The following is a 202,253-nucleotide window of genomic DNA, read 5'->3' on the forward strand; positions in this document are numbered from 1 at the left end:
TCCTGCATTGCTGGAGAGATGGGGAAAAGGTAGGAGACACAATGTTTCTTAAGAGCACAAGGACCCTGATTTTAGACAGTGTTGCGCCATCATGGTGTTTGATAAGTTGTTGTGAGATGTTGGTGCAATACTTGTGGTTATAGATTGCCAACGTCTCCCATTCCAACACAAGTTTCATTCACTGGAGAAATTCAGAGAAACTCACTGATATTTGCAAGCAAACAACTCATAAGGAAATACTGATCAGTGAATGCCTTATATCTTTGGATGTTACTTAAGACTCCCTGAAAAAATAAGTTACAAGGAAATTACATTTTGTGTTATGTTACTTTATGACTATACTGCATACATAACAACAGGTTAATGTGTCAAAAGGGTATTTGAGATAACTGTTTTAAATCTTTTGTTTACAGAATTAAGACTGAGTTACTACATCTGCTACACTGGTGTAAATTCAGATTAATTCAATTAAGTGAATTCAGAGCTATAACAATGTATTTTGGAATTGTGTCCGATACATGCTTTCCAATTAGCGCAGCACAGACCATGGACTTCTAGTCACTTTCTATTTGAATTCAAACTTGATTTTAAAAGTCTAGTAACAGAATTTATCCATTATCCTTAATAATTTTTAGTTATTAATTGATCTAAGTACTGAAAATTCATACATGTATCATAGAGAGTGTATGAGATGTTCTTTCCTAACTCTGGTGATTTACAAATTTTTACATAGCTTTGAATACTCATTTTGAATTTAGCTTGTTGTAACATTAGTATATTTTTACAGTCCATGGATAGACAGTGATGGCTTTCAGGGAAGTTAAAAGTCAGACACTAATCTAATTGAACGTATTCCCATACACAGTAATTTTGATTCAGACAGTGAGTGGAAGAGGAATATTAATGCATATTGCAACTGTTATCTTCCTTTACCTACATAGGTATGCTGAGAGACAAGGAGGCAGCTTTTGCCTTCAATGTAGACTTCATGAAGGACTCAAAAAACCCACTAAATTCTTATTCAAAAGGCCTTAGCAAAATACCTGGAGAAATAACTTGACTTTTACTGTCTCTTATTGTGAAGTGACATTCTGCTGACCCAAGACCATCTGGACTTAATGTTCAGCATGATTTAACATATGGCTTTTTTCCCCCCAGGTCAAAAGTGAAAGATGAGTGAAAAATGTCTTATTTTTACAACTGATCATTGAGACCATGTTGCAGAGGTAAGAGTAATGGTTTCTGACAATTCACAGGAAACAAAGAACCAAAACTGAGGCATGCTTGGCAGAAACTTCCTGGCTAGCTGGAGCTAGACATTTTCTCTCTCAGCATGTTCCCTAGAAGCATTTGGTAAGCATGCTTTGTAGAGAGTCCCAGGACAGAAATCCTAGAGGGAGTTGTAAGGGTATTGCTGTGATCATTGTTTTTTTCCTCCATGTGTATGCGCAGACAGCACAAGACTGCCTCTGGCAATAAGTATGGGGTGACTGAAGAATGTCTCGCTATAGGTATGGAAGTAATTTTGGTTTCCATTTTAAGTACCTTCTGGATTTGACACACTACTTTCTTTACACAGATCTGCATGCTTTATTATTTTAAACAGAGCTGTAAGGTTTGGTTTTTGTTAAAGCCTGTAATAGGTAATAAACTAGTTTACGTCTTTCTCCTGCTTTTATTTAAATCAATGTCTGCCTAAAATTGGGTAGCATCAAGGTCCTACGCAACGAAGTTCTTTTTTTTTACACTGGTTTTCAGCAGAAATCCAGAGATACTGTTCCTAATGAGCAAAACCACTATCAAATCACTTAAAGCTGAAGATGTTTTAGATCTGAATTTGGATTACCTCTCATCTATAGATAATATCACAGGTATTGCCTTGCTTTCGCTATTTTGCATAGAAGTTTCAGGAACATATACTTCCAACACTATGAATTATAGCTACAGTTTGGATATTTATCAATGGCTGTTGTCAGATTCGAGATAGAAGTCTCATTAATCACATTGTTCATACCTCAGTTGAAAACCCAGACTACTAACAGAGCTCCCAGATTTTCTTTTTCTTTGTGTAGGTGTTTGCACTTCACTAGAAAGGGAGAGTGTGTGAAATATTGTGCCATTATTGCAATGGAACAGAAAAGTTATGTTGTTAGCTCCAGGAGATGGCACTGTGTCCGCTCTGGGATAAAAATTATATACATAGCTCTGAAATGTACATTCAGAACCAATGAAAACATGAGGGGTTTTGCACTTTCTTATTATGAAACACATGTTTCATTGTAGGCCTGAATTCATCTTTAACTGTCCCAAATCTGCTATTTCATCACTTCTATTTTTGCAAATAATTTATATTTAAATGCTGATTTATATTTTACCATTATCTGTATAGTGCCTTCTATTACTGTCACAGTGCTTCTCTGCGATACATGCTTTATAGCCATTTGGAAGACAGGAGAATCAGCAATATGAATATTTTATGATTTACCTGAGGTTGTGTAACAGTTGGAGTTTCTCAGCGTTTCAGAATTGGGTTCCTGTGCATATCAACTTGTAACTTAATAATGCATAATTGCTCTGAAGAACACAAAACCCAAGCATATTTAAAACCAATTTAACTAACAAATTGCCGGGGGGGAGGGGGGCGGGGGAGGAGAAGAAAAAAAGAGGCCTCCTAAAACGGTTGTGGCTTTGTTGTTCAACTAGCAAGGAGGCGCTTTTTCACTGAACTTTCTGCGTGGCATTTGAAAGTAGCTGATACGAGAAAAAAAAAAAAAGAGTTTTACTTGTGTTGCAAAATGCGCTGGCTGATAACGAAGGGCTGACCAGAAGGGAAATGGGTGAGGCCTTCACATCCTGTGCTCCATCTCTCCGGTGCACGCCGGCTGCACCGAGCTGTCCTGGCTCTCGTACCGAGCGAGGTGCGAGGAGACCCGCAGCCGCCCTCCCGGCGCTCTCGCCTCTCGCACCCGCTTGTAAATGTTGTGCAAGGTGCCTTGTCGCACCTCGGGCGATAAACTTCCCCAAATCTGTTTAAACCCGCCCGAGCGGCGGCTGCCCGCCTTCCCTTCCCTCCCCTCCCTCCTTCCTGCCGCCCCGCTGATGTCGGCCGCGCCCCCGCCGGGGCCGCCGCTCCCCTCCGCTCCGCTCCGCGCCCGCCCGCGGCTGCGCCGGGGAGCCCGCGGCCGCTGATCGCCGCGCTGCCCGCCCCCCCGGCACAGCGGGAGCCGCGGCGGCCGCAGCCGCGTTGCGGTGGAGAGGTGGGAGCCGTGTTTGGCAGCCGGGGAAGGAAACGTTATAAAAGGGCTTTGTCTTGGAAATCAGCATCTCATCTTGCGCGCTGCCGGAGGTGGGGAAAGCCACATTTTCGGCTCGTTTGTTCCTTTCGCCGCCCCAGGCATGTCTTGACATAGCTGCGAGAGACTGCCGTTTTCGTACACTTCCGACGGATGTCTTTGGCCGTGGCGATAGCGTTTGGGCTTTGAGACTTGGTAGCGTATATCGGTGCGAGCGTGTGTGAAATTCCCATGATCGCAGGCTGAAGGAGGAAGAACTGGAAGAAAGGAGCAGTTGTGTTGGTTTTTCTTCTTGCTGGCTCAGCCTTCCTGGATGGTCGCATTACTCTCTTGTGGACACATTGTCAAGCGCATCCAGGGAAAGAGGCTTGATTATTTTTTCCCGTGATTGGTTTTCGTCGTGATCATCGTGCAGAAATAATCACTTTTCTCCCAGTTTGCTGGTCCGCACCGAGCAGCAGGAATATGCTCATGAAGGAGTACCGGATCTGTATGCCTTTGACAGTTGAAGAGGTAAGCTCCGTCACTGCTCATGCTTAGGCTCTTACTTACCAAGGGTTTTCTTTTTCAAGGCGAGTTGAGGTTGTATTTGTTTTACCAAATGTTTTTTCTTTGTGTAATGAACTTAGTCGGAGATGACTGGTTAGAGAGGAATGTTTTTATTGGAAAATAAGGGAATCCTGCAGGAACGAAGGTAACTCAAGTGTATCAAAAGCATTGTGTCGTCAAAATACGGCTTATAAAGATTTTCCAACCAGACTTTTAAAAACAATCTTATGCATGTTCGCAAGGGAATGCTTTGTGCTGAAATCCTCTATCTGATAAAGCGTATGTCCAAAACCCAGATTCTAAATATATTTTCACCTGTGCTTAAAATACCCTTGGAGATGAACATGGCCTGAAACTCTAGCACAGGTAGGGTAGATAGGTGATAATTTATTAGTAAAAACTTTTTCGTCATTTAAAGAAATGATGTGAAGTCAAACTGCTCTTTGACGGTGTTCTCAACTCTGTTAGGAGCATTATGTCTTTATTTATCTGCAAACATCCTACCTGTTTATTGTTTTAAGTAAGATAGTAATACCTACATGTAACACACGTGCTATATAGATACTTGTGCATATAAATAGGTGCGATACGTATCTAGAGGCCTGATGGCATATGTAAATGAGATGGTGCTTTCTGGTTTATAGCGTCTCGCACGGATAAAAAAAAAAAAGTAGACGTTGTTCTATTTAGCTATTTATGCCATAGAAGTGGGCATTGCAGAGGGGGAACCCGCTCCGCGTATCTTGCGCCGAACCCGCTCCGCGTATCTTGCGCCGCCGTTTCTCTTCTCCTGCCGGCGACGGCGGGGCCGCGAGGGGGCGCCCTGCTGCCGGCCGCCAGGGGGCGCCCTGCCCGCGCCCCGCTCGCCGCCCCGCGGGCAGAGGCTCCGCTCCGAGGGTCTGCGCGGGGGGTCCCGGGGGTCCCACCCCCTCCTCCGCGGCCGTGGGACGCTGCGGGCTGGCTGCAGCCGGCGGTCCTGGGGGAACAGCGCTCAAAGGCAGAGTATCCCCTTTTCGGCCCCTCGCCCCCGAGGTCATCACAAAACACATTTACTTTGCAAATTATTTTACGCATTTTTTGCTTAATTACGTCCAGGTGAGTGTTTTGCTGCACAATTTTATTTAATTTTTTGCAATCTGTGTAGAGGAGTCCTCAGGAGTATGATGGAGTTGTAATTTCAATGGTCTTTTTTGTCTGCATCTTCAGATTTGGCAAATTAACAGTATTCCAAAACTGAGAATTTAAACTGCCAAATATTTACTTCAGGCTGCTCAGGAAATTCCTTCTTCTGGGAGCACAACCTAAAAATACCACATACGTGCAGGTTTAATTCTAGCATTTTTCCAACCAAGTTATATAGTATGCTGTGATACTGTATGACATTATTCTTTTAATACCTAATTTTATTTGTTTATTGTATTATCCTAATGTAGACAACATTTTATCCAAGCCAGTTCCTGATGTCCTCAGACTACCACACTTAGTTAATAACAGTTCATTATGTCATGAGAAGGGAGCCAATCTAATTTATTTTGAAAAATTGTTGTTAAACAAGATTTTCAGATAGAGAAAAGTTCAAAAATCTCCCAAAAGAGAAATGGCTGATGCATGGTGAGACAGAAGACAATTTGGAGTCTTTTGTTCTCTAGAATGTTAACAGAATTAGTAAAGATGTTCATGCATCTTGCAGTTTCTCTTATGTTGAATCATGCATTATTTAATCCAAGAGCTGCAGCTGAGATGCCTTAATGGGGGACCTAGAACATGTCTGATATTTAGTATGAATTTCATTATTAATTATAAAATTAACTATGACAAAATTGTGAATTTAGCAGATATCTTATTTTTGTTATGCTATTTACGTACTAAAAATGTTCTGGACTGTATTTCTCATCGTGATTCACCTTTGTGATGTTTTCTACAGTCTATGAAGGTGTTATTATCTTATTCTTCCTTTAGTTACGCATTAACTACCAATAATGCATAATATTTTTGGCATCTGTGTAGAGTAAGATGATGCATTTTGCAGCCATTAGGAGGATATCATGGGGCAATGCTCGCCCTTCAAAAACCAAGAGACTTTTGGCTCTAAGAGGCCCAAACTGCGTTCTGCAAGGTGCTAAATCACTCCGAAGTTCAGTGGGTTTTGATGAAAATGCAATTTCCAAAGGATACGCAATTTGTCACAGGACTGGGATGTTGGGTCCTGCTCTACAATGGCATTTGGGTACCTAACTGGTGTTGGCATTACTGGGAGTTAAGCACCTAAAGTACTGTTGAGGTCGTAGGTTTCAACAGGTATGTGAAAAATGCAGTTCATTTTACGCAGCTGCATGGCTTCCCTTTTTGCGCTGTTTTTCTCACTTAGGCTTTACAAGTTCTGGCTTTCGGCCTGTGCACTTTATACGTAAATTCAAAAGCATTTCCTTGAGCAGTTTTCTTTTTAGCACTGACTTGCCAGTTATCCATACATAGAAGTCTCACAGCATGAATGAGAAAGAATTCCAGCTTTAGTCTGTGGTGTTGTGTTGTCAACAAAACCATGTCATTCCTGTGAAAATAGTAAGGCACAAGAGGCAAAAAGGAGTCTTGACTATGTCAGCCAAGCACCTGCACCTGATCATCTGTAGTCAGATTTTGTGTGTAATGTGAAAAAATGTGCATTATAATGTTGCATAATGTCCAGTCCAGTAACTAGAAGTCACTACTTTGGATGTAAATAAATATGGACACAGCAGTATAGAAATTAGTACTACACTGGCTGACTATGAGGTCCTAAATTTATCTCTAGAGAAGAGTTAAATTAAAACTGATAGATGTCACCGCAACAGCAATGCTGTCTCCAGGTTTGAAGAGTTTCTGGCGTTGTGAATAGGAAATTCTGCATAGCTGGTCTTCATCAGCTACTGCAGGTCGCGTTCTTGAGGCATTCTTTCATCAATTCCCATATTAGATAAGATACCCAAATATTTATGGGAGTTTTGTTTGTATACCTGTCAGCTTGGAGGCCGAATACTTCCTTGCCAATAAAACATTTCCTAAGAAATGTTGATTGCTACAGACCTAGGTGTTGTTGGTGTATTTTGAGCTAGGATACAGGAGTCAGAGGTAAAACTTTGTTCCTTGTTCATAAGTACCAGAAAAGCCAGGCTGTTCCAGCAGTGCTTGCTAGGATGCTGTGGCGCCACACTGCAGTTCTGATTCAAGGCTGAGGCTGGCTCATTAAACTGAATTTTTATTGACAGTTATTTAGGACTGTTGCATACATATTGTTGCAAGCTGCCTGATCAGCTTTAAAATTTGAGAAAGGAAATATCATGTTAACTTCTAAGCAAAATAGTAACAATTGCAGTAAGAACTTTGCAAATTAGGTCAGAAGATAGCTGTTGGTTGATGAAGCCAATACGATTGCCAATTAGAAGTAATTCTTTACCCCATTTCTGGTACTTCTGGGAAACGTGCATGCCAATTCAGTCCTTTTGTTAACACTGAGACCTTATAAATTAGAAAAAGCCATTTATTTTCATTAATACATAAAGCAAGTAAAATGTGTTGCAGTAATTACTTAGGATATGTTACCAGTGTTCATCCCAGCTGCAATTCATAAACGAGCTTGCCCCTTAGTTATTTTTCCCCTTGCATTTTCTTGTGTTAGCTCATTCTTACAAATAGTTTGTTACATCATCTGAGAGAATATTATAATAGGCTGCATTGTGGTTTTTTTAAATATCATCAGTTAAAAAAACACATTCCTAAGCAAGTGAAAAGAACACCAAGCAATTGAAAAGAGCAGAGAAGCTAAAAAATTCTCAGACTTGGGTCTCGTTGCAAATCACAATTCCACAAATCTTCACAGGAAGGATTACATGGTTTTGTGCTTTTGAGATGCCTTTATCTGAAAATGTAAAACAAATCTGATAAGTTAGCATGTTACTGACCTTTTATTTTGGAAGAGGCAAAGTACAGTGAAGTTTATGATTTGTGTGGAAAGTGATTATTCTCTAGCGGAATAGGTGGAAAGACATTTTTGCTGCATCCTGTTGAAAATGGAGTTGTTATTGCTGTAAAGTGCTAATAAAGATGTGAAGCTAGGTTGTATGCAAATATAAGGTGAACATCAAATAAAATGCAGTAATCATCATAGGGTTTTTTCCTTGGAAACAAGGATGACCATTAACATTTCTGTTAGTTCTGAACGGAATATGTGTGGCCAGTACCGGAAGTCCTAATAGGTTTTTCTTTGCTTTGTTCTTGATTTCAACCAACATTTATCTCTGCTGAAGTTGGTGGAATTGCTCCCATTCTGTGCTTTAAATAAAAGCTAAGTTAGGTCCGTGGGGAGCACTGCCTGCATGAGGTGAATAGGAACAGCTGTATTGTCATGAATACAAACAAGTGGAGACCTGCAAAATGTCCATAAATGTAGATCACGGTTTTTCAACAAAAAATCTTTTCAACATGAACAAATTCTTGTTCTAGAGGTCTTGTGCTTGCTCCTTTATAAAAAAATATCCAGTGTTTAGCTCATTTCAAACATTATGAATTCTCCCAGTGTGGATTATTTACGTAAAATTATTTCAACAACATATGTGTAAACAGTATTTGTATTCTCTGAATCTTGTGTACATTTCTTCTTTAAAAGATTTCATAGTCTACTGTTTCGTGTACAAAGGGTACTTGTTATAACATGTTTTATTCAGGCAGATTTAAAGCTTAATGAAAGCATTTGAGAAAGTGTTTTTACGCCCTGAGAGTTAGCAGGTGTTATGATATTTAGACATAACTATATGCATGTAGAACAGAAAAGCCTTTAGTTAGGGTATAAAGTGTAAAATACATTTTCTCTAAACTGTAGTTATCTACTGCAGGACAAACTGCATATACTCATCCTGCAGTTAATACCAATGGATTAAATAATCATCGATTATGTAAGTTTTTTTAATTTCCCATCTATAATCACAGAACATATTTTCAGGAATATGTAAATGTATGGAACACTTGAAAAATCAGCATGTAAGCAAGAGGACTATAAGCAAACATAAGGTGAAGTCAGCTTTTCGTATTTAATTCAATTTAATTACTTGTAAGTAAAATAATAGTTGGACTGCGTCATGACCATGACCTGTGCAGAAAAAAGTGTATCTGGCAGTTTTGAGCTGAAGTTGACCAGCAAAAATGAAAGCTTAATGTGCAATTTTCATTTAACCTATCAACAGCTGTAATGCATTTATGGTCTTACACTGGTTCCTTCACAAGATACTAAAGTGCCGTGAGAAGTAAAGGACTTTTTACTCTAGTTAATCATTCTTTCTGGATATGCCTCCCAAGAACATCACCAGCCTTAATTTCTTTTTGCAATTAATACTGTGGATGCGCTGATACGTTTGTCTGAGGCGTGTTCAGCGTTAAATATTGATCTAGAAAAGCTCTTTACACCATTATGAACATCTTCTTACCCTTCAAAAAAAAATCATTGCGTAAGACTCTTGTTAGCAAACTGATCCGATCTGGTCTTTGTGGGCGGTCATGTTTACTCGCATCACAAAGGCTTTGCTCCATACAGTGTGACCTTAAATTGACCTTAAAGCTTATGGACTGGGAAGAATCATTGTAATGACATAACAGATGAAATAGATGAGAGAAAGCAGTGGAAGTTAGCTTTAGTACCAAATAAGAACAGCTATTTAATTTTCTTTTGATGCACAATCTAGTTGTAAGAATGGACAGATGAAAGCAAGAGCTGTGTCTTACCATGGGAAGAAAATAAATACTTTGCTTTAGCTTGACCTTCCTGCAATAGTTGTAGTCACCTAGAGAGCTATAAAGCAACGCAATGCAGAGCAGATGTCAAATCTTTGCAAGTAGAAGACCGAAAATACCCGATTTTCTCCTTTACCCCTGTTTACAAATTTCAGTATAACTCTGTGAAAGAAACAAGACAACCTTTGTTCTTAAAGTTTCTGTGTAAATGATTAAAAAAATCTTTCAGTGGAAAGGATTAGCTATTACCCAAGGAACTCCAGACTCTGACATACGTCTCTCTTCATCCCTCTTGCCCTGTCTCTCCTTGTCAACACTTGTTTTCTCCAAGGAGTATAGATAGCAAATAATACTACACAGTTGATTTGAAGGCTTTGTTTGCAAAATGTAGAGCGCAGTTTGGCATTTCCCATAAAAGAAAATGCAGCTTGTCAGTGGTTTAGGACATTTTCTAGCTGAAGCATTCTACAGAGCTTTGATGCTATCAAGAACTCCACAAAGTATGTTTGTCTTTGAAGCGTAATGTAGGTTCGGAAACAAAAGAACAGGGAGAGAAAGACACAGAATGTCAATACTGGCTTTTAAAACTTAGTGCTTTCTGTTTTTTTCATTTTTGGGATGAACTTAAATTTCCTGAGACCGTTAATTTCTTTTAAGAGTTGATGTGAACGCTGAATGATCAGCACTTATGAAGTTGTGGCCACTTTTGTTTATGTACCTACTAATGAATGTAGATGCCTATATTAGCATCCTGAAGTTTGATAAGTCTGATATGTCAAATACATTTTCTCTTAGTCCAGTCTGTTTAATTTTCTCATCTGTCCAATTGTAAGTTTAGAAATAATACAAGTAAACCAATTTTCATGTGCTTTTTGTCCGACTGCACATGTTAAAAAAATTAGGTGATTTATAGCCCTTAAAGTATATAAAGCCCTTTAGATTATAGGAAGAGAAAGATTTCTGTAATAACTAGGAAAGATTAGAAATTATATTTTCCTTCATGAGTATTCAGTTTAGTCTGATAGGCATTTGTATTGTTAAAATCTGTTAGACATCATGTTCTTTTGTACAAAAGACTGCCTCGTCAGGTAATGGAAAACCCATAGTATATAACAATGATTCAATCACGTTATTCTTTGTGACTAGTGAGCTGACAAATATGTTCCCCAGGCTGTCCTTGTAGAACCCAGGCAGTTGCAGATGCTGAAAACATGCAGGCTTTCCATCTTGAATGTCTAACCTCACACACAAGCAACCATCAAACACTGTAAGGATGGAGACAGATAATACACACATGCGAACCATTGAAATATACTCGATAATTATGGGTGAGGGATAATTCTTTATATCTGTCTCATGAAAAACTTATTTGTTATTTAAAATATTTTTTTTTCAAATACTTATAATTTTCCTTATATTTTATCCTTATCTTCTTTGGTTTGTAGAGCATCTATCATGACCAGCAGTATATTTTGTAGGACTTGATACCAAAATAAAGCAAACATCACTGGATGTTTCATGCAAATTTGCTATGACAGCCCTCCAGTGCAGCCTGAAGAACTTTGTGTAGGCATATTGTGCATGGATTTAGGTGAAATTACCAATGTCTGCATGCGTCTAGAAAGCAAGGAGAAAGGTGCTCCCCAGGATTATTGACTAGGTTTAAAAAGGAGTGAAGAAAAGGTAATTTAGATTTCAAGTTGGGTGAACAGATGGGTTTACAGTCTGTAGGTGGGGGAAACTAGATTTGAACTTAACCTGTGGTTATATATAATGCTTTTAGTCTAGCCTTAGTCTTGTTTATCTCCTCCTCAGTTCATGGTTTCTTCCCTATTTTGATTAAAAGTGATCAGCCAATTTAGAATCCTTGGATGTGTATTAAAATACTATTTTTGTTTTTATAAAGTATAAGTCAGGGTGCTAAATTGTAGGAATGACATTTTAATGGCTTTTCTTGGAAAAAAAATCTGTATCTTCCATCTTTTTCCTGTTTGTGGTCAGAAAATGCTGAAGTAGTTTTGGATTCTATTAGTTTTGTACTATAACAGTTCTACAGCTGGTTTTACAGTGCACAATCCTGGCTTTTGCATACACTTAACTTGCATACATACTTAATTTAAAGCACAAGTAGTCACATGTCCTGAGTCACATGCATAAATGTTTGTAGACTGGTTTTAATAAAAGACTTCTTCATATGCTCTCCAGAAAAATCTCTATTTAGGACTTTTTACATGGCTGTTCTAAGATTAGTCTTGCCAAAGTGATTTAGGAATACTTAGGCTCGGTGGGAACTGTTTTCAGAGAGCATACTGAGTATGTCTTATTTTCCATTTCATCACACTAAATTCATATTAGGTTTAATGTGTTGTCCAATTAATGACTATGTTTAAAATTTTTTTGGTAAAAATATTATTGCAATGCATGACAAAATAATTATGTGGCAATGACGCTCCAGTATAACACGCACTGTTGCTGAATTGCTTGATTAACAATCAGTCACGGATGACAGTCAGAAATACAATTAATTGTTTAATGTATTTTCAGCTTTTTGCTCTCATTTTATATAAAAGTAATATAAAAAAAAATAAAAATAACCTTTTGTGCTAGCATCACCATGTTACTTGAAAGGTTACCAAAATACTGAAGTTCACTGTGAACCAAAAAATTCTATTTATCCAAAAGATAAAGACAATGATAATTCTATTCATAACCATAAATTTCTTACACATGGCAAGCTTGTATTTCTCCCGGTCAGACATAGATAGGTTTTTTTTAAGTGATCTCACTTGCTAGGCCATTGAATGTACTGGTCCTAGCATGTATGGTCTTATCTTCTGAAAGATGCTTGACAAATTCATCCAGCTATTTATCTGCTTTTGTCAAGCTTTCTTTGAAAGTGAAAACTAGCTGACCTTTAAGTAATATTTTCATTTAATAAATTAATTGTACAGTGACTTGAAATAAGCCAAATGAAATATATGAAATGTACACAGGATTACAGTCTTAAGCAACCTGCCTGCCTCTTTTATCACATAGACTTGATATAAAATTTATTTAAATCTTACTTCAGTGGATCAGCTTTTGTTTTGCTTTACTCTGCGTGAAAGGAAAATCATTCAGTGGGATTTAGACCATAGTAATACCAATGAGTTTTGTCACTGATGTCAGAGGACAAGATTTCACCAAATGTGTATGACAAAACACAGCATGTTTTTAGAATATAAATGTTGGGAATTTAAATTCCATTTCAGTTGCACGGTGCAAATCTGAAATAATTCCGTTCACCTCAGTTGATCCATTCCAGATTTCTGTCAGTCCAATCAAAAGTAGAATTTAACCAATGGCTATAAACTAAAAGACAATGTGAATTTCTCAAATCTCTTATTCTTACCAAGAGAAAAACCATCCTGATGTCTCTAAATCCTTAGCATTCTTGCCTAACCTAAAAGACGGTTTCACACGGTTAAATTAAGGCCCCAGATTTGTGTCAAATCTATGATAACGTCCTTGAGCCTACGCAGAATTTAATGATTGCTGTCCTCACACTGCAAAACTTGGCAGTAACCTTTTCGCTCTCAATTTTGAGTCCTAACTTCGTAGAAACTCTGATTCTCTTTTCTTTCTCCCATTTTTGAGTCCTTGGTCATTCTCCCAAATAAAGAAGCCCAGCCAACCACAGCAGGCATCTGGCCAGCTGGCAAAAAGCTGCTGCTCGGAACAACAGCCTGCTGCTCTTGCGCTGCCTCAGTCTTGCAGAGAATAAGGAACTATAGAGCAGACTAAAACAATTGATAATGCAGCTCCCCTCTGAGGACGAAGCTCAGGTTTGAATCTCAGTATTCCCTCAGTTACCATGGATCTTCCATGGATCCTTGCACTCGGGCTGAGGCTAAAGAGAGCACTGAGTTCCAAAATCTTTCAAATGTTTTAGAGGGTTGCTAAGTTTATTTGCATTTCCAAACTGTTTGCTACTCGGTTAAGCCCAAGGGTTTTTAACATTTGTTTTGCCTTTTTTCTTTATTTTCCCCCCAGTGATGATTCAGTATAAAAACATGTTTCTGTATATTAAGGTAACTCTGATATACATTTGGAATAGATTCCCCCCCCCCGCATTAACTTCAGTGGAAGTAGAATAAAGCTTACTGGGGGGGGGGGTGTTAATTTGGTTTGCATTGGTTTGCTATAGCTTATTTTCTCCACTGTCTCTGCTTTTTTCATGTCTGAACACGAACTCACTCAGAGTCAAGTGATGCTGAACTTCTAAATCTATTCTGAGTGGGTTTGAGATGAGGCAAACGTTTTAGTGGAAATGTTATGTCATACTAACAAATGCCTATGGATTAGTTAGTTTATTTCTAGGACCTCATGGGCTATACATTGCTATTTATAATTTAACCTTCCCAAGCAGCCACGACTGTGTTTATGTTACCATGGTGTTACTTGCCTTACTTGAGGGTGGATGGTAAATGCTATAATTGAAAATAGATACTCCCACTGAAATAAGTGTAACAGGTGGTTGTGTTTTTATTTAATCGTGTTGCAAGCATAATACAAGTTAAATGTGAATACCTCTAACCCCGCCTTTTCGCCAAGACATTTTCAGACATGCCAGTTTGCCTTTAGTGGCCAGAACTGGAGTAAACAACGTGAGTGGTTTGTCTTGTGACAGTCCAAGGAATGTCAGTGGCAATCAGTGAGTATCCTCCACTTCAGACTTCAGAAAGCAAATGTTCTTATGCGGGAGAAAAGGAGATGCCCTGATGCAGGGGGGAAGGGCTATGGCTTACCCTTCTTCTTGGGACCATAGTCTAGATAAAGCATTTGAGGAACAGCGATTGCTGTTCCTTGTGATTTCCTCATATTAGCCCTCTTACCTTATCTCATCTCCTAATTTCCTTCAGTTGTCCACCATAAGGAATTACACGCCTGTTTTGAGGTCTGCCCTATCTTAATACTATGTGGCTTAGTTTGACATTAGCTTCCATTTTCTTCAGCTTACTTTTCTGGTGTTGGCAACACACATCTTACTGGCAAAATTGTTCAAACCATCCCCTTCTCACAACCATAAGAACAGCTTTTGATTAAATTTGGTTAACTCTCATAAAATCAGTTAAATGTTTTATATATAGTATATAAATCATAATATATACATACGTATTTTTTATATGAATACATAAATATTTAAGCAGGGAGGAAAAAGGATTCTCTCAGAAATATCCCAAAATATGAAAATTAAATAATTCAAAATAGCAATATTGTTTCACACTCTCTACTTACTGCAAAAAGTCACATGCCCAAGAGTATTAAGTAAGCAAGTCTGAACACTTCAGTCAGCATAGTATGGTCATTATCAATGGCATTTGTAAAATACATTTTAATAGAACCATACAAAAGATATCTAACTGGTGCGACTGTATGGACAGTAAAGTGCGGTGTAGAGATTCTCGCATGAGTTCTGCACAGCAGTGTCCTGTTGAGGATTTTTGTACCTTTTTTAGAAGTAGCTGTCAGAATTCCATCTTTGCTTTTTTAAGTTTTATATCAACCAAAGGCTAATGGGGTCCTCAAATTTTTCGTATAGCTGAAGGATATAAAAATATATAAACAGAATTTTCATCATCAGGAAATGACATATGCATACATAGATTTTCTTCTGAACTCAGTTCAAGGTTGCTCCTCAGTTTTCCTTCTGCATTTTGCCCAATGAATAAAGGAAAGCAAAAAAAAAATAGTGGTTCAGAAGGTGGTTTGATCTGTCATATTTTGGTTTTAAGCTGGTTTACATTGGCTTGAAATGCTAATGTTATTTAAACCAGTATCACTTCCTGCGTACACAAGACAGAGTCAGAGTTTAAGTCTTAAAGTTTTGCAAGGAGGTCCTTAAGGCCTCTTACAAGCTTCTAGCAATTGCATTCCTTTCCACAGGTTGTTATATTTAACATCTTTGTTTGTAGGCCTTTTCCACATGTAACAATTTTGGAAGTTAGACTTGCAAATTAAGTGAGTGACTTTAGCTTTCTAGGCTTACCTTAAGAGGTAGCAGTTGATTGACTTTATTGTTACAGAAAAGCTGAGGACATTCCCTAGGGCCACTAACAAACTTCCATGTAACAGTAAGTATGCAGTAAAGCATTAGTCTTTGAAGTATTCATGCGTATTTAATGGTAAGGAAAGAAAAAGAAAACTCAGCATTGTAGCCAATCCAAACCTGCGGCGAGAACAGTGAGTTAAGGAAAAAAGCACTGAGTTTGCAAGAGGTTTTTGATCAAATGAAATAAAAAATGCAGTACTGAAGGCGATTAATATAGATTACAACATTGCATCTGTTAAGGATTGTGGCATAGATCTATGCATCCAAATGGAAGTTCACTATCAAGCTGGGGTTTTTAACTGTCTTGCAGAGTTATCCCTGTTCAGCTGGTCCTTTGCCTGGTCTTTTTGTAGATGTAGGGCCTCTGCTTTCTTTTGGTGCTGGTACGGAGTCTGAAAGTCACCCAATCTTTGCTTACACCAGTAGTGCCCTGGCTGCCTAAATCTCATCTAAAATAGCCTATTCACCTGGGAAGGAACTAGCTAGCATTTCTGACCAGTGTAGCCCATGAGGGTACAGGAGTAAGAGTCTTGAGTCAGAATGCTCTTTTCGCAAAGCCTTCATCAGTTACAGACCAGAATTTTGTCTTGATGTTTATGAAAGATTTGCCATTGCGCTCTACCAGGCTTCATTTTGTTGGATTTATATCTGGTTATTCTGTGCTTTTCTTACCCGTTCTGTCAGCTAAAAGAAAATAAGTGAAAGGGAACAAGGATGGCATTTCAGAAGGCATTTTTCAGAGAAAGGAATTTAATAAATAATAAGGTTGTATAGCAGTAGACAGAATTTCCTTGCTTCATCAGGGGACAGTTAAAAGCATTTTCTATTTTTTTGCAACCGGAAATATAAGAAAGCTATGGAGGAAAACAAATAGACTTGCTGATTAATAAAAGCTTTGCCATTCTTTAAATATTTTGTCCTGTAATCACTGACATAAAAATAATTACAGAGCTGTTGGGGTACATTTTTGCCTTTCTTATTTTGCAAACCCTTATTTTTCTTTTGCACTTCTGACATCTTCCAGTCAAGAGTTTCAAAGAAAAATGACTTTCATTCCATCTGCACAACAGTTCATCACCCCGCTGATTTACGTGTGCAAATTATTTACATATGTCAGATTTAAACATACACAGTTCTGGAGGCACAGCAAACTTTGCAAGTCGACATGTCTTTCCATGATTAGCCTCAGTAAGTCAGCTGAAGATTAGCTCAGTTAGTCAGAAGATTCGGTCCCTTGTGTCCTTTCCGTAGCAAATTAGTGCCTCGTAACCGCTTATAATATTCTAGAAAACAGGGAAAGAAGAGTGATATTATCAAAGTTTAAAAGATCAGAGCATCAGTAGACTTTTTTTTTACCATTTCCCATATCTGCATATTGATACTAGTTTAAAACTATTTTTCTTAGGCTTCAAATATTAAACATTTCTCCGTATTTTGCTTTTATACTGACGAGATAAGGGTTCAAAGCTGATGAAGTAAAGAGTTACTAGGTTTGTTCCTGTTAAATCTTTAGCAATTTTTTATAAGCTCCAAAATTATATGAATTCTGTGAATCATTTCTGGTTGATAACCAGTGTTTCATTTTATCTGTCTAATGAAGTTGCTGCGGGGGTTAACATCAGGGAGTTGCTGTCAAGAAAATGCGAAGACTTGTGGGTGACATAAATCCATTCTAACATAAGTATGGGGTCCTTTTCAGCCAGACCCTAAAGAACTTTACAAATTCATCCTTACCTTAAGGTAGGATGGCACTGTGGTGTGTATTGCATTTTCATAAGAATGAGAACTAACGAGTCCAAGATCGAAGACTCATGTACTCTATTCCTTAGGAACCCTGAACTGGTAACATGGGAGGTCTTGTTTCCTCTCAGTTGGCCTTTTGAGATATTTCTCTGTAATTTCACACTGTTAAGTCTTATGTCCCCAGTGGTACATTTATATCATACAATCATAGAATGGTTCAGGTTAGAAGGGACCTTAAAGATCATCTAGTCCAACCTCCCCTCCCACTAGACCAGGTTGCCTGGTTTGAACACCTCCAGGGATGGGACAGCCACAACTTCTATGTGTTTTCGTAAGTAGAAGCAATAACAACGGCTGCATGATGTGGACTAACTAGTGGTTAACTGCGGGCTGTTTGTTTCCTCTGTCTGGGGAAGATCGTGGTGAAGCCTAAATTTTCATCCCTGGATTCTTCCATCTGTCAGGCACAGAGGTGACCCTGTGGTGAATTTAGGCTAAAGAATTTTCAGTTCGTGTTCCAGGTGTTCATTGCCACTAGGGTCACGGAGATAAAGTTACTCAGCTTTTAATCTAATCAAGAGTTGCTCTCTAAGCATTGCAGGCTGCAAGTGATCACGATAACTCTGTATCCTCTCTGCTCTTGTTCTCTCGTTTTTTCTCTTTGTACTCTCTATAATATGCCTCCCACTCCCTCTTTTAAATCCGTTTTGTAGGAGGTTAATTACAAAAGCGTAGCTTTCCATCCTTGTTGGGTTCAAGTTATCGCTTGTTCTTTTCATATATTGTTCATTGGGGATTTTTTTTAATAAGTTGGGCATGAGTATGCTACCATCGTTAACAAGTATGTTGAATGCTTTAAGACCTCACACAAATTCCTCTGGGACTTCACTGGTGTCCTCTCTCCAGTGATAAAAATTATTTGTCTATTTATTTTACTTTTTTATTGTATCTTTAAACACTGATTTATCCATGTAAGGACCTTTCTTCTTATCTCATGGCAAATTGGTTTCTTTTGGAACATCTGGAAAGTGACCTTGGCAAAACAGCCTTTGGATATTGAGTTGGCCCATATCAGCTAGGTCTGCTTTGTCTGCATACCTGTTGATCCCTTCAGAGATGGATTAAGACACAACTTCTCTTCACTAAAGCTGTTTTAACTTTTCCATCTATATTTGTGTATCCAAGCTGTGCTATTCACACATTTTTCTTTTTTCTTTTTTTTCGAGTAATAGGAGTCACCCCCATTCGCTGTTTCTCAGGTTTCTGTTCAATACGTTGAGTTGATGATAGTAAACGAAAAGCATATGAAAAGCAAATTAATAGAACTCCTGTCCTACTTGGTGAAAGTATAGAATTTTAATTTAATGCCAACACAATATATTGAATTAATTGTGAGTGCAGAGAGACAGAATTCCAATTAGGGAACTGGCATTTTTTTTTATCACGGTTACCTGGTTTATTGCACTTAAGCACCAAACTTCGGTAGAGAACTTTTGATGACTTTTTTTTTTTAATGCTTATTCATTGAAATCATTGACTATTTGTGGACTGCTTCTTAAAGAGAGTTAACAATAATGATAACAATTAGGATTTCAGGGGGGTTGGTTTATTAATATTTTTGGCAAGCAATATTTGTTAGTGGTGTACAACAGTATTTCCAAATTATATTAGAAGATGTTTTGCCAAGTGCTGGCTGGCAGTATGTCATGTTCCTTAGTTTCCATTTGGAGTTGAGTAGTCTTATGTCCATTTTATCTCTGAAAGGAATTAACATTTGCTGTATTTGAGATATGAGCTCTTGTAGGATGCATATAATTTAAACTAATAGGGTACTGTGTTATGAGGCATGATTCTTTTGTTTATCTGGGCTTTGTCATTTCCAGTAGCAAACATTGTTCTGCTGTCGTTTCATCACCACCGTCCTAGTTCATGCCCAATGCACACAGAATTGGCAGTCTTGAAAAGAGATAAATTTCCATGTCGATATTTAACTTTGATTCGTTCTTACAGTTTTGCTATAACCTCCTCCCACTGACTGTAAATCAGTAAGTGAAAAGCACACCATGTACGCTATCTGCAGCCAAGCATTTGATATGGTTGTAATTAATTGACAGCATTCCTATACTGTGCTGATAAGCAAGATTAGTGCCCTTCCCGCGTCCACTTCTACTCACAGCAAGTCAGTGGGAGTTTCCCTTCTTTTGCATTAAGAATATGAACCTGAGAGAGAATTCATTGAATGAGGAGCTGTGTATGAGATACAAGACAAGTTCTGTACTGAACTGCACTGTGTAGAACTCCATTGGCTTTAAGTAAAGTGGAAGAAAATCTAGTAATTTATCTACTGGTAGGAAAGGAGGATATGTCTGCAGGCGTGTGAATTTTGAATTAAAGATTTACCTCAGTTGTGGTGTATTCGGATTGTAAGAATACATTAAATCAGTTTGCAATATAATCAGTGGACCATGTTAAAAATTATAATTAAGACAGGTAGTTTTGTAGTAAGAAGATACTAACTTGAAAATAAATTTTCTAAGTAAGATCAAACATTAAAAAGTAAGTAGTCATTCTGTGGACTACCAACTACCGTCTTGTCAAAATCTTGTGGCCTTGTAAAACCAAATAAACCACTGCAAAACTTTCTCTGACATATTTCCATCTTTCCCGCTTACGTAGGAGGTATATTGGTTGGATATAATGGTCAGAAGGAGGCAGGATCTGGAAAAATAGAAGTGTGTGATCGAATGCTGATGGCAACATAACAGCTGACCAGCATTTGAACAGAGCATAAGGTTTGCATTAGGAAGGTATACTTTTAGGCTACGCATACTTACATTTTCTTCCTGGAATGCTGAAGATGTCCCTGTTACTATTTGTATAACATAATGCCAGAAAAAAAATCACACCTGGTTTCGTGATTCAAGAAAGTGCTCTTTGTCTTACTCTCCCACAAATCAAGTCATTTTTGCACATGACATTCACATAAATGTGTTCTTTAACTCTGTTTTATCAGAGGACCAAATTATGTTAGAAAATTCAAACTGTTTCCTAGGGACTCTTAATAAAATTGTGGAATAGATTATTCGATAAATGGTATATAATATGGACAAATTGGCACAAGATGAAGCATATTTTTGTCCAGTCAGTAGATTTCTAGGAGAGATGAGCTTGGCTCGGTAAGCACTAATACATTTTTCTTTTCTGGCACTTGTTACTTTACTGCCTCAACTTCTTTAGCAAGTGAGTTAATAGTAAAAAAAAAAAATAAAATAAAGTTATTCATATGGACCTTTATTCTAGAACTTAGGCAATTTCATTGTCTTCTGGTGATGTAAAATCTTAAAACCTGTCCTCTTCAGGAAAAAAACCTGTTTTCCTCCGAAGAAAATTAATGCAGGAATTCTATTGGTCTCAGTTATGCTCCACATTCAAATAGAAATGACATCAGTAGATGTTGGGACCTTTCTGTTTTACTGACCGTGCTCTCCTGTAGCGGCTGTAGTCCTGAAATTGATGGCCCATGGAAGCTTCACTGTCAGTAATGGGGAAAATATGTCAATATAATAATCTTCTGAATCATCTTTTATAAGGCATTGCTGTAGTCTGAGACAGAATTACAAGCCACCAAAACATGCAAATCACGTTTGTGTGAGTGACAGAGTGAGGGTGTCCCTGTGTTTAAATAGGGCATTACTCAAAATAGTACTATTCCAGCTTTCCATGGGAAAGTACTTTCTGTTCAGTGAGATGTTTTCTTTCTCTACCTAGTCATCAAAAACACCATCAATCCTATTTCCAGTGAGGCAAGCTTCTGTGGAATGTGACGTTTGTTATTTTCCTTAACTGATAAGAGCTGTATACCTAGATTTGTACAGAAGTAACACATTTTTTTTTTTTCCCCCCGAAATTTTTTGTGCTTGAAAAAGGGCTAGTTCAGGAGAACTTAGCTCAAAAAAATTTATTTTCTCTGGCTAGATGCAGGAAAGGTAAATTCACTCTTTCTATTGTTTTTGAGCACCTTAATGCAGGGAAGGAAATAGGAGTGAGTCTGTTGGAGTAATGAAATAGAGTGTATGGTTGGAAATAATTCAAAGGTTATGTTCCACTCATATTTCTGCGTCTGTTGAAAGAAACCAAACATTAGTATAGTGCACAACTCTTGGATGAAATTTCAGAATTTATATATTACAGAAATAGAATATAGCGTTCATATTATAATCATGCTACCAATTTATTGAATGTTTTTGGTGGGATTAATCATATAAAATTAAAACCTACATAGGCCATGAACCTGTTCAGCCAGCTACCCTCCTGGATCTTCAGGCTTGATCATCTTTTCTCTGTATGCATGGAATTTGTATAGGCATCAAGAATTTCATACTAATATATAGAACTGACTGTCAATCAAGATCCAGTGAACAGAGGTGATAAAATTTTTCCCCCTCAGTATTCAAAATGTAACTGCATCTTAAATATATCATTGTATATTTGGCTGTAAAAAGAAACTTTAAAATGTTATAGAACACAGGAACTAACGTGTCATTTCTTTTATTAATTTACATGGCTTCAGTTTGTCCTGTAAAATAAAATGTTCTTATTCTTACCATTATTTTTTTTTATTTTTGCAGTTTTTATTAGCGTAAACATTTAGGATGATACACCAATTCAGTTTGAAGTGCTAAAGGGGATGTATTTATTGCAAGTATTAGTACCAGTGTATATCTCCTTCTGAACATCAAATTAATAGTTTGACTCACGGAGGTTAACAGGAATTTTAAGTGCTGCTTTAATGAGGACAGACACTAACATCTTTTGACACCTTGTATCGAATTTAAGTAGTATGCCTATCTGATATACTATTATAGTGGTGCCCGCTAGTGCTGCCATAATTATGGGCCTGTCAGCATTTCCATTACAAACCCCTATATTACAGCTGAAAATATCACTCCAGGATGAAGTTTTGTACAAAGGCTTTCAGCCTTGAACGAAGAAGCTTTCAAAATTAATTTTGCTGCTTCTCCAATTAAAAAATAAAGTTTTGCTGTTGCTTATTCTACCCTGTATTAATGTCTTGTTTTCAGGAAAAAAATGCACAGGGTCAAAATACTGATGTTTGTTTTCTATAGCATGAATATAACACACCCAAAAGATAAGAATTGAAAGCTGAAGGCTTTCATTTAACCACAAAAAGAAGGAGGGGAAAAAAAAGAAAGAAGAAAAAAAAAAAAAGGGGCAGCACAAGCAGGAAAAAGTACATCTGCAAGCTGCCACTCTGCGTTCATATCCACTTCATTTGCAACCTGTCTGCGAGGATTTCAGTAGCCTATATCCTTTTTCAAGATTCCAAAGCAGCCATGAAATTATAATTTGGGGTTTTATTAACACAGATTGGTTTAAAAATCATTATTTAAGGGTTCAAGGACAAGCACTTAGAATTAAGAGGTGCTAAAACTAACATTGCCCATACAGTTTTGGTTTGCCTGCTTTTTTGAATGTATTTTCTGTAAAACCGGTTCCTGGTGAAGCTGGATGGTGCTCAAGTGAACGCTACTTTTTCATTATATAATTTTTTGTCTTCTTTTCCAGTAACTTATTACCCATATCTGAAGTTGGAACTACGGTCTATCATGGTTTTAAGTGATGCTTATCATCAAACGTCTGAATGTTTTATTAAACATTAATCAATTTATTTTCATTACACTTTTGTGAAATGAACAACATTCCTACAGATGACAAGCATCTGTATTGAGGCATGATAGTTGAAAATGTTCACTTATTTTGAATGTTTAACACTTGGAACCTGATTTTTCAGAGTGGAATCATGTAGCCCATTTAAAACACAGTTCCCGTTGACTTTAGCTATCTGGTAAATACTTAGCATTTCTTTGAATCAGATCTCTTGTGTCAAGTTGGGTACCTGGATGATGAGGAACAAGGAGATACCAATTGCTTGTGAAGAACTTGGGTTTAAGCGATTTGCCTTGTCTCACCTAGATTTCTTAATTTCAGTAATTTCTCATCCTTATGCATCACAACTGGGTACTGTTGTGCTGGTGATGCCCAGAGGATACATGCTGATGGGGATACTTCAATTCATTTGACCTTGAGCTGGCACAGTTTTCCTTTCCCAGTATGTTTTTCAGCTCTTCAGCAAATGGAGTAGAAGCCCTATGTAAAACCATCTACATTAGTATGCAACTACCCTCGAATAGGGAGAAAAAGTTGTACCTGATTATTTAATTGTGCCATAGTATTTATGTACACACGTGCATTAATATCCAATAAGCTATCTGTCACTTTTCTGTAACTCTTGAGTGCCTGGCTTTACAAGCTTGATAAGATTTCCTTAAGCATACTTTTTGTTTGTCATTATTTTATGGGCTTTTAAAATGTCCTGAGGAAGAAAAGCTTGACTATGTGGCCTCATGTGAGCCACTGTCTGTATTATCATCACTGTTGGAACCTTGAAATGCAACGCACAAACTTCTGCACTCGAGATAATGGAGGGTAATGAATAAAATAATCATTCAAACTGTACATGATGACATGACAGACGAGAATAACCAAAGGAGAATAAGCAATAGAAAAAAAAAAAACATGGGATAACACACAAGGAAAACACATATCCTATATATAGTAGGATCTGTGAGAGGCTTAAGTGTGTGCAGTAGGCTCATAATATTTTGATAATTCATCTGGAAAGCTCTAAAAAACTTTTGTTGAGAATATGGAACTGTAATTGCAAAGGCTTGTATTTAAAGGTTTATATTTAGCCAAGGGGCTAAATATGAATAGATTTTCACATGAACCAGCATAAGGCAGGTATTTATGCAAAGACTGTGTCTCTTGAATTTCAAGTCCCTTTTCTAGCCCATTGTAGGCATGAAAGCCTTCCAAAGGAAAAAAAATTACAACATTTATTTCTAACACAATGATTCTTTTTTGTTTAATAATTACTATTATTCTTACTAGCAACTGAAGCGCTCCTGAGCCGTTTTGATTGCGGCTTTCTAAGCCTAAAGTAGACCCAGTAAAACATCCATGCAACTAAAACTTAGCAGATTTGTTACCAACAGGAGAACAATCTCTTCTAATGGAAGTTGTCAACACGCTTAATGATAGGTAATATGTTACTTTCTCTGCTTTTACTTTAAATAGGTATCTCTTCAATATAAGTGCTTAATTTTCATATTACTATTACTGGTGGCATAAATTTTAAATACAATTCTGTTAACAGAAAAATACTGCTACTTATTTACACAATATACTGCCTATGTCAATGTTAAAATAAATAGTTGATAGTAACATAAACTTGCGTTTTACTTAGCTGGCAATGACCTGCTGCAGTATCAACATTGTTGCTAGCAATATAAACAGTGCAGCTAGTAAATACACAACACATTCACTAAACCGGCTTCATCGGAATTATTGTTCGAGCAGTATTTTATTAAGTGCTACTGCCAGCTGCTTATGATATTTTAGCCCAGATTTATGAAGACAGTGGCCGTCTTCAAGTCAAATACAGACCAGTAGGAGCTGAGAATGCTTATTTGGCTTCAGTTATAGGCCCCTTTATCTTTCATTCCAAAAAATAATAATAAAACAGAAGTCAAAGTTAGCAAAAGTTAAGAAGGAGCTAAGACTATAGGTACACTTCTGAGTGCAATGTTGCAGTCGGTTATCTACACCTGGATTATCTGCAAATGTTAGCCTCAGTGTTGGAAACAATCTAGCCATGGTAGCCCACTGCAATTCGACCAAAAAAATTAGCCCACTCTGAGCTTGTGCTGCCGTAAATGTCTGTATTGTTTTTTATTTTCATGTTGTTTCATAGGTGAATTATTTGCTAACCCGTAAATTTCAGCTTCTTTCAGCATCTTCTGCATATAACCTTCTAAAAACACATCTAATCTTTCAAGAAAATGTAAGGTTGTTGCACTTCTCTGAGCTTCTCGCTTCGTAGGTATTCATATAGATCTTGAAGCTGGTGGTGTTCTCTGAGAGGCCAAGATGAATTTCTTCTGGTTTTTAGTGTATTTCTGAAAGGATAAAATATAATATTTTTGTTCGTGGTTTTGTATTCTTGCAGGGGCAATTGCAATTTTAGGAATTTCCATGAGGTTGTTGTGCCATCTAGAAAATTATTTGGAAGCCAAAATCCGATGGTAACCTGAGAATTCATTTAATGTTACTTTTTCCTTCTGATGTCACCGGAACAAGAAAAGTCAGTCAGATGGCTTTAATGAAACATTTGATCTACGGATGAGTGGAGAGGCAAGCATGTCTCTGCAAGTTTCCCTTTGGGATTGCTTGCATTTCTACGCTTGAGAAAGTGCATATTGTGCCCTGTTGTTGCCCTGAATGCCTGCCTTCATGAAGATGAAATAGTAATGCGGCGGTGACATCCTCCAGTTAATCACGTGGCAGAAGTACCATAATGTGGAAAGCTGTTTCACATCATACTGACTTCACAAACACCTTAGCTGCAAAGATAAAAGCATCCATTTTGTAAAGGTTGATAGTTTTGTGACATAAATCTCACCAATAGACAGAAAGGGAAAGAAAATAATCTAAAAATGGAATGGTAAAGAATAGTCTAGTCTTTCATCCCTGCATGATTACCTTTAATAGTAAGTGGAAAACCAATGCTAGTTTTGTCTTCCTGATGTAATGAAATACTGAATTATCCTTTCATTTCCACGGGTCAAAAAAAAAATAATTAGGAAACTTCATCCTTCACAAGCATTTATTCATATGAATGAATCTTTATACATTCTGGCTCTTTGTGACAGGGAAGTCATTTGTCGAACAGTTGGGGTTGTCAGGGCTTTGTGGTAGAGTAAAGGACTAGAATAACAGTGTAGAGTAGCAAACCTCGAATTCGGACCTTCTGGCTATAGAAGAGTATGTTGTGTCTCTTTCTGTAGCATACGTTATGGCTTGTGGGAAAAACATACGGTCTTTTGAAGAAATCAGCCTTAGCAAATGAAGGCAGCATACAGAAAGCTTGGTTCTCTGGTTTGTGTGAGCTCTGGCACAGAAAATGAAGTGACCTTCAGGGAGCCAGCTGCAGCTAGTGGATTCTGAACCCAGCCCTGTGGTCAGCGCAGCTCAGAAAGTTTCCTAAATTTTGTTTAGGAGGCCACCAAGAAGCTGTCAGGTCTATGATGCTGTGTGGTCATCCTTTTTCTCTCTGCCGTATTTTCTATGTAAAAAAGAAGTCAAGGAAGGTGGAAGACTGATATGAGAGCTGGATCTGCTAGATTGGTACCAACAGGAGGGAACTATGTGACACACATTTGCCGTATGTGGAACTCTCTGGTGTTCATTTAGACGGTATAGTTGGGTAGTATAGGAAAAAATAGCAAAGACAAATCCAAGGCTGAAACTGTGACTTCATCTGCTCTATTCCCCACATTATATTCAGGTGCTATAATACAAATCTTCTGTTTGTTCTCAGTAACTCAGAAAGAACTAGGCGATGGGAACCCTCTGAGCTGTAAAAGAAGAACTCTGACCCTTCACTAAATTAAATTGAATTAAGCACACTGTGCCCTTTTGGAAGGCTTCTTTGGTTGTCAGATCTAAGCTTTTGTAGTCTATGTTGATGGTCATTATGTGTCTGTATGTTAGGAATTATTGAAAGAATAAGAAAATAAAGCAATAATCAGTCATGCTTCCCAGACTCTCTAGTTTTAATATCACTAAGTGCCATGGGAAAATCACATGAAAATACTGTTTTGTCATCCAGCAGCCTTGAATGCAGTCTTGCATCTTTCCTTTCCCTAAATGAACTTTGTTTGGCAACACCAAGCCTTCTTCTGTGTTCAGGCTTCACTTTAAACATCTTAAATATTTTAAAATTATATTTACTGATCATGCAATTTAAATTTAAAGAAATAAGTTGCAATAAAAAAATTTGGTTTGATTTTTTTAAATTTTTTTTCCTCATTTTGGCATTAAATATTATTTTTAAGACCACTGCACTATCAGTTCTATTATATTGTAGTACCTGGCGTCATACTTCTTTATAAAGTAGCTTCATTTATGTATTTTAGCTGTTTATTTGAGGTGAGTTTTTTGGACATCCAGATTATATCAGGTACCCATTGAGCTATTCAGAATCACGACAAGAGAATGGGCATGTGACGGGTTTAGTATAATAGTCAACTAGAGTATGCACTTCCAGTATATAAACCCGTAACTGCTTGTACACATGCATGCATCCCACTGGAAATGCCAGATTTCTTCCCACACGTTGCCCGACTTGTCAGCATTTGTGCTCACAGCAAGACGACCATTTGGCTCCAACAGAAGTAACACTGCGAGCTTCCCACAGAGCCAAACTGGTAGCTGGCGCTCAGTGACAGTTGTGACCAGTTAAGGCAGCAAATGTCTCATTACCATCCTTTCAATCAAAGAGTAGAATTTTATGCATTAATTTATTTGCTTTTAACTAATTGTACACAGCCTGGAGAGAAGAAAAGATTCAAGAAATACTGTTTAGCGTGGTTGTCTGCAGTGGCAGGAACTGGCTTTGATAATCCAAGATTGGGAAGCAGGTATATCGGATCCTGATAATCAAGGAAGATGCAGCTGAAGAATACGCGAACCCTGCTGTGACCTTGTCTATCTTTAATTTGTCTGTATGAGGTGCTGGGTGGCAGTTCAGCCACGGCAGTGAGGAATTCAGAGTGCACTGCCTGCGCAGATGGTTATTTGCTTCTCGGGAGAGTTGTGCGGTCCATACCAAGCACAAGGCAAAATAAAAACAAAAAAAAGAGGAAAGGAGAATTTAGGTTTCAAAGTTGGATAACTAACCATTAACATTCCTTACGTGTATTCATTCTGTGCAGTGAATGTGAGATAGGGAAGAACGCGACGTTATGAAGAGTAACGAGGGGCTGTAAAGCCACAGCGTGCATCCTGCAGTAAGAGTTTGCCGTGAGCTCCCATTGAACCTGTTCTCTGAACTACCTACCTAAAATATTCCTAGACAAGCTGCAGACCCCAGGCTTAACCCCAGGCTTAAAAGACCCCAGGGGTCTTTTTAAGCAGACCCCTGCTTAAAATACCACATTGCAGGGTTTTCCCTATTTTGGGAATACCTAGTAGGTAGTGTGACGTCCCCTCCCTCACTTCCCACCCCAAAAGCTTAAAAGCGTGGAAGAGAGATTTACATTAAAACAAATCTGAGAACGAATGCATTAGCGCCCTTGCGTTTGTTAATAGGAAATTCTTCACTATGCATTTGCCGAGCCTTTGAGCTGTGGAATAAAGCACTGAGCATTCACATTAAAGTTTAGCATTATCTGGTTAACAAAACTGATAGTTCATAAAGCTTTTAGAATAAAAAAGTCTTTCATAAAATTGTGTCACGCTCACATGCCTGTAGAAATAGTAGAAACCATCTAAAACAGTATAAAAGCAATATCTGAACTTAAAAGTAATATTGTTATGAATATTTGGCTGAACCACATGTGTTTAAAGGTACGTTAGACTAAAATTTGATTATTGACCAAACTGTGAGACCAGTTTGGGCATGGACATTTTTAATGAGATTCATTCATGTTTTAATCTTTTCTTCCGCCCTTTTCTTTAATTATACCCTTTTGTGTTCCCTGAGGAATACTTTACATCCACATAGCATATGTGAAAGAATTCTATAAACTTTTCTGGATTCTTTATTTTATGAAAAGTAGTAAGTAAAAAGTTATGTTGATGGTTGGATGAGATGATCTGAAAGGTCCCTTCAACCTAGGTAATTCTATGATTCTAAGTTTATCAAACAGGCAGATGATGAACTAGAGGAAAGTCAAGCTGTGTCAGCACGCAACAAGTCTGTGTTCATGCTGTCTGCTCTTTCAGAATGCTATAAAAAATAAAACACGTAGGAGACAAAGAGCTTTCATTGGGTTGCCATTGCTACAGCAACCACTTCCCCTCTAGGAGTTTGAACCAATGACTTGCTGAGAGTTTGTTGTTCGGGCAGTAGAAGGCGGTGGGGTAGCAGGAAAGGAAGCAGTGCTATCTTTTTAACTGTATTTTTAGACTATGGTGAGGGTGGGTTTGTTTAGCTTTTGTGTGTGTGTGGTTTTGTTTGTTTTTTAAATTATTGAGATCTACAGTAGAATGCTCCAGATTAATTCTCTGACTTTTGCACAAAACTAACTTTTTCTAATGTGAATGCATCTAACGTCTTCGAGCTGTATGTTTTCCATGTTAAACGTGTGTCTTTGACAGCAGATTCCAGCTCTGAGCACTTGCATAAATGGTATCGGCATGACTATTGCAGAGCACCGTTCTGCTGTGGGCTGAAGGACCAGAGGAAGAAAACCAGGTTCTCTGTAAAGAGATCTTATCTATTTATACATCTTCTTGTTATGGTTTTAGCTTTATTCCCTGGTGCTACCGTACACCGTGAACTCTTATACCCAAAGGATCAGTTCCAAATGACGCAGCTGGCTCGAACTAATGAGGAAGTGGTTAACTTTGGAGTAGAAAAGCTGTTTGTTCACTTACGTACAAAGCTCTCTGGAGTCAACAGGAGAGTCTTGCCATTTAACTCAACAGGATTTGTTCCAGCCTAACTGGTCTCTTGGAAACTTCTCTGTAGCAGAAAGTTTGAACACCAAAGAAAATACTTTGTGGTGGAAAGAAAGATATTCCCACTTACAAGTATTGAGAAATTGTTTTATCTGTTACTTGTGGCATACAAGCTACCTCAGAAGAGTGCACAACCCAGCACAGAAGCAGGAGCTACTCATTCTTCTGCTGTCTCTGGTGACCATTACTGCTATTGCTGGTATCCAGCAGAGGTAGGGCAGGAACACCTAGAGTAACCTAGGAGAGTTCGTTAGTTCTCCGGTGTATTGTCAAGGCTCCATTTGTAGCATTGGATCTCTTACGTGCTGCGTATCTGCACTGATAAATGGCCGGCTATGTCTTACAGCTCCTGTATGACAAGACTGTATGTATCTCTGTGGAGCGTAGAGATATTTATTTGCTATTTAAGCTTGAGAAATTATATCCCATTTAACTCATGCATTATTACTTTAACTCTGTTAGTATGGGTAACTTCCTTTGAGAAAGCTAATTACCTTTCTGTGCGTATGCTTATAATGATGTATTTAGACCATGTGAAGTTTTGAGGAATTATGTTTGGAGTCTTATAAATGTTTGCGTTTTTAAGGTAATTCTTGTAACTTGGTTTGCAGTCCTTCAATTTACTGGATTCATCAGAATAATTCTGTTGTATTATTTATAATATGTTATGGCAGACAGTATGCATTATTTTGATATCAGCTTTAAAATTTTCATTGACATTTTGCAGATATGATAATTAGAAGTGCATGTGAGATTTTGGTAGCAGGATTTTTACAATTCGTGCACTATAAAGATACAATATATTTTAAAAGGCTTTATTTCTCTAATCCTTATAAGTAGGATGAACCTGTGTAATTCTTCTGTGTCGGTTAAAATCTGCAGCTTTGTTGTAGTTTTCTGTACCTCCCTCTGTACAGTTTCCCGGTTCTGTTCCTGGTTATGTTTGTAATGCTCTAGACCTTCCGTACAGGATTTGTTTGGGATCTGACACTGGTCAGTAAAAACAGATAAGCACTGGTAGAACGCTTAAGGCTGTGACACCATCTGTCAAAAACATCTGCAGACCTTATAGCTTCACGTTTCTGTATTACGATAAAAATGAATTAAGCCTATAGAGTCCCTTGGCGGTAATTCTTTGCCTTCATCCTCCCTTTATTCCACATGTGGTATTGAAAGAATGTCTGATCTGGAAGCTTTGGAGTCTGTCAGTCAGTCAGGAATGTGGTCCTTCCTGGAAATTTTACTTATGCTTACGTAAGAGCTTCCGTTCTCTCTTGTGCTGGAAAGCAGCAGGCTACTCATCTGTATATCGTAACGGTACTTGTACCTTCACGGTGGAAAAGTCTTAAATGACAGGTTCTGTATTCTGTAATTAGTCTAGACAAAGACATTAGATGGCAGGCACATAGTGTCCCGAGCATGCTCGCTTCTCCAGCATGTGCGCTCCACAGATGTCACAGTTGCATTGGGTTCTGCAGCAAACTTCACGTTACTCGATCAAGAGTTTATTTGGCTGCAGGTTTGATTTTCCATAAGTCAATAGAAGCAAACAGATTTCTCCCCTAAATGCACTTACTACATTTATTAGAGACTTCATGCACGTAAAAAAGGCATCAGTGCAAAAGTGGTAAGTTGCTACTGTGGTGACTCATTTCAGCATGGGGGGTTTTGTCACTTGCAGGTTTATGAGTAGGTACTTAGTTTGCAAATGTTTATTCTAATGAACTAAAATGGAAAAATAGCCTATATTTTTGTATTAGTTTTGAGATTTCAGTGTATCTTATAAATCTAGGAATGGGGAGGAAAGTGTGTCTTCATTTCCTTCTTATATAATTCAGGTCTTGTTCTTCTGTACTTCCTTTCATCAGATGACTTTAGATAACCTTAATATCTTCATCACCCTAATCTCTAGGTTAGGTGCAGAGATGCAGGAGTGACCTCAACTATTTGCAGACGCAGAATTATATCTATCATTATTTTTATCTTCAGGATGCAGGCACAAAATGAGTGCATTTTAAAAATCAAATTGAAGTCAGTTTTGTTTTAGCAGATCAGTAACGTGAAGTATTTGTGATAATCAAAGGAAGTACTATGGACTGTGAATATATTTTTTTTTCATTGGAAATAGCAAACAAAATTTCATTTTCTTCTGAAAAAGCTATCAGAAGGCAGGTTAGATTTTTGTTCAGCTTGTGAATAGTAAGTACTAAATTCTGATGCTCGTTTTTTTTCATTTTATATTGTGTGTCCTATGAAAGTTCTTCTTTTTTCATATATATAAGCAGAATTCTATTGCCTAAAATGCATCGTAAAGAACTTGCTTGCCAAAAAACATAATTGCAAATTTATTCCCCTCTGTGATTCTGACAAAGTTTATGGAATCCTTTGTAGTCTCTTTGGTGCTTCTAAACTCAAAGTTTACAGGCAAATTTTTTTCTGGAAGCATCAAATTCTCTGTACATGAAAGTTGATGGGTTTGGTATGAGAGAGATTCTTATAAGTCACAAAAATGAGTAATTACTGCAGAAGAGTAATTAGAGAAAAGTAGCCTGAGGGGAAAGAAGCTCTACTTAAACATTAAGCAAATACCATTAGCCATGCAAAAAGAAAAAAAAAATTAAAAGTATGAATAGATGCACCTGTGTTGGGTCCATTTATAGTTAAACCAAACTCCTACGTCCATTTCTGCACTGTGCTGAATTTTGAAAGGGTCAAAGGATGTGTGCAACTCCAAATACTTCCAGCTTCAACTGAGCTGAATTGAAATAATTTTATTTTTTTTAAATCCTGCACTACAGAGAACTTAGCTTTGCGGCTCAAGCCCTTTGGCGCACTGCATTGTCTGGCTGTCCAGAGCACCTCCTTTCTCTAGCCAACAAAAATGTGGTTCATATGCATGGCACACGAGTTCAGGTTCTTGTCTTTCCTTCCCCCAAAACTTGTTTACTTTAATGGAAACACACATATGAGTTTTTGCTGTCTGGTTTAATAAGGCAAGCGTCGCCATCACCATTGCTAATCCATGGAGATGTTACTTTTCACCGCGAGTGAAATAGTCACGTGTCACCCTGTGTGTAGGGCTAGTGCACGCTGCTGAAAAGAGATCAGTGAGATAGTTCAAGAAGGAAGCCTACAATTTTCCATTCTGACTTTTTTTGGAATATCTGAAATGGAAATAGTATTTTCCTGGAATATCAGGAAAAGAGTTTGGGTTACTAAAAAAACTTTGGTAACCTCTACAAAAATTACGTTGAAGTTTTGCTTCATTTTACTGCATTCTGAGTTAAAATTTTAAGAGACTTACTAAACAGCTCCTTGAACTTCAGCCTTCAAGTTAACTACAACCTCATGAATGAATTGTGGTCAACAAATAAAATGTGCTTTTGTATTGACTTAGAAAAAACATCAATAGTATTTGATAGTTATCAAACTGGTTTTGAACTGTAAGGCCAAGTGAATTGTGCCCGAAAAGCAATAAGCTGTGATTAAGGCACGGCATATTTGTGGCTTAATCAGAGGCAGGTACTCAAACAGGGACCGGTGGATGTGAGCAGTCCTTCAGTATGCGTTACTGACAGACTGGTTATAAGTGGTCAAGCTACATAATAAATCCCTTTTAGCTGTTCTTTCTGGGTTTGCGAACAGAGGACGTTTTCAACAGCCTCTTGAAAATTTTTTGCATCCTTTGTAGGAAATATATGTATCGTCATGAATCTAAATAATAGAATATTATCGGTATTTATGTAAAAAGCACATAATGTAAATGGTTGAAAAATTTAACCAGCTGACTCACTGTAAAATAATGTTAATAAAAACTGATTCTTAAAAATTGTATGAGCTTGTACACTCAGGATAAACAGCTGGCTTTTTTCAATAGCACAGCTGGTGTAGAAACATAAAATTACTACCATTTGAGCAGGACATGAGCTATATTTGGGGAAACATTTGCATGAATGCTGAAAATTTGCAACTTAATTTTCTTTTATTTTAATTTTCATTGCACACTTATTAACCACAGCTCTGGACCTGCTCCTGTTGATTTCAGTATCACTTATTTAGGTTGTAAGCCGTTATGTGCCAGGACATTGCAAATTTAGAGTAGATCATATTTCTTTATCTGAAAATACTAGAGGAGGATACTGTCTTTCTGAACAAGTATGCTGCTGCTGAACTGTCATTCATAGGAATTTAAGCAGATAAAGTATCTTAAGGATGTCATTTCTCCCTTGAAAAGGCAAAGAAAACATGAAAACAGTAAGAATTGCACTTCACAGCATGCAGAAGTCAACTGTTCCTGCTGCAACTGTTTGTTTGTGAGGCTACAAAAGCACCTTCCCATGAATTTGGCAATACTAAAGAAGACTGCTGATGCAAGTCAGCAGCTGTGTACTGCATTGTGAATCGCAGGTGCACACAGGAGTCAATTGAAAGAAAAATTCCAAGTTCAACTCTAAACCCGAACTAGTCTGATTCTTTATATGTTCCTAGGGTAAGTGACATTCATACCACTAAATTACTTGTACGGTTTTCTAGGTCCTCAAAGCAGAGCAGTGCATCATATTTACTTTCAAATTTTAGGACCTAGATATTTATAGTTGTTGTTATTGCTTTCCTGCTGAAGCTTTCTATAGACCTTGTTCATCTGTCTGTTTTTTTTAAATAAAATTACTTAAAACCATTAATCGTATGCTAGTTCAGAAAGTACTGTTGCTTTCCTGACAGTTCATTCCGTGTTTTCCTGTCTTAGCTTTAATTTAGCCTAAGGACTGCTAGACAGGCAAACTACTACACAAGCAAGGTCGGTTCCCTCATTTCTGCTGTGATGAGGCAATGGACATCCTGTAATAGGGACAGCATTTTGCCAGAAGTGTTATCTTTACTATTCAATTGGTGTAGGAATTTTTACACAGATTACCATCCTGAGTAGTAATGACATTAATCACATAAAATCAGCTATAGAAGAAATAACCCTTTGAAATATTTAACATTAATTCTCTTGCATCTATTATTTCTCCAACTGGTTGTTAGTGAATACTGTCTTGATTTCTCATATGGCTTCTCATTCTTCCGAGCACATTTTTCTCATTGCTGGGTTTTTCTGTGTTCCCTCCTTGTTCAATTCAGATGCTTCCTACAAGTGATTTGCAAGACAAACTACCCCTCTAATATGTTTAAACCCAGAGATAAAATGACACTTGGAACTATGGCACTCACTTAACTGTGGCACCTCACTAATAATCTGTAATTAGATAAGGTCAGTCACGTAGATTTTTGGTGTTATTCCTTCTTGTAACGAGTGAATCCTTCTGTTGTTTCAGAAGATTGATTGATCTTTTGGACTGGTAAAAACAGATTTGCTTTTGAAGATGATAATTTAGTAAGCTGCCTTTGCTTCAGGGACAGCCATTTGAAAAATAACTATTCATAAAAACTTCTTTGCGCTTTGGATGTTTCTACATGGCAAAGAGAATGCAGTGCAAAGGTGCCTGGTTTGCTCCAAACACATTACCTTAGAAACTAGAAGTCAAACAGTGGATTGGTGTAGACTCCACACTGCTCTTCATCCAGGCTAACGGAGATTTAGTATCAGCTCAGTGGTACTGCGGGTCGCTCTGCCAGGCGCTACGCTGGGCTATAAGAACACAGCCCTCTGCATTCTCTGTTTACTATTCATGCTTTCCTTGCAGATTTTCCCAGCAGTCAAACCCAGCAGTACTCTTTTCACATGACCCCAGCCCACAATGTAGTTATTTTACCAGGAAAATTACTATTTCAGATACATAAACTGCTATCTTCACGCTGCTCAGTTATGCTACATAAGAGAGACTTCCAAATTCAAATTTCCAGTGAGTTTATTTTCTTCCTGCGCATGGCTATCTAGGCAAAAGGGGTGATTATTTCAGTAGCAAAAAGTTTTCTACCTCTGCAATGATTACAAGTCTGACTAATTTCCCTCCATAGCGATGTCCTGCAGTAAAACCCCGGGGTGGTGGTTAATGTATATTATCAGGCAAGAGAGGTATTTGCTTCTGTTGCTTGCAGAGTAGTAGCTCTGAGAGCCAGAAGTCCAATTGAAACAAAACCAAAGCAAACAAAAACCTAATTCAAAAAGCAGGGCAAGCAGGAGCCAATGCAAATCCACCAGTACACGAAACATCAAATACCAGCACGTTGTGCATTCCTCTATGCTAGTTAAAACCAATCTAGGAACATTAATAACAAGGAAGACAAATCACCTTGTCAGAACCTGGAGCTTGTGTCATGGAAAAGACTTTCTTAAATTATTCTTAATAGCTATGAATCATCGTTTACACAAGTATGGGGAGTAGAAGGCACAATCTGGGTGCTCCATCAACCGCTCTTATAATTGTCCACATGTGAGGGCTGGGCTTTAGCCTCCAGATGAGCACGAGGATGCATTAGGCTTCACCCGTTTCAGAAGGCAGATGGAAGGCTGTCTAATAACAATAATAACATGAAGGATTTATAGTCAGCGAAGGAGATAAGAGAAACCACTTCTGTTTAAGTAATTACTGTTCAGAATTAAAAAAAATTAGAGGTGTGTCTTGTGGTAAAAGCACTGAGCTGGAAATCACTAGATTGATGTTAAATTCCCTGTTCTATCACAGATGTCTCATTTTAAGGTTGAGGTATTAATTTAATTTCTGTTTCAATTAATCAAATACGAAATAAGGACAATGCTTTCTTTGCCTGTCCTCAATATATAACTGTAACTTTTTGTGTTTATGGCAGTGTGGGGCTTATGTCTTGATTGAGACCTGAAAACAATGCTTTCTAACATCAAAACAAAGCACACAATAGGAAACTTCAGTGTATCTTCCTAAACAAAGAGAGCTGGTCAAGCAAGTACGTTTTCAAACAAGTTGTTCCAGACATAAAATGTCTCTGTAAAATTGCTGTTAAGAGATAGATTGAAGTGATGGGCAATGCGTGTTTGGACAAGTAACTTACTGGGAATCACCATGCTTGTCTCATGGTGGGACTTTGAGGAGTAATCGGAACTTGTTTTAAATAATTTTAAACACAGAAATTATTATACAAGTGCTGAATAATATTCCTATTAATCATTTTAGTAAAAAAATGACCTGAAATGGAGCCTTGGAACACATTCACCAAGGAGCACACAAACAGTCTTCCAAAGATTATGACTTGAAAATAAATCAGAAACATATCAGTCAGTTTTCAGATTGTTTTCATTAATGAGACAGCATTCTATAAATCAGAATCCCTTAATCAAATTGCTACTGTTTTGCCATCATCAATGTCCTTGGAATCAGTGTAGCTTAGAGAGATACAGCTGATGATGAAGCCGATTCATTATATTTTCTTGCTAGAAGTAAATCTTCACTGAACTGAGGTCAATGACAAAACACCTGCTGCCATCAGCGGAGGCAGGATTGTGCCCTTCGTTGCTGCCTCTGCAAAGGAGCACATTTGTGCATTAGTACGGATCTGTTGCAGTTTTGTTGTTCCTGGTTTTCTTCTTTTTCTCTGTTTTACCTTTGCAATTTTCTGAGGACAGGACTAGAAGCCACCGGCATGTTTCAGTATGAATCACCGTGAGAGTAATACTTTCCGTTGTCAAAATGTGGTGTCCTGAACAGCCGTTACCTTTAATAGGTATAAAAGACATTCAGCATCTTCTGGACTCCAGCTTCTAACTGCAGGGAGGGATCTCACTACTGACTTAGAACAATAAATTGCATAAATTGAAATGGCAGCACTGTCCCTGATGGTATGGTCTATTTATAGAAAAGTTCAACAATTCTTTTGAATATGAAAATCGCCGTGTAAGATGAAGCCAATCAAAAATCTGTTACATTTTCTGTGAGCGTTCAAATAAGAATTTCAAGAACTAGTATAAAAATTTCAGATTATGGATAACTTTGGCATAATTCCTCCTTTGAGAGAATGTTACTTTTTGCATTCCACGTGAAGTTTGAAAGGTTGTACTCTCAGACTAGTATTAGATCAAAAACTGAACAATAGTCAGTAGGCTGAAAAAAATTCAGACATGTTTGTACAAGGATTTCTTGTGCAGCTTCTGCTGAAGACAATGGGAGTTCTAGAAATAAAAGAAGTGTAGGATGGACCCCCCCTTTTCTTTTTTTCTCTCCCCTCCCCATCTCAAGAACACAAAAAAAGTGATTCTGATCTCACTTATAATTTTATTCAAAATCAGATTGGCCCTCATTATGCTGTTGCTAACATAAACCTTGTTTCTTGTGTGACTAAACTCCCAATAGGCAAACACCATCTGACTGTTGAAGCAAAAGAGAAGCCACCGCTAAGACTAACTCATGAGGGGTTCAGAAACATCACGTCTACTGCAAAAGCTAATAGCGATATCCTTAGAAATCTCTAACTCCACATTCAGTGCATTTGTTTGTTGAAGTTCTTCCTTTGATATTGAAGAAATTTTCCCCTATTAAACTGAAGAGTTTTCAAACAAAGAGCTTTTCTCCAGAACCAAATTCAGATCAGGTGCCACTGCATGAAATTTTACTGACTTCCTTGAAACAGTACACCATCCTGGAAAATTGTCTTACAGCTAAGAACACAGAAATTCAGATTGTGATAGAACAACATAAATAATAGCAGCACATCAGTTTACCCTTGCAGGAATAATCAGTACTGTTCACTGCTGTAAAATGTTTCCTAAGTGGTATTTCTCTACAATATCGATAGGAACTTAAAAAGAGCTGTGACTTTTTTTTTCAGGCATTTAAATTTCATCAAGTTCTAAACAACACATCTTTGCTTTAGATTTTATTCATGTACATATAAACATACACTTTTAAAAAAGTTATTTTAGCTGAAATAATAGTTTTGTGCTCTTCAGTCTAGTAAAGCACTATAATTTCAAGTTAACTCTTTTCATCCTGCTCGAGAATGATATTAGAATTTTATAAACCAGATGAAAGCAAATGAATAGCACAGAAGGGAGCTCAGGTACCTTCTTTAAAGTACATGTAAAAGTACGTTTCTTTTGCAGAATGCAGCTGCTTCTAGCAGGGCCACACAGTCATTTCAGTAGTTATGAAAGGTGGATATTTCCAGTTGACTGATGTCAGATCTGTTGGTATGGAAAGGTATTGCCCGGGGGGAGACGACCAGCAGTAGGATTCCTACGGGAGAGCTGCCCAGCGCCACTTGTGGTGCCTTCTCTTTTCTCCAGCATCTCCCAGTTGAGAAGCACCACGCTGAGCTGCCTTGGGTACCTCTTCTGAGAACATGGGTATAATGGGAGCGTGTGTGATTTTAAGTCTCATCAGAGAAGTAGAACCTTTCTCTAAGCACTGACTGCAACATCTGTAAAGAAATTTCTACTTGACAACACTGATCATCATCTGAAGAGTGCGGCGGGTACGTAGCTTAACCACGTACTCAGATTTACAGTCTTTGTGATTTGATGTTTCGCTAGCGTTTTATGGTAGTGTGGGTCCGTGAAGGAACAACAATCTCTGTTAGCAAAACGTGTGGTGGTGTTATAGGTGGATATCTCTTCATGATGCTGGAGCAAATGAGTGCTTTAGCGCAACCCCATTGTTAGTTGTCAGTGTGAACGTACATTTGTCTTGATGTTTCTGAGCCAATATTTCCAGCAGAAACTGGGAGGCCTGTATTTGACGATGAAAACTGAGAGCAAAATCGTATTTGACCATGAAAACTGAGAGCAAAATTGCAAAGGACTGCACAGAAGTCAGAAATCAAAGCATGCAGTGATATGTGCCATCAAGACACACTTTGCAGGGTTGTCCATGGCAACTAAAAGTCATAACTTCATGGGATAACAAAGATCTCAATAGAAATACTTGGTTTATGGCAAATTGTAATTCCTTTCGCCTCTCCTCACCTAACCTCTTCATGTTCCACAGGCTATAAATTACTGATCGCTTTCTTTCCATTAGAAGATAAGCACCTTATCACCTTTCCTCTTTTCTAACACCCTTATCCCTCCACAGGCAGTAAGGATCTTTACACTCAGGTGGTCTAATTGATACCTATCTAATTAAAGGCAAAGCATTTTTTCTCAACTTGCATTCAGCTTTGAAGTATGTTGCTTTGATTTCAGACGTGAAGAACAGCTTCATGTGCCTGAAAATTCTCCTTTTTCCAACTGTACTAGTCGATCAAATAAAACATACTACTATCCACAAACTTTGCCTTGCCTGTGTACCAATGCATTCATTTATTAGTAGTGAAAAAGAGAAGACAATTTTCATGGAACTAGTTAAAAAATATGTGTGAGGACTGCAGCCCTTCAGAGCCTTCAAGATTAGGACAAAATGTTTAAATATGATGAGACAGAGAAGAAAAGGATTCAGTGGAGACTAAGGTAGATAACTGGATTAGCAGGGAAATTAATCTTAGAGTTTATCTCTTAAATGGGGACATTTTGTGTGAAAGAGGTACCAGAGATGAGAAAGCTGAATATATGGGCAAGAGATAGTGCCAGCATCAAATTGTTTAAAGAGTATTAGTCCACTTACCATTTCAGTGGATGTTTTAGGAACTTTTCTATATAGTGAGAGAGTAGATTCTCCGAAGTTATATAGGATATGAAGAGAAAGAATGATCATTCTAACAAAAAAAACAAACAAACAAAAACCCCATCAATTCTCACCAATTAAGAGGAGAAAGGAGAGGAAGAAACATTATGTGCATAACACTGAAATTTCCAGGCATTTCTAAGTTGCATAGCCAGCACTTATGCAGAGATGTACTGATTTTTTTCCAAATGTTACAGGGGTCACATTTTCACAATTAATTGACACGACCCACATGACACTCGCTAGTTTTGTGACAACTGTATTTTTTCTTTTTTTTTTCCTAGACATCTTTTTTATTAAACAAGCTTTAAGAGTGGGTTATGTTCTTCACTGTGAGGACATGTTTGAAGAAAGGTAATGGGAAAAAAATCCTCTGAAATTACCTGATTTGATTAGAGGAAAAGAAAATAGATCCAACGTACCTCCCCCCCACCCCGAGCATGCACCGTTTTGCTCTTAAAGAACCTTTTTGTAACTTGTGGCATTTTTAGTACTTTGGAATTGTCCAAAAAAGTGCCTTTGAGCTGATGCAAATCATTTGCTTCACTGTTGTAGTGCATGGCTGGCAAGGACGGAGCCGGTGTCCATTCAGCGCCAGGAGAAGGGAAATCCCTGTCCCCTGAGCGAATGATCCTATGAGGTGCAAGTTCTAAAACTCTTACCCTCTTGTGGCCTCTTCCCCTGCTGCAGGAGAATGAAACGGCATTCTGTGGAATTTGAGAACCTCTGTAGGAACCCCTCCATGATCCTTTTCCTCATTATTTTGTTTAGTAAGACTGTCTTGTTGGCAGTTGCTAATAAGGTCTGTGATAGTTTGGGGTTTTTTTCCCAGCTAATTGCTCTTTTGATTTGGGCTTTTGGGGCTTTTAAAAGTATGTGATAGGATGGCTGTTTATAATATGTAATAACCACAAGAATCTCATAGAGTTTTCTGAGGTCAGACTGTCACTATGCTTTTGTTTGCTTATGCTGAGCTAGTACTTGGCAGCTTGTGTAGTAGCTCAGCTATTCTCTAAATTAACAGGTTGTTCTTTGTATTTGAAGTGAATGATGTGATTGAATTGATTAGCATGTATATGCCTAAAGGGAAAGAGGGATCCAAATGGAGAAAACTGGATAGGTCCAAAGGAAATTTGTTGTAAGAACCGTGGTATGTTCAAGAATGTGGAAAGGACTCAAGTGAGAATAAAATCCCAAACCAGAAAATGTGTGGGAAAGTACAATTTTGCTCTAAAATCTTTGCTAATGAAGGTTCAGGGAAGTGTGTTTTGTTATATTTCTCTGGAATCAAAAGCCCTAGTGTAGATGCAGACATACTGAGAAAAAAATCAATTGCTGGTACAACAATTTATTCTTCTGTGATAGCAACGTTGCGTCAACCCTCCTGGCTTTTGGCTTCTTGAGTAACTCAACAGTATATAGAAAAAGCATCGTTTAAGTGCTTAAGTTCATGTTAATAATATTGCCAAATCACTCATCTCAAACTTCTTTTTCAAAGGACTTAGAGTCTACGTGGGTTTTTTTCTTAAGAGCTGGAGCTCCTCTTTCTGTGAATCAGCAATAGTTATCCTGAATCTTTTTACAGGGCTTCATTATTTGGCATCGTGTTGGCATTACAGGAGAATTCTGTGTCCCACTGAATTTTTATAGCTCAGTTAAAATCCCCTTGCATGTTAGTGCGTGGAAGCAGTATATTAATTGTTTATTTCTTCTTAACTTATATACTTAAAAATGCAGTCTGAAAATAAAGGACTGGCTTGAATTTTTACATCTATATACACACGGGTTTTGTTATTTTTTTCCACTAATGACAACCTGGACTTAATAAGATAATGGGAGGACCGTGACTCATAGGTCTAAATGAACCTGCAAAATGCTGGTTTTCACCCTTGAACTACCTTTTATTTGCACATACGGATAGATGACATTGGCTTTTGAATACGTGTGTCTTGCATAAAGCCAATACGTTGTTCTTGATTTTGCTTTGTAGTACAGAATTGGACAGCTGTACATGATAAGCAAGCACAGCCATGAGCAGAGTGACCGAGGTGAAGGTGTGGAAGTGGTGCAGAATGAACCCTATGAAGATCCAAACCATGGCAACGGTCAGCTAACAGAAAAACGGGTCTATCTCAACAGGCAAGTGCAATAAAACTGTTTCTCTCAGCATGGGCTGTAATAAAAATTTGCAGGGAATATCCCTTCCAGGCAATAGCCTTTCTGTTTCAAGTAGAACACGACCCCATGAATACATGCTGCTTCCTGGTAGCCACAGGAAGAGGGAAGGTGGGATAGACCAGTGGCTTGAAATAGAGAGATTAGCTGTCATTTCTTCTAGAGTATCTTTTCCAAGAGAAAAAATTATAACTTGAAGTTAAGGATGTACTCAAAATCAGAACTTTTTTGTTTTGTTTTACACTTAACTGTTTGCCATACTATTCTCCAAAATTATGGCGGGGGCAGGGGGGGAGGAAACAAATAAAAAACCTAAAAAGCAAAAAGAACAAACACCTCACCCCCCCAAAAAAATCAAACCCAAGCCACTAAAATGATTGAAGGGTTTCTCATTTCATGATTCACAAAGCCAGTACCCCTTTTTTTGGTGACAAAAGATTTGCCTCAGCAAAGTTAATTGACATTACAAATGACCAGTAGGCTTGTAGAACGATGACCTTCTGTACCAAAATAATAGGTTTAAAGACACGATGGAAAAAATCGCTTTTGTTTCCCAAAAGTTCCATCATTTCTTAAAGTGAAATATGTGTCTCTTCCTATGGTGAAATTACACTCCTGAGGGTCAATGCCTCCACACTCAAAGGCTGGAGATGTTTTAAAAAATATATATATTTTGTGTCCTATGAAATATATTGCTCAATCTGTTCCCATTTTTACTGCTGCTGATCTAATTGAATATCGCTGCTTTTCTGATGTTCTATTCCCTGAGCCTGTTTCGTTTTATTAAACTTACGCTCTGCGGCATTTCGTAGCGGGCATAGAAACACTACAGCTATTGCTTCTACATTGCAAGTTACTCCTCCACTGCAATCCTGACGTATCTAACCTTAACTCAGGCTAAATTGAATCACCAGTAATGTTGCACGCACACACACACGGAGTCCAATAATAAATACCTAGCCAACATTTAATATTATTGTGATTGTAAGTCTGTTCTCTCACAGGCTAGATACAGGACTTTGTAAAAACCAATAAATGCGTTCCTGTTGTAGAGCTCCCAGAAGTTTGGTTTTTTATGTTTCTGGATATTTCTGTCCTTCATGTTAAAAAGAGATAAGGCTTTAAGCACTGAAGAGCATATTCAGAATTGCCACTTCAGGGTAATTCAGAAAAACCGCAAGGACTGTGTCTTAGAAAGCATGTGCAAGATGTGCTTGGAAAGCGTATAGTTTCTGGTAGTGCAGGCAATGGAACAAAGGATCTTTTACCCAGAGACGGGTACGAACATTGACAAAGACAACCTGTGTGCCTACAACAACTTGAGCGGTTTACTTAAAGCTGTGGTGGATGTCTGAAGTCAGGTTTAGTGAGTTCGATGATAATTATGAATACTCCTTGATGATCATCGCCAGATTTGCTATTTGAATCTTCCGTGATTCTGGTTTTGGTGTCACAATGCCACCAGCTGTTGCAGTACTATTCAAGCTTTGTGGAAAGGTTCAGCAAGTTTTCAGGCAACTATGGATTTTGCTGGGAGGCCAGGATCTCTCTGAAAGACTTCACTCAAGGAGATATCCTGCCACAGAAAGTGTGCTGAAAACTCCTCTGCCTCCCTTCCTTGAGGAACAGGACTCCTTACAGCCTCATCTTTTCTTCTTCCAGGGCCTACCGCCCTAATAAACTTGAGCTCCCTAGCTTCACTTCATTTTGCTCTGGACTGATTTCTCCTGAAGAAATTTGAGCTTATATGTTTCAGTGATGGTTTCTTGGAAAAGATTTGTGCGTTATTTTCATTTATTTTTTCTTGCTTGCTAATACTTCAATTCTTGCAGAAGATCCTCTTGCCTACCAGTGGTTTCAGCTGGAATGCCTGTAAGAAACACTTCTTCCCTATGTGCTGAGAGACTGAACTTCATCTGGGGAAGGAAGAAATAAAATAAAACAAAAAAAAAGGAGAGAGAATGTGATCAACAGCTGCATGTGCTGATAAAATAGAAATATTTTATTTTCTTTCTCTGAGTGGACCCTTGGAACAATTCATGTGGGTCCATGACTGCAACTCGCTTGCAACTCTGAGGATAATGTGTGTTTTGCCCATAACATTATTTGTTTTGGAGCTGTGACGTACCAGCAAAGATAGGTGGACAGGCAAATACGCTAAAACCAACAATAACCAAAAAACGGCAAAATAAGCAGCTGTATGTTGATAAAGACATTACTAGTAAAATTTTCTAGTTTCAGTGTCAGCCTTAGTTACATTCAGAACTGTTTACTGCCTCTTCTCTCCCGCTGGAGCATTGTTTTCAGAAACCGAAAGTCTGCATCCTGAGGTATTTGCTATTTAGGCATCAGAGTAAAGTTTCGCAGCAGTAAGGGAGGGAGCAGAGAGATGGTCATATAAAGGCACTGACAGAGGCTAACAAAATAAACAAAAGATCTGATACAGAGAAGTCTATTATGCAGTATGTAAAATGCTGCTTAAAAGACTGGACACAGTAAAAGCTTATGTAAAGAAAAGAATCTGGTTTTAAGCGATGTCATCAAAAAGCAAAAGTCAATGCACTTGACTTTGAATCTTTAGATAATATACTAATGTCTGCATTTCGCCTCTGGGCAAATACAATATTTATGTGTAGCCAGACCATGGTTAAATAAGCCTTAATGATCCAAACTCTGTATTTGCTCAGAAATTTGCTATTATGGAAAGTTAATCCGCTTTCTGCACGCATTATCTAAACATAACCGTTTCAAACATTTGCGCTGAGTCCCTGAAGTACAGTGACATTTGTGGTCTCCAAAGGTCTGCCTTCCTTCGAGTGACTCCTACTGCGTGTTTGTTCCTGGCAGCTTCAGCGATGATAATTGATATCCTTATGAAAGGGCTGGAAGATGAATTATCATGAACTTGCCTTTTTAAAATGTATGTTTGTTCATCACTTCTTTGGTACCCTGTGTGACCAGAGTTCTGGAAATGAGAGACCCGAGATCTGTGGTAAAGAAAATGCCCCCACTCTTCCATAGTATTATTTAATTACCCTTTAACGAGCTTTCCATGTGCTGTATCCATGGCTTTCACTTCTGGTTCCAGTGCTGTCGTACCACTGCACCAGTAAGTTCTCTTCACAGCTTGAGCTCTGACCTGCGACTCAGTTCCATTAATTCTCTTCACTTTTGTAATTTACTTTTCCTATCAGCAAGATGGGAGTAATACTACTTATCAGCTTCACAGAGGTGTTTTGAGTGATTTGTTAATTTTAATATAAAAGCTTCCTACTCAGGAGTTGGTGTTGGGAGTGTGGGAAAATCTTCGTGCTAGGTGGGTTGAATGGAAGGGTTTGTGTGCTGGCACAGAATATGGAGGAAGAAGAAATAGTCTCTAAGAAGAAATAATGGAATTGGGATCAAAGTGGACCATAATCACATATTTCCCGGTGACCTCTTGTTAGAGAGTGCCTCCCTGTGGCTAGGGATCCTGGGACACAGTTACACCTCGTATGGTCCAACCGGCTGAGTTCGTCCATGACCAAAGGTTTGAGGCCATAAATTCTTGAAATCTGCAACCTGAATTTAAATCTGATCAGAGGTTACTGCACTGGCACCGTTTTGCTCCCTTTGAGAGGGGAACAAAGAGGCTTGGTTTCAGTTATGCGTGTGGAGAAAGCTGAGACAGAATGCACGGTCATGAGACGAAAACGCGGTTGTGAAGTCTAGGAATTGTATCCTGTATCCCGGGAAACACCTGTCAAATTGTGAGCACGTTTGGAAGTATTTGTTTTCTACAATACTCATAAGTCATAACATATTCTAATTTTCTATTTTCTTTTTATTTTCAGCAAACTGCCTAGCTGGGCTAGAGCAGTTGTTCCCAAAATATTTTATGTTACAGAGAAGGCTTGGAATTATTATCCTTATACAATCACAGGTAAGGAACAAAGCACAAATGATTACTGCCTTGTACTTATGGGATAGTTTAGCTCATCTTCAGAAGGTCCAAGTTTCATACTGAGCCACAGATACCAAGTTTCTTTAACAACTCCTGCTGAACTGCATATATTTTTCCACCTTATATTGACTGATATCAGGAAAGAAAGATTATAAATTATGGATAGGTAAAACTGGAGTGTTGTATCTGTGTAACTTCTTCCTTGCAAAGAAAACATCAGGTGCTTAGATTCTGTGCTGACTTGTACCCTTCATTGTCCCACAGACTTTAGTCAAATGTAAATCAGCAGATTATCTGACACAATATTTTTTTTATTAATGTATGTTTACTTGTTGTTTTATTTCACATTTCTTTTTTTTTTTCTTTTCCCTCATCATTCTTTTTTTTGCAAATGGACCATTGGAAATCAGAATACACAGTAAGTTTTTCTTCCTCTTTTTATTCTAAAAATAAAATAATTATGTGAAATACAGTAGTGGAATCCAAACTGATTTATTCTAAAAATAACTAATACATAATGCATTCAGTAGTGGAACTTTACTTTAGCTATTTGTTTAAAAAATTTAAGGTTAAATTTGAAGCGTTTCTGTGGGGATCCTATAAATTATTTACCTTATTTTTTTATCGCTTCAAAATAATTTGATATATTTTTAGTCACTGACTGTAACAAAGAGAAGCTTCTATAAAACAGGGCAAGGCTTTTAAGGTTTCAGTTATTACGTGGAGACATGAGAACAGATTTTATTTTATTTATTGTTTTATTAACTTATAAAATGCTCATCTCTGGTATAGTATCTGGGAAACTGTACAATCTGTAGACAAAATTAAACATGACCTGGGCGCAGTGCCCAGAAAAATCAACTATTCCCTCTAGCAGAGCTAAGGCAAAATATAGCACATAAATCCTGAGAAAAATTGTTTTAAATGTACTGGCCTCAATAATATACAGTAAGTTTTCAGCAACCTTTGGAAGCTGAGGAGGAGATGGTGCGGAAGTTCCAGGTAAAGGGACCTTTCAGAAACTCCTGCCTTGATTTAGTTTGAACTTCTGACGGCAGATAAAACATAATCCACTTGTTTTTCTTAACTCTGCAGTGCTCAAAATGTTTGTGCAGATATTTTGAAAACCAGTAAAGCATACGGAGAGGAAAAAGATTTTAATGTGATAAATGTGAAAAATCAAAAATAAAGGGATTTAAAGGCTCAGATCTGAAAGCTGGAGACTTAGAATTGAAACTGTGATGACCAAGTTTGAAAATCCAAAGTATAGCAAACTCTGTTTTTCAATAGGTACTGTAGATACTTATTAGATATTCTGCTTTGGTTCATTTTTTAAATTCATTAGACTGTCAGAGGAAACCCAAATGTCCCGTTACGGACGGTAGTAATGAGGGGACGGATTCTCAGCCGGTTTTGCCAGAAGGTATCTTCAGTAGGGCCTGTCACAGCTTACATTAATTAAGGGTTTACCCTTTGATAGCAGGTTTAGTCTTAGGCTGGGAATATGACATGCGCTATGTTGCGTTGATATCTGTTACTTATACTCTGCTGTACATTTTTTCTTTAACTGAAAGTCAGTTTGAATTTTTTAATGTGTTTTTTTTTCTTTAACTGAAAGAGACAAGTAGGAATGATTAAAGGGGTAGGGGCAGACAGAAATATACGTCTGAATTTGAAATGCAATGCATTGTCAAAACCAAACGGCAATGCTGTACTCACAGAATCGGGATCAGGAAGTGATCTTTATCTAATCTGATGAGACAACACCTGGAACACATTTCGGTGAAGGTCTGTAGAAGGTATGCAGCTACAGAGATGTTCAAGAGCATCAGCAAAATGATTGCAGGGTTCAAGAGACTTGTAAAGAAAAATTAAATCAGTCTACAAATGCAGATGTTAGGGAAAGCAGTCACTAAGTGACAGTATAACTGCCTATGGGAGCTGGGGACTAATTACTCACCATGGTGCAACGAAACAGAACTAGAAATATTGGGATGAGATAAGGAAACTGTACTTCAGACAAAAATCTAAAATACATTTTAATGGAGCTGATAGACTATGAAATTATCTTCAAGGGAAATAGAGAAAGTGCCTTTGCCTCAAACTGTTGAATCTAGAACAAAAATGTTAAATATACCACTGGGAATAATTCCTATCCTTGTCTGGAATATTTCTCTAAATTTTGGTCTTCTATATTCATTAGAGAATTCTGAAAGAAAGAATAAGCGCACAGACATTGCCCAAAATAAGTAAGATAGCTTGGAAACCCTATTCTTAAAGATGGTAAACTCCCTCCAAAGGGTCTGTGGGACACCCTAAGAATTAAATTTAAAATTATTTTAAGGAAAACTGGTTCTAATTGGATAAATAACTGGATAAATAAAGCATAATCTTATCAAGTCAAGTACATACTGCTATGTCGTATGTTCACACCTTACTTTACTTAACCTTGTAAGTTCCACAATAAATAAAGAGCAAGGACCTTAAAAGCTCGGTAGTTTTATTTCAGTAGATGTTAGTGATTTGGAAAAGGGTGTGAACAACAGCCTGAATCTTGCTGAGAGTCTTAAGGTTTTTCAGTTGTAAAATGTGAAGGCTCTTGAGAAATTGCATTCAAGCACATGACACTAGCATTCAGAGGTTCAATGCAGAGTAATTTCATCAGTCTGGTTTTCCTGTGAAATATTATGGATTTCATAAATATGACCTTGTTAAGGACATGAAATTAGGACATCTTCTAAGAAAAAAAGCTTGGCAGGCATTGAAAATAATTTCCAGAATACTCTTCTCTGCAATGGTAGTATAAAAAGCCAAGAGTGATTAGGTGCACGGAAACAGGAATAGAAATTGGAGTGTCATGACGTTAGTACCCTGTAATCTGTGTCCAGTTATGATGGCATCTGCTTTGAGGAATGGTATTTGTTACACAGCAAACCCCTACCTTTGACAGTAAACAGCAGGTCTACTACCAAGACTTGACAACCATATTAATAATCTCTAAAGCAAATGACACACTTAAGATAATGAGATTAACAGAAGTATTGCCCAAGGGATGATTTTGTGGTGTGTAATATGTGAAATATTGTAATGTCAGGAGAGCATTTTTAAACGTCCACTCTGCTGGTTGCGGGGGAGGGTCTCATTAAACTGCAGTACAAAGGACTTCCTATCAGGAAGATGAGACACGGGGAATGTACAAGAAATGCTGTATCAAACTCGGAGCTAAGCCTTGCAAGCTTCCTGCTGACATTGAGAGGGAGGAGGAAGTGGAAAAAATACTTTCAAAGTTGAAGCCAAAGGAAGCCACCCAGAGTTGGGGATACTATTTAAAGAATAAGATACTCCCGTGAAGTTCAAACCCTTGTTTTAGTGGCTGGGGCATTACTTAAGAACTGCATGTGAGAAAGTCTCTTAAATGTAAAACGGGAGTTGCTGCGGTTTTGATCTTGTAATCAAAAACCTGGCAAGATATCTTGCTAAAATAAATGTTTAAGTTTTATTTGTAAGCTCATTTAATATTGTCATTAGGTTGATGTTAAGCTCACAAATTTGCGATTCTGTATTTGGGATAGAGCTGAAGGGGAGCCCTGGAGAAGTAACTCCTAGGGACAGGACCTGGGGACTGGCGAGAGCCTCCCGTCGAGCTCCACAGGCTCTCGGGAATGGCTGCTGCTGGCGGTCAGAAAGAATTTCTTTGGTAGTCACAGGCTGGAGCTTTTTTCACTCGGAGGACAGAGGAAAGATGCCTTGCAGCTCTCAACAAACCCTTCTGCGCCAGCTTATCACAGCATTTGCAAATGCTGTGATCTTTAATGTAAAATATTTATGCTATTCTTAGATATGTGGACAAGAATGACTGAACTCTCAGGAGGCTTTCTTATTTTTCTTTCTGATGTTGCCCAGCTAGATTAGAAATAATTAACTAGAAAGCAAACCTGTCTCTATTGCAAACCAAACGAAAAAGGATTGCATAGAACTAGGTTTCTTTACCTGCATCGGGATATTGTCAGACAATAAGCAGCACAGAGCAAATACCCATTTGACCTGTTCAAGTGACAGTTGAGATTCTGGACAAAAAGAGAGGAGCCTCAAGCAAACAAATAATCCCATCACGAAATACGGTGACTCAACCATGGTACAAAAAATTCACATGACCAAAGTACACAGAAAATGAGCCTAACAAAGTTTAGCTATCGAGCTGGGGTACAAAGAGGTTAGGAAAAATCCAAACAGAATTTAAGCAAACTCTTTTGACTTTGAAGGTGCAATTCAGATGCTTACCAGGGGTAATTTCAAATAGTTTTGCAGTCTGATCTGAACAGTGTTGTTAGCAATATTTCAATTAGGGGGCTAAAATTTTAAAACAGATGAATAATTTTTTATGCATAAACTATGGCCAATTGTTAGTTTCACAATTATAAGTATATAAAGCAAAATAAAGATTAAAACCGGCATGTTTTACTCTCTGCAAGGAGAAACAGCATTCTTTCAACCTGCCAATGTCTCAAATTAACTTAGGAAAAGAATATAAATTGAGAATATTTATGAAAAACAGTTACGGAACAGAAAGCGGGAGACAACGATTCCTTTGATGATATATCACAGTGACACTAATTCTTCTGCAGCAAATGACTGAGGCAAATAAAATTATTTCAACTGGGATGTGTCAGGGCCCCAGAGTGATAGTTGCTAAATGTTCCATTATTGACCTGCTGATTTCTGATTACTTTTGAGAACAGGCATGTTGTGTGCTTCACTTAGTCAGCTGCCGGTTTATCCATGAAGTAAATTATCTGGAAGGAATGTTTTTGCAATTGTTATTTTTATAATCAGATGACTTGAGAAGGAAAAAGAGTTGTTTCAGATAAACACTGCGAGGAGTCTGTAGAGTTTTTTTCCTGTGTTCTCTTTATCTGATTACCAGTGCTTGAAATTTGGATGTAACCCATCAGTCTTCAGTACACAAACATTTCTCCAGCTTGAGCACATGAAGAGTCTGCAACAAAAATGCAACAGAATCTGTATGGCAGGATTAGAGCCTAATAAAAAATTACTACCAAAAATCTTCCCCTCCCGTCCCCCCATTTGGAAGACTCAGGGGGTGACTGACTAATTGGTGACATGACTCTGGTGAAACACAGGTTTGGTTCCTTTAGAGATCCTAGCAGAAGGAAGGCCCTCTGTCATATTTATAAGAAACAAAGAATATATTTTTAGAAAAACCTGTATTCTCATTTAACGGCTTAATCCCATTGAAACAAAGTAAATCAAACTGCCTGGGAGAATTCCCTTTTTCCACCACTGGCTTATTACAACGCAACCCAAACCCCTCTCTGATTCAGGGACTGTCATTGTCACTTGTGCGTGCCGCTTCTCCCGTTCTTCCTCGATAACCAGGTTACTGTTCCCATGTGTCAGAGAGGGAGATCCTCAGGGAAGGCAAACCCAGAGATAAGTGCTGAGTTTCATAGCGATTGGAGGCAACTTGTTAGTTGACTTTTTCATCTTCAAGTTATTGTATGTAATACAAACAAATAGTGGTTTTCTTCCTGAGCTTGTTTATGAGAGTTTAACTCCCTTGCTTATTTCCAAGCCCTGTTTTTGCATTGTTCCTACTCTTTCTGCTCTTTGCCACCTTCCTGTGCTTATCCTGCTTTCCAGATTCTCCTCCCTCTCATTGACTCACATCTTCCAAGTTCTGCCATCACCCTGCCCAGCCCTTTCCGTCTATTCTCTTCCGACTTTGTCATCCAGATTGATGCTGGCTTGTGTAGTAAGTAATCTGTATCACATACAGCTCTGGGCGCTCACATGCTGAGCTGCCCAGAGTATCCTGAAGGTAGTCAATACCTACTATGGTATTTGGCTATTTTCCAAAAAAACTTTGAATATTCAATTAAAGAAACTGTCTTAATTCTTTCTAGCCGAAAGGAAATACTGTAATTTGAAATATTCTATAGAGACATCACTGTATGTTCTTCACATACCTTCTTGCATATGAACTGTAGAGATGACATATTGTTTGTCCATACGCGTGTGTGATTTTCATTTCTCTCCCACATCCAGGTCTCTCCATTCTGTCCTCGCCATTGTCCAGAGGCATTGGCAACCTCCCGTGTTACATCCCTCCTCCCATTCCATCCATACTTCTTGTTTACACGTGCGCCCTGTTGCTGGGGGGCTGCCGTGTGTGTGTCTGCCCCCTTCCCCTCCCTGCCCCTTGCGGTGGGGCGTTCCCTCCTGCCTCCGCGACTCGGGACCTTCCGCTGCCCCAGAGTCCCCGCTTTCCCTTTGCCTGTTAAGGAGAAGTAGGGACTCCATTTGTCATTTCCACATTTCTGATCTTCAATAAAGAAATCCCGTTACACACTGACTACCAAAACAGTGCCCAAAAATTTTGAATTCAAAGGATGTGGTATCTAGAAGTTACCCTATTAAAAAAATCTGATTTTGCTTGGCCAGTGTCATTTCATTGCAGCAGTTACCGTGTTCTTTAGCTCTAGGCTCCATGGAGATCGCTCTGTAAAGGATCCAGTTCCACCTGTGTTGCCAAAACAATGTATATGTGACCATAATAAAAAACAATAATCAGCCTGAAAAGTGGTGGGAGATGAAAGAGAGCATTTACATGAAGTCTCTGCCTCTTCAGGCTTTTATGTTAAGGTTTAGGGGGAGGTGCTTCTGCTGTTTAAAAAAAAAAAAGTGGGATTAATTTTTACTGTGCAAAAATAACTCCCAAGGATTGTGGATTAATATTCGCAAGGAGCAGGAGAAGTGAAGTGCAGCGATGAGGTCTCTAGCAGTTCTTTGGAAACCAAAAGGCAAACGAAAGGAGCTAAAGGGGTATTGGTGAAATAGCTCTCGCTCACACAAAGCGCGTTACCGAGGGTACAGGAACCTTTCCCAGTCACCCTCTGCCTAACGTATTTACTGGCAACTACAGTAATTCCTTCAGCCACCCCGGGCGTAATTACTATGCAAAGGTGATTTTTACAGTCCTCTCCATAACGCGGTTGTAAAACACCGTTCGTGTTTGACTGTCTCTTTAAGACTTTGGCAAGTGTTCTGGCATACTTAGGTTCTACCCTCTTCTTCTAAGTGTTGCTTATTGCCATGGCAACACTAATCAATCATCATGCTAAAAATAGGCCTTTCGTTTTTCAAGAGGTTATCCGTAGTGAATTGAAAATGCAACTGCCGTCTGTGCTTTCCGTATGCTGCTCTGATTTCACTTTATTTTAATCTGGAAATACCCGTGCTTACGTGTGGTAATTACCATTACAGACTCCGGCTATTTCACAGGTTACTCTCTTGAGCTTTAAACTTCTCCTGCTTCTTCCAAAAGAGGTGCCAAAAATAGAAAGTTTAAAACAAACAAACAAACAAACAAAAATCCCAGAATAGTCTCCTTATTTGTTTTTGAGAGTCACAGGTGTACTGGATTATAACACATCTAAAAAAATCTGGAGGTGACGATATAAAGGATGCCTCCTTTGGGAGTTTCACACAAAGAAACCTTGTCAATGAAGACACTAGGATTCTGAAGTTTTTGTCCTGTTATATAGACTTTAAGTGTAAGTTTAGGTTAAATATTCAGTTTGTCAGTATTTTTTTCCAAGAGGAACCTTGCAAGCTGTAGAGGTAGTAAAATGGAAAATTGGAGGCAGTGCCCCATGCATTCCTGTGCACGCTCAGCTGTGGATGGGCTGCCACGTCGGAGCTGGAAGAACACACGCCCTGGGGGAGGCAGAGCAGAAAAGGAGTGGTGCTTGGGAAAAAAAAATCTCCTAAAAGGTTCATTCCCTCCACGGTTTGATTCTGACTGTTGCATAACGCTTTAATCCCCAGATAAGTAAATATGCAGCCACTTAAGGAGGGGTAAAAAAACCAACAACTTTTTGCATGATGAATAATAAAGTCTTGAATGATGCATAAACAGTTTTCTGGTTCTGCCAGAGCCCTCTGCCAATTAGTCAGAGCACAGCTGATGAATCATGAGACACATTCTGTGAAATGTTCAAAAATTTGGACCCTGCTAAGTGTTCCTGAAAGCCAGTGAGACCCCCCACAGCTGCTGAAGCAGCGGCTGCCAGTTTGCTGGGCTTCTGAGAGATATATTTGCAATGGAGTACTTTTTGGTGAATTTTGGTTTTTCATTTGGGGTAAATTCATGTTACCATTTATAACCTCAAATTCCATGGTTATAGCCCTCGCCTTTCTATGGAACACACGGGGAGGGAGGCTGACTGCTGGTAGCTTTGTGCAGAAAATGACTTTCTGCTCTCTAGTGAGGTGGCTTGAGGTAAATGACACTTGTAATTCTTCTTCTCTAATACGCTGAAGATCCTTAGTCTTTTCTTAATGTTTCTTTTTTGAAATACCAGACCAGAAGATATCTTTTTTTTTATTTTAATTACATTTTGGGTCACAGGAAACAACAACTCGGTGCAGGCAGTGGTTTGCTGAGCTGCTACGGGCAGCCTAATGCGGCCTGAAGTCCAAGGTCTGAAATGGCCACATGTCAAAGCACCGGGATCTGACTCATTGCTGGTAAACTCTAGGCAGTGGTTGAAAATAGTAGATATTTTTTGATAGCAAGGTAAAAGGGGAAATCTGGCATTTAGCTTTATTCAAAATTTCTTCTAACACTGTAGCCATGCTTCAAATCAACAGCAGAAAGGTTTTTCATATTTTGCATTTTTATCCTCCACTATACCTGGAACTGTGACATAAAAGCAACTATTTTGATAAAGATAAACGGTTTTATGTGTTGAAAAATGTACTCCATCCAACAACTGAACTTCTATAGTCAGATCATAAGTAAAGATGCTTCAGTGGGAACCAGGGCCGAGGCGCTGCATTGGTAAGGGTGTTGGCTTTGTATGAGCGGTGAATGTGGCAGATGCTGTACTGAAGCTCCTTCTGTCAACGGAGTTTTCAAACCTGCCACTGGGACCATGAGAGCAGTGCCAGGTCCTGTGGTGGACCCTGCTGCTACCGAAAAGAGCTGAGAGATTTGCGCTGCCCGGAGCCGCTCAGGTCAGCGTGGGCAGAGCAGTTTCCAAAGCCACTGAGGTTTCCGACAAACCACTAGACTCAGACTGTAGAACGTGAAAGTTTGCAAACTCGCAAAGCTCTGCCCTAGATACTCGATCTGCTCCAGCATTATAGTCTTGATCACCCTTCCACTAGGGACAGATCGTTGACGTCATTTTGGTTTTATCAATTACTAGATTTTACTTAGGAGGTGTTGATTTTGTTTAATTATGTAGTAAAGAAAATTAAATTTTGGTCCTCAAATCAAGAGGGCAGATACTTAACACCCACTAACGTGTGTAAAACATGGCCTAGAGCAGTAACCTTGAAATATGCAGACACAATGCTAGTAAACTCTTTTCCCAATATCTGTTCTAAACAGTTAGTATATTGTAAATAGTATGACACACGTCTTTACCATTTTCAGTGAAAATGTTTCTAAAAGCTGTTATTCAGGCCAGTCCAGTACCAGTTACTGCGTTCAGGACGCAGTACTAGCAACTGCCGATAAAACAACATCTTCCTTGGCGGTCTCCTCCCGCTTCCTCGAGGTTGCTTTCCCAGGGGCTGCCCAGAGGCAGAGGGCTGGCTGTTGTCAGCTCTGCACACCTGGACTGTCACCCTGTAGTTACACATCTTTGTAAAATACAAGGCTGCCATATACTGCATTTTTGAGATCAGTAACCCCTGTTTTCACCACCCTAGCACCAATGTAGTTATTTTCCAAATGCTCTAAAAACTGTGCAGTAGAAGATGTCTGTTGTTAGGTTACATTTTTTTTTAAATCTGCTTTTCACAATCCACCTCCAGCCGTAATTTACTTTCCAACCCTCCGTGTTCTCCTGCAAACAGAACAACTACAATGTTGGTTTGTGCTGTTTGGATACAAATCCTCTGAGTGACATCAAACATTGGGTTAGGACATGCTGGCGTCCCCGTGTCTCACGGGTGATTCCCTGTTTTTTGTAGTATCACATTTATATCTTTTCTTACTCTAGAAATGTTTGATTATAGAATTCCTTTAATCAACCCCTTTTATTCACCTGTTCTTCCAGCTAATATAGTTCAAGGATGTTCAGTCCACCTTTTGCTTAATTTTGGAGATACAGATTAGAACCTTAAGACAAACCTTGGCTTTTTCTTTTTTTAAACTTCTTTGGCTGTAGTGCCTTCTGTTTGCTAATGCTTTTGTTTGCAGATGCCTTTGGATGTCTCCCAGAATAGGAGCAACATGCTGAGATATGTGGTGAAACCTCAATTGGGAGAATATCTGGATTTTTTTGGTGTTAATTTGTGTTACAAGATCCCCGGTTCTGACAGACTGCTTATAAATATTGTATATTTTTCAACCAGCACTTCCTGCGATACATACATAGGAAATGTTTAATTGCCCACAAAACCTGGGTACCAGGAACCGGCAGATCTCTCGCTGAACTTGCCCCGTCCTGCACTCACATACTGCTGGCTTTTTTTCTTTTTTTTGCCTCCCACATACTCACTCAATGAACACGTTGCATAGCTGAGAGCTAGTCACGGTTCAGATTGGATTGAAACTCATAAATGTGCTACTCCACAGAAATCTGTAATAAAAGGCAAAACGTTTAGAAGATCTGAGGAGAAGCCTGTGTGGTCTGGGCATCTGCGGCACCAACATGTGACATGGGAGTGTTTCCTTGTGTTAGCGGGAGGCAGTTTGACCAGAGGCTTTCCATGGCACCAGAACCTTATTCTGGCAAAACTCTCTCATTTTTTCAACAATTATTAATTCTAGATGTGCTCGTCGAATACTAGATATCCCGTGATCAGAAGAAGATTGAACAATGGCTTGTAGGGTGATATCCATGGAATCGGGAAGTATTTTCTGCAGTCTCAAAGGAGCTGGCTTCTCATTTCAATTTTGCTGCCCCGCAGGTGGCCGCCTAAATCACCTCCTTCCTTAGTCATCAGCCTCTCCCTTCCTTAGAAGAGCTCTCCAAAATTTATCAAGTCCAAACTTGGACTGACAGCACTGTGAACACTGAGGCATAATAAAGTCCTCGTTGTGTAACCTGTACGTACAGCCCAGTAAATAGTCCCAGTCTTTACGAAGGCACTTTGCCATAGGGTGTTAGTGATGCATCATACACGGAACTGGCACTTTGGTTTTACTGCAGCCTCATGCAAGAAAAGACTTGATGACTAATAGTAAAGACGCTGAACTAGCATCCTTCAGAGCTGTTAGGCAGCTGCTCTGCCTATCTGAAAAGTTGATTTGAAAGAACTGGGAAATGCTAAAGAAAAGATATTTGAAATATTTTTTTTCCACTGGAATTATGTTGCCTAGCATTATAAATTCTAGTCTCAATAAGCCAAATAAATTAAGCAATCCACAGAAAAATAAATTTATTCCTGTGTAAAATACAGAAATATTATCTTTACTAGAAAAATATTTGTGCATTCTTAATTTTCTTGCATTATTATTTGAAGATTTATTTGGGTTTAGTATAAAGGAATTTCCCCAGCAGCTCATAATCTATCTTAATTTCATTAAGAGGAAATTATGCTAAAATTCCTTTCTCACTGAAAATTTAAAAAACCCCCTCACACCTCAAAGCATTGTTTTCTGGTTAGCACCTGCAGCTAGCGAAGTGTCCTTGGGCTATTTCATATGGGGGACAGACTAACCTATGGTGATGAGTATCTAGTTGATTTTGAGAGCTTAGAGAACTGAATTTATGACAAGACGTTCAGGACACTTGTACTCATATGCATAGTGAGCATGAGAAGTAGTGTGTCGGGTCATTCCAGAGTACTTATACTGCTTTATTTATACCTTCGTTACAGTATTCAACATTAAGATAGAATCTCTACATCCCTCCAGGATCATAAAACCCTTTGCTCTCATGTTCTGTGTGCATTTACTCTTTTTCTTGAAGTAATCTGAAATAAATAAGAAAGCTGATAGCAAACAGGATGTACCGCGTATGTCAGCTGATGAAGCAGGGCATATTTTTTATGTCAAACATATTTTTCTTTTGTTGCAGTGTTCATTTTTGCCTAAATTCTCCATTCATATAGAGACAAAATACGAGGACAACAAAGGAAGCAATGACAGTGTAAGTATGATGGCGTTTGCAGAATTTCATTTAATCCTTGTAGTTAATGGTGGTCGATATCCGGGGGCTGTGGCCCTTTCAGTCTGGGAAAAGGCCGGAATGGGCTGGTGTCTCTGCACCTACTGGGTGTCCTGTTCCTCAGCAGCTTGTCAGCCTGCAGAGTAGCTACCTCCAAAGCATCATGAGATGAAAGATTCATGTACAGAACTTCCCTTCTGCATCTCGCATCCTGCTTGTTCCTTCTCTAAACAACAACATTTACATATATGAATTTAATCCTGATGAACATTTATGGAGAGCAAGGAAGAGAGTACTCTTTTTTGGGGGGTGTAATTGCATTCCACTTGATGTGTTCCGCATTCTTCTCTCTGAGCACAGGGGCTTGAACTCAAAGGAGCTGGTAGGAAGAGCAAACAGGAAACTAAACAATGGCCAGAGATGAGAGATCTCAGTAAACAACTCCAAGGGAACAATGGCTGGGCTACTGAGGTGATGCTTTTGGCAATCACTTACCAAAAGTTACAAAGTTCTCAGAGCTAGAGCTTAGAGAGGAAAAGGATAGTTAACTATGCAAAATCCTCTCTAGAGGAAGGGCGGGAGTGAGAGCCAGCAGCTGCTGATGGAGAGATGCTCAGGAACAGAAGGCAGGAGGTCAGGCAGACGCTGGTGCCCTGACAGGGAGCAGAGCAGTCACACGGCTTGCAAGAAAAGAACCATGTTAGAGAAAGCCAGGCGTGTGAGGATTCAACCCGTGGATCAACACACAAATACGTTTCTGTACATTTTGGTATGCTTTAAACAGTCCTTTGTTGCAGATTTACGAGACGTTTCTTGTAAGCGGGAAATACAGGTTAAAATGTCTGGGAAATTGATCTGTAAATACAGAGACCTAACGAAGGAGTATTTAAACTCCAGAAGGAAGAGGGCAGCAAAGTAGATTTTAAGGGGTCTGAGATGCAGAGCCTTTCGGTTTCCAGGGGCGTCCCTCCCACAGCCGTATTCAGGTTCAAGTATTCTGTTCTCCAGATGGGAGGTACATTTCCCCAAGCGCCACGGGCCTGCGTGGTAATAAGGCTGACAGCTGTTGCACTGCTCATGGCAGAATAATTACCTGTAAAAGAACAAGGTATAATTTTGAATAACGTTTTTGGCAAACAGTCACTTTCCCAATGGGAACATGACAGGGATCGTGTATTGGCCACCAGACACCAACAACTTTCAGTCACTGCTAGTCTAAGCCAGTTCCAGATCAGCGAGAGGAAAAAAAGAAGTGTATTACATTAGCAACTATATGAGCATGATGTAATTTATGTACTTTTTAATGTTCACTTCTGCTTTGTGGCAGCACTTTAATTCAGAGCAAGCCCACACCTTTGGTTTCAGGAGGGTGCAGACTAGTTTTCTGGTGCATTATACTGTCAGCAGTGAGAAGACACATTCTGTACTGACTCCTCACAGAGGAAGAACTGAAGTTACTTAAGCAGTGAATTTTCAATTTTTTTCTGTGTGTCAGTTTTGTGGCTAAAATACTATGAATCAAGCCGTGAATAGTACCCAACCAGTGAATTTAAGATGAAAGTAGCACAGAGGCAGGATACTCAGGTGATGTAAACCAAAGAATCTCTACTCTGCTTGAATCCAGCTCTTCAAATGTCATTTTTACCAGAGTGCCGGTGGGGTAATATATGTTACCTTTCTACTGGGGTACCTGGGTCACAGACTCGGCAAGTATTTAGCAGGATTGACAGATTTAATTGACCCTTACTTGAACCGCAGAGGAGAAAAAGAAGCTGAATTAGAGGGCTGAATTCCAGCCTTAATTTCCATGATTTTGTAATTCTGAGAGCTCTGCTATTCACTGGTGTGAGCACAGCAAACCACTGGAAGGTCTACGTGCTTTGCCGTGGATCCAGTGCCAGCGGCCTGGTGACACAGACGTGTGTGGTACAGCACTGAAGTGCTGGCAGGGTCCTCGATACGAGCCCGAGGGAAGCCTTCTGTTAAACCAAACACCTCAGAACCAGGGCTGAGCGTCAGTCCTGTTTCTGTTACTCAATGAGCAGGCTTAAACCTCACTTAATAAAATGTGAAGTTTAATTCTCCTCTTTTCAGTCAAGTTTAGATTCAATTTCACTACGTTTGCCCAGTCAGAAAACGGGGAGCGCAGCATCCATTTCCATAGACACACTCTGTTTTTCTTCATTGCGACTGTCAACCTTGGCTGATGAAGAAATAATTAATCCAAAAAAAACTTCTGTAAATTTTGCAGTTGTAACGCAAAATACACTGAATGAATATTAATATTACAGTAATGAGGGTAATAATGCATGTCTGGTTTCAACTCAACTATTTCTAGATATATTTTGTGAGACCAAACTGGTTTTTTGAAATCTTTGAACTCTGGTCTGTTCATTTCCATGCTATCTAATAAAGTAGATATTGATTGTAAAACACGATAATTAGATATATGGATACTAAATCTAATTCCGTTGACTAGTGGAAGAAAGCAATATAAATGCTCTTGGGTTCCTGTTGTCATTTAGCAGGCTAGTATATTATTAGAATTATTTTATTTAATATGTTGCATTGTCTGGTAAAATCCTACCTAATTACTGTGGTGTATCTTGATGCAAAAATCCTCCTCATTTTTCTTGCCAATTGTCATGATAGAAGAAACTAGTGAAAGATAATGATATCTGCTTTGGAACTTGATTTTTCTACGTCTTAGACTTTGTCGCCATTTTAACCTATTTTAAATGTGCTTAAAGCACTATTGTCCCGATGTGTCAGAGCTTGCACTTGATTTGCACAAATACAAACATTGCCAGAAGGAACAATGGACCATAACCCTCTTTATTTAGGTAAAACACTAAAGAAGCTTGTGTAGAGGGTAGTAGCGCAGTCCCATAAATCCAACCAGCTGGATTTCTAGTGCCCCAGCGCTGCTGATGTTGCTGTATCGCATCTAGATGTTTGCGTGGCAACTCTCTCCTTAGGAAAACCGGCAGCGCTGGATGAAGGTGTTAGTACGGCAAATATTGTCACTGCCACCTTGCAGCTTTAGAGCTTCGTTAATAATGTTGGAAACCAGACCAATGAGTCGGGCCATTCAGTGTTTCCCCTTACAGGTCTTTTAAAAAGTAAACTTCTCAGTTTAAAGGGAAGTTTTATTTTTATTTTACTTTTATTTTAAATTACAAAATGGAATGCCTAAAAATCAGAATGGCTTGTAAAATGTAAATTACACTGTAGATGGTGTCTGTAAGTACATGAAAATATTGCTTCCCTGTTGCATCTTTAGCTGCTTGCGTAAGGCAAGTGGGAGGTGCTGGGGGGGGCGCAGGTGCCTCAGCAGAGAGCTCCCCTCAGCGCACACACGCCAGGAAAGCGCATGTTAATCGCTCGCTGCACACTTTCTTTCCCCCAAGAAAAATTAGCAATTAGAGAATTTGAATGTAGATGCACAAAGTCTGTATTTTGAATATTAAAACCATACGTTAAATACAAGAGAATTCTTAAGGTTATCTAATTAATGAAATGGTCAGAAATCCCAGGCAGGAGCGGTAGAAGTTACTGCTTGTTTGTGGATAAATTAGCCTGTGGTTTTCATGAGCTGCCTTTTTTGACCTCTTTATTTGGGCAGATGCTTTCTTTTAACAGACTGTTGATTGGTCAGTGTTTATGTCACATAAGGCTAATTTTATTCTAAATGGTCTCAATTTTCTCTCCATCTCTATTCTTACAACTTCCGTGCACACGACAGACACACATTTTGTTTATTTTTAGTCTTAGTGGGGAATGCACCAACCTAGGCTTTCTGTTGATAAGAAAGGATCCAGCGCGTGGCTCGCGTAGATCCTGTAATCAATGCTCGGTGATCTCGCGCGCTGCGGCTCCGTGCCTGTTCTGGCGTGCCACAGTCTGGTCCTGCTGAAGATTTCTAAGCAGCAATCTGCAGCTGAAGGTAGAGCAAAGGTAAAGTGAAGGCAGAGGCTGTTCGAGCAAATCACTGAATCAAGAGACGGTTCAGTTTTCTTATTCGTTGCAGAAGGATCATTATGTTTGACTGGGTTTTGTTGGTTTGTTTTGTTTTTTAGCCACAGAATTAATTTCTGCTGATATTTGGGCAGTGAATTTTTGCCATCTGATAGCGTCTGGGGAAAGTAAAAACGAACAGCTTGTAAAAACAGTCCCATAGTTGTCACTAATGGAAATTCACTGTATGTAAAACTTAACAGTGCCTTGCTCTTTGTAGCATAACGTTTTGCTTTGGAAAACTCAATGGCTGGATCTTGATTGTTAAATAATAACATGCAAGATCTTAAAATAGTGTAGTCTTTCCTTCTGTTAAATGCCCATGATATTTATTAATAAGAATAACATTATTCTTAAGAGTAATGGAGTGAAGATTTTGAGGTGGAGGTATATTTCAAGATGACAAAGTACGGGCATCATTGGGCACGTTTTTGTAAGCGGGTGTCTCGGTAATGCTGATAAAGTCATCACAGCTACAGCGCTAATTCATTGGCAATCAAGAGGAAAATACATTATCAACCTGTTTCTTGCCTTTCAAAGATAATAGAGTGTTGAAAATGCACGTCTCGGAATGACCATTTGCCAAATGAAAACAAGAGGTAGTTCTGTGTTCCATGCAGTTATAAATTAACGCCAGTATCATTTGAGACATTAATAGCTTGAGCACGCTAAAACCAGCCAGCGAGTGGCAGATATTATTTGATGAGCAACCTCTGTAGATTGCAGTGCCATCATTTAAAGTTAGAAAATCCTTTCCTGATGGTGAGGTCCAATTCTGCAGCCCTAGAAGTGACTGAGTATACGGTATTGGAGCATTCATTATACTTCATCCTTAATGGGTATTTCTCAAGTACTGGTTGTGAAACATCTGACTGACGTAAAAGAGATTTTAGGTATGGCCAGCTAAGAAGAAAAGCTGTTTCTAGTTTTGCTCTTTTTAGGGGTGGGTTCTTTTCCCTATTTTTGTCTCCTATCTTAGTAAGATGGAACTAGGTTCTAACAAACTTCCATATAGCACATGGAAATTAAATGTAAATTCACTATTTAAGGAAACTGCTATGAAATACTGATTTCAGCTGCAGTGGATTCAGCTGTGCCCCGGCTTAGCCTCACTGCGCGACAGGATATAATGCTGTAAATTCTCTGAAGGATTGCTGGGCATCACTGCAGAGTGTGTCCAGATGAAGGCGAGGGTCACTCATAGGGATGACTTTCTTTGCACCTGGACCTTTTCTGTATGATGGTGTTGAGTATCTCGCTCCTGTATGATACAGGCAAAAATGCAGGCAAAGCAGCGGAGAGGTTAGCTTAAAATTCCTTCTGTGTGAAGAGCTCTCATTTTGTTGAACAGAACTCCAACTCGTGTGTACCGAGCACATATGGCTATCGCAGAACATAAGATAAGGCTGCTACTGACAGAGAGTGTGAACAAGTAATATGGTTCTGCCTCTACTTTTTGATTTTTCTAAATGAACTACTGAAGTTAATTAGGAGATCTAGCACTTGAAATAGATGTGACTTCAAAAAAACTAATCCCAGTAAATATTATTGATAGTGTGTTATGGTCTTGGAAGCACAGCTACTTTGACAAAATTGCGTAAAAATACGTTTAGCTGTTCAGAAAGTACAAATCTAAATGAGATATTTTATAAGAGATGGAATAATAGAGGAGTCGTGACATGGAGATAAAAAGGAGGAGTGCACAAGGCTGCTGATAAATAGGGAACTGCCTTTGTGAGTTCCACTCTGGGGCAGACAGTGATCTTCCCACAGCGTTCAGGGAGCCAAATTTACTGCTCTCAGGGAGAGGTTCAACCTTTTTCCATAGGAGAATTGCTCCCTTTTATCTGTGTCCACATAAATAGTTTTAGCCAGTGAACAGGTTGAAATTGGTCAATTCCTGTAATCTTTGCCCAAGTAAATCTCCAAAGCAAATTAACAGACTTGGGGGGGAACTGAGGTTGGAACACGATTTACAGAAAAGTTACACGCCGCATTCTCCATGGGTGAAGCTCTGAGTGGGTGTTCTTTTATTTTAGACCAAATTTTCCTTCAGAAAAATGAGAGTTAAAGTGGACCAGATGACACGACCTGCAAAAGGATGCTGTAAAAATAAATGGAAGACTAGTCAGTAGTTCTGGCAATGGCAATCTAAGGAGATTAGAATTTAAAAAAAAAAAACAAAAACAAAAAAACAGAAAGCGCTTGTCATCGTACAAATTGCACAATACCTGCAAGTTGCATGGCTGGACTACGTTTCAGAGATAGGAGAAAATACAGAGAAAACACAAAACTTCAGTGAAATATCAATATTTGAATTAAAAAAGGATATGTTGCAATTATGCATCTAAGCTTGGAGACTCTTCTAGCTGCATACTCTATTTTTTCCATTTTCTTGAAGCACAGAGACAATGAATGAATCCATATAATAGTGAGAAAGGCAGAGATAAATTTAACTTAATTTCAAAGTCTGATGTTTAAAGATATTTTTGTCATGCTGTTCATGTCATAGCCTGTCTATCCCACTACGATGTCATCTTGAGATGTCCAGCTGCCGCAAAGACAAGATTTAAGTTCGTTGGGACGCCTATTGGCTTTGTTGACAGGGCAGGGAAAATGGGGAGGCAGAGAGGGAAGAACAACACTTTCAGGCACAGAGATTAACTCGAAGAAGAATTTAATAGAAGAGGAAATGCGATTTATGTAGAAATTCTCATCTCAATAAATTACATCTACACACGGTATGTTGAACAATGTAGTCATTTGGGCTTAAGTTTGCAGTTAGGCAGAGGTGTCTGATTACTTAGCACGTGGGATAATAATCACGTTTGCTACCATATTACCTACCTATAATTAATTTAGTAGTGCTCTGCTTTTTCGGAAAAAAGTCTTGCAGCTCTTACCTGTTTCATTTCTCTGCCTCAGCTGCGTTTCTCAGCCATGGCTGACTACCCGGCTATGGCATAACAACTAAGAAAAACAGAGATCTCTCACCCAGAGCCTCACAAGGGACGGAAAAAATAGCATCCAGAAAAAACCACACCCATCTTCAAACTTGTTTGTTTATAGCATTAAATTTTCCATATAGGTCGCCTTATCGCTTTCATCTCTAACCACTTGTCTTTATTTTTAAATTGACCAGTCATTTGGCTGTTTCCACAGGAAATGTTATGTCCTGCCTGCATTAGCGTTAGCTGTAATCAGCTGCCTTATTACAGCCCGCTGACCACGAACCTCGCGTATCCCCACTTGTAAAAAGACCCTTTTGCAGTAAAGACGGAGACGAACAACTTTCCAGCTGGTGATCCCTTGAACACATTCTTTGCTCTCAATGACACTAAAAAAACCCATCGCAAGAGAGAATCATATGTTATGAAACAAAGCCAAACCAACCAGGCTCAGTTTGACGGGAGTCTTTGTAGCAGAGATGAGGGAGGAGTTTGCCAGCGCGGATGCCACCAGCGTGTCCGCTGGGTCTGGCTCGGTACTGCTCACGCCCAAACCAGGCTACCTGCGGTCGTCGGCCATCAGATACCTTTTGGATTAGCTGCCTCTGAATGAGGTTGAAGCCAGCAACTTAGCCTGAAGATAGAATAAAAAGAAAAATGGGAAAGGAGCTTGTAGAAAACAGATGTTACATTTGTTGTTGACTTAACGTCGTCTCATAACCTGACTTTCTGTTCTGGCATTGGCTATAAGGAGAAGAGAAGTCACCAGCGAAGTATGTGCTAGGACGTGTCATTGTAGGCCAGGAGAAAACGAAGGAAAGTTATTTAAATACAGCAGCACTTATATGTCTGAGGTATCCTGGGTGCTCTTTCTTTCCTAAGGTTAGAATCGCCTGCCGGGGTTTTTTTTGGAAAATTTTCCTCAAAAGAAACTATTGACAATTGTAAAGATGACACAATTAAAACCTTTCTTCCACTTTTTGTCTAAATAGTGATGAGTTTTCATTCCTCTTGGAAAGTGGAAGTGTATAAATGTTTGTCTGCTGTAAAAAAGCTATCACAACCCCCCACAAAAGAAAAACCAAAACCCACAGCAAAAAGGACACTTCAGCCTGAATGTTACTCTTTGTTTTCCATTTGATTGTGTATTTCAATCTCAATTAATTACTTGACTTCCAAATGTAAAGCCTGTCCAGTTCTTTCCAATAGAATATTTAATATTCTGCCTTTCTAGATCATCTTCTTAAGGATACAGATTGTTCTCACCGTTCATTTTCTGCACATTTGCAAATACAGTTGCACAGATTGGGAGCCTGATGCTTCTTTCCATGGCCTTTAATCTCGTCCTTTAAAACTTTTAAATTCTCTACTCTCTTTGATCACAAACGCAATAAACCCACCCTCCCTACAGGTTTTAAGGCAATCCCAGATTATGTGGCTAGGAGAGGCAATAAGAGAATTAGAGCTAAGAAAGAAATCAGTCTTGTTCCCTAATGAGTTCTTATTTTCTCCTGTTGATAGAATGAGAAGATTAAATCTCCAGCTGCAAATCTTGTGAGGAAAATCTGAGAAGGGGAGAAGCATAAATGACTAGACGACAGTTTCTACCAGCAAAGGGAAGGGAGAATGTCGTTCAGCAAACTTCTGGAAGGGAGGAAATGGCCAGAGAGCCTAAGCAGCAAAACCCGCAGAGTTGAAATGGTTGAAAATTCCTCCTGGCTTGACAGATTGGCAAAGGCATCTGTCATCCCCACTTCTGTCAAAGCATTTCAAAGAGAGAAAAAGAATTTAAAACTATGTTACTTAGAGGCGCAATATGTGGATCAAGCCTGTGACAGAGCAGGGCACGTTCCTTCAGATAAGATATTGGCTAATAGTCCCCGTTTAGGTCCTCGCAAACGTGCAGAGATAGGAATGTGCTTAAAGTTATTAGGCTTGTACTTAAAGCGTGTACTGATTCCGAGCCTCAGCTGACCTGGGAATGTCCATTTAACAGAAATCTCCATTACTTTATTTAAAACTCTGAGATTATGGTGAAATGCATCTTATTCCAGAACTAGTTCAAGTGATTTCATCGAGGGACTGCTCTGTATATCTGAATTCGTTGGGGAAAATAGCAAGTGAGGAAGCTTATAAAAAGCGACCTATATTATATCCATAAAACGTAACAATGATTTTGACTAATCAACATACATTTTTGCAAAACAAGGATTGTAGAAGGAAAATAAGTACACAATAAATCCAGGCTGGAGTTTCCCTTTGTTGTGTTCTTCTGCAGTTTCAGACATGTTAATCTTTCAGATGCAATTCAGTAAGCATTCAGTCTTGCCTCTTTTATTCCAGTCCTGTTAACTACCAAGACTAGTTAAAACTGTAGAGTGAAACTTGAGCTTTTCATTTATTTGAATTATGATTTCTCGAGCAGAGTTCTTACTGGCTGCTCCTTGTAGTCCACTGCTCTCTTTGAACGCTTTACACAGGCAGCTGCATTTCTTTCAAGAATAATAAAGTAGCATTCTTGTTACTGAAGAGTTGCTGGCATTTCGTAGTTTTAACTGTTCCACTAGGATGAAATGAAATTAAGAGCTTCACTACATTTATTTAAAAAAAAAAAAAAGGAAAGAAATATTTACGCTTCCTGGAAACCTTAGCTATAGAACATTGTGCCCCAAAGGAAAAAACACATCGTTGGCTCGTTCCCGATCCTGACAGCGCGTGCACAGCTTCCCTGAATTCTGTGGCACTAATTCATGACAGCCTTTTAGCTACCCCTATTTCCAAGTCCCAGATTCATGAGTAGAAATTTATTGCAGACATAGCAGAAGTCACATGGGTCACTAAGATGCCTAAATAATTAAATTATGGGCACAGGCGCAGAAGTCTATTCCGCTGCAGATGCAAATGACCTGCATTTTCAAAATATGCCCGTCATTTGCCTTGCATAGAACAAGAGACTTGGTGCTCAAAACCAGGTCCTAAAGGATTAAAATGAAAATAAGCTTTATGTGTGCTGGATAGTGGAAATTTCCAGCTTCCACTGAGGGCACTTCAATGAAAATTCTGATTCTCGGTATAACAGCAACTCAGCCTGACCAGCTCCCGCGACACACCTGCGTTTCATTGCTGTCCCTGGAGGGAGAAGGTTAGAAACATCCAGAGTCGAGGTTTTTTACACAGTGACGGAATCTGGTTCAAAGATTAGAGAATAGAATAAAAAGCAATCCTAGTTGTTGACTTTACTATTTGTGACCAAAGTCTCCATTTCAAAAAGTGGGAGGAAGAGCAGCGGTGTGAGCGGCAGGTCCTGGGCACGGTGTGTTGTAAACAGTCCGCTGTCTCTTCATCTGACATAATGGATTGTTCCCAAAAAAGTCTGTAGCGTAATTCATTTAAACTGTTGTTAATCTTGCTTAGGAACACGTTGCTTATACATGATCCTGAGGACACTCATGTTCTTCCCCCTGATGGCTGCAGCAGGCTGGAGAACGTGACTGTGTCCCTGCAAAAGCGTCGGTCTCTTACCTCAGGAGCTGTTCGGGCACAAGCCTAAAATACGTTATGTTGCACAAGTCACCGAAAATGACTTGTAACCATTATTCCAGGTGGATTTTATAAGGGTGTTGTTCTGTTACAATGTGGAATTTCTTTAACTCTTGCAGATTTTCGACAAAGAAGCTAAAGATCTGGAACGAGAAGTCTGCTTCATTGATATTGCCAGTGACGAAATTCCTGAGCGCTATTACAAAGAATCAGAGGTAAGAGAAGACTCGATTGTAACATGAAGAAGGGAATGTAGGAGGCTGCAGGAAAGCCTCGAGAGGAATCAAAATAATTTCAGTTTTGTATGAAATCTTGCTGGTCAGTAGGATTTAAAAAGCTTTCAATAGGAGGGAAGCAGATAGCAGCCTCTCTCTCTAGGTTGCCTGACACTTTCTTTTGCAGCTTCCTTCAGCCTTTTGAAAGACTTTCACGCCCTTATCAGAAACATCCTGTCCCACACCTTTGATATTCAGCTGAATTCATTCAAAGTAGAAAAGGACTTTTCTTTGAATCACGAAGCTCAGCTGAGTGCTTGCGGGTCTGAGCGGTTTCAGACATTACTGTTGTCCTTATTTGCATCCCGCCCTGACTAATACGTCACGCGAAGTGTCGAAGCCCAGGCAAAGGACAGATAATGCTGCAGTGAGAACAGGGTTGATGCACAGTTGCTCGGGGGGTGGCCACGAGACAAGACCAAGAGGGCCTGAAGCATACATTCTGCAGGAAATCTGCCAAAAAGCATCAACGGCAGCAGACACATTCACTCTCCTAATGTTCCCTTGAAAGTTGCTCCCCTGAATATTTGCTAGTGCACAGCTCTGAAGAGCGTGTTCCTTTGAGGTCAATGCAATTCCCTGCTTTGAAATCAGCAACCCCCATGCAAATGAAGATGAGTCTCGATGCTTTAACCTCGGGCTTGAAAAATGATGGTTCACAGGAAGTAGCCAGAGAGGAATGATCAGACCCATGCTTGCGTTTAATTTTGGAGATATGATTTGCCTCTGGAGCCAAGTATATATTCATAGCTGGCAATGAGTATGGCAGCTGTTCGACTATACAAAACGAGAGTACATAATCATTTTTAGGACAGAAAATGAAGACTTGCCAATGAATATATTTCTATACCATAGGAGACATGATTTTCAGACTCAAAAAGTCAGGTACTTGTTATCTTCCATTTATAGATCCCATTTCAAATTTTATGTACGGGTTATAAAACAAAATTGGGTCTACAGTAGAATGAAAAGTAATTTTATTAGTTTCCTTAGATAATGAAACCCATCTGTTATGTACCAAAAATTATATAACACCTCATGAAACAGCTTCTTGGTCCCATCATCTCCTCTGAACTCCCCAGACTTCTGGTGCCATTTAGGAAGGAGTGCTGCCATCGAACGGGTCAGCATTTGGCTGCGTTTTAAAGAAATCACGTGAGCTTCTTCATCTCAGGGGGTGCACTTTCAGAAACTGTAAACCCAAAGGTAACATCCAGCTTTTCAGCTTTCCTTCCCATTTTTAATAGCCAAATATTACACATAATTTCCATAGGAATAATCTTGCGATATAGAAGATCAGCCTCATGTTAAGTGAGAAAAGAATTCCAGAGGTTTTGTGTTGTTATTTAAAAGATACATCTAGAGACCTGATTCCAAGCAAAATAGAATTTTCTATGGGTTTAAACAACAAAAATAGCCCAGCATCTGTTGTTTTTTCTGTACTGATGGATGATTTGTATGTTGGCTCCCAAATTCTGTTTCAGAATTCATACAAAATAGTAAGAACACCTTAGCATCGAACTGTGCACATACTGTAATTGATATTGAATTAATAATAGTTCAATTCAGTATCTTCCAAAGTTTACAAACTATGGGGGTTTTATGCTACTGTATGATGAATATGAAGCCAAATTCCCATTTCTGATGAGGCCTCTTACATAATTTAGGGACTATAAAAAGACTTTTAATGTTTGTAAATGTAATTTCTGTCTGTTTTCAATCACAATAGCTAAAGAAGTAACTCTATATAAATGAGAAACAGCCTGTGTTTTCCAAATAACAGTTTCAGAGATAAATAAAAACCATTTACTGTAAGCTTTTGAAAGGTATTTTAATTACAGTAATAACAACAATTTGGCAGCTTTTAGATCATTTAATCTGAATTGCTACTAAGTTTAAAGATTAAAAGGGAAGTACAATCCTCAGGATTTAAGAATTAGATCCCACAGGATAAGTGTTCTGACTCCGATCCAGAAAGACTAATGAGAACGGTTTTAACTTCAGGCACATTAGTAATCTCTTTGTTTCAGTGGATCTTCCACATGCTTAAAATTAAGCAAGTTCTGTATCGGGGTCAGCACACTTAGCAGCTGCTAGAAATGAGCTTTACATTTCTTTTATCTCCTGATGAAAGTGCATCCCTCTTCAATTAAAAATACACTTCCATTTTTAACAGCAAATGTCATTATTTAGTTGTACTACTGTATATTAGAGAGGTAACTTAAATAATTCAAAGCTTTCGTGCGCTACTTCAACTGCTTGCTCTTTGTTGGTGCGTGTGAGCCTGCCTGTAGACAGTGCCTCCTGATACGATCGACAGCACTAATTACATAGCTGCTATTGAGCTACTATTTGAGATTTATGTTATTTTTAGCTTTAAAGTGCTAAATTATCCTTCATTGGGTCAATATCAAACGTTTTTCAGAGTTGTCTGTATGAAAGGCCCCTTTCTACAATTTGACTGTGACCTTTCTTTGAGTTAGCGCATCCAATAACTCATTGACTATAACAGAATGGACCACAGCAGCTTTACGGTTGTTCTTTTCATTTATACAACGAGAAGACGTGGTTGTGAATGTGGGTTGTGAATGTGTTGCACTGATAGCACCAACAGAGGTGACAATATTGCCGTGGCCACCGGAGGGCTGAGGAGGCGTCCAAGGGACCCACCGCATCAGGCTCAGTACAAACAAGTCCTCTGCTCCCTAGTGCCTCTCAGCTAAAAGACTATTTTTCAGTTGCCCTGACATGAATCTTATAAACAGATCCTTCCATTGTAACTTCCATAATAATGATTCACACATAAAGAGACAGAATGTATAAAACACCTTCATATGTGTAATGTTCCATTTGAATTGCATAGCTCGTTTTGCCTTGTGCTGGTACGGATGGGAAAGGAAAAGTGTTCCATGCAAATGTCATGACGGCTGAAGGAAAAATTACTGAATTCAACTTTGTACATATCTGCTTTTTCTCTCCTCCTATACATTAACTAAAATCAAAAAATAAAAAAAAAACATAGTTAGATGAAGGCTTAAGGAGAGCTGTTGTTTCACTGAGGAACACTTTAAAGGAACCCTGCCAAGAATACCGCATGATCTCTTGACCAGAATCATCCCAGCGATGTGAATTCCCCTAAGAATGGAGGGCTCATCTGTGAGCGTATGCACAAAAGCACTTAAATCACCAAGTAAATAGTGAATCAGAAGAGTTTTGTTAGCTATTACAAACACATGCACAGTCCGGTTCTGTCTCCCACGGAGGTACACGGATTTCTGCTGTCAATAGCGTTGCCCTCGTAGAAGACGGGAGGAGGCGTAACTGCAGCAATCCCGGGTATCCCAAAGCAGACGACTCAATTTGAGTTTAATGACCATCCACAAACGTCACTGTGAGGCAGCCACCAGAGTACTTACCAGTGCTGCCACATCTTAAATATAGCTTTTTTTTACAAGCAGGGACCTAAAAATCCTTAAACTTTTAAGATGTTTGAATGTGAGTGCCAAATTGAGAAAGCTTGAATCTAGACCCAAGCGAAGAGATTTCCCTGGGCTTCTGTGAGGAGTCACGTGTGTTTCCAAATCTGAATGTACACATTACACGGAACACAGAATTTTATATTTCTGTATAAAGAATGTATGAGCCTACAGGTAAGAGGGGTTATACATTTTGTAAAGTCATTTCCTTGTGACTTCACCGTCAATGAATATGTATCACCAGCCACCGTCTATTCCCCATATAGACATATATATTTATCTAAATTGTAGAAAAGAATAAAACTGAGCTATGCTGAAGAGTGAGGGCCTCAAGTGAATCATTCCCTGAAATGAAACATTTACTGTAGCTACTGAGCAAAATGTTCTTTGCCACCATATTCAAGTTCTCAAAATTAACGGTGTTTCATTTCCTGTTTATAAAAAATCAGTTGAGAGTTGGACGAATGGAATAAACTTTTTAAGTTGCCTCCAAACAGAAAGATTTCATGCAGCTGCTGCAGTGTTCTTCATCAATTGCTCTCTTTTTTGACTTGAACACAGCTGCGCTGTAATAGGTCCAGCTCACTACTGTCCAGGTGCTTTCAGAATAACAAAACCTCTATCACGTTACAGAGCCAGAAAATGATGGTCGTTGAAATAATCGAGCTGCCCGGGCTGCCGCAGTGAAAGTGTGCCACGTGGCAGTACGGGGCACGGCACCAACAGATGAAAATTTCCATTTCCTTACTAACATCAGTTGTGAGCTTACGTAAAGGCTGGCTGGATTATCATATTTTAACACCTCAGGACTGTCCCGATATTTAAAATTCTGAAGTAGTTAGCTGGCTCTTCCAGAAAATACATTTTAATGGAAATTCGAAAAGAGAAAAAAGAGTCTTTAAAAAATGACTCCACATAACTCTCTCTAGCAGCATCTTTACATCAACAAATCTTTCCAGAGCCCTAGCTACATAAGCCGAGTTCCAAAACCTAGCAACTACAGCTGATGATGAAATGCCAGATCACGAGTATTAAAACCATGAAGGATTGGTTCTGAAATTCAACATCAAACAAAATGGTCTGCAGCTTAAAGGGGGAAAAAAATTGACTGCACTTCAAAAGCAGTGTTGGAAAATATTGCAATAGGAGTCTGAAAAAATGAATCTATGCACTAAAAGGAAGGAAGAATCTTTGTTTCTGGACATCTGAGTAGCACCCGGTGAGAGAACAGGATGCACGGCGTAACACGATGCGCTTTCACCTCTGGAGAACTGGTTCAGCTGGGGGATCTTTTCCCGTGCTAAAACGGCCGTACAACCAGCAAGCAATTTTCGAGACAGGTCAGTGACGAGGCTAACGAGATGTTCCCTGCAGGCTTCCAGCCTACAGACAAAGGAGGTGGTGTCAGCCGCAGAAGAGTACGGCATCTTCAAATCATGCCTGATACCATAGCAAAGCTAAGGGAAAGCATGCCTGTTCAGATTTGCAAGTGTTCTGTAAACGACGAATGTATTTCATTATTTAAGTAAAAAATAACATTTCAGAAAAGGCATTGCAACAACCCCATGCCATATTGTCAACACGCCGGTGTTTGCCTCCTGGAAGGGGGGTTACAATTCCACATCTGATGCCTGCGACGTCTGCAGTCCATGAGGAAGGTTAAGTAAATAAATGCTAAATAATGGAATCTCTAACGATACGCATGTTGAGCCAAGACGTGGCCTAAGTAAGAAGCACTGGGAGAGTGCTATGTTTGAAACCACGTCCACCACAGTGTGGCTTTTATTTTATTTTATTGTAGTTTTACATTTTATTCTCAAGTAAGCCCAGCTCATGGGTAATGATGTTCCTGCTATGTTAGCAGAAGTGCTATTTTTAAATCACTCTGCACCTGGCAATAATGTACTGCAAATACAGAGTAGGTTTTGCTCCTCTGCAGCAAAAGGATTTGCCAGATGGGCCTTCCTAATAAATTGTGTCTGATAAAAGGACGAGAAGGTTATTTAAACAAAAAGATTTTAGCTATGCCATTACATTTAAAACAGATTGAGGATTTTGCCAGTAGATAAACTGAGCGGGAAATAGTGAATAGACGCGCTACTCTGTGGATGATGGCTTCTCTAGAAAGGAAGGCACGGGTGGCTAAAAGCAAAAATAAGTCACACACAAAATTAATGATCTAAATAATAACATAAAAATGGGGTCAGACCAAAGATCAGATTGTCCAGTTTCCAGTCACTGACAAAAGTGTTTCGAACACACGTGTGCCGCAGTTCCTGCCTGGAGAGCGTGCCCCTTCGCTCTGGCCCACTGCCCTGGTACATGGCTCGCAATTCGCCATGTCTTTCACAGGGAGAGCAGAGAACGGCCGTGGGCCCGTAAGGGAGAGAAGAGCCATGGGCCCGTAAGGGAGAGCAGAGAACGGCCATGGGCCCGTAAGGGAGAGCAGAGAATGGCCATGGGCCCGTACAGGGAGAGCAGAGAACGGCCATGGGCCCGTACAGGGAGAGCAGAGAATGGCCATGGGCCCATACAGGGAGAGCAAAGAGCCATGGGCCCGTAAGGGAGAGCAGAGAACGGCCATGGGCCCGTAAGGGAGAGCAGAGAACGGCCATGGGCCCGTAAGGGAGAGCAGAGAACGGCCATGGGCCCGTACAGGGAGAGCAGAGAACGGCCATGGGCCCGTAAGGGAGAGCAGAGAACGGCCATGGGCCCATACAGGGAGAGCAGAGAACGGCCATGGGCCCGTAAGGGAGAGCAGAGAATGGCCATGGGCCCGTACAGGGAGAGCAAAGAGCCATGGGCCCATAAGGGAGAGCAGAGAACGGCCATGGGCCCGTACAGGGAGAGCAGAGAATGGCCATGGGCCCGTACAGGGAGAGCAAAGAGCCATGGGCCCATAAGGGAGAGCAGAGAACGGCCATGGGCCCGTAAGGGAGAGCAAAGAGCCATGGGCCCGTAAGGGAGAGCAGAGAACGGCCATGGGCCCGTACAGGGAGAGCAGAGAACGGCCATGGGCCCGTACAGGGAGAGCAAAGAGCCATGGGCCCATAAGGGAGAGCAGAGAACGGCCATGGGCCCGTACAGGGAGAGCAGAGAATGGCCATGGGCCCGTACAGGGAGAGCAAAGAGCCATGGGCCCATAAGGGAGAGCAGAGAACGGCCATGGGCCCGTAAGGGAGAGCAAAGAGCCATGGGCCCGTAAGGGAGAGCAGAGAACGGCCATGGGCCCGTACAGGGAGAGCAGAGAACGGCCATGGGCCCGTACAGGGAGAGCAGAGAACGGCCATGGGCCCGTAAGGGAGAGCAGAGAATGGCCATGGGCCCGTAAGGGAGAGCAGAGAACGGCCATGGGCCCGTACAGGGAGAGCAGAGAATGGCCATGGGCCCGTACAGGGAGAGCAAAGAGCCATGGGCCCATAAGGGAGAGCAGAGAACGGCCATGGGCCCGTACAGGGAGAGCAGAGAACAGCCATGGGCCTGTAAGGGAGAGCAGAGAATGGCCATGGGCCCGTACAGGGAGAGCAGAGAACAGCCATGGGCCTGTAAGGGAGAGCAGAGAATGGCCATGGGCCCGTACAGGGAGAGCAAAGAGCCGTGGGCCCGTAAGGGAGAGCAGAGAACGGCCATGGGCCCGTAAGGGAGAGCAAAGAGCCATGGGCCCGTACAGGCAGGTGCCCAGCGCTTCCTCCTGCGGCCTGCAGAGATGTGAGAAATTTGTTCTGACTAACCTAACCAGTGAGCTACAGCGTGGAAGTCCGGAGGAGCAGCAGTGCTGTGGACTAATATTATTTCTACTTGAATTTAATATAAAATTATCATCCCTGCTTCTTTTTTTTTTTTTCTTTTCCAGAATGACCTTATATGCTTGATTGCAGAAAAGATTCCAGGCTGTGAATCTTAATCTAGCAATTCGAAGCCATGAGTTTGGCATGTAAAATCATTGTGGGTTGTGGTTTCATGTCAAAGTTCTTATTGATTTCAGTGGGCTTTGGCTCAAAGATTTATCAGTCCTGGTCACACCAAAGGTCCTTCTGGCGAGGCATGCTCCCTGTGGCTGTGGCCAATAGCAGAGGCCTAGGAAAGGTGCAAATATGTGCAAAACATAGAGATAAATACAGACATTCACAAGCAATTGATGAACCAGAATTTGTGTCTTTCTAGAGTAGTCCAAGTCTTTTTTAAACACCTAATTTTTTAGCGTCTGGGTAAAAAGCCCAATGATGATAGTTTTACTTACACTAACGACTCACCTCTGTACAACGCTCCTGCCATTGAATTGATGGCCCAGAGATTAAACTCTCACGTTCAGTTTGCGTAATGTTGTTGTGTATCTTACGTCCCGCTACTCGGCTTATACACAATCTTTGAGTTTTAGCTCACCTGAGCAAGCACTCAGTAAAACTTTAACATCTTGATCTTTCATACAGCAGTCTGGAAATCTGTTCCTCTGAATTCTTCCTGTTTCTTGGCTTCCATTCATCTGTCTACAGTTTTATCGTATCAATATGTTAATGTTTTCAGAAAGGCAGGAATTTCCATAAAAGCTATTAGATACAAGCTGCCCGTAGTGTCCATCATTGCCTGGCTCCGTGCGTGAAACTGTCCAGGCAATTTGTGACCAAACATCACGTCCTTCAAGAAAAATGGATGTGATTAAGGGAAGCGACGGTGCCGTCTCTGGGCACTGGTAAAGGAATTTGCAGCTAGGGCTGATGCCACGGATCAGTTGCGTCGCAGCAGGTAGATTATTTGTGGGCCACCAATCTAAGAACAATTTCTGCCGTGAATCCCCTTGTCTGCTGGATTAACTTCACAAAAACAAGCCAAAACCAAAACAAACCAAAGGCGCACACTGCTTTCACAGCGTCCAGAAGGTTCTTGCAGTTTGAAAGAGACACAAGTTTTATGCGTGACTGAGCATTCATGGAAGGTAGCTGCCCATTATTTAATTTTTATTTATAAATTTTGAATACTTGATACTGACTCAAATTCATTACATTAAATCCGTTTGGACTGCACTGAAGTTATTCCATTATAGGTCTGGTTATCGCTGAAGAGTTATAAAGTATCTCTGCATAACACTCAATATTATTCAAGTGCGTATCTGAGATGCTTAATCAAGACAATGGCTCCATCACACCGGCACTAGTGTATGTAAGAAACAGCAGACCCTTCCTTAAATTAAATTATTTTCCTTTGATTTTCCTTTTTTTTCTTTCTGAATGTTGTCTTACTTCTTCCCTTTTTATTTTTTATTTTTACTTTTTAAATAATAATTATTATTGTTGTTGCTATTATTATATTGATCGCTTCAGGCAGTCATCAGTTATAAAACAACTCTTTCAATCAGAAAATGCCTAGATCAGTCTGAGGTCGAGCTTTATTGCGTGAGAAGACTGGCAGCAGCGTGTGAGGATGAGCTGCGATATACAGTGGTGCTGTGCTCTGATACATGATGACGCTGAATTGTTTTTTATGGTGATTTAACATTGAAACCTTATTATACTGTGAGTTTAAAGTTTCTATTTAGAAAGGAATATGTCCGCAATAAAAGCAACGACTTTCACAGAGGAGGACGACTATCACCTCATTAGAGCTTTGTAAAGGAGCTTTAATGACAGAGCTTCAGTTTAGGGATAAAAATCAGAAGCCAAGTCAGGAGATAACTAAACATTAGAAAAAGGGAAAGCTGAATGATATATAAGCTCACAAAGAATGAAAGAACGTTAAGATCAGATTAGTCCTATCAATTTGTTAGTTTTTCTTCTGATTGTCTTCCATTTATCACATAATTTACGCATGTACTTAAATACGTTTAGCTGCTTTTACAACAGGATGGATTTATAAGGTCTTCCCGGATCTCAGCTTTGGGAAGGCGGCGCAGAGGAGCACCGGTGGTTATTCTTGAAGACAGATTGTAGAAGCTCCATGATGAATTTTCTGAAACTACATTATTTTTAAGTTTTGAAATTCGAGGCTTAACCATAAATTATTTCTATTGACAAGATGTAATTAGCAGGATTGGACATAAAGTGAGATGGAATTATACTCATATGGAAAATAACACTTTGATAGATAAAACTGTGTCTTGTATGGATAAAAGTAAACCTTAAAAATGAACTAATGTCTTTATTGGTTTCTTGCTCTTGCTGTGGTAATTTCAACACCAATTTATTTGATTTTTTTCCAGTTAGTAAAAGGAGAGAAAGTTGAAATTAGTCATTCAGTGTTTTGCCCAAAGATACCAGAACTCAGCTGTAACCAGAGACGGCAAAATCGGAGGAGTTTCACACTTAGCTGCCCAGCCGGATATACAAGATCACTTGGAATTGAACTTGTCAGGGTCACATCAGTGTTCACGTGTCACAGCTCAAACTGGAGATGATTTCAGGAAGACGGGCATGGGTAGAAAGTACGAGTACGTCTCACTGAGGGAGCAGGGGAAAAGCAAGCTCTGAAGAAGCAACATTTTTCTTTTTTCCAAAAGCCATAACTAACACTTGGAGAGCATTGTATTGTAATGACTTGCAATAACACGCTTTCCTATAGCAGAAATGTCCTAGATGATACTATTGCCAAAGCATCTGCAGGAACATGCTGCCATCGATTCACTGGCTGGTGGATGAAAGACAGGATTTGATTTTAGTATATCCCAGTGCTTACTTAAATCAATTTCATATTATTTTTCATAATGTTTATTAGCATGTTTTCATATTTTACCTTATCAAAACATTTATTTTAGCAAACTGACAACCTGAACTTACTCTCCTGCATTTCTCAGTATGTTTTCTTTGTTTTGCAGGATCCTAAATATTTCAAGTCACAGAAGACTGGGAGAGGCCAATTAAAAGAAGGCTGGAGAGACACCCATCAGCCAATTATGTGTTCCTACAAACTTGTGACTGTGAAATTTGAAGTCTGGGGACTTCAAACCAGGGTAGAGCAATTTGTGCACAAGGTCAGTGAAACAGGAGCTGTTTCTTCTCCTTCACATTAGCAGAACTTGGGTATTACCCTGCAGAGGAACGCAACTACGGCTGTGTAGAAGCGAGGGAGCTCAGCCGAATCCGCTTTCAGACCTCTCTCAAGGTCTGAAAGACCTGGAGCAGAGCCAAAGGGTTCACCTCTGGGTATAAACTTGACAAAGCCTGGAGCTGCTCAGGTCTAAGGTTGAGGAAGAACTACCAGTAACATTTTCAATAGATAGACGATAGATGTATGAGCTAAAGTATTTATGAGTATACATGAGAACCGTGCATGGAGCAATGATGTGCAGAATTTCTTACAAACAGGTAGTGGGAAAGTTTTCCGATCAGTCTACTAAAAAATTAATTAATGAATGGCATAACAGCCATATTTTTCAGAGTATTGACCTTCCACATGTTTAAAAAACTGACAAGGAAAAAGAAGAGTTCCGGAACATCTGATCGCCCAAAGACTGATAGATTCTCTACACATTCCCGTATTCCCGTGCTAGTCAAAGCCATGACAATGTGACCCAGTGTTAGAAATAGATCCACTTCAAGTGGGAGGTTGGACTACAAGACCTTGCGAGCCAGCATGTCTGACTCTGTAGGGCATGTCTTCTTAGACACAAAACTGAGAGAATATTTTTCATTTTAAATCATGTTGAAAGACAAGTGTGTTACTTTTCTAAAATGTCTCATTTCTGCAGAGGTATTTGACCTTTTCCTTGTTTCGCAGGTGGTCAGAGATATACTATTGATCGGTCACCGGCAGGCTTTTGCCTGGGTTGATGAGTGGTACGGTAAGTATTCTCCAAATTTAGCCCATTTAAAAGGGTTGCTGCAAAGCTGATGACAATTAACAACAGACTTCTGTTTGCTTTCATGGACCACCAGGTCCTAGTCTAAGTCGTTCATGAAAGAGACGGAGCGATGTTCAGTTGCTCCGGAGCATACGGAGCACATTTACAGCAGGTTCTTTGTGACAAGAGCAGGCTGTATTTTCGGCAGCCATTAGGCAGCACAGGGGGACGCCTTTACATCCCATACATCCCAGAGTGTACGCATCCGTCCCAACACCCTGCACTGTGGGCAGATAGAAGCTGCCAGGAGTCATCTATATGGAGAACCACGTGCAGGTTTGAATAAAGCTTCTTATTTGGACTGCATTAACGTGCAGGCATTTCCATACTGCAAACTCCTAGGGCCTCTGATACAACAAAATTTCAGCTTTCTAGGAAAGTTTTAAACTGTTAATATGGATTGCAATAAAGAAAAGATGGAGCTCTAACGTCCTTTCTGAAAAACGAATATAAATGTAAAACCTACGGGGTCTGATTCAACAGCAGCTGCATGCAAAAACTGTTCTGAGTCCCCGAAGCAGCTGTAGGAACGGGCCCTTTCAATAGCACAGGGTAATCCTGAGTATCAAAAGAGCCGATTATATTTGATAAAATAAGCTCACGGGGTTTGTGCTTTTTTCATGTATTTTCAGTAAGACGTATCCATAATCATAGATGCTCGTAGAACAGTTTCTAAGACATACGATAGGAATTTGGGAATATATTTATAATGTTTATTTAGACCCTCCTTAAGCTTCAGGAAACAGCATTTTGGGCATTTGATGGACAAGAATGACACCCGCCTTTCGTCAAAACTCAGAAACATTCTGCATTGCTTACAAGTAGTCCATTAGCCCAGCTGGTGCCAACACAGACCTCTCCAGTGACTCCATAAACCTGCATAATTTTACACTAGGATCTAACAAGAAACTCATTGTGCTGATTTGGAAAAAAATTTGCTTTTGAAATCACAATGTTCTTATAAATTGAATAGTGCATGAAAACTTTGTGCTGTAATGATCATAAAAATACTGAAATCTACTAAAAATATCTTCTAGTTTGGGATAGCCAGAAACTGGTAAGAGAATTTTGTACCCAGTGAGAAAGAGTTCTTAAGATTTTTTTTTAATTTTATAAATATTTTTTTCTTTTTTTTCCCTGAAATGTAGTGATTCATTATTTTCCCTGTATGAAGTCAGGGAAACTGATGACTTCAAATAAAGAAGCCTGACTTCACGTAAAAATTGAGCCCACAAGTTTGCCCCCAATCTACCCAAAATATCTATTAAAGTGAGACATAAGGAAATGTTGCTGGGAAGCAAGAAGCCTTCTGCACCTTGGCAGAGGTATTGATATGAGAACAAGTGAGTAATCACGCAGTTAAACATACAGAATAGGTTTAGCCCAAAACCATTTAACCACAGATTTTCCCATCTTAACTCTGAATGCACCCTGCCAAAAACACTCTTTCCACAAATGAAATATGGGGATACATCATTATCTTGTGGATTTTTATTTGTCATGGCGAGTCTTTACTAAATAATATAGTGTACTTTTAGAACTTAATTGTCAGGCTAAGTGCAGAACCTAAAAAAATCTGAGCTTACTAAAATGGATATGAGGAAAGGCTAAGTACATAGCGAGATTTATTCAAAAAAAAAGAAAGAAAAAGGAAGTGCAGAAAGTTAGTTGAGGTAACTCTCTGTGCTGCCGGCAGCCCTTATACCACTGCACTGTCCTGAGCGTAACAGCCGCTAAGACTTGGTGGCTAGAAACCGAGGGTTTCGTTACCCAACATGAGCCAAATCCAATTTGTATCCGTCCAGTTCCATTTAATACCTATAAAGTGCAAAACTGCTCTTGACGTGGCTTTGCATGTAGGGAGAGTTTTTCAGAAATAGACTTTTTAAAGCCTGTGTGTGCCTTCGTGTGTCTATTAGCACTTCTAAAACAGAAGTTTGAGAAAGACTTGGAGATGATGCAAGTCAATCAGATAATCAGTGTAATAAAATCAATTACTGAACAACACGTTACGTTTCGGGTATTGCTGATTGATTACTGAAGAATGAATGTGTCTTGTCATTAAATTTACTAAACTGTATTTAGCTTTATTATTAAGAAAATCTATTTTCACAGTGTTATTTACTAACAAAGAGCATGTTCTCTGCTTGGCAAAGCGCATCCGTAGCATGTTATTGACATGGCTTATGAGCTTGTTTTTCATTCCAGATAACAGTAAAAGGAAAAGACTAAAAGAGTATGAGTTAGTGGTATTCCATGTTTCCTTTTGATCCAAATTCCAGACTGCATTTCATTGTCACTGATGAAGTATTGCATTGTGCTACTGATAGAACAGCTAACGTTTTACCTTTCCTTAAAAGCTGCCTCATAAAATGCAGCGAGAGCCTCGTATCACCTAACGGGGAGTGGTGTGATATAAGAATTTGCGGATCCAAGTGGCACATAATAAACTTGGAAAAAATGATAGCCTCGAGAACAAAACCACAACGTACATTACCAAAACTGGCACACATTTCGAAGAATACTGTGCTGCTAAAATGCTACCTAAGTTTTATGGGTAAAAAGTCGATGGCTATTATCAGGAAGCTCCGAAGTTACCAAAGCGTTGTAAAGACCAAAATTCTGACAGCCTTCATGTTCGCTTACACCTTACTCGCGAGTAGGTTTATTGAAAGCATGGGAATATTCAGGAGAGTAAGGTCACGAGTCAATTAATTGGATTCTTTATGTTTTTGCTGGAAGTGTGGTTTATGACAAATCTATTTAAAATCTGGTGTAATTGCTTGGAGTTGCATAGCAAGCACCTAACAGATTACGCACCAGTTTGACAACATCAGGCATGCCTAGACACCGATAAATGATTCCACCGGTAGAATCAGCCTGCTGTGTGGAATATTTCTAATTCTTACAAGTCATTAAATTGCTTGAGGCTACAAAACTACTAACATATTCACTATTAATTCACTTACCAGTGTAATTAAGTGTTAGTTTCTGGAATCTAAGCTGATGTGTGCTCTAACATTAAGAATGTTTGCTGGTTATGAGATGTACTATGCAGAGATAACATAAAATCTTTTTGAAAGTGCCTGGAAAGGTAAGTAGATATTTATAATATTTCTGTAGCTATCCTTTATTCCAAAGGATCTTCTAAAATCTTTTTTAGAAGATCTTGGCCTTTGCCAAGGCCCGCACTTCAATACTTTTGCCTACCCTATGTTACACAGATGCTCCTAAACAATTTCCACTCCTTCCTGTTCTCTGACTCCCTTTGACTTAACCTTCTTACACCTTCCTTGGCTGATATAACTACCTTTATGAGGCCATTTTCATAAAGTTAGTTGCTCTGTGCTTTTTTTTAAATCCTTTTTTGGCTTCTGCTGAAAGACTATGCGTTCCTAGAACCTTCTCCTTAAAAAAAAAAATTAAGTTTGCACTGAATCAATGGAAAATGCCAACAATTTTGAACTCTTTACAGATATGACTATGGATGATGTTCGAGAATACGAGAAAAATATGCATGAAAAAACCAACATTAAAGTTTGCAACCAACATTCATCTACTGTGGATGAAATAGAGAGCCATGCCCAAGCAAGAGTATGTCAATTTTTAAAACGTATTGCCCATCCTCAGCTAATCCACCTGCACAGATCAGAGAGGAGCAACCAACTGATCTTGCTGACCAGTCAGTGGAATCTGGGGGAGGTTTGGCTTCAGCAGGAACAGAAGCTTTCTCCTGGAAGTGCAATCCTGCCTTCCCTTTGCACTGTAAACTGCCACCGATGTAAGAAAGGGTGGGGTTGGGCTCATACACAACTCCCTGTCTTCCAGGAAAACACAGTTCTCAAATTTCAGTTGGATGCGCAAAGAGGAAGTTAAATAGGAGTTTTTCTTTCTGTCATTTGAATAGTTGAGTAATGCAGGAGTTCAGAGTGCTTCAGTCAAAAAGCCAGGAACAGGGGAGTGGAAAATTTCTAAGGGACTGATAAAATTGTTTGCTTCACCAGGAAAAAAAAGCTTATGAATTATTCACTCTTTTCAAACTAATTTTAATGTTGTCATTGATTAGCTACCAACAAGGTGAGAAGTATTTTTCGGAAGTACATAACAGCAGTTTGTGGAGCAGGGCAGGTTTCTGTGTAGGTTCTTTCATTCCGGTTTTTCTGGAAATTTCATAACGTATTTAACTTCCTAATTTGGGCATCTCAAATAGAGGCCTAAAATTAGAAATCAGTACCATCTGCAAATAGAAAAGAGGCAGTGATAATTGCTTTTGAAATGTTATTATTCCTTTCTTTCGACTACCTGTGCTGTACTGATGGTTTGACTCACGCAACGAGGGTGGGGCAAGGCCTGAAGGGCTTGAAGCCTCTCCTTTGGTCCTGCTCAGTCGCCAGCCCCAGAAGACGTTACCTGAGCCGCAAGCAGGAAGGTAGCTCTTGGGCCTGTAACGCTGCAGCTCCACTGACATCAAGGTTACTCTTCAGCTGAGCAGCAAACAGAGAATCAGTTCTGACCGTTCAGGATTTGGCTTTGAATGAAGTCTGCCATCCTTAGTTCCCACGTGGAAAAATTTCCATTGAGGTCAGAACAGAATTTGTCATTAATGAAAAAAAAAGAGAGAGTCTGAGCCTTCTTAGCTCAGGGTAAGGGCTTGTTTTACTTGAGTGTGTATCAGAACAGACGAGAATTTAAAGCAAGTATCAGTTAAAATGCAAAAGTCAACTGAAGGGACAATAAGTATTTCATGTCTGAACTTAAAATGGATAGTCTTGGAGGCTACCACTTAGCAAGATTTTAATGAGGCTTCACTTCAATGGCCGGTAAACCGAGAAATCTTCCTCTTTCACTTTCGTTTGTCCAAGACAGCTTTTGCTTCATGCTGTACAGAACTCCTCAGTCGAAAGTAGCTGGAATGAATGCACGGGCTCCCTTCGATGTCAGGGTGCTTTTAAACCCTTTGAGTTCAGAAACACTACACACTGTTACGGGGTGTGAAACAAACGTAAATCAGCAAAAGAGGTTCAAATCTGTCTCCAACACAAGTAGGTACAGTTCCTCTGAGACCATCTGTTTATTTCCACCGCTCAGCTCAGATATGAAAATAGCTTCGTCCTCACCCCTAATAACTGGCACCGTGGGCTGAAGAGGTCCCCGGAATGTCATCTGCAGGGAAGAGAGGAGGCAGCTGGCAACATGCATGCTTCTGTTTACTTAATATGATGTTGTAATACAACATAAAGCTTCTTCCACGTAACATTGGCAGCCAAGGCTACAGATGCACGCAGCTGGGTAATACTAAAAATTATCGATGTACTGAACGTATGGGATTTTGTCATGCGTATGGTAAGCACCATTGCCAGTCCCGTGTCTCAGGCACCCACATGTGCAAGAATTTTAAATTTATTAAAATGCTCGTGTTTTTATTTCTGGGGGTTTTGAGCTGTCAGAGCTCAAAGAATCTATAAAATGGCTTAATGAGATACTTTAAATTTGCAAATTTAACGTAACGTTCAGCAAAAAACATAACATATATTTCGGTTGGCTCGGTGGACATCTTGCAGGCGATGCAGACGTCAAGCAGCAGGTTTCACAAGAGTCTTCCTGATTTTTTTGCCCAATTTACCCGTTTGTAGCAGATGTCATTCGCTCGGGATTTTATCAGAAAAGTTTTGCAGGGCTCAGCTCGGAGCAGAGCTATGCTGGGACCGCTCTGCCCTCTTGCGGGTTTCCACAGCACTGTGACACGTTTGTCGCCCGCAGGAGAAGACTTTCACCGCTTTTAAAGTTTTCTGTGGAGCCGATTTTCCGTTGCAAAGTGGCTTTAACCTCTGATCTCGTTTTGCCTCGATTTTGCAGGGAATTAAGCAGTGGATTTGTCAGTTGGCCATAAATGTTTAAGTACAGACGCTGGACGGAAAAGTTGGAAAAGGTGTTGTGACTTGTCAACGAGAGGGAGTTCTTTAGGCTTTATTAGGAGGAAAGCAAAAGGGGCTCAGTTGGTGCATGCACCTGCAACTAGGAGTCAACAGAGCCGTGCTTGGGGGGACCATTGTTCATCCCTTGGTAACTACAGTAGACGAACAAACCGGTGACCACCCTCTACCCGTTCATGCTCATGATCTAGGTGCAAAAAAACCCCAACGTATCAGTTTTATTTTGTTTGAAGTTCTGAAAAATTATACTTGCTGACTGGGTATCTAGACGTATTCTTTAATTGCCTGTGAAATAGCTGATTTTTCCAGCAATTACAGAGGTAGCACTCTTTATTCAGTTCAGACCCAGGCAGAAGAGGAACCATTAGCATGTGATTAATGTGCTTAACTTCTTTTTCTTTACGTTAGCTGCTTATTGTACTCCAGCCAATGCATTACAATAGGAAGGCGTTCGTGTGGAGAATCACTTAATGATGTGCGTGTTAAGCAATCATTCCCTGATTTAGAAACTGGATGGAAGTAGTTTATCTGAGTTAACGAAATGATAATTTGAATTTATTCTAACGCGCCTTTATCTTTCTTTCCTCCTTGTTGAAGACATGACAATGGATGAAGTCCGAGAGTTTGAACGAGCCACTCAGGAAGCCACCAACAAGAAGATTGGGATTTTCCCACCTGCAATATCTATCTCTAACATTTCCATGCCTTCTTCAACCCGCAGTGCTCCATCTAGTGCCCCATCAACTCCTCTCTCCACAGATGCTCCTGAATTCCTAACAGTTCCCAAAGACCGGCCTCGGAAAAAATCTGCTCCAGAAACTCTCACTCTTCCAGACCCAGCGAAAAAAACCCTTTAAATTAACCCAGCATGTTTCCTCCTGATAAGCCATGTCTGCCACAGCGAGAGTGATGTAACTGAATTTCTACAAAGGTCATGGTGGTTTGTTGGTTGTTTTTTTGGCTTAAAATAATCTTACTGGTGTGGAAAGATTACTTCTTTCCTCAGACTTGATCCTTAAAACCTTCAGAGAAGTGCATGCAAGAGAACGTAATTTCTATATTCCTCAAGTAGTGTTTCAAGCCATATGGTGCATCTTTACTGATATAGAATGACATAGTCTGAGGGGAACCCTATAAAAGAAATTAAATCTTTCTGTAGCAGTATTCTACCTACAGATCCTCATCTAGGTCATAACATTTATAATTAGGAGTAGGTATTTAGTAAAGCTGCCAAGGACTTCTGAGGCAAATTAGTGCCAACTAAAATGCACGGTTAACAGGAAAAAAACCCTCCCATTTTCTTCTTTTATAGCTGATTTTAACATCCTTCCTGCTCTCAGGCTGCTCCTGTGTATTCATAAACCTTTGACCTGTCACTCGTTGTACCTGAACACCAACAGCAATCACTCAGATTCACATTTTGCTTAATACGACTCAGGATTTGGGGCCTACCTAACAAACACCAATCTTTTCAAACCTAAAATATCACTGTATTGAAGCCCCAATTGTAATTAATCACACTGACTTTGAGGCCATTGAACTATTTCTATCTTGCACAGAATTTGTAAAAGAAACCACCTATTTCTTGTAGATAATGTATTTTAATAGCTCTCCCCTGTCCTTTTGTGATCTCTTAAGTCTGTATTGGTGTTCATCAATGGTGTTCCATATGTAAGATTGAAAAAAAGCAGCTAAATTGAGCCAGCTGAGAAGCAAACCCAATGGATTCTGTCTTTTCCTCACTGCAAGAAGAGTGGTAGTTACGCTGTAAGACCTTGAATGTAAAGGAACAAAAAGCTGAGAGTCCTTTTTCTTTCCTGCCTCACACCTTTCCTGAACAGCACAATCTCTGCTAACAGAAAGCTGGTTCCAGGCTCTACCATCGGCTCTAGGGAAGGGGCGAACAAAACCAGTCCCTTTAAAAAGCTAATGAATCGCGGGGCGGCTCGGTCCCGGGTTGGGTGATGTCAAGGAAACAGAAGTGCTCTTCCTGGTCTGCGTGTGAAATCGCTCTTCAATCTCAGGAATTAAAATGTAGAAAAGGACGTTTCCCAGTAGGGAAGCGTAGGTTGTGGAAGGAGGAGAAAAATCAACGGCAGAAGTGGTCTCTTCCTTCCCTCCTTTTCAAAATGTAAACTCTGTGAGAAACTTCCCCCAAAGCTGACCCCCATTTGGGGGATTTGTTCTCTTTCACACAAATTGCTCTTTAACGAACGCTGACGGTCTCTCTCTCTACTGGTAGCTGCAGCAGACGTTAAAGAGGCGGCTGGTCAGTTCTCGGTGAATGATAGCTATTGCCTGAATCCTGATCAAAGTGGGTGCTATTTTGTACCACCGGTGACGCGGTACATGGACACAGAACCAGAGAGTCCTCCAGAGCTGAACTGTCACCGAATATTGAACAACCAGTCTGGGGGTGGCCTTTTACCTGGGCGGGACGTTTGTGCCATCTTCTCAGCGCAATGCTGTGACTTGACTGGCTGAACTGCACTGAATCTCAACGGCTGTAGATCCAGTAGAAGTTATGCTGAATGTGTGATATTTATAGTGTAGTTTCAGCAGCAGGAGAGGTAATTCCACTGCCAGCCTGCGCTGAAGACAAGTGTGTATTTGTTTGATAGTTAAAATCCCGTAGGTAGCGAAATCCAGGAGCTCTTTGTAGGTTAGCTGTGGTCTGACTTCACGCATTCTCCCACTTACCGTCCGTGTTTTGCTTTGCTTCTCTCCTCAGAGCTAGCGATTCTGCGCGATGCGTAAACTAATGGGTGATGATTTTTTTGTTTAAAAAGAAGCCGCTGTAGTGATGCAAACAAAACTTTCCTACATTAGTTTATTATTTCAGCTTAAAAAGTGTGCAATTAAGTATTCATGATTATAACTGGTCTAATCTTTTTATTATTATTATTTATGTAATAGCAAGATTGGAACATTGCCAGAGAAGGGAAACTTTTGAAATCATAAAGCGTTGTTGGGTTGTTTTTTCATTTCCTGAATTTGGCCTATATAGAAATGGTTTAGATCTGATCTACCTAAAAATCTATTTTTCAATTCATTTTTTTCTTTGTCAGAGAAAAATTTGCTCAGCTCTAGTCATAGTGCCCTTGTGCTTACATATTGCTGTTTCTATATACATTTTGGCATCTGTGTTTGACACAGACGATTAGACCAAAGCAGTCATACTTGTACTCGTATTTAACTGGTTGATTTCCAATCCCACGTGGATACACCGATTATCATATTAAGTAGGTTTGGGGATGAGGCCTGTATGAAAATTATTAACATACCTGAATAGGATACATCTTAATAGCTGCACGACAGCGGCGTAGGAGAACGACACTGATCGTGTCATGGGAAAAATGACAGACTGCTTAACGCTGGGTCTGCATCGGCACCTGCTGCTGCCGCCCCGGCACCGGGCAGTGCTCTTCTTGGGAATGACCAGGTTTACTGACACAACAGCCTGGCTTCACCGTGGGCCACAGGAAGGATCACGATCAGCCCCAGTGCCTCCACGTTGCTTCCTGAGGAAGGCAAATAAAAAGATCTGTAATGTTCCATCGCGGCGGATGAGAAACACCCCAGGCTTTTCATTGCCTATTCAAGTACCTTCTGCTGCGTTCCGCTTTGCTTTCCCCGCCAGGCATTACCCATTTGGTCAATATGATCTTTATTTATCTTTTTCCGTTTGGTTGGGTTTTGTTTGTTTCCTTTTTTAAGGTAGGATAACTTTTTCTAGAATATTCCCAGCAAACACAGAAACCCACAAGAAATGAAATGCAAAGGAAGGTCTGACTACTTCAGGATAACATCTTGAGGCGAAGGCGTTGTTTTCATTGCTGGTTTTTTCACAGTGCTTTCTGTTGCATTTTGAAACATGTTTATTAGGAGAAAAGTAGAAAGCATTTTGCAGGTGTTCATCACTTCTTTTGCAAAAGTAAATGATGTGATTATTTAGGGAGTGCAGCAAAGCTGAGTGGGCACAGTAGCCCCTTCCTATTCGCTGCCCCCGTGACTGGAGAATTACACGATACAGCTCTGCCAGGGCCTGGCAAGGAATCTTTCATCAAGGAGAATACAGCTCAGAGCAAATAGTGTTTGTTTGTTTGTTTGTTTGTTTGTTTGGCTTTCTATGAAAACCTTCTCCCAGCTTCCCTCGTACTTTTATGTATTTCGTATAGAACAATCATTACAAAATAACTGGCGATTCACGGCAGTCTTTAGAAGGGTAGATCTCCTAATAAATTAAAACAGGGAGGTATCCATAAAGACTACGAGGAGCAGCACATTCCTGAAACACATACTTAATGGGATTTCTTATGAATGTAACGGTTAATTTTGTAAATGACTGGATAAATCCTATGGAAAGAAACTATTTGACCTTATTCCTTGGCTCTTCTTTGATTATTCTGGAAGGTGATTTTGTGGCATCTAGTAGCCAATTTGCATTAATGCTGCTGTAGAGATTTTGAAATGGAAATATTTGTTCCTTGAATTTTAGTTTGTAACAAGACCGCTACATTTTGTTAAAACTGCTTTGAAGCTTGCTGCACCATAACTTCAAAACAATGTGCTATCATTTGAAATAAGCCAAATGTATACGCTTTTTATGAATTAGTGAGTGCAGTAAGAGAGAATTCACGATCTTGTCAATAGGAGCTTTTCTGTTTCCATTGTTTGGACTTGGTTTTATATGTGTAAGTTAAAATTGCTAAATAAGTCTAACAATGTTTTGCTTTAAATGAACAGCATGGTCCTCGAATTACAATCTCCCGTAGTTTTGTGGTGTCACTAAAACAGGTTTCATTGTTTTATTTCATTTCTGTGATAATCCCACATGACTCTGAATGTCCAGTAATTCATTTCTTCTCTTTAGAGCAGTGATGGCTACATTAGGCAGTACCTGGTGATTGGGCATCGCTGCCGCCAAAGAAGGACCAAGTTTTGAAACGCTCTGCATGTTAAATAATGCAAGGCTCAGCAGGAGAATTTGATTGTCGTATTTCTCATTCATATAGCTCAGTTTCTGATTTTACCAAGTTATTTATTGTTTTTAATATTGTATTTTTCCTTGCATTTTGTTGTAAATAAACTACCAACAATTATTCTTTACAATTGTGGCTATTTTCTTTTACTAGGTCTCCTCTAGCAAGGAAGGTACCCATTAACATTTCCACCCCCAGCTCTGCAAGTCACTTCCTCAAAATTAAAAAGCACAGACAATTGGCTTTGTAAGGAAAATTTAAACTGCTTACAAGGCCTGCTAGGTTTTGTTGTGCCTCAGCTTTCTCAAGATTTTATCAAGGCAGGTGCCCATCAGTCTGGTGTCGGCCCATTCACTTGTAAATGACCTTTTGGTTGACAAGCAAGTTTTTCAGTGGGGAATCTAATTCTCTATGCAGGGTTCGGCAGCCTGGTGTTGTAGTAAATACTGGCAAAGAGACCACTCAAACCTCTCAGAAGGTAAGAATCCTTCATCACTTGTCTACCAAGCATTTCATGTACTCAACAGAAATTTCACATGTACAATGATCCTTTAAGCTTTTGAGTAGAGGCTTACTCCACAGAAATAAAGCTTTCTCTTGCACCAGAAAAATGGCGGTTGCTTGTTCGGTATAGAAATGCTTCGCAACAGCTTAGGACAGGAGACAACGAACAAACACAGGCCTAGAAAATATTGAAGGTAGAAATCACGCGGTACAAGGAGACGGAAACCACCAGCAACCACCCAGCCCTGCTAATGGGCCCTGCTGGGGAAAGCACGCGGGGCCGTGCCCTGCAGACGGGCTCTGGCCCAGACTCTGCCACCCAAGTGAGGTGCTCACTGTCCTCTACCAGGCAAAATGACAGCCGGGTTCTCCAGCAAGCGGACGTGCCAGCGGCAAGACCCCGAAAGGGCAGCGCTGGCCATGTGTGGTGCCCAACAGCGGCCAACAGCTGGCACAGCACCACATCTCGCGATCGGGCCGCACCTGGTTTCGTTGGTGGTTTGGTTTGACTTGATGTTTTTTACAGTTTGGGCTTGTATTGCTAGGGCTTCATTAAAATTTGCATATAGACAACATACAGTACAAATTGGTTAAAAACCTGCACCCGACCCTACCGCTATTAAAATTGGTGGAGTTGGGTTGTGCTCTTACGGAGGTGAAAAGGCTTCAGCTCTCACTGCTTACAAAAATGAGGCGCAGGGCAGAAATACATTTAACTAGAGTAGTCTTAAAACCAGCAACGCTTTGTTGTGACAAAGCGAAACTACGGAAGCCTTTTATCCACCGTCCCCGTGCTAATCTGCATATAAAGGACACCTGCCGCGCAGGACGAGACTGCCGTGGGACCGGCTGTACGCACGGCCCTGGCAGAGCCGACCGACACCGCGCACGAAACGGAATGCCCCGGGATGCGCCCGGGTGAAGGAAACGCCGTTGATTGTCCTGGTTTCTAACAGGGCTCTGAGAGATTAATGGCTCTTCTTTGAGTTGACAGTACTCGAACCATGCAGGACGCGTCGCGTTTTCCCGTCCTCTGCCGGCAAAGCCGCGGGGGAGGCGCCAGGGCCGGCTGTCGCCGCAGGGCAGCGCGCGGCCCCGCGACAGTCGCGACGCGCCCGGAACCTCCCGAGCGACCTCGGCCCTTTCCGCCGCCCCCACCCCTCCCCCGGCGGCGCATGCGCGCTGTGCCCCCCCGTGCCCCCCTCCCGCCGGGCCCCGCGCCGGGCCCAGTCTCGCGAGAGGCGGGGGCTGGCCAAGATGGCGGCGCTGTGCGAGAGCTTCACGCTGTGTGGTTTGGGTCCCAGCGGCGGCGGCGTCGGGCTCGGCGGTGGCCTCCTGGCGCTGGAGCCGGGCCCCGACCCCGACCACGTCCTGCTCACCGACCGCGGCCGGACGGCCACGCTTTTCAAGGTAACGCCGGGCCCAGCCCCGGCCGCTCGGCCTCGGGAGGCGACGCTGCTGCCGCCGGGCAGCCCCGGCCTGTGGGGGGTCCCCGGGCGGGGCCTCGGGACCGCTCTCCCTCCTGCCCCAGCCCGGCCGTCACCGGGCAGCTCCCGCGGCCACCCGCCATCCGCCGCCCCCCGACTGGCTGCGGGGCCTTCGGGACGGGGCCCTGCCCGGCTCACCTGCGCTCTGCCGGCGGAGCGGGGGGCGGCTCAGGCGGCTGCTTGCGTATTTCTGCTCTTGCTGATTTTTCTCTCTCTGTTCCAAGCATTACTTCCATCCCCAAGCTGCAGGGTAGGTGGCGTTTCCTTACAGTACAGAGGGTGACCCGTGTTTTGTCCGGCTGTCAGTTTTATGTTAGCTGCCATCCTGTTGGCTGGAGGGTGAAAGATTTTCGTTTGCAGCACTGGATACTAGAAGAATGTTCTGGTGTCTTTTACTTCGCTCTGGTGAGACCCCCCCCGCAGTGCTGCATCTAGCTCTGAGACCTCCAGCATAAGAAGGGCATGACCTGCTGGAGCGGGGCCAGAGGAGGCCACAGGGATGCCGGGAGGGCTGGAGCCCCTCTGCTGTGGGGACAGGCTGAGAGAGCTGGGGGGGTTCAGCCTGGAGAAGAGAAGGCTCCGGGGAGACCTTCCAGCCCCTTCCAGTCCCTAAAGGGGCTCCAGGAAAGCTGGGGAGGGACTCTGGGTCAGGGACTGTAATGATAGGACAAGGGGTAATGGTTTTAAACTGAAAGAGGGGAGCTTTAGATGAGATCTGAGGAAGAAATTGTTTGCTGTGAGGGTGGTGAGCCCCTGGCCCAGGTTGCCCAGAGAAGCTGTGGCTGCCCCATCCCTGGAGGGGTTCAAGGCCAGGTTGGCCGGGGCTTGGAGCAACCTGGGCTGGTGGGAGGTGTCCCTGCCCAGGGCAGGGGGTGGCACTGGGTGGCCTTTAAGGTCCCTTCCCACCCAAACCATTCTGTGATCTTTTAATGTATGCATATATTTCAGTAGGCCATAGTAAGAAACTTTAGAAAAATATTTGGATTTATATCTTGAATTGGCTTTCATATTAATGGAGCTAGGGATTGTATCTTAGTGGATTCATGATACAACCTCTTTTGGGTTGTTTAGTCCCACTGCCAAGACTGTACATGAGAACATATGTTTGTAAATGTCCAATATAACGCTAGGCTGAGGAGAGCTCTAGAACCCTCAGAGCAGCCAGACAGGAATCATATGTAACATGAGTTTAGACAGTAAAATTCATTGCTCTATGTCTCAATACCTTACACCGAAATAGGACGAGAAAAAGCATGGTTCTGTGCAAGATTATATTAGTGAGTAAAAGTAGTGTCTTCACTTTGGAAAAGCCATGCATCATACCCGTGCTTCATGACATAAGCCCATCAGACCATTACAGGTCAGAGTTATTTCTGATGTGAAAAGAAATAATTCTAATTAATGTAGAATTTTTTCACGTTACTCTTAAGCTTTTGATATTAAAGTCATATTTTAATTACAGTGTCTTTGTTCTGACTCTTCTAGGTTTCAGATCAGAAGCCATTAGGCTGTTGGTCGGTTAAACATGGGCAGATTATCACATGTCCAGTTGTGTGCAACTTTGAAACTCATGAATATATAGCTGTTCATGATGACAAGGTGAGATCTTTTATGTTTCCTTAAAGGAAAAAAAGGAAGTAGTGAGCCTTCTGAGTGAATGTAGATAGGGAAGAAATGAGCGGTGCTGGATTTCTGGCTAAATGTGAACGCCTGGAGCTCTCAACACCCTCTTGCTGTTCAGGTCTTCTCTGCTTTTTGAGAGGACGGGGATGTGCAGTTCTACAGCTGCACAGTGTTCTTTTGTTAGTGACATGAAGATCATCTGTGCTGAGCACCGGTTGTTGGTGGCCTTTTAAAAACTGAAGCATTGTTAGTGAAGAATGTTTCGTGCATACATTCTCTAAGGATAAGTTATTTCTCTTGTTGCAGACTGGTTGACATTTGGAACTGTGCGATTATCGTACTGAAATGGTTAAAATAGTTCATACTTGCATCCTTGTTTTTCTACTCATGTTTTGCAGTTAAATGTTTGTGTATGTGTAGTGTTTGCTCAGCACATGCTGAACCTTTGGCTTTTTGTTGTTGTTGATGAAATGTCTTTCCTGACCTTTCATTGTTCTCCTTGGAACATTCTCTTCCAGATCAGGACATCTGTATCTTAGTCTGTCCATCATTTTGATCTGCTTTCATTTAGACTTCTGCTGTATTGGTTTCCTTAACTTACTCTTTCCTATCCTTTCTTTCCAAGTCAAGATTTCTGAGCTTGGTTTCTATTCCTATTTTCTCTGCTTCAGCTTCTTCCCATGGAAACTTCCCCTGAGCCAGTTTCCACTAAGGTTACTGTGAATACATTCTGTATATTTTCCTACCGTGTTTCAGGGGCATGCGACTGCTACTATTTTGTGTGCTGAGAAGTCTATATAATTACTGTTTTACTGTGCTTAAAAAATGATGCTTCTCTTAAAGGTTTTAAGAATATGGAAGAACAAAGACATTAACTTGGACAAAGTATTTAAAGCAACGGTAAGTCTCTTACATATGTTCACTTTTCTGTTAACATTTTGAATCCTGGTGGAGGGAAGGCATGTTAATTTTCATAGTACTTGTAATACTACATTTTAGCTGACCATTATCTTAACTTGCATTTCTGGAATATTGCAAGGAATCCACTTGGACTGATAGACTTAATCATCAAAGTATTACTCTTAAAGTGATACGTATCCCAAGTCCAAAGTTTCGGAGGACTTTCTTTAAAGATGGTGAATTATGTTCATATGTAGATATATCTTTTTTCTGGTCTGCTGGTGGATGTGTTAAACAACACGTTGTGCTATGCCATGTAACAGTTGTTTGAACTCCTTACCCTCTATTATGTTTTTTTCTGATGCGATTCAGAAATGCGATGCTCATGGGGACGCTTTCCTGGCTTTTTGTTGGGTAGTGGTTAGAGATATTCATAGCATTTCAGAAAACTGGCCACTACTAGGCCTACCTTATTAGGAATCTTACAGGTTCATCATCCTTCTGTTACTCGTTTATTGAAAGAACTTTAAAAAATCACATATAAAACAGTTGGCTTTCAAGGTAATGTACTGAAGAACAGAAATTATTTTTTTTCTCAACAGCTTTCAGCTGATGTATACAGAATACATTCACTCCCCAATGGAGGGCCAGTGGTACTATTCAAAGGAGGAGGTGTTCGAACTTTAGATGTCCTTTTGGAAGCCCCACAACAAGAAATTGAAAACATTATCTCAGATGAAGTCATCAAGTAAGTGATACACCTTTATGAAGCTTGCTTCTTGCTCAGAGGAGTTGTTGATCATGATGAAAGTTGTTCCCTTTTTTTGAAGGGGGTGGGGGAGAAATCTGAGGACTGAGATCTTGGGGTTGAGTGGGTTTTTTCCAAAATGTTTGTTTTGAAATGTTAAAATTATTTATACAGATGTCCTAAAAATAAGAGGCTGCCTAAGGAACAGTGATATGACTTTAGGTATAGCCCTAGAATTTAGAAGACATTCATACAGCTTTCTGGTTTTTAGGTGGAGTGAGGCTTCTATGGAAGGTCAACAACCTGTCTTAATTTTCGCTACTGAGAAAGTGAGTTGAATGCTTTTTTTAAAAAACTTCCATAGCAGCAAATCTAAGTGCATTTTCTAAACTCCATCACCTGCTTCATTGGATTTTAAGAGCTTTTACTGAAATCAATATCCTGATTTAATCAATATCATGTATATGTATTGTTTCTGATCCAACAATTAAATTGAAGTTGTGTTGCTTTCAGGGCTGAGGAGCCTGAGCCTTACAATTTCAGAGAGCAATCAAGATGAAATACAGTAGATGATTGTGTGACTCTTCATTGCCCTCAAATACTTGCTCGTTGTGAATAACTTATTAAATAGGATTCATGTTTTTTTAAAAAAAAATAATTATACACTAATCTGTCTTTATTCACATGCTTCTTCCTGTGAATCCATTTGTTGCATCAAATTAGAATGTTCTTTATGTGCTTGAGTCTGCAAACCTTTCTGAATTAGGCTGTATGTCCCATAGAAAACACAAATTCCTAATTTTGCTTAATATTTGAAGTTAAGTGGTACTAATATCTGTGAATTGCTGTTATCTCTTCTTTGTGTAAATTAAAGGAAAACCTTATTTTCTTTTTTGTTTTAGGATGGGAATTTTTTTGTCTACGTACAGAAACTTAAGATGAATAGGCTACAGAAATACAAGCTTGAACAACAGGAATTATCTAAACCACTGAGTTTCACAGCATATATAAAAAATCAAATTATCACACTTCTGTGTTTGTGTAAGTCATATTTTCTAACGGGATGAGCTAATGAAGCGGAGAATTGTATGGAAGGGCATAAAATGTTTATATTTATGAATTACTGTTCAGTATTTTTAGCTCCTTAAACTTTCTAAAACAGCTAGTGGTAGAAGTAGTAATTAAATCTTCCTGATATTTTAATGGCTGCAAAGACTGACTGTTCCTAAATGTTATGACTTGTACCTTGCGGATCTCGTGCTAGCTATACTTTTATTTTGCTGCTTTGCATCATAACATGTCCTTTAAATATCCTGTATTATTTCTCCTTTCAGCACTCACTGGATTTTGTTGTCTTTGGATGTTCTCTTGCCATTATCATATCGAATAGTTTTTCCACAATAACAGATGATAAAAGCATCATCACTTTTCTTTGACAGATTCCAATGACTCTGTATATGAGGTTCTGATACCTTTGCAACAAACCAGTGAAGAAGAGGAGCAAATTTTGTCCAAGTCACTAATACTAAAACTTTCAGTATCTGGAAGTGTTCTAAAAGGAACTTCTTTCGTTGTTCTTGATAAAGACCACATCGCGATATTAGGAAGTCTAGCTGCACCTGGTGAAGAATCCAAAGGTAACTTGAAAAATCAGATTAAGATGTCTTTAGTTTCCTTAGGTGAAGCACTAAGCAGGAAATAGTGCAAATAAAATGTTATTTGGCTCTTGAAACTAGTATGTAGTTGAGCTGTGCCTTTCGGACCACTTGCCGAAAGATAACTTTTACTAGTAAACTACAGAGTGGCTTGCAGGACTGTGCTCACTGTTGTATTTCGGTATTCACTCTCATGCTGTTTGTGAAACAGTTGAGTAGACGCAGCAAGGGAACTCATGGATGGAGGGGAATTAAAAGGAGGACTCGGATGCTTTTAAAGGGACCTTTGTAGGGAAACAGACCTAATGTCCTATAAGAAATCACTCTCTAAAATAAGTGAAACAAACACTTCAGCCTTATGCCAAAACTGCTGAAGTGGGGGATCACTGAAATGGAAGCCACTGAACTAGAGCATTTTATAACAAAACGTTCTTCCCCACTGGAAGCCTCACTGGCTACTCTCCCTCTTGCCACAGCTTCTTGTTTAAAGCTCTTCACCGGAAAACTAACTCATCTTTAATTTTCTTTTCCTCTAGATCTAACCATAATGACTGAATTCCTAGTGTTGAATACATTACTCACTGAGCTATTTTGAAACAGTTATTTCTGTTTCCTCAAATGTTTTTAACCGAAAGTAGCAAAGGCAAATGTAGCATTTATGTTGCTTTTGGGTTTGTAACATCTGTCTCTTGTTCTGCTTAGAGTGCCTAACAATATGGAATACGAAATTTCAGACATTGCAGACTTCAAAGGAGCTGCCCCTGGGAACCAGTGGACAGGTAAGCTCAATCTTTAATTCCTTGGTCTGTAAGCTTTATGCATTTGGCATGATAGCAGTGAATAGACCAGTGGGTTTCAGAGTCTGGAAGAGCAATGAATGCCAACTTCTGAAACAAAATTAATATTGACCAGTTGATAAGCAATTTTTGTCAGAATATTTAGCAGGAGAATGGTGGCTTATGGCAATTTCTGTGATAATTCAGTACTGTCTCACTTCTGGTGGTCTTGATTATTTGGTGAGAATGAAATAGCTAATTAAACAGAAAACCCAGCCAGTATCTATTCTGTTCAGACAGTTTATAATTGAAGGCCTAAATGATCCCTGCATCTCCCTAAATAGCGTTTCAAGATGTTCAGGTGTCAATTAATGGTAAGTAAGTAAACTGATGCCTGAGTAATAAATGCACTAGTGAAGTAGAACAGCTGTTTCTGTCATGAAATTGCACAAGAGGGAATTTAAAAAATAAAATTATCAAGTGGACTTAATGCCTTGGAGCAGTCACTGTACTTTAAGGCATCCCTGGAAGATACTCAACAGGACACTTCTTATTTCTGTATTTAAAATCAACAGTTAATTGCAGTAACATGCTAGCAAGTGTTAAACCTACCAAAAATAACTTAAAATAATCTGATTGCTGACTTTTAGTTGAATTTTGTAGTAAGGAGTTAAGCATCACCTTGCACAGGAGCACGCTTCTCTGTTCGTTTCCTCATTAACGATATGTTTTAATATTTTGTAGTTGTGGTGTTACGAGGAAAAATTTTTTTTTACTCATGGGAAAGTGCTAACGGTAATGATGTACAAGTGTGAAACGTCATCCTTGGCAGCAGCTGTGGGAAAGCTCAAGGACAGTCAAACCCCTGGTAGGAATTTTTATAATTACAGTGAAAAGATCTTGTAAAAGGAAAACTTCTGAAATTGTATAAATATTACTTTAATACAGTCCTATAAGATCAATGGAATCTAAACAGCTTGAAGTAACCTAACACTGTATCCTGTTTCTAGCTGTTAAATTTAATGTTGCTGAGAACACCAAAGCACGCAAATGCCTGAATTTATTGTGGCTTCACTTAAACTGGGTTGTCATTCAAATACAGGAATTACTGAAAATACTGGAATGCTAGCTATGAATACTGAAAACAAAACGAAGTGCTGTCACCTATAAATCTTTTTCAAAGAGTTTGTGATTAGATGGGGCAATGTCAAACCTTTTTGTAAACTTTAGTTTAAAATCGCACTATCATAGTGTCTTTAATTCAGCATCACGCTGGTAAAACGTTGCAAGTAATGCTCACAATAAATTGTGTAGTAGCTTCTTTCTCTTCCTCCCAGAGGCTAAAGGGGAAAAAGCAGTATGCAGAAAGGCTCATAAAACTGGAAACTTTCTTGGCAGAAAATGACTTGCATTATACTTCAGAAAATATCTGTTAGTATAAGAAGTTGATGTAATGTTCATACTTTAATAAATATACCTTAAGCGCTACCTTCATATAGTTTAATTTGTGTGTTTGCAGATGTGTCTTCATTCGTAAACTGGAACACCCTTGCAGATGAAGAGCTGGTGGTTTCCTTTCAGTCACAGCAGTCTGTAGCTCTAAAATCTGAGTCCAAAATGACTGTAAGTTAGCATTAGGAGCATGTGAGCTTTTTGTTTCATTTCTCTTGTCTCTTCCTCATGCCACTACTTTTACCTTTCAGTGTTGTCTCAGAAGGAACTTTCACTTTTTATTTGTCACTCGTTGTTTCTAACAACTTCTGGAATTGGACTACCCAGTTATTAATCATAATCTATGCAGCAAGTTGACACATGAAGTTCCTAGTTATCTTGATTTAAACTATTAAAAATATATACCACCTTTTGGAGCTGAAAATAACTTTTTGTTTTTCTTTATAATAGTTAAGATCAAAAAGGAACACTGTTGCTAAAGTACAGCCAGATACCTTATCAGTGGGGCAGATCTTACTAAATCTAAAAGTAAGTAAACCAAATATCCTAAAGTAGGGGGTTTAGACACTCTCAGAATATTCTAGTTGTCTCTTAAGCTATTATTTTTTTCCATGTCCTCTTGCACATAACCAAGTTGACGAAGCTTCCTTGAACAGGTGACTTGGAGGATATTATTATTAGTATATATTAGTATTTGGACATGATAGAATTAAAGTTTTGTCTTAAGAATGTTTTCTAGAACTCTACAATACAGGGCTTATACTAACTACCTGAATCCTGAAAACTTGCATAAATTTGTTCTTTTTTAATGAAAATCTTCTCTTGTAGTAAATAAGGTAGAGGGATATTTCACCTGGACTCTGCTTTTTTAGATTCTTATTTATGTCTTTAATTTTGTTGAAGACCTTTTGGATCTAGAAAGTCAAAATGCTAGGAATTCCACTGCAAACGCAGCAATAAGCTGTTCAGTTCCTTTCTAAAACTAGATGCAAATGTGTGATACTTCAAGTTGCAGCCCTTCCTGTGTGAATGTACCTATAGTTCATCTGTGGCTGGACACCTGGGTAATATTACTGAATTAACAGGCAAATAATCCCTGAGCAATTATTAAAAGATACTGCTTACCCTGAGTTCAGAGTGAGTAATTACCCTCATTTGGATCTTTCATGCTTGAGAGAGACTACTGAAACACAGAGTGGTGAGGGTTTTCTTGTAAATTTTTTTTTTTAGCTTAAATTCAAAAATAACTCTGTTTCTACTTGGTCTAATTAGTAACAGTTACAGTTGTCAAACCTACGCCTTGTATACTTCTGAGTTATTTGTTATTTTCAGGATGCTTCTACAACTGTATTTGAAGATGAATTGAGACAATTGATGTCAAAAGCACAGATGCCAGATTTCCAGGCCAGCATTGGATGTGTAATAACTGCTCTTATAAAAAGATGTAAAACAAATCCAAAGTACTACCCTCGAAATTTCCTGCTGCATATAGTCGAAACCCGAGACTTGTCTTACAGGTGATGATTCTACATTTTTTTTTAACTGCAAGGAAAAATCTTTAAAAATAATAATGAAAGAAAGTAGGAATCAAATTGTTTATAAGGCACTCTTGAATTATCAGAATTTACTGTTGAAGGTGCTTATGTCTATTTTCTGAGGAAGCTGACACTTCCCGGATGGATTTTTGTGTAAGATAAGACAAGATTAATACTTCTGCATTAGTTGTCAATGTACTTTTCAGTGGGTGTGAACTATGCAGCCTATTCTTTTCATATTTTTACAGTTTATGTCCAGATTTAATGTCTGTTGCTTTGGAGAAAAAAGATGTGCATCTCTTACAAATTTGCTTACAACGGTTTCCAGATATTCCTGAAGAAACTACTTATGCTTGTTTGAAAGTATTTTTAAGGTAAGTTGGAATCACTCTTTTTTTTTCTTTTCTTTTTTTCTTCTTCACCAAACCAAGCACCTTAATAAAAAGCTGTGTGTTGCCAAGAATGGCTTTAATTAGGCTAGAAGTTAATACTGTGCATGAAATTCTTAATTCTGAGTACAGCGTATGTTGCAGTCTGACAAACTTTTTACAAGATGTCTGTTGCATATGTTAATTCTAAAAACTATGTAAATGGTAATTAAATGAACATGCCTTTTGGTAACACTGCTGGCTTGAATGGCACTTGCATCCCTCTACAAGTGCTGTTACAGCTATCTGTTTACGTTGCAACAGACTTAATTGGGAACTTACCTGGGGTAAGAAGCCCACAAAAAAAGACCAGTTCTCATACGTTCACGACAAAAATGGTTTTCATATCCCAAAAAGGATGAAGTTTTAGGTAGGTGCTGTAACCAAAAGAAAAGGCTGTTATATTCTTTCTTTAGGCTTCCAGAGCAAAAAGGATTATTTTTTTTAATTAGAAACATCAGATCTTGTTCATTTCGTACCTTAGAATTGTCAAATACTTTTATTACTAAATATTAGGAAAACCATATAGGTTGAAGCAATCCCACTAATGTCAGAATACAACAACAGTCTTGATTGGAGTATAAACAAGCCCATGACAGAATGTCTAATAATGCAGTAATTTACATTGTTGGAATAAGAGTAGTACATGTATTGTTTGAGGTTAATAATTACAAAATATTAACTGTTCTTTCATGGCCTTTATTCATTCTGCAAGACTCTGTGTTTTAGTATATGGTTTTACTTTTATAGTAAGCTTCAAAGAGTTCATAGTGTGTAACAACTGTTGCGTTGATGGCATTGCTGATTTTAAAGCTAATAATTAAAAGTATTAAATGTCTGGAATTTTCTTCTACAGCATAAGTGAAGCCTATCTTCAAAGAATAGATGTGAATCTAGAATCCGTAATCTGTTACATTGATGTTGAATTCAACAATAAAGAAGTTAAGACTGAAATTGTAGAAAATGGTTTCAATGCAGAGTTGGAACACGACATCTGGGATACTAAAATCACAAAGGAAACCCATCCGACGGCTGGTGAATTATGCCCTGTTGGACCACAGAAGGCAGCATTATTGTATCCTCTGTGTGTCTTAATGAAGGAAATCAGTACATTATATGTGATGGGAATGTTTATATTTAGCGTTACTAAGACCTATCCTGTTATTGTTGAAAACTTCTCACAACTTCTCATAAGAGAAGTTCCTAGTTAGTAGAAAAATTGTTTAGAATATAAATAGAAACAATTAACTTTTAGAAAGCATCTGCGCCAATTTAAACTTCTATTATTGCAGAAGTGCAATAAAACTTTGTCTATTCAAGAGAAAAATAGCATTGATGGTTTTGATGTTTACCTGTTGAAACTGATTAGCCAATTACATACTTGCAGTAACTAGAACTGTTCAAGCAAACTGTATTGTTATGTTTCAGCTGCTGAAATAGGATGTCTATCAAAGAACTTAGGGAAATATTTTAATCAGAATTCACTTCAGTTTGTAGAAACTGGTATTTTTCCCTGCAATTTTATTTCCTTAATGATACTGCCCAGAAATGCTGTTCTCCAGTCGGCTTACAGTGAAGCATTTCTTTTGCCTCATCTGAAAAACCTTCCAGCTCAGCAAGCTGTTGTAAGTATGTTAAAATTAAAAAACTTAAACCCCCATATTATTTTGCAGGGAGGGAAAGGGAAGAGAGTTTTTCAGTTGTATACCAGAAACTTGCCACTCTTACTGGACTCTGAATCACAAACTAATGTATGAAAATGAAATTAAGATGCCTAATAAGACCTAATGTTAATGAATGTCACAATCTTCCACATACGTGTGGAATGTCTATTAATTTTTGTAGTCTTTGCTTACTTTAGAAAATATAAGTAAGAAACTCTCTTTATGACCCAGTCTACTTGGAAAATGTTGTTCATATTTTGTTAGCAAGGATAGTACCTTTTGTAGATTTGTGTGCTTCTTAAGAAAGGAACAAGACCTGCCAAAAAAAACAAAAACAAAAACAAAAAAAACACAAAAAACCCCACCAAAACAAACTCCCCTGTCCCTCAAAACCTGAAATTGCACATACCACAGTACCTGAGCATATATGTGGTTTTCCAGTCGTTCAAAAAAAACTTCACACATCAGAACAAAGCTGATCTTAGCACTGACCCATCTCCTTGATTTCTTTTTTTGGAGAGAGAAAGAAATCTTTGACTTGGCTCAGCAGAAGATGGTGTTGACCTGATTCTGACTATTGGCAATTTATTGTTGGCTACTGAAATGGAAATTGGGACTAAAATTGTTAATGTTGATACAGTTTTTAGTAAAGTTCCTAGAAAAGCCTGTGTCTGAATTAAATTGAAGTGACATAATCACGGGAACAATGATAACCCCTGAATGTAAGTTTATGCTGAATATTGCTGAGAATTGTCAAACATTAGCTATAGATGGTGTAGCAAAACCATAAAACTTAGTTTTAATGTGTAGTGTACAGGCATTTATGTTGCTTTGAAGTTAAATTTTTTTTAAATCCTTAGAAGTCTTGCTGTGTGCAGAACAAAAATCCTCAGACTAGTAGATGTTTGTCCTTTAAAAATATTCTGACTTTTCTACTTTTAGCTGTTTCTCAGGTATTTATACTACCTGTATGTGAAGTGCAGTGAAAAAATTAATACTGCTCTTCCTGGAACACGCTCTCCAACTATAAGTCAGGTGAGATGCTGCTTCTAAGAATTGTATTTCCTTTCATTTTTGTGGTGTGTAACTTAGTGAGTAGTTGTGAATATCTAAAATTAACTGAGTTCTACATTAATTCTATGAAGTATTGTCCATTAATATAAGCTGTATGAAGTCAGATGTAACACAATGCTTTTTACTATCAGAAAATAAATATACTGCCTTACATTAGAAGTGAAATTAGCTTTTAAAGCAAAACCTGTCATTTACATATCAAAAAGCATAAGTTTTCTTGTTTGTCTTCAGATTATGGATTGGATGTGCCTATTACTTGATGCTCACTTCACAGTTATGGTGATGCTACCAGAAGCAAAAGAGTTGCTTTCAAACCTGCATAAGTTTGTGAGAGCCCAAGTAAGTTGCATCTTTTGGGATAATTATTTCATTTTTGTATGGATTTAGAATAGTATCATAGCATCTTCATGGTTGGAAGGGACCTTTGAGATTATCGAGTCCAACCATACACACACAAAAAAAAAAATCCCTACAATCTCTGTCACTAGATATGGGTGTTAAGAATGGGGGGGCGGGGCAGGGGGGCACAGACAACAGATTATACAGTAAATCGAATAATGTCTGTTCTTCTTTGTACACTCCTTCCTGAGCATTAAATGGCACTCGTCTCTCACTCATTTTGATGTCAAAAACTGCTCTATTGGTTTGGTTTAAATATTTGAAACTGTGCAGGACCACAGCTGGTTCCACAGTATAATGATGCATGAAAAGAACTAAAATTTATTTTACGGTAAATAACTGTGTTTTCTTCTTTTTTAGGTACGATTCTACTCCGAACTCAACAAGATTGAAGGAAGTTTGCAAGAACTACAAAGACGTAATCATCAGAAAGACTCTCAGACATATTCTATTGAAGTGCTGGAACTTATTTGAATTTGAAATGAATTATTAACAAATTTATTTTTTATTGATTCCTTTTATGATGAGGATGTATTAGCACTCCATATTGGGGATGTGAAAAGTTGTTTTCTACATAGGAGGAGCACAGTTACTCTGTACTACATGGGAGTTGTAAGTTTGAAACTCGTGTATTAAAAGCTCTCTTTTTGACTGGATGAGAACCTGGGTGGTTGCTTATGTTTTAATATATAATTTTGATATATAATCCTAAGAACATCCTAAAATGCCACATGATTCTTGGCAAAGAATTAGTAGGATATTTGCAGTAAGGCTTCAACTGATGTTTCATCAAATTAATAGAATAAAAATGTCAATCTGCTTCTTTTTTACTTAATAGTTGAAGTCTATAGCTAGATTCTTCAGAGTTCTCTTATCTCCGCTCAGGTTATGAACTATAGATGAACTCATTTGAGTTTCCTTCGTTGATTTTTCTGTTTTTAAGCTGTTTTTACTTTGTCCAAAGCTGCCTTTGACATTTACAGACTCAGCTTAAACAGGGAAGGGAGCTTAAGTGTAGGTATAGGGTTGTCACCCAACTCACATTGCTTTCTCTCTCCTACGTGTCATGCTATCACACCTTGTTAGTGTACCCTTTTGTGCTATCCTGTCCAGTCCAACCAGGTCCTTTTATGCTGCTTTAAAAAAAAAAAAAATAGAAGGAAGGGGGTTGTGTGGTGGTTAGTAGTTAAAACCTTGAATGACAATAATCTACAGCTGTTTTGATGCATCTTGTATCTGGTAAGACCACCTGCATCCAGAAGCTGCCTACAGCGAGGGAGAAGGAAGAGGTATACCGCAGGAACTAGACGCCTTCCTCAAACGAAGAAGCAAAGTGCAGTTATTTAATAGGATGTCTTACAATCTTGATCTCAGAGGTTGCCATCAGCTGAAGAGGACTGTTTTCTCAAGCAGAGAGACTGCTTCTCTAGAGCATACTCTCCTGCACAGACTCGCAGAATATAGAGTTACTGGACTTCAGCATAATTAGCTATACTTCAAGATTTCTGCTTTAGAAATTTCTGAAGCTTTCTGATGTTGAAAGATTGCATCCAAGATAAGTTCTACTTTTTTTGCATCCAAGATAGCTTCTGCTTTTTAAATACTTGGCTCTTGAAATTTTGCCAATATACATTTGAAGCTTTGGGGGAAGGGGAAAGGAGCATAAAAATAACATTCAGGTAAAATTTAATGCTGTGGACTTTGGAGTCTTTAAGCTGACCGTACAACTGATACCTGCCAGCACAGCTCAGAGCAAGGATTGTATCTTGCCTGTTAGATTGGAGCAAAGAACTAACGTAGCTGTGAAAATAACTTCTCTTTTTGGGTAGTGATTTTTCTCCTCAGATAGTGCAAATTAAGCATGTGTTAGTGGACACAAAGGAGACATCCAGTTTGATTTCAAGCAGAATGTTGGAAATCATTGTTTAAATAAAAGGCTCCTTAACCTTTGTCAGGTTAAGCTTGTCTGAGAACGAACAACAGCATTTTCTTCCTTTCTCTGGCTAGAGCTAGAACACTGGGCTTCCACTGTGTAACTTAACTGCACACAATTAAAGCCTTAAGACTCTGAAAGTTGACATGTTCTAGTTGTACACACTGTTATGTCAGTACCAAATGTATGTAAAAGTAAAATTTAAAAAAGCATTATACTGGGCAGCTGAAGAATCATATAGAGGGGTACTTCTTGGCACTAGCGGTAGTTGTTGAGCTCTAGCCTAACATTACATAGCAACGTCTTGGTGTCTTATAAATGTGTATGTAACATTCTAGAGCTTAATACTTAAATTCAATGCCTAATACATGTCAGGAAATAATTTGGAGGGAAGGACTGGACAAAAGCAGCTCAATAATTTAAGCAAGAGCATATGCTCACTTGTTATTAATGCCATCCAGCTGTAGGTTTTTAAGCTCTTTCCCTTACCCTTGGAGAAAGGAACCCATCCAGACAGCAGCTTGGAACAACTAGGCCATTCATCTTCTCCAAAGTGCCTTTTGAAAAGAGCCTTTCTCTCCATCTGTCTTGATTATGGAGGCAGTGTAGGGCCTCCTACCTAAAATTCCTCTTCCTGCTGTATTCAATTCACTTATAAATATGTTCATTTAACTATACCATCGGACTCAAAATAGGAACTTCAAGTTCCTAATGGAGATTTGTTTGGTTCTTGACATTGGACATGGGTGGGCGAGTAGGTTAAGGGGTTATAGCTGTCTATGCATCTGTTTCTCTACTTAAAAAATTAAAATTCTTTATGTCCTATTCAGTAAGCACTTCCATATCAACAACTGATAAGAGATGGGATTAAGAGACAAGATATTCTGGTTCACAGCATTCAAAAGCAAACGATTCTTGGCACCTTTGATCTACTACTACAGATACACAAAATCAACAGTAGAGATGTTAACACTCTTATAATGCTACAGACTGTGTGAATATTAGTGCAGTAGATAAACTGGATATCTTTGCTCGATTCTCAACGAATGTATAGATGGCAGAATTCACAGGTGTGTTTTCCAAGATCACAAAGGGAGATAGTGAAATAATCTACCTCAAAACATGTATCTGTGTATTCATATATTTTAAGAGTTACCACAACCCTTTCCAACCTTGTCAGAGGTTGTAAAAATTAGCCTGACATAAGCAATCAGAAGGTAACTTAGAAAGATTCAGAATACAAATTGAGTATAAAGGTGTGAACGGAGTGAGGCAATGTTGTCTACTGCTGTTGCGGTGTCTATCTGTACTGCGTCTAGAACGTGGCTCTGAGCCTGTGCAGCTGTACCACTGAGTATAAAAGAGTGCAACTGAATATAGAAGAGATGCAGATAAAAAGCTGGATGTAAGAGTGCAAATTGGGCTAAACCCTGCTGCCTGGTGCCATTGTGACATTGTTGCATGCTTGACACTGTGGCAGGTTTGTGGGTTTAATGAGGTTCTCAGCCTGAGCAACAAGTTAATGAACAAAAGGCACTTCAAAAATGACTATAGAAGAATGCAAATTAAATTACACACTGGACATGTAACCGCTATGGTTATGGCATGACCAGTATTGGGTTTTACATCACACAGAAGTGTAAGCAAGACAGAAAATGAAAATGTGAACACATTTATTTGCTAAGGATAAGACTTCAGACTCTCTGGGATCCCAAAGCTGTGTAGGTTTAGCCATGAAAAGAAGGCTGATTGTAAGAAATGCAAGACATTTGCGTGCCTTGGGCTGGGTTTCAATTTGTACTGCTTTCACTCAGGGAAGTGATACCCTGAATTCGAGCGGTGGCATTAGGAACCCAACAGTGCAATCGGGTTATGTAGATTTTTAGCCCTTTGGGGGCTCTGGCACATGGGAAAACAAGAGGAAATACAAAATAGATGAAGCCCATCTCTGTTTTGAAGTGAACTGCAGACAGCAGTTCAGAGAAAGCAGATGGACAAAAATGCAAAGGGCGGGGCCTTATGTGATCTCTGTCTGTTTTCCTTTATCCTGACCCTGTCTAGGTAACGTTGAGCTGCAAGAAGGTTTTAATTTCTGCGTAATGGGTGAAGATTTAAAACACGGCAAGGGATGACCATGGCAGCGGGCCCGGGGGTCAGCTTGGTGCCGGGGGAGGGCGGCCGCCGCCTCAGCGCGGCGACAGAGGGAAACCTCTCCTGAGGGGAGCCCGGGCGGCCCTGCTTTTGGCGGGCGCTGAGGGGGGGGCAAGAGCCCGGTGATGAGCCCCTGCCCCGGGCGGAGGGGAGGGCAGAGCTCGCCGCCTACCTGCGCTCACAGCTGTCCCCCGCAGCGCTGCGCGGCCGGCCGAAGCCGTGGGACGTGAAGCTGAGGGGTGTCAGCCCGGGGGTGGCTCCCCTTTGGGCGCGGGTCTTGCTCTGGGAGAGAGAACCGATAACGACCGTCGCTATTCAGGCGTGAGAAGGCGGTGAGTGCGGGGGTGAGGGGGCAGCTTCAGCCGTCGGCGGGGCTGAGGGGAGCCTCGTGGTGGGGCGGCGGTGGCGGGGCAGCGCCCCGTGACAGGTGGCGGTGGGGTTTTGGGGGGCACACCGTGTACCGGTGGTGGCGAGGGGCGGGTAGAGGCGGCAAAGCGAGCGCGCCGGTGGGGCAGGCAGGGGGGGTGCGGAGCCGCCCCAGCGCGCCGGCTCCAACATGGCTCTGGCGGGCGGCGGCGGCGGCGCCCCCTGGCGGCGGCTGGCGGGCGCGGCCGGTCACGTGAGGCGCTCAGGGCCTGCTGCCGCCGCCGCTTCCCCCAGTCAGAGCGGAGCGAGCCGAGGCAGAGACGAAGAAACAAGATGGCGGCCGGTGGCGATCCGGAGCGGGACGCCGGCAATTCGGATTGAGCCCTCGGCCCTCACGGCTCGGCGGCCCCCCTCCCCGGCCCGGATCCCTCGCAGGGGGGGGAGCTTCCCCGTAGCCGCCTGTCCGGACTCCGAGCGCCCTCCCGAGCCTTCCTTCCCCCTCCCTTCCCCCCCTCGGCCAGCGCCCAGAGATGCGGGGCCGGCGAGGCAGGCCGCCCAAGCAGCAGCAGCCGGCGGCGGCCACCGCTCAGGCGAGCTCCCCGGCTCCGCCCGCCCCGGCGGGCCCCATCGGGGGGTTGAGGTCCCGGCAGCGGGGCAGCAGCCGCGGCAGGTGGGCGACCTCGGCCCAGGCGGAGACGGCGGGGCCCAAGCAGAAGGGAGCCGGGGCTGCCCAGGCCTCTTCCCCCGCCACCGCCTCCCCCAGGGGGGGCAGCAAGAGGAAGGGAGGCAGCGGCAGCAGCAGCACCCCTGGTGGGGGAGGCAGCAGCGGTAAGGGTAGGGGCAGGGCTGGGGCTGGAGGAGCAGGGGGAGGAGGCGGAGGAGGCAGCTGCAACAGCCAAGGCAGGGCTGCCTCGTCCAGGAGGAGCATCAGCAAAGTGGTGTACGATGATCATGAGAGTGAAGAGGAGGAGGAGAGCATGGTGTCCGAGGAGGAAGAGGAGGGAGACCCCGAGGATAACCAGGACTCCGAGGAGGAAGAGGAGGAGGAGATAATGGAGGAGGAGGACGACGACGACTCCGACTACCCAGAAGAGATGGAGGATGAAGATGATGCCAGTTATTGCACTGAGAGCAGCTTCAGGAGCCACAGCACCTACAGCAGCACCCCAGGTAGAGAGTCAGTGGGATGAACTAAAACAAGTCGAGGGCACCCCACATGCTCCCTCTAGGTTTGCAAATACAGTCCGCACGCATTCTTCCTCCCATGCGTGTATGTAAGGGATGCCTGCAAGTACTCACAGGGAGAGAGGGGTATGCAAATTAACGACTGCAGCCCCACGGATGCAGGGAACGTTAGAGGATGCTTACAAACACATGCACTAGAGGAGGGAGGGAGGGAGGGCAGTACATGCTGTAACAAGGGGATGCTTTGCAAATATGCATGGAGATTCTGGTGACTGCAGAAATGCATCATACACCAGAACATGTTGCAAACGATGTCAAAAGTGCATGGAGCATTCACTTAATATTTAAAAACAAGGGAAACGAGATGCATGCCTTGCAAAGAGGTCCTTTCAAATATATACAGGAAAGGATGGCTTGTGCTTGCAAATATAACTTGATGTTAAAAGGAAAGGAAGCACATGCAACTTGAAGTGGCCAAAAAAAAACCCCGAAACAACCATAAACACTGAAAAATTTCAGGCTCTTGAAATCAGAGGTATAACTGGGTCCAACATTTACTGGCTTTAAGACAAAACTAGCTTTCCAAGGAGGGAAATGAGGTGCATTGTTCAAAATGGAGATTGCATTGTTATAGTTTGGGGAAAAGTGCACAGGGCCTCATTGCAAGGGTGTAAACCTAGTTTTAGTTAAACACAGAGATTAAAAGGTGGAGGTTGAGTCAAAAGTCTTGGTTTTAAATACTGCATTTATCTTAAGATATGGCAACCTTTAAAACTCACGTAGGGGTTAAAACTCGTTAAACATCATTGTGATTATTTTTTTGTTTTAACCTCGAGTGGCAAATTTGGGCTGAAATTTTTAAGGCCTGCATTTCTGTTTGTCCTTAATTAGTTCATTAACCATGTGGGTTTCAAGCTTCAAAAATTCTTTATCTAAACTTAAGCACTTTGGATTTATTTCAGTTCATTCCAGAATGGAATTCAAGCTTAGAATTTTTTATTTTTTTTTGTTTTTAATTCTCTGAACCAAGAGTGTAGTTAAACTTAGGGATGACCTAGGAGTCTTGCTGAATTGGGCTGCGGGATAACAAACCCTGCTGCTGTACAAGTATTTGGCCAATTTGGAATGGGGGAGGAACAGGTTGTTGGTGAAAAGGCATCGCATCTTAATTAAAAAAGGGGTGTAGTTTTGAGTAGTTAGCTGACGACTTTTTAAAAGGGGGAAGTACTGGCTACTAAATGTGTCATTTGTTTTTATTTTGGTTAGTTAATGGTATCAGCTCATTATGTGACTTCATAATAGTCCTTTAAAAAGCTCTGTATGTCTGTCTCTCTCTCTATATATTTTAATCTGTATCCATATGCTCAGGAACTTAAATGAATCAAAATAAGTACGTGCTTTACTAAACGAATTTAATTTAGAGATTTATATATTTTTTTTTTTAAGATGTTAGTTTACCTGTTGCAGGGATGTCCTGCAATCAAATCGAGATTTTTAGAATATTTATTACTTTAAAGATTGAGGTCTAACTTCACAGAAGAAGAAAACTCTCAAGTATTCTCTTGACTTTTAACTCTTCATTTTCTGCTTAGTTGTGGTAACTTTGATTTTTATTACTTTTGGGGGGAGATGCATTTGTCAGGGAAAGAATATTTTTATGATTTTACTTGGCTAGATCAGAGAACATATTTTTTTACGTGAGCATCCAGGTTTAAAATGAGTTCTACAGAATATGGGTGTATTCAATTTTTGAAATGTTCTTAAGTGTTTTGGCAAATAACAAGATAGTTCTGTGTGCATTGTTGTGCAAGTGCAGACAGGTTTTATGTGGTATTTAGGTGTATCAGAAACCACTTTGATAATTTATATGTTTATTTCTCACTTAGGGTAGCTTCAGTTAACTTTTTTAACATAAGTTTTAAGTGTAAGCATTTTCATCCTTAAGTGCTTTTTTTTTTTTTTTTTTTTATACTGAGTGTTTGATAGTTAAAACATCTCAGTTGTTATTTTGGCAATTTACTGGCAGTTCTCATTAGTTCAGTATTTGCCTAAAGGTCTCCTTCCCTCTCTCCCAGATATGCTGTTGCCCTTTTGCAAAGAAAGTAGGAACTTTTAATTCGATCAGCTTGGTCTGTGTCTTGTTTCTGCTGAACAAGTCCCGATGTTGAGTGTTGCTACACACTGGTGGCACTCATTGAAATCTTAGTCTTATCATAATCCAGGAAGAGATACTTGACCCTAGAACAGCGTTAATAGGCAAGGAAAAGATTCACCTAACCTCAGTATCTCTTTATCTGACAGCGGCCAGCGCAGAGAAGAGTGTTAAGAATTGGGCAAGCATACAGTGATATGTCTTCAGAGTTCCCTCATGGGCTCCAGTGCTGTCCGACTCAGGTGCATGCTGAGCCAGAATTGGTCTTTAGCTATGTTTAGATACGGGTCCTTTTCTTTCCTATATTTATCTGCAAAACAGACAAAGTGTAATATACAGTGACAAAGTTCCTGTGGCTAACTGGAGGACTTGAAGGAGTGTCTCCTCTATTGTTTTAAGCTGGTCTCTGAAAGAATGCTGTGGTGCCTGGTAGTTTGTGGTTTTTTTTTCTGCTAGAAGAGATGCTGAGCAATCGTTCTGCACTTATCTTCCCTCAATCACGCGCAGCCTGAATTACTACCACTTTCAGGATATAGTATTGAGGGCTGAAGAGTTTATGTTTTGAGAGCAGGGCATTGGAAAATTGCGATCCCAATCAAACTCTCCTTTCAACCAAGATTTTACATGTAAGTCGCATCCCACTTAAATGGGTGACGGACTTTTTACATTTTTTTCAAACTTGCATCAATGAATTAAAAGATCACAGTGCAACGTCTCTAGCCAAGAAAGATCCATTTTTGTGCTCTGCTGGGGAATTTACACCATATCTTGAACTTGGATGTAGGAGTACTTTTGTTACTATATTGTTATTCAAGTATTTAAAGAAGCAAAATCTTAGGAATGATAAATGCCTTTGATATAGCACTTAACCGTGGTACAGTGAAATCTTATTATGTGAATGCATATGGTGTTTATCATTGCTTTGTCTTCTGCTGGATGGACTTTTGGTAGAAGGATTTTGTGTGTGTGTGAGGTTCTTTCTCTTCTACCTTCTGGGGATACAAAGGTAGAGGTACTTTTAGGATGGTTATCCTATGTATCTTGTATCGCTAATGATTTTTGCCATTACCTGTCCACTATAAGTTCTACTTCAGGCTTGTCACAATTGCATTATAGATATGAAGTATTTTCCATATGTTGCAGAATTTTAAAAGGATTTAATCAAGACGCCTAGAAGTCCTTCATTTTTTCCCATTTCTTGATTTTCTTTGTCAAAACTTGGAAAGCTAGCTTTAGGAGGAGCTATACATCTAGATTTTGGCTGAGATAACAGTCATCAGTTACCTTAACAAGCAAGTACACAACAGTGGAGCCAAAAGATTTGTCTTAAAATACATTAAATAAATTTTTTAGATGGATTTTGCTAGTCTGAGCATTTACAGTGATTGCCCATCACTTCTGTTAACCAGTTACTTCACCAGTGTACTTTTATCTTCCGAGTGAAAGAATTTAGCTGGAAACGAGGTGTTGCATTTTTTGTGTCTGTAGTAATTTTATATCTTAACACGTCTTCATGCTCTTGAATTGTTTAAGTGGAGACATTGAGATACGACAGTAAGATATGCAGCCTCTTTTGTCTGTCGTGAGAAGATTTACCAGCCTCCCAAACACCTTACCGGGGGTACCCCGTTCTCTGAATTAAATCTGGCGTGTTCTTATTTTACCACTTACTAATCTGAACTTTGATTTGTAGTCCAGAGGAACTATCGCTAGTTCATCACGCCGGTCATGAAAAATGTAAGAAGATGAGCTCTAGCAAAGGAATTGCGTAGAAGGCCAAACGAGTAAAACTGTGGCTGATTCTGTTGTATTGACATGCAAATTTGCAGTTTATCTAAAGAGGGCATTTGTCGGAGCTCTGTACAGCAAATACCGTACCATTGTCAAAGTACCTTTGTTATAAAAGGCAGAATAATTTGATGTACTGCAGATGAGTTTATTGTGCAAACTTTTTTTGTAGGTCTGCAGTAAAATTCCACAGCTGACCGTTGTGTTGCATAGAACTGGTGTAAGGTGACCAAACGTGGATTTTAGTGGAGCGGGGGCTGGCTCTCAGGGCTCACTAACTTCTGAAATTAGTTACAATTTATCCTGAGTGTGTGCCAGCTAAGAAATTGTCTGTCAGAATGTTACTGAAAATCGTTGTGTTAGTGCTATTTCCCCCCCCCCCCCTTTTTTTTTTTTCTTTTTTGCCCCCTGGCTTTGTAGGCACAACAGGGTGTGACTCTGAGTACTCACAATGACAGTGTGGGATCTCATCTGCTACTTCTCTTGTGTTAGTTATCCAAATGTTACAGTGATGCCTTAGAATTTAGGGGGTTTGTATCCTGGCTCCTACTAAGAGTGTACCAATGGCCATAAGGTTGAGAAACTAAATTCTTAATGTAAAATGAATAGAGAGCCCTGGTTTGATTTAGAAGTGTACTACTGACAGATGTACAAACTGAACAAGTAAACAACCAAAAGTTTTACAGTTCTAAAATGGGATTTAAAGAACGTAAAGACCTATTTTTGTACAACTCATGGCAGTGGTCAAACTTAATTTGGGAGCACGTGTTGAGAATTTCTGCGATACGAGTGTTCTCAGGAAGAAGCTCTCAGGATCTAGTCTAGTAACTGGTTATTTTTTTCATTTGTGCTTCCAACTTCTAAAGCTTTTGTGGTACTTGGAATGTCTCATTTTTAATGTCGATTTAGATATTAAGTTTAATCTTGTTTGTGGTTGTTTCTTTTTCCAGGCAAAAGAAATAAATTTGGGTTAGGTATGATTGTTGCAGAGCAATATTCGAATTGGAGCTGCACTTACAAGTAGTTACAAATGCATCTTACTCCTTCAGAAATTTTTTCTGGAAGAGATTATTTGACTTGTGAATATTAGAAACATGTTTACTGTCATGTTGGCATTTTTAAAAGGGAAAAAAGTGTTTTGTATAAGTCAAAGCCTTTAATTTTGGCTCAGCCCAAGAAAAAGATTTAGATTTCTCTATTTTGGTACTGCTTTTCATAATGTATTCTTATTTTATGTTAAACTGATTCATTTTACTGCTTTTTCTTCCTTGGTGTAAGCTGAGCAAATGTTCTCCCAAGAGGTTGACTTTTAATTAAGGAACCGGTTTGGATATTGCTGTGACAAACGTGTAGCTATATCCAGTTTATGTATTCTGCTGGGGGGGGGGGGGTGGGGGAAGAAAAGAAAAATCACAAAAAATGTTCTCTTACAGATTTTCATTAACTATTTTCAGTTTTCTCAGTGATATCTAACAAGAACTTGTGTGTTGCTGTACATTCTCATTTGAAACCTGACTGGTGCATAGTAGTAATACAAAGTAGTACTCAGACAGCAAATGTCTCGTTCTTGTATGTTTATTAAAACCAATCAAAGACAGGACAGTCTGGTGAGTTTAGGAGGGTAGTCAAAAGCCAAAATTTCCAGAAGGAAGGAAAACATAGGAGAGGGCATCTTTTCTAAGGAGTACTCGTGCTTCCAGGACGTCATATAACTGCCAATTGGTCTTTATGTTGAGAAGTTTCTGTAGTGACTCATGATCCGGAAAACAAAACCAACCCAGTTTTATTTTACTAAAGATGGACTTTTATGTAAGAGTAGTGTAGTTTGACTTGATTTGTGGCACTTGAAGCCAAAAATTAATCTCTTATTGGGGGAAAATGGAAAATCTTTTCACTTGCTGGGGTGAATTTTGTGGAGTGTGGCGGGAGGGTGGTGGTGTGTGTTCTGTTTTTTATTTTTTTTTTTTTTTAATTTCCCCCCCGCCCCACTCCTGTGATAGATTACGGAAGTCTCTGAAACTCCTTGGTCTGTCTTTTCTCTCCCCTATACTTTATCAAGTTTATCCTTTCCACTGCAACTCTTGAACAGGAGCTCTAGGCTGGAGTCTTAGTGCTCAAGTGCTGAGAAATTATGAGGAAGTTTTTAGAGAAGAAAAATGAGACCAGTTGTCAGCTTTCTAATCAAGAAATGCTGGAACCAGTGTTTATTTTTTAGGTTATACTAGTGTCATGCTACTCTCCCTGTTTAAACAAGACAGTGGTTCTGGCAGAATATTTGTTATGTAGGACCTCCATCCACCAGTCCATTACTTGAAATATATTGGGCTGAAATGCTATGTTTACTAGTACTGTGCAACTGGAGTGAAGGGATATGTAACATAAGTGAGACAAGGAAAAACTGGATTTTTGTGATTTTTTTTTTTTTAGGCTACATGTATGTGGTAATTGAAGCACAAAGAGCATGGAAGTCATTATTTAGTCATGGTACAAACTTTCTGTATTCTGGACACTGATGTAAATAGTTCGTTCAAATACTCTGTTTTAAAACAGCCTATATAAACCAGAAGATATGTTAAAGATGGTTAAAGTATTTTTAAGTTCCATATCCTCCTGTGGTAAAGAGTTAGACTTTCTCTTTTCTTCTTTCAGTCTGTGAATGAAAATGGAGACGTGCTTTTTGGTCCTTTTAAACTCCACTTCATTTCTAAATTTTGAAGGTGTCAGCATTTGAACCAAATAGGTTGAATAGATGGAAATTTAAAAAAAATAATCAATAAAGCAAGGGTTGGGGCCTTTTAAAGTGCTTCAGAAAATCTGGTTTTGGGTGCTCAGCCTGTTAGTTCAGTAATTTCATTTTATTCCAAATATTGTTAGTGTGTTTTGCTTAAATATTTGTAATATGAATTATTTTAATAGATTATGGTAAGTGTAGGCTATAATTATCAATATCTATAATTAAATGTGCCATATGAATAAAATTGTTTACTCTTTAATCTTAATTACAGGCAGCTCTTCAACTAGAGAATTCAAAATAGGGAGAGGCAACCATTGCAGACTACTTCATCACTTTTGGAGACAACTAGCGAAGGAACGCGATTTAAGAGAAGTTTATGCTAGATAGAAGTATAATGCTGAGACACTCAAGATGCTCTGGATCCTGTAAATAGTCCAATCGTGGCAGCAGGAGGCTATTGGCAGATCAGTTTAACCTTCCAAATAAAGCTATGGAATTTGAATGGCATAGAAGTGGACACTTTCTCTCTTTGTACTGGCTCAAACTTGAAGGTGGAATTTGATCTAGGGATTTGGTTAATATGCAGAAATGATCTCAGAAATATACAATTTACGTGTAATAAAAACGTAATTTTGGGAAACTTCAGTGTGAATAAATTGACTTTATTTAACTTAGAGTAGATACATCTGGATTCGGTTTAAAAGTCTGGCCAGTCAGGTGGTGCTTAAAGGAGACGTAACTTCTGCTGGTACACCTGTGCTGGAATCCTCTGGATGTTTGTTTTAGACAAAGTAGTCTACTTAAAACAAAAAAACCTGCTGCTACAAGAAGACATTTCCACAAACGGGAAATTATTCAAGGCAAATCATGAAAATTATTTACCCAAAGTTATTTAATAACCAAGATAAATTGAAAAACATTAATGGCAGTAGGTGATGTAGTAATATAAAGTTAAGAAAAGAGAGCAACAGTGTAACTATGTTGACTGCTCAATGTGGTCATTGCACTGCATTTGCTATATTATTTCACTTCCATATATTATTTAAAATGCATATTAATATAATGCACATATGTAGTCTCCCAAATCAAAATAATTTTTGTTATTGTTTAATCATCAATTGCATAGTCTACACAAGCTTACACTTCTCTCTTAAATACTTAAATTGATTATTTTTTAAACAGTTTTCTCACAGATAGTACTCAGAATTCCCTAGGGAGGGCAAAATACATGACGAATGACAAAAAAAAATAGTTGTTGTCAAATCCTGGAGTCTCTAAAATAATTAAAAGTACAATAAAGTAATTTGAAGGTACAAGTGTTTGAGGAGACTGAAGTTGGATTTTTTTGTTTGTTTTTTTTTTGCCTGCCAGTGAATGTCAAAGTCAAGCTTTGGGCAGTTTGCCCTGTGGAAAAGAGAAGTTTTTCCTTGAAGGTGAAGAGCTTGAAAAGTTGGATATGGTTATTGTAGGAAAACTTTTTTCAAAATTTGAGGGATTTTTTTTTTTATTTTATTTGAAGAACAGTTGGGTAAACATGAACCGTGATCTTCCAAAAACCTTCACAGAACTTGAAACTGCTTCTGCGGAGTGTCAGCTGTATGGGGTGTCATCATGCTGCAGATAATTAGCAACGAAGAAGTTATCAGAATTGCAAACAAGCCTAGAGTCCTTATTTGGAGTTCAAAACTGCCTTTCTTCCACTGTCTGAGCGGGTGGAAGGGAGGGGGTTATCCACCCAACAAGCACAATACAAAAAAATTCAGCTCAGAAGAGAGACTCCGGCACTTTGACATCATTATATCATACTCCATTACCCTACACTTTTAATTTAAGTTCAACGGCCACTTAGAATGCTTCAAGATTTATGAGCATCTTGGCAGAGAATGTCCATCTTTTGCACTGGAGATTAAACTGCTTGGTTTTGTTGGTTTGGTTAGGGGTTTTGGTTGTCTGTTTTTTAAGGGTATCTGGAGTGTTTCTTGAGATTGCAGTTGATGCGTTAACCAGTAATATGTTTAAGCACAAATTGTTAGGAATTTCTCAATTTCTAAATCACACTCCGATCATCTTTTCAACTTCAAGTTCAACCTGGGTACAGCAAATATCAGTAACAAATTTTAAGTGAAATTGGAAAGAAAAAAAAAATAAATATTTGAAATACTATGCCACCAAGGCATTCAATAAAAATGTGTCTGGGATATTCTGCATCTTTGAATACTTTGCTTTTTTAGCTCTGGCAACCAGATTATATGCAGTGCAGAATTGCTCAAAGCAGTTCAGTGTCTGAAAAGAGAAAAGATTGGAGCTCTTGCGATGCGGAGCGTGGTTTATGGTGTGGATCAGGAGTGTGGAGTGGTACGACAGTAGCCGTGCTGCGTACCGCCAGGCATGACACAAAGTAGTGGACAGATGAAGCAGGCATTTTATAACGCAGTATGTTTTTCCTCATTGTCTGAACTATTAGTTTTACAATTACTTTTGAAATTTCTGTGCTCTATACCAGAGCAAACATGAAAATATGTAAATTGATTTAAATACAAGATGAAGAGTGGTGTGAATAATGCAATCACATTGGTTACGTTGTACTTGCACCAAAGTAGAAATAGTCTTTTTATGGTATTGTGACATAATTTGTGTCCTGTTAACACCTTTATTCTAAACCTCTAATTGTACCAATATGCTTCCTTTTTAAGAGGAAGTGTTAGACAACTTTTTTAACTTTTTCAGAAAATATTAGGAATGCCTTGTTCTGATGTTTTTGCATCTCCTGTTAGTTTGATGTAACAAACATACCAGTGTTTATCTCTTGTGAAAGAGACATCAACAAAGATGGTGTCTGGGGAGTGTGTTTTTCAGTGAAGGATAAAAATAATGCATAGGACAATTATAATTTTGTTCTCGGAGTAGAAAATCTCAACAAATGAGAGGCAATAAGGAGTCTTTGCTTCTTGCAGCAGCATTCCTTCGTTCTAGTTTGTCTTTGCCTGAAATCACTGGGGTGGATGGGGGGGGTTGTCACTTCTGATTAATTTAGCTAAACTGGGGTTATCGTTCTTGCTGCTTTCTTTCTTGAAGTGCAGTTTCTTTTATGGCTTTACTGTGTGACAGACACCTTTTTCTGCTACAATTGCAAACACTGAAAAGAATCCTAGTTTCGAGCTCTGCCAGCTTTTTGTGATACTTGGACTCTGTGAAGGCCATTAGTCATTTCACAATATCTGTTCCGCATCGCTGTTGTCTTGCATGACCAACTGCTAGGACTGTTCCTACACCGTCCTGGAATATTGAGGGAAGCTTCAGGACCCTAAAGTAATTTAATCTGTGAGTGTGCACATGTGTGTGTTTTTCTTTGGGGTCTTTTCATTAAACCAACTCTTCTATGCGTGCGTGATTTTGGATCATGATGCTAGAAGAGTTGGGTTTAACGTGGATGTTTCTTGCTGTAAGAACGCTTGCTTTGTGCCTGGCTGTGAAACTCCTGTGTTTTTGTGTGTTTGCCACGATTAAACATTTTCCACTGATTTATGCAGAGGCATATTGGAAGACAGTCATACAAGCATTCTTGCATTTTCCACAGTCAGAACTCAAACTTAACTAAACTTGGAAATTTATTTTTATACGCAGATGATGTTGACCCATTACTTCTGTAATGGAAACATCTGGCAGTTCATCTTCTATATTGTTTCAGAGTGTCTAATTTGTTGCATGAGATTTCATTCTTTACAGTTAGAGAGGGAGAGATGTATCTGGTGTCATCTTGCCATACTGGCTCAATGACTGATTTATTTTTCTTCTGGAAACCTTTGGCAAACTGTCAATTATGCATCGAGATGTTTCTTAAAGGTAGCTCTTCTTTTTGGGAGCTTTTTTTTTCCTTTTCAGTGCATTAAAGGTTTAATGGTGGTGGTTTCAGATTCAGCAGAAACTGTCTTTGAGTGTCCGCTTGCCTCAGTAGGTCGTTTAGGGTTTTTTTTTCCCCTCGCTCCCCATTAGACTTATTTCCTGTATTTATGGGAGCATTGGAGGGAGTAGGTTGAGTTGAACAAATGCCACAGAGAACCATTTCCTCCTAATAGTAACATCCAGGATGACTAGAACTTACTTTATCTCTTAATTTTCTTGAACCGCTTATTTGGAGAGTCTGATATTCACAGAATTTGATCAAGAAATTATTGGTGTGAAGTTTAATATTCCAGAATACTTGTGGTATCACTCTTCAGTCTCAGATCACACAGTGGGTAATACATGTCACTTTTTATTAAAGCGTGCCTGTGAAGTTGCTGTTATGGACAACTTCATTTTTCCTTTGGATTTTCTCTGTGAATAAAATGCGTCCTGCTGACCACTTCTCTGTCTAGAATTGATAATTATGAAATTTAGTTGCTGACCGGAATTTTAGAGGACCTAAAACCAGTTTTCATCTCAGTTCTTGTTTTTAAACCAAGGTGATGGTTTTATGATTAGTTTATGAGATTTTCTAAACTTCAAGGTTGTGTGGGGTTTTTTTTTAAAAAAGGAAGTAGGTTTAATGTCTGCATCCTAGTACTTTAACTGATGGTTGCAAAACAGTTGCGTGTAGCTGGATACTCTTTCGTCATTTCGATAGAAGATTGAAAGATTTCGTCTGTCTAGTAGTGCTGGGTACAGAAACTTCCCTCTCTTGTTTTTCCTTCTGCTTGGCATCACGGATAGTGGAATTAAAGGGAAGGAAGTGTAGCATCTCCTCTGAATAAGCATCTGAGACGGAATTAATTATGCTCAGTGTCTTGTCATCTAGGTAGTGAAACAGCTCTTTAGGTTAGCTTTTTGTGTTAGGCTTTGTCTTTCCATAATTCTATCTCCTCCTTATCCTGTGGATACCTCTCCTGTTTTATTGAAGCACGAGGACAGTTGTTTTGGGGTTTTTATTGTTCTTTTTAAATTGGGAGTTTCTGAAGCATTTTCCTAAAACATATATCACTTTTATTTCTGGCTTGTAGGTATCCAGGAGAAATATTCTGGTTAGAAAGCAGTGGATAGAGTGATTTAGGTTCTCTTTTGCATTTTAATTTGGTTGAAATTGGTGTCCTAAGACATCTGCTTGAAATGATCTTTCCTGTATACTCTTGCTGGGTAGGAGAATAGCTTGCAGTATTTTAATACAAAATATCTGTTGTTTGAAGCTTGATTCTTCAAGTCTGAAGTTAAAATTCCAAGAAGGAATGATAAACTAGTCATGCTGAATAAAAATAACAAAAACTTCTAAATTAATATTTTGACTGAGGGAAATGTGTTTCTTTTTAACTAATTTAAAAAATTAAAATTCTAGATGTGATTTTAGAGGTTCAGCAGATGTATATTATACGGGAAATGCAACCGCCCTAAGTGTCTAAAGCAAAACTTCAGATAGGTTGTGTATTTTATTTTCATGCTGTTAATTAAACTATAAGATTATTTGCTGAATTACCACATTTATGTAACCGTGAAGGTGTGAATCCTTAGAAAGTTTGATATGGTCACTGATGATAGATGTTTAAACATGTTGATGTGTGAATGGCAAAGTTCTTATTGTTGTTTTTTGTTCCAGGTAGGAGAAGACAGAGAGTGCATCGTCCTCGTTCTCCAATATTGGAAGAAAAAGATATCCCACCCTTGGAGTTTCCTAAATCCTCAGAGGACTTAATGGTGCCTAGTGAGCACATAATGAATGTTATTGCCATCTATGAGGTACTAAGGAACTTTGGCACTGTTTTACGCCTCTCTCCTTTTCGTTTTGAGGACTTCTGTGCTGCTCTGGTAAGTCAAGAGCAGTGCACGCTTATGGCAGAGATGCATATAGTGCTTTTAAAAGCAGTTTTACGTGAAGAAGACACTTCAAATACTACCTTTGGACCTGCTGACCTCAAAGATAGCGTTAATTCCACTTTGTATTTCATAGATGGAATGACGTGGCCAGAGGTTCTGCGGGTATATTGTGAGAGTGACAAGGAATACCATCATGTTCTTCCCTACCAAGAGACAGAGGACTATCCTTATGGACCAGTAGAGAATAAAATCAAAGTTCTGCAGTTCTTAGTGGATCAGTTTCTTACAACAAACATTGCACGTGAAGAGTTAATGTCAGAAGGTGTTATTCAGTATGATGATCATTGTAGGGTTTGTCACAAACTTGGGGATTTGCTTTGCTGTGAAACTTGTTCAGCTGTGTACCATTTGGAGTGCGTGAAACCACCTCTTGAGGAGGTGCCAGAAGATGAATGGCAGTGTGAGGTCTGCGTAGCACATAAGGTGCCTGGAGTAACTGACTGTGTTGCTGAAATCCAAAAAAATAAACCGTACATTCGACATGAACCTATTGGATATGACAGGCACAGACGAAAATACTGGTTCCTGAACAGAAGAATCATTGTGTAAGTAAACTAATAATTTAGTATTTTCCCAACAATAATACCGTATTGTATGTATTTTTACTATGTACTGTAAGTTGCTGTTGCCATTTAAGTCATTCTTGCTTTAGTTAAGACCGTTGCTTGCTGTTTTGTAAGTAGATTTCTAAAGACCACGTAATTAATCCATCGATTTTCTCCAAAATAAATATTCTCATAATCTATATAAAAAAGGAGAAAAATGCCAGGGCCTCCGGCTTAATTTTAATGTGCCTAAAACACACAAATGCGAGGAAAAGAAAGGGAATTTTAATGAGAACTCTCCAGTTTCTTGTAAAAGTTACTGAAAAGTAGTTTAACTCTCTGTGATCAGAAGGTGTATAGCAGACTAGTTTTGGTATACTGTCACTGGCTTGGGCAGTATTTGGCTGGTAGATGCTGGTGCTGGTTTGATGGTCTGCCGTTGGAGCTAAGACTGTCAGAGGCACTCAAAGGTATTCCCCGTAGCTATTAACTAGAAATGCAGAAAATATTGCACGTGAACCCTTCTGTAGGTGTAAACAAAGTCAAAATAGCAAGAAATGCCTGTCTTCAAGTGATCTACTTTGTATGTTTAATACAATTTCCTATTACCGGTTGGTCTTGAGGTGCTAATGTATCTCAAAACATTAATAATAATCAAACCCTTGTTAGTGAGGGCTTCTGCTCAGTTTTTTTTTACCTGAAAAGTTGAATCTGAAATCATAAAAATACTTCAAAATTTTTCACAAGAAAATAGCTGAAGCCTGTTTTTTCTTACACCAGGATGTTCTTATGTAATTGTTCTCATAATAGAAGAGAAATAGTATTTAAGTGAAATTAACGATATTGTTAATTTAGGGAAAATAAAGAGGTTTTACTAGATTTCTTGAAATACAATTTTCCATTCAGTGTTATGGAGTAAAAAAGCCACAGCTGAATGAATTTAGCAGAATTTCATACAAAACAGTTTACAGTGAATATTAAGATCTTAGCCAGTGTCTTTAAAAGGGATTGTACGGACTGTTGATGGCGTTACGTCTTGCAAACAAGACACTTCTAAGGACTTGTTTTAGTCCTTTAAAATATAGTGCCCTTTCTCCAATGTATGGTTAGCTGATGCCTTAAGTATTAATTACTTCTGCTCCTTGTTTCCTGTGTTCTTCTTTCACACTTGTGTGAAAGAAAAAAAAAAAAAAAGGAAGAGTCCATGTTTGATTATTTTTAGTTACAAATGCCACAGTAGTGTCAAGTAATCTTTTAAAAGATACAGGCACTCTTTTATACTCTTATTTTTTTTTTTATATTCTATGTTTATACTGAGTCATATGCAGTATGTGGTGTGTATCATTCAGATGCTTCAGCAGGATGTGATGGTCAGCCCGAAGCTGTTGATATCCTAATTTTTCCATTGCCTCACACGTAATTTTCTACCTTCTTTTTCCAGAAGACGAGTTGAAAGTCTGATTTTTTGCAAAAAGCCTGGTTGTGAAGGGCATGTAGCTGATATTCTTTTTGCTCTAGTTACCTGTGCTGTAATAACTTACAGTCTCTTCTGTGCATGGGTTTTATATCTTTCCTTTCAAACTGTCGAGCAGAAGGTTGTTTAAAGATGGGTTTGTCTCACTGCTCGACTGTACGGACAGAACAATTATATTGTGCTTGCCATTAGAGGCCTGGGAATTAACGTAAAAAAACCCAGTGTCACTTGGGAGGTGATTTTAAGACAAATAGGTAAATAAGAGGTAAATAGGCACCACCCCCCCAATATGTAGGCAGGTTGGTAATTATTTTTGACTAAACTTGATCTATGAAACAATGTATTTTTTCCAGTGAAGTAGAATGTTTGATGTTCAGAAGGTTTTGATACAGGCAGTATTTCAATGTATTTTAAATGAAAATAAATCAGGCAGGTGCTTCTTGATGCTTTGAAATCTACACACCTGAAAGTTATTTACACATTGGTAGTGATTTTAGCTGCACTAGAGAAGACATCTCCAAAGGTTAAATGTATTGAATATTTTTTTAATCATTTTGCATTCCTGTTAGAAGTTCAGTGGGCAAATAATTTGTTTAAAAAAAATCATAAATCAAGTTTTATGAATGAAAGTTTTGTGTCCTAATTGGGATTTATTTAAATAGAAAATACATTAGTATTCCATTTCACATCAAAATAGAAGAGAACTGTAAACAATACGGCAAAAGGAAAATTTTTATGGGATTTTCCATTTTACTGATTTTTTTGTTAGTGATTAAAATAATTTAAAACATAAATAGAAAAGTATTTTTAGGTTTACAAAGGCAAGAAGAAATGCAGTTCATCCATTAATAGTTTCCTGACTGTCTTTCATATTCTCATGCGGATCATCTAGGTTGAAAGCATCTTTCCCTGCTCATCCCTGTTGCCATTAGAAATTATGTCTTCCGCTAGTGTCAATGTGCCCGTGCATGCTTCCAGAACAACTTCTTTCTGAAGTATGTGGTTTGGGTTAAAAATTTTTGAAATCCTCCTGATGGAATTGGAAGAAAAGGCGGACAGGCCGTAGTTCTGGTAGGTCCGCAGCAGTAGCGCTCTTCAGCAGTGCGGTGGGGGATGTACAGGACCGACCAATTCCACTAGGCTTTTCAGAGAACTTTGCCATAATTAAATTTATGCATAAGGTACCTTAAAACTTTATGCTAAAGCCACTTCATAAGGGGACAAATGTATTTACTATAGAACTAAATTCCAAGAAAATCCACTTTAATAATTTACATAGATATTAAACTGTACTTCCATTTTTAATGTCCTTTAGATTCAGTAAGCTTGCTGTATTGCAAACCCAACCTTTTCGCATATATATATACTGAACAAGATCAAACCACACCTGATAACTGAAGGATAACTTAAAGGGTAACTGTCAAATGTTAAAACCTGAGATTCATGAAATGATATCATATCAGCTTTATTAAAATTACTAGAATGTGTTCACCAATGCCATGTGATCAAATACATCAGATCTACAATATAATAGATCTAAAAATAATCTGCACAAACACCGATTTGAAATCTTGCCCAGGGGGATTAGAGAATTGAAATCCTAAATTCTTGCATTTTTTTATTTTTCAAAGGGGTTTTTAGGGCTTTTTACTACTTCCCCCCCTTATAAATGTTATAAATCTCTCACACCACTGGTTTTCCCGTCTTTTAAAGGGTTTTGTAGTCCTGTTGTTCACTGCTACTTTTATTTCCACACTCACTGCGTCCTGAGGGTAATAAGCCTTGTCTAAGCCCATCATTGTGGGTTTGTTTTTCTTTTCAACCTCTTCTGTTTTACAAAGATGGAAAAGTGGATACTGAGGAGGTCTCCTTCCATACGTCCCCATCAGCAAATATCAACAAGATTTAAAATGAAAAAAAACCAAAACAAAACCAAAAAAGACAAGAGAAAATAAATTCCTGAGGTTTTATTTCAAGCTGTTAGCAAATATAGTATGATGTCTCCGGGTCAGTTGCGTTTGTTTTGCATGTGAAGGTTATTTCTGCAAGTTAACGAGTCAGGAAATTTAGGGCTTTGACTTGCATTCTCCTAGTAAACTGCTGCAGTGTTTTCACAAGTTATCTTTCTAGAAATACTGAGATGCATTGGATTTGTCATATGTCTATCAAAGAAGGTAATGAAACATTGTTTGGCTTTCATTTTGAAAGCAGAAATAAGACACAAACTGTTATTCCTGAGTTGAATGTATCATCTGTGAAGGTCAAAAATAGTTTCAACTTTTTTTCTGCAAGATTTGTCGTGCTGATTATGTGCTTATTGGATCCTCCTCTGTTTTCTCCAATTAATTGAAAAGGTTTTGGACCATCGATTGAATAGATTACTTTAAACGTTTTACTCAATTCTTCAGTTTCTAACTATATCAGCATGGAATCCAGGAAGGGTTGTGTCCACTTCACTGTTACTTCACTTGAAATTTTCTAGCATCTTCTTTGTTGTCATTTTTATCAGTCTTAAAACTTGCCTCTAAAGCCTGCCAGTGAATAGTTCCTGGCAGCAAAGGAGGCTGAAAGAGGTAGGAAATATTCATATGGTTCTTTTCTCCCTTGCTTTGGCCTCACTTAACGAATGTGACTCAGGGGCGTCCCTGGAGGGGAAGCAGACCTGTCCCAGCACCGGGCTGGCAGCGCTGCCTGCCTCCTCGGAGAAGAACACTGGGAACCACTCCTTGGGTAGATTCGCATCTTTCCAGCTTCGTTTTATGATAGCCTCTCTGATTTCTTCAAAGGGTAAAAGTAACATCCCTTTAGCCCATGCGAGAAGGTCTTCAGGGAAAGTGAGCTTAAATCTCTTAATTTTTAATTTAAGTCTTAACTAACTGACTGTCAAAAAGGATTGTGTAGAATGATTTCTGCTGTAGTTCTGTGACAGTTAGTGAGTTGGTAACGAGCACTCCAAGGCTTCCACTGGCATACACCTCACTCTTGAAAAGAAGTCTGACCAAACACGAGCTTCGTGTCGGCATACATAACAGCAAACTCGCGCTGTTTCATTTTCTGTCTGTGCTTTTGTCAAGAGAAAACCAGTTGCTGAACTTCTGTTACTAGGGCTGTGATAGCCTTTAATTCAAGAGAAATTCTGTGCCCAAAACCCTTTATAAATTAAGTAGAAGGGAAATAAAATACTCCTGGATAACCTTAGTGTCTGCTTCTAGAATATTATCTGAGCAGTTCTTTAATGGGTAGGTCTCCAATCACACATGGGAAGATTAGCTCTAGGTGCCTTCTGCAGAATATTCTCTGTGGCCTGGTGTTTTAATTCTTCACAGCGTCCCTCTGGCTTTTATGGGCCTGTAATATAGCATACCTTTACTGGTACTGAAGGCTTTTTCTTGAGTTATATAGGGAAATTGAAGATAACAGCTAATTGCTTTTCAGTCCGATGGAACACTAGAATAGAAAGAACTAATGGGAAAGGAAAAGACACATGCTTCGTGGGACTTTCAGGTGACATACATACGCATCCTGGACGCTTTGGCATAGCTGTAGCAGTTTCAGACTTGCTAAATGGGGGGAGAAAGTGGAAAAAGAAGAAAACGCTTGGATGATCACTGTCAAAATTTAATCAAGGTGTACAAGCCTCTGTGCCTTTGTGCTTGTCTGGACGTGGGTACTAGCACAGCCTGACTTCATGGAGTGATGAGACGATATAAAGCCTTCATGTTGTTGCATGTAAGGTCATAGAAGATGATGTATAAATGGCATATCTGTCTAGTAAATAATCATGTAATGAGCTAGGGGTTCAAAACGAAAGGTTGAAGTTCCCTCTTTGGTGAGTTAAGAAGTAACTAAAGTATAAACTTAGCAACAGCATGTTATTCTACAGTCCTGTTTGTAAGGAGTGTCTTGCTCTCGCCACTTCGTTGCACATTTGCCAGGGAAATGCAGAAGGCATCCTTTCCCTCTCCTTTTTACTTAAGCATTTTGTTTCATCCTTTTCTTTCCTCTTGCTGTATAAAGCTGTATTTCCTGCATTCTCGTCTCCCCTTCCATCTTAGGTTTTGGGTGTTTGCCTTTATCTTCCTTTTCTGTGGCTTTTGTTCACAAAGAATAATAAAGGTGCTGCCATTCCTATTGTTGTTACGAAATAAGTTTCTTGGTTTGGAGGAAACATAGTTTAAATAATAATTTTTCTTTAACATAGAAAGCTACAGGCATAGAATATTCCATAGTGTCAAATGATTGTCAACGTTCATCTGTTGCTTTTTGATGTGTAGTATGTGGGCAGTCTTCCTGAAATGAGCTGTTTTCTGAGAAAATTTGTCAAACTTAACAATGCTAACTTGTTAAAACTAATGGAAAGTTACTGGTAGCCTAGAGGAGTAAATGGGTAAAGTAGAATTAGTTGCTTTTTATGAGCAAAGGCCTTTGAGACAAATTATAGTATTTCTTTGCAATTGGTTCTATCATAAAAACCAAAGTCTGTTTTGTAGTAATGGTTGTGATAAATTAGCAGTTGAATTTGAGTAATGTTGCCATTATATACTTCATACCCACCTTGGTTTAGTAGTATTCTGATTAAGTTGCGGATATTACAGTTGTTTCATAAACAGAACGTGGAAAACAGTAGATAGATGATGATCAGGTTGCCTTAATGGTGGTTTGGCTTTCTGAATATCTGAGGCCAGTTTTTACCATCTTTAACGTATCAGCCATGTGGAGGCAGCCAGTCGAGAGGAACACAAAAGAAACCTTACAAGGGCAGACCTGGGAAATGACAATCAGTTTTCCATTCCTATTGAGAATTTCGTTCAGAAGTATTAGTGGGCCAGAGGCCTGTAATGCTTTTACAGGTAGTGCAAGTGTAGCAGTAGTTTATCTCCTCTTCCACCTGTGGAGGCCAGGCTGATAAACCGTTGTGTCACCTCGTACGATGTTGCAGAAATGCATGGTCCTGCCTACAGCCAGCCTGGATCCAGTGGCTGCTGCTTACCAGGACCCAACAAGCCAAGCTGAAGTCAAGCAGCCTTCTGCGGAACCGCTTGGAGCGTCCTCCTTACGCTCTCCAGCCCTCTGGGAGAGCCTGTTACCCGAGACATTTATGGAGTTCACGTGGGTCTGGTGGCCCTGTTGAGATGCTTTTGTCACTCTGGTCCTTCAGTAGTTTTGTCTCGGCTTGTGGTGTTATGGAGTACCCCAGATAAAAAAGTGTGGAAAACCCTTGATCTTTTCATAGGATCGTATTGTGACTCTGTTGTCCCCTACTGACCCGCTCACAGGTGAATGCCGTAGGGATACTAATATAAACTACTTTATGAAAGTGACATTCTACACTTTGAATTTCCTAAGCACTATTTCCTGAAAATGCAGTCAGAAACACTAACCTTTATGGATTCTGGAGCCATACCCTCTCTCATTGCAAATTGTGTGAGACTTAGTAGATTACTAGTTACACTAATGGTAAACATAATGAGAATAAACCCTGTTGCCAGATTGGACAAACCAGTTTTAAGGAGATTCTTCAAAAGTTTTCCCGAGGAAGTTGTCATGAGAACTTCTGAGGGGATGAAAAAAAGGGAGGAAAGCAAGAAAGGAGTATTTGGGTACTGAACTGGGTGTATGTAAGTGTCCTCGTGTGATTTGTTTATTCACATTCAGGTATTGGCATTTAATAGTTTTCTACAAAAAAGTAGGCTGATACTAATTTTTGTCATTTATCCAGATATTTTTAATTTTTTTTTATACTCTTACAGAGAGGAAGATTCAGAAAGTGAGAAAGATAAGAAAATCTGGTACTATAGCACAAAGATACAGCTGGCAGAGTTAGTTGAATGCCTAGACAAAGATTACTGGGAAGCTGACCTATGTAAAACTCTGGAAGAGATGCGTGAGGAAATTCATCGGCACATGGATGTGACAGAAGACCTGACTAATAAAGCAAGGGGCAACAACAAGTCTTTCCTTTCTGCAGCAAATGGTAAGAATATTTTGTTTAATGGGAATAGATGTTGCACTTAGATCAAATACCAGTGTATATGTATTTTATTATAAGAAGTTTATAGAAGTTGATGGAGAATTTCCACGCAGGTGTACCAGCATGGCTGTGTAGTGCTGACTACTTGCAGCACTGTTTCATGTATTCCAATGAGACGTGGAGTGGCAAAAGTATTGGAGCTCTAATATTTGCACCAATATTATGGAAAGTGTGGAATAATGCATGTCTCCTCTGCAGTTCCCCACCAGCTTAATTTATCTAACTTGCAGCAATAAATAGCAATACAAATCTGTGAAGGTTTGAACTTCGGTTCTAGGGAATATGTGAAGATTAGATACTCAGGTTTAAAAGTGGATTTAAGTCATCACTATATAAATGCATAACTGAGCAATCAATAATTAGATCTTTGGAATTGTTTCTTCCAAGTGGGGAAAAGTAGTAAGAAGTTGGATGTTATCTTTTATCTCATCGAAAAGTAGTATTTATGTCATGTTATTTCTGCTCAGTGGCTCTGTAGGTGGTGGTGTGTTGTTTATTGATGGCAACATACGTTCTATTGTAGATGAAATTTTGGACGTTATCAGAGCAAGAAAAGGAGAAATAGTGGAAGACAAAAACACAGCAGATGATGAAGAAAAGGCCAAAAGTGATGTTGATAATGACCAGACGGATGCTGAGAGGGGCAAGGAAGAATCTGGAGACCAAGATAAAATTGAGCAGACATCCACTGAGGAAGATGCGGAAAAAGTGAAAACAGAAGGTAAAGAAACTATGACTGTGCTTTAACAACTTCATTTAAGTAAAGGGAATTTTTAGTTAAGATCCTCACATTTCTTTAAGTGTTAATGGGGTATTTATTTTTTTTTAATGATTCTCTAAGTTATTTTTTTAAGTAATAGGTGATATTTCTCAGTTTCTTTGTGGTTGTATGTTTCAATTATTAAGTAATTTCAACAATTTTCCTACTTTTCAAGTTAAATACAGCTAGCTTGTCGATACCTTGGCTTGAGGTACAGGTGGCACTTACAGGTTGTGATCAACACATTTGTAATAAGCAATATTACATCATTTTTAACATTGTTTTCGTCATCAGAATTAGTGTGTTCTTTGAGTCTGAGACAATACTATCTCGCAGAAAAAAAAAAAAGAGAAAAAGAAAGAGAAAAAAAAGAGGAAAGGAGAAAGCTTGTTGTTTTTCAGCGTTATCAAACAAACAAAGCTGCTGAAGTTGCTTTCTATGGATGATGCCAAACGACATCCTGAAACATACTAAAGAATATCCCTAAAGTTTTGTTGTGCATTTTACTGTAGAGGCAACAGTCGTTGGGGATAAAAGTAACTCTGTGACATCAAGCACTGATGACAGCAACACAAATCCTTCTGCAGGAGAGACTAGTTGCTCTGAAGGGAAGAACGCAATGGGGTGTCAGTCAGAAACCTTTGATAGCAACAACGTGGCAGAGAAGAAGGTGGCATCAGAGCTCCCTCAGGAACTCTCAGGTACAGAAGGCACTGTTACCGATGCCTCTGTAATTTGGGGAATCTGTTAAGTTTTCTATCCGGTTTGTCCACTAAAACCATTCACAGCGCATATCACTCATGCTGTTTGCTTGCAGTGCCATCCTTTACTGCTACGTTGTCATTAACATTTCAAAGTTAATTTTCTTGCAACTAGTGCTTGAAATTCGTGGTCCTCCGTGACATTAGCATTTGTTTCCATGCCTTCCAAAGATGACTATGGCTAAGCTTTTTATGTTCTATTTTCTGTATATTTTATTTTTCCATAGTGATCCATAATGATCATTAGCATCCTATCAAAGTTTATTTCAAATCCTAATTTGCTGCTGGCTTGTTTATTATTTTAACCTCTCATTTACTGTATAAATTACTAACAAACAAAGTATTTTCGTTCACGTGAGTAAACCGTTGCACTGAAATGTCAAGATTAAAATTGCCATGCTAGGAATTTTAAACAGATTTCAGAATTGTAAGCACAGGGGCTCTTGTTGTATTTTAACGTGTTTTGTTCTGCCATGACAGTGATTCAAAAGTAGTAATATACACTAATGAAAAAACCACCCAAATTTTAGATTTAAGAATAAATGGTACTTGATTAGGTGTAATGTAAATTATCAGTGTGGCATTTTAGAATGATACTCTATTACATTTAGAATTATATCCTATTAACAAGCTTTACTACATAACCAGATGTTGTTCTAAACATCTGAATACTGTTAAAATAATCAGAATTTTATTTTCTGTTCTTAAAAATGTAAAAATACTCTAATCTGTGATGTAGCCATACTCAGTCTTTTGTGTTTTAAAAAATGTTAGTAAACGTTTCTCTCCTACGGAAATAGTTCTGCATTCAGATACAGATGCGCTCCTTGAACTTGCAGATGCGAATGCATCCAGACCTTGTAATGAACTTTGTTAACAGGAGGAGAAAATGAAAGTTAAGATTAATCCCTAATCTGGAAGCCTTGTAATGCACTTTTTTAATGCAGAAAATGTCCTAGTGCTTGGGACAAAAAGCACACATTTTAGATATTTAACCAAATTTTTTTGCCTGTTGTCATATTTTTTTATTCCATTTTGAAGTTAAAATAACTGTATAGAGGTTTAATGGAAAAGATACACATCCTATAACTTTGTTCCAGGCACATTTGTGGGTTCGACCTGTATTTTAAAGATTCACTTTCATTATTTCTTTATTATACTTTCACAGGTAGTTTTCTCCTTCCAAAGCTTCTAGTTTGTTTTCACAGTAGTGGGCTTTTTTTGTAGGAGAGTGTGTGTACGCAGAGGGTTCTTCCTCAAGTCTAACTTACTGTAGTCAGAGTGGTATTTCTGTTCCTGTTATGAAATTTCAGTTTGAGACTTATTTCGGAGGGAGGGAGGGAGAGATACTGAACCAGCAGCGGTGAGGCAGCTGCCCCCAGAGAGGGGGAAAATAAGAGTAAAACGCAAAGCTAGACGAGAACGTCTGTCACCATCCTTGTTAAACGCAGTGTGGGTATGAGTCTGTTACTAAGAGTCTTGTTTGGGTGCTTCCCGTCCGAACAGCAGGCACCATGAGTGGTTCTGATTTTCCTCTTACTAAAAAGGGAAATGGATCGAAGGGTGGTGGCCACCCACTTGGCAGAGCCAGAAATCAAGACACATTCGGGTTAGGGATCTTCTAAGAATCCCAGAATATTTATCTAATTGTCTTTCTGCTAGGAGTGAATATGTCACAAAAAGGACGTTTTGTTCTGTCACGTTTCTTAATAACAACAGAGTCCCTGATGTTTTGGAAGAATTCTAGAAACGGAAAAAAATCTTGCATTTTTTAAACAACTAAGCCGTCTCTTGTGCACAAAACCAAGACAATGTTGTTTTGAGAGATTGTGGCTTGTTCTTACTGGGAAGCTGAGTGATTTATTTCTAGGTAGCTGCAGTTTGCTGGTGCTTTAGTCAGAAGATCAAACTCGGGCAGTATGCCGTGGCAATGATGTCCACAGCTGTCAGGCAGATGGCAACAAGGCCAACTGAGGACCAAGAACGTGGTTGCCCTACTGAGCTTGAAGCACCGTCTAGTCCCATCAGATTGTAAGAAGGAGGCTGATATTTTAAGTTCTCAGAGGAGGAGTTAAGATACAGAGTGGTGCCAACTGAACTGAAATCTGTGGGATTCCTCAGAATTAATGTGCTGAATCACAGTTCACACAATCAAAGACTCGGTGGAAAACTGGAGGGGAACTGAAAGGTGTATGCTTTGAGGAACAGCTAAAGCACAAGAAAATTGAAAGAAATAAAATCATAGAAGCTGCAGGAATACCAAATTTCATGAAATCTGCAAAACAAAGTCTCAGTTAGAGGGTTCTCTGTGTGTGCATCTATAGAAAAAATTGTCTTGTGTTTAAAATACATTCGTATTTCATCCAAATAGGAATTTCAGTTCTTCAGAGCTGTAAAAGTTGAAACTGCTTGAAACGGAACAAAAAATACTTTCATGGATACAGTGCTCTGGAGGAAATCAATATTTTATGGGTATTTCTCTCCAGTCCAGCAAAAGATGTTCATCTGACTCCTTTTTTTTTTTTGATGAAAAATTTAAAGCTAGAAAAAATTGCATTGATCCAATTTAAAAGAAAAACTAAAAATGAAGTTGTTCTTTTGTAGAAGAAACTGGTCAGATGATCCCTAGCACCAGTAGCAGTGCATCTGCTGCGCCTCTGCAGCCAGATGTTGAAAACAGCAACGGGAGCGAGCTGGGCGCGGGGCAGAATGACTCCATTAAGACGCCTGATGATGCTGAAAATGCAGAGAGGGGATCCCAGACTTCAGAAGACATAGGTAATAATAATAGCGTCCTGACTTTCATTTTATGCTTCTTTTTATTTTATAACTCGCATACATCAGTAGAAAACTTCCAATTTTTAAGTTTGTTTTAAAAGCCTGTTTTTCCTGGGCAGGAGAGAAATCTAATGGTGAAAGAAGTGATTCTCCAGGCGCAGGAAAAGGCACGCCAGGTTCGACGCGAATGCTCACAAGATTACGAAATCCAGATAGCAAGTTGAGCCAGATGAAAAGCCAGCAGGTTGCTGCTGCAGCACACGAAGCAAATAAATTATATAAAGAAGGCAGAGAGGTTTGTGCACATCTTGGAAAACTCAACAAGTGTGAAAACTGTTTTAAAAAACTGATAATCTTCTTAAAAATAACAGAAGTTATTTTGGCAGACTGTGGAGGTACTTTAAAAAAAAAAAGAGTAAAAACAAATTAGGAAATGGTGGAAGTGCGGTATCGCAGGAACCTTTTTTCCTCCTTCTCCGTTGCAGTTGATCTCTGAGTTGCTGCCAACAGAGTGGCTTGAGAGTGACCCCGTGCGCTTCACCGCACTGGTCATAAAAGTTAGAGAATTGTTTACTGTATAGCCAGTAATAAGTTATATGCATTTTGTCCCACTTCTGTCTTCAAATTCCTCAGAACTGGTGTGCCAAAACTACAACTTTGCAGTGGTTTGTGTTTGATTGTTGTTTGAATACCTAGGCAATAGCCACACTTCCAGTTCCTAACAATCTGTACTGGCACACCATGCCCATTTAAAGGCAATCATTGCAAAATTGTAGCACTGCTTGATGTAGACAAAAGTGAAATCTCTCTCTTAAACGTCTGCCAGTTGGGATACAGTTTTTGTGCATCGTTTGTATGGCTATAGGTTGTTTGTTGGGTTTTTGGTGCTTTGTTTTGTGGTGTGGTTTTGTTGTTTGGTGTTGTTTGGTGTTTTTTTAAGTAGCCCAGTTTCTCTGGGTATTTAAGAAGTGTTTAAGGAGTTCTTTGCAGTTAGTTGTCTGCATATTGTTTGGTGTATTAATTTTATTTTTGTTAACTGGTTTGCCTTGTAAGTTAGCATTTAGCATATTCATTCATAAACCTCTCAAATTTGGAACTCAGTTATGAGTAATTAGACCAGTGATGTTATCCATGCCGTGTTTTCAAAGTCAAAGATGTTTGTTTGCTTAGCTACGTGTATGAATTCTGTGATTTACCCAGGAGGGGTTTCACAGAAAGCTTACTTAAGTTTAGTGAAGCTATTTTCCCACAGCTGTCTCCCTCAATGAGCATAATTCAGACCAGCAAACAGGGTTCCTGTTTGACGTCCCGAGGAGCCTGGATGATGGGTTGTTTAATGTTAAAGTTGATCTTTGGGAATATCTTGACTCTATCTAGAATCAGGGATGAAGTACCTATATAGAGTATATCAGGTAAACAGTTATTTGCTTCTACAAACTGATGCAAGGTATTTTTTTGTATTCTATATGTAGACAGTTGAAGCCTAAATCATAAGTAAGTAAATAGAAATATTTGAAACTTAAGTGAATCTTTAAAATCAGTTTTTCTTTCCCAAGGTTCTGGTGGTCAACTCTCAAGGTGAAGTCTCCCGAATGAACACAAAGAAGGAAGTCGTGATGAAAGGAAATATCAACAATTATTTCAAATTAGGGCAAGAGGGGAAGTATCGTGTTTATCATAATCAGTATGCCACTAATTCATTTGCATTGAACAAGCACCAGCACAGGGAAGACCATGACAAGAGACGGCATCTCTCGCACAAATTCTGTCTGACTCCTGCTGGAGAGTTCAAATGGAACGGGTCTGTACATGGGTCCAAAGTTCTCACCATATCCACCTTGAGGCTAACTATTATTCAGCTAGAAAACAATATCCCGGCGTCATTCCTTCACCCTAACTGGGCTTCCCACAGGTAAATTAATACATGAAAATATATATTTTCTTGTTTTACTTGTAATTTTGTTAACTGTATTAATAAGCAGTGGTCTTTGTTTTTTTTCAAAATCAGTGATTTCCAAGCACTGTGTGCTTCAATATATTAAGATATAAGATAACACGTTTGTGTTTTGTGATGGACGGCGAAAAGGATTGCACATTTGAATAAAGTATTAAAATATAGGAGGTTTTATCCTACCATTAAATCTATGTTGTATTAGTGCATGTATATGTTTCAGGTTTTTGTCTCTTTTCCAATTTAGGTCTAACTGGATTAAGGCTGTTCAGATGTGCAGCAAACCTAGAGAATTTGCACTAGCGCTGGCTATATTGGAATGTGCAATTAAACCAGTTGTCATGCTGCCAATCTGGCGGGAATCGTTGGGGCACACTAGGTAAAATAAATAAGCATAACGATCTTTTTGAATATGAGAACTTTACTTTGTTTTACAATTACTAGTTCCTCTAAGCCTGTAAGAATTATGTTTAAATTTAGTCAGTCAATTCAGCACCTGAAGTGTTTTTTCTCAACCAGAAACACTGAAAATACTCAACAAGATTTTTATAATGTCATTGCTCCTGCGAAGCAAGTTGGTTTTCTTTCTGTGAGCCACAGTCTCAATTTTGGGAGACTAGGAAAGCAAATTTCAACACACTCAGTTCAGCCGAGTCCCGTCTTTTGTCTCTTGTTGTGTCATAGAAGCCGAAACTAAATGTGTCTGATGTTAGACCCAGTGGCAGGCAGCGGTGTTTGCCTTACTGGAACAGCCAAAAAAAGCAGCGTTCCTATTGCAAGTGATACAGATAACCTGACATTGGGCCTTCCTCTTAACTTCAGATGTTTAAAATTGTTCAAAGGGGAAGTATATGTGGCTCTTTGACTTCTTACAAGATCCTGTACTTAAATGTACTTAAATCTGTATGTATTAGATTACGCAGAATGACAGCAATAGAAAGAGAAGAAAAGGAGAAAGTGAAAAAAAAGGAGAGAAAACAAGAAGAAGAAGAAACAATGCAGCAAGCTACATGGGTGAAATACACATTTCCTGTCAAACATCAGGTAAGGTTTTCTTTTGTGTGAAGAACAAAAAAAAAACCAAACAGAAATTGTTGGTTTCATACTCTTTTTCTGTTTTCATTTTAAACTTAAAATTTTAATGTCATTGCGTTACTCTCTGCCATTGGAGCAGGAACCATGCCCACGTATTCCAGCACATAATCTTGGTCTGAACTAAAGTTGACGTGCATTATGCTCTCAGTGACACTGCCTGAGTTGACAGGGGTTTGTCTGCAAAATGCAGCCGTTCCTCATGGAAGGGTTCTAGATGGTTACTGGAATCTTGGCTGTCTGTCTGTCCCTCGTCAGTGCTCCCCTCCCATCCCTGCTTCCCCCCCAAAAAAGCTAGCCTTTATTTTGGAAGGTATATAATACGATGAGAACTACTGTAGAAACCTCTCTGTTCTCCTACAGTAGATATTAAATACTTTTTTGGAGTGTTTCTTTGCTCTAAATTTATTTGTTGTAACAAATACAGGTTGATTCAAGAAACTTGTATAATCTTTCAGCTTTTAGGTAAATAGATTCTCATAGTTACACAGCTTTTAGATGTTACTATAATAGAATCAATTATCAGCAGATATATCTTTAATTTGGGATAGTATGTTATTTCACAGATGTAATTCCACTTGCTCGAAAAAGTCTGTGAATTGAAGTTTCTTGGTTTGGGGTTTTTTAAATCATTTTAGGTTCTTAAATCAATACATACATTAATAATGCAGTAAATAGCACCATTAAAACTACTATTTTTAAAATATTTAACAGGTTTGGAAGCAAAAAGGAGAGGAATATAGAGTAACGGGATATGGTGGCTGGAGCTGGATTAGTAAAACACATGTCCACAGGTTTATGCCCAAACTGCCTGGAAATACTAACACGAATTACAGAAAGTTGCTACCAAGTAAGTGTCTGCATTGCTTACATTTTTTGTAGTTACTAACATGCGGCTTTTTATTGCTTATTCAGTTAATTATTTGCATGTGATGTTTGTTACGTAGACTTTCCCTGTTGCTTTTAACCGGACTAAGCACGAAATGGATGCTGCTGCTTCCAGTGTTGTCTGCGTGATTGTTAGATTCGATTTGTCTCGCTTTCTGCATTGCAATGAATAGCCACTACAGTGTTAAGCACAGTTGCTTGAATACTAATGTCCATTCTGGCTTAACTGTAGAAATCAAAATTATTACAAATTATTAGTGAGTTTTCGCAGTCTGAATTAATATGCTCTTAAAAGGCTGGGTTTTCAGAAAGTGGTATTTAGTTTCCTGAAAAATGGGTGGGGATTTTGGTGGTTTGGGGTGTTTGTTTGTTTTTGTTTGGTTGGTTTGGTTGCGTTTTTATTTGGGTTCTTGTTTGTGTGTTTTAAAGAAAAGCTGAACATGGGCTCCTGAAAAAATAATTTAAATGAAACATTTTATCTCTGGTGGGCTTTTAGATATTTTATTATTATTCAGTATTGCACTAAGCTTAATCTGTGATGTTACAATTGTATACTTAATTCTGTTACTGAATTTCAGTAATGATGTGTGAATGATCTGAGAGGTAAACTAACATACATTAAAGTGTATCAGAGTATGAAAAATATTCTGAATAATTGTAACCGTTTAATTAATTTGTTAATAGCAAAGAGTGAAGATGAAAAATGCAACTTGGATAAACGAAAAGGTCCAATTAAGGTAAAACCAGAGAAGGACAGAACAAAGGATTCTAGTGATCTGCAAGCAAAAGACAAAGCAGATGTTTCAGAAACCTTGGAGAAAGAAGTGAAAGAAGAAAAGTCGCATGAAGAAAAAGTAGAAGTTGATACAATTTCTGAAAATCTAGATCATGCAAAAGACAAAGGTGATATGCTTAAGTTATTATAAAACTAGCTACTCGTTACATAGATATGTAAAAGCATAGGACCTCAGAAATAACTGTTGAAAAACCCTGTAACAGGTTCTGTCAAGACATTTTAAATGTCTCAGTTAAATGATTGCTTACAATCCCTTGTAGTAATGTCTGACGTTTTTGTTTCCTTTTTCTTGAAATCTATTAATATGCTAAAAGGTCCGCTTGTTTCTTAGTACTTAATGTAAAAATACAGTTTGGTATTCATTGTCAGGGGAGCTTACTGATTCAGAGTTATTTCTTCTTCACAGCTGAAAAAGAAATCGATGGTGAAAATGATAAAGTCATCAAGGAAGAACCTATGGATGTAGACGATGTGAAAATTGAATCCCCCGTAAAAGATGAGGATAGTGATTGTAAGCTGGATATAATCAATGTCAGCGAGGGATTTCATTTAAGGACTTGCTACAAAAGGAAAGTAAAATCATCAAAATTAGATGGACTACTTGAGAGGCGAATAAAACAGTTTACACTGGAAGAAAAACAACGTCTGGAAAGGATGAAGCTGGAGGCTAGTGCTAAAACAGTAGGCATTCGATCTGTAAGCCCCCAGAAAAACATAAATGAGCTGCAAATGAGAAAAGTAAAAGAAGGAAGCCAGTTCAACGTGTCTTCTCAAGATCAAACCGGTGTTTCAGATAAGACCCAAACCGAAGATGCAGAACAGGACTGCTTGGCGATGGGCAGCATCGCTTGTACCAAGAGTGGTGAGCTAGATGAACCCTCTTTGCCTTTGACAAACAGGTTGTCAAAGAGAGAAGGCCGGCTGCTGGATGAAGACTCACCTCGGTCCTCCGATGGTGAAAGCTCCGTTCAGAATGATAGTAAAGACAATCCTGAACCTATGACTGCTGATAAGTGTCAAGGACAAGAGGTTCTTGGGCAGCCTGAGAGTTCCTTTGTGGATGGCTTGAAACAAACAAATGCAGAAGGTAGAAGCAAATGGGATGTTTCAGGAACAAGTGAAATACCTTTGCAAGAAAAACTACCTGTTACCAGAGCGGCTCAGCGTGAACGTGAAAACTTGGAGCCAGTGACTACTGAAAGCAGCTGTAGAAAAGATGCTCTGGCCACTCTTGAAAGCACAGATTCAGAAGGGAATTCTGAACAGCAGAGCAAAGATCCAGAAAACAACTGTGTGATAAAAAGCCATATTGAACCAACATCCTCTCAAGAAAGTGAAATGGAGGAGGAAATTGCTCCAGGAAAGACTGAAAGTAAATCTGAAAATAAGACTATATTTCACCAAAAATCAGTTAGTAAAGATCTAGAACCATTTAAAAAAGAGCTGATTTCTGAAAGAAACCTTGAAAGTCAAACGCCGGAACACATCGATGAGGTAGAAGTTGATGAGGATTTACGGAGCTCTAAACTAACTGAGGCTAATGGTCAAAAGAAAGGTCAGGAACTGCAAGTGGAGACAGGTACCATAAACAAATATCTTGATCAGACAAATCTAAACAGTGTTACTGACAAAAAGAATAATAAAGATGAAGAAACTGAGAGAGAAAAAGAAAAATCAGCATTTCAAATGAACGGAAAAGACAATGACATTAAAGTATTATCAAATGATGACCGCTTAGTTAAGGATACCTGTGAAACTAAGGCAGGGGGTGATATTGAACCAAAAGTTAATAATATTAATAAATCCATTCCAGAACATGAAATAAAACCATTAACTTTTAAGGAATCTTCAGTAAAACCATTCATGAATGGTGACATCATGACAGAGGACACAAAGGACAAAAATAACATGGACCCCAAGTCACGTCTGCAGAGTTCACCTGAGTTTGAATCTGGAGAGAGTCCTCAGCCACCAGATGAAGTTCCCAAGTACGTGCAGAAAACTGAAGAAAAACAGCTTTCTCCTGAGAGATCTGCCTTTGTGGGCTCTGCTTCCACACCAACGCATACTCTCTGTAAAGAAAATAACCTGAATAGTGAAACAGAATCTATGGAAACGGAAGTAACTGAGGATAAGAAAGTCGCTCCATCACCTGTAACCTCATGCGAGGAATCTAGCTTGAGTAGTGACTTTGCTGATCAGAACGGTGTACAGACATATAAAATGGAAAATATCAACGGAGAAAGTAAAGTAAAAACTGTTATTACTGAAGTGACTACCACAACATCAACTGTGTCTACAGAATCCAAAACTGTGTTTAAAGTTGCAGAGACTCTAGCTTCTAATGATGAGAAAACAACAGTAGTATCATCTACAGAAAACTGTGCCATATCCACTGTAACCACCACCACTACTGTAACGAAGCTTACCACTCCAGCTACAGACAGTAACGCTGACGTCATTTCTGTACAAGAGCGTAGTAAAACAGTGGTCACAACAACAGTAACCGATTCACTGACCACTCCAGAAGGCACCTTGGTGACTTCCATGACCGTCAGCAAAGAATATTCTACAAAAGACAAAGTGAAGTTGATGAAATTTGCAAGACCCAAAAAAACTCGTTCTGGAACTGCCTTACCATCTTACAGAAAATTTGTTACCAAAAGCAGTAAAAAAAGCATATTTGTTTTACCCAATGATGACTTGAAAAAGCTGGCCAGAAAAGGAGGGATCAGAGAAGTTCCCTATTTCAATTACAATGCAAAGCCTGCCTTGGATATCTGGCCATATCCATCCCCAAGGCCAACTTTTGGGATCACTTGGAGGTACATACTTTGTGTTTTTGAAGAAAAGTTTAGGATGCGATGAAATTAATTGAATTTTAAAATACAAGTGGTATACATATTTGTGCCCAAACATGCAAATTTTGCTGTTTGTTATTCAATAATTTTCTATAGTCTTCAATAAAGGTAGAGTGGAAAACCTTTGTCCCGTTGGTTTGGTTAGGTATTTTGAATACGTTTTGATTTAAAAACAATTAATACTCTGTTGTTAGGTACCGACTTCAAACAGTAAGATCATTGGCTGGAGTGAGCCTTATGTTGCGATTGTTGTGGGCATGTCTCAAATGGGATGATATGGCAGCAAAAGCTCCACCTGGGGGAGGAACTACACGTACAGGTATTATTTCTGTAAATTTCTGGGTTTCTTAATGCAAAGCGTTTCTGTAAAGGCTTGACGTTAGCTATGGCATTTGAATTATTTTAGTCAACAGTTTTTATTAGTTGCCGTTTCTCTACCCGGAGTGTATTGGGTTGATTGGAGGTTTAGCTTTTATTTGTTTTTTGTTATTAACATATTGGGACTAATTTGTTGTAGAAACAACTGAAACTGAAATTACAACAACAGAAATAATCAAGCGAAGAGATGTTGGTCCATATGGCATCCGGTCAGAGTACTGTATAAGAAAAATTATTTGTCCCATTGGTGTACCAGAGGCTCCGAAAGGTATGTTTGTTTGTACCTTTTTTTCCTCCCCCTTCCCATAGGTTCCTGCAGAAATGGAGGCAACTGGATCTTTACGTTAATTCAGACCATCAAGGGAGCAAATATAGCTTGACATGAACTATTCATTCGCCTACGGGAAACAAATGGTGCATTTAACTAACTGATGTGATTTACCTGAAGCTGAAAGGCCTTCCTGTTGATAAAATGAGGCTGAAAAAGACACTGAATCTTGTTTTACACTTTTAATTTTGTTTTATGATTGAGCTTAATGTGTGTGTTTTGACTGTTCTCTAAAGAAACTCCAACGCCGCAGAGGAAGGGACTGCGATCAAGTGCACTAAGGCCAAAAAGGCCAGAAACACCCAAGCAAACGGGCCCTGTTATAATTGAAAGTTGGGTAGCAGAGGAGGAATTGGAGCTATGGGAGATCAGGGCATTTGCTGAAAGGTAAACCAACTCAAATGAGCTTTTAAAGAAAGCAGTTTTCATTTGTGTGTGTATGTTAAATAAAAGTTCCCAGTAGAGAACAAAAGCTCAGTAGCTGCGGTCAGTTAAAGCTGATCTGTGTTGCTTTTTTACTGTGCCTTTTGATAATAATGATAGTCAAGCTTAAAGTTGCAAAGCTAAACTATTTGCTGGTACCAAAACAAACTTACGCAAATCTTGCAGATTTGTTAGAACTAATATTATATTAATTTTTCCATGCTTATGAACTAATCGTTGTGTGCTAAAAGGCTGTTACTGTAATGCATGGAAAACCTTTAGGCTACTTTTCGCGTGACTTCAAACGCTATGTGTTTAAATACTTCTAGAATACAAAGAAAACAAATGTATGCAAGCAAAGTAAAGGTAAATGCAGCCTGAGGATATTCAAGTCATAAAATTAATATCTTCAGTATTGCATGCTTAGAGTGGGAACAACATTTTTGAGTCTCAGAAAGAATTGTTTAAAACTAATGGTATTACATGGATTGTTTGCAGTCTCAGATGTAATTATAAATTCCAGTTTTGATTAATAGTTGCCTGTAAGGTGTTGCAGTAGTTTAACATCAGAGTATTTCAGGGAGGTTGCATGCAACTTCAATAGTTTATTTCAAAATACTTTTAAAGCCGTGACCAGCTTTTTAGTGATCTTCAGTCTTGACGTTTGTTCTTGTAAGAGCAATTAAACTGGATAAAATGAAATCCAGTTTGATGGTTGGATTTTATGTGATGGTATAACTTACTCTCGGTTGTGTCTTTGGCAGGGTGGAGAAGGAAAAGGCACAGGCAGTTGAACAACAGGCTAAGGTTAGTGAACAGAAGAAGGCAGAGGAGTTCAAGGCCCAATTGGAGGCTCAACTAAAACACCAACGATTGGCTGCCCAGCAGGTGGGGGAGCTATTGGTAGTCCCACCTGTCAGCAACCATGCACTGGTAGTCCACGTCCATTAAAACACAAAAAACAAAGTTTATCTTCCACCATTTTTCAAATAGGTTCCACTTCTTGTGCAAACTAAGCCATCAAACGATGCTGCTCCCACTGTGTACATTCATTATTTTGAAACGGGGTTAAGGCAAAGACTTGTTTTGGATATTTTTTTTTTTTTCATCTAATTTATAACACTTGAAAAAGGTTTAGTTTGCTTCCATTTTAAAAGGCTGAGAAGCCCCAATCTCCAGGTAAGGTCAACAGTGTTCTGTGCTGTAATGGAGAGCTGCCTTGGTGTATAGCTGCCTTGGGAATACAGCTGCATTTGTTCTTCATACTTCAATCAGATTGAATCTTTTGATTTTTATCCTATCCAAAGTTGTCTCAATAAAGCCCCTTGATAACTTTTAAAAAATATATATATGTATGTATGTATGTATAGCTGTAAGTGTGTGTACGTGTATATATAAATGTGTGCAATTAAAATTGGGAAACCCAGTGCCATGTTGATATTTCACATACGTTATTAAGAATTGTGCTTTTTTCCAACTTACTCCTTTTTCATTTCATCTTCACTGAAGAAAATACATTACTAGTGAATGAGTGTTTCTCATTTGTGGGCATTACAGCAGTATAATGCTAACCAAACACTGAATTTTAAATCAGTAAATAAAGAGATAATTCCACTAACATAAGGAAGAATGTTAGATTAGTTGGAATTTAAAAGAGCTTACTGATACTATCCCATCGCAAAGTGGCTCTAAATTAAATGTAACTTCTTGACAATTACAGCACAGAAAGTTGCAGGGTAAGGTAAGGTATTTTGAATCTAATTTTTTTTTTTTAAGCGAGCTTCAAACTGGATTTACAGTTAAAAGAATAATTTCTAAAATTACTTTCTTAATGGTGAAGTAGAGTGATGCACTCTATTTTTTCTGTAACTGGCAGGATCTCAGCTCAGGCAGCTCTAAACTTAGGAATGGTAGTAATAAACTTGATGTTAATGACGGTGTACTGCTGATTGACATAGATGCAGGCTGTATGCACATGGTCAAAGACAAATATAGATGGGTATTTTTCAAAGTTTTTTAACCTTTCAGATTAATCTGAGACTAATTATTAAGTTTTCTTTACAGTAAAGAGCCCAGTGAAATTAACGTAAGCTGAGGATTTTAAAGATACTATGAAGGAGAATTTCTGGCTGTGTACTATCAGCAGAGCTGTTGTTCTGCAGGTCAGGGACTCTTGTGCTGTAGGGCATGCACAGCCTGTTCTTCAGTCCTTTACAACTTGGACTGAAATCCTACCAGAGTCCTTTATTTTTCAGTACTGAAAAGAGACAGCATTTATTTTACAAAATCTGAAAATGCTAATCATCCCTTTCCTTAATTTTTTTTTTTTTTAAATTCTGCAGAAACGGCTGGAACAGCAGAAGCAGATCCCTGCAGCCGGGGTGGCCCCCGCGGTCACTACGGCCAGCAGCACGGCAACCACTGTCTCAGCACCACAGAAGGTTGTGGTGGGCCCTTTAGCAGGCCCGGTCCCCACTGGAACCAAAGTAGTACTTACTACAAAAGTGGGCTCTCCAGCTACAGTAACATTCCAACAGAATAAGAATTTCCATCAGACTTTTGCTACTTGGGTTAAACAAGGCCAATCTTCAACAGGTAAGTAGCCACTTGTCATGGAAAGAACATGTAAATGGGATGAACTCCATCACAGCACCTACGCCTTCTCCAGAATATATACCATTATTACATTTCTTGTTATCTTTGCTCTTAACTCTCGTGCTAAGTCGGCAGGACACTTCTGAGATAATACCTGTCTGGTTTTTCTTTGTTCAGACTTGCTAGGTAGTCTTATTTCTGACCTGGCTCGTCTATTACTGACCGTTGTTGTACTAGTAATCATTGACAGCTATGCTGTCATGTCATAAACATACTGTTTCCAAAAAAGAGTCTTTACCAGAGAAAGCATGACACATTCAAAAACGATTGTAAAAATAATCTTGTAGTTTGCTGTTTCGTACTTGAAAATAGTCATTTCATTGACTAACTACTCTGCTCTAAAACTGACTGTTCTGTGTACCTCAATAGCCACTAGCACAGCCGCCACTTCAGCCACAACCATTGCCAGCACAGGGCAGACCTTCCAGATCTCAGGCAGTCCAGTAACGATGGCAGGGAAAGTGATAACTAAGCTGCCACTCCCTGCAAACAGCAAGATTGTTGCCGTCAATGTGCCATCAACTCAAGGAGGTAGGGGAAAGGGAACGGAATTAAAAATGTATTGCAGCTTGCTGATTAATTCTCCATTGACGCTATTTTCCCAGTGAAGTAAACTGTGACTTGAAGGGGGAAGAAATATTTATGTATGTACAAGTTTCTAGAGCTTGTTCCCCCTGTATTGCATATTTGTGTCCGTAGGGGAAAAAATGCAAGTTTTTTTGCCTATAAATTAGTCTGCATTTCATAGTGCAAAATTAGAGGTTTTATTTTTAACGGTGTGGAATGAAGCATGCTGTTTTTTTCGTTGTCTAAATTATACATCAATAAAACAACTTTCTTCACAAAAAAAAAGCTGCTGTTCTTAGTTATTAATGCTTGCATCTGCTCTTCACTGATGAGCAACAGTTTGGCTCCGAACTAAGATTAGTGATTTTTATTTCTTGCCTCAAGAAGAGGACTTAATACTTTGAGATTTGTGAATGTGTATTGAACAGAAAAGCTCAATTCTCTGTCTCCGTTATACTTAGCATCTGAGGAAGTCACGAAGGCTACTAGTTTTGTATTGAAATTTCTTAGGTGACAGGAAAAGCATTACCCATTTTCTTCAGCACCACAAGGTTGTAGGTGAAAGGTGTTTAAACTGGTCTCCTACGTTTTAAATTAATCAGATTATAGCTTTTAATGGTTGTATAATACTAATTGTGGCGCCCTGTCAATGCGAGGACTTACTTGCTGTTACCATCAAACTGATCTTTGTCAAGATTCACTCTTTCCTCAGTCTTTTCTAAAACACCTGTTTCCTAACTTAAAATGTAGTAGGACTATCGACAAAGTCCAGTGCTGCCTCTTTTTACAATATGACAAAGGTTCTCCCGAGAAATGTTGAAAGACTCAAAGGTGTTCTAGAAACCTGGAGACTGATTTCTAAATGCCACCCTGGAGTTGCATTTACTTCTTTTGCTGGCAATTTAAGTCATTAATGAATTCTCAATTTTTCTTTAATTAGGTGTTGTTCAAGTTCAGCAGAAGGTATTGGGTATCATTCCATCAACTACAGGTGCAAGTCAAACATTTACTTCATTCCAGCCAAGGACCGCAACCGTAACGATTAGGCCAAATACCACAGGGACGTTAGGAACAACGAGCACTTCACAAGTAAGACGGTTTTCTGATTATTTAATGCAAAAAATGTGGGTGCATATCTTTTAAGTTATTGGCAGATATTAAAAGTTCTGTCTAGTCACTTCTCAATGTTTTTGGCTCATCTCAGCAATAGCGTTTATGGATCCTTTATTCCAAGGAGGTACAACAATTCTCTCCGATTGGAAAAATTAATAGTTTAGAGCTTGGTAAGCCTTGGCAGTGTGGGCATGGATGAAAAAATACTGGATCTGCTTGTATCTTGCCATTTCTTACTATATTAAAATTAAAAAAAATAATAATATATAAAACCACATCAGGGCCATATCCCAGCAGCTTTTTTCACAAGTTTACATCTGCACTCCATTCTGGTGTATGTAGGTAGTGCAAGGGACACCGCTCCGCCCCGGTATGACAGTAATACGGACACCCCTTCAGCAGTCAACGCTTGGAAAGACCATCATTCGAACACCTCTAGTGGTGCAACAAGGTATTCTTCCAGCCAGTAGGTTCATTTTAATATTTAAATTTCCAGTGTGAAATCCATGGTTTGTTTCTTCATAAATACTTTCTGAATCGTGTGTCCCAATGCAAAAATACCTCATTTTGATGCTTGACTTCTATTAAGTGCCTTTTCTGGCTTTTGAATGTGTTGGTTGCAGGCTTTGTCAGTGTTGTTCATCATTGACACCAGGATCTTTACGTCCATTCGTTTGAAAACAAAAATAAAAGTTTAGAATAATTGTGCATTGAGAAAGCCTTTTTTTTTTTTTTTAAAAGGCAAGCTAAGTGTTTGAAGTACTCTGTAAGTATGTGAATTGAATTAAAATGGAAAACATTTTGCAGACATTTTTAGTCAACCACACAGACAAATGGTTTGTAAAGAAAACTTACGTGCAAACTGCAGTGTTTGCTTCACTTACCTGGTTGTACGCTACCGCGAGTCGTTGGTGACTGGGAGGTTTGCTGTGCTAATGGTTAAAATGTTGGAAACACATTTCTTACCACAAATTATTCTCTTACAGGTCAGACACAGCAAGTGGTGACGCAAATCATCAGGGGTCAGCCTGTCTCAACAGCAGTCTCTAGTACCAGCACAGCTTCTTCCAGTGCTGGACAGAAGATGGTCACAAGTCCTGGCACACCGCCTCAGATACAGCCACAAACCACACCGCAGCCCCCTCGCCCTCAGCAGGGACAAGTGAAGCTTACTATGGCCCAACTCACGCAACTAACACAAGGCCAGGTAAAATATTTTACATCCTCTGGGCATGAAAATGTGCTAATAGTTCTGATACATCTTAGCGAGCCTTTGGATTTCAGCAGTGTAGTGTATCTGCTCATAAATTTGTTTCAGCCTTCATTTGGGATGACCGATGGCATAATAACAGACTGAAAGAAGCTTAAACACTATATGTAAAGTCTTAAATATCTCTTCCTATTGTATTCCCTAGTAATATAACTAGCATCAGGAAAGTTTAGCACAATGGAAAATTCTTTGCATTAATAGCAGTAAGGAACATAATTATTTTGTATTTTGTAGAGATTCAGAACATAATGTTCATTCCTTGTCATTTGATTTTATGCAAAGATTTAGTTTTCATGTTATCCAGAGTCTCAGAGGAAAAATTACAGTAGGTGGAGCCGGAGGAGGAAAAAGTTCTTACAGCTTCTGCTCAGATCATGAAGGTCTGTTGGCAAAAAATAAGTTTAGAGTCAAGCCATAGGGTAAAAACAGACTTCTGTGAGTTACCACAATAGCTACTCTTCAAATTATAAATAATATGTATAAATTATTGTAATATATAGTCTACTTGTTGCCGGATAAGATTGTTCTGTGTGGAACAAGAGAGTTCACTTCTACACCAAAAGATTCAGAAGGTTTTTTGTAGGGACCTTATTCTATTCGATGGGTTCACAAAACGTGAAGTTCTGCGATGCAGGTGTTGGGAGCATACCCTGCCTTCTCCATCGCTGAGCTGAGTGGTGTCGCGAGCTGCCTGAGTGTTAGCTTAAGCAACAGAAATTCACAATACATTGCAGACCGAACAGTCAGTCGTGAAAGCTCACCCTTGGGCAGGATCTGATACATGGTTAGGAAATATTTTCAGTGCCGAGAACTTTTACACAAACTGTTGGGGTTCTTGAGAAAGTAATTAATAGTGTGTCTACAATTATTCATGCTCTGTATTGCTTGTAAATTCTAGGAACAAAGGTGTTCCATTGTAGCTGCTTTCTGGCTAGAGTTCTTGTCGATATTTGGATGAAAATATGTGTAACTAATTCCAACCCAGTAATCTGTTGATGACAGTATTGTCAAAAGTATTTTAGTATTTCGTGATCTCACATGCTATGTATGTGGTAAAAGTATTGAATTCTGAAATCCAAAACCCTAATTCTCCCGATTTTCACCAAAGTATGTCTAAGAAATGTCTCACTAATACATCAATATTAACTTTTTTTTTTAGGGTGGCAGTCAAGGATTAACTGTGGTAATTCAGGGACAAGGTCAAACTACTGGTCAATTACAATTAATCCCTCAGGGTGTGACGGTAATACCTGGTCCAGGACAACAGCTTATGCAAGCAGCTATGCCAAATGGTACAATTCAGAGATTTCTTTTCACCCCACTACCAGCAGCTGCTACTACAGCTAGCACAACTACAACAACAGTTTCTACTTCAACCACGGGTAAGCTTTGTTCTCCTCAGCAGAAAAATCTTCAATTTAGGTTGCACGGGAGTTTTTATGGAGTTGGAGATGGTCTCTTGTTACAGTAAATTTGTTGGAAGCGTATTATAAGCTTAGAAATCTCTTGAGTTTCTGCATAGAGCTTTGCAGTAGATCTAAAAGGTTCAAATTAGTAAGGCTCGCAGACGTGTCATCTGAAATGAATGGAATACCTGTTTTTATCCTTCACAGCTACAGGGGAACAGAAGCCAGCTCTACAGGCACAGCCAACATCGGTGCTGCCGCCGGTTCAGCCGCAGCCTCAGGGTCAGCAGCAAGCGCAGCCCCAAGCGCAGAACCAGGGCGCTCAGCCCGTGCCGCTGGCCCAGCCGCAGGCACCGCAGCCGGCTCTGCAGCCCGAAACCCAGGCCCAGCCTGAACCTCAGACTCCGGCGACGGTTGACTCTCCAGTCACACCTGAAGCACAATCGTCTAAATCTCCAGTTCAGTCTCCAGCACAGCCCCAGGCTCAAGGGCAATCTCCAGTGCAAGTCCAGAGTCAGCCGCAGACTGCAGTCCTTCCACAAGGCCAGTCCCAAGCCCAGCCTCAGCAACCAGCTCAGGTGCAGACTACAACCCAACAACAGATTCAGATGCAGCCCCATGCTCCCATACAAATTCAAGCTCAGCTGCAGCAATCACAGCCTCAGGTTCAGACTTCGGTCTCAACCCTTCCAACTACTCAAAGTTTAAATCAGGTTCCTGTGCAATCCCCAACTCGTCCTCAGCTGCAACTTCAGCAGCCTCCAACAAAAGTTATTGCAGTGCCTCAGCTTCAGCAACAAGTCCAAGTTCTCTCTCAGCTTCAGTCACATGTTGTGGCTCAGATACAAGCCCAACAAGGCAGTGTGCCCCAGCAGATCAAGCTTCAGTTACCTATTCAGATCCAACAAAGTAGCCCAGTACAGGCTCACCAGATTCAGAATGTGGTGACAGTTCAAGCAGCTAGTGTTCAGGAGCAGCTGCAGAGAGTTCAGCAGCTCAGGGAGCAGCAACAGAAGAAAAAGCAGCAACAGATAGAAATTAAACGTGAGCACACCCTTCAGGCTTCTAATCAAAGTGACATTATCCAGAAACAGGTAAAGTTAACAGAAGGAAATGAAAACTTCATTAATGAAACAAATCTCATTTTAAATGCCTGTTCTTGTTAACAATGTTAATACATTTGATAGGCAGTTAATTTGATTCTTTCAAAGTTAGTGCACGATTGCTTTTGGCAATTTAATTAACTATTCTAGGTTAATTCAGCACATCAGGTCGATTGTACCATGTTTGCAGTCTTCTGGCACCTTCATTTGACTTTCCACTAGCTGCTGGGACAGTACGTCTTTATTCTCAGTTCAGGAAGGCTAGGTTGTAGACAGGAGAGCTGATGTTCACAACACATGTACTTCCATTGCCTGCTGTAGGAAACTGAGGTTTCAAAGAGGTATCTGAAATGTAATGCTGTTGGATGGCTGCGGGGCTTAAAAAAAAATATATATATATATAATAGTCTCTTACCATTTCTTAAAATAAAACAACCAGTCACTGAAGAAATACTGTCAATTTACATTTAGTCCCTAGGTTTTAACTTGGCATAAGCAAAATATCCTACTCTCTGGGGGGTGGAGATGATGTTAATTTTCAATTTCATTTTCAAATAATTGCTTTAAACAAGCACTGCTCCCCTGATAAAATCAGTTTTATTTTGTCACTGAAATAAATAACACTTTTTTTCTTTAAGTTAGGAAATGTCCTGGTTCTCCCAGTAATGTTATGAAATACTGGCTAAAGCTTTCCTGTTTTATTTTGGATTCTGTATCATCCTACAGGTGGTTATGAAACAGAATGCTGTCATAGAACACTTGAAGCAGAAGAAGACACTGACTCCAGCTGAGAGGGAAGAAAATCAGAGGTGAATATCCATCATAGTGCATCTTTACGTGCAAAAGTTTTACATCTATAACATCCTTTAATGGTGGTATAATAAAACACTGGTTTGTAAAAACTTACTTAAAGACATTTTGCTATTTTAAAAATTGGTTAAAGTAACAGTCATAATGACGTTCTTTAAGTAATCGAATCCTGTATATTCTCAATTTTATTTTGATTATATGTTTTTAAAGTGAAATTTTGTACTGCATGTGTTTAGAGCTGGCCACAGTTTTTAACTTCAAGGTACAAAACATCCTTGAAGGAGCACAGAATAGAGAATTAATGGTTCTCTTGCAGAAAAGCCTGGGTTTTGTTTATCCTTTATCATGGCAGTTTATTTCCATTCTTGGCCACTGTACATCCCACTCTACAGAAGGAGTTGAAGAATTGGGAGATAGCGCTATTCGACAAAAAAGGAGATTTTTATGCCTGAAGGTGCTAAACACAGATTTGGAGCGTTTGTCATTTGTCTTGGGTTATTTTGACTCCTTTTCACTCATGCAGTTGCTTCAGTTGGATAATCACAAGAGAGTGTGTGTGTTGTCAGTACGCAAAAGATTAATGTTTTCTATAAAATTTTGATCATCGAATCAGAGTACAAGCTTTGTTGATTACAACAGTATCACTAGGTGCTACTCACCTAATGTTCGCAATCGCATCGAGAATAAGAGGTGTTATCGTATACTCTTCATTTAACGGTGTCCACAAGAGTTCTAACTAGCTTGCTTTGTGGTACAGCTGTCTTGTCTTCTCCAGAAGTGTAGCTGGGCTATCTTTCCTGGTGAAAAAACAGACTAAACCGAGTAGATACAGTTCAGGTAAAAAGAGCAAAGTAAACAAAATGGTACGGCCCTACAAAACAGCTAGCGTATTACACTGTCATCAAAATACGGATGTATATCAAAAGACAATACGTCTGAGCTGAAGAGTACGGAGTTAACAGCAGCTGCTTGCCCTGGCCGCTGCTATTTTGTTGTTTGCTTCCAGCTCATGTGTCAATGGGAGTTATTTTTCACGGTCACTCTGGCAACGAGAAGCATTGTTTTCTAGAGGGTTTGAAATAGAATGGGAAGGGAAAAGTAAATTCAGAAGAACCAAAATACATTCATTTTCTGATTGAAATATAAAGCAGAATAAATGAAAATTGCAGAACAAATGAGCAGGAAAAGAGATTTATAAAGCAGATGAAAAATTAAGCCTGAGTTGTCATTAGTGAAGAAATTGGGAACCGTTTTATAGTGAATTTGATGCACTGAAAAATCAGTCCTTATGGCAAAACACAAAAACTTAGTAATATTTGGTGGTCACTGGAGGGTGGAAATGTATGTTTTGGAAGTTGTTACAGGCTTCCGGCTTGCTTTCATCCCACATCAGAATAAACAACATCCAGTTCTTTCAAACACGTTTGTGGAAACTGAACCGAGTTGTCGTGGTTTTGGCCGGATTGGCCCATCAGAACAACAGATGGCCCTCCCCCCCACTCTCCTCAGAGAGGAGAGGAAGAGATAAGGAGATTTACGAGTTTAGAAAAAGAACTAAACTACTTTAATGAAAATAATAATAAATAAGAAAATAGTAAATAATAATAGAATAATAAAAATTAAAGAAAAAAGTATACAATATATACACAACCGTATCCAGCTCCCAGGATGACGATCGCGTCACCAGCAGACACGGGGAAAGTCCCAGACTGGAGTCAGCGACGGACAGGAGCTGAATTCCGGAACTAGAGTCAGGAATGCTCGGATCGGGATCAAAGGCAGACGAACAGACAGGGTCCTCCTCAGACGTCGGCCATTGAAGAAAGAGCGAGCCGGAGCCCCCTTGCCCCTTTGATCCCTCAGCTTTTATACGGAGCGTGGTGCAGATGGGATGGAATACCCTGTTGGTCAGTTTGGGGTCCCCTGTCCCGTCTGCTCCTCCCTGCAGGTGGGACCCCTCTGTGCTTCCACGCTTCCGACCCTCTAACAGGGCAAGCAGCGAAGTTAGCTGACCTTGGTTGTTATAGCAATAAGTCTAAGCAAGAGCCCCTGTGCATACAGTTCCTTGGTGTAATCAGGTCTTATCACTCTGAGAGTGAACGGTTTCTAAAGAATATGCTGTTAATTTCAGGCTTTAGTCAGTTAGAAGAAGCCCAGCTAAAAAGTAAAATTACAAATCAGAAAATTGTTTCTGTTTTACCTCAAACCAGGACATAAGTGAAAATACCTCTCATCGTACCGAAGCCTTAGCTCTGGTTGGAGTTTTGTAGGGGAAGGAGAGGAATGATCAGTAACATGAAATTGGGACTGGCCCTCTTGAGCCTAACTAGGGACGTCATCTCTCCCCGCGGTGTTCTAGTAAATAAGTGGGAGTGGGAGCAATGTGTGTTACTAAATTTACCTTGTAGTCTTAAGAAATGTAGTAATTTAGCTTGCGACTTGCAGAGACTGGAGAATTAAGTGGTTCTGCATTCTCAACTGGGGATAAATAGGCAGCTCAGCACAACGTACTTTTCCTTTATTTCTTCCCCAGAATGATTGTGTGCAACCAAGTGATGAAATATATTCTGGATAAGATAGACAAAGAGGAAAAACAGGCAGCTAAGAAACGAAAACGAGAAGAGAGCGTAGAACAGAAGCGCAGTAAACAGAATGCTACTAAACTCTCAGCTCTGCTCTTCAAGCATAAAGAACAGCTGAAAGCTGAAATATTGAAAAAAAGAGCACTTCTGGACAAGGATCTACAAATTGAAGTGCAGGTAAGGACAGGTATTCTCAAAGACTAATTTGATTTTAGGGTGGGGAGAACATTTCTGCGTTCATTTTTGATTTATCTGTTTGCTCAGTGAGCGTTTAAAGAAAGATACGGGAAGAAGTTCCTGTTGCAGATGCGCAGATCTCTGCGAAGCTAGTATATGTCCTTTTTATGCTTCTTGGGTTCCTCTGGACTGAAATTGCCTTGTTTCCTGAAACAGCTTCTGATAAATTACAGCCAACGGGTCATAGTAGGCTAAGAGTGTCATCCCTTAATGTTATGTGAATTGTAGGTTAAGCACATTTAAAACATTGCATATTTAAATGGCTCTGATTATTTTCTTTTGGTTAAGCATTGGGATTTATGTCTAGATTTTAATCCTGTCCTGGAATAATCACATGAAGTCCCTCACTCTCTATTTATTCGTTTAACATACTTCAGGAGGAGCTAAAGAAAGACTTGACTAAAATTAAGAAAGAAAAAGAAAAAGCCCAGGCAGCTGCCGCGGCAGCAGCAGCCGCAGCTGCAGCAGCCGCAGCTGCAGCCGCTGCACCACCGCCGCCGCCACCACTGCCACCGCCGCCGCCGCCACAGCATGCAGCCGGCGTCACCTCCTCCTCCTCCACCACCGTCCCGATGCCAGTATCCTCCCAGAAGAGGAAGCGAGAGGAGGAGAAAGATTCGTCAGCTTCCAAGTCCAAGAAAAAGAAAATGATTTCTACTACCTCAAAGGAAACAAAGAAGGACACAAAGCTTTACTGCATCTGTAAAACGCCTTACGATGAGTCTAAGTGAGTAGCCAACGCCGTAGCCCTCTCCTGTGTATTCCTAGCTTTAGCTTTAGTGTTTAGCTGTTAGTGCAAGGTAGTGCTAGAACCGGAGATAGGGTAGCAGGTGTTATTGCAGTGATCACTAAGGCATAAAGAATAAAGTCTCTGTTTTCCACTAGCAGTTACAAAACTATTAACATACTTGATTTATACTATTAATGTACATGATTTATATTTCTACTTGTTTGCATGTTTCCATTGTATGACCTTTCTGTCTCACATGCACATACTCTTTTTCTTTTTTTTTCCTCCTCTCTCTTATTCTTTCTTTTGCCGTTTTGCCTCTGCCTCGGAAGCAAGTGACAATTTGGTTTGAGCAATTTCTTGTGCACAAGTAGCTGGTGTTCTTTAGAAATAGCTTTGGTACCGTCTTCCAATAAATTACTGGTTTTTGGTAAGTCAATAGACAGTAAAGGGCGTTCCGAGTTCCTGGAGTGCAGTTCACTTTGGACAATGTTTCAGGTAGAAATGTTTTCTGTGTGTTATAATTTACATCCCAGGGTTGATAAAAAAAAGAACGTGTAAGCATTTGACAAAGTGAAAACTGCAGTTCTCTGTAGTTTGATTCTGACTGTGGACGAGGAAAAATATTTACGCTATGTACAAAGTTTGTGAAGAAATTTCGTAGGTGCTGGAGCAGAGGATTGAGTGGGTTGCAGGGGACAGCGTTACGCAGTTCTGCTTAAGCTAGAAGTGACTGCCATCAGTAACTAGCAATGGTTAACATGTGATAGCTGTGTAGAGATGTATGTAAATAAATTTGACTTCACACCAGTTCCAAGTGAGTATGTGTCTGCTCAACAAGCGACAATACCAAAGAGTATTAATTGGTGTCATTTGGTGGTGATTGAAGTGCTGATAACAGGAGGAAAGGGTAGAGGTGGAGCGGTGCTTTCACTCCAGCAAGGGTTCTTCATTCCACAGGTGGGGCCAGGACTAGGGGATCTCTTGAGGTTCCTTCTAGCCTTTTATTTTTTTAGTATATAGATGTATTTCCAAATGAAGTTGAGGTCTTTGGGTTTTTTCACCTTGCCTTGCAGTTCAGCAGCTCTGACCATTACACCAGCGTGGGGAATGGCACGGCTCTCTGTGCTGCCGTTGCTGTAGGAACAGTGGGTTTCTGATGCTGTTGTTAATTCACTGTTCATTCTAAGGGATGTCTAAGGGATATCTCGCTTCAAGTCAGAACGTTGTGTTAGGCTTTCTATCACCTAGTAAACTTAGGAGGATACCCTGTTCTCGTTTGGTCGTGATACCGAACACAGGTCTGTGTGTTACCGCTGCCCTTGTTAGTGAGCGATAGAACTGTCACAAAACTAAAATGGGATGAACGAATTCTGTGGGCGAAAGGATTCATCAGACTCACTCCGGCTCCAGTGGGCGTTTGAGTAAGCTGGTGAGAAATGTGGGCACAGGGTGAGTTTTGGAGGCCTGAATTGAGAACTGTGCTTAAATGCACGGAATAAAAACTTCAAGAAAATGAAATGTTAATAACTTAGTAGTATACTTAGCAATATGATTCAGTTCAGCTGCTTTGCTTTTTATGAATTCTAAATTTTATGTTCTTGCAAACGATGACTGTACTGTTGAACCACATTATCCTTTCACTATTGAGAAAGGAATTAGTCAAGTTTTAAAACGGTTTTCTGATAAACTTTTTTTATTTTCCTATGTATATAGGCATCAGATACTCCTCTTTGTGCTGGTGTCTGTCTTCTACTTCAGAAAAGATAGATGTGCTGCTTGAAAAGCTAATTTGTGGTATATTGTGAATACCCGATGCATTTTTTAGGACGTAGTAAATCCTCAAAAGTCGTTCTGTTGTGTATTTTATTGCAAATCTCTTACGTTTAGTTCTGGTTTGTGATACTCCAGGGCTGTAAGGATTTGCTCATGCTGGTTTCGAGGGTGGTCAGTAAGGGTATCCTTCTAAGATTCCTACTGAGATTCCAACGTATTTGTTAAAGCATCGTGTGACACCCGTTCCACATTCTGGTGCCAAGGTTCGGCATCTACATCCAGGCCTAAACGTGCTTCCAGATCACCAGGAGCAAACAGACGCGGTCCCTCTTGGCGAGAGGACACGGGCTGAATCGCTGGTGATAGTTGTCGGAAGGAGCCGTGTCTGTCCATTCTTTATGGAAGGTTGGGTTGTATGATAATGTTATTTATTTTTTTTAGGATTTGTCTGACTGAAAATTAAGAGAAAAGGGAGGATCTGAGTATGCGGGACGTATGCAGATGCCCAAGAAATTAGAGATGCTTGTTTTGTGGAACACGTGCTAGCTTCTGTCCTGTTGCTGGTGTGCAGTGTCCGGCGGGCAGTGCTTGCAGGCGGGGGGCAGGAATTCCTACAGCAGCACCTGGCAGGTGGTTGGCAGTCTCCAAAATTTAGGAGGATGGAGGTTCTGAGTCAGCTTGCTTTTGCTTAGGCAGAGAGAATGGATGTGTAACTTCGCCCATCTGGTTGGTTGTCACTAGTCATAGGTATGTTTTGAGATATCCATACACAAAATGTCAAACATCCTTGCATAATATTTTACAGTTTTGTCATCATTCTGTGCAAGGTCCCATTCCCATGATTCTGTACCTGGTCCCCTTCGCTTTGTGTCATACCACATCTGGTTCCGTCACACAGCTGTGTCTGAGAGTAGACATTATTCTCTGAAGAAAGGTCCACGTTCCAATTTGTTGCAATTTTGAGTAGTTTAATATCTGTTTTTCAGTGCGCCCTTCCCTCCCCCCCCCACCCCAAAAAAAAAAAAAGGCAATTACGACAACCATGTCCTGACCCAGTTTTCTTTCATATCATGTTATACCAATATGTACCCTACCCATGGCTGGTATGCATGTTCTTCGTAGTATACTCGTAACTCCTAGTTGGTGTTTGCGCTTTGCTTTTGTTTTTTAAATTAACTGAGACCTACATTTTCAAATCTTAAGGAAATGTTTCAGTGGCTTTTGAGCTACGGTTTTGAAAATGTAAATCTTTTTCTTTGGCCTTGTCTTTTTGTGCCTTTTACAGTTTTTCACACACGCATTGGAGACATACGTTTTTAGCCCAGTTTTGTCAAAAGTCTGGTTACATATTGATGTGCATTTTAATGAACTGTCAATTTAAAATTGACCCAAGTGACCTTACTGACAGCATAGCAGCAGCATGAGATGTTAGTTTGTGAGGCTAGAATGCTAGGAAGCAGGGAAACCAAGACAGAAAATTGAAGAAACAGGCCAGCGAGAAAGCGCATCAGGGAGAAGAGCAGGGAAAAGTGCCATGCCATTTGAAATGACAATTACATTGTCATTTTCATTGTGAATACTTTTAGGTTCTATATTGGCTGTGATCTTTGTACTAACTGGTATCATGGAGAATGTGTTGGCATCACAGAAAAGGAGGCTAAGAAAATGGATGTGTACATCTGTAATGATTGTAAACGGGCACAAGAGGGCAGCAGTGAGGAATTGTACTGTATCTGCAGAACACCTTATGATGAGTCGCAGTGAGTTCTGATAAGAACCTCTTCTTTGATGTTTAGGTAGCAAACTGCTCTGACTGTGGTTACCTGTTCCTTACAAAGCAAAACCCAAGTTACTCTGCATATGTTGTACTCGTTTGTAATACCGATTGCTTTTCAGTAATTGTCTTCCTCTCCAAAATGTTTCTATACAGTAAATGTTTAGGAAAAGTGACGTTTTCAGGGTGGTGAAAATGTGTTGGTTTTGTTTGTTTGTCTTAAAAAAAAAAACAAAAAACCAAAAAAACCGTGTACTTTAAATTGGGAATTTTATTTTTTTCTTTCTTTCTTTAACAAGGGATGGTTAGATTAAAAGACAAATGTAGTATTTAGTGGAATTTTTTGTGCTTTAGTCTGATCTGGGTAGAAAGTATAATTTTCATATGGGGGTATATGGTCGGTATCTTTACTATAAGGCTTTGTGTCATAGATTCCCCCTCCCGTATTCAATTACAAGACTGAAGCTTCCATTTGAAAAACGGCTGTACAGAGTGAAACGAGCCCTAGTTGTAGCCCAGTTTGCACAAAATGTATCTTGAATTATTTTGGAATACTGGTTGGGTGAGACTTCTGGCATTACACTGTTCCTTTCAACTCTAAAGCAGAGGAATGACTTTTGAAATCTTGATTGCTTGAAAGTGTCTAGTATAAAATCTAGAAACTAATTTTGAAATGGTCTGTAATTTAGCCTGTTTGCAAATATAAAAGCAGTTTGAATAGTGTAATTAGAATTTGTCCGTCTGAAATATTACGTTACGCTGTTGTACTTGATCGTGCCGAGTATCTGCTTGCGTGCAGGGGATTGCAGGCTTATGTATTTAAATGTGACCGTTGTATTCCACAGATCAAGTCGCTAACATTTTTGTGGCTCTTGCAGATTTTACATTGGCTGCGACCGATGTCAGAACTGGTATCACGGGCGCTGTGTTGGCATCTTACAAAGCGAGGCAGATCTCATTGATGAGTACGTGTGTCCGCAGTGTCAGTCCACCGAAGATGCCATGACTGTGCTCAGTCCACTAACTGATAAAGATTATGAAGGCTTAAGAAGAGTACTACGTTCCTTACAGGTGGGAATAAGGGTGGCAGCAAAGCGGAGTGATGTACTCTGTAGGACATATCTAGGGAGTAGGCTTTGATTTCTCTTCTAGTAGTTTTGAGACTTTATAAAAAGGAAATCGCAAAGCTTTTTTTTCTTTGTGAGAAATGCCACTGTGTCAGCTGCAAACTTGATTGGTATTATAGTGCTGAGGAGTATTTACAATAATTAGTATATCACTGCTTCTGAGGTAGCGAAACTAAACAGTCTCTTCAGGGGAAGGCTTTTAAAGGAAGCAGGTTTGCGCAGAGTACCAAAAGGCGGAGCGGCAGCCTCACTGCACAGCGTGTAGAAGGTGCGATGTTCTGCTCTCAGATTAGTTTTCTGTAATTTCTGGCCTACCTTTCTCTACTTTAATCTCAGAGATACTAGATTTCAAGAGTGTTCCCACAGAAAGTCGTTATCAGCATGTAAATGATGGCGTCCTGATAATAAGGATTACCTCGCTGTCTGTTACAGCATATTTCTGGTTTATCTGTCACTCCCAGATAGGCCTTTGCTGCTACAACTGTAAAGAAGTTTTCAGAATTTGGGTAAAATAATTGTGTGGTAACAGAAATCCTCAAAGAGCAGCGTTTTGTGTTGTCCTATATTTTGCAGACATTTGTGAAAACACATTAATTTTAGAGTACTTGGAAGTGAAAACAGTGGCTGATTTCTGGGTGTGAAGAGCCAAGCGCTCTCGGTAAATTCCTTGCATCCTTTTCTATGCAGCCTGTGTAGCGCCGTATCCTGTTATGTCTGAATTTCACGTTGTTTCCCGTTTTGAAGACCAACTACTCAGTCATTGACACTGAGCTTTAAAATTTAAAACTTTACCCAGTCATCAGATGAGAACTAGTTACCTCTTCGTATAATGCTGCGCTTCTTCCTTAAATTCATCTCTAGACCCCAACAGATAAAAGCATAATGAAAATATTTAGCTAATAATAGCGCAAATTTAACTTAATTATTTTTTTTAATTGTATCTTGTTTTCCTGACAGGCTCACAAGATGGCATGGCCGTTCCTAGAACCAGTAGATCCCAACGATGCACCAGACTATTATGGTGTCATTAAAGAGCCGATGGGTAAGTGTTTCTGAGCAATAGCGCGAGTGAGTGGATTCGGGTTTTCGAATGTCAAATTAATTGCCTGCTGACCATTTCCGTCCTAGGGATCTTAAAGATATGTTCTGCAGAATACACAGTTTTTGCTGTTAGGCAGATGAAACAATGTGATTTCTCACTGATATATTTAGAAGCTCACGAGGGTTAATATATCTACTTTGAGCTAACTTCTTAGCCCTAAATACCGTTGGACTGATGTATAAAATGGGAAATTCAGTTCAGCAGTAGGATAGAATTCTTGGTTTTAGATTACTGCATTTATTTCAAGAGGACAATTTTGCTATGTTTTGCTTTGCTTGGCTTTTTTCTGTCTTTGTGCACCAGTTCCTCCTACAAAGGGGGGGTTGCGTACTCTGGAGTTTGAGGAGGACGCGGTGCTAATACAGTTAAGTTTGACGTGCGGCTGAAGGTGGAGTTTAAAATTATCTTCATCCGACTTGGTGGTGTACTAAATTTCATGCTGTATGTAATTCGTCTTTAAAGCTAGATGAACAAGAGTTGATTCAAGCGCTGGGCGGGGGAAGTGGCAGAGGAGATGCGGCAGCTTCACAGTGTTTTACTCTGATCTCAGTAGACCGTAGCAATTAGCTAGGAATAAGCTAGGTAAGCATGTGAATGTGAAACCTCTTGGGGACATCTGCCTCCTGCCAGAAATGGTGTTGCTAAATGTTATTCCTTTCCCTACAGTTACTGAACCCGTACCTTTTCACACGTCTCAGTGAGAGCTGGTGTAGCGTTTGATCTTTCCCACCTACTCCTTATTGATCCCACAAATAGGAAAGTTAAATTTAGTATCTTGACAAAATTATAGTACGTTGACTGAAAATAATACCTTGCTTAGGAATCGTTTCCTTTTCTGTTCCAAAGTTTTGGATTGTGCCGTTATGAAAATGCTAAATAGTGCCTGCTCTGTAATTGATGGGTTAAAGTTGATAAGAAAAGCTCAAGTAATAACGTAATTAAGCATATGATGGTTGACTGAAGTGAACAAAAGTGTATTCAGCTCTTTCTGATGTAACTAGCAGGAAAATAAAGTTGTCAGTATGCAAGTAAACATGTGTAAAATACACGGGGTAATCTGGGCCCATCTAGGTTTGTTTTTACACATTCTGGCATGACTGGCATTTCAAAGTAAGCATTTTAAGGGCATTTTCCAAGAGCAGGTCATTGTTTTTCCAGCTAAAAGTGCCCCTATACATTTAGACAGCTACATTTGTAATTGGCACTTCTCGTTCCTCTCCCTCTTTTTAATTTACATTTGCATTAAAGTAGGACAATCGCTGCTTGCTTCACCGTTCCGGTCTCATTAATGTGTCTAGTCAGAATGAGAGCACCGGCATTTTGCATGATCCTGCACTTGAAATCTCTTTCATCTGTGCCATGAGGTAACGCACGTATGCCCACGAGAACTGGTAACTCATTCAAAGCCAACCAGGAGTTCAAACAAATCATCAGAAGGTCCGATAGCTGCTACCTGTACGCGTAGGACTCCACCTCAGTGAGGGCTGTAGAGAAAATAAAGCACAAGTAACTGAGTCCAGATTTGTCTGACTTTTTTTTTTCTCCTTAATTTCTTCAGAAAAAGCAAGTAGCTTCCTGCAAAGACCCACGTTTTCCAATGTCATTTTGATACTTGCATTTTACTTTAGCTGCACACGGCATCTCCACGTGTAAGTGTGGATCCTGAAGGAGACCTGCTGGTGTCACCGCCTCACAGCCAGCGTTCGGGGAAAGCAACTAACCGAGATAGGCTTTGCTTCCCACAGCCTCACAATCCGAGCTTCTGTTTGGGATGAAAATGTCTCATTTTAATAATCTTTCGTTTCTTTAAAGACCTTGCCACCATGGAGGAAAGAATACTGAAACGTTACTACAAAAAGGTCACGGAATTTGTGGCAGATATGACCAAAATTTTTGATAACTGTCGTTACTACAATCCAAGCGACTCCCCTTTTTACCAGTGTGCAGAAGTTCTCGAATCGTTCTTTGTACAGAAACTAAAAGGATTTAAGGCAAGCAGGTAAGCTAAAATCTTCCTCATCTGCTCTTCGTCCTCATGTTCTGTTGTCCCCTAAAATCTCCTTAATGCTTTTGTGAGCTTCCCTTGCATTCGTACAGGGATTTGCCGCTCCGTGCGCTTTCCTGGACAGCAGCTTTTCTTTTCAAGGGGAAAAAAAAATAAAAATCTGTTCTGTAATAGCCAGCTGTCATTTTCCGTCAAAATTAAGGCTTAAATATGATTTTATGGAGGTTACTTTGTAATGTTTGTTCAAAATGAGTTGTTAGATGCAAATTTGGGCAGTGTCGTAAATGATTTTGGAACGACACTTTCAGTCATGGCTGCAGAACACTTCCCGAGACTCCTTTCTGACCGGGACAAATCCTGCGGTTGCGTTGTTCTGGTCATGGTCTGCTGCGCACTGAGTACTGTTCAGATGCCAAAAAGAGACAGTCCTTCCGTGAAGCTTATGATCTAATGAAGGAGATTAAAATAATTTTTACTACTTTCTCTCATCTTTTTATGATTTCCCATATTTGAAATGGGGAGAAAAATAAGGTTTAAAGTAAGATATGGAAAACTGAACACAATTCAAAATTAACTACTTAAAATTAAACTTATTTTTTATAATGTTTTTCTGTCGAAGAATCGATGTAGAGCATTTCCCTAAAGAAGACGACTAGGCAGCTCTGCTGCAGTTTTTTTTCTTTTTCTTGCCGACTCTGTCTGGTAGCCCGCACAGGGGAGTCGTGTGGCACCAGCCAGATTATCATGGGATAATTCGTCCAGCTGCTCCTAAACCCGGCTTACTCGCCCCAGCCACGGAGCGCACGGATCTCGGCAGTATCACCGGTGTGTCGCAGCATCAGCCACCTGTGAGGGTCACGCGTGCCGGGTGCCTGTCAGCCGCGCTCAGGAGTGCTGTGAGTGCAGGGGCTGCCGTTGTCCGCCCGGCTGTGGGGTGAAGGCTGTAGCAGGCTGCCGCTCCAAAGGTTCATGCCGGATTAGGTCCATCTGTAATTAACCAAATGGAAAGCTCCACTATGTGTCCGGCATTGTGGAAGCTGTCCGATTTTCAGCATGCAGCGAGGGTAGGATCGATAAGAAGGGATGGGATCAAATGAATTAGTCCAGCATTTTTCTTTCCAATTTAACACTGCATTAATGATTTTTATCAGGTAGTTTTCAACTCATGTTTCCGTCATCTTGCTTTAGCTGGTTATCTGGCATTTTGCACGCTGATTTCTTTGCTGCATCTTATTTGTTATTGTTTTTCATTTATACCATCCGTCTTCTTTCTTTTCTTGCAGATTGTGATATCTTTAGTCTGAACTTTTTAACTGGAGTCAAAACTGGATGTTGGGGTCACTTTGTTTTATTGTACAATTCGATGACATTAAACTGCCCTAAAAATCCAGATCATTTGTCTAAAAAGTAAATGTTGTCGAGTTTTTGCTTTTTGTTACCGGCAAACGTGTGCTGGTAAACATAACTGTATTAACAAAAAAACTGTCCCATTCCTCGAATACTGTATTGAGAAAAACAAAAAATTCATTTTGGAAACCGTGTATTTTATTGTTTTATTTTCAGTCACTAATAAAACTGTGAATGTCAAAGAGGAGTTTTGCTGAACTCTGATTAGCAAAAATGTGATTTTTTTAACATGCCTGTTCAGTTTTTTCTATTAAGTTAACCCAAAGACTTCTTGAATAAATTTAAGCAAAGTATACGTTATTATAAATAGTCACAATTTAAAATGTCTTTTTTTTTTTTTTTAATGGACTACTATTATGTAAATATGAGAGTAAAACTGATTTCAGGCATCTTGGAATATTCCAGTGACACGCTGCGTTTTACAAGTACTGAAATATTTGTATACTGCAGGAGAAAATGTGCTTAAAATTCAGAGAGAATTCTTTTAAGTGTTCTTGTCTGAAGGGGGAAAAAATAAATGGAAGCAACATGGTGGTAGTTCCCTCCTTGTGCTTTACCCTCGGCAACACCTTTGTGGCAACTGTGTTCTCCAACATGAAGGGTGCTTAATTCTTGACTTTCTTCTGCATTCTGCAGGTCCCATAACAACAAACTGCAGTCTACAGCTTCTTAGAGTTCAGCGTGTTAACCTAACACACGAGCAAGAATCTGGTTGTCTGAAAATTTTTAACTGAGAAGCCAGATGTTTTTAGTCAGGTTATCCTGACGAGACTTGATGTAAACTGCGTTTTTATTGGTCACAACAGTCAAATTATATTCTTGGCTTATTTTGTCCAAAGGACAAAGAAATAAAAATCAGCAGCACCACTTTCTTGTCAAGATCAAATTGTTGTACTATTGTGGCAGAAGCAGGAAAACTTTGTTTTGTTGAAGGAGAGAGAGAAAGAGAGCAAGAAAAAAAGATACAGTAAATGGGGTCACGTTTAACTCCATGGAAATGCCACGTCTGTTCTTCAGTGAAGAAGCTGGTTTAAAGTCCACACAGAAAACTTTGACTGTATTTATTTATTGTTGCAAAAAAGACGCTTTTTTATTGCTGCCCTCATTTGTCAGCTAATTATTTTTTCTTATAAATCCAGCCCCGGTCACATGTAATCCATTCTGTATCTTAACATGATTCCTGTAGGTAAAAGTACAAGAAGACCTCTAGGTGTCTTTTCTTTCTATGAAAGGAGCTGCTATGTACACATGTGCACACACACACAACTGGGAATCAACAATGAGTTTATCATTCATGGTAGATAAAAACAATTAAGCTTGCATAAAAGTTGGGCTGAGTGGTCATGGACTACAGACTCTGTTGCCTTGAATATAACAGTACAATTTGTCATTTACTCTGCACCAGACTGAAACGAGTAAAATCTATTTGAAGGTATCTTGTTTGTAAACATTTGTCAGATTCTAATTTTTTTCTTTTGTATTAAAATTCAAAATATGGATGTATATGAAACAAAATAAATGGAGATAATTGTTCTCCCCACAGATGTAGGTGTCTTTGAGTGTGCGCTAATATGTTTGTAACGCTCTGGGGATCTGTTCGGATATTTCACGTGCTGGGGGAGGGAAGTGGCCGGGGAGATCTGACTTTGTCTGGCTCCAGAGGTGGCGTTCACTACGTTTCGTTCCTGAGCAGCTGTTATCCCTTCATAAAGCTTCTGCAGTGGTGCCAAAATTACTGTAACCAATAACGTGGTAGGAAGTATTTTGTGAAATGTCACTGCCCACCGCTGGATTAGGTGATATTTCGCCAAGTGCTCTAGGCATGTGAAGTACCGGGTGTAATTCTGGCTGGGAGAGGCTCTGGACTGCTCCGCGGTGGCCTGTCCGAGGAGTGCGGCTCCGAGGGATAACCTGGAGTCAGGAGAAGATGCCGATTGCAGATGACGCTGCAGTTTCTTTCCGATCTGTCGCTGCCCCGGCGCGTATCTGAATGACTTGCCGATGTTGCCCGTCTGTAGTTCTCAGCCATGGTTTGCGTGCGGCTCTCCACCCGTGTGACAAGCTTTTGCACTAATTCACACTCTGTTCTGCAGCGATCCGGGATTTACCCGATTGACGGATAAGCTCCTTTTGGGTTTAACCTCACACCTTGCTATGCAAGAACCTCTTCTGTTATTTTTTTTTTCTTAAAAAGATGTTGCTACTGACCACACTTTCTTACACTTCCAGGCTCAGGTGTACAGGTTCTTCTGGGATAACTTTATCTAATAAAAACCCGTGGTTTTTTGTACATACAAATGTTGTCATTTAACCTCTATGTGAAAAATTAATAATTGTTCAATGTGAAAACAATAATCCATTTATGCTTCTTAAAGTTGAAGAAGAGTAGTTGCATTTAGGTTATGTTGTCCTTTGACGTTTAAAAGAAATGCTGCATATTGTATGCATTGTGTTTTTAATGCAAAAAGGAAAAATCTCAACTTTTAACAGCATTTGAACATATCCTGCATCTCGTCAAAACTTCACAGTATTTCTGTACTATTTATTCATATATAAATACATATATGACATCATTTAAAACTTTCCTACCTGTAGGCAATAGATCGCTATGTTTTTAACAAATTGTGGCAAACTGAAGAGTACTTTTTTGTACCTTATAGGACACATCATCCTAGACAAATAAAGTAACGTGTTTGACATTGATTTGGTGGTGTTTCTAATGAAACATTTGATAATGTTAATTGTGTGCAGGTCTTGGCTTTGCCAGATTATAGATAATTGCCAGGGAGTCAGGTTGATCAGGGAAATAACTCATACCTGCCGTTTAATCGTGCCGAGAGCCTTTTATAGTGTTTTCAGTTGCCGTTGAGTAGGTTGAGGTACTTTTCTTGATTTATTACTGGTTTTCTTTAATAGTTTATTTGTGTTACTGAAAATATATCAGTCTTATAATTAATGCCCGCCTTCCTTAAAAGCATGGTAAATTCATAGGATTTGTGATCTCTGTTCAGTCGTTCTCCTCTTTGTATTTTTATAAATTTTTGCAACGTTTGTTTCAAAATGGTCATATATTGTAATTCAGATTTTGGTAATGTGAGCTATACCAACTTGATTGTCTTTTGTCTCCTCAAACAAATTTGAAGCAATTATCCTTGGTCTAGATTTAGTTCCTGTGAAAGTTAATGGGATTTAAAGCAGAATAAAACATTTGGCTTACCCAAAAGCCTTGAGTTAACCCCAGGAAGACAATAATGTTCCTGTACACCTGGATCTCTGGGTATTGACTGCAGAATTTTCATGCTTATTCTGCTGGGGAAAAAATGATGTAAGGCATCAAAAAATGAACTATAGGGTATCAAAATTACAGAGGCAGCTATTGATCGAAGTGCCATCTTATCACTGTCGTAAATGCTGTGAGGTTTTTGTAATGGCAAGTGCGAGACTGTGGAAATCCACTTGATCTAGGAATTTTTTTTCTTGAGTGTGTTAATTAGCATCCGATAAGCCTGGTAGGAACAGTCGTTAACGCTCCTGCTCCAGCTGTATTTCAGTTGGGCCGTGAAATACAGTGGCTCAGGGCTCAGCTGTTGCGATCGCATTTTCAGGAGTGATCTTCCAAGCAGGAAAGGAAAGGTAAGATGACTTTGTAACGCAAAAAGAGAGCACAGAATGAATTGCTCTTCAGGCCTGTTTCTAGAGCAATAGCTGTATCTGAGAGGGGTGCGGATCTCGTGTGTCGGTTTCTGGCGTTTCACTCGGGTTTTCGATGTCATTAGCAGTGCTATACTACTGATCTCTTCCGAGAGACAATCAAAACGAGATCTAGCCATGGATGTTATTTTTGTACCCACGCTTTGCCTGTTTTAGATTACAGTAATGTCTTGGGGGTGGGGAAGGGTGTTTAATTGCTGTTCTGGGTAAATGGCGGACTGTAGGACTTGCTGGTTAGTCCCTGGTCTTCAGTCGAAAATAGAAACAAAGAAACTTGAGATGCACATGTATAACCCTTCCTCCTTCCTTCTCCTGTCCCTCCCCGTCCACCCCAGCGCTTTGATTCATTGCCAGGAACAGTCCTTCTGCCAAATCAAAAGCCCCCTCAAAATCTCAGGAAGATTCCATCTCTGTATGCTGCGCTCCATGCGAAATCTTCCACCTAACAAAAGCGAGACAGTTTTCAGACGGACACGAGCTATGAGTACATTTGTCCTACAGCAACAGCCTTCTGGGTCCCAAAATACATCATGTTTGTTCTTGGTATTTGGCTCCTATTCTATATCGAGAAATACTTCATCCCGTGTGCCTTACCGCCCATCCGCCACTCCATAGGTTTTCGGTGACACTGAATCGAGCTGCAGACGTGTACGAGGTGTTAGAACTCCCTTTGCTTCAAAACAGAAAATGCTTTTAAAAGCCACTGCTTCCTGTCCCAGGTCCCATCATATATAGCACTCTACGTATATTCAGCTAGACTGCATTTCCCTTTTTTTATATAAATATGTACCTTAAAATCCCCAGCCAACTCGTCAAACAAGGAGATGCCATTATTTAACATCACTGCGTAATCCTTTGGGATCTTTCAGAACCCAGGAAACCGAACCCAGAACTGCATGAACATTTTATGGGTTTCTTGTGAAGACAGCATCTGTGAACATCGACTCTTGGAACAGCCAGCAGTAAGACCCCCTTTGCAGATGTTTCATAGGTTCTTACATCCCACCACACTAAAGGTAGTACAAGATTGTATCTTTGATTCAAAAAGTAACTTTACTGATGTGCACGTACAAACTTGGTAATATTTCTCATGTGAAAATGACGTTCTGTACACAGTTCTAGGGCTGAACTTTTAAGGAACTGACGGTGTAACCAGGCATACAAAATGTGCGTGCAATTCCATGCTTATTTTGCATTCCTTGGCATGAACTTGTGCCGTTATTTGTAAGCCTAATTGGGCATTTGTGTTGTGCAGTTACATGATTTGCTTTCGGTTAGTGTATTCATATATTCAAATAATTACATAGCTATTTTGTACGCTTCATGTGAAAATACAGCTCTGTTTGAAGAATGACGTGATTTTTAAAAGTAGTGTGGACATGTTTGAGGATACCAAAACAATACAAGCGATACTTCGTTTTGTTGATTTCTTTTGAAGCAAATGCATGAAATACTTCAGGCAGAATTGTATGAAAACGCGATGACCACCCTCTATAGATAAAGCTATGGTTAGATGGCATCGTCTAACACTTGTTTAAGGTTAAGGGTTTGAAAGCACAGTTACTTCTCCTGTACCTGGAACAATGCCTCTGGAGTTTTACCTTACAGTTATTACAGATTATTGGGTACGTTCCAGCAGGGGAGGCAATAATAACCTCTGTCTCTCACAACTGCTGGAGCAAATTTATGACCAGTTAACATTCCCTAAACTGATTTTTGTGCTGAACTTCACAATATCTGGGTACCTAGTCAAAACGTGCCTGTAGCATGTTTGTTCTGGGAGGTGAATTCTGCTGCTGCCCGTGCCTCAGACGGAGATCACTGGAGTCTTAGCTACATTTAGTGTGAGCCGCTTGCACTTGGCGATTCCTTTTCCTGTTGAATCTCTTGACGTAGCTGCTGCTGCTTCCAAGCAAGCCGTCCCCTGGCCTCAGGCGCCCGCGCAGGAACTGCAGCAGGTTCGCAGGGATCTGTCGTCTCTTGTGGTAGATCTGACCCATCACAATGTATCTGCTGCCTGCAAAATAAATGAGACTTCTGTGCCATGAAGAAAGCATGGATTCATTCGCTACTCGCTGGAAGCGCGACAGATTTATGAATAGATGTGAACTTGTACCTTGTAGAAATACATGAAGGTGCGGCTTAGTACAGTGGCACGCTGAACTGCAGTGGGACTTGTGGGTTGTGCTTGCACAGAAATAATGATTTACTGTGTAAATCATTATTTTAAAAATAATGCTTCTAATTTTTTTAAAAATAAAGCTTCTAATTGCAATTAGAAGCTTTTTGGGGGAAATACTGATATTTGATGAACTGGACTACTTACAAACACATCGGCTTAAGCTCGTGCTTAAATTTTTTTGGCAATCCTGAAAACTTGCTATCTTTTTGGAACTGGATAATGTTAAGAAAGAACTACACAGCCACCTGACTTCTTCACACACTTGGTTCTCTTCTGAAAATTTAGAGAAACTGGGAGGGAAAAAGCCCTCCAGTTTAACAGTAAATACCTTTTTCTTTTTTTGTTTATCAAAATACCACAACAACCCAGGATAAGCCTATTAAACTAGGGCAGACTAAAATTGCACTGCATGCAGGAGGTGTAGTGGAATGGATTTAGCTGGAATTATTTACCAAGTTTAAAGTCCGGACATGGTTTACTGCAGTTTAAAGTATCCACAACTAGAATGTGAACTCGAAAGAAGAAGCCATCAGGAGTAATATACAGGTGACTCATCTTGTATAATCCATCGCTGTTTACCAAAAGCGTAATCAAGTGGACTCCATTCCCCAGTCTCTCCATGTTATAAACAATTCCATTCACTGCTGTTTAAGGGAGGGGGGGGGAAAAAAAGCAAGCATCAGATTACATATCTTGGTGGCAACTCAGGGTATGTGCGAAGGCTCTCATTTAAAGTGCTGTAAAGTAAGTCTCGGCAGAAATCCTTTGGCTCAGTAGTGGGCAGTCTTGAAAGCAGGGGTTGCTTCAAATAATCACATTCGATGAGGACATCACCTTAGTATTTGTTGAGTTGCTAACTTGTGCTTTACAGGTCTGAGATGTTTCTTAGTGAAGTTTATAAAATGTTTCAAAAGTGATGATTTTTGTACTGTTTTCCATCCTGATATGTAGAAAGCGGACATACTTACCTAACAAAGTAAAATTTTCAAATTTAAAACTTCACAATGAAGTCCAAAGCTAACCTGATAATAAAACACTTCAGCTTTTGAAAGAAAAGGCCCGTGTCGTACCAAGAGGGAAGGGCACCAGTTAGGCCATGTTCTACGCTCAGACAATCGCTTCATGCTGTCCACCCAGTTTCTGGTTTTGACAAGTGCTGAGCTGAGTGCAGGAATCAGAAAACAGCAAAGGTTTTAGGCAGGAAGGCAAGGAGGACTTCTGTAACTGGCGTTACACCCGCCTCACTGAGTCAGAACTTTGATTCAGTCGTTTATTCCTTAATCTGCACTGCAGATGTAAAGAAATGAAAAGCTCTTTCTGATCACTGCGGTGGAACCTTGGCTGATGTGTTGCTCTGACCGTATTTTCCCTACCTGTCTTTTTCAGTTTAAGAGATGAGAGTTAAAGGCTGAAATGTACAAAGGTCGGGTCGCTATAAGGCCTATGTTTGACAGGAATGCATGAAAGTGGTACAAAATAAAGAATATAGCTTTTGTAGAAAGCACTTCCTGACTTCTCCATTTAGAGAAAACAGATGTCTCATAACGTGTTTATATTCTACAAATGGAAACATCTGTTACCACTAGGCATGTATTTTCCTTATCTCTTAAAATACTGTGAGAAAAAGTTGGTATCTATTTCACAACTTTGTAAGCGCAAGGCAAGATTTCAGTCAGAAAATGCTTGCTCTTACACAGTCAGTTCAAAAATGCCAGGCTATGTTCTACCATCTTTAGGTCCACCAACTTGGACACGACGACTACAGACATGGAGTCCTCAGGAACTTCAAGAAGAACCCTCTGTACCAAGAGGATCACAGCTTTATTTTTATTTGGTTCTCCATTTTATTTTGCTTTGAAACTTCAGCCCCCAAAATCACAAACTTGTTCTAAATAGTAAGTAACGCAGCTACAATGTTTAATCTTAGAGTATCTAAAATAATTGGTCTTTTCAGTTCCATTGCCCAGCAGGCAAGAACACTGTCTTCCTCCCAGGAATGGAAAGTAGAGAAAATAGAAAAAAGAGCAATACTAGCCCAAGGTAGGGAAAGGGTAAGACTTGGTACCGTTTGTCATAGTGCTTTTATAAAGAGCTGTGATGGGTCCTTTTAATGTATTTAGTATCTTAAAAGCAGAAGTGAAATGTCAGTAGTAGATGAGCAAAAGCAGCCTCTGCTTTGTGTGGTGTCTCGAGGACACAACTTACCGAATTCACTCGCGCAGTAGGCCTCCACTTCGTCTCTCTCTTTCCTGCACTCGGTCAGACATGCCTTCTCCTTATCGCCATCTAGAACAGGCGCATAGGCTGAGGGACAGCAACAGGCCCTTTTGGGATATTCCGTACAAATTAGGCCACCCAACCTTTGGAAAGCTCAGGCTATCCCTTGCCGGAGCCCGCTCTCCCCTTACCTTTCTTCAGCGTGCTGAAGTGGTACGGCAAGCTGGATGACTGGCGGTTGGTGACCCAGGAGGGTTTGGTGACCTTCTTGAAGGGATCAGTGTGTTTATAGGGCATTATCTTGTACGGTCGGTTCAAGTGATCCAGCGTGTTAGGATCATCTGACTCCACTGCTCCAGAGTCTGGAAAAGGATAAGCCTCCACTAAGGATGTCATCTTTTGGTAGGAAGATGCTGTGTGATGGAAGTGAGCCGACACGCTGTTGGCAGCCTCAGCCAGCCGTCTGTCCGTGTGCTTTCTGTTTGCCTCGTTGAAGTCAAAGGAGGCGGGAGAAGGCCCCTCAGTCGGGCTCTCCAGGGGCAGGGCCCCTCCGTACTGCAAGAGGTGTTTCCTCAGTCCCGTGCTGTTTTCTAGAGAAGGCTTGGTGCGTTTCTTTTTGTCTGATGAGAGGGAGGTGATTTCGGGAGGTTTTGGCTGCTGCAGGTCGGTGGGAGACAGAAACCGGCGTTCCGTGTGATTCTCCCTGGCGCTGCTGGTGCCCCAGGCGGGCAGTTTGAGGTGACCAGGCGCAGCCGCTGCTGAACTATAAGCATCTTTGCTGAGAGTCTGACTGGCTTTCTCAGCATAGGGCAGGGATCCTACAAACAAAATAAAGGAGGGAGTGAATTAGCGTTCTAATTTTTTTATTCCATGTGCTGCTGAATGGGAAGTGCCTGGCACATTTGAGGCTCTAGTCTGTAAGTGAGGCCTTCAACAGTAAGACAATATAACCGGTAAATAGTTCAACAGATCAAATACAGAAGAACTCCTCATTCTTCTGTACTCAAACACGGAAGGTCCAGTACAGAGAGTGCAGCTGTGTGAGCAAAACACAGGAGATTTGCATTTTTACTTTATTATTGTTGCAAATTAAAAACATGACTTATAAACAAACCCTTTTCTCAAAAGCCTGAATCTCCAGGGAGCATCTGAAGAAACAAGGTTCACATTGCCATTTGGGATGCTTGTTTAAAAGACCATGACAACAGAACTATTTGGTTTTCCCATCCATGGGATGCCTTATTGACAATGTCATCTGGACTCTTCAGCGGCTTTGGGCTTTGAATGCTACTGAAAAGATGTTTATCCACAGTTTTGTGTCTCTGACTTTTGCACTGCAGGGCTGTATAGTAGCAGTACCATAGCCTGGTAGCTAGGCTATTGCTGCCGAGTAACAATTATTTCAAGGCTTTTCTTAATTTGAGAGGACAAGAGTTGAGAAAGAGAGGAAATGTCTGGGAATCTAGTGAAAAATGGAAAGGCTTAATGACATTGTTCACGCAAGCTGGACAGTCACCAAGACCTTCGTTTATACCTTCACCTTGATCAGTTGGACGTCACAAAGCAAAATGACTTTCCATTTAGCCTGGGAAGAGAGAAATTTCCCCTGGCAGTTCATCTTCCTTTTACTTTAGTCCTTCACTGCATGCTTTTAGTTAGCCAGCACAGTTTTAAAACAGTTCACCCACACACAGCCGCTGTCTGCGTGTTCGCCGTCTGTGGTTAGCATCGTGTAGGAGGCTGATCCTAACTCCTTATGTGAAAAGAGATATTTGACATACACAGATGAACAATGTCCTGGTTTATCTTCTATAACTGACTCAACTGCTGACCTTGCCATTTCTCCCCCTTTGCTCTCACCAGCTGCTGTCATGGGAAAGATTCCCTGATATTTGGGCTGGCCACACGTAAAGTCAAAAGAATGTCCATGAAGAAAGGGGTGGAAGAAGTCCAAGCTAAAGAAAGCAATAGGCAAGGGTATGCTGGAGATGTTTCAATATGAAGCTGCGAACTCTGAACAGGTGTTTTGGACTTGGTTTTGTAAGTATACTTTTCTACCAGTTTATCGTGCCTTCTCAGTCATGGATTGTAACAAGAATTAGTTCATTTTTTTCTACTCAATCCATTCAGGACCTTGAGATTCATTCCCCTATGCCAGCATATTCCCATCTAGCCCTTGCAACCTAAGAAAATACAACTGCAACATAATCAGCTCCTGGACTTCTCCTTCCCAGTGGAATAGAAGTATATCTTATTTCTGTACATCAATGAGGTACTAAAAAAAAAAAATAAAAAAAAAATATTTAGGACAGCTTGCTGCAGGCACATGTGACAGCACAGAGCGTGTTGAAATAAATTAGAAATCTGAAGTTTACAGATGAGGGGAAAGAGACTAAAAGGGAAAGGTCACATACAAATAAAAAAAAATCCCATATGCAGAAGCAAGTCAAACTTCAGTTGCGGAATGATGGCTAGCAGGATTCACGGCACCAGCTAACTGCCTGCTTTTGGCAGGTGCTCTTAATTCTTTCAAATGCTGACAAATCAAATATTGCAATTTACATTCCCATCCCACAAAACATGTTGAAATATTGCTTTCTTGAGCCCTTACATGATTACTGCTACCGCTTGCTGAAAAGATTACAGCTGAAGAGGGCTGCTCGGGCAAGAGTTTGTAGTAATGTGTTTAGCCTCCCCTGATACCAAAGGCAAATATGCCCCAGCCCCGCTTTGAATGTTAACAGACTTACCGGCCACTGAGCTGGAAGATGATCTAATGACAAAGCAGAGGAGCCAGAACACTTTGGTTGTCATTTTGAAGTAAAGGTTTTCCAGACACAAAATGAACTGGAGTCTTTTATGCCCTTCCCCCAATTCATGCTAATGAGAGGCAGCCTTAGGGGAAACAGGAATCACTCACTGGACAACCCACTGGAGCAAGACCAAGCTGCTGCCGTCCCCGCTAGCCTCCCACTACCCCTGCCTAGGACACCCCCTTCCCATATACACACCCGTCTATACTGCCTCCAGTCGCCTGTGTTTATGTGAATAACATACAGATATGTGTTTTTAGCAACAGATTTTTATTTTAGGGGAGGGTCTTGCTTCCTATGGCATTTTGTAGAGAAAATCATACAGAACAAATACGGTTTTACTGGACGTGGGGAACTACATTATCAAGTGCGCTTGATAGATGCTGGCATCACCTCTGCGATTCAGCTTCTGTACAGGATGTGCTTTATGATGAAACATATTTCAGTATTTCTGGCCCCCTCCAGTTATGCAGCTGGTAATCTCATCTTTTAGTTTTAGGAACCCTTTCCAGTGATTCTTTTCAGACTGAAAAATGTAGAAGTTACTGTCCAGTCCAAGGGAAAGCTCTGCTGACCACAGATAAAGCTTTATTTTTAAATCTGTATTTGCTAAGACAAAGAACGCCGAAAATTTTCACACAACAAGCCAATTCTGATTTGGATTTTACTGAATTAAGTAGGCTTATTCTTATGCTCCCAACCAAAATGGGTGACCTTACTGCTAGACAAGATTTCCATTGTGACAGTTTATCTCACTAGCTGATACTGTCACGAGAGTTAGTGAACTCATTTGTGCCTTTAAGGTGTGACAAACAATTAAAAAACCCTGTAAAATCACTACATCCCAGCTCCTGAAACTCATCCCCAAGAGAAAATCTGCCCCCAAAAGAAAACCTGCCTGTGTCATGTCGTCCAACTATTGCCTAGTTTAAACACTGTTTGTTTTGTACTGCCTCAATTAAGCAGTTTAATAGAAGTCTTAAAAGTACAGGGCTTTATCTCAAGCAGCTATGGCTGAAGACACAGAAAATGAGCCAGAATAGGATGCAAAGTAAATGAAATTTTAACACATCTGTTACTCAGTGTGCTAGGTTTTTACTGCAGCATTTATTAATCTGTATTTTCCTGTTATTTTAAACATTTTCATTCCAAAAGTATCCCAACACAGCTACGGTAGAAATGGGAATTTAAACTAAGGACGAGGCAGAGGTGAGCTCGTATGTTCTTTGTGTGCCCCATCTCCCGCTCAGCTGGCGCACATACCTGTGGCAAGGAGAGAGGTCAGGGCTGCGACAGACTCCGGCTGTTGAGGGTTGTGCTGAGGACGGACGGATGGACAGACGTACATGTGAGTGTCCTGCAGCCCTTCTGTGCCCCAGGGAGTCTTCTGTTTAAATTAGCTGGTAGTGTAACTCAACCCATATTAATGTATGACTATGTCTGTATGAATGAGTTTCTCCTGACTCTGTGCTTGGGTGGGACCTTGACTGAAAGGGCAGTCGGGGCGTTTGTAGTATTTCTACCGTTCAAGAAGCTGCAGGTATGCCAGCAGCAGCGGAGAAGGAGGAAGCTTCCCGGGCAGGACTCCCTGCTCTGAGGAAAACGGGGACCGCCGGGGCAGTGGCCACGTCCTAGCCCGGGAAGCCGCAGGGAGCTGCGCTGGCAGCAACAGGTTTGCAGGACAGGGTTCCCCTGCGCCTTTACCACCAGGGCTCTGGGGGGCCCCCACGGCCCGACCCCGGCCCCCGTGCCCCGGCCAGCCCGCCCTCTGCTCCGCCTCGGGACCGGCGCCTGAGGAGAACCGCCCGCCCGCCCGCCAACCAGCTCCTCGGGGCTCCTGGGGACACTCACACAAACCTGCGGCTGCCACAGGCGATCCCCGCTCCGGCTGCCTCACGCCAGAGACGGGCGGCGGCCCTCGGCTGCCTCAGGATCCCCGCGGGAAGGAGGGCGGTGGCGGCCGCGGGCTCGGTGGCGCCTGGGAAGGGCCGCGGTGCCGGCGTCCTGCTGACAGGGCGGCGGTTGCGGAGGGAGCGGCTGAGGGAACCTGAGGCCAGCAGCGTAGCGCGGTGCTGGCTCGGCTCCGGGTCTCCCCCACCGGCCCCAGGCGCTGCAGCGGCGGGCGGCGCGACTAAAAGTAACGCAGCGGGTCCGGGGGGGATGATAATGCGGCCCGCGCTGAATCTACCGCAGAGCCACAAAAGTCTAGGCACGACCCAGATGGGACTCGAACCCACAATCCCCAGCTCCGGAGGCTGATGCCTTATCCATTAGGCCACTGGGTCACCCAGGGAAAGTAACCCGCGCCGTGCCGTAAGAGCCCCGCCCGGCCGGCGCTGGCTCCGCCCCCAAAGGTGCTTTCACGTTCTCCCCGCTTGTGAGCGGGAGGTCTCGCCCCTCCGCCTCGGCGCGTCGCGCGCGGCGGCCGTTAGCGCCCCCCTCAGGGGACCCGCTCGTTCCACAACCGCCCCCTCACCGGGACCCTTTTCCCCTCACGGGCTTCCCGGCTTCGCGCCGTCCCGTCCCTCCTCCGCTGACGTTATCTCCATCCTCTTGGCTCCGCACTGGGCTTTCTCCCCTCGCGGGTCTTCCTGCCCTCACGGGGCTTTTTCCCTCCTGTGCACCCTCCGCTGTGGCAGTTCCCTCAACCGCAGCACTCCCCCACCCTTCTGTTTGTCGCCCTCGCTGTTGATAACGGCCCTTCATGCTGTGACACTGCCCTGCCACCCCAAGGCATGTTCACCCCATATCGGCCTGCCCTCATACACAGCTACCTCGCATTTCCAAATGGCCGACAGCTGCCTCCCTGCCCTGGAACACCCAGCCCTGCACCCTCCTCATCTCCTTCGTCCAGGTCATGCTGCTCCAGACCACAGACTCTCCAGCAATTTATGACCCAGCAGACTCTTCACGCTGGCCCTCGGATCCTTCTGCACACCAGGTGTCTTACCTTGATTTCTACTTTTGAGCTGCTTTTTTTTCTGTCAAACCAGTCCTTTTTCAGTATCTCCGTTTATGACTCAAGTGCTTTCTCTTCTTTTGACTTCCCTACTATTCCTTAAATGGTTTTGTGATGTTTTTCTTTTACAAAGGTCAGAACTGTAAGGCCCAAAACAAGCTATGTGAAATGTTACTGGTAATTCCTCTGCAGATGTCTTTGTCAACTAGTGTGTGCATCTGCAGAGCAGTATAAATGTTTAATGTAATGGTTTAACACACCAATGTATCAATGTGCAACTCTGACACTTCTCTGCCCTGAATTGTACATTATAGATGTTGAAGTGCTTGAGCTGCTGGCAGAGCCATGTTTTTCCCCCAGGTTTTTTGGTTTGAATTACACCTCTTGTGAAACAGGGTGTTCCTCTGTATTCCATCCCTTGTAAACAGGCCAAACCCATCTGAAACAACACCAAATCTGTTGATTTTCTGGGCGTGCCACAAGGACAGGCATGCTTTTTTTTGTTATTCTGTACGATTTAATTTCAATCTGTCCTGATTGCTGTTGAATTGCTTTAAACTGCAACCTCGCATCCCGTTGTCTTTAAATTCCTGTGTGCCGCGTTTCTGGGAGATGACATGGGGAGTCTCAGGAGAAGGCTGTGGTGACCGGGCAGTTAGTGAGGTAGAAATTAGTCTGTACGTGAGGAAATGGCACGTCGCTGCCTCAGACCGCTCACAGCGGGACAACCTCCGTCCCCTCACCCCATCCAGGGTGCAAACCCAGCCCGCCACCCCGCTCGCCTTCCCGGGCCGGCCCGCAGAGCTCCCCGAAACTACAACTCCCGGCGTGCCACGCGCCGCCTCCCGGCGAGCGGGTCAGGCGGGAGCGCGGCGGTGTCCCCTCGCGCTGGGTGCCGGGAGTTGTAGTGCCGAGGCGGGAACGCCTTGCGCGAATACGCGAGGTCTGGTCCGCCCTTCCGGGAGCACGGCGGAGATTCGTTCCCCCGCATCGCGAGACGGGCTGCATTTCAAACGGGCCAATCAGGAGGTTGCTATGGCTCGAACGGGCCAATGGCAGGGCGAGGGCGCGGGAAATTTAAATGCCGCCCGGAGCGGGCGAGGGCAGTGGCGGCGTGCTCGTGGGACGGCGGCTGGTGCGCGGAGACTGTGGTGGAGGTGCCCGGCCCCGGGTGGGGGCGAGGGGGGAGCCGGGGCGGTGGGAGGCCGGGTGAGGGGCAGCGGGGCTCCGTCGGAAGGGGCTGGGCTCCGTCGGCGGTGAGGCAGGCCCTACAAGGGGGGACTCCCTGCGGAACCTGTCGGGTCTCCGCAGTCGCAGGCCGCTGGCTGGAGTGGGGCTGGCACGTCCTAGAAGGGGCTGCGTGGTCCGGCTGAGTTGTGGGCGAAACGAAGGCCGTCCTTGTGCGGTGGGTCACCTTGGAGCTGACTAAGGTGCGGCGGCCTGCCTCTGTTAGCGGTGTAGCCGCTACTATGTGCTGCTGGCTGCACCGGCACAGCAAGGCCCCCCGGGGGACGTTCCCAGTGCGGCACCTCGTTGTTCCCATCAAAAGGGGTCGGGGTGGGACTCGGTGGGGTGCCTGTGCAATACAGATACGACGCAGTGAAGGTAGTTTTTAACGTATGTGTGCTGTCTAGGGGAAGGAAGGTCAATCTTGCTCCTAAAAACGATGGCTCCAATAATGTTTGTGGTTGGAAGAGTTATGAAACGATGTATATGTGTTTACTGCTTTTGTGTTAATGTTAGAGCTTGCTGTAACACCTAGGCATTTAAAGAGACAGCTTTCATGTCTCTAGTATCTTCTAGCAAGATAGAAGCTGTTACTGTATCTAATAGGGACAAGTGTCTCTCATTCTCAAGTATTGATCCTAGTTTTTAAGCTTAACTCTTGTAAAGTAAACTTACTGTTTATTATTTGCTGCTTTCAGGCTTATTTTTATCTGTGTGTCTCAAAAATCTAATAAGCAAGATGTCCACTAATGAGAATGCTAGTGCAGCAGCTCGTTTGAACAGATTCAAGAACAAAGGAAAGGACACTACCGTGAGTATTTTGATACACTTAGTACTTTAGCTAGCCCTCATCTCTTTAAACATGAGTTGTAAAAGCCAAGGACTTACTATGAATGTATATTATACAGGAAATGAGAAGGCGGCGTATTGAAGTCAATGTAGAGCTGAGGAAAGCTAAGAAAGATGACCAGATGCTTAAAAGAAGAAATGTTAGCACTTTACCAGATGATGCTACTTCTCCACTTCAGGAAAACAGGAGTAATCAGGTAAGTAGGTGCTTGGAACAGGTACCCTTGGAGGTCTTGCAGTATGAGCTCATGCAGCCACACTAGTATGACTCCCTTCTCCTGTGGGACACAGCGCTACTACATATACACTACCAGCTTAAGTCTATACTACCAACTCTTAACGGGCAACACTCTTAACACGTAGCTTAGCCAGTTGTGTTTAAGCCTACTGTAACAGTGGTGTGAAGCGCTTGATTAAAGAAAGCTTTCAGTAGTTCAGACAAGTGTAGATAAAGCTGTGGCTGATGAGGTTTTGTAGTATCACATAGTGGTATAATCTTTTAATAAAGGAAGAGGTAGTAAAATAGAGTCTATTCATGGTATTGCATAGAAGGCCTCTGTGGTCATGAAGACACATGCCTCTCCCAACAAAGTCTTCATGTAACTTCTTATTGTACAGGTTTTGGCACACTGGACAGTTGAAGAAATAGTCAAAGGAGTTAATAGTAATAATATGGAGCTTCAGCTACAGGCTACTCAAGCTGCCAGGTAAGGAGTTCAGAGGTAACCAATTCAGCTGTGCAAGCCAGTAACTAGGCAAGGTAAAAGAATTGGCTTATGAGCCTGTCTACTTATGGCAGCAGCTATGACTCTTCTTATCAGACAGTATTTTCAAAACCTTGAGTCACCCTTATACACAATGTTTAGGTACACTTAATTTAGTCATAATTTTATTGAAATAGTGTGGCTTTTGAATGTTTAAATGCCTGAACATTTCACGAGGAAGTAGTAATGCTTTCTGGTGGTTTTGAGGTAGTAAAATGGACAGTAGTCAGTCTCAGACTTGTAGGAGTAAAGGTAATAAACCCTTTGTTATAGCAGAATAAGGTATCTTTAAACTGTGTTAACACTTGACTACAATATTTGAGTGCAATGATCTATTTTAGAGTAATGTGAACAGTAGGATGACTGGGGTTTGAAGTATACCAAATATTCCTTTCTGCTTCAAATCTAAAGTCTCTTTAGCAAGCTCGTATATTGCTGCAGTGCTGCTTCTGGCAGTTGTTAACCTGTCTGCTGAGAAACCTCTAGCAGTTCAGATGTATTATGACTCCTGCAGGTCTGCTTCATTTCAGAGTCTGAACAGAACCTCTCATATAGTGAAGACATGCCAAAAACAATGTTAACAGAGGTTTAAGAAGCTAGTATTCAGCTTGTCTATATTTCTCCTTCCTGTTGTGTTGCTTTTTCTGAATGTTAAGGCAATGCTAAACTTTTTTTTAAAAATTAATCTTTTTAGACTGATTAATGGAATCTGTTGTTCAGACCTCTGCAGGCAAAAATAATGCTTTTTGTTTGTCTTCCTCCATAGGAAACTCCTCTCAAGAGAGAAGCAGCCCCCAATAGATAACATAATTCGGGCTGGTTTGATTCCGAAGTTTGTCTCCTTCTTGGGTAGAGCAGACTGTAGCCCTATTCAGTTTGAATCTGCCTGGGCGCTTACCAACATTGCTTCTGGTACATCAGAACAAACAAAGGCCGTAGTAGATGGAGGGGCTATTCCAGCTTTTATTTCGCTACTGGCCTCTCCCCATACTCACATCAGTGAACAGGCTGTGTGGGCGTTGGGAAATATTGCAGGTATGTCAATACGCTACACAACCCTTTCAGACCTGCTCCCTTCTTTAACATAGGAGGACATTTCTACTGACGTGTCATGTAGCATGCTGAGCTTCTTTGGAACTCTGTTGTAATGCTTCTCGAGTAAAGACATGCTCTGCGATTTGGAATATGTTATGGACAATTTTTCATCTTCAGACCTGGTATAAGATATCTCATGCAATACCTGGCTATCTGTGTGTAGCATTACATGGATTGCTTCCCTATTTTGATTCAGTTCAGATAGAGCTATATAACAGTCCTACAACTGTTATAGGGCTTTTTCCACATATCTCACTTGACGGTTTTGACCTATCAATGAGCTCTGCTCTGTGTGGTGACTAGAAGGGGGAAGGGAGGAAGCAGATAGCTCATGTAATAGTGTATGTGATAGCCAGTGTTCCTTGCTTTAAAACAGCTACTTACTGATGTGAAAGTAAATATACTGAAGTTTCTCGTGCACCTTTCAGGATTACTTGATTTGCAAGTGTTGGATGCTATTCTTAAAAAAAAAAAAAAATCCCAAACAGGTCAAAATTAATAATATAGTTATAATATTTGTATTTGTTGTATTAAACTCAATTGTAAGGCACTGTCTGTATGTTGCAATAGAATAATTCAGTTTGACATTCCTTCAGCATTATACAGTAGAACCCCATCATGCAACCAATTATTATAATGCATTTGAAGTCCCATCTTTGTGGGAAGAGCTCTGTTCTAGTAGTAGGGCTTAGATACGTTTTCAAAGAAATATGTAAGTCCCTGCTTAAAAATGTACTCTAAGAAAAGCTGTATAAAAATATACACTAAATTATCTCTTTTTCCAACAGAAAAAATATCAAGCTCAGTGGCTTGATTAGAAAAACACATGCTTGCCATATGACTTAACCATGGCAGTAGTCCTTTTGTCCTCATTTCTTTTTATTTTATCTATCCCTTAAGCAGAAGAATTCATCCTCTAACACATAATGATTCTGTATGTACACATCCCTCTAGTCTGGTCTTCACCTGGCTATTTTTCTTGTTTTCTCAGGGGATGGTTCTACCTACAGAGATCTGGTTATTAAATTTGGTGCAATTACACCACTGCTGAGTCTACTGGCTGTTCCTGATCTCTCCTCTCTGGCTGTAAGTTGTGCAGTACAATTCCAGTTACAGTTACTAATAAGTGAGCAAAAGAGCTCAAGTAACTAAACAGTTGCTACCCATTTATTTCAACTCTTGCAGTCCGGATATTTACGCAATGTTACCTGGACCCTCTCAAACCTGTGTCGTAATAAGAATCCTGCACCACCCATAGAAGCTATTGAGCAGATTCTTCCAACCCTTGTTCGGCTCTTACACCATGATGATCGTGAGGTGTTAGCAGACACATGCTGGGCACTTTCCTATCTAACAGATGGTTCCAATGACAGGATAGAAGTTGTAGTGAAGACAGGATTGGTGCCACAACTTGTGAAACTCCTGGGATGTAGTGAACTGCCAATAATGGTAAGCTATCAGATATGCAGATTGCTGTTGCTTGATTTGAGTTGTGAATAAAACTGCAGTTGGAATAGTGTGCATGTAACTGAATTATTCTTCTTATACGTAAATCTGATGATTGTTCCAGGTTTTGCGTGGGTAAAACTTTGAGCTTCTATCTTGCCTGGAGACTGCCCCACATGAGGTGTTGGCTGTTGCTGTTACAGACTATCAATCTTCTTTACATAATCATTGGATTTAACCCACAGGCCAGCGCAGTAGTCAACATCTTTTAAAGCTTGCTTTTAACTCTAAACTACTGTTCAAATACTCGTTCTAGGTACAGTGTTTGAAGTGGACTCTGCGCACAACATAATATAGTATAATAAAACTGCATTAATACTTAGGAGATAGTTTTTCCGAAGCTCTGCCATGGATAGTTTTTTGCAGATTGGCCTTGGAAGGTGTGCAGTCTTGGCATGCTTAATGTCTGCAGGTGTAATGCTAATGAGGTGCTTAAAACTCATCATAACATGCTGTTAACTGGGAAAGCTCGAGCAGAGGGGCATCAAGTATGGCTGTACTTGTTCAAATACACCTCTTTTCTTAAGTTCTATTTCACATTTATTTCAGACTCCTTCATTAAGAGCCATAGGAAATATTGTCACTGGTACTGATGAGCAGACACAAATTGTTATTGACTCAGGAGCACTATCTGTCTTTCCAAGTCTCCTTTCTCATCATAAAAACAACATTCAGAAAGAAGCAGCGTGGACAATGTCCAACATCACTGCTGGACGACAGGACCAAATCCAGCGAGTTGTGGACCATGGTCTTGTACCTTATCTCATTGGTATTCTCAGGAAGGTAAACAAAAACTTTATTTACTAGGTTGAGGCTCTTGCTATTACTACTGCTGTTTGTGTTTAAATATCCTGCTTTTATTTTCATAGGGGGATTTCAAATCTCAAAAAGAAGCTGTGTGGGCTGTGACTAACTACACAAGCGGTGGAACAACTGAACAGATCGTGTATCTCGTTCAGGCTGGTGTCGTTGAACCCCTACTGAATCTTCTCTCAGCTAAAGACAGCAAAACTGTGCTAGTTATTCTGGATGCTATTTCTAATATCTTCTTGGTATGTGAATGGAGTAGACTTGGTTATTGTCCAAGGTGTTGCTAATGGTTCTCCAGTCGTTGGTGACGTGCATCTTTCCTGAGATTATCCCATGCTTGTCTCTTGCAGACTGCTGAGAAGATTAATGAGACTGAAAAACTTTGCCTCATGATTGAGGAGTGTGGAGGTCTAGACAAAATTGAAGCTCTTCAGTCACATGAAAATGAACAAGTGTACAAAGCCTCATCTACCCTGATTGAGAAATATTTCTCAGCAGAAGTAAGTGGCTGCAGGATGATTATTTTTTTTTCCATTTTTATTTTCTATTCTAGCACTGACTACTAGGTTGAAAGCTACTGCTCTTTCAAAACTCTTCTTTTCCTTTTAGGAGGAGGAAGACCAAAATGTGGTACCGGAATCTACTGCTGATAGCTACACTTTCCAAATTCAGGGCAATACTCCAGATACTTTCAACTTCTAGGTCTTGCATATACTGCAACAACCTGCAAGTTTGGCACACAAATGACTGCTGCCTCTTTGTCTTAATAGTTCTTGGGTTTTACTGTGTTTTTTATGTGACCTGTAGCACTTTGTCCAACTGAAACATACTTGAACAGTTCAAAACTGTACATATTATGTGAATTTCTAACTGTAAACTTCATTCTTTCTGAGATGTACCTGTAAATATTCTCTTTCTGGCTCTTACTGTCCCTGTCATGCACAAGAATGCAAGTGGGCAATACAGGCTTCTCGCAAAGCATGAGCCACTGCTCTGCATAACCTCTTCATACCTATTACATTCTACATAACCTATTGCTGTAATCAGTACAGAGTAGGCTTTTAAAGAAGATTTATGTTTAAAGTTCAATAAAGTGACATCAATACATCAAATTGAACTGTGTCAATTGCCCTTAAAAGGTGACTACGGTAAGTATACTTAATTAAAATGTATAATGGCAAGAACACGGGCCTAAACCATGAGAGGTTCAAATCTGAAGATGGCGGTTTTGAAACAGCTTGGTCACCCCAAGCTCTGACTTCTGCATGTAGCAGCCGTCTATTACTGCAGAACTAATGAATTGCTGCTTCTCTCTAGGTATCCCTTATGGAAATATGAGTTTCTACCCTGTTCATAACTGAGCTAAACTATCTTCTGCCTTTTTGGAGAAATATTTAAAGATTGTAATAGCACTACTTAACTGCAAGCAATTAGTGTGGAGGAGCTATAAGTACAGTGGTTAACCAATTATAAATATGTTCAGGTAGTCTTAGCACGGAGCACAGGAAATGCTTTGAAGCAGTTGTCCGCTCTAAAGAGCGAAAATGAAGGCCTCATCTTGGGCTCTATTGCCCCTCTGCTTCTAAATTCTTACTTACAGTAACCTATGCTGTCTCTTAAGGTCGTTGTGCAGGGTTGGGTTTTGGAGGCAGGGGGTAGTAGTCAGAGGAAGAAGTGTAGTCCTGTTTTCCAGCTTTCTGGAAAAACTTGGATTGAGCTATTTTGTTAACTGGAACCTCCCAGGAGTCAATTTGTCTGAATAACTAAATTGATTCAGCTCTGAGCTTTTCTAGCTCTTGTAATGGTGCAAGGAGAAGTCAGTTTTTCTTGGCTAGATTTCTCATAAGCATGACTTATATTTGAAACATAACATGTCACTGCAGTATTGTATGTTAAGTATCTTTTCAATTATTAATAGAAGGCGGGAGGGGGAAAAACCTAAGCAATTCTCCCAGAGTTCTCATAGGCTTTGCTTCCCCCCTCATGAGGAGGGTTAAAAAAAAAAAAATCAAAAAAAACCCCCACCTTGTACTTTGCTAAGTGAACCCGATAAATTAATCGGTTTGGTCTTGTACATTGATCTGCTTGTGTGCTTTCAACTCTATTTTAAAGTGCATATGCATGTATAAGTGCATTTGGGTGTAACTCTTTAAATTCTTCATTAAGAATACTTGATCTTAAAAGGATGTTCTTTCTAAGCCTAGATTACCATTATGAGAGGCATATTAGGTATGCCTACCTAAAGACTTATTTAAAGGAGTTATTGCTAATGTGGAAGATGCTACTCTCCCTTCCATTACTGTGGTGCGAGTCTATTACTGTCTATTTCATGTTTGCTTGCAAAAATGGTACCCTCCCTGCTCGGAGGCTGCTGATGGACCTCTCTGTGCAAGCCGCTTGCTTGGATCTTAGGTACTGTTGGATGGTGAAAAAGTTACAAAAGGTAGCAGATAATCTGTCTGCGTGTATATTCGTATCTCTTCTTATGGTTAATAGGAATGTTTCCTCCAGAGCACTCGCTTGTGAACTCGCCAGCCTGAGCACGCTGCGGCTGGGCTGTTAAGGCCATGTGAGCTCCTCCATCAAGCTCAGAACGTGGCCTCGGAGACACTGCCATTGGTGTCACTGGTGTATCAGCAGGGGTTGCAGACTTTACCTGTCACAAAAGATAGTCTTGCAAAAATCACAGTATCCTGAACTAGTTAAATATGATTTCTTACTTTTGAGTGTACCACTCTGTTTTTTCTTTACCCCAAAGCAAAGCTGCAGCAAGTAATAAGCTTTCAGATCAATAACTATTGCAACTCTATTGCATCTTGTACTTGAGGACCTGATGTCAGCGTTACTGACCTTCTGCCTGTGCTGTCAGCGAAGGGTGAGACCCGGCTGCAGCATGTTCCCAGCCCTGCCTGCCTTCTGTACCTGCAGGAGGGGCTGCAGGTGGCACCCAGCACCTGCAGAAGAAGCTGTAGGCGGGGACAGATGGAGGAGCAGAACCCAAGTCTAACACCACAGATACTGAACCCCCTTGGGACCACGTTCCAGCATTATCTTAGGGGTACCCATGCAAAGTGGAAAGAACCATCTGCCTTGCAGTGCCCTTAATGCTCTGGGGGGTTAAACCAACCAAATAGGGATTTTATGCATCTGCAGTGAAGCCTCATGTGTCCTTTGCTTTGTTGTCAAACCTCCGAATTTCACCTGAAAACATCAGTGTTAAAATCACTATTTTGTGAGTAACTGTCTGTAGAGAACTGAAACAATTAACCTATCTAAAAGCAGATATGAGAAGTCAGCTTTAATGAATGAAATCACTGCTTCCGTATACTTTATGTTTGTAGGTTTATAAGGGCAATGACAGAATTCTTGAGTAATTTTCGATTTCTAACTCTGTAAAATGCTGCATCTTCCAGTAGAGGGTGCTACAGGCAATCGCACAGTCTCGTTTGCTTCGACGAGGTTGGTGCAGCTTCATCCTGCCTGGACCGCTCAGGTATGATGTACTTTATTTCCCTATTAAGAAAACACTGAGATAAAAGTCCATCGGGGCACCTCTTGTAGTTACAGAAAATATTTATGTGCTAATTCCCGAATACTTAACCAGATTAAATATGGTATCTCAAGGTATTGCTACTTTGAAAAACTCCTTACTCTAACTGCTTTTTAGTATGTATGTAGTTAGTTTGACTTTTCTATCCCCGTATATAGAAAAGGGGATGAGAACACAGAGCACTTGCTGAATAGTGTTGTCTCTACTTTTTTTTCCTGCACTACTTGTTTCAGAATTATCTAATATACTGAGTTAATAATAGAACACTGCAAATTCTTCTCTAAGTGCCTGACACCTCAGTGGTTTAATTATTAACTTTCTGGGGACCGAGACTTTGTTTTTATCCAAGAAAAATGTGTTCAGCCTATCTGCCAATGAGCCTTGTTCTTGGCAGGACGTATTTCCACAAGCAACAATCTACAGCGATTATGAGTAAGTGACTGGGGTGAGTCACTCCTTATTCTAAGAAAATGCAAACTATTTCTGAGGTTAGGATCACAGTCACCTATTAGGCTGCGTCTCTAGCTTAAAAAAGCAGTAGGAGCAAAAAGGGAGAGGAGAATTGTTATTGTTCCTTGTTCGTTGGTTGGGGGTTTTTTGTGCATTGCCCAGCCAGATTTAAGAGCTAGCCTTCTTTATTTGGCACATGCCTAATTCAGGACAAGGGCTGGAATAAATATCTGGTGGCCTGTGTGTCGGTCTGCCAACCCCTTGGTGCTGAGAGCAACGATAACAGACCCCTGCGGACATCAACTGCCTTGGAATGCAGTTGTTACTAATACTCCTTTATCTGTGGAGCGATGGCGAGATTTCAGTCTAACATCCCAGCAAATGTAACCACCTCTGAAACTCCGATGCTAGCAGATGCTGCGGTGTGAGTGCTTCCACTTGCTGATTCCAAAGATGCTGGGCTCTGAAAGAGGAGCAGAGGGTTTGCAGTCCTGTTCTTCAATAGCCTGGCTAGAAACGGTTAGAAAAGCTAGAAATGGTTAAACTAGGAGAAATCTATTCCTTTATTTGCCTGTGATTTAGACTGTGAAATACTCTCTTAAGTGAAGCTGCTTCCTGCCACCCTATACAGAATGATTTAAATTGCACAGAACTACCAGCGGTATATCAGCAAAAATGAACAGCTGTAAGTTTACAGGAAAAGGAATTCACTAGCCAACAGTATTTCACAGATCTCTTCTGTTTCTAAATCTATTTTGCAGCAGAGCAAACTGCAATACAAGAAAGTTACCCACAGACGTCCAGGAAGTAGCTGGTAGAATAAACCTGGAGCCTGGGAATCCTGATGTCCACTCCTCTAGTTGACCCACGGCACCTCTGGTCACCATTAGCCCTTTGCTGAATATAGGATTACCCCGGCAGGAATCAATGTCTTTTGTGATAAGGTATGACATAACATGTAAGCGCAGGTCTAAATTTTGGGAGTGTGTATAATTTGGGGGGAAAAGTCCTGTTATTCAAAACAGAAGTCAGTCATGAAGGTTAATTGTAGTTGGTGATATTTGGCCTAGAAAGGAAAACGTTGGCACTCATTTAAAACCTAATAGGAAACACATTAACCCTTTGGCCTGAGTAAAAAACTTAAGCTTGACTCGCCTCCGGGGGAACATATCAGGAGAAAAGTCTGAGGGAATTAGGTGACCCCTCCGAATGGGCAAGGTACACCTCCCCCAATTGCAAATTTCAGAAAAAACCCCAACATTCACGAGAACACTCAAGCTACAAGTGTGCGAAGTCATTCATTGTGTTTGGAAAACACCCCCTTATGATTGATCCTTAGCATGGCACTGACATGAGTCAGGCAGAAACTCAGCATGTACACGGCTACGGAAGAATTAATTTGCCGTGAGTTTCATAGCACTTCATATGGAATAAGGGTCACTGGATTCCGGTCCTGTTTCTGACTGCGGAGCACTGTCTGTCTCAGACTGGCTCCAGGAAACGGACGCTCTTCCGCAGAAGCCAGAAGATTTCGTGGAAGAGCCGTGGCCTGTTTCCAGGTTGCAGTTCACCCACTGCTCTAGGGAGGGTCATTAGTGGGAGGGAAGTGAAGCTGGGATTTAAAGAGATGAGGAGGGGAAATTAAAGCAGGGTGGGGAAAAAAATCCCAATAATTCTTATTAAGCAGAACTTGCTTGACCACATTAAAATGTTGCGCTAATCATTTAAACAAAACAATGGGCCAAATCCAGAAGTGATGCATAAATCATACACCAGGAAGGGAGTTTCAGTTGACTGACATGCTAAAAGCAAAATCAATGGCACTGATTTCACTGCGGAAGAGGTTGGATTACACCTATGAGCTCAACAAAAGAGGCAGTACGAGGAAGGTTCTACTTCATTTTGTATCTTTCTCAATTTGCATTGCAATGTGAAATGAAAATCATGGGGTCATCTTCCGAAGGCGTGATTTTTTTTTTTTTCAGTTATAGATATAAAAAGTGGAAAGCTGCTTCACTTGTTGTCTGTAACAGATTGCGTTGTGTATAGGTTCAGAGTGGTAAAATCGTTATAATACCAGGAGTATGTAACTGTGCTCTGTGGGCATGTGGAAGATTGGATGTACAAAGCTATCAGAAAATCTTGAATAATCTCCAAGGCACATTTCCATCATCCAAATCACTTCATTTTTACCCACTATATGAAACAGATGTAAAAATAGCTCTTTCATCAGTGGATTGCTACACATATTTGGGCTGCGGAGGTTCAATTCTGTTCAAAGCAATACTGTGAAATCATTTGCAGAATGTTGCTGTTAATCAGAAGCAGCAATTTAATGTTACGTCTCCATCTCTCCTCCCCCCTCCAGCTCCCCTTCCCAATTCTGAGCAGGAAACGACACTTGGACGGAGCTCAGCATACTAACTTTCTGGATAGACTCTCTAGGAATGAGGAGGGACTTGAATTCTCTCCATATGTCATTTCCTTTCCCCTAATGGCTAAAAAAAAACATTGCTGCAGTCCATATAACTTACAAGAGAGAGAACATTACCCATATAGGAAAATAAAGGCCGGGGGGATGGGACAGACAGGACATCCACATTCCATTGCTGAAGAACTGCTTTGCAAAACTTGCCTTGAATTAAGCAGGAATCTTTCTCCTGCGTGGAAGGATTGTTTTATATAGTTCCTAAAACTGAAGCTAGTAACCCATCTGTACTTAAGAGTACATCAACACCTGCAGGCTGTGGCCAGGCAGGGATTAGAGAAGGAAAATGTAAGTAGAAGAGGAATGGTAACAACTGTGCGAGACTTAAATTAAGTCAGAAAGGAAAAACGCAGGTGATTGACGAAGACTGACAATGGGGAATATACTAATTTCTAATAAAACCAATTTTAATAGCAAATAATCCTAGAAATTACTTAAGAAAAATTAGAAGATTAGCCCACTCCTGCAACCGGCTTTTGTCCAGACCATCTTTAAAAACTTCTCTGTTCCATATAACCAATAGCATATGCAGATATCGCACACTGCTGCAAAACACAAAACTTGATCTGCTGTATTGCACAGTGGATTTGCAGCTGTCAACAGAATTCACTGTGCCATAGTTACAACCAAAAAAAAAAACCAGGAATAAACATGACAAAAAAACCAAACAACACAAAACACTTTAACTAAACGGGGAGCTTACTTCCTTATAGCCAACCGACTGTTGTAGGCTCAAAGTGGAACATGTCTTTCTAGCAATATAATCCAAATGTTTGTTAAATTTGTAGCAACCAAACTGTGCCAGGCGCTTTGCAGAACAAATGAGAGATGACATTTGCTCAAAAACCCCTGAATGTTGCAGTCAGTGAGCGAATGCACACACACGTAGGGCCAGATGCATCTGCTTGTGGGATGATTACATCTGATTACAGAACTGAGACCTCACACCTTTTATTAGACATACCGCCTAATTAGATATATCGCCCCCGAATTCTACCGCTAAAAAAACCCCAACACTCACCAATAAAAAAACAAACACCTTTCCTCCAGTTCTATTTTAGAGGTTTTCAAGAGTGGAATAAAAGGATGATTGAAGACACATGGTGGCAGGTTTTGCTTTAGGTTACTTTTAGCACTTCACCAGACCCACTAACCTACTTAAATGTCTGTGCTGTTCTTATCTGGCATGCAACCTTGCTTTATGATTTTTAGGATTAAATAATTTTAGAGATAACTCTCAAATTGATTTCGCAGTGGACTCATGGCTGATTCTGTTAAAAGAAAGCCCAAAAGAAGCTTGTACAGGTTGTGGGATGGGTTTGGTATTTCTGCAGTTCAGAAAGTGCTAGGAATTGGATTAAAAAAAAAGAGGGATTGTTGTCTTTATTGAACCTACAAATGCTTTTGTGTCGCGGTTGATCTTATTTATAGATTTAGTATTCACGTAAGGTGTTTATAAATGTCTACAGACTAGCAAAGCAGAGTGCTTCCAAAGCCAGTTAGCCTGGGTTCTCGTCAGTAATTCACGACACCGAGGGGGTGTATGCAGCGTGCACAACTGATGATGGCTCATTCTGAATCGTAGTGGTTGCTCCCCCCTGGCAGAAAATAATAATCCTGTGGGGTTAAGGCTCTGTTAGCTATTTTTGTCTTCAAACCTTGCGGATTCAATTACCTGTAGAAGTACACTGTAATGTTATAATTTGATAAATCTCCTGGAATTAATCGCCCCTCTTGAATGGAAATCTTGGGAAGTAACTTGTATGAGGCACATGGAAAAACTTCCATTTGCTTGACGAAACATAGAAAATCAGAACTACCGGCTGAGGGCTGTGCAAAGCGTTTACACTGCCGTGAGAGGCTTGCTTTCTCTGCCAGCATTGGACGGGCAGAGGAGCTGTTGCCAGCCTTGTTCCCTGTCTTTATCAGTATTTGTCTCTATGAGCCACGGCCCCTCAGGTTGGAACGGGATAAATTGGTCCTCTTGAAAGCCCCAATTCTGTAAAGCTAGAATCATGGTATTTTAATCCCTCTATCTACGTAAGTAATGATGGCCAATAAGAACAAGCTAATTATGAGAACGTTAAGGCTTATCAGATAATGTTCCAGGAGGTTTGTTGGCAGTCGGGAAAACATCTCTGCTTTCCTTGGCTGCACGGATGGAAGGTGCATCATAGAACATTTTTTACTTTTCCCAAAGCACTAGATAGTGGCTTTGGCCCAAGCAGGATGTTCACTAGGCAGACCAAGAGATAGATTTAACGTAGCAGCTCCCTTCCAACATATCACTCTTGTTCAACAGTGCCTATGGGGTGAATTTACAGCAGCAGGACTGAGTCAGCTTTTGGCTTCGCTGCCAGTGGCACCCTCCTCTCAGTATCAGCATAATTAAGACTCAGAGAGACTTACAATATTGGAGACTTTACAGGTCATCTTTTGCAGACAACAGAATTGCTCTTTCAAATTGATGCTGGGCTGTGGGGGATAGGAAAGATTAGAAAAGGTTTGGTATTTAGTGGCTAAATCATATGGCCTGGTTGAAAAACAGTGGTGTATGTCAACTCTCTTAAATACTTGTTTGGGCTGACAGTCTTCCTAATAACACTTCATTTGTCTAAGTTGCGTACCGCTGGGACAAATACACAATGTCAAGTTGATTTAGACAATATCCAGAGACAGATGTTGTAGTACAGTAGTAAAGTAAATTCTTGATACGTGTCACTCAGAGGAGACTGTTTCTAACTGTATTCTTCTGTAAGGCCTTTTATTAACCTACTTATATCAGCCAAATACATCTAAGGGTGAGATTCTGCAGTCATTTCATTCACAAAGCAACATGAGAAAGTCCTGCAGAGCAGTTACATGAGGGAACATGTGGTTCTTCAGGAAACCTTAGCAATTTCAGTTGGAATACTTCACATGTAGCTCTCAAAGCAGTTGACAAAGCCAGTCATCCGAGAGTCTGTTAAAGAAATTGTATTATCGACAATATTTTATGGGTAAATAAGTAGAAATCATGGAAGACTAAAGGAAATACTTTTCAGAAATAGACCTTCTTTTTGGCCCAGGACTTTTGAAGACCTACTTTGTACTTTGAGTCGGCATTCCTACTGATTTTGCACATAAGACAAATCAGGGAACGTTTTTTATGCCTAAGATACTTCACTCTGCTTAGAGACTGAGTCTAGGCTCTGCCCTTTGTCCCAGGCTGTTAAAAATGTGATGCAAAGCCTGTCATTGGGTCATGGGTTGTGAGGACACTGTACATCCAACAGCAGAGAAGAGTGTTGGCTCGAGCTAGACAACGGGGCTGGAACACAGGTGTAACCCAGGCATTTGCCCAAGCACCAGGACATGGTTTCTCACGATGGATTTACCTCATTCAGAAAGTGAATTTTCACCTCTGGCTGGTAATAAAATGCAATGCATCTGTTTAAGCTATGTTCAATGCCTGTCTCTTTAAAATCTGCCTTTTTTCTTCATCTTATAAAGTTGCATGAGGATAGTGCTGTCCTGCAGGACATGATGAGGAAATAACACAGCTAAAGAACTGCATGGAATATCTGTGCATCAGTTACTAATCTGTTCTGGATGGATGGACTTAGAAGTTATCTTAGTGACTAACCACTGGAAAATCCTGTGATATGGGAGCTCATGCATTTTTTTGTAGCCACAGCTGCAGTCATTTCCCTTCAGAGACACATCATTTCCCCAAGACACATCCTGTCTCAGAGGGCTATGGTGTCTGCTGCTCCGAGCTCCTGTCCCCTTTTTCAGTAGCCAGCGTATGGGTGGAGATTTCCTTCCTAGTTTCTTCTCTTGAAAAGCTTCATCTCAAGCTCCAGCTTGAGAAATGGATTGAGTCTTGACCTCTTGCATAAACATTGTCTCTGCATGCCAAAGGGAGTCTCAGTGAGAACCAGAGCCCCTGTCTAGACATGTTTCTTCATCGTATAACTCTGATAGGTATGTCTTCCATTGCTGGGTTAACTCTCCTTGTCTCTGAGCAGTAACAGTGCCAGAGTTAAACCAGATATTTGAGCATGTGCATTGGAATACTTTAATGCAGTTTGTTCAGTTCACCAGCAGCGCAAACAATGCTCCCGTCCGATAATTTCCACAATCTGCAAAGGGAAATAAGGAATCTTGCACAAAGGGAAACTATATGTTTCTAGTCTTTCTTCCCAAAATACAGGAGCACTTTATACATGACTTCAGTATGGTTTGCTCCTTTCGTACGAAGAGGGGCAGGGAAGGTAACGGAAAGCTTTGGGGAGGACAGAACTCCATTCAGGAACAGGACAAAAATGTGACGGATCTGCAATGAATTTAGGAAGTACTTTTCTACAGTAAGAAGTTATGAATGGATTAAAGAAGGATTAGAAGAAAAACCTGCCAAAGAGGTGGACTAGAAGAATGATGCCCGTTGCAAGCAAAGATGTTGATGGAGCAGGTCAAGGCTGCTAACCTAGACAAATGACTAGACTTCACTGAGTGTCTCGGGACATCATCTTAGATAAGGCCTACTTGTTATTAGGCGCTGTGTTATCACGATAAGAGAAGGTCCTTGCTTTGAAGACCCTTGCTGTTAATGGTGGAAATTGGCTCAGGACAGACAGTACCTGCGAGTCAAAAGTACGTGGCAGGCAAATAAACTAACGCTTCTTTAAAACGATGTTTTGCAAAGCGATAAACAGGAATGCTTTGAAAGGGAATGAGTTAATCAGGCAAACTAAGAAAGAGGCAGGGAACACTGGTGGCGTAAAAGTTCATAATTCTTCACAACTTTTTTTTTTTCACTTATCTTTTTTCTTGCCAACATTAACAAAGCTTTACCAAAACAAGAAAAAAATTGATGTGATAAGAAAGGGAACAGACTTGTGTAAATATTTCAAATTTTCATATTAAATCAGACCTAATAAATTTAAATCTTAATGGGGCTGCCTATGTGTATACTGCTGTAATACTTTTCTTCTCAGAACTACACCATTATGTGGCAAAAATAGGCTTTTAGCATTAACAGGTGCACACATAACGGAAATACATCATAGAGAAAAAGGAAATGGAGGTGTATTTCTCTTCTGATCACTCTGTCTGTAACTCTGTGATCTCCAGGGGTGGTGTTTATAATTCAACCACAACATGCTCTGGGAAATTGAGGAAAGGAAGACTAGTAGAAAGAAATACAATCCAGATAATTTTAAATATCTGTATTCTAAAAATTGTCTCAGGAAAATAGTTTTAACCTTTTCATTTACTCACAAAAGCTTAACAATAGGGGCAGGACTCTCTTGCTTTCTTGCTATCATCACAGAAGCTGGGGAAGAATGTGGTATAACACCAGGCAGCTCTCATTGCTGCTGAAGGAATGTGGTGTGATTACACCTCTATACAGAAAGAAATGGAATGTAATTCTTACATGTTGATTTACTTTGAACACATACCACATGCTGAAGAATGAGTTTCCAGTGTACTCTTCCGTTTAAGAGGACCTCACCTCCAAAACATTAACTACGACTATCCTCTTCTGAAAATGAGCACTGTTTGGTTAAAGACGTTTGTTCACATTTCCCAGTGTCCAGAACCACTAAATCCTTGGAGAAATACCTGTGAACGCAAAGCTTTTTTTTTCTTCCTCTTGGGAAATTCAAGAAATCAAAGCCCTTTTTTGTGCAGTCATAGAACAAAAGAAGATTTTGTATTCCTAAATACTTCTTCAAAATTTTCACTTCTATGATACCAACTACAAAGTTAGTTTGTTATGGACTCCTCTACAACCGTGTTGGTGTCCTGAAGATACCTGAGCTTCCCCCTTTTCTAAACATTTCCTCCAGCCCTTGGGACTGTGCCTCAGTTGCTGCCTTCTGGCTGGAGGAGGCTGGATGGGACTCCTTCCCGAGTCCAGCGGCGAGGCTGTCATCCAAGAATCGAGCCGCGGGGTGATGCAAGGCACTCCCTTCCCTCCAGATCTGAGCAGCTACCTCATCTTGAAAGGATTTGCTGCTCAATGATATCAGCCCAGAGTGAAACACGGATCACTTGTCAGCAGTTAATGATGATATTTGCTTGCTTGCCTCACAAGATCAGCGCTACAAAGCGTGAAACCTCTTCTCACCCTTGAAATGGAACTGCATATAGACAAAACTTGCTGTAAACTGTCGGCTTCTAAAACCTAAAGCAGGAACAGCGAGGTATTTGTTCCATCAATCTGAGTATATTTTGAGAACTTGGGGGATAGCACTGGCACAAGAAACGGTGGGTCATAACACTCATGTGGAATTCTTTTCTTGGAAAAGCAGCACTTTCCATCATCAGGTACTGTCAGTATCTTTGGTCTCCTACATTCCCTGCAGTTCTTGGCACTTTGCAAGGCTTCCTGACCTCTGCTCACTGCAGATCTTGCACAGATCCCTCAGTGAGCTGTTCCCCTTAAATTCTGCTTGGCAGCTCTCCTCGGTGAAGGGGAGCAATGAATGAAAATCCTGATTGCCCTACAGAACTGGGAGATGTGACAGGACAGAAACATCTGTAGGACATCCAAGGTGCAGCCATTGTAATGCTTATACAGCGCCAGAAGGGAAGGAGCAAGCAGTTTGCGTCTGCTGCGTTTGTCTATCCAAGCGCAACCCGATCTAGGTCATTTCTACAGACATCAGTCAAGAGAAAACATAGTCCTGACCTAAATGGGACACGTAGCATGCCTGCAGATGCTAACTGAGAGCTAAAGCCCCTCTTCTCTCACCCTGTTAAATACATAACTACTGTATAGGACTTCCTTATGTGTCATTGAGGCATTTTGGGTGTATTAGTAAAAAGCTCAAGTCATGTAGGTGTATTTAAAAATAAATCAAATCAAAACAACCAGATATTGCACATTCTTGTAAGAAAATGCACAACAGTAGCAGCAATCTTGCAGCCAGTGCATTTTACATAGTGACTCAAATGCACAAACGGTCCATTAATGCCCTAACGCTTGCCCTATATCACAGTATTTTCACTGAAAGGTGAGCAGCCTGTCCAAAAATCTTAGAAAAATTTATAGTTCAGCAAGTTGCTTTCTGAAAAGCAGTATGAAACCAATTATATTTCATGACCTTTAAAAAACACTTCTAATGAAAGTATTAAAATGTTCATGTACCTACTGAGGAATGAAATAGTCTATTTAATCCCAATAGGGGTTTTTTGTTGTTTTTTTTTTTAATATTAGCATCGCAATTAATGTCTGACACACTAGTTATCCATTAGAAAAAGATCATATAGTGAAAGTACTATGTTTAACATAACATTAAATACTTTAATCAAATTATATCACAATTATTGACTGCTGAAACAGCAGAAACAAATAATTGTCATATGTTAGGAAAAATATAGAGCAACCTAGAAATATGTTAAATATGTGAAAAGTGGCTCTATATTTTGTTTTTCTATTCTGTTCAGCAGTGGCCACATAATGTTGCAATATTTGCGAACCATCAGCCATTTGATAGAAATGATAGAAAAGGATAATGACCTGGCTATGTGAATTTGCAACAGATTGAAATTTTAATGGTATGACCTTCAATTATGAAGGCTGATTTTTCTTCTTTTTTTTTATTAATGCAGGAATCAGGACACCTGGAATGTCTTTGAGGTCTGTGTGAATTTAGGTAACTATTATAAAGTAACTTTCCCCCTGTTTCAGTGCAGCATATATGCCATGAAATCAGCAGATATATTGTGTTCTGTAGTAAAAGAAGTTTAGTCTTGACTTCTTTCAAATTCTCCTTGCCTGGAATAGCGGGTAAGCAACGAATCATCATTTTCTCTTGTGCCCTGGCTGTGCAGTGAAGAAAAGTTCGTTTCCAACGCCTGCTGGTTTTGGATTGCACAGGCAACAGACAGAGTCCTGTGCCAGGGAGGGATCCCGGCTCATGATCCCAGGACTCCTCCACTCCCAGGTGAAGTGACATTGGAACAGCAGTGCCACCACAGCAGGGAGCACTGGAAACGTCCACCTGGAAGCACACATTGGGAGGAAGCAGAAGCGAGTCCGCACATACCCGCCGTGGAGAGGGGTCTCATTTTAAGGGAGGAAAGCTTTGAGAACCACATCCTACTTCCAAAGCCTTCACTGGGGAAAAAAATCAGTTCCTTGCCCCAAATTTGATTTAATGAGGCCCAAGCCCTGAGCTCTGTCAGGGTGGGACCACTCTAAACATGCTTATAGCTCAGTTCTGTGTATGTAACTTCAGAAAGGAAACCTCCTGGGCTGTGTAGAAGCTAAATTATAAACTCTGTGAAGTACAAGTTATCTCTTCATCGCGCGTTTGGCTCCTGATCCATACGTTGGATCTGAATCTACAACTACGCATATGATAATACTTCACAGGTTGCCTCAACAGGAAGAAGCCAGTGCAATGACACGACCAAATGACTTGTGTGCAGAACACACTGAGTATTAGCAAGGTCGTTGGTATGAACAGGTGCGTGGTTTATCAGCTCAGTCTTCGAAGGTAAACTTTGCTGTGGCATCCCCCATAGCTCTTCTGGGAGCTCTTCCCACCCTCCAGCTCCCTCACGGCAAGTGCGGCAGTGCTGGGAACACTACGAGAGTCAGCGTTCCTCCGGATGGGAGTCAGG

At 40.1% G+C, this 202,253-nt stretch overlaps 5 protein-coding genes, 1 long non-coding RNA gene and 1 other non-coding gene across 30 annotated transcripts; 4 read left to right on the forward strand and 3 right to left on the reverse strand.

Moving 5' to 3' along the window:
• The first annotated feature begins 3,151 nt into the window (after positions 1-3,151).
• On the forward strand, positions 3,152-92,015 carry PITPNC1 (phosphatidylinositol transfer protein cytoplasmic 1). Of its 3 annotated transcripts, none has more exons than XM_054221191.1 (10): positions 3,152-3,806; positions 42,607-42,755; positions 46,625-46,713; positions 47,145-47,152; positions 58,794-58,865; positions 69,508-69,603; positions 79,945-80,100; positions 80,847-80,910; positions 84,446-84,751; positions 87,501-92,015. In XM_054221191.1, exons 1-10 carry the CDS (start codon positions 3,759-3,761, stop codon positions 87,758-87,760), a joined length of 1,248 nt encoding a protein of 415 aa, XP_054077166.1. In that variant the 5' UTR covers positions 3,152-3,758; the 3' UTR covers positions 87,761-92,015. The 3 variants fall into 3 exon arrangements, with proteins under 3 accessions (XP_054077166.1, XP_054077167.1, XP_054077168.1); XM_054221193.1 differs by having other exon boundaries at positions 3,154-3,806; positions 84,446-84,564; positions 87,501-87,640; XM_054221192.1 differs by lacking the exon at positions 47,145-47,152.
• On the reverse strand, positions 58,287-65,855 carry LOC128917766 (uncharacterized). The gene is made up of 3 exons (XR_008469357.1): positions 65,804-65,855; positions 62,674-62,823; positions 58,287-59,976 (listed from the first exon to the last, which is right to left on the reverse strand). It is a non-coding gene; the product is annotated as an uncharacterized LOC128917766 (long non-coding RNA).
• Positions 92,016-93,610: 1,595 nt separating the features above from the next.
• NOL11 (nucleolar protein 11) lies at positions 93,611-107,820 on the forward strand. The gene is made up of 18 exons (XM_054221772.1): positions 93,611-93,799; positions 95,362-95,475; positions 96,343-96,399; positions 97,002-97,147; positions 97,419-97,476; positions 98,050-98,188; positions 98,587-98,784; positions 99,505-99,581; positions 100,323-100,446; positions 101,098-101,201; positions 101,481-101,558; positions 102,363-102,547; positions 102,814-102,939; positions 103,850-104,068; positions 104,540-104,618; positions 105,600-105,692; positions 105,963-106,070; positions 106,491-107,820. The coding sequence occupies exons 1-18, from the start codon at positions 93,647-93,649 to the stop codon at positions 106,602-106,604; spliced, it is 2,172 nt and encodes a 723-aa protein (XP_054077747.1). The 5' UTR covers positions 93,611-93,646; the 3' UTR covers positions 106,605-107,820.
• A 3,048-nt stretch (positions 107,821-110,868) lies between these two features.
• On the forward strand, positions 110,869-169,716 carry BPTF (bromodomain PHD finger transcription factor). Of its 15 annotated transcripts, none has more exons than XM_054221224.1 (32): positions 110,869-111,757; positions 124,010-124,828; positions 132,053-132,276; positions 132,857-133,054; positions 133,606-133,794; positions 136,459-136,632; positions 136,752-136,927; positions 138,189-138,544; positions 138,831-138,962; positions 139,498-139,627; positions 140,390-140,525; positions 141,248-141,466; positions 141,766-144,184; positions 144,415-144,539; positions 144,738-144,866; positions 145,163-145,313; positions 146,114-146,237; positions 147,692-147,944; positions 148,374-148,535; positions 149,512-149,660; positions 150,027-150,150; positions 150,671-150,891; positions 152,114-152,336; positions 152,568-153,454; positions 154,190-154,272; positions 156,807-157,032; positions 157,470-157,819; positions 161,185-161,358; positions 162,251-162,443; positions 163,457-163,541; positions 165,414-165,600; positions 166,890-169,716. In XM_054221224.1, the coding sequence occupies exons 1-32, from the start codon at positions 111,111-111,113 to the stop codon at positions 166,894-166,896; spliced, it is 9,672 nt and encodes a 3,223-aa protein (XP_054077199.1). In that variant the 5' UTR covers positions 110,869-111,110; the 3' UTR covers positions 166,897-169,716. The 15 variants fall into 15 exon arrangements, with proteins under 15 accessions (XP_054077199.1, XP_054077196.1, XP_054077209.1 ...); XM_054221221.1 differs by having other exon boundaries at positions 167,650-169,716; XM_054221234.1 differs by having other exon boundaries at positions 152,568-152,938; positions 167,650-169,716.
• Positions 169,717-171,772: 2,056 nt separating this feature from the next.
• On the reverse strand, positions 171,773-180,149 carry C15H17orf58 (chromosome 15 C17orf58 homolog). Of its 5 annotated transcripts, none has more exons than XM_054221240.1 (5): positions 179,794-180,149; positions 179,200-179,336; positions 175,315-175,941; positions 175,112-175,210; positions 171,773-172,741 (listed from the first exon to the last, which is right to left on the reverse strand). In XM_054221240.1, exons 2-5 carry the CDS (start codon positions 179,282-179,284, stop codon positions 172,554-172,556), a joined length of 999 nt encoding a protein of 332 aa, XP_054077215.1. In that variant the 5' UTR covers positions 179,285-179,336; positions 179,794-180,149; the 3' UTR covers positions 171,773-172,553. The 5 variants fall into 5 exon arrangements, with proteins under 5 accessions (XP_054077215.1, XP_054077217.1, XP_054077213.1 ...); XM_054221242.1 differs by having other exon boundaries at positions 175,112-175,192; positions 179,794-180,146; XM_054221238.1 differs by lacking the exon at positions 179,794-180,149 and adding an exon at positions 173,359-173,550 and having other exon boundaries at positions 175,112-175,192.
• TRNAR-CCG (transfer RNA arginine (anticodon CCG)) lies at positions 180,149-180,221 on the reverse strand. The gene has a single exon. It is a non-coding gene; the product is annotated as a tRNA-Arg (tRNA).
• A 412-nt stretch (positions 180,222-180,633) lies between these two features.
• Positions 180,634-188,267, forward strand: KPNA2 (karyopherin subunit alpha 2). 4 transcript variants are annotated; one of them, XM_054221971.1, is made up of 11 exons: positions 180,634-180,877; positions 182,821-182,933; positions 183,031-183,168; positions 183,590-183,678; positions 184,502-184,770; positions 185,822-185,916; positions 186,016-186,279; positions 186,886-187,119; positions 187,206-187,388; positions 187,497-187,646; positions 187,756-188,267. In XM_054221971.1, exons 2-11 carry the CDS (start codon positions 182,862-182,864, stop codon positions 187,846-187,848), a joined length of 1,587 nt encoding a protein of 528 aa, XP_054077946.1. In that variant the 5' UTR covers positions 180,634-180,877; positions 182,821-182,861; the 3' UTR covers positions 187,849-188,267. The 4 variants fall into 4 exon arrangements, with proteins under 4 accessions (XP_054077946.1, XP_054077947.1, XP_054077944.1 ...); XM_054221972.1 differs by lacking the exon at positions 180,634-180,877 and adding an exon at positions 181,817-181,924; XM_054221969.1 differs by lacking the exon at positions 180,634-180,877 and adding an exon at positions 181,837-182,030.
• The last annotated feature ends 13,986 nt before the right edge of the window (positions 188,268-202,253 follow it).

This window comes from Rissa tridactyla, chromosome 15 (genome assembly GCF_028500815.1).
Source record: "Rissa tridactyla isolate bRisTri1 chromosome 15, bRisTri1.patW.cur.20221130, whole genome shotgun sequence".
NCBI classification, from domain to species: Eukaryota; Metazoa; Chordata; class Aves; order Charadriiformes; family Laridae; genus Rissa; species Rissa tridactyla.

Coding starts and splice junctions, on each gene's coding strand:
- C15H17orf58 (XM_054221237.1), bottom strand. CDS start 179,284: ATGTACGTCTGTCCATCCGTCCGTCCTCAGCACAACCCTCAACAGCCG. Junction 173,551..175,111: donor CTACTGCGCGAGTGAATTCG/GTAAGTTGTGTC, acceptor TCCCTTAAACAG/CAGTGAATGGAATTGTTTAT. Junction 172,742..173,358: donor ATGTCCGGACTTTAAACTTG/GTAAATAATTCC, acceptor TTTATTTTGCAG/GCAGCAGATACATTGTGATG.
- KPNA2 (XM_054221969.1), top strand. CDS start 181,931: ATGGCTCGAACGGGCCAATGGCAGGGCGAGGGCGCGGGAAATTTAAAT. Junction 183,169..183,589: donor AGGAAAACAGGAGTAATCAG/GTAAGTAGGTGC, acceptor CTTATTGTACAG/GTTTTGGCACACTGGACAGT. Junction 185,917..186,015: donor CTGATCTCTCCTCTCTGGCT/GTAAGTTGTGCA, acceptor CAACTCTTGCAG/TCCGGATATTTACGCAATGT.
- BPTF (XM_054221221.1), top strand. CDS start 111,111: ATGCGGGGCCGGCGAGGCAGGCCGCCCAAGCAGCAGCAGCCGGCGGCG. Junction 139,628..140,389: donor CATTTCCTGTCAAACATCAG/GTAAGGTTTTCT, acceptor AATATTTAACAG/GTTTGGAAGCAAAAAGGAGA. Junction 157,033..157,469: donor ATCTACAAATTGAAGTGCAG/GTAAGGACAGGT, acceptor AACATACTTCAG/GAGGAGCTAAAGAAAGACTT.
- PITPNC1 (XM_054221191.1), top strand. CDS start 3,759: ATGCTCATGAAGGAGTACCGGATCTGTATGCCTTTGACAGTTGAAGAG. Junction 42,756..46,624: donor AAACGGGTCTATCTCAACAG/GCAAGTGCAATA, acceptor TTTTATTTTCAG/CAAACTGCCTAGCTGGGCTA. Junction 80,101..80,846: donor TAGAGCAATTTGTGCACAAG/GTCAGTGAAACA, acceptor CTTGTTTCGCAG/GTGGTCAGAGATATACTATT.
- NOL11 (XM_054221772.1), top strand. CDS start 93,647: ATGGCGGCGCTGTGCGAGAGCTTCACGCTGTGTGGTTTGGGTCCCAGC. Junction 99,582..100,322: donor CCCTGGGAACCAGTGGACAG/GTAAGCTCAATC, acceptor AATATTTTGTAG/TTGTGGTGTTACGAGGAAAA. Junction 101,202..101,480: donor AATCTGAGTCCAAAATGACT/GTAAGTTAGCAT, acceptor TCTTTATAATAG/TTAAGATCAAAAAGGAACAC.